Source organism: Poecilia reticulata, chromosome 13 (assembly GCF_904066995.2).
Source record: "Poecilia reticulata chromosome 13, P_reticulata-male-v2, whole genome shotgun sequence".
Lineage (NCBI taxonomy): Eukaryota > Metazoa > Chordata > Actinopteri > Cyprinodontiformes > Poeciliidae > Poecilia > Poecilia reticulata.
In genome coordinates, this window is record NC_088842.1 from 18,832,990 (window position 1) to 19,050,418 (window position 217,429).

The window sequence follows — 217,429 nt, forward strand, 5'->3', positions numbered from 1 at the left end:
CATTGTTATCAATGTTACTGTTGCTGAAGAATGATATTACCTGGTTTTTGAAAGTTCCTTGATCTTCATCCCTTTCATCAGTAATGTTTGCCTCTGTCACAGCCCGGGCATATGATTGTGGCTTCATTTCCAACCCACTAATTACAACATCATTCATTCAACTGTATTGTTCTAAGTCAGCCACACGATGTTCCAGTTAGGCTATTTGCTTGCCTTTCTCTACATTCTGTCTCTTCAATTCTTTAACTTCCCCCATTAACTTCATAAAATTTTGTTGTGAGATTTTTGCCATCATCAGACATAAAATCCAAGGATTTCTTTATCTCCTTAAACTCTTCCTCTGTTATCGATCGGCTTTGCTTCATATTTCTTTTCGACATTTCCGTTTAATCTGAACAAGTTGATGGTCAGGCGTTGTAGGTGCAGCTCAGGTGAAGTGTTGTCGTGGCAGCAACCTCAGGAGTTGTAGCAACTGCCCAGCGTTGTAGCCTTAGCTCAGATATGGGAGGCCCATCTCAGGAGTTGTAGCCGCAGGTCAGGCGTTGTCGGAGCAGCTTCGGAGTTGTAGCCGCAGGTCAGGTGTTGTTGCAGCAACAGTAACTTAGCTTTGTAGGCGTAACTCAGGTATGGGAGGCCCACCTCAGGAGTTGTAGCCGCAAGTCATGTGTTGTCGCAGCAACAGTAGTGTGACGGTCCGACCAGTAAAACAAAAGGACAAAGGCATATATAAAAAAATATTTTCTATTTATTTTTTCCAAAGAATATCTTAACAAAAAGGTTCAACAACAAATCTAAAAAATATAACAAAATGGGCCCAAAACAAATCAACTGAGGCAACATAACTCAAGATAACAAACCAAAAGACTCACTTAACAATGAACACACAGGGGAATTTATACAAACAGGCTAGCCTACACAAACGAGGAGGGGTAGGGAAGGAGACAAAGACAAATAATGTATAAACATAAATGACTAATTTCAACTAAAACATTTTAACTTTATCACAACTATAAAAACCAAAATAAACTAATACCAAAAAGGTTTTAGCAATTATGCCATTAGTGGAGAGAGGCTATGCTATTAGTGGAGAGAGGTAGATTGTTTCACATCAAGTCCCCTGCTTCCAGCAGCCTGATGGATTGTTCCACTTCCTGGTTTTCTTTTGAGCCAACCCCCTTCTGCCAGCCAGTCCTTAAACTCAGCAAAATAAAATATTAATGATCTTAAATAAACATAAGGCGTTTACTAACTGTGTGCACCCAAATTAGTAAACAACCTAATGCAATAACCACCACCAAAGAAAAAGTGAAATTCTAAATATATTATATGAAACACTTAAATACTAACACTGAGGAAAAGATGGAGGATCCTCCACAAGTAGCTTGGCGTTGTAGCCGAGCTCAGGTATTGGGAGGCCCACCTCAGGAGTTGTAGCCGCAGGTCAGGTGTTGTCGCAGCAGCTAGGTGTTGTCGGAGCAGCTCCAGAGTCGTAGCCGCAGGTCAGGTGTTGTCGCAGCTACAGTAACTTAGCTTTGTAGGCGTAGCTCAGGTATGGGAGGCCCACCTCAGGAGGACAATATACAATTTCATCTTGTATATTGTCATTCACCACAAAAATGTGTGAATACTTGAGTTTTCCATCTCCAGTTGAATTTCTATAGCTTAAGAAAAGAAAATTTGCAAAAAGGAGTGTCGAATGCATTTTTATTCATCTCAGTGACTCAGTTTCTTTTACTTTTCTCCAGTGAACAATTTAAGAGAATGTACAATACAAAAATATGACAAATAACATAACCCATTCAACTAATTAGCACATGTAGGGCAGTATGCAAGTGTACAGCCGTTGCAGATATATTTCTTACACCTGCAGCACACAGTTTGTGTTTTACAGTCCTTCTTTTGAGGGCAGAACTGACATCTCTTCCTCTTACTTGGCGTAGTTGGGGAAGTGGCTGTGGTAGATGGATCCTCAGGTTGAGCAGGAGCTGCTGCACTCTGAATAGCTTTCACAACTGCTGCTGAGGCTTCTGTGCGGGGGAAATGCTTCCTTCTTTCAATGAGTGGAGTTACAAGTGCCTTTCCTAGCTCCTCCAGGAACAACCTCCTCTTGTTGTGCTTACCAGACATCCAGGTTGGTTTGATCTCTCTCCAAATCACAAAGGCATTGTAGGAGGACACATCAATGATGTTGTGGAAGATGACCAGGGGCCAGCGGGCGGTCATTCTTCTGCAGCTATACGTTCCAATCACCTTATCTAGGTTGTCCACACCTCCTTTGGTGCGGTTGTATTCCAGGATGATGATTGGCTTCCTGTCCTCACGATCGCTAATGTCGCCGTCTTTGTGCAGTGTGCTCAGAAGAAGGACATTTTTGTTTTTCTTTGGGAGGTAGGAAACTAGAGTGGTGGTGGGTGTGAAGGCAAACTTTGAGGAGAGGACCTCTCTCTCCTTTGTCGCAAGCAGTGCAGGTGGGAGCTCAGGCTTGTTCTTTCGAACTGTACCAATCATGGTGATCTTCCTCTTCAGGAGCTGCTGTCCGAGTTCATAAGAGGTGAAGAAATTGTCACATGTCACATTGTGACCCCTCAGTCCCTCTGTCACATCAAGCACAACTCGCATCCCCTGGTTCTTCTCTGGACATCCACTGGTTGACTTCCCAATATAGATTTGCATTTTCCAAGCATAGCTTGATTTGGCATCGCAAGCCACCCATGATTTGATCCCATATTTTGCTGGCTTGCTGGGCATATACTGCCGGAAAGGACAATGACCTTTGGACAAAAGACATTAGCATCAGTGATTAGTATCAGTGTCACAGAAAACAGTCAAAGAAATCAATAGTGAAAATCACTTTTATTACAAATATGAAAACAGATTACCTCTAAATGGAACCAGTTGCTCATCCACTGTTACATCAGGCCCTGGATTGTAGAGGTAGGGCAACCGCTCCACCCACTTGTCCCATACCTCTCTCATGGCTGCAAGTTTGTCTGTCACACGTCTTGCTGGTCTTGTCTCACGGTCATCAAATTGTATCAGTCTTGAGTAGGTGTAAAAGAGCTCGAGTGGCATTGTGGCTCGGAAAATTGGCCTTCCGCTCACTGCATCCCATAGACTAGCTGCAGCCTCACCTCGGGACCTGTATACACCTGATAGGATTAGCAGCCCTAAATAGGCCTGGAGGTCAATCTCATCCATCTTTTTCCAGCTGTCTCCATATTTGCGAAAACCCTCCAGATTTGTCCTCTCGAGGATTATTTTTTCTATTGCTGGTGTGATAAACAGGTTGAATGTAGAAACAATATCATGGACATGAGAAACGGCATGCTTTGTGGGTCCTGGGGTCATATTTACATTGTATCGTTGTGCATGCCCGCCGTGTTGGTCATATGCCTCTGAGGACCATGTTATGTTGCCGTTTTTTGAAAGGAAAGTCTCACTTTCAGCTTCAGGGTTTTCTTCTTCTTCTGAAGATGATTCATCATGGTCTGGGTTGTATTCCTCTCCATCTTCTTCGGATACATCCTCTACTTCCTCTTCTGAATCAGAGTTGTCTTGCTGCACATGTGAGAAAATCATCTTTAAAGCCTCTTCAATGTTATGAAGCACACTCATGGCTTCAGCACAGACACAATTCGGGATCCTGCTATGCAGGACCTTTATAACCTCTTGAAATATCAGGTGGTCTTCTGAAGTCTGCAAGAACACCACCTGATTTGATTTGTTTACTTCTGCTACTGATTGATCTGAGACACAACTAAAACTTTGTAACATTCTGTGGTTTGTAAATAACTCTGTGACCTTGATTTCAACTCATAAGCAACATTTAACTTTTTCTATTGTTTGGGCCAATCTAGGAAAAGTCTTAAAATTTCAAGTTAAAAAAATATCTTACACAGTGGCGGGTCATTTTGACCAGAGGACACTAAAGTACTACTTTACTACTACTAAACTACTTTGCAAAGTAATTAACTCTTTGTAAAGTAATTTGAAAAGGGTACCTTATTTATACAGAAGAGTACCACTTCTGTAGAAAGAAGTGGTACTCGCACCACTTCTTTATACATAGTTATGATTTTCCTCATCACTGCTTGTATAATTAAATCTTTTATTACCATTTCAAACACAGAAAATTCCTCTTCTGTCAAAGTCGATGAAATCAATGGGTTACAGTCAGAAATGTCAAGCAGGTCGCTGACAGTACTGTCTGCAATGTCCGTCTCATCTGAAGTTTGTTGTATGGGTTCCACCTGGCAATAAAACAACAAAAAGTAGTGAATTAATGAATATATCAATGACAATAAAAGTAAAAGTAAGTATTAAATATGGATTCAAAAGTCAGATAAAATTTCTTCAGTGGAAAGACGTTAAATGTCTTACAGTAAAGTACACTTATATTGCCTTACACTACTGGAAAACAATGACTTACTTCTCTTTGATTCTCAAGCCCAGTGTTGTTTGTGGGTCCAGTATAATCAGACTGATGTGGCAAACCTGTAAATAAGACAAAATAGGGTTCACCAGTTTTCATGTATAACGTAAGATAATGTTTTCCAGACCGTAAAGTTCTAAATTATATTTAAAGCAGTGCTACTTACACATGACAGCCTTAAGGGATTCTTCAAGGGTAGGACATTCTTCATGTGATCTGCTCAGCATCCGGGTAATGATGTCTTTTAACCCGCTCCATCTTTCCTCATACTGAAGAGTGAAGTTGGCCATTCTGATGTTATGAGTCAACCCGATGGGATCCCTGAAGTATGGGGTTGTAGTTTGAAAAGGATGTTGTCCATCTGTCAGGATGTAATGCACCAAGCACCCCGCTACCTAAAGTGTAATGAATGACATTAAAACCATGTCCTCAAAGTCAAACTATGCAGAGTGAAGAATAATGACTGTTATTATAATTCACACACTTTTTAATGACTGACCAAAATTATAGAGCAACAAACAATCCGAGTGTCTAGTACACAATTAAATGAGCATTTTAAGTTCAACACACCTGGATATCAGACTCTTTCTTGTATTTGCTTTTCATAACTCCAACATCCTCATAACTGGCCCAGGACAAAGTTCCATCTATTAGTGAAAATGATGCAGTTTCTGCAGGATCCAGATTTCTACTTGCTCCAAAGTCTCCAATACACATTTTATTGTTGATATCTGTAAACAAATAAAATATCTTCTGTTATACAATTATCAAAACATAATTTAATCAAAACTAGTATTTTGATTATCAACATTTGTGAATAAAATGACTGTACAGTTTGCCCATTAAGTTTCCTTTACCAAACAGGATGTTTTCAGGCTTCAGATCTCCGTGCAACATTCCATGTGAGTGCAGTTCCTGAAGTCCCAGCAATAACTCCTGACAGATTCCCAGTCTCCACTGCTCAGTCAGGTTTTGTCTCTCAGGAAAATCCTTATTTTCGATCAGGTCTTTGAGATTATATTCACAGAGAGGTAAGACTATATAGGCCAAGTAGGTGTCTTCAATCACAGTAAGGGGCTGCAACAGATGTTTGGTTTTTAATCTGTCTGAACATAGAAAGTTTGCTATTTTCAATTGGCTTTCGTTGATATGTTTAGTAAATCGCTTGACTGCCACAGGACCGTTGCAGAAGAGTCCTGGAAAGACTTCTGGTCCATTGCATCCATTTGTAATCTTTATGTTTGGATTGAATACAAGGCCATCAATTTCCACCACGCCAGACTCAGACTTGAGATTTTCTAGTGAGCTCTTCCATCGGGATTCCTTTAAAATTAAGCAAAAAGAAACAATGAGACAATAGAGTACCAATTATCTTTTGTATTATCTTTCTGCTACAGCAGAAACATAATGTAATGAATTTATTCAACAAATAAAGATGAAGAAAGCCTCTCAAACATCTTTACCTTCTTTTCCATGTGTGTATTAGAAGAGAAGGAAGTTGTCTTCTAAAAAAGTGACAATTACAGCATTACATTATTATACACAATTTGGTTTGCTTTAACCTTCGACGGTGTTTTTGCATTTTGAGTTTAAACATGTTTACAAACATCTATGCCACATAAAACTCATTAACAATATAGTAAAAATGAGAGATGAAGAGGTGGTATCTGAGATGTATGACATTTGCTAAAACATGCTTTGAATTAAATACAAATATATGTAAATAAAAGTTACATACCTGTCGCCATTGACAGTTGGAGTTTTCATAGTTGTAGACAATTTCTACTCCTGCAAGAATTTCTGTGATTGCAAATGCACACAGATGTGGTCTTTGTTGCTCATCCAATATCTGTTAGTCACATAAAGGTACAGACAAATTATTTCAGTCAGTTAGTTTGTTAAATGAAACAGTTACTAAATGAATACAAAGTGACTTCTGACTGTGTTACTTAAAATTTTAATTTTGCTGTTTGGCTTGATGTGATCATCATTTATGAATCTTCCAAGTCTTGCTGTATCTTTACTGCCATCAATGCTGGAAAAAAAAGGATAAATTATACATATTCCTGGGCTTAAGATTCAACGTTTGGATGTTCATACAATTGTACTTACCAGAAGTTTTGTCCTTGGAAGTTGTAGAAATACAAAAATGTTGCATCTTCAGCTGAGTACTCTTTATACAGGTCCTCTCCTTCAGAGCCAGTAATATGTCTTCCAACATACTCCAGCAGGAATTCTCCTGGCCCAATGTTTTTGGTGGCAATAACTCCATAACCTGAGAAACACGACCAGGGTTTCACTGAGCTTTGCATTTATAGTCCCACAATGTTGAGCTGCGACTTCAAACTGGCTGAATCTTGAGAGCATAATAGTTATATAGATAATAAAAACAGACTGTAGCAATATGCAGCTCAGTGCCGTACTCCACACTAACCCAGATGAGCTTCTTTAAAAGTAGAACCTGCTTCAGGGTATTAAACAGAAAACGTTATACTCTCAAACAAAAGCATACCTTTGTCTTCACTGATGAATTTCTTCTGAAATATGTCTTTGTCCTTCTCAGAAGCAATGAAGTGTAAGGCTTCCTCTTCAGGACAAACTCCTTTGACATTCATAATTTCTGTGAAAATTAAAATATATGTTAGACATGGTGCACTCAGGGACGGATCTAGAAAAAATATGTATGGGGTGACAAGAGGGGGGAAGGGATTTTTTCAGGGGAGGCTGGCAGTATATGCCAGTATGTAAAAAACTGATGTTTGATCAATTCTCCGTGAAACAAATCTATAAACAATTTTGCTTCAGTTAGTTCTGTCAAGATGCAAGAAGGGGCAAATGTATCTTACATTGGTCCATCGTTTTATTTTATATATGCTGTAGTTCACTTTTTGTCGCTCGTTTAACTTTTATGAATTGCAGCAGCTGCAGACAGTGTGCCACAATAAAGGTACAATAAAGCTGGTAAACAGGTGAAGAACCAAACACCACTTCTATTCCGCCTTTTCTCGCTCTGTGTGTGGGCTTTAAGCGGACCCGTTTCCATGGCAACCGACAGACAACAGCTCAACGAGCACATAAAGCAGAGATTACCGATCAGGGGAATCAATAACAAAATACAAAACATTTCCCACACAAAAAAGTAGCAAAAACACCAAAATAGAGCATTCAGTCTGTTACATTATGCTGTCAGGCTTAATGTCTATATTGTCATTATTAATAAGTTTTCACTTGAGCACAGCTGTGGTTGATTAGCTGATTTAAACAGCTGCTCTAGTGATTACTTGGTATGCGGGATGTCTTAGTTTAGTGCTAACGGAACCAAAACACACCGACCTATGCAGCAAATGTTAAGGTTATCAAAGTTAATAAAAGGCTAGCAACAGATAGGCTAGCATAACTGACCCACCGCTCACTTGTTCAATGTTTTCTTAACATTAAAAGTTTTTCCTCATGTTTCCTTTAAGTTAAAACTTTTTCCTCACCTGTTAAATCTGAAGCCCTTATCTAATTTATAGGGTTGAATTAACCGCTAAATATTGCGTCCATTTTTCAGATTCTTTGCGTAAGTGTGGTATTTTCCTGACCACCCATAATGTTGACTCAATGGACAGCAATGGCGCATGTGTGGCTCACGATAATTCAGTAATATCCAGTCCAGTAATTTATATCCATCAACATTAATGCTGCTGCCTCGCGCTCTGTCCTACTCTCATACTTCCCGCTACTCAGCAGTAGGTGTCAGGTTACATTGTGTTGCATTCAATGTTGTCGGAAACAAGAGATTCATGCGCTTAATGTCCGATTTCCAAAAACTATGTATTGAATTCATAGTCGCCAGCTGGGGTGGCAACAGGGGTGGCAAGGCTCTCATTTGGGGTGGCAACTGCCACCCCAGTAGAAATTGTCACAAAAATATTTGAAGCATCATCATTTGTTATCAGATGTATCTATTAAAAACAACTTAAAATAAAGAGAAAACTGATGTTTGACAAATTCTCCGTGATACAAATCTATAAACAATTTAGTTATTGTTAGTTCTGTCAAGATGCAAGAAGGGGCATCTTCTTGCATCTTCTTGGGTGCACTGTCTTAAAACCTTAGCTTGATTGAAAATGACTGTTTATACAAAAGGCAACAAAAGCTTGGTAACATCCTTCTTGAAAAGATACAAATCTATTAATATTTTGGCTTTACAGGCTAAATAGAACACAAGGGAGGAATTTGGTAAAGTGTGGAACTTACCTGTTGTTATGAGCTCCATACAAAGAGCAGAAAAATGTACAAGTTGGTTTTTGTCCTCCAAAATGTTGCAAAGTGGTCATCAGAAGAGACAAAACAACAACAAAAACAGTTGAAAGAAATCTGAGTTTGAGTTTTGTTCTCCCAAATGTGGCTGTGCTCAGCAATTCCAACAGATCCTCAAAAATCTGTAGTTAAAACAGTAGAAAATGTGAGGTCTGTTCTGTCCTTCTGGAAAGAAGAATGTCTCTTTCTGCAAGGATCCCAGCTTACATACAGTCCTCTCAGAAACCAGGACATTCCAAAGAACAAAAGAGTGAATGATTGCATTTGTTTTTAAAAGAGGGATTAGATACAAGGTTTTACTTTCATTATTGTAAGTTCTCTGATTTCAACCTGAACATGTTGGGGACCCACAAAAACATTATAATCTAAAACAATTTGTACAAAGTACAAGCATTTGATATCAGCAAGTAATGATTGTAACTTGATTGGATTGGAGCTGAGGATGAAAATGACGACTCATTTATCTCAGCTCCAGCTTCGTACTTTGCTACTCAAAACTACGTAATATTTGAAGTTAGTAATTACAGAAATAGTTAAATACTGAAATATATCTTGCTCATGTGTTAGTTACATTCATTTTATATGACATTGCAAATGGCCCTTTAAGGGCCACAATATTGCTCATTTTGCCCTCAGTGACATCACTGAAGTACATTATTGCAATAGATGCATAACAGTAACATGTGGACTGTATATACATTTAAATACCTTTAAGTTGGTCAAAGCTTTTCTCTGCTCTCTGTGGATCCTTTCATGTAACATTCACCGACTCATCTTGATGGTTCTGTTCATGGCTGCACTTAAAGTACTTAAGAAATATTAGAAGTTTTCAAATTGGCAGTAATTGATGCTCTTAATATCACTTAATAACAAATATAAATGTTGAAGTACAATGTGAACTGTGTAGATATTAGATATATGAAGCCCATCCTGAATGTCCACATATGGTCTTTATTCAAATCATCCTCACACATCTGAATATTTTTACAGTGCAGTCATGTTCAAACTCAACAAAATCATTTTCTGTGGGCTGACTGAAACAGTTTAGAGCATGTCGTTTCTTTGAATTAACCAACAAGATCAACAGTAGCCATGCTTATGACACTTAATTTGTCTCCAGAACATGTTACATGTGGCACAAAACTGCATGGTTAAATGTCAGTGTATGTGTATGTGTCTTCCATGCTCTATGTCTTTGGAAGGACAAACAGTAGATTTTCAGGAAAGAGATTGTGGCCAGCCTCTTTAAGAGGTTTTGGGAGAACTATCCCTCACCAGTAACACTAGGAAGATGACAAGTGATCTCTCAAAGGAGGAAATAACAAAAGGCACGGCTTCTTTCATCTGCATTTGCATCCGATAGCTGTTTAATTGTTGTCCCAGGATTAACTCAAACCGGCTTCTAGAGGGGGGGAGGGGCTGGCTCAATGTTCTATGTTAATTGGGATTATCCAGACTTGAATGTAAATTAGTGATGCTCTGGGCCCAGTACCAGAGTAAAGTACTCTGATTTGATACAAAGTGATAGAGATAAAACAGCAATAAGTTATTTGGGTAGAATTTAAAGGGATCCAGGACTAGTTGAACATGTTGGCCTAAATATGTTGTAATTTTCCTGTTAACTAAAAAAATGCTGTTTGTGATACGCCAAAACACATAATTACTTCATGAATGTACATATTTTGTTATATTTTTCACACGTGAAGGTTGCCTTTTTTTAATTTTTTTATTTGGTCTGTCACTGAGGCTTATAGTTTCAGGTGATTTAATTACACTGTTGCATAAAAAAAAATAAGAAAAAAAAGGTAAAATTCTAATTGTTCAACATTTCTGTCATGCACAAAACAACACAGCTTCTCCAACCAAAGAAGTAAACAAAAACTACTGAGACAGTACAGTGTGAAAACCCCCCTAAAGATTTCTTTTGTTTTTGCCTAAATATTTTAGATAAAAAAACAAATAGTAATTTCTGTTTTATTTGCTTTTCAAATAAAATAGAAAAGCAGTTTTCACATGACAGTTTTGTTTAATAAAAAGTTTTACAAACCAACCTGGCACTATGAGAAAAAGCATTCAACCCCTCACAGCTAACTGGCTGTGACACTGTTGGCAGCAACAACTTCTAACAATGAGGCTTTTTCATGACAATGCAGGATCGTTGCCCCATTCCTCTTTAGGGTTTCCAGTCAGCTAACACTACAGGATTAGTTCACTGGAAGTGGGAACATTCTGTTTAAGGTCATGGCACAATATTTTAAGTTGATCTAATTTCAGACTTGGACTAAATCATTTCTAAATCTTAATCTTGTTGGGGTATTTTATTTATTTACTGTTTTTTTTTTATCTATTCAGTGGTGGACATACTGGTCAACTTGAGCTCAAACTGATAGAGATTTTCCATAGAGAGCTAGAATTATGCACTTTCTAAGCACACAGAGCCATTTTATAGAACAATTAAGTAACTATTACCTTGAGTTGTCATAAAAATGCTGACTTAAAAGAAATTACTTGATAATTTAATGCCTTAAAATTGGGCCTCTGTCTCTTTAAAAACTCCTGCTCTTTCCTTCAGTCATTACAACAGGATTGATCTGATGCCCTGCCCCCATGCATTTTAAAAAGACAAACCAGTGGTAGAGAGTATTAGTGTATGTCACTTTGACCAGCGGTAGCTCTGCATTCAGGAAGGAGGCAAGGCAACAAAATGTAGTCGAGGTTGATTTATTTGGAGCTGCAGGACACAGCTACACGACACCCATTTTCCTTGCGAGACAAAGTAGCTGGCCTTTTATACTTTGCGCAAAATCACCAATTATACCAATAAAGGCGTGGTCAAAAAAGAATAAACAAGAAACAAACACTACTTACACAAACCTAACAAAACAATAAATTGTACCAACAAATACTTACATGCATGCAAATCATTAGAACTAAACTAGTCTAAGGTCAATCAAAGAATAAATTTAACTAAATATAATTCCTCAGAGTATTACCCCCCTGAATTGTAATGGTATTCTCCAGAAGTTTTCCTGCAGAACCTGGAGCTCCCCTTATTACTCCACCCTGCTGACAAAAGATAAGTACTTAAACAATTAACAAACTCAAATTAAACCAATAGAAATCAGAAACAAACTGACATTTTACCCACAAATGTCCTTGTACAGAAAGGATGACCAGTCCGTCTGCCGGAAAGAATGTTTAACTAAATGTAAATGTAACTGAAGTAAAGAACTGAAACAAAAAGCATTTGATCTGTAAATAAACTAAACATAATATCAATAGTCAATTAGGACAACGTCCTTGTCAATCTCTCTTGCAACAAGATTAAGTCTGGCAAGTTCTCTCATTTTATTTCTGATGCCTGCTCAATGGCGCCCAACTTCTCCATTTTTGAGGAACATTCTCTCACCCAGAGACATAATAAGGGAGTCGGCCCTTACTAACAGCGTGATGTTGTCAGATGTCATTTCCTGGAGAACCGTTTTAAGTCCAGTGGAAATTACAGTATTCATGGGTAACATCATGGAAGAACTTGTCTGAACTCCATAGTAGCTTCTTTCAGTTGGAGTTTGCAATGCTTGAGGCGTCTCCAGAGTTCTGTCTTGACATAGATACCATAGCAAAACTTGCAAGGTAGGTAGTCCGTTGCAGCTACCTCACATGCCGCTTGGCTTTTTGGGATGATTTGTCCTTCCCCAGAGGACAGGACAGAACAGTTGTGTTGATAGTTCCCCATGTTTGCTACTTTGGTCAAAAGCAAGGAGTGCATTTTGGACCCTTTCCTGTATGCGAGTGCCTTGGCCACATCAGGTTGGTCTGAATGCTTCTGCTTCAGATGTCTTGTGATTTTTGCGAAAGGCTTTCCACAGTAAAGACAATAATTCTTCTTGCCATAGGCACGAAGGTGTGCAGTGTTTGAAGATGTTTTTATTGTGATGCTACGTTGTTGAGAGTTACTGCCATGTGACTTTAGTTTTATAAAAGGTGTTTTTCTGAGGATTACGCCACATTCTGTTTCTTCCTTTGATTGCGAGTCATCATCTGCTTCTTCCTCTGACATTACCAGAGAACGGGAACCCTCTTCCTCAATGTTTTCTTTATATATCTGTTAAAAAATGGATTGACGAGGTTCCCCATCTCCCGCTGACACATTTATACACAGCAGCAATCCTCGCTTTGATAGTAGTTTTACTTGTAAGGCGTTCCTTTCCCCGCAAACTTGGTTATATTACAGAGTGTGTGAATATGAATAGCTGCCATGACCCATAAACATTCAAAATGAACACACATTCAGACAAACGCAGCTCAGAGTCCTCAGCTCTCGGCCTAATTCAGAAAAAAAAAAAAAAACGAAAAAAAAAAAAGACACAATTTTGGCAGAAATAGCGCTCCAACAAGCACATACAGCCCTGCACAAAGTAGCAGTTACATGCCTCATTAGGACTTGTTTAAGTGCGAAAAATAGTTTGTGCATTCGGGTGTTCAGCGAAACAAGCTAAGTCTCCAGCTGATGAGTGAGGGATGCTGCAGAGGGACGGGATAATGAGCTCACTGGATGTTTGCGCTGCAAACAGGATCCAGGTCAAGCAGAGCAGCTGGTCTGTGGAAGCAGGATACAGTCGGAGCCATTTCCCCATCACTGGATGCAAAGCTTCGGCTTTACAGTAAACCTTGTAGCTCTATTAGCTCCGATAACCGGCGGGAATCATGCGGGCGCCGGTCTCAAGGTAAGAGTTTGGCTCCAGGCTGTCAGCATGTTCAATTTATCCACTCCTGGTAATTCATCCATGAAATAACTGAGGAAACACGGAGGAATGTGAAGAGCGGCGGAGGACTCGCTATCTCTGCCGTATCTTGTCACTGTCAAAAACACACTTGTGTGTACACGTCCCCATGGCTAGATATTAGCACAGTAATGAGACACCTGTTAGCGGCGCACTGCTTTCTCCATCCTCCTGTCCCCGTTGGGGAGAAAAGAGGAATCAGCTGTCTCATAGCTGTGACAGGAAGGAAGAGGAAACGAGAGCAAAACAAGAAGCTACGTGGTGGAGAAAAATTTGATCCGTAGGGATGGCACGGGCAAAGAGGCGGAGAAGAGATGATTTGATTAAGAATGTTTGTGGATGATAAACTTTATAAAAAGTATAAATATAAATTAAACTGGAAGCCAGCTGCACTCCTTTATAAGGCTACCTCAGGCATTCTGCCCCAAACATCTTCATTCTGTGAAACAAATTCCATTTACTTGGTTAATGGAGGCTCTAATTTGGCAATAAAAACATTTTTTATATAATTATTCCCAGCTGAATAGTAATTTGAATGCTGTGTTAGTTTAGCAAAGAAAATTACCTTACAGATTCAAATAAAAAATAAAATAAAAATCTGCATGAAAGACAATCGGAAATATTTAAATTAGTGCTTGAGACTTATCCAAAACGTAGAACTTTTAACCCCTTTATTCCACACTTCATCAAGATGACAAACAAGGCGTTAAAACGATCAAAAAATCCCTTTGTTTTGTATCAAATATAACAGTTGTACAAATTTACAAAAAGGTTCTCTATACACTGTGAATTTTATTCACACCAGCAGCTGACTGGACATAAACCTCAGCTCACACGTCATCCTCACATCTTTTACATGAAAATTATTTCCTAAATGTTAAACGGCTAGGACAGACGAGAGGATTCCACGAACAGGAAGGCACATGTCAGTGTGACACTCAGCACTTAGCGGCTTTGCCACAAATGTCTATTTGAGTGGCATTTTACAGGAATATCCAGAGAAAATGCCCCTGCGAGTCACCCTGCTGGAAGCTGGTTAAAGCCTAAATGTCAATCTTCCTCCAGCAGAAGATGAATGTTTTAAAAATGTTGCACCATTTAATGATTGTCAGAGTTGTTACCTCCAGCAATAAATAATAAAATGTCATTACTCCTTGGAATGTATGATGTAAATGAACATCTAACCTTAGCAAAAATACAACTGTCTGCAAAAAAAAAAAAAAAAAACACACAAAAGGGGTTTGACAGTATCAGAATTACATTTTTGTTTCTTTCCTTAAACTCAGCATAAAGATAAAAAATACATTCTCTTATCCAGAGGAGCAAGGAAACAGAAAAGCAGATAAAGATTTTAAAAAAAAACATAAAAATAAAAAATACACAATCATATATGCAATTTAGCATTAAAAGTTGTGTCCATTTCCACAGTGTTCAGTGTTTGGATTCCTATGTTCCTGGCACAATTTTCAGATTTTCCGAAGCAAAATTCTGAATGGATGGCTGGTTTTAATTCCTGACTGGCTGTACTAACAGCACAAAATGCACCGCAGCTGCTCAGCCTACATTTCTGCTCTTCGATTGGTTCCCTTATCTTGACCGGCTGCGTCCTCCACCTCCTCTTCTTCCTCCTCGTAGTTTTCTTCCTCATGTGCTCTGCTCTGGTGGTTCTGTTTCTTTCTGGGTCCATGCTGGTTTTTTGCATCGTTCTGGTCCACATAACAAGCACAGACAAAAGAACAGAGTCACTTAAAGATTGTATTTTTGATTTATTAATGATTGTTTTAAAGGTTCAGGGTAATTAACTTGAAGCTGAGAATTAAAACTCCAGTGACATTGGAAATCCAAAAACTGCTGCGGTCAGGCTACTAATATGTAAATTATTCTATTTAGCAGTGAAACATAAACCTGACTGTGCAGACTGCAGCGGCCGCAAACAATGGAATAAAACATTGGTACTTTTGCTCCAGGATAAGGAGTCAAATGGACTAAAACGTCTTTTTCACTGACACTTTAACGTTATGAAAGCAATCTAAAAACTCCAGATATGACAGTTTCTGACGACATTTGAACAAGAACTCCATTCACTTAAGTTTCCTTTCAACGGACAGTCCAAGCCCAGGTGAAAACCTGATACCCTGACAAACCCAGCACCTGACTGACCTCATTTACCAGAACTCACAAGGGCCTGGGCTCAACTTACAGTCACACAACAAAGACGTGTACACACATAGCTGAACACCAGCTAATTCTTCAGCTGCTATTGTATACAAACTAGGGCAGGTTTACATGCACTCCTGATAAATGTGTGGGGGGAAAAAAAAGGATTTAAAATAATCATGTATTGCACAAGGAGACCACCTCAACATCGCAAAGAAGTAGAAACATCCAACCTGTAGTTGAAATGCATTCAAAGGTGAACAATAGTTGCAGGATGGCAATGCAGCTAGAAAGAATCTGCAAAGCTCACTGTTACATTATAATGCATTATCTTTTGCAGCAAGGGAGAAATACAGTTTTCTGTTATTTTTTTTTTTACAGCGGATTAGTCCATCTCACTGCGCTGTTTGGGAATAAAGATCAACTTCCAGCTCTTTCCCTACAAAACTCACCTGTGCCGTGTTCTCATTATATGGATCTTCCCCTTCCTCTTCAACTCCCTCTTCCACCCTTTTCTCTCCACCAGCTACATCCTCCTGGGCCTTAAGCGAAAATTACTTAGTAAATGTTTTTCGTTAAGAAATGTATTTCGAGTTTGACCAAATTCCTGTAAATGATGTTTAGATTTAGTTTGAAACAGACCAAGTCAAGTTTTCAACTTTTTCTTTTTATGTATTCAACTGTTGTAAAGCTGTGTTGTGAGCCCGCGTTACCTCGTCCTCTTCCTGGTACTGATCATCCAGTGCATCCTCCTGCTGATCTGGGTTTCCAGCCATCTGGAAGCACAAAATTAAAACATAATTCTATCCCAGTCTTTTCCCCAGACGCCGATCCGTTGTCCTCCTCACATCATCCATGTTCCCGTACTCACCACCAGCTCCTCCTCCATAGCAGGTCGGCCGGGACCCGGATGAGAGTCTACGTGCTGGCCAGGAGCAGCTGGCTCCTCTTCCTCCCCCTCTTCCTCCTCCTCAGCAGCCCTGTGTGCCGGGCGCTCGTCCTCAGCCTCCTCAAACTCATCCTCCCCCTGGTTGTTGGGGTCGTCTTCAGGATCTACCTCACCGTCCACGCCGCCCTCCGAAGGAGAATCAAATCAGTTATAGGAAAGACTCAGCGTTTTAAATATGGAGTGAAATAATTAAAAAAGAAACAAATCAGACAAATGCCGCATGTCAAAAGTCACGTTTTTATGAGGTGGGAAAAGGAAAGATGCAGAAGCGAGTGATCGACTTCAGATTTTTGAAGATATGACAGTCACCTGATGTGGGGGTGCTATGTGAGCTGGTCCTTTCTCCTCCTGCTCCTCTTCATGTAACATGTGAACGTCTTTCTCTGCAAACAGAGTGTAAACAAGCTGTAGGTTCTTTTAAAGACAACACAGAAATCACATCATTCTGGATTTGTACTGTGGTGTAATGATAATTTCCTCATAAAAATAACCAATTTATGCATAAAAACAAATGAGAAAACAATTTCTAACTCTCTTTTATTGGGTATTTTGGGATCTATGATGGTCTGCTGGCAGTTCAGCTCTGCACCCACCCCCAGTCTTCTTCTCTGTATCAACTTATCCTTATTTTGTAAATCTGCTCTGTATGGCTCCTTTTCACTCTGGAGGTATGGCTTTTTTTCTTCTGCAGGGAAGCAGACAGACATGCTGGGTATGCAGGTGCAAAGCGGGTCACTAGAGATAACAAGCTGCAACAAGTTGCATGAAGCTGAGCAGACCGCAGAAACGCAGAACCAACAGCAGAGGCACTCACTGATATTTAATAAAACACTGCATGTCAATAATATGAACCTCTAGTTTAATTATGTTGACTGAATCCCTGATTTAACAGCTAAAGGTGGTCAAAACTGAGTTTAAAAGAAAAAGGTAACGAATGTCTCACACATGTTCATCAGATATATTCATTTATTGAGGGATTATGCAGTGGAGTTCTCGATGACTTTTGTATCTAAAGATGACAATTATACCCAAAATAAATATATCGGGGATGAAAACAGGATTTGTCCCAGGTGTAAGTTTTTCTCATCTCACCTTCTTCGTTAGCAGTGTGACGGTCCTCTTCTCTTGGAACGTCTTCATCCATGTTCTCGTACTCCATTCTTTTCCTATCATAGCAACAATGATTGACATTTAGAAAAGATATCCCCACTTTACAAAGTTACACCTAAACACAACAATCAAAATATAGAAACTGAGCCGCTTTAATGTCACATCATAACAGCAGTTGCAGATTGAGACTCAACTTTAAGGTTTGTTTTCAAATATCTGAACATTCACTGTGGATTTGTGCGAAGATTATAACACAAATAAAGAAGGAAAGAAAGGGAGAGTTGAAGGGGAGAGAAAGAGAAGATGGACACAACAATTAGACATTGGGATAGGAAATAAAAGTTGGGATATACAAATATTTTTCAAATCCTTATTTTCTTTCTTCAAACTTACGGAGTTGTGGAATATACTTTCATCAACTTCTATACTTCTCCACATGACAACCCTTTTTTTTTTTTAGAGATTCAGCCTGGATGCGTGTCGCACCTCGTCTTAAAAGCACATTTCTCTGACTCTGAACAGTAACTCGCTGTACTATCAGTTTACTGACCTGTTCTCGATGAGAGTAAAACGATTTAAAACATGCGTGCCTCTTTATGAAACTTCAAGGCTCGACATTGAACCTGACCTCTGGTGCTCCTCTCTCAGCAGCTGTTCTTTTCTGTCAGCCTCCCTGTTCTGCTGCTCTTCTCGCTCCTTCTCCTCCTTCAGCCGCTGCTCCCTCTCCTTCAGCACCTTCTCTCGCTGCGCCTGGAGCGCTTCCTGTCGCATCTGGATCTGCCTGCGCTCGTTGTCCCGCAGGGCCTCCAGGCGCCGCTGCTCCTGCTGCTGCTCGTAGGCCGACTTCAGGTGGTACACCTGAGCTGGTGCCTGCTGCTGCTGCAGCTGCTGCTGCTGCAGCTGGGCCCCCTGGTGCAGCTCTACATGGTTGTCCTAACAAACCACAACGAAATGGAAAAGCAGACGTGAGTCTTCCATTTGTCTGAATTGCACACATGCATTACTTTGTCCTTTCTTTGTGACTTGGCACACTCTACACAGTCTCTGCCAAAAAATACACACATGTACCTGTTGCACTTTTTTATTTTATAACATATTTCAAAGTATTTTTAGGAGATTTTAGGTGACAAATGTTTTTGATTTAGGGTTGTTGTCTAGTTGGAAGGGAACCTCTATTCCAGTGTCAGACCTCTGACAAGTTGTACTTTTTCTATCTGTCATAAATAACAGCATCCCACAGGATGATATTGCCACTACCATGTTTCACCCATGGTGATCTTATATTCAGTCATGTCAAGTGTTGGTTTGTTGAATTATTCCACTCCACTTCACATTACAGAATACTTTGTGTTGGTATCTCAATACAAGGGCTGCAACTGATGATTATTTTAGTAATTAATTATTCAGATGATTAATTGGATTTTAAAAAAGCACATTCAGCAGATTTTATTCAAGCTCTTAAGCCTTTTTATATGATATTGGTAATGCAAAATATGCAAATAAGCAAATAATTCAGTTCCTTTTTCAAATAGGAAAATAAAATTTTTCTTGTCAAAAATGCTACAACATACAATTTCTTTTAAGAGAACAAGTGAAAAGCTGAGCCCTTTCTGCTTGACGTCATGTCAGTTCAGTTAAAAAAAAAAAATCAAATTCTTTACAATCCAGTAAAAAAAAAAAATCTGGTTTTTTTTTTCCGGATTTTGAACCGGGTAGAGATAAAATTATGCCACTTCAGGAGTTCTGATTAGAATAGATCTACAGACAAATGTATTTTATTTTCATCCCAATCTTTCAGCCTTAACTACTGCTCTGAATATGTTGTTCCTTCAGCAAATGGCCTCTTTTTGATTCCATTTACTCCAATTAACAATTGATTAATTATTAAATTAGTTGACGATTATTTCAACAATTGATTAATCCCATTAATCGTTTCTAAAATCAATAACTTTGTAAAGTAAAAAATGTGGCCAGTCCTTTAATTGCGAGTAGCTGTGAACGCTGCCGAGCGTGTCCTGGTTCCTACCAGCTGTGGCTGCCGTCTCTGTCTGTCCAACGCGTTCTCATCAGGCTGCTCTTCCTCCCTCTCCTCCTCCTCCTCCATCTGCTCGTCATGCGCCTGGTCCAGGTCCTCCTCCAGCTTCTGAGGCTGTCCTGCTTGAGCCATCTCCTCCTCTGCCAGCTCCCTCTTCCTCTCAGCCTCTCCCTCTCTGTCCTCATCCCTCTCAGACAGGCCGGGCTGGGACATAGCAGGGTGGGGGTTGACCTCAGACTGGGCGTTGGCCTCCTTCTCTTCCTGATTATCCAGCTTAAAGGGAAGCAGCAGGAAGATAATGAAGAGGATTTGTACATTCAGAGCTTTATTCATCAAATGAGAATTCCCTCATTACCCTTGACTCGGTGTCCCAGTGGGGGCGCTGTTTTCCCTGAGCGCGCGTCTCTTTAGCAGCCTGCTGGGATTGGTGAACATGGGACTCGGCTGTTACTGCGGCTGCATGCAGCTGCTGAGCAATAGAGTTTGGATCGGGTTGTGCCCGGTTTGGTTCCCGGTTCAAAGTGTCTCTGAGCTGCTTGTATTCATCCACCTGGACCTAAAGAGACAAAACATTAACAGAAGAAAAGCTGAGATATTAGAAAACTGTGCAACTATTAAAACAAATAAATAATCCAGAAGCAGGTCAGTAATCAGCGTCCAACAGTCGCCTTGATTAATAATCACTTAAGTTTCAGACACATTCAGCAGATAACAAGAAGGTTGAAAGGTTATCTGTTTTATCCTTCATAGCATTTTACAAATGTCTGAATCAAGATGGTTCCATTCTCTGGAATATAGACACATAGATACTTAGTAATGCTAAGAGCTCTAACCACTGCTAGCCACTAAGATCCAAAAGAAAGGTTAAAAACTCAATGTTGTTAACATTGAGTCTTTGTTTTACAAGCACAAAACCTTGTTTTGTAGCACAAGCTCTTTCTCACACAGAAAGGCTTCACTCCTGGAATCACAAAGTAATAATAATAAATATTTTAGTATACATCATCTCATACTAAAATTCTGAAGGAGAAATCCTAATTAAATTCCTATAAAGCTTTACAAAAATGAATATCAAAAATGTAACTCTTAATTTTTTACTTCTACTAAATAAAAATGATTTTAGACCTTCTAATTAAAGGTTTATAATTCACTGATTTTTTTTGTCATTCACTGCAATGACAACATAAGAGCTGACTAAAAGTATAAAAAAATTCAACACTGTTTTTGGCTAGAAATGTATTACTACATGAAATTCAGGGCTCTGCAAAAATATATTGTGTTCTAAATATTAACTTTGCCTTTCCTCAATTAAATAACTACTCTTGCAATATAGTAGTTTATTCTTCTTACTTTTTTCTCTTGATAAATGACACAGAATTATGCACATTTTTCCATGTAGTATTTAGTTTTAAACAGAATCATTACCCAGAATTTACAAGGAAATACCAAGTTGTCATTTATATGCAGCTAAAAAACACGGCATGTGCCTCCAACTCAATATCCACTTCATTTGCATAATGAGCACTAAAACACCGTGAAACATTTTTAGTTGACTTCCTTTTATGAAAAGGTAACACTAACATTTTTAAGTTAAAATAAAGTGCTCTCCCTCTGAAAACACACATGCATACACTTGACCAGAACAGTGGGATTAAATCCAAAAAGCCTTCTTTAATTCCTTAATTTCTTCCACGTCGTTTCATTTCCCCTCATCGTTTTATTACAGATCTCCATCCGATTGGCTTCAGCACGTTTTAGATTAACCGTTTTGACCCAAAACCCCTGCAGCGGAGAGGTTGTGTTCAACCAGAAGCACTAATGGAGAGCCATAACATCGATTAACGAATCCTAACGGGCAGGAAGAGCAGCAAAAAAAAGAGGAGTTTTTGAATATCCATCCTTACAGGTCCAATATAAAATAGAATAATTTACCTTGTATGTTTTCTAGAAAAAAAAACCCCCCAAAGCTTCAAGAACATGTTAGTGGAACTAGATGAAGCTAAATGAATTAAAGTCATCATGAGAACCTTTCCCTGGAGCTTACATGGACACATGGATAAGAACATATCCTCAGTGTTAGTCTGTTATGTGACTGCGGTAAACAACAGGAATGGATCACAGCTTTCCCACCTGAGCTGCAGCCAGCGCACTCTTGTGGTCCTCTAGGGTCAGTGCAAGCTGGTCGTGGACCGCCTTCAGGTTCTGATGCTTGACCTGAACACAGAGCAGAACCGGTGCATTTAGAGCCAAGCGCACTCTGCAGTCGTGTCAGCATATTTTCAGTGCAAGAGAAAATGCTGACAGCCAGGCGAGATATTTACTTATTGTGTAATTAGAGTCTTAAAGACAAACCGTTGGGTCCTCCTCACCTGGGCATCCTGTAGCTGGGTGTGAATCTCATGGTGGGCTTTCCTCAGTTGTTTATTTTCTTCTCTCAGGTTATAAACATGCTCTGTCAGAAACAGTACGCACATTACCTTTCTATACATGGACATAAAGAGATCTCTGACCCATCTAATTGCATATTTCAATGAATTGGATATAAAATTGCTAAGTAAAATTAGAAGCATGTAAGGGAAATTAGAGATTCTGTGATAAAGGATGAGTGGTGTCATATAAAATACTGTCATTCTCAACTTACAAAACTGACTTGACCGACGCTTCTACTGTGACTTCTGGTGTTATTTAAAGCAAAATGTAATAGCAAGATTTTTAAACTGAAAACCATGTAGTCAAACATCTCACTCTGCTTTAGAGGAAATTTGACAGTGTGGTTAGTCCCGTCATTGACACTTTGGTGTAAAATCTTCCTGAGATCTCACTAAAGTCAGGAATTAAGGGACTCACACATTACTCAACTTTATACTGTCCAATGAGAAATTATTTTAAATTTCATGAAGACAAAAGTCATATAACTAGGAACAAACTAACTGGGAGCAAAAATTATTTATCTTTGTAAAATTCACCTGCTGTGCATTGAACTTTTTTCCCTTTCTCTATACAAATTTTACCTTCCTACAAATGCCAAATAAATGTTGTTTTTTACAAACAACTCAATAAATAAGATGTTCACTTAAAACTACGATAGCATGTAGTTTGTGTTTATTCTATACTCAGGCCTAAGTTTATTTATTGAAATAACTTTAAATAAATGTTAATATGATATCACATCTACAATATAATCTAGAATCAGCTGAAATAATTGTTGTTTTTTCAAATTTAACCAGTTAGATTATGCTCCAGATTCTTGTTTGGAACTTTTTTGCGTTAAAAACCATATTTTGGTTCGGTGGTATTTCTAATCACATGAAACCATCACTACCTTTAAGTTGGGAGACCTCCACCTCTTTGGCTTGCTGCAGTTTATTGTAGCGATCTCTGTGTTCGTCCAGCAGCCGGCCGTGGTCCTCGCCTTGCGCTTGGTGCTGCTCGTTTAGCTCGTAGTACTGCCTCTTCAGCTCGTCATGCTGATTCTGACAGAAATAAAAGACCTTCGTCACCGTGCTGCTTTCCTAGGCCACAAATGCACCGATTGCACATGAAAATCAGAGGAGATGGGACAAGTGATACAAAAATGTAGGACTATTTGCATACTTGCGCAACAGGAAAACGTCTGGGTAAAGCATGCAAATGTCTGTTTTAGAAGCGGGAAGAAAACACCGGAAAGCACGCAGCAGGGTGAATCGGAGGGCATCTGCATGATCATTCTAACCTTTAGCATCTGATGCTGCATCTGTAAGGAGTTGACTCTGCTGTTGGCATCCTGCTGTTTAAAACACAAGAAGAAAGATTAGGACATCGTCTGTTTTCCACATACAGCGTTGCAGTTCAAAGTGTTGGCAATGAAGAGCAGAGAAGAGCAGTCTGAAAAGAGAAGGAAGAGAAACCCACCTTCTCTTTGTTCAGAGATTGCTCCGCTTCAAGTTTATAAACAAGATAATCTAAGGGGGAAAAAATATGAGTTAATGTAAACTGCTTTCATTAAAAATAGTAATAAAGAAGCAGATGTCCATCTCACCTTCTTTGGCCTTTTTGTGCTCTAGCCTCTCCTTCTGAAGAGACTTCTCCAGCCTTGATCGATGCTCATACACCACTAGGTATTAAATAAAAACAATATTAAGATAAAGCATAAAAGGTGAAGGAGAAATCAAACGGAGCTACAATCTAAATCTGAACACCGTGACAAACCTATGGGCTCTGACACACTTGAGCATTTGTTCCAGTGGGGCCAACAGAGGCAGGGTGTGAACTTTATGGGCGACATGACAGCCAGGCGTCATATTTACCTAACCGGACAGCGACAGCTCACTGCAGGAGAGGAAGCCGTCTCTGAGGAGCAGCTACTACATTGTAGCTGATGGCCACCGTCTACTCAACAGTAAAGGCTTCATGAAGTCTGTTATTCTCTGACAATTTTCTGAAAGAAACTAAACTATTTAGTAAATAAACCTGGTATTTCAATGTAGCTTTTTGCTTTGTTATTTAGTCATCCACCTTGAATAAATCTGAACAGAGTAGAAAATGAACAGTGTCTAAATCCACAGACTCTTCAAGGGAAACTGGTAACTTGTTTTTCTAAATAAATGCAATTAAACATGTTTTATTGTTTAACCATTACAGTAAAAAAAATATGTAGTTGTGACCTTTTTAATTTAAAAACAAAGAGGAAACCTCCTGCCTGGGCAACAATAAATACACCGACCGCATTAAGAATTATATCTTTCCTAAAACCACTACTGCTTAATTAGAATAGAGGTAGGCATCAATACGGAATTAAAGGGATCAACTTTATTTAGAAAAAACTTTTTATAAAGAATTATCCACCCACACTGTTGAGACAGATCACGAGGATCACCGGGAAGATCAGGTCTTCAATTAATTTGAGGCAGGGTGACGGTTTCAGTAGAAAGAGTTTTATGGTCCATAAATTTCAGCAGAGTTTGTTGAGACTCAAGTCAGAGAAAATAAAGTCTGTCTTTGTTTGTATTATTATTTGGTTACATGCATGTACATCAAAATGGTCTGCACCAATAAAATCACAAGAACTCACATTTTCCTCAAATAATTTATTGAACACTGGACCTAACTTTAACCCGCATCTTTCCAGACAGCATACAAAACCTGTAAAAATCAAAATGATGAAACGTCTTTTATACAGATCATCTTTTTCAAATAACCTCTCATGATGAAATTAAAATTTCTATTTCATCTTCCACGTGTTTTTGTGGTTGTGGGAGAGCCTGCCAATAACTCAGCTTGAAGATTATAGGGGATTTCTTTCCCCCCATAGAAGATGTGTTAACTTTTTCTGAACAAAACCTGAAGTGCAATCATATGTTCTTGGGAATACATTGATAAATAATGACTGCAAAAATGGAGGATGTTATAAGCTACAGAAATAGAATTAGTAAAGAAGATGAGTTTAATAGAGGAATGCTTCCAAGATGAAAAAAAAAAAAAAAAGATCTTGCTTGTAGTGATAAATGCAACATTTATGAAAATAATAGGAGTTGAAACAAAGATTAGAAACATGTTTGAATAGAGAAACCAGAAAACCATCTCATTTATAAATGTTACAACATGATAATTATTATTATTTGCAATAGAAGCAGAGTGACTCTGAGGAACCGCAAACTTAGCCGACTCAGTTTATGCAGCTGTATGCAGATCCAGATCCGGAAAAAGAGGCATATTGTTGAAACATCTCTGATTTTTCAAGACCATTTTACGATTCCTTACAGTGAATCTGACGATGCGATGCACTCGTCAGATTCAGTTTCAATGAAAAGTTCACACTGCACCTCTCTGATGTGTTTCTGCTTTCAGTGCTGAAGGGTTGAGAGATCTACTGTAGCTCCGACTACGAAACTAATCCAGTCTACATTCTCAGAGCATTTTCCCCCTCAGACAAGTGAAACTTGCTCCTCACACTGCTGCTTCAGTGTACCTGTAGTGTGAGAACAACAGGGCTCTCTGTATCGGTGGAACCTTTGCTGACCTGCTGCTTTAGATGTGGAAAAGATTGTATTGATTGTATTTGGCCCATAGTGTTAAAAGGGAGGTTGAGTATCTGGTGAATCTGTAGGTTTTCCACGCACACACGCACACACACACACACACACACACGCATGCAGACAGCTCACCATTAAGACCGAAAACACAACTGCTGCCTAATGGCTTTCTAAACCAAACATACCACAGCTCAACATCTATTATTCATGGAATAAGATCTTAAAGTCTTCTCTTTTAACATACACGTTGCTTTTTTAAATTGGTCTTAGTTTTAGTTTCAATACATTATTATATGTTGTAAGTTTCTGAAACAATCTGAATAACACATCTATTTAAAAACAAAAGGAAATAAATAAATCTGACCTCATTTGAGCTCGACTGGTTTTTATAGACTGTTTTTAAAAGCTGCAGCTCCAACAATCCAATAAACCCCATCAGGGAAGAGACCTGCTGGTTTTTATGTTTCCACTTCTTATTTACTGCTACACTCATGCCTAAAAGGATCTCTAAGCTTAATTCAAGCTGAGTGATCATAAAAGTAATAAAACTTAAATAAATAGGATAAAGTTGTTTTGACTAAACAAAATCTTTTATTATAGTCTAGATTAGCGGTTCTCAACGTGGGCGGTACCGCCCCCCAGGGGGCGTTCAGAGGACGGCAGGGGGCGCTGGCGGACATTTTTACAAAAGGGGGGCGCTGGGATGCCTTTGGGGGGCGTTTGGTCGAAGGTAAACTTTACACCTTAAATGCACAATAATGCCAGTTTAGACTTTGAGCAACTTGGTAAAACTATTGTGTAACATTAAAACATGCTTGGCTGCAACTGTATCGATGGCAGCTCTTCTTCTCTTCGTAGCTTCATGGCGCAGCTCCGCATCAGTTCAGCGTTACACCAGCTGATGACGCTGCTGTGATTCACTTTGTCTGGTATTTATGTAGGCTACACATGTTTTTGCAGTTCTGTGATCATGTCAAAGCAGCAATTTATATTCAAATGTGTTTTATTTCCATTTGAAAGCTGCCCAATTCCATGGAAGAACAACAGAAAACCGCTCTTATAAACATGTAATTACTAAAATCACGATACCTTCACTTTGTATCCCTCTGAAAAATGAACCCATTTAAATAAAGAAATCCCTACATGAGTGATACCACGATAAAGAGCGTTCATTTTATAGCGTTAACACCGGTGCTGCAAGTGGTCCGACATGAAACGGGTTTGAGGGAACAACGGTACCACAGCACTTTTAAATTTCAATAATCAGAATACCGAAATTGTTTCCGTTGTTTTAAAAAGTTTGTTATTCTGCCTTTTCCCCATCGATATGTTCCCCGACCGCCCTGCACCTTAGGGGGTTAAAAAAAAAAAAAAAAAAAGCCGCGCACATTGAGCAAAACTCTCAAACATGAGCAGCGGACAAAACGGAGCCACGAACTAGATGCGAATTATGGCATAAAAACAGAGAATCCGACGCTGAACAGTGAAAAATCAACACATGATGTGAAACACATGATAATTAGGCGGCGCAGCAGGTGATGAGATTACTGATGGTCAATAAATGATCAATGATTTAGAAACAGGAAAGAAACTAAAGTGGACATAGCAATAAACCAAGAGAGGATAATACTAATCAAATGAAACTAAATGGAAATGAATGAAGAACAAAATGCAAGAATAAACTAAGAAACTAAAGTAAATACAGAGGAATAAACTGGTATGACAAGACCTTTCGAGCAATAATTAATACAGAGGACTGTGCCATGGGCAGGTGCGCAACTACACATTATTCAGGTAGATGCGAAAACATAAATCGGCGCCCCCCACGAAGGAGCGTAGAAACATACGCTCCCCTCACCCCCCCTCCTCCAGACGCCGATACGTTTAGTGCAAAACTCGCTACATTTACCCCGTTATGTACGCAAGGTGAAGGAGCGTAAGGCGAGCTGAAGTGTACGGGAAAACATAATCGGTGCGCCGATTCAAAACATCTACAATAATGATGGTAACATTAATAATAAAATAATAGTCAGTGCAAAGTAGCCTACAAATTTTTTGGTGGGGGGGGGTGAGGAACCTGGATAAAGGCTAGGGGGGCGATGGCCCGAAAAAGGTTGAGAAACACTGACCTAGATAATGAAAAATCCACCTTGGTCTTGGAATCAGGCAATGCAAATGAAAAGGCCGATCTTTTTTCTGCTGCCGTCATTTCAGATGCTGGTTATTTTGTCCGTTTGAAGCTTTGCTAAATGGTGCCAACTGTGCCGGTCTGCAGTTGCTAGTAAAGCTTTTAAGGAAAAAATCTCCACTTTAAAAAAAAAAGTATCAAAATCTATGAACAGAAACTATGTTTGCATCAGAGTCAGAGGTGAACATACTGCCGGAAAGGTTTCAGAAAGTTCCCAACTATCCCTCACTTCCTCATCAATAATTTTCTGTCTGGTCAGAAGGTGGGATGGGCAATAATGCCATTTATTATTTTTATTTTTTAATCAATGACAAACTGTGTGATTTTGTTTACAAAACCAAACAAATATTTTGGTAATTGCTACTTTTACCATTTTTTTCATTCTTGGTTGCAATAATAATTCATGTCTAAAAATGTGATCCCTGCATGTTGACAAAATTATGAAAAATTTAACGTCACTGGTTTCCTGAATTAGCCGAACAGTCAGATTATGCAACATGTAAGTTTGAACACAGTGGGTGAACACAGTGAAACTACATCAGTGTGTTATTTTTACTCGAGGTTATCAGAGAGTCTCTTTCCAGTCCATGGCTTGATTGTTCTGATTACATCCTGTTTTGCTATGATGGCTTATGTATCAGAGGTCATTCATTTACTTTTACTTCCATTTGTTCAGGTAAATCTCATTGAGACATAAGGTCTCGTTGTCAAGATGTCCTAAATCCAGTTAAAGTTACAGTTAATTGTTTTTAAGGTCTGATGTAAAAACTATTGATTTATCTCTTCTGTAAAATCTGTATAAAACAGAATAAGCTGTAAAACATCTTACTGCACTTTATCTCAAATATATTTACAATGTAACTGTGAGTACTAGTAGACATCTGCGCAAAACAAATGCGATGCAGCTAGGTGTCGAATTTCCTGTTCCTGTGGCAACTGTGGGAGCTTTACTTTAACCCTGCGGTGGTGGCCGTTACCCACACGCTGCACTTCTGTAACCTTCTGAACCCAAAAACAGGAACGTCCAAATAAGGAAAAGGGAAATCTGAACTCATTCATTCAAGTGATTTATTTATTTATAATTAAAACCCTGAATTTATTTCTTCTGAAACTGAGATGACACTCACACAAGACCAAAGAAGGAAGGACAGAAACGTCAACAGACTGAAGAGTATCTCGATGATCTTGAAGACACCACAACCCTTAAAGCAGATAATGGATGCGTGGGCAGCTGCCCAGTTCTGCTGTTAACCCAAATGAGCGTCTCTAGCAAAGGGATGCATGAAGTTAAACTAAACCAGGACCGGTACCGGTCCACAGGGTGGAAAGTCGATACGTTTTGTCATTTGTGGTCATCAGACTGTGAGAACAGTTTTCTTTTGAAAACCCCTAAGCCAGGGGTCCCCAAACTTTTTCCTGTGAGGGCCACATAACTTTTCCCTTCTCTGGTGGGGGGCCGGAGTCAGTTTGTAACAGAAAAAGTGTGACGATAGTAGGAGTGCCTAAATGTAAAAATATATTGTATTCCAGAAAGCACAATCAAACAACCCTCTCATGGGTTCTTCACAGAAAAAAATCCAGGAAGGATTATAGTCGTTATTTTCCGAACTATGAGCCGCACTGGACTATAAGCCACAACTCCAAAGTTTTTTGCTTTTTTTTTGTTAAACCAGTAAACATATTCACCTCCAAATCATAGTGCAGCAAATACAGCGGCTGCTTCTGTCGTCTTTCACAGTGGCGCAACTACACATTAATCAGGTGGATGTGAAAAGTTACCATAGCGACTCTGGTCGCTATGGTAACGTTTATATATCTTTTCAAAATAACAGAAGCGTCACAAAAACGAACATTTTACTTTCGTGAAAATTTTAACTCACGATAATGACTAACGGGAGCCCTGAGCTTGTTTCTCTGCAACGACACAGTCCCATCTGGGAGTGATGAGAGACAATAACACCAGAGGTGTGTTGCTATATCCACAGCCTGCTTGGTCTCTATATGGCAAAGCAGCTTGAAGCTTCATTGCCTCATTAGGAGCCGGTCGCCGCATGTTACACAGAGTGGGCTTGTAATGTGGGACTCACCTACCGGTCCGGGATAAATCCATTTTCCTGTCTCTTCTCTGGGCCTTTTCCCCTTCGCAAAGAAACTTTTCAAAGACATCTGATCTGTTTCTTACTCATTTTGCTGCTTGTGGGACTTCCAATGATTTACTTCCTGCTAAAGAGCCCCCTGGTGGTTGAAGAAAAATCCACATATAAACGGCTTATAGTCCGGAAAAAAACGGTAAATGAAAAAAAAACAAAAACTGAATGCTCTCTGGTATTGTTCAGGGGGCCGGACCAAATGTGGAGGCGGGCCGGATCCGGCCCGCGGGCCGTAGTTTGGGGACCCCTGCCCTAAGCATTTGTATGTTTTCAGCGGTGGGCCTGATAAATAGGAAGGTGAGATGTGAAGAGGGAGCAGGAGCAGCAGCAGATCGGCTGACATGAAGCAGTGAGTGGACAGTGGGAGAGCAAGCTCCCAGCCTGGCCCAGAGGTCGTCTTGTGTTTATTGTTATGCCTCACCACCGGTCCATGGGGGGAAAAACAAGGTTAGGCACCTCTGCTCTGACAGACAGCTGCGCTGACCTTATACTTGTGTAAAGTTTAGTTTCCCAACTTTTCTTTTTATCTCAGGTAAAATGCTTCTCATGTTGTTGCTGCTCTAGGAGAAAACTTTCCACAAGGAAAGGGAGGGTTTTCACCGATGTCCTGGATACGTCTTTGTCTGTTGACTCTTAAAACACTGGCTTCAAGCTACAGCTGGTGAATCTCCAACGTACTCTCGAATGGGCTTTGTTTTGTAATTATTTCCAGACCGAAGTTATCCCTGATGCTGGTGAAACTGTTACCTCACGCAGTTTTTCCTTCCACACAACCTTCTGTCAACACTGTGTAAGCACTGTGAATGGGACAACTTTCAGAGAAGTTTTCCGCATTATTCTGTCGACCATAGCATCATACTCTGCAATATGTTTTTTCTTGGCTTTAGATAATTTCAGAATTTGCAGATAAACTGTAGTTTTAATTGGTTGCAAGTCATAAACAATGCAAACAAAATAAATGCATTAAAAATCAATGTGGGTGTAATGAATCCACATTTGAACTGACTTGCTGGAATAAAGCAACTTCTCGATTGTAGCATAATTGATCGAGATGTTTCTATATGTTCATATATGAACATTAAAGGGATTTGGAAATTCTTGATACTTTGTATGCAAAAACTTGAGAAATTTGACTGTAAAGTAACTTCTGATCTAATTTGTTGATATGATTGAATCTCAAAAATGAACAAATGAGGTCTCCGAGGATGTGAAATCAAAGCGAAACATTTTTTTCAGAGTGCTTGCTGAATCATTTAAATCAATAACAATTGCCAGCCCAGTGTTGCAAAGGGTAACAGGAAATCAATATGGCTACCTCACAACCCACAAGCTATGCACATCCTCTAAATATAGGACGAAGCAACCTTTAACATTTGGTAGAAGACATGAGTTCCCCTGGGCAAAGCGATTGGTGGGGTGGCTCATCTTTTCACAATGAAAGTTCCGGGTGCGGTTCAGAAATTAAGCCACAAGGAATTAAGCAACGGCATTCGCAGAGTGTCACAACTCTGGCATCCTGTTTGTGGATAAATCTGCTTCACTGTCGCTGTTCAACATCAGCTGAATCCTAATCGTCGCCAAGTATCTAGGAAAAGTGACTTAGCCGCTGCTTTACATACACTAAATTGCACTGTTGCCGTCTCCTGTAAGCGTAAAACAAAACCCTCCATTCATGAGCATGTACATCGTCTCACATGGAGCACGGCGGAGCCTCAGGCTAACTCCATACACAGCCTGCTGAACAAAGCAGTGGGTAATTTAGACGGATGATTTCTGGTTACATGGATTAAAGACTACTGGAGATGACTGGTTCCAAAGCTTGTGTGAGAAACCCAAACGCAGACGTGCCTTTAACCTGTTCTACAGAGCTATTTGGTAAACAGTTCTCCACCCAGGAAGTTATTTCAAATAAAAAAAGATGTTGGAATGAAACAAAACCCCAGCCCGTATCAGCACAGCAGAGTGTGTTTGTAAGAAGGGAGTAAATGAGTGAGGTTTACTACTGTTGACCCGACTGCGATGATGGAGGAGGGGGAGGGGAAGTAAAAACAGCTCTGCCACTATTATTCTAACCTCAAGTACATTAGTCTACGTTTATTGCCGTTTCTTTACAGTAACTAAATTAGGGGTGTCGTTTGGTACAGCCAATCTTTATAATGAATCAAATAAAAGCTCCTCATCTAACTCCAATTACGTCTGAGCCATTACCAATGGCTAAGAGCAGAATAACCGCGCTGAAAGCTTGTAAATAGCACTGCTTTTCAGCTAATTTAAAACATTACATTTAAAATAAAATCAGCCCGATTCTCCCCCTTTATCAGTTTATGATCTCGTAAACAGCCGAACGTTTGTCTGCATGCGGGTTTCCAGAAAGGTCAGCGCACTGACAAAAAACAGCAGTGATCAGCAAATCCTCTTCATCCTATAAAGTTAATAAAATCACATAACATTTAATGCTGGTCCTGACGTTGCGTGGTTTGAAAAGGTTATTTAATTACTGACCAATAGGATTTAATTAATCTCTAATATTTTCCAAATTTTTTTCATGTTGCAAATAGAGATAGACCAGAACAGAAAGTAGTACATTCGCTGTAGTAGTGCAGTGAAATGAAAATGATACAATTACAAATCTGCAAAGTGTGTGTGCACATTCCCCACATGATTAGATTTGCACTTGGAAGAACTACATTTTGCTGCAACTGCAGCTGCAAGTCTCCACTAGCTTTCAATCATTATAGACTGAATATTTTGTGAACTCTTCTTCACAGAACAACAAGTACAGTCAGACTGGGTGGAGAGTCTCTGAGAATACCAGTGATTCAATTTGCAACACATTCCTTATTGGATTTAGGTCTGTACTTTGACTAGGCCATTGTATCGCAGGGACATGTTTGGACGCAGGCCATTTTCATTGTAGCTCTGGTTGCATGTTTAAAGCTTTAAATTATCTGTGTCTGAGAATGTGGCCCACTTTGACCATCCCTGCAGTGTGATGCTGCCACTGAGGTCATGGTCTGTTTAGTGTGCAGTTTATTTTCCACCACACATGCTAAAAGGAGAAAGTTTTGTTCATAGTTGACCAGAACACCTTTTTCCATGTTTTCTGTGTTCCACACATCAACACAGATGTATGCATTCATGAGACTTCTTATGGTTTTCCTTCATATATAGCTTTCTTCAGGCCAGTTGTCCATAAAGGCCATTTTTTTGGATTTGTGTTGGTGGAGTGTGTGAGCAACAGTTGTCAACAGATTTGCCCATCTGATTTGTGGATTCCAGTATCTTCTCCAGAGTCATCACGGGCCTCTTTGATGCTTATCCGATTTATGTTCTCCTTGTTTGTCTCGGTAGGTTTGCAGTAGTCTAACATTCTTTCTACGTTTGTATGACAGATTGAACTATCCAGAGCTTGGAATGTTGTTTACAAACTTTTTTAACTTTTCTACAACGTTCTCTCTGACTTCTCTATTGCGTTTCTTGGTCTTTGTGAAACTGCTTGTTTACCAACGATCTGACAAAATGTAGAAGATTTCAAGAGCTTGGAAAACTTTTGCAAGAAACAATAAGTAGCCTTAAATTGATTTCCAGATCACATTTTAGAGATATTATATTGCTTAACATTTGACTACAGCAAAAATATTTACACAACACCCGCTCCCTCAGAGATCGAGATTTAATGTCACTGAAATGTCATCAAGACCCCTACATCGCCCTGGACTTTGAACCAAATAAAGCTTATGTCAAAAAGCTCCTGCTTTCAAACAGCACTAGTGTTTTCTTCCACACACACCCCTAATAAGGCTTCACCCATACAGATATTAAATCATTAGACTCAATGCTGACTTTTTGCAAAGGATTGTTTGTAGGGGTAGTTGGCAGGTCAGTCTTTAATCGGTGATCAGCCAGAAAACTGCAATCGGTGCACCACTAACTGTCTGGATCAATTCTTTCTACTCTGGAACAAAACATTTACAAATCCATAATCAGATGCACGACATGTCACAGTTTCAACGTCTGGACTCAAGAATTGCTCATTGTTAATGGGACAATGTAGCTAATAAAACTTACTTTGATGTTTTTTCTTGCTAAAATTGTTTGCTAGAGTTTATAAAGTCAACAGCATGTACCCAGCGTGGCTCGTTGGCTGGACGGAGGCCAGACGCAGTGGTCCTGAAACTCGTGCCGCACCGGTGTTATGGAAAGTGCAGCAACAGTACTTCCCTTTCCTGCTCTAAAGCTGAGGCAGCAGCAGATATTCAGAATGACCTGCTGTCTGGTGGACACACAGCTGGGGTACAGATGACCACATGATGATGACAACCAGGTGTTTGTGAAGTACCAAGTAAAGAAAAAGCTGGAGTTATCTGAGGTTTGATGTGACTTTCACAGTAGCAGCACAAACAGCAACATTGTCTAAACCAAACAAAGCATTCTGGAGATTAACCTGTGAGATTAGAAAGTTAAACGAGGTCAAAGACAGGCAGGTTACAGTACTGTTCAGGTCCAGTTTGGCCAAACTGACAACAGCCTCTTTTTATACAGCCGACACTGAGACACTATTCTTACAATAGCATTGCTTTTAATTGAATTCCAACCAGAGCTGGCATTTAAGTCAACCCTGACCTCAACTAATGGGTAAGTACAGTATACCATTGATTCCTGTTGCAGTTTATATTTCTCTTGCATTGAGGATGTGGAATTAAGTATAAAAACTGATTATCAATGGCAATGACTGAAGGTGATGTAACCACAATATATCAATAATTTTTCATACATTATTCAGTTAATTGTTATGAGTGCAAAGTTTTAAAAAAAATTGAAAATATTTCTTAATTTGTTTACTGTGCAACTCAGGAGGTTAAATGGGATTTACTGGGATCTTATTAAGCTTTCTCTAAGATTTGAAAGAGCACTTTTGATGCACTTTTGTGGTTGGTAATGAATCATTTTAAGTGCTAAAACATTTTGTCAGCGAGCATAACGGAGGATAAAAATTGCGGTTTTGTTGTTGAAGTCGCTCCTTTTTTGTCGATCAGTTCAGTGTTTACCTTGGAGCTGTGCCGAGAGTGACTCCTGGTGCTGTTGGTACTTGAGTGCCGTCGCCTCGGTTCTCCTGAGCTGCTTATGCATCTCATAGGACATGAGTCCCCCGTACATCATCCCGCAGACCACGGTGACCAGCAGCAGGCACTGGAAGATCCGCCGCTGCCTGCGGGAACACACCCCGTTTCCCATGTTGGACCCGCACCCCTCCCCGCCGTCTGCGCGAGAAAGCCCCGTCTCTGCTGGTGGAAACTTCCGACTCAACTTTTTGCACCCCTCCCAGTCAGTCCCCGAGCATTTCCACTCACAAAACGGGCGCCGCTTTATGTGTTAGCAGTTGCTTCGGCATGCATTATTTTAGCCAAGTCAACTCCACTTCAAAGGAGTCGCTCAACTCTCCGCTTCACTTCAAGTCAAAGTCCTGCTCTGCCCAGTTCTGAAATGCAAAACATGAAGTCTCGAGCTTCCCGCTTCAGGGCCGCTTCGCTCTCTCCTCTTCCTCCCTCAGACGTTTCCGACGCAGTTCCGTCAAGCTTGCGTTAAAGTTGAAAAATTCGCGTCCAGGTCGAGGCCTCTGAAGTACCTTTAATTTTAGTTACGTGTCAACCCAGACGCAGCTTTCCATCCAACTGCTGCTCGGGAGGAAGTCCCTCCTCCAAAGTCAGATTTCCCCACTCCAGCCCTCGTTCTTGCTGTCAATTGGCCGCTTCAGAGCTCCATCAAAACCCAACGCGAGAAGCCACAAGTCACTGTTGTGAATTTAATGCATCCTTTTCCAACTTGTACAACTTCAGGTTAAAACATTGTCCAGGCTTCAAAGTAAAATGTGGACTAAATTAAGATTACCATAAAAAAATATCACTGTCTGACACTAAGACACTAATTGTGCTTCTGTTGGAGGTCAGATAGAATTAGACATTTTTATTAGAGGAACTGCGGTAACTTAATTTTCTAATTTTGCAGTTTTTCCTTTCTCGTTTCTTAAGTGCAATATAAAACTGCTCTTACTGCTGCTCTTACCGCAAACAAAACAGCTTCTGTTTTCTCCAATGTTCCAGCAGTGATTGAGTTCTGCAAAGGCTGTTCAGGGACCTCTGGGAACTGGCGATTTGATGGAAACAGATTATGCTGTACACTAAGCCATCTCCCATTGAGTCAGCGGAAGATGGTGATGATCAATCAATGTCTCGCCATCCTGACAGCTCCTCCGTGTCACACAAAGGAGACTTTACAGGCTTTTCCTTGATATAAAAAACAGGGCAAGGTTCATAAACACAGAGTTCAAGCACTATTAATTAAACAGAAAACTAGACTTCTGTTAATTGACTTAAAGATCTCATTTACTAATTGTATTATTGTCGAAACATCAAACAAATTACGTATAAATGTAACGTATAAACTATGTACTTTTATAGTTACTATGTGGGATCCCTGTTATAGAATGTGGTTAGATCTACAGCTGATTACACATTAAAGTGAAAAACAACAAAGCCGTAGAAGACCTATGCATGATATGTCATTTTGTCAAAAGATATGATTGTGTTTTAGCATTGTTTTAACCACGTGTCAGGTTTCTGTTTCACTTACATTCATCTGCTTTTTGTGTGTCTCCCTGTAGACAGAAAACATCAAGAAGATCAAAAGGCTTATGCTGGCTGTATTTTATCTTTCTCATTACTATCAACAGATCCCCCAGAGAGAAGCTAATCAAGAATGAAACAATTTCACTGACAGCATTTCATTTAATTCAAACAGTAGAAGATTTGTCACCCTGTGGTTAACTAAAAATACTATCAAGTTACCAGATATCTCATCTTTCTAAGATGCCAAGAAATTGCATTTCTCTGATGTTGCGACTAATTAAAGTGTTTCAACATAACAGTTTAAAATGATACTTTCAGTACTTAAATCTAACAAGAAAATTTGTATTACAACACAGCAATAGGGAGCCCGCGCAAGGAAAAAGCATGGATGCATGCCTTTCAGCAACATTTTAAATCATATTTGTACTTTTTAATGCCCATATTTGAATTTACTTTGATTAATATTCACTAATCACAGCTTCAATGACTTTTTGTGTGAAGTATTATTTGGTGGACATTTACAAATTACATGTAGGTATTTTTGGATAAACAAGACAATTAATTTGTGAATATTTTCAACATTTTAAAGTTGCATTTAATATAACCTAGAATCTCTCTCACGGAAAAATATTAAAATAGGTGTTCTTACCTAAATGTTAAAAATATTTCCAAACACAATGCAAATTAAATTCACAATCATCATAGTAATGTTTGCCCAGAAGTTCATCTGGCACAGGCAACCCTCAGATTGTCCCATTTAGTGACTAAAAGCTGCTTTGGAGCCAAAATGCTTTTTCAGCACAACAGCCCCATTGTCTTCAAATTCTGGTTCTCATTTCCACACATGCTGTAAAAATAAACTTTACTATTGCTCTTCATGCTGGTCCCAGGTTAGACCTATTAAACAAGCAAAATGAGCAGCTTTTTGGGAACCTCAGAGGAGATATCACTGAAAACTGATGGTTCTCAATACTGCATGGTGGGTTTTGATAAGGACCATGTGGGCTGTTGCCCAGGGGGGCATTAAAAAGGAGTGGGGGAACTCATTGGGAACCTGCAATCAAGGTGTTGAGCAACTGCTGCTTATAGAGAGACTAGCTGACATCCGTTGTGCAAGACTGCTTCTGCTTTTCATATTTAACATCATGTTTTGTTTTATGCTGTTTGTTTTTGCATCATGTTTCCAGATAGCAATGGTTCCCAACCCTGATCGTCAAGCACTCCTGCCCTGCATGCTTTAGGTGTCTACTTGTTCTTACACACCTGTTAGTTGGATGAAAAATAGGCTTCAGCAGCTCTAGGTGGCATGCAGAGGAGGCCATGCACTCATCTGAAGCAGTTGTGTTGGAACAGACACAACTAAATCATGTATGGTCAGGGGGGCAGAGGTTAGGAACCACTGCCTTATAGCATCTTCTGATTATTTTTCTGCTCCCATTACTTCTCTCAGTGCCTCTGCTCTTTGCTCCCATCCCAGCTGTGTCAGTAACCAGGTTCACCTGTTTCTTGTTCCAGTAATCACCCTTCTGTTTATCCTTCTAGTTTATTGTCAACTTGTTGACAGATAGCTGCAACTCACTGTGGCCTTTTGCTAGTGGACTTCTTGTTTGTATATTTGTTCGTGTTTTGGATTTTTATTTTGTTTGCAGAATTGTACTTTAAGTTTAATTTTTCGAATGTTTGCCTCATCTCAGTCAGTCCCAGGTGAAAAAAAGTATACTTTAGTATACTACATTTTAACATACTTTAGTAGTATTTAAATAGTATCAAATTACAGCTAATAGTATATTTTAGTATACTATACGTACTTTTTTGGAACAACTTCAAGTGTGCTTAGTGTACTTAAAGTATACTTTTTAAATATATTTCAGAGCTTAATTATATTTTGATGTATTTTGTATAATAATTCTGTCTCAGAATTATATTAAAATATATATTTTATATACTTCAAATATATTTTAAATATATATTAGTAATGTATTTAAATTACATTTAATTTTTATTTTTGATTTACTGCTATTGATAATAAACTACAATTTTAATTACTCGTGAAAGTCTTTATTCCTACATACCTATTTTGTAAATGACATGCATAACTACACTACAGTACTTACATTGTTTCAGGCTAAAATTACATGGGAAGATTAATTACACAAGATGTTCAAGGTAATTCAAATATTGTATTATTACAGACACTTTAAAACTGTAATTTTAATCAAAACATTATAAACTTAGTATAAATTATAATTTTTCAGGTTAAAAGTGAACACAATGAACATGAAAATTTAAGTGTGACAATAAAACATGAAAGTGAGGATCAACAACAGAACATTCCCGTTCACTGCACCTTACAGAAACCTACAAAAAAAGAACCATAGAGCAATTAAACAGAGAAAGCATTTGAATTTAAAGAGAACAGAAAAATGGCAAATAAAAAAATAATACAATTTTAAGACGTTGTGGACTCGCCATGTATGTGACATCATAAGAACTGATGATGATTGGGACCGGATGCCTGGGGTGGAAAAACATTTCTGGGTGTCGTCTTTGCCTGTTTATGTTAGAAGTAGGAAAAAATAGTCAGCAATTTCATAGGGTCAGTTGATGTTGGCATTAACTATGAAGCTGTTTTAAGAGTGGACTTAAGGAGACAAACTACCTTAAAATCTTTCCATCCATAATCTGAACACACTGATCCTTGCAGGGTGGTGAGGGGGGCTGGTGGTGCCCATCTCCAGCAGCCATCAGATGAGAGGCAGCGTTCACCCTGGACAGGTCACCAGTCCATCACAGGACCCTGAAAGTCAACAACAAATAAAATGTATGAAAGAGAAATGTTTAACAAGGAGAAAAATTCTTTCCAGTTACTTTTAAATCAAAACATGTTTATTAAGCACTTGGTGTTGGTAACACATCAGTTTTTGTTGTTGAAAATGTAGCTAACTCCTCATTGAAAAAACAAACTTAAATCATGAAGATGATGTGGAGGTTCATCCTCAGAGCTGGTTGTTGATCTGGTGGAGTCAGAGCTTCTTCTGAGACAGAAAGTCTTTAGCTTTCCTAACACCCGATTTCTCTGGCTTCCTCTTTCATCTTCATTTGCTTAGTTAGACTGCAAACATATGTTGAAGATAAAATCATTGATGGACGAGTTAGAACAACAACCACCTCACAATATCAAAGTCTCTCTGTCTTATGGAGCTTAATTAAAACCAGGTTAGTTTATGAATTAAAGTATAAGTCACAACAAACAGCCTCCATGCAGTTATAACATGAAGCTGAATGATTCCTATTGTAATAATCATACAAGTCACAATGAAATTGATAAAATAATTATTTATGAAACCAACGTAAGTTATATATCTTTAATAAGCAAACTTACCACCAGCTAGCAACACTTAGCAGCCTTCGTCCCTCCGGGCTCCTTTTGTGACAAACATTTCATTTCCATCGGTTGTTGTCCCGTTGTGTTGTCGTCTAACTCGGACTAGGACGTCACCAGCTTGAATTTACCAAAATTAGTAACTATTGTCAAGGCCTTCTTTACTTTTAAGACAATATTATGCGAGTAAAAATGGAGAATTTGAACAGCGTCTGTTATCTTCCCTGCGTTCAAGTTTTTTCTTCTCTTTGTGGCGTTTCTAAAATAAATGAAATTGTGCAATACCGCCACCATCTGGTCTGGAGTGTGAACTGGAGCTAATGCTGTTGATTATAAGGTTTTACGTCACACATCTGAAAATTGATTGGATACTTTCTTAAAAAATTACATCACGATTATCATTTTTTTTATTGTATGCAATTTTAATAAATAGTAAAAGATTATTAAGGCACTTAAAATTTATACATATTCATTCATATTTTGTTCACTTAAAGTATACTTTTATTTAATATATTAAAAGTGTATTTTGGTACAATTATGTTTAAGTGTGTTTAAAGTTCTAATTTCGAAATTGGTACAAGTGTATTTTTAGTATACTTCAGATATACTTATAGGTAGTACACTTAACATTTAGTATACTTAAAGTGTACTTTCACAAATTTAAGTATGTTTGAAGTATACTATAGTTTTTTTTCCACCTGGGGTGCCCTACCTCCTACCTCTGCTTGTACTACCTGGGGGGATTTACACAATATCAATGAGAAGTTATTTAGGAATAAAAATCCCTCAAATGTGTTTCATTGTGTGGTCTTTGCTGCGTGCAAGTTTATGAAGTTATGTTTTTGTAACAAATCATCAAATCATAATACGACTGGTTAATATAACATTTCCTTAGTGGCCTTCAATAATCTGACCTCTGGTAAGAATTAAAACTATTATAACAAGGGGAAGAAATTGTGCACATTTTATGAGGAACAATTCTCATTTTTAAACAGCAGAGCTGGATTTTCAACATTGAATAGTTCTTCATTCACACACAGTCTCAGTGGTCATAAAAATATGCTGTTGCAAATTATATATCCTACGCCAATGCAAATTATTGACTATCCAACAAAATAAATCTCATATTTTCAAGTGTAAAGATATGTGGTGTTTCTACAAAATCTTTATTTACTGTATAATTTTAATGTAAGAATTTGAATTCTCATATTCAGCTTTACAGTTAGCTATTCAAAGCTAAACTCCCTTTGCGTTTCGTACCTTTGCAGACTAGAAACGCCACATTTTCAAGCTTTCTTATTCCATATCTGACATTACCATAGTTTTCGGACTATAAGCCGCTACTTTTTTCCCACGTTTTGAACCATGCGGCCCGGTGCTGCTTTTCTGTGGATTTTTTTTTCAACCACCAGGGAGCTCTTTAGCAGGAAGTGAATCATTGGAAGTCAAAATTGGAAATCAAAGAAGAAAGTGCTGATTTTCATTTAGGACAAGCACAAGCTAGCAGCAGGCACGACGGTCCTTGTGGAAAACCGAGAGCGGTGGAGGTATCAGCGGCTTATATATGTACGTTTCCATTTTTTTTTACTTTGTGGGTGCGGCTTATAGTGAGGTGCGCTCTATAGACCGGAAAATATGGTAATATATTTCATGCACAAACATTTAATAAGTAAAATATTAAACCGTTTCGAGATTGCTGCTCTCAGCATTAGTCACCAAAAATATGAAATGATTATTTACCAGAGACAAAGTGCTCAATAAGTTCATTCATTCATTCATTCATTCATTCATTCATTCATTCATTCATTCATTCATTCATTCATTCATTCATTTTAGTTTATGACACACGAGTGGCAACAACTGCCTCCCTTCAATATGCCTTTTTACTCTTTTGCAACATTCTACCATTCCTACCCATTGTTTTCAGTGCTATGCTGTGTAGTAATTTATTTATTTTGGCACTTTTTAGCATCTGATATCATGAAAAATAATGGCAGCAGAGAAGTTGTTTTACATGCAGGAACAGCTTAGTATGGAGGAGGCACGGCTGTGCTTTTTCAGAACAGATGGTATGATCTTGAACATTTTACTGTAAAGGAAAAAACTTTTCCACCTATTTTCCAGTTGCGGCAGCACATAAATCGTCTGGCTCTTAACGAGTCATTGTGCAATTCAACCTTTGACCTCTGAAATCTGTAAGGAGGGATCCATATTTTATAATTTCTATTTCTTATTCACATGGCTGTCAGGAACTCGTGTTACAGAGGTATTGCTCAGTTTTGTATGCTGAGATATGTGAAGTTCTTGACTACAGTTCTCTGAAAAATTTTCTCGACGTAAAACGATTTATTTCACACCAGCCGAAATTTAACCTTTGATATTTTTTCAATACAACTGAGGAAAGTGGATCAAATGTACATTTTAGACAAGGGGCAAATATTTATTAATTTATATTTTGCATAACAAATGTTACCTCTGACTATTTCATTTCAGGACTTTCTCCTTTTCTCAAATTATGAATTGATTCCAGTTAAGAGATTTGCGTAAATAGACAAAAAGAAAAATGTGAAAAGGCAGAACTTTAAGATATCTTAATGGTTATTTGAAAGCAGAATATGTAAAACAAGATGTTGATTTGATGCGTATTGAGACGAGCACATTTCCTTCAACGTAGCTCGTCCTTTCCCCCTTCGTTTCCACTTGTTGCGCAGCGTGCTCCAGTCGGCCACACGATGGCGCCCTCTGCCGTGCTTACGGCGGTGAACAGCCATGAAGGCTGCCCTGTGAGGGAATCCGAAGCCTCGCTGAGGTAATGCGTTTGCCGCTGTGGATCACCGCTTGAAGGACCGAAGCCGCACATTCGCCGTCAGAGCGCTCCCGACGTCCCGGATGGAGACGGTAAGCTGTCCGCTAGTGTTCACAACAGATGCATGTTGGGCTTTTGTTGTTTGATCACATTTCGACAGAAACAGAATCGTGCTGTGTGTGAAACGGCGGATTGTCTACAGGCTGTACCTGACGTCTGGAAAGTTAAGAGGACGAGGAGAAATCAATGAACAGGGCATGGATGAGTCCGTGTGTTTATTTGGGTATCGGATGATTATTGTTTGGCTGTTTATGCATGCAGGTAGATTTAAGAGAGAGTGAGAGGGCAGGAGAGGTGCTCCTGAGTTGTCTGAGTTGTAAATAGGCTACTTGGATAAATTTTATAAGATGTGGTACAAATACATGCATCACATAATGGTATATATTTATTATGTTTATTTTGTCACACGAAGCGTTTTGACATACTATAACACACTTCATACACTCACAGGCAGACGCAGCCATGCTTCGTTTTTCTGTGTGAATTGAGGAATGTGTTTCTTGGAGCTTGAAAGGCAAGTTCAGTTGCATACTTACAATAACTCTGAGACTCTTAGGAAGAATTTCCTCTATTCAAATTCAGTTCAAGTGGAAGTGTGGATGGAGCTCTGCACTCTCTGTGTGGCTACACTTAGGTGGGCAGTTGGGTGAGGAAGATGAAGAGAGTCTGGGGGACTCCTCAAGGTCACAGATGTTCAGACAGACAGACAGACGATGATGAGGCAAAATTATTTCTGCAAGACGGATGTTGGATTCTACTTTAATTATTTTGTTGGCAGTATTTAGAACTGCTCCCACTCACTTGATTTTATTTCCTTTTTCTGTCAACTGCATCTGATACTCGTCCTTAACTGTACTGAACACTAAGGCTGATTCTTTATTTACCATTTTCAGAAGTGGCTTACGATTTATTTTAGCAAACAGCACACAAACAAATTATGAAAAGTAAGCTTCCAACTACTAAACATAAAAAACAAGCCATATTCATTCTGCTTTAGTAATACAGAATTATTTATTTGTTGTTTTTTCCTCATTAATTTTAATTTATTGATGAATTCCAACATTTTAACAATGCGACATACTTCAAATAGGGTTGAAACAGTGAAGCCGACATCACTTGGTCTTCAAGCAAGACCTGAGTGGAACTCCTCTTTTGCTGTCCCACACACACCCAAACACACACTCACTTGCCCAGTTCTGCTATAAAGTATTTTCATTGTATCAACCAAGAATTCCCTTTCTTCACAGATTACACAGACCACAAATTCACTTTAAAGCAGAATATCTGTTTCTTTTTTTTCTGAAGAGGAAGCTGGCACAGTTTAGAGTGGTTTTGAAGAAAACTTAAAAAAAAAAAAACCTATGCATGTCATGTTTCTATTTTTAGAAAAATAACCTATGTGATGTACACCACAAAGAGAAAGCTGCTTTTCACTCCACTTTCAGGAGTGAAGGTTACTAAAAGATGTCTCATCACTGAGCAGATTTTATCTGAAAGCACTTTATGGTCCTGATGTTTTGTGCACAGAGATGATCCCTTTAATCAATCTGCACTCCTGGGTCTTCCTCAGATGCCAAACCCCGGAACGACCCGCTTCCTTCCGTTCAGATTCAGAGTTTAGGCTGCAGGCCACAGCGGGAAGCGCAATGAATAATAAATGGTTCTGAGATTATGAGTGAATGTTAGTTGGGTAAGTGTGAGAGTTTATGCGCAACACCAACCAGAAAATATTCTTTCTGTAATGGAAATCATCTCAGTGAGGAAAAAATGAAACAAGACGTAATGACAAACCTTCTCGCTTCCAGTTTTTTATGTTGAAGTTGCAGCACCACCAACACTGAAAATGAAAACAATATTGACGTACATATTTTTCATCCTTTAAATGAATATAGACAATTATTCGGTTTTGGATTTAGTCTGTTCTCTTGTTCCACCTTTTAAACAACGTAGTTAATATCAAAATAGGGCTTTGTATGTTCAGTCTTTCTTCATGCTGACATTTTTGTTAGTCTGAATTAGGACAGTAGGACTGATTTACAGTTCTGTTTTCCTATTGACAGGGTAGTTTTTTATAGCCATTTTCTGATCTTGTATTAACACATATAAGGTTTCTATACAGATATCACTTTATTAATACCTGCTCTGTGCTTACAGAGCAGGTATTATACTGTATCTGGATGTTTTAGATTCCCAGCTAATAGTCACTCATGCCCTCTTTCTGATGTAGTCTGGAGCAGAGTAATCATCATCCAACTGGTAGCTTAACGTCAAGCACAGCCATTTGTCAAAATGTCTGTGGCTAAAACCGTAAATTCAAATGAAGGCTCAAATTTGCTCATCTGCTTGTTAGTGTTCAGAAAAAAAAGCTGTGCATGTGAGGAAAACACAATATGTGTATGTTGAAGATTATAAGAGATATTTTATAGCACTGGATCATCAGGGGTCTAATAAGCTGGTCCTCAAGGACCGGTGTCCTGCAGCTTTTAGACGTGTCTCTGCTTCAACACACCTGAGTTGAATAGTCAGGTCATTAGCAGGACTCTGGAGAACTTGACTGCACACTGAGAAGGTTTGATTCAGGTCTGTTGGACCAGGGACACATCTAAACTTTGAAGGACTCTGACCCTTGGGGACTTGAGTTGAAGACCCCTGTTGTATATGAATGTGAAACACTAGAACATTCAGAGCTGTGTGTGTGTGGCATTAAGTGACCTTGATTAAATCAACCAATCACTGTTTGCTCTCAAGGAAGGAGAGATATTTGCTCCCCTGGCCTGCCTGCTGTTTTCTCTCCTTGTCTCTTCATGTTTCTCATTCTGTCAATCTTTCCATCTTTGGCCTTTTACAGTAGCTATTTTTGCAGCTCCTGTCACCCTGTACTTCACCGTCTTTGCTCTGCAGCTGCATAACACCAAAGCATTAATTATGGAGAACTTTCCCTCTTTCAACCACACACACACACACATTAATACAATAGTCCTACAGTGTGTTGAATTGCTAAGCCTTGAGGATCTGTCTTTCTAGGCAGAACTCTTTTTCTCTGCAGGAGTGTGGGCCTGTTTCCAAGGACCTCTTTTGGGGTTCTCTTGTTTGAGACTTTTCCATCTTACTTATTTATGACATTCAAGGAATGTTTTATGTAACAAACCGGTTCCTGGTACGGAACAACTAATTACCTATTCAGATTTGAATCGTATCATTATTATTATCCGCATTAACAGCATTATCAGCTAATGGAAGTTATTTTGGGCATGTGCCAGTGATAGTGATGAAGGAAAAGATTGGGGTGTATTTAACTGGAGCAGAGAAGCAAAGTCACCACAAAACCGACACACAGGATGCATCCTCCTCCATCATTTAAAATCAAATGTTGGAAAACTGTGGAATGCATTCATTTTCTTCACTTCTGTCTTCACTTCTTTCACGTAGCTCTTTAGTACTTATGTGAGTTTTTGTGAGGGTGATGTTCTGCAGACTGAGCAGGTGCACACTGCACAGAAAGATGGGGCCCACTGAGCAGAAAGAGAGAGGGGAACTGGTGACGGAAGGAAGGAGGGGTTTGTCTTCATAGGTTGTACAAAAGAGTCAGTGTTTTCTCCCTCAGTGTGCTCAGAAAAAAGCCAGAAGTGGTGACGGTGGGAGCAGAAAAAAAGAAAAAGAAAGGGGCCCTTTGGTCAAATTGTCCTCACATAGCCTGTAATTCTTTCAGTGGCCCCCACCGGCCCCCACCCCCTGTCAACCCTCATCCAGCGGCTCACTCACAGCTTGTCTGCGGTGTCCAGGTTTCTGCTACAGGTTCCCCTTAAATCCACTGGATGATTTTAGGATGCCTGAGGAGCGAGAGGGAAAACAACCAAGAATCAATGAAAGACAATTGTCAAAAATACTATACATTACAAAGGATTAAATTTTGGATTATGCAGCTCTGTTACAACAATGACATTTTAAGAAACATCTTTCTTTCTGGAACCTAAATCAACTTCTTTAATGCAAAACATCTGATGGGTTTACCTCTTCAGGAAATGAATACATTTAATGTTATGTCCTCCAGAGTGATAAAAAGTTATTCTCTGTGTGTGTGCGTGGTTGTGTGTGTGTTTAAAGCAGGGGTGCCCAAACTTTTTGAGACCAATATTTACTTTTTCTCTCACCAGCCGGCTGATAACTACCACATGGACACAAAGATATAAAAATTATAAATTAAACTCTATCGACTTATTTTATATGCAAATATACATCAGTTATAGCAGAAACATCAAAATGATCGAAAACTTAATGCAGTTTCCTTCCTTAATGATATTCTGACACTAGGAGGAGGTTACTGGTTTCTCATTGTCAGGAACTGGTTGCAAACCTGAGGTCAGCAGGTATCAGTCAGTTATGGGAGATCTGAACTTGGTTTGCTGACCTCAATATGATAAATTACAGACTGATAGGAGGAACCACAGAGCTCTGTTAGGTTAAAGCCACATATTGTGAAGTTGGGATGTTTATTCCTCCAACATGTTCAGAGGAATCACCTCTAACCAGATGTTGGACTGAAATTTATTTCAATGTCATTTGTGAATGTTGGCTCCTCATTTTCAACAGTGGAGCTGTGAAGGTTGAAAAAGGTTATAATCTTGGAGAAAGTATCAATATAATTATTTCCACTAAATAAGAGACAAAAATAAATAGCATATTTGATAGAGGAAATGCCTCTGACTGAGCTCAAAGCAAAATGCCAGAGAACACCAAACTATATTTTTTGTAAATAATAGACAATTAATTTAATTTCACTTATTTATCACGATAGAAGCCATTTGTTTGTTACTTAATGAAATATATTTGTCCTATTTGATGTTTGTTGTAGATGACATATATTCGCAAACGAACAAGATAATTAGTCCAAGTTTGTCATTTATTGAATGTTCAGAAACTGCAGCGGTTGTGATGCGCCACCGCAAAGGTAAACGAAGGTAAAATAACCTGAACAGATAATCAATTCAAAACCACTGGTACCTTTTTACTCTCTCTCTCGTTGCCGTGGCAACCATCTGCACCCCACAAACCGAGCAGAGATTACGTTAAAAACATAACATTCAGTCCGTTACAATATTAGGTTTTCAGGCTTGATATTTATTTTGAGATTAGTAAAAAAAAAGGTCCCCACAAGGTATTACAAACAAATGCACACACACATGTTTGTTTCGCTGTCTTTGTGGGAACTTTCCATTAATTTCCATCCACCGTAACTCTAATCAAAACTCAATTCACACATTGGTCCTAAACTTTACCCCAAACCCAAAAACAGCATTTCTTCTTTGGGAGCAGTGAGTCCCAACAATGTAATATGTACCAGGAAAATAGTTCCGACAATGCATCAAATACACGATACACACCCACACTCAACAGGCTTCTAGTGGCTTTGTGAACCAGTGATGTCACTCATTCTCAGTGACATCACTGATGACTCTCCCTTTATTCACAAATTCCATAGGGCATCTCATTTATTCTACATTTCAGGTTGACTGAAGAGCAAACGTGGTAAGGATAGGCACAGTTGCTGACAGTTACAGTTGACTGAATGAAAAAAATGGCTGACAGTGACTGTAACAGATGTGTGCCTGATCTGGATAGCTGTCTTACAGACTGAACTTCTCTGGACACGACGCGTGAAAACTTGGAGAAGGAAAACGAAGAACTCCGCCAGATAGTTGAAAATCTCCGTAGGACAATCAAGTGCTCCAAAACTGGCAGGAGTTCCAGACAACAACACCTGCAAGCACAATATGACATGCTTGCAGGTGCAAAGTTACGCACTTCATGCTTAGATTATGTCTCTTCGTGCAGAGCAAGAGAAGACAGATCCCCATTCTAGTCTTGGGTCTTAATGGCCGTTTTGGTCTAATTTTGAATTTACCCTTATATTTTCACCTTAAAAACTAGTTACCTTACCTTGTTTAGTATCATTATTTTCAGAACATCCTAAACTTTGTGATTTTACAGTGTTTTTTTCCTTTTGACAAAATTTATTATCACATTGGAGCAAAAAACACACACAGAAACAAAATCCGAGTAGAAAAAATATTGATATTTTTACTATAAAACTCACAAAAAATATTGAACAAACCATTTTTACAGTCTAACATGAACATTTTTTAGGAAAATTTGAAGAATATTTGTACAAACTTAGTAAAAAACAAATTAGTAGTCATATTTTCACCATATTGTGGGTAATTTCCCAGGCGTTTTTTTACAACTATTTACAAAATATGTCAATATTTCCATCACAAATTTTCTCCAACATCACAATGTCTCAACCCTCCCCCCCTCCACTTTCAACTATTTACAATATTTACAAAATGGGTACCACAAAACAAACAAATTACTTGTGCCATTGTGCAAAGCAGTTTCTGTCCATCAGAAGGCACAGTGGCACATCACAGCCCTCACATTTCCAGGGAGTGTCCTTCCTGACATTGTTCACCTGGAGGCAGTGTCTGCACTGCAGTCTGCCATTTCTGGCATTTTGCTGAGCACTAATGGGCACAGGAATGTGTTCAGCTGCCTTTCTCTTTGGAACACCTGCCATGTCCACACTACAAAGCTGACTGGCCATCTCCACATTGAAGTCTTTGTGCGTCATGGGCTTCACTCCTTTGGCTCACCAACCTAGAGATGGAAATTAGCATGTAATCTGGTTCCGTGTGCATCTACTCCGATTATAATAATTTACTGTACATATCCCATGCCAAACAAAGAAATAAAACAACAAGAACAAAACAAAACAAACCTCATCGTCAAGCTCAAACTCCGAGTCCGAGCCATCTGGCAGCGCGCCTTCGTCCTCTTCACATTCGTACATGTACTTCAGGGCTTGCTCCGCAGTCATGTAGCGACTCATTTTGACACACTAAACACACTAAAAAACGTCTACAAACACTGCACACACACACTAGCACACTAACTAACACACGTACGGTCGAAAAATCTACTACAAAACACTACTTCCAAAAAAATCTAATCCAAAACACCACTAGCTAAATCCGAAATGTCAACTACGCGCCGTTCTCTACCGCCACAAAACTCTCTCCCGCGCTGCTGTTCCGATCGCAAATCATAATGCTTTCTGATTGGTTGCTTCAGAAATGTGGTGAGTTTGCAGGAACTCGGAAAAATGGCTTTCATGATGCATTCGTTCACTTTTTGGTCATAAAACATCCACTGATTGCACTCAACGTGCGTAAAATGCGCTTTACGCTATGGCGAAAATGATCGATCATATTCCTGGTTTTATTTGGAAGTAAATATAAAACAAAATCAATATAAAAACACTACTTTTATAAAGTTTGAAGTCTCTACTGTCCAACAGAACTGAAATGCACACTTCTCATGCCGTCTTTTTTTTATACGGAAGCCTTTTAAATGCATGACGTCATGCCCGCCACAGGGCTGGCGTCGACTAGAACACGAGGACATGAGAGCTGAAGTGCATTGCCTGGAAGTGGCCCAACTGACTCTGAAACGAAGACTCCAGAAGCTTCGGATGACCTTGACAAAGGCACAGCTGTCTATAGAGAAGTGATCCGAAGACCTGGAGAGTCTTTCAGAGTAGTTAGGGGATCTCCTGAGCCGGCACGAGAGAGACTGTGGATTTACAGTCTGAAAATTTTCAGCTAAGGAAAAGATTGGCGGAACAGGAGCATAAGGAGCATCAGTAGATGAAGAAACAGGAGAGTCAGGGACCAGCTTCAATTCTAGGAAACTTCGGTAAGAGGGTAGATAAGGTTTTCCAGACAATGTACCAAACAGGAACACTCAGGTACTGGATAGCCAGCATTCATTTTCTAATTCCTTTGGTTGTTCTGATAAAACTGGCCACCTTGCTGACACTGGCTCTAGAGAAACAGGTCGCTTTGCTGACTGGTTCTAGAGAAATGGGTCGCTTTGCTGATGCTGGCTCTAGAGAAATGGGTCGCTTTGCTGACTGACTAGAGAAACAGGTAACTTTGCTGACACTGGTTCTAGAGAAACGGGCTGGTTTGCTAACTGACTCTAGAGAAATGGGTCGCTTTGCTGACTGGCTCAAGAGAAACGAGTCACGATGCTGACTGGCTCCAGATTAACTGGTTGCTTTGCTGACTTGCAGAAGAGAAAGGGGTGACTTTTCTGACTGACTCTAGAGAAACGGGTTGCTTTGCTGACTGACTCTTGAGAAACGAGTTGCTTTGCTGACTGGCTCTTGAGTAATGGGGCATTTTGCTGCAACTGGTTCTAGAGTAACGGGTCGCTTTGCTGACTGGCTCTAGATAAACTGGTTGCTTTGCTGACTTGCTCAAGAGAAACGGGTGACTTTTCTGACTGACTAGAGAAACGGACCGCTTTGCTGACTGACTCTAGAGAAATGGGTCGCTTTTCTGGCTGACTCTAGAGAAACGGGTAACTTTCTAACTGGTTCTAGAGAAACGGGTTGCTTTGCTAACTGACTCTAGAGAAATGTGTCGCTTTGCTGACTGGCTCTTGAGAAACGAGTCGCTTTGCTGACTGGCTCTTGAGAAACGGGCCGTTATGCTGCAACTGGTTCTAGAGTAACGGGTCGCTGTGCTGACTGACTCTAGAGAAATGGGTCACTTTGCTGGCTGGCTCTTGAGAAACAGGCCGTTTTGCTTCAACTGGTTCTAGAGTAACGGGTCGCAAGGCTGACTGTCTCTAGAAAAATGTGTCGCTTTGTTGACTGGCTATTGAGAAACGAGTCGCTTTCCTGACTGGCTCTTGAGAAACAGGCCGTTTTTCTTCAACTGGTTCTAGAGTAACGGGTCGCTTTGCTGACTGACTCTAAAGAAATGGGTCGCTTTGCTGACTGGCTCTTGAGTATCCGGTCGCTTTGCTGACTGACTCAAGAGAAACGGGTCGCAAGGCTGACAGGCTCAAGAGAAACTGGTTGCGATACTGACTGGCTCTAGATAAACTCGTCGCGATGCTGACTGGCTCTTGAGAAATGGGTCGCTTCGCTGACACTGATTCTAGAGAAACAGGTCACTTTGCTGACACTGGTTCTAGAGAAATGAGTCGCGATGCTGATACTGGTTCTAGAGAAACGGGTTGTTTTGCTGAAACTAGTTCTGTTGCCTCCTGCCTCTCAAACACGCTGGGCCGTTCAGATTTGCCAGGAGAGAGGAGTGCTGTGTTGAAGGCGCCTTGTTGCTTCCCCCCCGGTTCCTACACCTATGATTATGTTTTCCGCCAGCCAAGTTTACACATGCAGTGTAAAACATATCTGTCAGAACTAAGATACCCATGTATCTGTTTTGTCTGAATGTTGCCATGTGCCCTAATGTGTCCTTTCCTATTCTTATTTAATTTGTTAAAACTGTGGAGTACTCACTTTTAACCCAGAATAGGATTTAGACCAGATACTCTAATCTATTAGTCACTCTTTAGCTTATTTTTTTAGAAACTGTAGAGTACTCACTATTTAAACCGATATTAGACAAATTTTTAGATTATCATGCAGAGAGACTCCTATTGTTGCAACCCAAAAAAGGAATTAGAACGAACTTAGAATCCAGAAAAAATTATTCCAGAACAGAGACTTTTATTTTTTATTATTACTTAGAAACTGTGGAGTACTCATTACTTTTACAAATTTAGAGCATACTTTGAAAGTACAGAGAATACTTACTTATACTTCTCTAGCAACCCAGAAGTCCAGTGGATACTTACTTACTTACACTTATTTAGCAACCCAGAACAGGGATTAGAACAAATTTAGAATCCAGAAAAAGTACCTTAGCAACTATGTTTTAGACTCCTATTCTCCAAACCAGAAAAGGAATTAGACCAGAGGATACTTACTTATACGTATCTACCAACCCTGAATAGGAGTATCTAGTTTATTTACTTTAGATCAACATTAGATTATTTTTCTTCTTTTGCTCTTTCCTTTGTTTTGTTATTTTGTTTGTATTTCCTTTTAATTCCTGTGAAGCACTTTGTATTGCCTTCTTGCTGAAAATGTGCTATACAAATACAATTACCTTTACCTTGTACCTTTACCTTCCAAATCTCCTATTTTTTTTTTTTGAAGGTTTCAGCTTCTGCCCCCACAGTAACAAACATCAACAGAAAAAGGGGGCTGTGATCGTATAGTGGTAAATTCATATCATTAATCCACATAGCTAATCACATCTTTAACATGAATAACAATGGCTATATAATTTAGAACAGAAAATAAAATCATACATGTACTATTCAAACACTAACAGAGATAATAGAACCATTACTTTGTTTCAAAAATTAAAACACACCTTAAGAAAAGAAAAAAACAAGTTGGTGGTTATCGCCAGTCTAGCAGCTTCTGGCCTCCATACATTAAATAAAATACAATAAATAACCCTCAACAAACTAGAACGCAATAGCAGTTGGAAGCAGTTAACATTTGTACAATTAAACAATCTAAAATGAGCAACATTAACAATGATAACATTTAAAAATAACACAAAACATAGGAAGTTTACATAAAAAACCCTGTACACTATCACATTTGTCCAAAATATATTGTAAAATATAATATTTGTAAAGAAAACAGAGCTTATTCTAATACACACCACAGTAACAGACAGCAACAGAAAAAGGGAATGAGCTGTCAGTTACTGGTAACTATGGTAACCACCAACTGTCAAAAGCAACACAGCAGAATTTAAAACATCAATAAATGTCTAAAGGGTACATTCCTAAGCTTGTTGAGCCGTAGCCGGGTGATTAATAGTAACTTGCTGATTGTTTAAGAACTGAAATTCCTCAGACCCACTTTTTTTTTCCTCGCTATGTGTACAGACACACACACACACACACGCACGCACGCACGCACACACACACACACACACACACACACGCACACACACACACGCACACACACACACACACACACACACACACACACACACATGCAAACACACTGGTGCTCAGTTACTCAGGTGCTCTGTGACATATTGAGAGCGCATGCTCACACTGTTTATGATACAGTGCCTGTACATAAACAGGCACTGTATCATACTCTTTGTGATTGTGTGTTATTCAGGGGAACTAATGGAAACCGTATTTGCCAGCATTCTGCAGTTTGGATCCAGAATTCAGGACACTGAAACACTATCCATCTCTGACTTTCCCTTGCCTCTGTCCCTAGTCTGCTATCTTTCTTTTAGTCTGCATATCTCTGTGCGAGTTTTGTTTCTTTCTCCTATTGAATTTTTTCCCCTTCTTTTTTGCCTTGTCCCGTTGCCTCTCTGGCCCACTACCATTTTGTTGCTAAGTGTTTTATCTGGTAGGTATGTAAAAATGACTTTCTGTTATCTGCATTCTGGTATTTGGGGTCATGGGTGTCAAAAGTTGTACCTTACCGTTATTAAATGCTTAGTTACAAGACTAAAACAGCGACATCTATCAGCTTTCTACCAGAAATTAATAGTCCAATTCCTGAGGTATGCATTGTTTGGGTATATAGGAGGAAGCCGGAGAGAACAAGGGAAACAAAATATTAATAAACTGATTCATAGAGAATATGAAGGAAATATTGTAAGTTGATTCAAAATTGCTGTTAAACTCGTGCTGCATGAGCAAAAACTTCAGAACGGGTTTAACCGCCACTTTAAAGACAGTGCGTTCCTAATTGTTCACAACAGTCTGTAAGTATAAGATGAGGATAAAAATAGAGCCATTTTGTGCAACCACTGTATGTTAGAGAAATTTGGACATGGACATCAGAAACATTATATAGAATATTAGTATAACTAGTATTCCACTTGGAATACTTGGTAGAGAATGAGAAAAAAATGCACGGGGAAAATAAAAGGATCTCATTATGGTTTTAATTTTTAAGCTCCTTCCACAGAAAGATCTCTGATCCTATAAATGGTAATGCTCCTTTGTTGGCATGCCTGTGGGTTAAAGATAAATCTCTTTGCTCTATAGTTGCTTAGTTTGTTTTTTTTATTTTTTTGGTTCTGTGGTCCAGGCTAGGACCAGTAAAGTATCCTGTTGTTGTGTCCTGGCATAGTCTTCATGGCCGGCGCTGGCTTGGCAGCAGAGATAAGTCTCCCAATGATCTGCTTTGTGTTTTCCTTTGGTCTGGCTAAGGCCCACTTCTGTGTGGCTCACAGGGAAACTGTGTGAGGATTCGATTGTGTCCGATTGAAGAGGGAAGCTCATACTGGAAGCACGGAGTGACACAGATACATTTATTTAGCCTCACATCCAAGGAGGAGAGGAAACAAAAGATCCCAGTTTAACTGGTGCGGGAGTGTTCGCTCTTTTTTGTTTTTTTTGGTGGTGTTGCTTTTAGAGTTAATGTTTTAATGTTTTATTAAAGCTGACAAAGCGAGCGACCGTCGCATGTAAATGGTTAACGTGTTACTTTCCAATCCCACAACTTTGCCTTTCTTCACACCACACAGTAAAGGCATTTAGTTTAAATCTTTGAATATAGAATCATAGTTATTGTGAAAATATGCTTTTCACTTCCCATGTCGGACCAAAATATACATATTTTTTTAGATGGAAGTGCATTTTGTGTGCATTTTGGAAGCTATGCACCGTTTGGTTGCAGATATGTGACAGATTACCAAAGGCTTTAGATCAAGTCATCATATATTAACCATGCTCTTGCAAAGAGTGGGCAGTTTCTAAAAGAATAACCTTGGATTTAAAGCAGGTAGGCTGGGGGAAACAAAAGACAGCATTGTGTTTCCACTGAGCAAATGTGTGAACTGCCAACTGCAGAGGATCTGGGGACGTTGTAGCCTGGTGTTGATCTGTGAATATCTGCTTTTTCTTTCTTATTGAACTAAAACTTATATGAAATTCTTGGATTCACTTTTTTTCCTTTTTAGCCTGTTTTACCTTTGTATAAAGTTTTTGTGGTGGTGTTGTGTAATGGACCACACAGTTCTGCCGTCTTTGTCTATACTTAGAAAATGGAACATTTTGTCCTCAGATTTGATAAGTTAGAAGTAGGAAAATTGGACAAAGTTTTCAGTGGATTTGGCATGGCTTGATAAGGAGGTCAGAGAAACTCCCAAAAGCCAATTTTTGTGAACTATTAAGTGCTCAGGATCTATCAAAAGAAAGGAACAGTGGTGAACTGGTGACAGGATCATGAAACAGTGAAAACTCTGGACTAAACAGGAAAGGTCACACCACCAATTTGGTAGTATTTTAGACATAACAAAAAAAAACTAACCAATAATTTTCAATATTGACTAATATGAAATGCATATATCATGATAAGTTTTTCAGCCACATCGTCCAGCACCACTATAATGATAAACTCCTATTAAAGAACCACAGACTGTGGGGTCTGGATTGCAGGTTTATCTTCTGACTGCTATAGCTTTATTTTTTTATGCCACTACCAACATTTAGTTAGGCTGTTTCCAAACTCTAGTGAATTTTGTAGAAGTCCTCAGTTTCCAGCTGCAGGCCCATCTGTCTCTGAGCTCAGTTCAGTGACGGAAAAGAGCCGCCCAAACAGCTGTCCTTCTCTACTCCTGACAGAAAATCTAATCAGCTCTGCTGCCCTAACATCTTTTAGTTTGCTATCAAGTCTTCCTTCCATCATGCTTAAGCAAGACAGACACTGGGACTTTTCAAACACATTCAGATGATTCTGCCTTGTAGTTTGGCTTTATCCTGTGCTGCAGAATGTCTTGTGTTTGATTGTTTTTTTTTTCTTTTGTTTCTCTCCTCTTTCTCTTTCAGGACTTTGCTCTTTCAGGACTCGTTTCTCCAGAATATGGCTGTCATCCACACTAACAGACCTCACACTGAGCCAGAAAAGCTTGGTCCAAACTGGTCCAGTCACATCCAGCCTACCTGATCCTGGACTCACAGAGGTGAACTTAGGTGCTACTGTTAAAATGCAAATAATTCCGGTTGATATTTCATATCTTTCTTCAAAAAGTGAAACAGAAAAGGCATTTCTTTAGTTCAGGATTTTCCCCATACTGTTATGTTTTATTCATTCTCCAAAACGGGATCGTAAAGTTCTGAGTATAAGCTGGTCTCAGCGGACCGCTCCTCCAGGGTCAGAATGCACCAGCTGTTTAGTCGGGTCCTCGGCCAGAGGGACCTGTCTAGAGCAGGAGACCTGTTCTCTCTAGAGGACACGGAGATCGAAGACGGCCTGTCTGAAGCTCTGGATCAGATCAAGGACATCTCCTGTTCACCAGTCAGTAAGCATGTCTAAACAGGCAAAACCGATACACAGTCCTTTGAGAGTTATGTTAATACTTACATAGCAAATGCCACTTTAATGAATTATTTATTTTGTCATATATTATTAATATTCTTAATTTTGCCGCCTGCTTCTTTCTGCTGACCGACAGGACTATTTGACTAATGACAATGATCAGGCCGTGGTCGAGATTTGCATCACACGCATCACCACGGCGATCCGAGAGACCGGCTCCATCGAGCGACACAGCACGGCCCTGGTGGGCCTGTGGGAGTCTTGTCTTGAACATAACCTCACTCCTCAAGGGGAAAGCACAGAAGACACGCCGCACGCAAAGATAGCCTCTGACATCACCAGCTGCATCCTGCAGGTACATGCTCATCAGAAACAGACACACTGGGGGTTTGATGACCTGGAACTCTTAAAGGACATAGCTTTGCACATACCTGTCATCAGATGGAAAATGATTTATGCCTGTGGTGCTAAATAAGGTTGATATTTGCAATCTTCTTAAAAACATGTGGTTTCTATACACTAAGATGTTCACATATTTACAAAGTATATGAAGAGAGTCTTACAGATATATTAGTATTTTCTTTCAATATGGCCCATTTATAGCTTTGTACTGAAATACAATTCAAAGCTGCACCTCAAGTTGGTTAAATAAGGGAACAATATCAACTTTTAAACCTATTTGTAGTCCTTGGGCTTTTTCATTTTTTGTCAGATTACAGCCACACACTTCATTTTATTGGGATTTTGTGACAAACTGACATAAGGTGAAGTATGAACAGAATAGAATAGAATAGAATAGAATAGAATAGAATAGAATAGAATAGAATAGAATAGAATAGAACGATTCCTACAGATTTTGGTGCTATTCTCCAGATAAAAAACAATGTCTCACTTAAAGACTATAAATAATGATTTATATTTCACTTATCTTTTGCAATATCACTTATCAAGAGATAAATAAAAACTGGTACAGCTTATAGCTTCATCAGATTAGTAAACATTTAATTTTAAATCCAACCCTTACATTCAAAAGAAGAAAAAGCAGACAGGTCAGGGATACAGTTGTGTAGAAGTGTAAAGCTGCGTAAGGTTGAAAAGCAAAACAACGCTGAACATCAACTGAGAAAAAGAAGAAGAAAGTGGAACAATAAAATCATAAAAAAACATGGGCTATATACATTTTTTATATTAATTATTAATTTTTGCAAGGCACTCTATTGTAATTAGAATAATTGAAATGCTAAGAAAATGTCTAAATTTTATTACACATATGAATATTATTTTTTTACTTCAACAAGCTCAAATATCGCGTACACTGAAGTAATCCTGACATCAGCTACAATCGACCTTTTTCGCTTACAGCAGTATGACATTTTAAAGGCTTTTCTCTGAGTGATGTACTGATATCAATTAGTGCATTACTAATTCAAACAAGAGTACTGCTGACAGCTATTGTTAATCAGTTCATTTAACAACATGCTATTTTCTGGAGAAACTGAAACTATGGCTAAAGTAAAGGCATCAAGCCATTTGGGTGTTTTTTCTGTTCAAAGTTTGCCACAAGGTCGTTTGTGAATGGATTACATATCCTTTGAATCGAATGTCACAGCCTGAAAAGTAAGGGTCAAATCTCTGGTCTGCAGTCTTTGCACACAGTTTCACTGTGCAGAACCAAATGCTTTTGATCTTTGCACATGTGCAAATAATACTCATTTCCTCAGAATGAGACTGTGTGTGTATGTGTGTGTTAAACGATGTTACAGCATCTATCTATAGAATGAGAGATATGTGTAACATTAGCATTTCTTTTAGTAATTTTGTACTTTCTTCACTTTTGGAGTTGATCAAAGTGTCTAGGAATGTCGAATTAATAACGCATGACTTTCAGTCTCCCAAGGATAAAAATAGGACTTGGCACAGCAGCTTGTTTGTCTAAATTGCTCTTCAATATAGAAAAGACAAGAGAACTTGGAAATAAAGAAAACAGGTGTATGTTTAACCTAATATATCTAGAAAGTTCCCACAACAGCTATTTGACTGATCTTGCCACGTTTTACTTTCAAGGCAATAATAAAAGAGTTTAAAGCAGTTGGAATCATGACAAACAAGACTGGAGCAGAACCCAAGTATATTTTTCTACTTTAGACAGAGAGGTGGATGCTATGGGAGGTAAAAAATAATCTTCAAAGCTCCCTGTTAGAGAACTGTGAAAACAGTGACATCTAGGTCACCAAATTGCCCTTAAAAACCAATTTATTTTAAGGCTTTTTGCACATCTTTATCAGGGGTGCCAAAGCCTGTGGAGGTGCTGTGCATGATACATTTAACTTGCCCTTGCCCAGTTTATATGCTTTCCCATTGCTGTATTTTTTTTATTTTTTTGCAACCTATAACTGATTTTACACCATTTGATTGGAAGAGAAGTGTGTTATCGTAGACGGTAAAGGTTTGTACACAAAAATCATTTAAATAGTAGATGGAATGTTCAAATGACAGAAACTTTGTTTGATTTTAACACCAAAGGTACAAAAATGCTAAAAATTGATGGAGAAAATAAGATTTCTCATCTCGGGTTTCTCAAGCAAAAAGGTTTAGACTTGAACAAACTCTGTCCTCTGCCTTTTCCACCCCCCTTGTCCTTGTTCCTTCAGGAATGGGAATGTGTTAATACCATCCTAATGAGTCCAACTCTTCAGAAAAAGGCCATTCGCATGCTCACACACACAGACACACACAGAGGTGAGACTAAAAAGTCTGACAGCTCTGGCAGAAATGTCTGATTCTCATGTCCCAGTTACAATAGCTATCACAGGAGACTATGCGAATCTCTTTCTTTACCTTTTAAAAACCGTCCTCCTTGATTTCTAGCCCCCTTGATCTCCGATATCTTTGATTCTCTCTTTACCTCGCTGTCATTTTGAATTTACACCAACACACTTGTCTTATCCTTCCTCTGAAACTCCCACAAGGAGCAGGAGAGATGTATGCAGTGGTTTCTTGGAGGAAGAGGTTTATTGGCTTGCTGGTTGTAAATAAACTGAACACAGGCAAGTATAAACACGAACAGAGATTTCTGTCTTATAATGAACATTCACCACACAGACTCAGTGAAATGTCTTGATCTAAATATTTAAATTTAGCCCTCAAGAAAGATGAAAGATGGAGAATTAGGTGGGATGTATAAGCCTGTACATCTATTCTCTAAGAAAATGAGCCAGAAGATTCTGCAGACTTGAACACACTGTGGTCTTTACTTTCACAATAACTACGCACAAAGAAATACAATAAGAAAATAATAACTTGAGATTATTAAATTATAATTAGTTTTGAAATCTTGTCATATTTTGATGTGGACTGATAATTTGACTGAGTTCATATCAGCTTCATTGTATTTTGGCAACCCAGTATTTACACTGCCGCCATGTGGCAGAAGGGAGTCATAGTGCAGAGAAAGCATATTCTTTAAAAAAATATTTAAAACATTGGCATTAAAGAAAGTTATTTTTGGGGTAGCAAATTATAATTTCATGTAACAGAAGTGCGGACAGAGTTTTAATTTCTATTTATTTAGGTTGTATGAATATGTTTTGAATCACACTGTCCATTAGAGGGTGCTGGTGCATCTCAAATAACATTTCTCCTTTCCCACTCACACTTTTTTATTATATATCTTTCAGCCCCTACAGTATGTTTATGCTTGACGTCATGTTGAATTACAATAAACTCTGTCTAAAGAACACATCAATACATCTAATGTATGTCGCTTACAGATATAATTTACCAACCATTTTTGCTGATTTTTGAAGTTGTTGGTTTTTTTTAAGAAAATAGGTGCTAATGGATAGATGAAGTAGACAGGCAAATGGGTGGCCAGCCTATGGATGCTAGTCACCAATTTTTTCAAAGCTAACACAAGTGCATAGTCTCCTTCATTTGCCACTGCCAGCTATTCAGCAACAAGGAAGTAACCGCCACTTGGTGTGCAGTAGTCTTAATTTTAGTCTTAATACAATGGCATAGTTTGGCATAGACTCTCCAAACAAGGGGTTTCCTGATCTGGGAAGCCCCTGGTTCAGCGGGAAGAAATCCTACAGCATGTGCTCCTTTTACCACTTCAACGTGCTGTCAACTCCTGGAAAGCACAAAGCACTGAGTACTAGTAAATATGAACACGTTAAAGGGGTGTGAATACTTTGTAAGGCACTGTAATTTTAAGGAAGGAAGGAAATCCATCATATTGTCTTTCCTTAGCCACATGATCTGAACTTCTTTTCTTGTTTTGTCTTCTCAGAACTACAGCTGCCCCTCAGTCATGGCGCTGGCTGTTCCAGTGGCGGTGCGATTCCTTCAGAGAGGGAACCGAGAACTGAGCAGGAACATGTCCAGCTATCTCTCACTGGCTGCTATAGCAAAAGCTGACTTGCTGGCTGAACATACAGAGGCCATAACCATCAGTGTGCTGGGAGGTACAGTCTACGCACTTATAGTCGTGCAGCTAAAAGCGACTTACTGCTTTTTTTTTTGTGATTTCCTTTGCACTTAAAATAAGCAGATCATTTTACTCCCACGTTAGTTTCCACATCTTTAATCAAAAACAATGAAATTAAAAGCCTGCCATAGCATAAGTTCAATAACTCATCAGTATAATTTTTGTAATTGTGCTTATTTAGATGATGATTCTTGACTTTGGGGGGATGGTTCGTAGAAGTTGTACTCATGAGCTCTCATTATGAGCCTTTTCAGCAGAAGTGAAACAATCGGGTCAAATGTTTACTCTGGTGGAACAGGGAGTTATTGTTGCAATCAGAAGGTGCTGTAATCAAACCATTCAGAAAAATAATGGTAATAAGTTGCAGCTGCCTCTTATTGTTGAACATGGATACATAAGAATGACTTTTAGGTGGTGCATAAACCTTCACAGATGGTTTATTTGTTGTTTTTTTAATATGTGATCATAACTTTTACCACTCAATAGAAGTTTGGCGATGCAATGACGCATTTTTTTAAAAAGTGAGACACTGTAAGCCTAATACTGCAGCTACTTTTCCACGTTTTGCTTTAAGATTATTTAGCAAATAGGAAAAAAAGATTCAGATAGTTTGCAGTACAAGCCGTGTCTTCACTCTGAAACATCATGCTTTGGGTTGCTTTTATTGAACACTGACAGGGGAGCTGATGAGAGTATTTAAGAAGATGGATAGAGATTTTTATTATGGAGTTTTGGTTTGCACCTCCTCAGACAGATTAAAACAGAAACTGAGCAACTTAAACATTTCATTCCTGATTCCTCTTTTCTCTGCTCGTGGACCCATCTACTTGACTATGGCCTTTTCAGCCTCATGTTGACTTTTGTGTTTTACAAGCCGGCTGTGCAACTGAGTTCTGAAACCTCAGCATAAACACAGGGGTGAGGTAGATGATGGCTCAGTTATATGAGCTAGCAGGACGGGCAGACCGCACACATGTGTATTTAATACTGAAGTCAGTGAAGGCCTGTGCAGTCATATACACATTGTCCTATTTAATGCATTCCTTTAGAAATGGTTCGACTCGGTTCTAGCGTATGTTTTGACGTATTTACATTATATTTTTGTCAGTGTGGTGTATACTCAGTTTTATAAGAAATTGTGTCTGTGTGTTTGTGTATTCCCAACCCAGAGAGAGCTTACTGCAGGATGCAGCTTTTATAGCTGCAGCAGGATGTCTCACTCACACATGCTCGTTTACAAAAGTTTAACTGGGTTTAGCTCTATGGGGGCTAAGTGTCAAGCTGTTCCTTTAAATGTTAAAGTTAAATGTGATCTTTAGTTAACTGCATGGTTTGGAATGCAGTTGTAGACTGAATGCAGATTGGTTGTAGATATATTATTATGAACCAGTACTAACTAACAACTGGGGACTTTTCCTTTTTTTTTTTTTTTTTTTACATGTCGTACCTGGCAGGGTGGCACTCGGGTAACAATTCTGAGTGCCAAGGTCTTTGGATTTATTTCAAATGTAATGGACAAAAAGACAGAAAAGAGGAGAGATGTGAGAAGAGAGGAAGAAGGATAGAGAGAACACAAAACAACCTGGAAGTCTGTTTCTATACCTGCAGGAAGAGAGAGAGAGAGAGAAAAAAGAACAGAACTGAATAGTGACGATCAAAGTATGCATATGTAATAATAATAACTTCAATATCTCTGAAAAGTACACAGTACAAGTTAATATTAGATGCATTTAGTGTAAACCATGGCCCAACATGCCCAACATGGTGTTTCTGACAAAACACCTGGATCTAAACACCTGTGTGTGTGGGAGCATACTTGTGTACTGTATATAAGGTTTCTCCATAAGAATGTTAAAACTGGGGGTTTTGGGAAGCCAAAACAGATCTACCCCCCAGAACCTGAGGCAGACATGGAGGAGACCACAGACCCCATCCAGAAACGGGCTGAAAAAAGGCCACAGGGTCCAAACAAGCCAGACAGCCAGTCAACCAGAACAGCCGAAGATGAAACAATCCCAACCCCCAAGCTAGCTCTACTCTCAACACTATGAACCTCACGCACCCCACCAGTCCATAACAGCCTGGTAAAAAATGATAATGAAAAAAACACTATAACCATTTTAAAATGACTCAGACAAAATACACGACTAAAGTACCGTTTACTCTTCTCCACTTTGTTTTTGGAGCTGTTTCTGTTTCATATTGTAGGGCACAGCTGTGGATGCTTCACTGCCTCAAGAAATGGTTGCAGTACCAAGTATAGTCAAACTGTAGCAGTAGCAAAGCAGATTCAAATAAAGTTTTTGTTTAGTTTAATATCTAATTTGTTTCTGAAGTGAAGTAAATCCATGGCTATGATTATAATAAGCTCTAAAGCAAACAGGGCAAAACTTTTTGAATTCCCACTTTTAAGAAATAGCTAATGCAGAAATATGTCAAATATAAATTAGGACAGACTTTTAACATGCTAAATTTCCTGTGTTGGCTCGAGGCTCAGTGTGAAAGTCCTCATTAGACTCTTTCAAATTCTTTTCTGCCTTCTCTGACAAAAAAAAAAGCTTCTCTACTCACTTTAACTTTCCATTTATTCACTCGTGTTATGCAAAAATATTTATTTACAAAATACATTCTGTTTCATCTTTTCACATAAAACAATGTACAGTATAATACAAGCAACAGAGTTATGCAAGTTTAATCATGCAAGATTTGACTGAGTAAACATTTTCCCCATGGTTCATACACGTATTCAAAATAATTTTTTTTACTTTGTTCATTCCAAAGACAAAGAATAATCTAACTATTGAACACAGGTAAGAAAAGACACAGCATAAAATTAATTATTCATAAAATTGATGTAAACACTTAATGAATATAGTATTTTTATTATAAAAAATATGTTTGAGTTTAAAAGTTTTTCACACATCCAAAACGTTGCAACAAAATAATAAAATTAGCCCTACGTTCTAGTTTTTCATATCTAAAAGGAAGGCAAGTACAGCAGTTTTTAATAGTGTTGCATATGTTGTTCTAAAGTTTAATTTCAATGAAAACTACTAAGCTACCTCCGCCTGCAGTTAACTGTACCTTTAAGGCCGTGGTGAAAAGATAGCAACATTTTCCCAATGACTGGTTCTTGTTAAAATACATAATCTGTGTTGTTTGTATTTGTTAACTGCACCTGCTGTTTCTATGAAATCCTCAGAAGTAAAAACGAAAAATGTCATTAGCCTGCAATTACAGGATCATCTCTTGTCACTGTGTGGGACTTCTTATTTCTGCTTGGCTGTCTGGTCATTATCCAGTTTGTTGAGTCAGCAAAAATGAGTTAGCAACTTTGTGTCTTTCTTGCTCTCTAATTAAGTCTTTGGCAAATGCTGCTTGCAACACGTTTCCAGCAACACGTCATGTTGTCTAAACTGAGTTAACGGAATCAGTTTAAAATTATAGGTTATAGCACAATTTCTCACAGTCTCTCACAGCATTGGTTGTTTTATTCCTTTAACCGTTCATGATAATATCAATAAAGATGATGCAGAGAATCCGAGTCTCACTTATAAAGACGTGTTAAAAATGTCATGTTGAAACTCTTAAATGTCCACGGTTTCAGCTTGACTTTTTTTTATCAGAGTGGAGGATATGTATGCAACAAATTGTTATGATTATTAAAATGATGGATCAGTAGATGAACTGAGCTCCTCCATGTGGCACCATCTCTGTCACCCCCCATGCCACCACGCTCCCCCTGTGCTGGCAGCCCTGGCCTCGCTGCGCAGCCAACTGGGAAATTTCCTGTTCTGACAGGACAGTGTCCCACATATTAACCCCCGTCATTTTCCCAGCAAACGCCAGCTTTGGATCAAAACTTCCCTCAAACCCGGCCACACCACTCCCGCTGGTGGGAGACAGAGGGCAGCAGCCGTTTCTTTCTTGCCCGAGCTGGAGTGAGCCTCCCTCGGGAAAGTTGTGTCCCTTGGCCATCCCGGGGTTGGACGCCATCTTCTTCCCGCCCACCCACAGGGTCGCCAGGCCTTGCTCGGAGGACCAGGCGCCGCATAAATGGATCCACTCTCCTGGGCTTACCACGCTCCTTGCCTCCACCTGACTAGCTTCCTCTCCAACAGTGAACACGGCAGAGGTTTGGGCGAGCAGCAGCTGGATTTCAGAAGGGTTTCGACGGTGTCCGTAGGAGAATAGCACAGTTTTGTTGAAGACTGAAGTTGGCTTCACCCACATGCAGACAGTAAAGGTGGACAGGGCCAGGGGGACATCTGGAATGATAGCAGTGTAAATCCGACGGGAGCGCATAGGAAACAGGAGGGCCATCTCACACCCTGTGCAACAAGTAGAAATGACGGCAGATGGGGTCAGTCAGTAAAACTCACGGTTTCATATACAAATGAAACAAAACATTGTCTCTTGTCAAATGTCTTGTCTAATCCAAACATTGGATTAGACAAGGAAGACAAAAAATTTGTTATCACATAAAACAAAGTTTCATAAGTAATCAATAAAGTTATTAAGAGATAGACTAATTTAGACTAATTCTCATGGGAGTAGACGTCAGCACCCTGACTGCTGTATTCTGGAGTAATTGAAACATGTTTAAAGAGTTGTTTGACTAAGGCTATGTTTGGGGTAGTCAACAAAAAATCTCCAGCAAGAGAGTTAACCCTATTAAAAACTCTTCAGATGATCCTCTTCAGAAAGACATTTGATAACTTGTTGTAGACAATAATTGTAGTCATGAAGCACAGGCAGTTCATGATGGCTCCATAATGGCTCTTGTTTCATTGTGGGCTGTTTCAAGTTAATTTAGGTTTTATGCTATGTGTGGCATTTTATCACGTTATGATGTTTTGTTGTCTTTTGAATTGTTTTAAGTTGTTGAAGGCAAATCTGGGGAAATGCTTTGCAAATTAGTTAAGGGTATAAATGTTGTAGTTTTCTGTTTTTGTTTCTGCTTAACACTTGTTCATGCAAATAAACAAAGAATTAAGTACACGGTTGTTTGTGAAGAAAAAAAATCCTTGACGTTTGAAATATTACGGACCAATTAACTTGCCTATTTTTGGACTGTGAGTAAAAACTAATCTGATGCACTGGGAGAAGATGCCATGCAGAAAGACCTCTCTGGCATAATTTAGATTGTATAATTATTTTTTTTTTAGAAATTATTCATATAGTTTACACCAAACCATAATTTTGTGCTTTTGCTCCCCAAATTTAGTAAAAGCTGATCAATTAATTAAAAACAAAAGTTAACAAAGTGAGTATAATACTGACCTCCAGAAGGTCTATTTTCTGTCAAATAAGAATGTTCAAATTCTCATGACATTTTAAAATCTCCTTGGCTACCATGTCACCTATTCTCTTTAAAATCAACTTTCGATTGTTTGTTTTTTTATATATATTTTCATTCTCTGGGTTGCCCCCTCCTTCCTGCTCTAACCCTTTTTTCCACTCCAGTCAGCTTTTTCTTCCAACCTGCTAAAATTGGATATCCTAAATATTGATGTTCTCTTGGTCTCACTCAGAAAATAGTAGCAAGGAGAAAAAAGCTTTTTGACGTGTGTGTTTGTGTGTGTGTTTTTTTTTTTTTTTTGGGGGGGGGGGGGGGGGGGGGAGTGTGCGTGCGTGCGTGCGTGCGTGTGTGTGTGTGTGTGTGTGTGTGAGTTCTTGTTGGTTTACATCTGGTTCTACTTTCCCAGGGTGCATTGGTGTGGTTTTTGCGGTGCATGGGTGATGAGCACACTTCCTTTTGCTCTGTGTGTGTTGAGCTGACTAACATTTCTAGACTCTAAAAAGGGGAATGTCATGAGGAAAGCAGCTCTGGCTCGTAGGATGATGACAAAATCAGCCTTGACTTCACTTTTTAAATTAAATCTTGGGAAAAAGAAGAGAGTCCTTCTGGCTGACAAGGTTGACTTGCCAGAAAAGAAATGTCTAAACTATTTTGGGTTAGCAGATGTCATCTCAGACAACTTCTTAAAGACCGCATAAGTTTGTCCTAGCTGAAGTTGTGTTACCTAAATGTGCCACTGCAGGAAGAAATATAAACATCCTTAAGGTGGCTGAATATCAAACAAACACAAACTAAAGGAAACAGCATACCAGAGTAGACAAAAGGCTGGTAATAAGATATAAGGTTTACCTGCAGGTAGGTGCCTTTGCCTTGATGATTTCAGCTCTTCATCCAGCTCAGCCTTCACCTCTTGCATTGCAGCTAGCACCTCATCCAAAGCAACCTCTTCTGGTGTCACTTCTTGGAGAGGGAGGCCATTTTTGCCAGCTCCTGCACTTCTGCTGCTGATGCAGCTGCTCTCCAGCTTGGCCAGCCTGGATGTTTGAGTATGTTCTGCAGAGAGAAGCTGCTGTATCTGGGCCTCCAGGTGGTTGAAATTTCCAACAGCAGGGGTCAGATCACTGCGCTTGAGGAGCTCCCGAGTTTCTCGTAGATGGCTCTCCAGCTGCAAGACCATCCATCTTCCTGCTGTCTTCACAGCAGCCCCACATGACCCTTCAGACTCGGCTATAAACCTGCCAAAGGATGGGTGGAAAAGATTTACATCTTCTTTAGCAGAAGAGCTTTAATCCTTCACTTTTGTCTTGTTTAAAATCACTCTTTATGCCATAATTTCAGCTGAATTAACCTCATTGCTTGATAGAGCAACAGGACCCCTACCGACAGACCCACCTTCGCAATTCACCGCGCAGTGTTCCCATTTCGACCTTGATGATGTCATCAACATACTGAAGCAGCATGTTCTCCCTCATCTGGCTGTTCTCCATCATGGAGAAGATCTTGTCCCATTTTGTCAGGTCTGGAGAGTTGCATGGGGTGGAACTCGGTGTGGCTGCAGAGAGACATGGTGAAAAGTTTTACCAGGACAGAACATTTTACTCACAGAGATAAGTAGAGATCCAAAGTTTATGGAGTATTTTATGACTTCATTATATTGATTGTCAGAATAGTTGATGGTCTATCTGGAAGGTGATCTCACATCTAATGTCATTTTTATGATTCCCATATGAAGGCTGTCTATAAAGGATTGTAGTCTCACTTTGTGAGGTTCGCAGTGAGAATGATGTGAGCGCACGTCTTGATGAACAAAGATTAATGTGTAACGTGTATGTTTACACCTCACAAGCTTACTCAAAATGTGTTCTGGCACAAACTTGGCTCTGTGTCTGTGACTGCAGCTTGATCAGGTTTATGTAAACGAAACACACCACCAGCCAGTCACAGACGGCTGGTGGTCTCTCATCCATTTAAAGTATTCATTACAAATACTGCATTTGCTTGAATAAGTAAAAACCACTCACAATCAGGAAAGCAAAATACTGCACAGTGACGATCTTTACTAAACAAAGTGACAGGATTTAGGAAAACACAAGAAAACTTTATACAATGAATAGAATTTTGTACCATAAAATATTTAGTAAGGCATACAAATACTTTCTCATTTACCATTTGAGGTAGTATTTTTTAAATTTAGTTTGATTTTAAATGTGACCGACATTAGAGCTTGTTTTATGAGCCAATGGCTGATTACTTAATTAGGATTTAACTGAAGAGCAAAACTTTTTTGTGTGTTTGCCTTTTTGGACACTCAGTATCTGTTATGTCTTTTAATATCACAATTATCCTGAGGGTTGTGGTGTTGAAAGAGAAGTCGGTCAACCTTGGCTGTACAGCAAACAAAGCTGGTTTATTAAGTCTGGGGCAACATAGCAGAAAATGGCAGCCCTCCCATCGGCAGTTTACTTCATGCTGGTTAAACCCCGCCTCCTTATTTTATATCGGCCAATCACATTAGCCTACCAGAATAGTTAAAAAAAGGAAACAAAGTTAACATTCACATACATAATGTGAATTATTTATTAATAATAACATATCAGGAAGATATTTTATGAATGCAAATGCACAGTTTATAAAACATTTTATTCTTTTTATTACGTTGATTACTGGAGTTTTATTTCAGCCAATCAAACACCAGCAATTATCTCTGCACTTTCTATAAAAGGGCTGGGTTTGAGACAGACCTCCTCTTTAGCAGGGTCTCAAAATGGCTGCCACAAAAGACACATCCACAAGGTAACAAACATTTCAACAACCACACACACCTACGCTAAAGGTTCATTTACACCCTAGAAGGGTTAAAAAAAAAAAAAAACATGGCGTCTTAACAGCACATAATGACCTAGTCATATTTCCTTTTCGACATTTTTTAACACAAAAACATGGTGGATTTCCCTAGTGGCTTAGTGAGTTTTGTGGGGGAAACCCTGGAGCAACACATTTAGGTAAAAACTTGGATTTAAAGACCATCTTAAGTCAAAATTTCTAATGAACAGTTTGAAATCTCTGACCAACCTTAGGTTTAGATTCAGTATGGGCAGAAAACTACCTGAAGTCCAACTTGGAGAGTCGGAGATGTCAAACCCACAGATTCAGATTCAGCAGGGCTACAACACCCTCTGAATTCAGAATGTCAGCTGGGAAGTCAGAAGTCTCTTAAGCCAAGTTTGTATGCAAAATGGGGAGACCACCCACTGAAGTCGACTTGAAAAGTTAGAGGTCCTTAACCAACCCATAGTTCAGATGCTGTGTCGATAGAACATGTCTGGAAGTATGAAGTTCAGCATGAAAGATCCAACAGCCTAGACTTATCCCAGCTTCAGATTCAATATGACTGACATAAAATACTGTGAAAGTTCAAGGATGTTTTCTCTCATTGCAACAGGATCACTCATAGTACTGTACAATCTCTCTTTACCAATTCTCATTCTCTGTCTTCAACTTGTATGGTGAATAGCAGTTACAACAACAGACTTAAAATCTCACTTGTACACAGACAGATGCATATCTTGTTCGTATATGTTCAAAACACTGTTCATCATAGATCAGTTAAATATTTAAAAGCTTAAAAAAAAACTTAAATGTGCTAAAAAGTAAAAGCAGACGTAGGTCAGCAGGTAGAGTGACAAGCTGATGACAGCAAATGAGAATGTCAGGTTGTTGGGAGATCAATGAGAAAACGAGAAGGAAACAGAACAATTTCCCCCGCTGTGTTTCCTGTGAGATTATCCAGCTCTGTGCTGTGAAATGAGAAGCGAGACGGAAGGAAAATAAAGTGGGGAGGATGTGCTTAGAGAAGGAGAGAGATAATACGAGCAGTGGGAAACGTGGGGTAAGCGGGTGGGTTAAAGCAACAAGGAGTGAGAATATATATGTGTGTCACACATGTTGTTCTGGTTAGCGTTTGACGCTTTCAGGCTCTGTTTATACCTGCAGACCTTTTCTGGGGAGATTGAGGCGGGGGGATGGGGAGGCATTACTGCAGATCTGCCCTGCTTGTTTTGGCTTCCAGGATTATTCAGAGGAAGCAGGATTTGGCTTCATGCAGTGTGTTTTCTTTGGTTTATTAATGCAGACAGTAGTTAACTTTTTTTAATGAGAGAGAGAAAATGTTTTTAAACATAAAAGAAATTTAAAATGTAAAATGTTCTGCATAATTAATTTAATTTTTTACTAAAATCCTGAGTGCATTCTTTGCAAAATAGTAAACTACACATTTTGTAAACCTCTAGTAAGTGCATAGTGAGTCACTTGCTTCCACTGATGAGAACATTGAGAAAAAGTCACCTTTAAGCTCAACCCCCCCCATTTCCTGTCTGCTGAACGTCATTTTTCAGCCTGCCACTCATGCGAAAGTGAACTGTACTGTGACCTCTCTCATGTTGCCTATTAATTCAGATTCCTCTCAGAGATTGGGAGCTTTTGGCGGGTCAGAACTAGTGACCCGTATCTCCCTCTGACCTTTGACTTCCCCTCGTCCTGACACACCTGTGAACAAACTGTTCTCAACTCACGTTCTTGACCTTTTCTGTCCCTTCTCCAGCAACCTCATTATGAATTCTGTGTTTCGTCGCACCTCTCCTCCCCCTCACTCCCCGAACTAATTTGTGTGTGTATTTTACCACCCAGTCATTTGCCTGGAGCCCCTTCTGTTTTTGCCCGTCATCACGTTTTATCACATCACAGGCGGCTTGCCCAGATTTTAGCCTCTTAACTGATGATGGCGCTGCAATTATACCTCCTACTAGGTTTAGAAAAAAAACAAACAAATGATGAATGCAAGCTGTGAAGGCCCTCGGCTGAAGCATAAGAAACTGACACATGTAGTCCTTGCCTTTTCTCTCTCGTCCAGGCTGCCGTGCTCATGCAACTTTAATTATGTTGAAAAATAATTCCCTTAGTAATTCTGCAATAAGAGAACTGACGTCATTTCACACAGTTTTTTTTTCTTCTTTTTCATCTCTGCCAGCAGCCTTGATACTTTATTAACTGTGGTGCCGTTTTTTTTAGTTTTCTATTTCCAACAGTAAACAAGCCAACCAAAAATAAAGAAAACAAAGTCAGTGTTATTGTTTTAGGAAGCTTACTGGATAGATTGCAGAGCATCACACAAAAGCAAGACTGAATCTCTATTCCAGTGGTCATGGTCTTTTAAAGCTCCTAGTTGTTAGTGCAAACTGAGACTATAAAGGTTTTGACATTTATCTAATTATAATTAGTGAGCTTTTTCCCCTTCTCCACTCCCGTTTTGTATATTCTGACATCATTGCATAATTCAAAGACCTTATGTCACCTCAGAAACAAGCATGACTCCATACTCTTCCACCATAGCCAGAAAATAAAATACAGCTGTAATCTTCAATTGCATCACAACAGGAAATGTGCCTTTCAGAAAATCAAATACACATTTAGTGTCAAAGACTTACGTGCTGGTGTCTCTCCATCAGGGATTTCATTGTAGTAGTCTGAGTACTGGATCTCGATGTCATCCTCGTAGGCGAGAGTAACACACGCGCACACAGAGAGAAGAAACGCTGCCTCAGGGATTCTCCACCAAACCATGCTGCTGCTGCCGACTGAGAGAGTGTGTGAGCAAAGTGAACAAGTATGTCTGCTCAGCTCCAGGTCCTTTTCCTGCTTCTCTGTCTGCCTGTGTGTGTTTATGTGTGTGTATTTGTTTAAGGGTCCTCTGCTGCTGCTGCTCTCACTTTTCTACAGACCTGCAGGTCCACCACACTCTTTTTCAAGCCCCAACTCTCTCTTATTATGTTAGTCCCTCCTCCTTCTCTAAAAACTCCCCACCTCTTTCTCTTTATTTCTGACTGATTTTTCTTCTTCTGTCCTCCACTAAATGCTGAGCAATTATTGACAGGAAGCCCAGTATTCCTGGCATAGGAAAGAGCTCACTCATGCTCATCTGTTTTTCACTCGTAAAATATTCCCGTAATTCTGACGAGGACGTATCGTCATTTCACAGATTTTTCTTTTACAATTCAGGATTGTACAGCAAGATATTTATACTCATGCATGAAAGGCAAAAAATTATACATAAGACACAATGGTCACCCAAAAATAGTAGTTATAGCAAAGTGCCAAGTTCCAGTTTAAGTTCATACAACTTCTATCCATCTGATAAAAGTAAAACCTAACAAACTGGTACCTTGTCTACCATTTTAAAAGGATTTGTGGTGAATCAGGTCTGCTTGTTGTTAGATCAGCTAATGACCATTTTTGGAAAGACCTTAATAAAAATAAAGCCTTCTGGTTAATTTTGAATGTTCAAGATATGACCAGCATTGTTACCTTGTTATGGTCACCAGCACCTAGTTTTCTCCAAGCAAAATCATTAAAAGCATAAAATATTTTTTATTTTATTTAATTTATTTTTTTTAGAGGCACTAATCATGAAGCTGGTTCACATGTAATTTTTACCTAAAAAGTCACAACCAACTTTGAAAAATAATTGGAATGAAAATTAAAATACAAATTTTGAAAAAATAGCCAATGTTGCAGATGAGCAGAGTGGCTAAGGGACTTTTGGAAAGAATTGAGATTTATTTAATTTAATAACATGTTAGGCAGATATTGGTTCTTTATACTGACAGAGGATAGGAAAAATTAGAAATCCCTGCAAACCGATGCATTTTCTTGCTTTAGAAATGCTTTAGAAAAACTATGAGCTATCTCAGTATGTTGTGTCGTCGTCGGTCTCATTTTGTTTCCTTATAACTAGTGTTCCAGGTGTTTTATAATCCTCAGGCCTCAACTGTTTAAGATGGATAGACTGTTTTTGATGGTTGAGGAGAAGTTTGCTACCTCCACTTACTTACTTTTGCATATCTCTAACTTTCATTTTACAGAAGATCTTTGTGAATAGTAAGAGTTCTTACTCTGTCCTTTATTTTTTATTTACAATGGAGCAACCACACACACATTTCACATATTGCACAATTTCTAGGTTTTCTTGGTGGAAAAAAAAAAGCTTTTTCAGAAATCTTTTCCCAGAATTTACTCAGTTAGTATAAATACACCCAGATTTACCTCAGATGAAATGAAGGTTTTCAAAAATCCTGTAACACATAGTAACAAAATATCCTCAACTTTTTTTTCAGAACTAACATAGTTTGAAGTGATAATTTTTTTCTCAGGAACCAGCTCAAACCTGGGGTAAATAAAATAATTTAAAAAAAGCTTAATCAGCATTTCTATTTAACATAATCTTCTGCATGTTTCGCCTGAAAACTATTAGACCTTTTTACCAGAATTATTAAACAGATTGAAAGATCAAACACACTGGGACTATCCATTGAGGAAAGAGTTTTTTTCCCCTCTCTGAATCTCCATCCTTGTGCAAACATCTGGCTCTCTGAGGCAGAAGCAGCGCCTCGGCCTGCGAGTGAGGCAATGACTCATGCTCTGTTGGAGGTAGGCTGTGTGGTGTAATCAGATATAACTGCTGCTCCTGTGACTCTCAGGCAGAAAAAAAAGAAGGGAGCTAAAAAATAACAGGAGGGGAGAAAGAAAGCTGAGATTTAGACTTTTGCCCCATGCAGAGATGGTGTGCAGGCTTTTGTTGGACTTTATGGATGAGATGTTTGCCTAAAAACTTTTGTGTTTGTTTATATTGACACATCTATCTGTCAGCTTCTCACTCTCGTTTCTGTGGGCCCGTGATTGTGTCTGATGCGACACAATGTGACTGGGAAATCAATGTAGACTGTGTTTGCCTGTTTGTGTTTGGTCAAACTGACTCAATAACTTTCTCATGGGAAATGCCAACACTCATCCTGCTACCCCCACTCCATCTTTCTCTCTGCCTTTGTCTTTCTTGTGGTGTTTTTCTGTTTCTCCCACACAGGCCTACTGAAAAGCATGTGTTCCTTGATCTCTTAACCAGAGAAGTGTCATGTTTTTTTTTTGTTTTTCGGTATAGTTGCGAGAAACATCAATCTAAGAAAAAGATTTAAGATTAGCATTTCTGTTTTGGGTTTGCTATAGTTTTAATGAAGATGAATCTTTAAAGAAGCTCTGAAATTTAATGCACTAATATACTGCTGCACACATTTCCAGAGAGAGATCTCTGACCATTTGTTCCTAGAGATCATCCATACTCTTTGGTCAAGTCAAGTCAAGTCAAGTCAAGTCAAGTTTATTTATATAGCACTTTAAAACAGTTCCACTGACCAAAGTGCTGTACAGCCACAAAATTAAAACAAGTGAAATAAAAATTAAAAGCACACTAACACCAAAAATACAATCACTTAAAATGAAGACACACAATGCAATACAAGAACATACCCAAATATGCAGTCATAATAAATATCACAATAAGTAATCTAAAAAAAAGCAATAAAAGTAACTAAAAGTAACAGCAGCTCAAGCTGAATCAAAGGCCAGCCGAAAAAGGTGAGTCTTAAGAGCAGATTTAAAAGTTGCCAGAGAAGTGGCCTGCTTTACCGACATTGGCAAAGAGTTCCAAAGTTTAGGAGCTGCCACAGCAAACGCCCTGTCCCCTCTGCGCTTCCTCAAAGTCCTCGGCACCTCCAGGTACAGTTGACTCGCTGATCTGAGAGCTCGGGAAGGGCAGTGTACATGTAGCAGCTCAGAAAGATAGGAGGGGGCAAGGCCATTTAAAGATTTAAAAACAAATAAAAGAATTTTAAAATGAACTCTAAAATGGACAGGTAACCAGTGCAGAGAGGATAAAATAGGGGTAACATGTTCTCTCTTCCGCGATCCAGTTAAAAGCCGTGCAGCAGCATTCTGGACCAGCTGAAGACGAGACAGAGAGGACTGGCTTACACCAATGTATAAGGAATTGCAATAATCCAACCGCGTTGTGATAAAGGCATGGATTACTACTTCAAAGTGCTCAGCTGATAAAATGTTCTTAATCTTTGCAAGTCGCCTCAAATGAAAGAAGCTCGATTTCACTACGGCACTGATTTGCCTGTCCAATTTAAAATTTTCATCCATTATGAATCCCAGGTTTGTGACAGAAGGCTTTACATATTGTGATAGCGGACCCACGTCCACTGGAGGAGACCTACCAGTGGTACCAGGGCCAAAAACAATCACTTCCGTCTTTCTTTCATTAAAATTCAAGAAGTTCAGAGCCATCCAAGTTTTAATTTCATCAAATTATCCTCTCTTATCCTGACTTTTTAGCCCCACCCACAGGTATTTGGTGGGATTTCTACTCCTTATCAAAGCCTAGAGACAAAAAAAAAAGATTAGCTGATCAGGTTGCTGGAAGTTTCTTGACGGTTTGTTGCACAGCCTTCCTCTGTCGCTACTTACTTGTCCAGGTGGAGTGAATGCTGTAGGCCAGTGGTTCTTAACCTTTTTTGAGGTACCGAACCCACCAGTTTCATATGCGCATTCACTGAACCCTTCTGTAGTGATAAATAATATGATTTTTTTTCCCCCAAATTCAAGACATAGGAGTGACCCAACCTCCGCAGCACTGATTGGCTAAGCAATGTAACGTGATCCTCTGCAGCAAGTGATGGCAAAGCAGGGCGTCATCACGACTTTACACAAGTGTGTCTTTACCTCCGTGGCAGAGGCTCCACCGAACCCCTGAGACCGACTCATCGAACCCCTGGGGTTCGATTGAACCCAGGTTAAGAACCACTGCTGTAGGCCAATGACTCAATGCAATCTGCCGGGTTCCTTAAATGGAAAAATTCTTAATTAATTTGAGCAACAAACTGAACTTGACTGCATTATTTGGTAACTAGAATTGATCTGGATAACATGACCTTTTTTTGTAGTGTGGTGAAAAAACTTAGTGAATTGGCACTGTATTAATACACTAAACAGAATTTAATTGATAATGAACAATAAAAAAGATTTCTATTGCAACAATGTTGTATTTAGAAAAATGAATGCACACTTTTTTTTTGCCTCCTTTCACCCTTTATAGCTTTTTGTTTCAGATGAAGCAGTACATTTTACCAGATGAATTGCAGGTACAGGCACTAGCGGAACAAGTCAATGTCGAGCCGGGAGGCGGGGCCAATGACCGGGCCCCTCACGTGTATCACCTGCGTGAGGTGCAAGGAAGCACATTGGCTAAACCGTGAGTCAAACAGTCACTGGGACTGACTGCTATATATTCCATTGAGGGACAGTAACTTTAACATTACATACACCTTTCTGAACAGGCGAGGGCGCACTTTCTCGGTCTATAATCAGACATTAAAGCAACTTGAAACCATTCCTCCCTCCCTGGCACCTCCAGACCCGGGCCCCCATGGGCACCCATCCGGGCCAGGAGGCAGCCACCCCCCGACCCCCTCCCATTGCTCCGCGCCTGGGTACAGGCAATCTGATTTTATGATAGTTGCATTATTAGCTAACAGTTATTGCATGTCATCCATTTCACAGATGGTGACATTGCTTAAACAATACTTTTGTGAAAAATTTCACAGCAGTGATTCTAATGATGAAGCTGCTTGCAAAGGTGACAAAAATGTTGCCTCAAACATGTTGATGCAACAGATTGACTCTCTCTGTCTATGCACAGTTTGAAGGGCACCACATGATTCAGCTTTAATGAAATTTGTCTGCTCAGGGGCACGAAACTGTACTAACAGGTTTAGCTGAACAGCATTTGAGGAGAACTGATGAATATTGTGTTCAGATTCTTTGCAGAAAGGAGATGAAGATAAATTTGTTCAGCTCAGATGGAGTTCAGTGTTTTACCATGGTGATGCTCTGCTTGGGGTTTTTCCCCCGGTACAACAAAAGAGCAGTACTAAAATTGTAAAAAAAAAAAATTACAACAGAACATATCTCAAAGATAAACAATATTTTAGCTTTTGCAATAAAATCTTGTTTGTTTTTTTTTTTGAGAACATGTTTACACTTTCTGCCCAAAACCTCAGCTTGAAAATATGAAAGCGTATAACTAAGACCAGAAGAGATCGGGCATCATTTTCATTACCCTAAAAACAAAGAAACAAGCAGGGAAATCTGAGTGTGGATTTGACTTTTTCAATTGGTTCCACATTGAAGCGTGAGGATCAAACAACAATACTGTTCCTATTTGTGGGATTTTGGCAAGAAATCAATCAAGTTTCTGCTGTAAGAATCTTTCATAATAACAGCCAAATTCTGGCATTGTAACATGTATAAAAACAACAACAAAAAAAAGTAGGGAAGATGGACATTTTTGACTGAACTTTGAAGAGAAATTCACAGGGGATAAGAATGATTGAATTTAAACATTAAGATTTAAGACAAGCCTTAGGCATTATCACAGGGAGGTAGAGCAGAAGGCAAACAGATGTTACACACTTAAAGGCAGAGAAGAAATGGGTCTATTTGTTGTGAATTCAGCGTGTGTATGACTTGTGTAAATATTTATCTTTTGTTGCCACATAACTGCCACTTGAATTGATGGTTAATCCAACTAAAACGGATCAGAAATGCGTAGCTGACAGCAAAAAATCTCTTCAGATTTTGTCTTCTTTATATAATAAACAACACTAAACAAACCGAAATATTTTATTTTTACATTTTACAACTATGTTTTATTTTTTTCTAAATCGGATCCTTCCGAATGCATCGCCACCTGAAGTGCTGAATCAGCGGAAGTAGGAGCTGAGTAATGTGGTGTTTGTCATGGTCTGAATACTTGAGGCTCATATGATAAGAACAACTCATAAAGGTCGGGACGGGGTTACAGTCACTTTGGTGAAAGTCCAAGATGGTTGGTGAAAGAGTTACTCTGTGCATAAAGCACTTTGAGTGGTCTGTTTGACTGGAAAGGAGCTCCATAAATTCATCCCAAGACCGTTCACTAAGTGATATAATTTGTCCAAAGCAGCCTGACGTTTTGAAGAAAAAGGAAAAAAAATAGTAAACCCCTAAAAACCTAAAAGCTGAAATTCTGTTTTAGATTTTCTCCAGTTGTAACGCATCGCCCGGCTTCTAAAACCTCCACATTTCGCTCATAAGTCCACGGAATATTTTCCCAAAAGAGGCATAATCAAGATATTTATTTGGGACATGTGAGCCAGGCCTTTGTGCTCTTTTTAGTCAACAATGGGTTTTTTTGTTTTGGAACTCACCCATGGATTCATTTTAATCCAATCTCTTTGTTATTGTTGATTTATAAACACTGAACTTACGGTAACCGAGGCAAGTGAAACTTTCAGTGCTTTTCATATCATTCTGGGTTGTTTGAAACCTTGTAGATAAATTGTCGGTGCAGTAATTTTGGTAAGCTGGCTACTCCTTTTGGTTTTCTGTTTTTTGGGGGTGCGGGGGGATTTTCCTAGACTGATGTCATTGTCTCTCTTTTGTTGTTAATTTTTTTTATATTGAGGCATGACGTGGTGCATTTTGACATCTCCTAACCATTTGGTCAGTTCTTTCTAAGGAATTTCTTTATTCTACACGTCAGGCAAAAATTACAGCTGGATGACGTTCATTCACAATTTAATTAAGGGATAATCTGTATTTTCACATTATTTCCTGGTTGGTTTTGTCCACATCTATCCCTTACAAAATCATCACTTAAAGCTGTGCTTTGCTCTTACTCAGGCTATCATTGTCTGATATTAACATTAGTTTGATCATCTGAAACATTTAAGAGGGACAAGAATGCAAAAGTAGGAAAATTCTGTGTTTTGGTAAGTGATTGTTTCCACTAGATCACATACACTGCACACCTGGAAGTAGTTTTCCAAGTAATTTTTAGCGCTCTGGCTCTTGGATTGAATCCAGAGATTTAGGCAGTCATGTCAGATATTAATCTGAATATTTGAATGTGTTTATAGTCTGGAATCAGGTTCCTTAATACCTTTATCGTCTCTTTATGTTCGGGTTCGACTTATTGTCTCCTACCTTGTTTGACGCTACTGTTTTAGATGGAGAGGGATTTAGGCAGGATCTGAAATAAGAGGCTGAATTTGTTTGGGTCATTTTAGTCTGGCCAGGTTGTTCTTAATGTATGTGCGATACAGTTTCAGGGCTGTAAATGTTCCTCAGTATTTCGTGCAGACTCCTGTCTTTTAACGTACCTTTGAACAGACATTTTAGTCTTTTAACTGAAGCTTTATGGGTTACTATGAGCTTTCTCTGTACTTTACATGTCATCTTTTAAGACGATTTGTGTTGAATTGTGTAAAGATGGTGTGTTTGTGATATTTTATGCCTTAGGGCAGTAAGAAAACCTACTCGGTGTATTATCATATATGAACTTTGTCCTAATTTGTATAGAAGAATCGGTACCTTTTACATATTTTGTGGCATTAGTGTCCATATATCACAGGAAATGGAGACGGGAATCTTGCAGGAAGTGATACATGCTGTGACTCAAACCTTGGTCATCTGTTGACAACATGGAGTCTCTGAATCTTTGGCATTGAGCAACACATTGCGCCAGAAAAATATTAATCCTTTTTAGTCATGTTGCATTTCATCTTGATTACAAATTGAGCACACAACCTGTGAATATGTTTTATTAATTATCAAACTTCTCAGTGCCAGTTGCTTTAATTGATTACAGAGCAACATGATGGCTCAGTGGTTAGGATTGTTACATGTGAACTAGATCCTCTCAGCCCAAATATTGATCCTACCAGGGCCTTTAGGTATGAAGCTTGTACGGTTTGTTCTTGCATGAATGAATTCTCTTTTAATAAACTCCAACAAATCTTCTATTAGCCTTTGTAACTATAAAACCAGTTGAAATTTTCTACCATATTTGTACCATCAAATAAATACTCATCAACTCCATATTGCCTATGAAAGGAGTCAGTTTTATAAAAATAAACTACTTTTTTAAAACTTTTTTCAGACTTCATCCATTTTCTACTACATTCTCTATTTGACACACAATCTGACTGCATTTAAACATTGAATGTGAAGTATTACTTGCGGTGTGCCTTTCTATTATACTAGAGCTGTTGTATAAAATGCCTGAAAATCACCAATAATACCCCCTTTCTTTGAAAACAAGAGTTTTTGTTTAGTGAAGTGGATCGTTTAAAGATGTTTTATTGTCACACAGAGGCTGTTGTGTAATCCTGTGGTTCTGCAGGCCTGTAAGCCACTTTGCAAAGGCCTTCATGTCTGATCATGTGTCAACTTGACTTGATTCAACACAATAAAATGGGAAAACGATTATTTCTAAACAGTGGATATTATTTCATAGCTGGGAATCATATGTCTTGTGACTGCAATAAACAGGAAAGTTAAAGGTGATTTTTTTTTTTTCCTGCGGCCTGTTTCTTATTTTGGTAGTCATGGCGATCAACACATAACCCAGTTCCTGGCATGATAGTATTCTTGGGATATACCCAAGATGGCCTTGGTAATTCTGGAGGAGTTGCAGAAAACTGTAACTCAGTTGGGAGAATCGGTTGACGGGTAACAGCAACACAATCCTCAAACCTGAGCTTTGTGAAACGATGGCAGGAATATTTTTTTTTATTACTGAAAGAAAGCAGTAAGGTTTCCCAAGGAGAAAGATCACAGTAGTCATTGCATTAACTTGTAAATTAAGTATCTCTTAACAATTATAAAGAAAAATCATCTCACCTTTATTCTTTTTAAAGTATCCTTTTGCTTCTTTCAGAGCCAATGATTTCACTGTGTTTCCAAACTCATTAGGTCATCTCCTTAAATACTCATGTCTTTAGTGTTAATTGTGAACACAAAAAGTGAGACTACAAAACTTGCAAAATGCAACATTTATGTATCTGCAAAACAAAACGTTGGATCTGAATGAGGTTTTTTCTAGACAAAGCAGGACGACGTCAATGCAAAACTTTTTCTTTGTCAGTATTTGCGCTCTATGTGCAAAGTGTGCTGGTGTAATTATTGTTTTCTCTTCATGTGTTGCAGGTAACCACATGATGCTACGTGTGCTGCCATCAGTCTACCCCAAACAGCCGCACACTATCCACCATCACCTGGGCAGCCTCACAGCGATGATGCCCCGGCTGGAGACACCTGAGCAGCAACACCTGATCAGACTTATTCAGATGGTTGCAGAGCAGCATCCACTTGTAAGTCCTTGTTTTTATTTATTCAGAAGACTAAAATTGACAGCTAAGCATAATAACAGTATCTATGTTACAACTATAGCAGAAATGATTTTGCAAGTGATATTTAAACTGTGGCCAGATCTTTGGCAAGGATGTAATTTGTACTTGCAAACTTTGAAGTTAGTTTTTGTCTGAGATCACATTTCAGATTGTTTGGTATTACTGAACATGTGAGAGTTTACAGCGGTAGTCTAAATTATATAAAACAAACTGAATTGAAAGTGTAAGAAAACAGAGGGACAGATCTGCCTGAAATCGTAACCTTTTTGTGTTATTAATGGTTACCGGGTGTCCAGACACCATGGCTTTGCATCAAAAGTTTTTCACACTGAGGTCATTTCTGCCAAGAACCCTGCACCTGAAAGTAAAATTCAGGACATTTTCTGAATCAAGAACAACTTTTAATATCAAAGTTTCTGAACATCTCTTTGACAAGATAGTGGCATCTTGGATAAGGTGCAGTGACATGTGACCAGGTTAGGCAGGTGAAGTAATCCTGACAAGTAAGAGAGGGACATGAGAAGTAAAACAAATGCGATGCTAGCAATAATGAGAGAGAATCAGTTTGTCTTCACTTTTTTATAAATCGTCTTTCTTTTTTATTGAAAATATAACTTTTATGGTCAAAATGTTTCTACAATGCCTGTTGAAATACATGGAAGGAATGGGAGGCGAGGTGGTGCAGTGCAGTGCCTCACCACTGGAGGCGCTGTGTCACACAGAGTCAATGACAGGAAGTTGACAATCTACTTGCTGTCATGTCCACTATGAGGCCTAAATGCCACTGGCACTTAAAGACTACACTTCAGAACATTATTTCTCAATATTGTGGATCTTCACACCAAAATTGTTCTTGGTGTGAACAGCACAGAATTTACTGTAATGAGTTTATTATTTTACCTTATGTATATTTTAAAACAATTACTCCTATTAATCAAACTTAGTCAGATTGTTGACGATTTAGCTGTTCTGTTTGCTGCATTGAGAATAATCCCCCTAGAAAGCCAAATAGAGCTCATAAAATCGAGCGCTACAGGAATACCTTTTATCCTGCATATTTTGGAGCACAGCCATTGTGATCAACAGGAGGGGGAATACCACATACCAGCAACAGAGCATGCAGTAGTAAAACATGCAGTTTTATTCAGAGGAGAAACAATGTCGGACATCTGGAGTTATTCTTATCCTCTCTTCTCCCAACTGCACACGCACGCACGCACGCACGCACGCGCACACACACTCACTACATGTTCATGAAATATTGGCAGTTTGATTGTTGCCGTGTTCACCACAGCACTTGTGAAATGTTCTGCATTATAATGCCACTTACTGGAAGTGATGTCCTGGCAATGTTAAAATTAAAACGTCCTTCATATGGGAAACATTTCTAGCTGTCGTCCTCTGTCTTTTTGAGAAACAAATTGTTGTTGGATTTAGTGTATTTCTTAGAAAACGTGACTCATTATGGAGCAGCAACAGAGCAGACAATCGTGGGCTTTCAGTCTAGTTCCTCCCAGTGTGATCAGCTCGGATAATGAGCAGGAACTCCTCATTCATTCAGTTTGCTCAGAAAGTCCTACCGGCAATCTTTTGTTTTTTTGTTGTTTTTTTTTCACTCCGCCCTTTATATCTCAGATGAAAGAGCCAGAGCTCAGAGTTTGTGTTTGCTTTACTAGTGCAGAGCGCTAAAGCTGAATCATGAATTAATGATGTATATTTGTTGTAATTTTTCTATTATTATTATTTCTCCTAATCCCTGCAGATGCTGAGCACAAATGTGCCCACACTGGTCAGTTACCTGAGTGAGCCCACTCTGACCGAGGCTTTGCTGGGCGCTCTCGTGGATGTTTCCCAGGCCAGCCCCTCGTCACTGGTCAGCTTTTTGCCAGCGCTAAGGATGGTGGGACAGCAGTCTGCTGTCTTTCTCAGTCATGTAGCCAAAATCCATGGTGCTATTGGAATCCTCAATGAGGTAAAACACACAGAGACACAATCAAGATGTTAAATAAGAGATACACAATGGAGAGCATGTCGGAGGTTTAAGGTCTTTTACATAAGGGACTCGTGTTGAAGGAAAGAAGAAACGGAAATTATCCTGTCAAAAGAAAAAAGAGAATATCACTAGAACTGAGTACAAATTTTTAATTTATGCCATGTTTCACAATATTACAAGATGTTCAGGCATGTCTTCAGGTTTTTACAGTAAAACAATGATGTTACCAGTAAAATGCCCATGTAGACTTACTCTGGTATAGCTTTAGATGAGCATTAGTTTGGGTCTGAACTACATAGCCAATTACAGTATTCACATTGCATGAACTTTTTTTGATGCAAAATTCACTACTTTTTTAGCATTTCATGTAATATATACCAAAGCAAGAGCGTATACAGTTTTGAAGTGAAAAGCAGAATTATAACAATCTGAAAACTGAGGTGTGTATTTGCATTCAGCTCATGCTGTGTCCACCTGCGTATAACCTGTGGATCTTACTGTTCTGTAAAGGCCTCAGAGGTTTGTTGGAGAGCATTAATTGTGGAGAAGCTGCAATAATCCACAGCTCAGGTGTGGAACTCTGCTGGAAGGTCAGCTATAAGTTATGCAGTCCACAAATTAGTAAGAAAAAAGCCACAGTTCAATGAAAGTTGTAAGACATCCTGTTTTCAGTTTGTAAAAAGCAGCGTAGGGAATACAACACACAAATAGGAGAAGTGCCAGAAAGTTCTCTGGTCAGATGAGATCAAATTTGAACTCTCTAGCTTGCATGGAAAATGCTTTGTGTGGAGGAAGACACTGGACATACACACACCGTCCACATTATTGATGCATGGCGGTGACAGTATGATGCTGTGGGGATTTTTTTCTTTCAAAAATGGACACTGGTCACAGTTGATGGGACATTGAATGGAGTTAAGTATACACCAACACTAAAAGAAAAGGTCCTCCGAACCCCTTGGACTGAGACTGTGTTGCAGGACGAAAAAATACATTTTTTCAGACGTTTTACAGCCAAGACAAATAAGCTTTTGGAAAGAATAAAGGGCACATTTTATTGTCCCTAGATGTCAAAACCAACGCCAAAGACCATTAGCTGAAACTGCAGAGAAGGGTGTTCTCCAAAGTACTGTAGGGTCTGTGTTGGTTTATCAGATAAAATCCTTAAAAATGTTACCTCATAAATACATATATATTCCAGATACCATTTAAAAAAGAAAAGCACTCACCACAAACACTTTGAGGCGAGTTTTTAATTGAATAAGGGGAGAAGAAAGTTATGCACAATCATATGGCTTCTTCTTTGTTGTCCTGCCAAGTGTGAAACCCAACATTTCACACTGCACATGGCAGTTCTGAAGGTTTACGACCTGACTTTGTGGTCAATGAAAGTTTCCTAAACAAACACAGACTCACCTTCGATAGATCAGAAACTGTTATCCAGGTCAGAGGTCATGTGGAGGACATGGTCAAAAATGGCCTCCATGAGATAAAAGTTCCCTCCCCCGCCAAAACACCTGTATCTACTGTATTTGATAAAGTAAATTACCGTGTCTTTATTTCTCCGCTCCACATGAATGATTTACAGGACAGAGTTCAGAAGAGGCTAAAATCACATTATGAATTTCAGAAACTGTGTTTTTCCACTTTTCTATGTTTGTTGTGAAGGCTAAGATTAGGATCTCCTGTGTGATATGAGTTACTCTGTTCAAATGTTTGACTCATTTCTGTAAAGGCAAGTTTAGCACTCAATCAATCACCACACACTTATGTCAGGGAAGGTTTTCCTTTGGATAAAAAAATAGCTTAGTCTCAGGAAGAAGAATGACATTCAGCTCTTAGGGTCCCGTTTTCTCTCCTCTCTCAGGTCTATTTAGCGCAGCTTAAATGCGTTTTGTAAAATTAGCCACAGGGGAATACATATTAGTCTCCAGATGAGATATTTTCTTTCCACGTACACATCACGGGGTATTTTTGCGGATACTGTAAACACACGCACAGACCTCTCCAGGGCAACATTTCCTCTAAAAGCTGCTTCCTGCTCAATCTTCTTGTCAAGCAGCCCGCCAGCCCTACTTTATCACACCCTCAAATGCACTCGCGCCCACTCACACACAACCCGCACACAAGGGTTTCTCGGACCACGGTGTCCCGTCTTTCTTCACCTTGGAACTATTTGGAAAATAATGCTTGTTTTCTGAAAATGCTCCTGCAGAGGCCTCTTGGTGATGGCAGTGGGGAATGCCTCCTGTGGGTTTGTGCTGTGCCCTGCATGCATGCATGCACACTCATAAACACGCGTTTATAAGAACACATGCACGCGGGATGACCTCGCTCTCGATTGCACAATTGTTTCCCTTTCTTCCTCGACCCCCTTGAAGGGAGCTCAGGCTGGATTCTGTGTGTGGATCTATTGCTTGTTAGATCAGAATATATCACTAGTGAAGGAAACACTATACGCTTTGCAAAAAGTCCAACAGTTTTGAAATAAATGTGCCATCTGATAATAATAATAGTGATAATTCTTCCATGCTGTTGAACCCCTTCATGAGTCGGGTTGGTGAGACCATGTGCTTATTTTAAAGCTTTCGGTGACTTATCGTGTTGTTCAGTGTTTGCCAAGTTTTCATTTAGCTTCAAGGTAGATTTTTTACAGTTTTAACAATTGAATTAATAGCATTTTAATGACTATAAAACCATATCTGCTTATTTGGTGTGCAAATAAGCAGATATGAGTATCAATCAATCAATCAAATTTTATTTGTATAGCACATTTCAGCAGCAAGGCATTTCAAAGTGCTTTACATAATTAAAATAAAAACAGAAATAAACAGTGAGAAAGAGAGAAATTTAAAAAACAAAAATAAAAAAACAAACTCCCTTTGCGGAATTTAACTAACTATAGAGGACTCCGCCGTCCTTTGCAGAATTTAACTATTTCATAGAGGACTCCGCCGTCCTTTAGCAGGGGACGCCGCCGTCCCACACAGAATTTAACTAACTTAGAGTTAGGGGAGTCTGCCCTCCCGCGGACTTTAACTGCTTTTATTGTACCTGACAGTGCCTAGGATTCTCAGGGTTTAACTTCTTACCAGAGGACGCCGCCGTCCCACACAGAATTTAACTAACTTATAGTTAGAGGAGTCTGTCCTCCCGCGGACTTTAACTGGTTTTATTTTATTTTTATTTTATTTTAATTTTATCGTTTTTTATTTTTATTTTTTATTTTCTTCCCATACATAAAAGAAGAAGAAAAAATTAAAACATTAAAGACATAAAACATGGAAGACATCAAAACCCGCACTCTAACCCTAATTTAGCCATAAGCAACACTAACAGGTGGGTTTTAAGTTGAGATTTAAAGGCACCCAGTGTTTCAGCTGTTTTACAGTTTTCTGGAAGTTTGTTCCAAATCTGTGGTGCGTAGAAACTGAATGCTGCTTCTCCTCGTCTGGTTCTGGTTCTGGGGATGCAGAGCAGACCAGAACCAGAAGATCTGAGGGGTCTAGATGGTTGGTACAGTAATAACAGATCTTTAAGGTATTGTGGTGCTAAACCGTTCAGAGATTTATAAACTAACATCAGTATTTTAAAGTCTATTCTCTGAGCTACAGGGAGCCAGTGTAGGGACTTTAAAACTGGTGTTATGTGCTCTATCTTCCTGGTTTTAGTGAGAACCCGAGCAGCAGCATTCTGGATCAGCTGCAGCTGTTTGATTGATTTATTAGTCAGACCTGTGAGACGCTGTTGCAGTAATCAATGCGGCTAAAGATAAATGCATGGATGAGTTTCTCTAGATCGTGCTGAGACATAAGTCCTCTAATCCTGGAGATGTTCTTCAGGTGATAGAAGGCCGACTTTGTGACTGTCTTAATGTGGCTCTGAAGGTTCAGGTCAGAGTCCATCACTACTCCCAGGTTTCGGGCCTGATCGCTGGTTTTTAGTTGTAATAACTGAAGCTGTGCATTGATTCTAGTTCGTTCCTCTTTAGGTCCAAAGATAATAACTTCAGTTTTGTTTCTGTTTAGCTGGAGAAGTTTTGGCACATCCACACATTTATCTGTTCTAAGCATCTATTCAGTGATTGGATGGGTTCAGAGTCACCTGGTGACATCGTGATGTAGAGCTGTGTATCATCCGCATAATTGTGGTAGCTAATCCTATGTCCTGTTATAATCTTTGCCAGTGGGAGCATATAAATATTGAAAGAAGGGGTCCTAGGATTGAACCTTGGGGTACCCCACATGTGACCTTTGACCTCTCTGATGAGAAGTTTCCAATTGAAACAAAGAAATCCCTGTTCTTTATGTAAGATTCAAACAGTTGAGCACTGGACCGGAGAGTCCGACCCAACTCTCCAGTCGATTCAGTAAAATGTCGTGGTCAACAGTGTCGAAAGCTGCACTGAGGTCCAACAGAACCAGCACTGTGGTTCTCCCACAGTCTGTATTTATATGGATGTCATTGAACACTTTACAAGGGCCGACTCCGTGCTGTGGTGAGCACGAAACCAGACTGGAAGGAGTCAAGCAGTTTGTTATTGTTAGGAAGTTATTTAATTGCTTAAAACAGCTTTTTCAATAATTTTGCTGATGAATGGGAGGTTGGAGATCGGCCTGTAATTCTGCAGTAGGGATTTGTCTAGATTGTTCTTTTTTATAAGTGGTTTGATAACTGCTGTTTTCAAAGCCTGGGGGAAAACACCTGAAGAGAGCGATAAGTTTACTATTTGGATCAGATCATTAGCACAACAGGCAGGACTTTCTTAAAGAAATGTGTGGGTAGGAATCCAGACAGCAGGAACTGGAGCTTAATTGACTTATATTTCTTCTAGGGTTTTATAATTTAGTAGTAGAAATTGGTCATTTTCCTGCATTTGTTTGTTTGGGCCCAGCATTAGTACTGTCTTTGGAGTGGATGAGCAGATTAATCCTCTAATCTTTTGAATTTTCTCTGAAAAGAAACTAGAAACTTGTTGCAGGCGGCAATAGATTGAGTTCAGGTGGCAACGTCATTGGAGGATTTGTGAGCCTGTCACAGTGGCAATAAGCTCGAGCATTGTTAATGTTTTTGTTTATGACATCTGCAAAGAAAGTTTCTCTCGCATGTTTCAGTGTTGTGTGATAGTTACGTAGTCTTTCCTTGTAGATGTCATAATAAACGTGCAGTTGACCTTTACGCCATTTCCGTTCGGCCTACGGCAGAGTTGTCTTGCAGATTGAACTACTTGTGCATTTCTCCATGGAGATTTCTTCCTACCAGTCACAACCTTCACTTTAGTGGGGGCAATCTAATCAATGATATCTGAAAGTTTGCACTGAAAATCATCCACAACTTATCTACGTCACTATAACTTAAGAGTGAGGAGAAGAGTAGATTTGATTAAATGTTTCTGCTGTGTTTTCTGTGAAAGTACGTTTTGTGATAGTAGCTGTTTGTTCAAGTGGGTTAACGGATAAAGAACTGTCAAAGAAACAGCAAAATGATCAGACAGGGCATATCAGTTACAGAGACATTGGAAATATTCACACCCTTATTGATAACCAGGTCCAGTGTGTGTCCCTGAGTGTGTGTTGCTTGTTTGACATGTTGTGTTAAACCAAAACTCTCTAATATATTACAGAGCTTTTTAGCCCCTCGGTCTTGGGGTTGTCAACATGAATGTTGAATCACCGACAATTAGCAACAATCGTAATCAATACATATGAGAGATAGAAGCTCATTCAAGTCCGCAAAGAAATTTTCCACATATGTTGGAGTTTTGTATAGAGTTAGTGTCAAAGTTCGTTTGTGGCCTTTTACCTCCATTCCAAGATATTCAAAAGACATAAAATTACCCAAAGAGATTTTACTACAGTTTATGGTATTCTTAATATTGAAGCTACGCCTCCGCTTTTTTGTGTTTTCTATTTTCACTTAAAATTGTACGTAGGAGGCGTTGATTCAATTAGTACGATTGCTTCATTATTGTCATTCAGCCATGTTTCTGTCAGAAATAAACATCAATATTATGCTCAGTGATGAAATCATTAATTAATAGAGCTTTAGACAGAGAGATCTGGTATTTAAAAGAGCCAGGTTAAGTGATCGGAGGCTGAAGCTCTTCAGTCTGAGGTTCCTTTGACAGGGGATCAGTCTGAGGTTTGAATTAGACCTGTTTTTTGTATTTCTGTTTTTTGTAACTGTTCTTGTAGTGATCCGGACAGGTATTGTCTGCTACGCAATGTTGGGGGCCAGACCATTCTGGAGGAAGACGGGTGTAAGGATAATATCTGGACCCGGTCTCAGACCTCAGAAATGCGGAGTGCTGGATCTTCAGGGAGGTCAGAGGCAGGTGGCTTAGATGAGTGAGAGTTGTGCCGAGGCGAACTGTTGATCCATACTATCCAGCTGGGACGAGAAGAGTCCGTCGTCTTCTCTCTGACCTGATTCTCACCAGCATTTTCAGCGGCTCAGGTGAAGCCGACTCTCTTTAGTGGGTCACTTTGTAATAAGTGTGAGTGAGTGTAGGAGCAGAGAGGGAGGGGGAGGAGAAGGGAGGGTGGAAGGAGAAGGGAGGGGGGAAAGATGTGGGATGGGGGAAGGCGGAGGGAACCAGTATCAGTTTGTTTGGAAGTTTGTTCTTGATATGCGAGGCTCCATCCTAATCAGACATCCTTGAGCCTGTTCTTCTGAAGCGATGGTCCATTGTTGTTCTTGTTGATAAATGAAATGTTTGCAGTGGCAGCTTATTCCGGGTTTGTTAAGATTGCGTCTCCTCTTCCAAGAGGTGAAGCGCTGCAGTAGATCAGAGGTTATCGATGAAGGTCATGAGCTGGCAGAGCAGGTTTTATCAGCATTTGTTTATCATAGCAGCTGGAATGTTTTTCGTCTCCCATTGGGCGATGGAATTGGACTGAGAATAACTTCATTTTTATTTTCCATAGTGTCCAGAGATATTAAGTCTTTTTCGAATCTCGGATTTTTGCTTTGCCGATCGTTGGTCCACATGCAATAAGTCTCCATGTTTGGTGTCAGTGGTTAGAGAGACTTTGCGGGTCAGATCGATACAGTGTCACAGAAAGACCATCTCGTTTTCTTGGGATTGCAACATGATGTTCTATTTATGCTATCTCCACATAAGCACTCTGGATACTTTGTTTTCTGGTGGTACTTTGTCTTCGGAGCTTTGTGCGGTGGATGCGTTGGTTTAGCCTCTTGTGATGTTTGAGGTGGATTTTACTCGAGGTCGTGCTGAAGTGCAGAATCTGTTTTTCAGTGGGTTCCACGGAGTCAGGATGTTTTGAGGCTCGGGCTGGTCGCTTTGTCCTTGGGAGTGGGCTCGGTGTGTCGTTTTGGTTCGGCTGCTTGTTTGTTTCTTTGGCGGACAGGTGTGGAGGTGAAGGTGGGTTTTGCTCAGAGCTGGCCACGCTGATCGTCCAGGTGAGGGGTTCTCCGTTAGTCGTTTATGGGATCCGCAGTGTGAGACTTTTGTTTTGGTTGGGTCCTGGCGATCCGAGTGAGCTGCTTGGTGCGGGGTGTACACCTCTCCGTGATTTGAGGAGAGTTGTTTCATATCACAGGTGCGTTGATCTCAAAGTTACTCCAGCGTTGATCTTTGTTTCTAAACTGAGTCGTTGTAGATATGCTTGGGGTCGAACGGGGGCATTTTGCCCTAGTTAACTTGGAGGTGAGAAAGTGAGGTAAATGAAGTGAGAAATCTCCTGGTCTTTAGGTTTGAGTATCCAGTTATGATGTCGATATGTGATAACATAAATTGTGCTTTAGAATTCACAAGCGAGTTTCAGTAGGACGGGAGGGAGGTCCTTGTCCGTAATTTTATTTCATGTTTGACTTTTGGACCCCGGTTACTTTCTAGCAATTTGGATATAATGATGGATCGTTGTGTGTAATTTTGACTGACTTTTGATGGTTTATAAATGGTATTCAAATAAATATTTGTGTGCTTAGCATTTGCATTTAGTCATTTGGGATGTGTAGTTTTTTTTCCCTCTCAGAATGATTTTGTATTTTTGTAAAATGTAGACTTTTAAAAATTTTATTAAACTGAGCTTTTCCTAAAACTGAAAGGTCTGTGCTCAATTCATAACCACATTTGTTCATTTAATTTTTATTTTTAAATAAGTATAACCAGAGATATCCAATAATGGTCACTCAAAAGCAGATTTGGATTTACCTATTCCCTAAATCGGGCAACGTCAAGGACTGTACATGCAGACCAAGACGACAAGAAACAATTGATCCAGAAAATGTGAATTTCTTTCTCTTCATAAGGTAAATATGTGCTTTTGATCCATGACTTACCAGTCTCTTTTTAACAAGGACCTATGTTTGATTCACCAAACTAATTCAAATTGAATGTATTGTTCTTGTGAAATAAGTAATTTCACAAGAATATATTATTTAGCATTTTTAATTAAAAAAAATCTTCTAAATTTTCCACCTCGTCAAATATGTTTTTTTACATGTAGACCAGACAGTTCAGTACTGACCTCATCTGACCTCTTCTTCAGCATCTTTCTTGTCCACTTGTGGAAAACTTTAAATGGAACTTGATCTTATTTACAATAATTAGTTTTGATCCACACTTGAACGTCTGTGCAGTATCCAGCAAACTGATGAGCGGTGGACCAGCATTGGCATGATTTATTCTTGGCCATAATTTATTCATTCATTGTGCCAATGAATTAAATTATTTTAAAGTAGTTTTCCTCTATAAAAGTGTCTGTAATCTGATAAGTAACTCCCCCGTGGCTGAAGTGGTGGTTGTTTTTCTGTTGCCAATACTCAGTTTTTTCCCAGAAGACAATAGAAAAACATCCCAAAAGTAAGTTATGAGTTCTAGTTTAAAGTTACACAGTGTGTCATGAACATGTCGAATATTATATCAGGGTTTCTTAAGGGGATGATTATGTTTCAGTTTTGCTGAAAGGAGAATTATTTTTCACTATTTGAAATCCCTCACGAATCTGAAAGATTTATATTTTGTTCAGAGGAATATCTGGTTACATTTTAAAACTATTCCCATAGAGCACATCATGAAAAATGTCTATGAAACCTAAAAAGATTCCTGTCTTGGATGGAATTAGGTAAAAACTAAAACGTCAATGAACCAAACACAACAACTCACAAAAAATATGATTCCTTCCTGTTTCTCAACCTAATACTTTTGAAAGATTGGATTATTTGGTTCACAGCTGAGCATATGCCTGAAAAGCACAATAAAACACATAGAGTGTTGAATACAGTATGTAAAGGGATAATTGTCTGAGTACAGTTTATCTATAATGGATATATTCATTTAAATTCAGTACAGTTTACATAAAGCCATTTCACAACAAGTGTTTCCTTGAGGCACTTTATAAACAAATGATTTCAATCCAATCATTCAATCAATAATGTAATGCAGATTTCCTTTAACAGTATGCCCAGCTCAGAAGCTCTCCAAAGAGATAAAATGCTTTGCAAATGATTTTAATCATGCTGCATTTCTGGTTGTTTTTGCTCCAAACACATTGTCAGTGGTTTGGTCTTAGCTCCAGGCTAAAATCCTCATGTCAGAGTAATATTAAGTATTTTCTCTGCGTGTCCGCCTGAGACGAGACAGTTGATATTATAATTTGACTCTTGTTGTGCTGCCACAATGTTTAGAAACTTATAATTAAAAAGCTGTTTACACTGATTAGTGATCTCTTGCAGCCTAAAGTAAGCCGATGCTTAGGATGCTGAATCCTTGCCAAGTGCTTCTAAATAATTATACAGCAAATCGTTGGCTGTGTGATGATGGAGGGAAGCCTCATGTAGCATAATACACATGTATTGATGTTTTGTTTAAAGTAATATGTAAAGGTTTTGTTTTAAAAGAAAATTTAAACTGCAATCTGTGTGAATAGAAATCTTTCTAGTCCTTTTACCTCCAGCCTGAGCTGCAGGCGAGCTTCTGACTCATTTATGGGCTAAACTCTTGCAAATCCTTGTGGTATGTTACCAAAGTCTAAGGTCACGTTCTACATATTCTACTCTTTTTGGGATCAGTGAATAAATTTATGGCTCTACAGAGAGTGCTTATGAAAGGTGCCAGATGTAGCTTCGTCCTCCTCAACTCATTACTTTGTGCGTTTTAAAATATGTAAGCAGATTTTGATTCTGTTTTCATATCTGGCCTTATTTAGAAAAAAAAGAAAAAGAAAAGTTGTTTCAAAGGTTTCATTGTGTTTTTTTTTTTTTTTTAAAGGAAAGTTTTTGTTTGTATCACCACATGAAGGCCTTGACTCTGACCTGGATCACAGCCAGAGAGAACTGTTATGTTTTTAGCATCTGTTCTAATTACTGTGATTTCGATCTTGGTTTGTTTTTGGGTTGGAAGAAAATCAAGCGTCTGCCATTCGAATATAAAACTTTCTCAGACAGGTGTGAACCGTCCCCTGGAATGACGAAGCCAGAAGCCGCTTTGCGTCAGCACTGGGCAGGTTGAACAGGAGATAAACAACAGCAGACAGAGGATGATGAAATATGAATATTATTACAAAGACCCCTTGCTAGGAAATCACATTTCGGAGAATGGAAAAGTTTATACTTTCTCGGCTTGCAGAGCGCTGGCTGCATGTGCTGCATGTGCTTGTGTTTATTATAGTTTGTCATAATTTAGGCAGAAAGGAGGTCAAACTCACACTGTCAGAGCCGACCTCCCTCCTAGCTGGAAGTGCAAAACTAACCGCATTTAAAATCACCTTTTTAGCAAAACGTATACATTCAGATCCAGTGTTTTCCCGTATCGCAGCAGATTCAATTTTAGAGGCACTTCAAGAAGAACAGCATTAGAAAATAAGTCTGAATATGTCTGAACAAACAAATATGTTTTTGGTAATTACGTCTGGTTATTCATTTTTTTTCTTGATCAACTCCTTTTAAATGATCTTCTAACCTCCACTTTTACTCTGACATCTTTGGAAAAAATGTGAAAAAAGTCTGAAAAATTTACCTCAGCATAATTAGCAGCATAATCTCATGCTTCAAATTAAAAAGCTGATACAAACAACACAAACATCAACCACCAATATATTACTTTATTCAGTTTAAGTACTTTTTAAAATATTTTTTATATTTATAAGGCAAAATTGTTTTTTTCCAGTAACTGTTCTCAAAATAGAAAGATAAATTAAAGGGGTTTTTTCCACAATACAAATAAGTACCAATTGAATTGTATTATAATGGCTATGATCAAATAAACTCCATTGGCACAGATTAATTGAACAATACAACAACTTTTCACAGAAGCTGCATCAGACATATCTAAAAAACAGTTTTGTTTTTTAGTGTCACTGTAAGAAACGAGATTTCACTCCTTATTTAGTTAATTTTTGATGAGATCGGTGTTATTCTTACATTTACCTGGCAATCCCAGTCATTCATGAAACATTATACCTGTAAAATAATATTTAACCTAACCTTGTTTTTTCTGCAAAGATAAATAGATTTCTTGTTGAGGAAATGGATATATCATTAGATTTATCTAATGCCTTTAGAGAGAGATTTCCTGTTTCTCTGTATATTCCTAAGCTATGACACTGGATGTTATAAAACAGGTCTTGGTTTTAATTCAGTTATTAGTGTATTTTTTCTTAAAACATACCCTGTAATGTACCTACTGTATTTTACACACTATAAGGCACACCGGATTATAAGGCGCATAGAATAGACGCTATAGTAGAGGCTGGAGTTACGTTATGCATCCACTAGATGGAGCTGCACTAAAGGGAATGTCAACAAAACAGTCCGACTCCGGTTGGCAAGGAGAACCTTCCTGACTGGGCCGGGCCGTGGCCGGACAATGGTCACCCTTCTCCGTTCACGCACAGCATGTTCGTGGAGAACGTGGTGCTAAATGACCTGCAGACGACCTGATTCTAGACGGTCGGTAGGTAGATAGGTCAGTCAAACTTTATTAACAAACCAGCGTTCTGACAACTATCCCAGCATGCACCGCGCGCTTCTTTTTCTACGGCTGAAAATTAAGTCAGCGGCTGCTTACCGTAGTTGCTAGACCTGTTGTGGCTCAATATTGGTCCATATATAAGGCGCACCGGATTATAAGGTGCACTGTCAGTTGTTGAGGAAATTTAAGGTTTTTAGGTGCGCCTTATAGTGCGGAAATACGGTACTTAAAAAAATGTGTACGTTTGCTACCAAACTTGCTGATTTCTGTTGCTCCCCTCCCCCTTCCTCCAGATGCATGCCCACACCTCATTGGTCTACCTGGTGTCCCTTCTGGGCAGCATGGAGCACAGCTTTCACCACACCTTGCTGCAGGAGATTAGAGCTCTGACTGACAGATACCCATCATTACTGGGAGGTTGTGGGAAAGACATCTACAGAATGAGCAACTCATTCACTGCCATAGCCAGAGTGTTGGAAAGACGACTGGAGGACAAAACCACCCTTCACTGCAGGTTGGAAATAATGAGAAAACGACAGCAAGCAAAACACTGAATGTTGTTACCTTAGAGTCTGTCTGCACTAATCAGATAATTTCTATGACAGTCTTACCATATTCAGTCTTGCTGAGAATAAGTCTGAATGCAGGTTCTACACGCTGATTTTTCTTTGTTCTGCTGGAAAAAATGTTCGATGTGTGTATTATATTGGTATGAAAACCACGCAAAACTGTAAGAAATATTTTATCATTAATAAAATAATTTTGAGTTACAAAATACACACAATAATGCGGCACCTGGAAGTAAAAAATAAAATATAAAATCAAAGCAACTGTGTCGGGAATGGACCCAAACATTCTGACGATCAGAAATGAACAATCTAAATCTCTTACAGGGTGGAAGACGCGTGTCCGTCTTCAGGTGGATCTCTCCCTGCTGGTCGAGGAGGAGGGACATCTGAGCAGCGACTGCAGGTAAAAGTCCAGAATTTTGACGAGAAAACTCAAAATGTGGGAACGACAGAGGAGGAAGGGGAGGAGTCTCCTCCGCAGCAACGACGCCACAGCCTGAGCCAAGGCGTCAAGGAGGAGAGACGGGAGATGAGATTCAACAGGTTAGTTTGAGATGGTGATGGTGCATCAAATAATTTCTTTAAATAGGTGAATGGAGCAGGGTTCTTGGAAGATGCCATAATAAAACATATATTTCTATGGAGGAATTAGTTGCAGTAACTAAAACAAGAGAATTAACACATCTGTATCTGATCAAATCTGGTTTTCAAACAGCATGGTCACCAAAAATCTTACAAAAAAGTTTTGTTAAAACAACGGCAATAATTTAAGTTTGATATTTTCTTCATTTTTTTAATTTTCTGGTCTTCAACAGGTCAAAGAGCCTGGCTCTCCATATTGCGCGTTCACGCTCCATCAGCTCAGATACAGGAGAGGACAGCGAAGCCGTAGAGCCGAGCACAGAGAACTGCCTTTCCAACGCTCAGTCAAATCAGGCCTCAGGCAGCCATGAAGTCTCACCGGCAGAAAAGAAACTGACAAGTGACAACTCCCTGTCTGTCACAGCAGAGAAGAAGGAGGTGGAAAAAGCTGAGATCAAAGATGAGAACGGAGAGGAAGCAGAACAGGAGCAAGCCGACAGACTCTTCATCCATTTGAGAGACAATATGGAGACGATCAGGGAGTTCTGCAAAGACATGGCGAAGAGGATCCCGGTTCCAGAGCAGTGTGTGATTGAAGGTAAACTGAGTGATTCCTAATGGGTTTTCTACAAGTGCCATGTGCTGCAGAAATATTGATGTAGCTGAAGCTTTGCCACACGTCAACCACGAGATTTATTTTCTAGAGATTTTATTTTACAGACCAAGAATAAAGGATGCAGTATTATGAAGGTGATCGAAGCTGAAAGTTTTTTTTTATTTCTCTTCTTTTACAAATGAGAATGTCAGAAATGTTGCGTGTTTTGCCTTTCTTTAGAGTAAATATTTCTGGTTTGTATTGCTGCCTAACTCCTCTTTAAACTTCTCAACAACTTTGTTGATTTATTGGCCGTCATGATGCTGTCTGCTTGTTAAAATTACCCGGCTAACCCATGATTAGTTCACAGAAATCAGATGCATTATAGAGAACAATCAGTGGCACTGGATTCTGTTTTCATTTAGATTTTCATGTTTCTCCTTCGGGAAGGAAAATCACATTAAATCCTAATAAAATAGTTTGAGATTTGTCCTGCCAGTTTTAGATATCTCTGTTGATTGAATCTTCACAGCTGATTTAAATGGCCCAACTACCCCCTCTGCATGTTGTAAACTTCTGTGGAGGTCTGCTAATGAACCATCATTTGAGTCAGATGTGTTGAACCGGGGAAACGACTAAAAACACACCAGCCCTCGGGGGTTAACTTTGGACACCACTGGTTTAAGATTGCATGGTGCGTTATTTTCCATAAAGTGCAACATTACTGGAATGAGCTCAAGTACTAGAGTGGAGATTTTACGTGACGTCCTGAAAATAAAAGAGTTGATAGTTACATGTGGTGACAGGTGTTGATTAATGGTGTGTTATGAATATACCTTAGCTTCTCCTCCAACTCATGGTCTCAGCGCAGCGGCCAGTATTGAGCTGATTAGTTGCACTTTAGACCCATAAAGACAGATTTATTTCTCATGGGTTTAAACTTTGATTTTAAAATAACATGTCTTGATTAATGGTTCAAACCCTGTCCAAGCGACATATCGGTACAATAAGCCACTTCTGGCTTTTTGGTGAAATCTTCAAATGTCTGTTGCATTTCTTAATCCACCCAATTATTTTCTATCTTGTCTGCAGAGACACATTGTGTATTGTATCTCTGAGGTCTGTTTTCATTTATTATGTACGACCACACCAGGTATGGATAAGGCTCACATGATGTTCCTGTGGTTTATCTTTGTCCTTTATGCATTACCTCCTGCAGTTTGGCACTTCCTACAACTCTTTACCTTGGTATGTCTACACTTAATGTGTAATATGCAATATTCATAGGTTTTTCAAAGGCTTGACATTGATTTGAAATATGTGTACATTACAGCACAGAGTAACTGTGAGTAGCCTTTATTTACTGGAGGAACCAAACATCTAGCAGCTATACTGGGTCTGGATTTCTGCTTTCAGGTTATACTGCAGACCTAAAAAGTTACTATTTCAAAAACCTCTAAAACTTCCTGACATACTTTCCTTGTGATCTGTTTTTTTTTTGCTGGTTGGTATAAAGCCTAAAACAGTGTTATGGTATGATGTCTAAAATGAGGAATTTCTTCATGTAAACTTTGCACAAAACACATTTTTAGCTGTTTAATTGGTGCCACATTTTTAAGAAAAATGCTCTTGTGAGTTGAACAATAGAGTCCAGTTTGTGGGTTACACCCTTGAAAAACTAGCCATATCCCCTCTGCCAACACCTAACAGCTTAATCTGTTATTTACTGTTGTTTGATATTGTTTATTGTATTCAGCAAACATGCGCCTCAGTTATGAGTTGGGAAACCATAAACAACCACAGTGGCTTGTCTCCTGTTCCTCAAGCTTGTTCACTGGTTTGGTCTCGGACTGGTTGGCCTCCGACTAGCCATTCTGCCAAATCTCATCTCTGCGTTGAGAAAGACGGCTGCTGAACCGCCTGTAGCGTTTTAAATCAGTGTAGACAGCATTGATAATTGATTTAGCATGTATAAACATCACATCATGTTTTATTCTTTGTTGTTAAAGTACTTGTCAGATTTTCTCTCTACAAGTAGAAACTGTAGGGTTCAGTCTCCCATCCCATCGCCCAAAAAATGCCCAACACAAAAATGAACATGTCCCACTGTAAACAATGCTATTAGATAAAACACATCTCTCACAAGGTAAAATGATCCATGCAGGTGAAGGCTCTACATGAAATTCACAGGCTTAATTAGCAACAGGAAAATTTTTTAAAAGTTCAGATGTAAATGGGGAAATAATATGGCATAAGTTAATTTACATGCCCTACGTTGTGAACTCAGTTTTCTACTCTGTAAGAAAAGAAACACTTAATATGTTCAATTTCATCAGCTGCTGTCCTTGAAAAGACAATTAGTAGTACACCTACTAATAAAATGAACTTCTGCTACTTAAAGTAGGTATGATGATTCATATTTGACAGAGTTACAGACATCATGGCGCTCTAACACTGTCATGCTCTTTTTCTAAAGACGTTCAAACTGCAGAAATTTAGTTTCAGTTCGTCCTTATTGTAAACAGTCATGTTTCTGTCTGTAATATATATCACACGTACCTCCCAGCAGAGAGTTAGGGTTTGAGGACCAAATCCTTTATTCACTGTTGCTGCAAGAAGGAACATGAGCAAGAATCTGCAGGTTTTCAGAAACTGATACATTCATACTTGTGGTTTAAGTGTTAGCTCCTAGTTATTTCCAGCAGCTTTTGGTAAAAGAACATCAAATTTTTTATTTTCTTGCCATTTTCTAAATGTAAACAACAAGAAGAAACATCAAAATATGATTTTATGAAGGCATACGAAATCTCTTAAGTCAAACCGAGCACATATATACAATTACACTTTTTATACGGGATAGTTCATACTGCATGATCACTCGTGCAGCATGAGTGATCAATTTTCAGTGCATCTTTTCTATACTAGTACACTCTCACTCTCTGGTCTAATCAGCCAGTATGTGTAGTAGCACCACTTTGAAGCTAAATAAAAGACAACCTGTCAGAGGATACATAATGAAACAGGGGTGATTAACAGAGTTTTTAATCAAGTGGGTAAAAGCAGATGTGCAAATTGATGAAGTGAAGATTACATGTGGAAAAACATCCTCACAGTAAGAAGTGAGTGGCATAAAAATCGCCCGTGACACTAAGCTGAAACAGATGAAGGTAATGTAATGCAAAGTATGAACAGCCATGAATATATAGAAGCAGTTTCAGTGCCTGCAGACTCTCCAGCCAACACAGAGCAGAAACAAAGAGTTCAAGAGGTTCACATGAATAAAACAATGAAATGAGAAACGGCTTTGCCTCCAAATCTAATCCGCTTTCACGTGTTGTCAGTCATCTTTCGGATATTTAGGGATCAGATATTCTATTGTCATTTATGTCTGATTACGTTTGCTTATTTTCATTTTCCTAATCAATTTGATTAGCCAAACCTTGGCTGGCATGTCTTAACCGAGCTCATCATCTTGTTTTTTATTTCTGCTTTTCAAGGGGTTTGTTTTTGCTTCAGCTTCGCAACGTGTAATGTCGGTGAAATTATGAGAATGGGGTATTTGACAGACAGACAGATGAGCTGATATCCTGCACTAGAAAAATGCATATGAAAATCATATGCAGAATCAAAGTCCTAACTATTTGCAACCATGCAAACATTTCTACTCACAGGTGCAGTTTTTCTGTTTAACCATTTGCAACAGGCAGATTACATTAAACACACAGATAGACCCAAATATGGAGGATCATGGCAACCTCAGACCATGATATTTTGAGTGAAAGTCAATTTTATAATCAGTTCATTTTAGTCATTGTATCTCATAGTGGCCAAAACACTTAATTCTTCCTCATACATGAAAGAAAATGAAATTAATGAAATCATCTCTGGAAACTCTGGTAATCTGATGAAATCTAGAAATAAATGTAAAGCCTGGCACGATAAAACACTCTTTACTCTTACTGCGAATGAATTCTCTTAGCATTAATGACGATCGACACCGGGGCTCGCAGCCCAGCTCCTATCAGAGCTGCTTCATCAGAACTGCATCACACTGAGCGATTAATGTAAACAGTGAAAAGGATGAGACACACAGAGTTTCATGATGATGCTCCAGCGAAAGACAACTTCATCTGGACTTGCTTGTTGGACGGGACTCTATGTCCACCCCTTGGTCTTTTCTCTGCTTTAGCCTTTTGTAATCAGGTTATGATGGTGTCATGTTGGGACTTGTAGACAAAATGCTCTAGCGCAGAAAATCAGTGAGCCAGTATAAAGTTTGTGTGTGTCTTGAATAAAGTCATTGACTGTGCTGACAGCCTGTTTTATGTGTCAAGGTAACGAGATTAGTTTGACCTGTATCAGTTGCGTTACATCAGCTGGTTAGATCAATTGAACTCCTACGGCTGTCATTTAGCTGACGATGTGTCTCAGAATCCCATCTGTTGTTTCATTTTTCCTTTTCTTTGAGCCCACAGGATTTCGCTGCAGTGTCAAAATATTTGCTTTTTCCCTGAATGTTTTGGGAGGCGATGGTAGAAAGAAAATACTTTTTTATGATGATTTAGATGTGGTGTAATTCTTGGGTATAATTCCCATAACTCTGTTACCGAGCTGAGCTGTTGATGTTTAGCATTCAGAGAAGAATAAACACGAAGAGAGAGATGTTTAAATAGAAAATAACTGCAAATGTTTACGTACTCCTGTCCAGTTCTTTGAGTTAAATTTTTTTCATTATTACCATGACTAATAAGATTGTGAATGTATATATCTGCTGCAAATTTTTTAAAAATTGTTGTTGACATTTGGTGTCTTTTTGCAACAGATTCAAATCGAGGCTGCGTGGCCAAGCTCTCGTTCTCCTGTCCGCTGAAGGGATACTACTGCCTGTACGCCAAATCCAGTTTCCTCCTGACCAGCCAACAGCCTCACCTTTGGATTCACATCATGCTGCTGCATCTGCAGGTGCACCCAAGTCACCAGTCTGCATATTTAACTACACTTTGGGTTTAAAACGGGATAATGCAACTGTTCAGATTTAAATTCATTTTGCAAAGAGGTTTTTTCAAAGACAGAAAACCAGAAATTTATTAAAAGTAAAAAAATACATATATATATATAAATATATATATATTTTTACATTTGCACCACAAATGTCTGATGCAATAAACAAAAAGGTACCAGACTATCGATCCCATCAGTCAACAAAACGGTGATAAGAGTGAAAACACTTAAAAAGGGAGAGAGGGTGAGAAGAAACCACACTTACCTGCATACAACGAGCAACACCAGGAGATGGCTACAAGAAAGTAGCAAGAGTGAAAATTAAAATGTAATCATTAAAAATAACTGGATTTGTTACAGTGATTATGTACGGTGATGGTGAAACTGTCTCTAAAATGTGAGAACGGCAATAATTGTTTTGTGCAATTATGGTATTTTGATGAAAGATTAATTTATTTTCAGACATTTTGCAAATCTATATCTAGTCCCACTGGTGCCAGTGGAGTCAGGATGCTTTCATTTGCATGTGGCTTAGAAGTTAGTGATTTGTCGATTTAACAACTCTTTCAAACACTTTGTTGAGAGTGAAATTAACGCTTTGTTTCTGGGATACAGCTCATACTGTTGACTTGCCATAACTACAGGAGACCACTCACAATAGGCCAGACATGCCTTCACCAAGTTAAAATTCATCATTTAAATTTATCACCATAAATATTAGAGGTTTGCATTTGTCCTAAGATATGTCCAGCATTTGTTTCTTGCAGGTCCAAACTGCACCAAACAACTGATAAAAATACATTCCCTTGTTTGTGTTCATAAGTTTGGAGAATAAAGTTGACATTGTTGTGATTTTTCTATCACAAAAACTTGCCATCTTAAAATGGGGTGGGTTAAATTTATTTTATGCACTGTGGATTTTTCCTTGTGTTTAATTTTGTGTCCGGTTTCAACAGAGCAAGTCAAGTGCCACTCTGTGCAGTAGAGACAAAAGTGTCGAAAGATTGGCTTCTCTTTGGGAGAAGACGCAGCTTAAAGGATCACACAGCTTTTCCATGGCAATGACACAACAATCCACCCCACAAAGAAAGGTAAACGTCTATATATGCAGATATATATTCACACATGCTGTATATATGTGTGCATGTATGTGTATGACTGTATACATGCTTATGACGTGTGTGTGTGGTGTGTGTACCCAGCAGTTGGACGGATATCATCATCACAAAGTGTGAACGTCATTTGTATTTACATTTTGACTCCAGTAAATGGACATTTCTTTATACAAGTCCTCGTCTCGCTCTCAGTCTTCTTTATCATGTCTGTTTGTGTTGCGCCAGTTCAAAGTCGAGCCACACAGAGAAGTCGTGTGTTTCAGTATAAGTGTAGCTTTTACTATGCGTTTGTTATGCTGTGGTAGTGGGAGGCTCTTTTTGAAAATGTCACATCAGAAGTCATTACTAAATGATTACAGCTACAAAGAAACCACATCTGTCCTTTCTCTCACTTTGAGTATACAGTTTCGCTGCAACCACCGTAGGTTGGGATATGAACCCTGAAGTTACTCACACATGTGCGCAACTTCACTGAACAGAGAAAAGCAAGGCAATGTCTTCAGTGTCATATCAAAGACAATGCAAAGATTAAGCTGTTTGGCTCAATGAGGTTTTTAAACTTGACAACACTGCACTAAACGTCCAGCATGGAGGTGGTAGCGTCATGCTGAGGGTCTTTTGTGCTGCTTGCGTACTGCGAACTGCATTGTTCAGGATGAACAGAATTGAAGACATTGATCTCAAATGCACTTCAGAACCAATTTTTGAAAAACAACTTAAGTTTGTGGAACAGATTGGTGACCAGAAACACGTTTGGTCCAAAGAACAGGAAGAATTGGCTGTGGCTAAATCTCTGTTTGTTTCTTTGAAATCGGTGTGGCCTCTCTTTCTGTGGGAGCAGAAAACAGTCCAAAAGAAGACAAGATTTAACAAGAGAGAGGAAGGAAGAAGGTCACAACCTTTCTCTGAATCTATATGCACAGCACTTCCTCTTTCCTTCCCAATCAGGTCCACAGTTTCTCTCCGGGACCTGAGAGCCGATCAGAACCACATGTCAGACACGTATACATGAGGCAGAAAAGGTTAGCAATTACATCTGCATCAGCAGGGAGATTTAAAGGGAGGCTGCAAAGCTTTATGGGGCTTCTGTGATTTAAGAGGGGACTTACGTTTGGCTTCTGACAACTCATTTTAAGCAGTTTTATGGTCCAGAGAAAACAGAAAGCTGGTGGAAGACAAAATGAGAAACATGAAGGGAGGTAAAGACAACAAGACGGAGAGCTGGTGATGGATTGGAGAAGACAGGAAGCACGAAAAAGGAGGACATGACGGAGATAGAGTAATAATTAAAATTGTGGATTAAGCTGCAATAGATCTTTTATTTTGCATGACTGTAAGCACAAGAAAATCTAAAGGAAAAAAAAAATGACAGAAATAAGAGCATAAGTAAAGTTAGAATAATATACAACCATGGAGACCAAAAGAAATGGGGAGACTGAAGGGAGAAGCGGTTGTCTTATTTGACCTTTTGTTTCCTTGGTTTGTTTGAGGAAGAAATGGGTGGAAAGTGGGTTACATGGTGATAAAGACTGAGCTGAAGCTGATTAGATAAAGATGTTTAGGGACATGCAATCCCTCCGTGTGCCCTTTTAAAAAAGCTTTTAGTGTCTGGATTCCTGACTTTCATTTATGAAATCTGAATGTCCAAGGAGGCAGAAATGAAGCCTGTTTCTCATTTGAGCAGTTTCAGATAAACTTATGCGATCTCATAAACTTAGCTTGTTTCTCATCTAAATGCTTCCAAGATTTGTGTGCATCCGAAACATGTACGTGAAGTAAACATGGGGATACGGTTCGTAAATGGTATCGAAGTATATTTTTGCTGAATCAGGGCAGCACATGCTCATGTTTTTTTTTTGGAAGTACTTGCAGTTTTATATCTTTTATTTAGAAGTAATTATAACCGGAACACAAAGTTAAAGAGTGGATGGAGGCAGACAGATGTGGACGAGGCGCCACAGGGAAAGGATACATCATGTTGTTGTCTCTTTATGTCTTTGTTAGAATTATTTATATTTCTTCCCTGATGAATCAAAAATGTTGTGTGTTGTTTCACAGCTCAGCAGCATATCTGTCACGGAGGATCTTTGAAGTTTAAATTAACAATACAGTGATGTACTTTTCATTTGACTGGCATGCTGTGTTGCTTAACGTTTTTTTCTAGTAGTGGGTTCAGAAGTGAATGAGTGCCATCTTACTCATTTGCTGTTGTGAAATAATTCATTCCTAAATGTGTTCTGTTGCAAATTTATGTTACAATTTCGCATTCTTGGTCAGTTTCTGGCTGACACATTGTTTTTACTACAAACTAGAAACAATAATGAGGTTTTTTTTATTATTATTATTCAAACTTTTAAGCACTGTAAAACCGTACATCTTCTTTATGATTAATTTTACTTTTTTTTTTCAAAGAAGTCATCTTGCATAATAAAATATGAGCATGTGTTGGTATGACCTTCAACCTTCTGGTTTGTGTACATCGCTCTTTTAAAGTTCAGTCATTGAAATAATAATTGTGTTCTGCTCCTTGATGTGACGGGGTAAGTAATAAATACTATATTGTAGAATTTTAGGTACTGGAAAAGAGAATACAAGTATGGAAGCTCAAAATGTCTGACTTAAAAATAAATAATCTTTTTGTTAATTTAATATTGAAAATGTGAAAAAGAAAAATGTTTTCCTAACTCTATTTCCTGTTCCGTTTTCTAAAAGAGAAAATCATGAAATGCCATAGTCATGAATGGGATCTCGCAGAGGATAACATATTCCAGATTTTCCGTGATTTTAGTGATGCAGTTTAATTTTTATTGAATTGAGACCCAGCTTCAGAGTTGTTCTCTTCAGTGTCTCAAACTGCATTCCTCAAGGGCAAAGCCCTGCATCTTTTAGATGTGTCGCTTGGCCTACACACTTGAATTAAATGCTGAAATTGCATCACTTGCATGCAGTCAGCTCTGCGGCGCTCTTCTAATGAGCTAATATTGGAGCCAGGTGGGTTGAAGCAGAGACACGTAAAATGCTGGAGGACATCGGCCGGTGAGGAATGCAGTTTGAGAGCCCGACTGTAGAATCAGCAGGACAGTAAATTTGCTACTTTGACTGTCGAAGGATCAATTAGGGATGCCCAATCCAGATTTTTGTCCTGAAAATAAATCAAAGTCATTTAAGAACATGACTCTGTTATTTTGTTCAAGTTTAGATAAGTTCTTTAATGTGCTATAAACTCAGTGACCTTGAAGTGCAGTAAAATAAAACGCAGCATTTCATCAGACGTAACTCCCTCACCAATAATGTTCCATTTGCTTCACTCCCTCATATTCAGCTTTATATTTTTCCATTACCAGGCAGTGACTGATATTTTCTGTTTGGTTTCCAGAAAGTCCTCAGTCACTCTCACTGTACATACATGTTCTGACCTGTTTTATCCTCGCATGTTTTATCTGCTTCCACAATCAGACCTCCTCTTGGTCATTTAGGGAGGTCTGATAGCAAAAAAGAGAAAGCTCTGATATTATTCTGTGTGTGTGTTTAACATTTATCACCTTGTAAGACCCATTTTTCCAACAAACACTATGTTGTGAGGACCTACTGCTTCTTATGGGTCCCAAAACCTGGGTCCCATAAGAAGAAGTACTGTTCTGGGTTAGGTTTAGGGTCAGGCCTGTACAGTCATGGCCAAAAGTTTTGAGAATGATTCAAATGTTAATTTTTACAAAGTCTACTGCTTCAGTTTTTGTAATGGCAATTTGCATATACTCCAGAATATTATAAAGCGGGATCAGCTTAACAGCAATTAATTGCAAAGTCAATATTTGCCTAGAAAATGAACTTTATCCCCCAAAACACATTTCATCTTTATTGCAAACCTGCCTTAAAAGGACCAGCTAACATCGTTTCAGTTTCAGAAGAAGAGGGGTCAACACTGCAAATATTGACTTGCTGCATTAACTCATTCTAACTGTCAATAAAAGCTTTTGTTACTCATAATATGATTGCAATTGTATTTCTGTATGTGATGAAAACATCTGACATACACACATGAAAACCAGAGAGCAGCAGATCGTGTGAAAATACAATATTTTTGTCATTCTCAAAACTTTTGGCTATGACTATACAGGTAAAACTTACATTTGAGGAATAGAAATGAATGAAAAATTAATAGAAGTAAATCCAAAGTCCTTGTGATGATGGATAGAAAAACTTAATATATTTGTTTGTGCGTGCGTGTGTGTTGGGGAAAGGTTATGTTGAAGTCTGGATTTGGTTGGTCCAAATAGAGATAGACACATAAAAGTGACATATAAAACCTATTTTCTCATTTTTCGTCTTTAGGACTTGGACAACCTTCACATCCAGCTGGAGGAGGTGCGCTTCTTTGACCTGTTTGGGTTCAGCGAAGAGGAGGGGGGCTGGCTTTGCTTCATGTGTAACAACCCAGAGAAGGCCACAGGTGAACACGCACACACACACACACACACCGAAGCATAAAGGATGGGGATAAAAAAAACAACAACCTGAGGCCACTCATTGGGCAGCTCTTGCTCATTCACATCTCTGCCCCTCAAATTGCTCCCCTTGTCTTGCTCACCATGTTCTGCTGTCTTCCTTAAATCAACCACAGGTTTTGGAGAGAGCGCTTTCTCATTTCTAGTCATCTCACCGCCTGTCTTTGGTAAAGATGTTTCTCAGAAGGATGTTTTCACTCAAAATTTCTGAAAGGAAACCAATCTTTTCTCTGTGGAAACTTGAACCGAGTGACTGCCGGGTTGATTTCGTTGCGCTTCAGGGTCACTGAAAGTATAGGCACCTTCTGCCTTCATGGTTTTTAAATACTCTTACATAAAAATGTAATTTTAACTTAATTTCTTATTTTGCTTCGACTATATATTAATGCACTAATTTGTGTTATGAAGTAGAATCCCAATAAAATACATTCAATTTTGTGACTTGAAGGCAATAAAACTGTTCAACAAATAATAAGTTGAGAAATTGATCACAGAATACGATATGATTCCATTCTGCAAGGCTCTTTAGGTCACTTTGAATCTACTTTCTTAGATATGTACGCGTTTTGGCATCATTCTAAAACTTTTTTATTTTTTAACATAATTTGTTGATATATGTGAATTCATTTGTACAAATACTATTTGTTCCCTGTGGAAAGTATTAGAATGCATTCCAGATGTATTTGATCCTCAAACAACATGAAGAATTAAAACGAAAAATCCTTTCATAAACTCATGAATGTTCACTTTAGCCATTATTGACAACTTGTATCCTAAAGAGCCTTCGACATAAATGTATTCTCTCCTGAAGAGGTGAACCATTTCGAGAACTATAGACTTTGGTATGAAGAGAAATTTATTTTAAAAGAAGTCAGACGCTGGATTCAAATGCCTGTTTTACCACACAGATGTGTTTCTGTTTTGTTTATTATTGTTTTATTAGTCAAGCACTGAAATTCATATTTCTGAAGTTGTCGACTCGAGTGAGGAAGTTTTCTGTGCGAAAAAATATCTACGTTACAAAAAGCGCTTTAAAAGGGGATGAATTAAAAGGGATTTTCATAAAAAGAAGATTCTATAGCAGACTCAGAAAAAAATCAAATAACTAAAAACATTAGAGAAAACAAAGATAATTATTTACACTGGAATGTAATTTATCATGTATTTGCATTTTGCTTCTTTAGCCTCCTTTAGTCCTAACAAAAGGAGAAACACCTTCCCTTCAGAAGTAGCCTAATTATTGAATATTGTAGAATCCACATGAGTGCAATTTTAAACTTTGACCTAGATGTTTATCTAGGGACTTTTAATCTTTGATTCTGGTTTCATCCTGTCACTCAAACTCACTAGCATTCAATATACTATTGTACATAACTCATGTAATATCTCCTTGTGTCTCCACTCAGATACAGGAAGCACACACTATGTTTAGTCGATTGACATTCTAGCAAAATGATAGGCTGTGTGATTTATATCCGTCTTTTACTGTAGAAGACTCACAACAGTAAATTGTGAGCTTAAAATCCTTTAACATAGTTATATAAGACGGCGAAGAAGGCCGATTAAGATGGATGCTGTTAAAGAGGAGGGTGGGAATACGCAGGGACATAACTGGATATTCACTAATGAGTTGCTTTAAGCCTTTTTAACACACGTTGCTCTGATGTTTGATGGCTGCCAATGAGAAGCCAGAAAGCAGGAACTGCCTGAGGAGATAGCAATAACTATTTCAGCCTGTCTGCTTGATCTCTCGTATATATTGCTGTAGAAGTTGTCATATTTACAGCCTAGTAAAAGAAAAACTGTTTGTGTAGTAAACTGAGAAAGTGATGTACACATGAAGTAGACTCAAGATGCTTTAAGGTTTAGTTCACTGAAGATTGACATCAATACCTCACAGAGTCCAGATGAGGGTTTGTGTAATGGAGACTGAGGGTTTCATTACCTGAAATGCGAGTTTTGATATTGTGACGACATATGACAGAGGTGCAGAACAAATGGTCGGGTTATTTAAGTTCTTTGTTTGGTTGTGCTCAGACATTTAGAAGCAGAGGGATTGTTCATTCTTCCTCTATAAAAAGAAAGCAGTTACAACTGTTAATGTGTGTTTTTATTACATTTCTGTCGGTTTAACTTACCACTTTAACAAAACTGTGTTGGTGCAAAAGAGGAGCAAACACTCAGCTCTGCTTTGTCTCGTCAGCAGGGTGGACCAGTAAAAGACAGAGACGGGTTCCAGATAAGCTGTTGTCTGTTAACATGAAGTCATTATTTTGATGGATCTTAGATCAGTTTTGTATAAAAATACAGCTGATTGTTTGTGGTGTGTGATGGTGTTGGTGTTCACATGACCAGCAGTTCAGAAATAAATCCACTTCCAACTTCATTTTATTGTCATGCCGTTCCACTAGCATGTAGCCGCCACCTGTCAAAAGTTTCAAATATCTCTCAAACAGATTCGGGTCTTATTGGCATTTTCTCTGAGCGTTATGTCACTGTCTTTGGATTGAAGTCGGTCAGTCTGCTGTGATCTCGTCAGGACTTATTTCTCTTGATGTGTGGAAATATTTCTCTGTCCTCGATCACTTCTGCGCCTGCTACGTTTATCACCAGCTAGAGCAGCAGCAACCCGATGAGCAAATTGCTTGGATCAGCGGTACTTGGTGGACGTGTCTGTGTCTGTGCAAACTCAGTGTAAGCTGTCATGACTGCAGTGCAGAAATAAATCAGATAGCTGGTGCAAAACATGAGGGAAAACACGTAGCATGTTGAACAGCTTATTGAATTTCCTCAGTTTATGACGAGCACTTGAACTGCACTATTTATTAACCAAGATTCTGAGTTTGTATTGTAATATCTTGCAATTATTACTCTTTGCATAATAAATGTACCTCAAAATATTTATATACATAGATATACATGTGGATAATGACGGTAATATAAACTAAATGCCTCTGCTCAATTGTTTTCAACTTCAAAACGAACAATGTATTTAGTGTCAGGTTGTATATATTAGTATGAATAGAATTAATTATTTATGCTGTCACATATGTGGATTTGTATTTAAAAAGCTGAAGGTTAATTTGGCACAATCAACGTTTAGCCTCCTGTTAAGAAACAATAATCCGTCCCTGGAAGAAAACTGGTCTGACTCAGCCAACTTCTCAGAGTCCGAGGTTTCATTGACAAACTAACTCTCTTTTTCAGAATCAATACTAAACACTCTCCAGGATTGGAGGAAACTTTCAAATATGATTAAGCTTAGTCCCACGAAACAAAGCTGACATATTTTCTGCATTTAATCTTTAATTCTGCAATCACCCCTGATTTTTTTTTTTTTTTGCTCTCTCCTGTGTTTATTTCCGCTGGCAAGATCTCTGCACAAACGTTCAATCATGAGAAACCTAAGTCGATTGAAGGCACATCCTGCTCTCTAACAGAAATGATCTGCATGTCCTGTGATGCAGCTTCACTTACTGAGGTTGAACAAAAGATCACAGTCATTGTTGCAGAAAACAAAAACAACAAATCAGGAAAAAAGAAAGAAAATTAACAAAAGGGAATTTGGCAAGTCAAACAAATGGTTTAATCAGATTGATCAGAAAGACAGAAAACGTCATCACTGATCCATTCAGCAGCTGCTATAGATCAGCAGCTCTAGAAGTCTGTGCTGTGAATTGGTTTTTTCACCAACTGGTGAGGTGAACGTCTTTCCACTATAAAAACTGCAGTGGAACCAGCATTTCCTGCAACTTCATCATATGTATGATATTATGATATCTGGGCCTTCAGCAAATGCTTTTTGGATGTCATTCAAACAGAATGTAATGAAAAATATCCGTTAATTTCATCACTCAGATATGTGGATGAAAACTGTCCCAAAGTTGAGATAGTTTAGAGCAAAAGTCATGCGAACCGATTGCTGCAACAATGAGATTAGGTAACGGTTGTCATGTGTTGTGTGTCCCAGAGTTCAACTTTTTTTTATTTTTCTTATCCACATTCCATATATTCAGTCATATTTTCAATATGTTTTAAGATGCTCTAAGTATTGTGAGTTGAAATGCTTGACTCTTCATGTTGAGCAGATATTTGGAAAGTATCTTCATGTATTTATTATTAAATCCTTGGTGCTTTGATAGTGAATCCATGTAAAATCACCTCCAAAGAAACATTTTTGTTGGGAGTTCTTGACCTTTGACTGTTTACTCCTGATAGACTCGAGTGTTTGATTTCAGTGAAAATAAAATATTGTTGATGTCTTTTTTTTTCCTTTTGTTTTTGAAACACGGATCGTTTTTTTAATCCCATTTTCTCTTAAGTCTTTTGGTCTCTGTGTTTGTGTGACCCTTCAGTCGTGAACCAGGAAGGACAACCTCTGATCGAAGGGAAGCTGAAGGAGAAACAGGTCCGCTGGAAGTTCATCAAGCGCTGGAAGACCCGCTACTACACCTTGGCAGGGAACCAGCTCCTCTTCCGCCGGGGAAAATCTGTACGTAGGCAGACGTACAGATTGTACATATACTGTATACATACATGTGTATATGTGTGTATATACATACACACATACTTCCTGTTTCTTGCATCTCAGGGTTGAAACAATCAGTATTTCCCCATGTTCTATGACATTTGAATTGTTATGAAACTGTGTATGTAACGGTAAAAATCCCACCTCTTGAAAAGTTAAGTTGTCCCTGTGGAGCATGAAGGGAATCCGGCTGGAGCAAACTTTGGCCAACTTTGGAAACTTTAGGGTGGAACATCTGAGGCATGAGTCAATGACACCTTTCTCAACTTCGATCAGATATCCTCATTCAGAAGTCGCAAACAGAGAAGGAGATCTAGACTAATGCGCCACATTGTGCTCGACTGAGTGACTAATTCCCCCATGAGGAACGGTGGTGATTAGAAAGGGCAGAGTGGAAATAAAAATGAGCTGTTTTCTATTCAAAAATGAAAGAAACTACCATGCCTGACCAGAAAGATCCACCAAAAAAACCAGGATAGTTGATTGGCAACAGTGAGCTGATAGTTTGCTATAAAATGAAATCTTATCTTATAAAATCTTTTTACTCAGCTTGTTAACAATATACAGGTCCCAGTTTTCACGTCACGCGGTCCACATTCGGACCCATTAGTGACCCGTGGGTGTCGCATGTTTACAGTCAAAATACTCAAGTTTGGCTCAAAATCATGATTCAGCATCTGTAAAACATAAGCAGAAACAGGACAGAGTTTTTTTTTCCCCCCTCTTTACCTCCCACATTAAACAATAGTCTTTGTGCTGCCGTCCAGATGTTGATGGATTCTGTTTTGCAGCAGCAGCCGCACGTTGAGAGGATCGAATGCCTTTGTTCTCGGAGCTGGGCTCGCCTCTGCCAGCGTGTTCTGGAGGTGGTTGGTTTGTTGTGAAATGATTTTTCCTCGAATGAAAAGGGACGACTTTTCTTTGCCAATTACAGCAAAATTGTGAAATTTTCCAAACATCCATGCAAAAGGGAGCTACTACAAAAAGTGAAATTAGATTTTCAGCGTATTTAAGTTTATGATGATGACAACTTCAAACACCAATATATTTGCCTTGCAAAGTTATTTATACTTTCTACAACTATAAGTTTCAGTGTATTTTACTGGGATTTCATGCAGTAGCTGAGATAAATCTGGTCTTTTTCAGTCTCTATCAAGTTAAACTTCAGAATTGCCTCTTCTTCACCTTCAATCAACATTATCCTCAGCTTTAGACAGATTCTGTGCTCTGGATGAATAAAAGCATTTCCTCAGAATGGACGCCACCATCGATATGTTTCATCCAGGTATTTAGTTTTCTGACATAATTTGGACAAAACTATGTTGATATTCCCCCATAAACACCTGATTAGTGACATATTTACTTTGTAGGATCTTTGCAGCTCCTTCAAAGTTATCATAGACATTTTGATCAATGCTCTTCTAATCCAACCCATCAGCTCAGTGGATGCTACTACTGAATGAAATATTGGATCTCACTTAGGGGTATCATATTAAATGAGGTTTGACTGCATAGGCACATCAGACCTTTTATATTTGCAAAATAAATAAGAAAATTAATCAAACATTGCAATTATTTGCCATATTGTATTGGTTTAACACCTTAAGATTCCAATAAATGGACAAAATATATATATATTCAAAAGATAAACAGTTATAGAAATACGTTTGCAAGACAAAATAATAATTATTCAGCAGTTAATGGTTGGCTAAGCAGAAAGAGCTACACACTTATACAGAACAATGTTTGTTGACTCTCTGCATTAAAGTAAAAGTGCTTAATTGAATCCCTGGAGTTAAGTTGGACACATTTGAGACTTTTCCTCATGTTTGAAGACAGATACTGTTAAACAAAGTTTAATTTCTAATTAAAAATATGCATTTATCCTTGCACTGTAATTTGGAGCTCTGGTGAAGATTGAGTTTGCTCTTTAATTAGGACCAGACAGGAACTGCAGCCAAACCCCGGGCTAGCCTGAACCACAGTTTGGCAAGTCCTGCTGTTCGGGGACAGATGGAAATATCATATCATCGATATCAAATATCATAATTACAAAAGTGGTCTTTATATTCCCTCATATGCAGAAAATGCCAAAAACACAACTGTCATCGGGAATATAAAGTCATACACTTGGATATATAGATTTATAGTCTTGTCATCTGTATCAATCTTTTGGAATGTTTTTTTTTGTGTGTTTTCTTTTTGTGGTAAAATATAACAGTCATACTTTTGTTCAGTCTCACATCTTTTTTTGTTTTTGCAGTATTTCTAAAATGGCTTGAATGTGATGAATGTCAGTTTCTGATGCTACAGGGAGCCATTAGATTTTATTATTGACACAGCATGACACCAGGTTGGAGAAGGTATTTTAAATGTAGTTCACACATTTTTTTTGTGGTTTTCAAATAAGAAGCTCCATACATGTACCTTTTTACTCACCATTTTGTTGAAAAGTGCTGACAAGAAAAAACCCCCATGGAGACAAAAACGGGAAATGTATGACGTAAGGGGTGTTGTTACAAACGGTCAGTAAGCCAAACGGAGGCCGTCGCTGAATGAGTAAATAAATAATGCAAACGGTTGTTTAGATCCTTACTGGGGCAGAGGGATGCCCCAGTAAGGATGTGGACTCCTGTGGTGGACTTTGCTTCATGCTGTGGTTGCAGCCACATAATTAACGATGGTGTAAGAGTACATGGTTCTGACTCCGCTACGCCACCCACGTTTGACCGATCAGGGGTGAGCAAAGACAGACTTTTCTTTTCCTGGAGAAAAACAAAGCGGAGTCGTTCTTCTTTGACGTGGTTCAGTCTGAGGTAGATTTCACTGGCAACAACGGTTGAAAACAGCATTACGCTTCTTTATCCGAGGGTTTCATTAGGCGTTGTGATGCCAAACCCACACAGGTTATTTACAGAAACAAAGGTCATCATCTTATTGAGTGATGACGAACTCTTTGTCTTATTTGCAGAAGGATGAGCTGGATGACATCCCCATAGAGCTGAGCAAAGTGCAGAGTGTCAAGGTGACTAATCCCAGGCGTTCCTTAATCCTTACTGCTCCAACTTTATCTAACGTTTAACCCTGATTGTATCGGTTTACAGCAAGTTACAAAACATTCATCAAGTTTTTAGGATTTCTTTATTAATGTCTTGATGTGTTTAGGCGTGTTTATCTGCTGGAAGGGGAACCTCTGCCCCAGGCTCAACAAAAACTACACAGAGCTTTTAATTTTGTAAATATCTAAGAATAAAAAAAAAAAAAATTCCATTTGCATTAACCTCTAGAAGGTTTTCTTCCAAGATTGTTCTGATTTTACTTACTAATTTGTCATCACATCAATTCTGTCCATTTTTACAATCGATGCTGAAATGTCACATACTGTTTCTATTCTCTGACGCTAAGTTACATAGTTTTCCTTGAGATCCTCTAAGCTTTACACCTTTTACCACCAAACCCTACTTTAAACTTTGTCGCAGCTTTGTGAGCTACTTCATGCCGGTCTGTCATGAAACCCAACCAGTTAAATTGAGGTTTGCGGTTGTAACTTGACAACCTGTAAAAACGTTTCTGCTAACGTCTTGTAGACCAAATTATTCCCAATAAAGGCTTTAACAGTGTGAGAAGGTGCGTTTTATCCTAAAATACATTTAAGCTACAAACAAATCTACATCAAGCTAAATGATGTGAATTACTAAAGTGACAGCAGCTGCTGTGCTTAGCGTGGAGATGTTTTCTCCTTTTATCCCTGACCCTGCGTTGTTTTCACAGGTAGTAGCTAAGAAACGCCGGGATCGGGGTCTGCCGAGGGCCTTCGAGATCTTCACGGACAACAAGACATACGTGTTGAAAGCTGAGGACGAGAAACACGCCGAGGAGTGGCTGCAGTGCATCAACGTAGCCGTGGCTCAGGCCAGAGAGCGGGAGAACAGAGAGGCGACCACCTACCTGTGAGACCAGATCCAACACAGACACCGGCTTTGATGTGAATCATTAGTATTCATTTCAGTTGGAGCACGTCCTTCTTCTTCTTCTTCTTCTTTTTGGTGTATGCATAACCAAATGGACAGAGAGGAACTGGAAACGATCACTACTGATAACTTGAAGTGGGTGAAGAGCCGAGTTGGTTGGTGTGAAGTGGATCGCCTAAACAATGCTTTGATATGAAAACTCAGAGCAGGGAGGCTAATCTCTGCAGGTATTGTGAAATTATTTTGAACAAAGACTAGCTATCTGTTCCACATGTGGACATCAATCCTGCTGAAGATGGAATATTGACTTGTTTAACCCAGATTTGTTATGCAGTATTTTTAGTATATAAAATTAAGAAACCAGCAAAAATAGACTGTATGTACTATTAACTTGAAGTATTGATCCAGTTTTATGTCACTGTACCTACTGTTACCTGTGGGCAAGACCTGCTTGTATGTTACACACATTCATCAGTGGACCACACACACAAAACACAAAATCTTTTAATATCTATAAATGACTCAGATAAAACAGTATAGAAATTCTCATTTTTGCTGTATTTTACTGTGAGATAAATAGTGGGTACAATGTAAAAAAGATTGCTTTGAAGCTGATTTAGATTTGATTATTTTATACATCTTTTTATGTCGACACATTAAACTCACAAAGTTCAATGACAAGTTACAAAATCAGTGGAGTCAGCTGAAGTCTTAAGCTAACTTTTGGCTAACCTTTAATATACATTCCTTTTTCCAAGATGTTTAAGTATTTTGTGACTGATATTTTTTTTTATGTGCAACTTTTGCTTGCCTAAATAATTCCGCATCCCATATTTTCAATTCAGTTCATTTTTATCACCACCATTTTTTATGTTGAGTTCTTGAAGTAATGTTATTCGTAAGAGAAGCGGCTGGAAATACAAATGATCCAAGTTTCTCTTTTTTACAATCTTGTGTTGTTATAGTAGCTTTTTTAAAAATCTTTCTATAGGAGAAATGTTCTGCTGAAATTTACTTCATATTTTATAAAGAACTCATTTAGTTCATGGGTTTCTCCATTGTGAAATCCAGACCAGAAAACTTTAAGAAAACAATTAAGTTTCATTTCATACCTGCTTTGATAACTGGGATTTTGAAGATTTTTTTTTTATCTGCTCAAAGTCTATAAGACACCAGTAGATAATATCTCATAAAGTCTCTTATTTTGATTTGATCGGGGTTAATAAAATAGAGAATTAAAAATCTTTGGAAAATAACATAACTATTGTATACTTGTAAATACAGTCACAGATACACTATGGAGGGTGTATCTGTGACTGGGGCAAAATAAGTATTGGTGGGGTATGAAGTGAGCAAAGGAGAGAACCGGCCCAGATCCATCTAAAACCAAATAAACAGCACCAAAACCAAATGTCTAACAAAATGTATCTTTCAATGTTGTTTTTCATTCTGTTATTTTAATTTGAGATATTTGTTTTCTTGAGGGCCGATTTAACTACCAGACCCAGAACTTCCAGCTTTTCCCAGGATGTTACTTTTCCTTCTGATTCTTCCCAGCTGCTTTTTTTGTGTCACTACTGTGAGGTTCAAAGCGCTCCCCTAATTTGCATCTCGTCTTACTGTAGTGCTTAATTGTATCTTGACTAGCCATTAATTGTGGAAAAGAGGGCTCACATTGCTGAAAAACACACTAAAACCAATGATGCGGAGACAGCAATTACACCTTAAAACGTGAAAAAGGTCGTTACAAAGTCCACTATGTGAGTTTAAGTTTAACAAGATTTCGAATTTGTTGCCTTTAGAAAAGGAGAGACGTCTTCCAGAAGTGTGATTTCATGAGTTAACACTGAAACAGAACAACAGACACTTCATAGTAAAAGGGAGTTTACAACTAAAAGTCCCAAAGTAACCATTTTTTTTTTAAATGTGTCAACAATCTGTCATGAAAATGCAAAAAGTGAATGTATGACGCTTAAAATGTTAGAGACATCTTTCATGTGAGTGCAATATTGCATTCTTGTAGTTTTATGGTTGAGATTCAACATGCTGTCCAGATAAAATTTAACAATTTGTCCCAAAATGATCACATCCGCTTCAGCGTTCTGTACCATTCAAGATCAGGGTGAGCCGATTTTGATAACTACACGTAGTTCATATATGTCTCATGCTGGAGATCAGCATGACGCTGCTTTCCATGACGAGAATACTGCTGTAGTTTTAACAAACACTGTGAAGATGATTCATGCAGGTCATCTGAATGTTTCAAATAATTTCCTTTAGCCTTGAGGAATATGAATCATATATACTTTTTCTTCCTTTTTGATGTTTGATTAAATTTGATTTTGATTAAAGGTCAGTATTTATTATGTGTGTTTAAGGCCTCAAACAATGAATGACGGATGAAATGTCTCCTCCTCTGTCTTATTGTTCTCTTCCTGGTTTTATAACTATTAAATTCAAGTGCATACAAATGAATGCTGTGCTGTGCTGACAATAAAACAGTATTGTTTTGTCCGAGTAATCCTTGTCTCTTTGCAGCCGCGGCATGACTGCCTTATTTTCAAAAAGCAGAAAATAAATCTGTCCAATCAGCAATCTGAAGGAATCAGTTCAGCCTCTGACATTGGGCTTCTCATAAGGGATTATTTGTGGTCACTTGAAATAAAAAGGGGGCTAAAAAAAATATGATGGTTATGAATTCTAATGAAATTAGAAATATAGTGATTTTTAAGAAAATAAAATGCTGACTTTTTTTTTTTAGAAGATTAGAAAAAATCTAAAGCAAAATGACCGAATAGAGAATTGATTTACATTCAACATTATTTCCATGGAGCGCATCCTAGACTCGGTATTATTAAGAACAGAGTCAACTTCGAAGTGTGCAAACTCCAATCCGGGTCACCCCACACCAACAGCAGTTTGCACACTTGGATCGCGCAGTCAGTGGAAAATGAGTAACATGATTAACAAGTTCCCAAGCTAACAGTATGTTCCCATTCAAACTGGTTTATCGTAAAGGAAAAGCAAAGCAACTCGAGCAGATGACTCGGTGAGATGGAAGGACATAATGGAACAACTAGCAGTGATTGATGGTTGTATGACTAAACGTTTTACAGCTGCTAACAATTTGGAATAAATCCATCCATCCATTTTCTTTACACCCTTGTGACTGCTGCTCGTGGGGAGAGACATTTCATTCAAGACTGTTGCATGTAAAATAGATGAGCAGTAAATATTATGCTAGTATCAGTCTTGAATCAAAGAAAGCAAGTTGCAAGCCTTTAAACTTGTAAAAATTTTTATGGGTCAAAAAAAGACTCAAGGTGTGCTGTGGTGGCTCAGGGGTTAAGCACAACCCACATATGGAGGCCTTAGTCCTCGACGTGGCCGTCGCCAGTTCGATTCCCAGCCTGTCGACCTTTGCAGGGGGGTCCAATCTAATATTTTGTCAGGAGGCCCAAAATTTCTGGCGACGCCTCTGGTTCCAGCTGTAGAAGCAGAAGAAGTGAAGTTAAAAGCTGAATGAAGCTTCATATCAGGCAAAGGAGTCTGAAAACAATCAAAAGAACTCTGTGAAAAAGGGGAGTTTTAAAGACGGCACTCATCTTTCAGAGAAGCAATCAACTAACTGCAGTGCATTATGGGTAAAAGTGGCAGGCAAGTTTGTAGTTCCCATCTGATTGAACAATCCCAGCTCTTGGCAGGGCTCAGAAGTGAGCATAAAAGCTGAACCAAGTTCCATGTCAGAAAAACTGAGTTATAAAATAAAGAAATAAAAAAATAAACGAATGTGATGGAAAAAGGGACTCCATAATCAAAATTCCAATCTTCAGAATAATATACAAGCAATAATCCTGCATCCAGTTGAAGTCAGCTGAAGAAATAAAATAAAATATGACCATCCTTCTTATCCTTTTCAAAGAAAGTAAAGCAAGTAATTAAAATGTTCTGAAAATAAAATAAAATACTGACCTTTCATTTATTGGATGCCATTTTTATATTTTAGTTTATATAAACTTGCATTTTAGAACAATGCAAGAACATAAATTAACCATATATTTGTTTAAAACTATGTAAAGCTCAGTTTGATTAACCATCTGTAACAACAATAAAGAGATTTGGTAAAACACAATGGGCATCAAGGTAAGGTCAGTGTCTGGGAAAAAACAAGTTCCTGCAAGGAGGAGTCATAATGTGGGAAATTCCTACCACACTTTCTCAAGAACTAAAACACGACAAAAACAATATAACAGCAGAACTAGCATGACCTAGATTAAACATATTTCAATATATATGCAAAAAAGAAAACCATATAAACATATTTTATAAAATGCATAAATATATGCAAGTATATGTCAGTTATCACATCACTCTCTCTGTGATGTCATAATATCATTCTCTTGCTATGACATCATAAACAGTCTTAAGTACTTGAACTTTTTCCCAAGAGATCTTTCAGTGGAGCATTGAAGAAAGAGTGGCAACTTGTAAAACTTTTATGATGGAGAATCAAGAATTAATTGAAGAACTTGAGGAATTTTATATAAGGATTCAAAGAAGGAGGCTGCACAGTTTAAATGCAGAAGAATTATTGACTGAAATGGCAGAACTAATGGAGAAAATTAAAATATTTTATGATTTGGATGAGTCAGAAGAAAGTGAGATAATGGAGGCTGTAACGAAACATCTGAGGCCAGAAGTGAGGCAGCAGCAGAGTCCACCCTGGAGTATGTGGACTTTCTTGTCTGATTGTGGGGAGTCTTTTATGAGCAGCTTCAGTTTGGGCTTGGGTTTTGGCACAGCTGCAGGCATTGCTCTGGCTGTGTGTTACAAACTCTTTTCTTAAACACTGTTGTGAATATGGATGGCGCTTGCAGAACCTGGCTCTTGGGACGTGGAATGTCTCCCCTCTGGGAGACATTGGGAGAGGGGTTCCTGCCTCAAGTGGAGGAGTTTAAGTATCTGGAGATCTCGTTCACAAATGAGGGAAAATGGGAGCGGGAGATCGACAGGTGGATTGGGGCAGCGTCTGCTGTGAAGCAGGCACTGTACCAGTCTGTACTGGTGAAGAGAGAGCTGAGTCAAACAGCGAAGCTCTCGATTTACCAGTCGATCTTTGTTCCCACCTCATCTGCGGTCATGAGCTGTGGGTCATGACTGAAAGAACGAGGTCCCAGATACAAGCGGCCGAAATGAGTTTTCTCCGCAGGGTGTCTGGGTTCTCCCTTAGAGATAGGGCGAGAAGCTCGGTCATCCGGGAGGGACTCAAAGTAGAGCTGCTGCTTCTCCAAGTTGAGGGGAGCCAGTTGAGGTGTCTCGGGCATCTGGTCAGGATGCCTCCTGGACGCCTCCCTGGTGAGGTGTTCCGGGCACGTCCCACCGGGAGGAGGCCCCAAAGAAGACCCAGGACACGCTGGAGGGACTATGTCTCTCGGTTGGCCTGGGAACGCCTTGGGATTCCCCCCGAGGAGCTGGAAGAAGTGGCTGGAGAGAGGGAAATCTGGGCCTACCTTCTGAAGCTGCTGCTCCATGACCCAGAAACAATAGAGGAAAATGGATGGATGGAGAAAGGTTTTTGTTACCATGCAGTTTCTAAGGGCTCGGCATGTAAGAGGATGAGGAGGTTCTACAAACAACTCTACGGATGATTCTCCACTTTCACTTGTTTTGCATGACCTGTGGAGGGTCAAACAGAGTTGTTTACTCTGTTTAATTCCCTGAAATTGATTCACTAACCTGGAGATTACATTGTTTCTTCGGTGGAAAATGAAATCCTGGGTACGCCTCGCTGTCTTCCTGCAAGAAAGGAGGACAAAGGTTACTTATCTGACAAAATTAATACAAACATGATAAAAGAAGAGACTAAATAGATTCCTCAAAGTGAGGTATCCTGGGGCCTTGGGACTTTCTGTTTGGACGTCGTCTACTGGGTCTTTTGGACCTTCTTTCCTGCAATGAAGAGAAAAAAAGACATTACTCACCTGGAATGTATTTCTTATTTTTGTAATGGACAACCAGGTTGTTTACTTGTGATTTGGGGTTTTTGTTTGGTTACCTGCAGCGTCTCCTGAATTGGGTGGTTCATTTGCAGGTATTGGTTATAAAAAGTTTTATATACTTTGATTGTAATGTGGGCTGCACAGTGGTGCAGTTGGTAGCACTGTTGCCTTGCAACAAGAAGGGTTCGACTCTCGGCCCTGGAAGACTCCATGTCTTTCTGCATGGAGTTTGCATGTTCTCCCTGTACATGCATGGGTTCACTCCGGGTACTCCGGCTTCCTCCCATAGTCCAAAAGCATGACTGTCAGGGTTAATTGGTTTCTCTAAATTCTCCCTAGGTGTGTGTGCATAGTTTTTTGTCCTGTGTCTCGGTGTTGCCCTGCAACAGACTGGTGACCTGGCCTCTTGCCTGGAACGTTAAGTCTCATCAACTTGTTGTTTGTACTCATTGAGTCCATGCAACAACTAAAAAAAATAAAAAAGGAAACTAGTTGAAAGTGGTGAGGATTTCGGCTGGTAAAAAGTTTAACATTTTAACATGTCCAGACACTACGCCATTTCTACGGAAGCAAACCGAAAAGTTTTTAACAGTACAACTATGTCAAGTAATGACAGTCTTGTGTATAGTTAGTATATTGCTGCTGTTGTATGCAGAAAAAAACAAATACATTTTGCTGACAATATCTTGGGTGAGTTTAGGAATATTGTTTACCGTGGAAAAGTCTTGACCAAATACATTATTCACATGGAACTTTTAATGTCAAGACATTTTTTCATTTATGTTGCCGCATGTTACGCAAAGCGGGCTTGTAATGTGGGACTCACCTACCGGTCCGGGATAAATCCATTCTCCTGTCTCTTCTCTGGGCCTTTTCCCCTTTGCAAAGAAACTTTCCAAAGACATCTGATCTGTTTCTAACTCATTTTGCTGCTTGTGGGCTCAGTGTTGGCGCGCAAGTAACCACACTTCCAATGATTCACTTCCTGCTAAAGAGCCCCCTGGTGGTTGAAGAAAAATCCACATATAAACAGCTTATAGTCCGGAAAATACCAGAAATGAAAAAAAATCTGAATGCTCTCTGGTATTGTTCAGGGGGCCAAACCAAATGTGGAGGAGTCCTTTTATGTTTAATTTACTGGTGTCATCGCAACTGAACTAACTGGCGCCCGTGAGAAAAAGAGCAACCGCGGTTCTAGTTACCTGAGGCATAAAGCTACTGTACAGGAACTGCTGCAATTTGTTTTAATGTACAGATTCATTAATATATCGTCAGTTATCAGCTATGAAATGAAACTGTTCTGGAAGTTGTTGGAAAATAATATGGTTATGTTCAGGAGTGAAATTAGTTTTAAATTCTTGGGAGTACTATGACTATGACAAAAGTCATAGTACATGCGGCAACATAAATGAAAAAATGTCTTGACATTAAAAGTTCCATGTGAATAATGTATTTGGTCATATATATATATATATATATATATATATATATATATATATATATATATATATATATATATATATATATATATATATATATATATATATATTTGGTCCGGTCCCCTGAACAATACCAGAGAGCATTCAGATTTTTTTTCATATATTGTATCAGAGCCACCAGGGGGCTCTTTAGCAAGAAGTGTGTCCTGTAAACTGTGGGTGTTTTGTTTTGCATGGCGCATTGCTGCCATCTGTTGGACTTTTAGGGAACTGCTTGACTTTTATGTTATTTAATCAGTACGGTTGTTTGCTAGCGGTAGAGCAGATGAACACACGTGTTTGTTTCAGGTTTTTGTTTCCAGGTCGAATTCTTCGAAGCAATGCCTGTAAGCAGTGGCGCAACTACACATTATTCAGGTGGATGCGAAAACATAGATCGGCGCCCCCACCCCTCAGCGAAGGAACGTCAGGGTGAAGGAGCGACGCTCTTCTACCCCCCGAGGCGACGATACGTGAAGGGTAAAACTCGCTACATTTACCTCGTTATGTGCGCGAGGTGAAGGAGCGTAAGGCGCGCTGAAGTATTATGGGAAAACTTCATCGGCGCGGCCCCTCCAGACAGGGTTTTGACGCCCCCTCTGGTGCTGCGCCCCTATGCGTTGCACACCCACTTTTTGCGCCACTGCCTGTAAGTAGCAGCTTATACTTCAAAACGAGCCTTTATGTTAACATATGAGGAATTCATATGTGAGGAATTCATATGTTAAAGCTACTTTCCCTCAATGGAACATATACTAGTGAGTCCCAGTGACCGTTTCAATAACGGTTTTTGCTCATATATCAACAATTTCCGGCAGCCCAGGTGATAAACGTGTAACATTTTTTCTGTTACAAACTGACTCAGGCCCCCCACCAGAGAAGGGAAAAGTTATGTGGCCCTCACAGGAAAAAGTTTTGGGACCATTGGTCTAAAGGTTCGAATGTCACAAAAAACAAAAACGATAAAAACGGATTTAATTGAGGAGATTTTAAGGCAAAACACATTCAAGGGTTTGGTGGAATGTCCCACTGGCTTCAGCAGCCACCACACGCAGACATATCCAGGATGTTGACTTTGATTGAAGTCTAGTGATTTGTGTGATTTTATTACCAGGAAATCTGAGAACACATCACTCTACTGACAAACATTATGGAGAAGTTGGTTTAATTTTCAGCAGGATTCAGCATCTGGGCTTTAATGACCATAGTATCACTGGTGCAAGTGCTTGCTGCCCAATCAGCAGACTCTATTGATCCTTTTAAACCTCGCTGAGAATCTGTGGAGTATTGTCAAGAGGAAGATGAGAGGCAAACCATCCAACGATGAAGACCACTCCCAAATCTGGTCTTTGTTACCATCTCAGCAGAGCCACAGGCTCCACAGCACTGATGCAGTAATTCATGTAAAACGAGCCCCACCAAGTACTAACTGCATATACTCACATTTTCAGGATGTCAAGAATTCTGTATTGAAAATCTTTTTTATTGATATTTAATTTTTAAGTTTTCTCTGACTGAATGTTTAGCTTTTATTGACCATACAAAAATATATCCCTTGCATGCATTACTCTAATCAATCAACTTTCGCTTTTGAATGAAAGTAATCGATTTTGACGTATAGCTGCCAACGTCTCCCAGGTCAACTTTTAGGAGACTGACAGGTAAATTACAGTTCATCGTAAATTTTAATTTTAGCTTTCTAAAATGTATTGGTGATACTAGAATCATCCGATATAATTTGCAGTACATAATCTTAATATGAGGAAACTAAATCACTTTTCCTTTTCAAAACTGATGCTATTGAAACATGCAAGGAACACAGCTATTCTGAAACTATATCTCCCTCTGGTGGATGAAAGAAAAGCTTTTTTATATATATATAAATCTGATTAATTTAGGTTAATACCAAACTGAACATATGACTTTAGTCATTTTGAAAAGCCAAAACTGTGTTTAGAAGTCTGGTTGTACAACCTTACATCACCAAAATTAATTTTAACCATGCAGGGACTTTTATATTTAAAAAATTGACATTGCCAGTGTCAATTTGTTCATAACAGTTCTTTATTAAGAAGCACTAACCCAACAAAAAGACCATAGGTCAGTGGCATTCCTCATTTATTAATGAATAAAAATTGGACATGAAGACGTGCACACTAAAAACCAGTGCAACAAACTGACAACCCTAAAATATATTTTAATTGTCTGCTTTTCCTGCTTGGAAAGAGCAAGAAAAATGAAAGTCACCAGTTTCTCTTTAGACAAACCTTTCCAATAAAAAAAAAACATAAAAAAACTGCCCACTAGTCCTGCAATGTGCAAACTTATTGATCTTTCCTAAATAACATTTACTTTACATTTACTCATTCAATCCCTCCACTGAACAGGTCGCTTCTATAAATCAAAGCGTTCACATTCCGTCAGTGGATATCAAAGCTTTTACACTGTAAATAAATGTTTGTTTTTTTTCCAAAAATTTGTAACTTTACATATAAAACTAAAAACAAGATTAGGGTTGGGTAGTCGGGCAGGGGTGCACTCGTTGGTGAGACAAGAGGAAAACACAGGCAGATGGAGAGAGGCCGGAGGCTGAGGTCACGCTGCTGCCCTCATCTGCATGGAGTCACTTCCAGCAGGTCAACAATCATCACTTCATGCTGGAGTTCACTGCTGCACTTTGGGCTTCCCACACGACAGGCTGACTCTGACAAAGAGTTAAGTACTCAGGATATCTGTCCATGCAGATGCTGCATTTAAGACTCAGACAGGTTAAGAATTTTTACTGGACCAGAAGAAACGTCATCAATGGTTTCTTTATACCTTTGTTGAATTTAAATTAAAACAAAACAATAAAAGGAAAAAAAAGAAGAAAAGCTGAACCCATAAACATGACTTATTTGTTAAATGATGTAATATTTCAAACCTTCAAATTTGACATGTTCTCCCAGTCATGGTACACTTGTTTAATTGCATCATTTGGCGACAGTTTCCCCCCCACACCTAAGAATTTTTTTATGCAACAAACAGTACCCTTTCGATTATTGCCTTTACAATTTGCAAATATTCTACTTCCTGACATGGATATTAAATTAACATGACCATAATTAAGAGAATGTGTCCAACTCTTTTGATTTGTGTCAAACATTGGTGACCGTCAGCCCCAGGGCTCGTCTCCGTGTGTCTCTCAGCGCCGGTGGCGGCTGTGTCCTGAGTGTCCGCTGCCGCCATGGTGTTTGCTCTTGTGGCTGCGTTCCCTGTCCCTTTCGTAGGACCGAGACCTCTCCCTCCGGTCGCGATGTCCGCTTCCCCGCTCGTGTTTGTGTTTCTTTGAAGAGAAATCAAAAGAGCGGTCTCTCTCTCTGTCCCGTTCCCTGTCCCTGTCCGCTTTGACTGGAGTGCGGGATCGAGACCGGGTGCGCTTCCTCTTGTGACCAGAGCCACCGCCCCCGCTGTTGCTGTGACGCCCGCTGAGTTTGGAGTCGCTGTTGCCGTGGTGACTGGACTTCGACTTGAGATGAGGGAGAAGGGGTGAGGGCGGGTGTCGATGAGGCAACGGGCTGCGGCTGTGAGAGCGCGAGCGTGACCGAGAGCTGTACGTCCCTGAGCGACTGCGTCTGCTGTTGTAACTGGAAGCACAAGAACATACAAGAATTTATCTGCAGCTAAAACTTTTGATCAGCTACAATAAACACAACTTACATGTGTGGACGTAAACGAGAATGGTTGTGAAGACCGAAATAAAACTTACTGTCTGCGATGAGAGGGGGATCTGGACCGTGATCGTGTTCTTGAACGAGAGCGACTTCCACTCCTACTGGTCCTGCCGATCTTTACCTCCTTCCTCAGCCTGCAGAGCAAACAGATTGATCAGTAAAAACGATCAACCTTTGATCGTTTTTACGATCAAAGAGTCCCTTGGCTTTCTATGAGCCAAGGGACTCATAGAAATATTGAGTCCCTTGGCATAAACCTGTTAAGTTTCTTACCCGTTATGTGGACTCTTGTTGACCTGAGTCCGGCTGTCGGGCTCCTTCTTTACTGGTTTCATAGTCTGGGGGTTTGGGGATTTCTCCTCCACCTTCACCACGGGGGAGCAGGGCTTGGAGGCCGGAGAGAAGCCGCCTATGCCAGAGAGCGCCGGCGTACCGTCCGGGTTCAGGCCCTTTGCCTTCAGCTTGGCCTCTGCCAAGAACACCTTCCGTCGCTCCACCTCCTTTTCAAGCTGTTCATAATTAGGCTAGAAAGGAAACGGTTCAATTTACTAAAAGCCAAAATGTCAAATTGCAGCCTTCTTCACATTATAGATCATGATATGTTTAGTGATTTTTTAGGCCTGTTTCCACAAAGGTCAGGATTCAGGGGATGGGAGAGAAAATGAAGGGGAAAAAACTAAAGGACAAATGGATGAATGAATAATGGGGATTGATGGACAGCATTCAGACAGTAAAAAACTGTCTAAATAAAAGAATCTCGTTATAGGAACACTGCAAGATTTTAGAGCAGTGGTTTCTCTCCTTAAATTGCTTTGGTTTCTGCTTGCGCTTATCTACAGGGATTGTAATAGAATACATCAAACTTTGTCTCAATTAAATAAACACATACTGTATTTAAGCATTAGCAGCAATATCCTAAAAGGTTCTTGTAGCTCAAAATGAACCACCTGATTATCACACCACATCTCAAAATAATTACCTTCTTCCTGGTGTATAGTTTCAGGGTAGTAATGCAGATTTCTTTAATCTCCTCTTCAGTAGCTCCAAACAGTAGATACCAATGCGGTCTGGTTGGCAGGGGAATCTGGGAAAACAAGCGCACAGTTCTATAAACCTTCGCACCATGCTGTGAATTATTCATCACTTCTGTGATGGAGTTTGGAGTAAAAGCAGGGTGAAGGAGCTGATCGCATGTCGTCTCACCTGCAGAGCTCGGGCAGCGAGGTACATACAGGCACAGGCGATGGTTTCAGGCTGGAACCTCACAAACACGTTGGTCCTCAAGCTGTCATTCATGTAGTTCCTAGATGGACAAACAGAACACACAGACAAAAACATAGCATCGTCGCTACACAAACCCAACTGTCAACCAATCATGCAGCACCAAACAACTACATACTAAATATCAATTTGCAACATTTATCTCTACTGCCAACATATAATCAGATTTTTTTTCTTTTTCGAAATCAGTAAAATTTATAAACTCCAGAATCTGCGGTTCAAGCACAACTGGATGCAAGTATTTCAGCAGACTTGCACAATGTAATTGTATCTCACTGATGCCATATAAAAGTAATTACCCTGACGTACAGAAGATACATTTTTACTTTAGTTTAAAAATAACTGACAATATTAAATTAAGATCTCTTTATTGTTGTGTTTAACTTTGTCCGTTTCTCTCCGGGGAATCCATGAAGCTGCTGCATGTCACAGAAAGAATGAAGACAAGACTGATGACCATCCAAGAAATTTTAACTTTCCAGGGTGTTTGATGATGACGGAGACAAACACATGCTCTCTAACAAGGGAGACATGCAAAGACAATGAAGAAAAAAAAAAAAAAGTAAAGCTAGCTTCACTTTCAGATGGTTGGATCTGAAAGAAAAAAGCATGGTGTGTGTGGAGGCATGCGGGGTAAAAGTTATGATTCAGAAGCCCTGTGATGTACTCAAATGAGGAGACTAAGTTTTTCACTATCATGTTGGTTTATGTGGATTTAGGGTGCATTGTTGAAACCATGTCTTGCTTCAGTGAATGATTTCAAGCAAAGAACTGAAATAAACTCCTATAGGTGATAACCGCCGGCATCCACTTCACTTTGTGGAAATATCTGCTCCATTTACACTGGATATGTATTTGAAATCTCTGCAAAATGCATCATATGCCAAGAGTTTGTCTAGAACAATGATTTGGGAATATGGAAGAGTCGGCATTGCTTGGAATGTGAATTAGGCGTACTAATGATGGAATTAGGTAGAAATTTGTCATGAAAAATGATGGTAAAATCTTTCAGTAATCCTAATCTAACCAAATGAAACCACAAAGTAATTATGCCTCAACTAATTGCGAGTCGATACGACTGTAAAGCTGTTATGAGCGTCACAATGATGTCCTTTTTTCTAAGCTGTATAAAACTAGATCTTCCTTAAGTGGTCAAAGCTTTCCTTCCTTCAAACCTGCCTTTAAAAACTGACCAGCGTGAAAATACTTTTAGCACTACTACAGAAAACGCATGGCCGTTCGATTCTGTTTGCTGCGAGGATGAGACGGGTCCTTGAAGCCAAAACCCGAGAACCGGATCAGCCTGTAAAACAGACACATGTCTGGACACCATGTCAGTGGGGGACAAGACACAGTATTCTACTGGTAAATGTAACAAACAGGCAGGTAATGTGGCCAATAGAAACAAAATTCTGTTCTGACTGAGTTTACTTCATTTCTAAATGCAAGTAAACTAGAACAAGATAACCTATCTGTAACTACTTGACAAGAGAGCTATTACACTTGAGAATCTGTGTAGCAAGACCAAAAAATACAAATCCTTTTGGACACCCAAGAGAAAACAAGACGATGCTGGCTGTTGGGAAAGGCCCGCCCCCTTCAGTGAATCTTGCACTGGGACTGGCTGTCAGGAGAAGGGCAGCCAGCCAAAAGGGGGAGCTTCCTGAGGTCATGTGGTTGGAGGAGGCAGAGTTCAGAGGTTCTTTATGTGACTTACCAGCATGGACTACCCTTTAATCAAAGAGTAGAGAGAAAGGACAAAGTTAAACCAAGTTCCCTGGGCACTGGGAAATAAACACTCTCACATGTAAGGGCAGATTAGAAAGTGAGGCAATTAGCACGTTTGCAGTACAAGAACTTGCTAAACCTCCCAAAAATGAGCAAATCACTTAAGAATAGAAAATAACAGTTGGAAGGATTTAATGGAAGTGATCAAGTGTAACTCTCAGACCTGGGCAAAACTAACATTGAAAGTGGTTCAAATGTGCAACTCTTCAACATGAGGACTTTAATATAATTTTACTGGCATGTGGGGCTGTCTGGATTTTATGTGGAGCATCTGAATATGCCAGAAATTTCAATCATTTGAAAGTAATTCAGCTCCACCTTAAGCCCAGGTCTGGCAGCACTTCTTACAGTTCTGACTAGCGTTGCTGCTGTGGGGAAGTTGGTTAAGGACATGTACATGAACTTACCAGGCCGTTTGGACTAGTGTCTGGTTCTTCTCACATTCCAGGAACTGAAGGTACATAACGACAATCTGGAATCACATATAGATCATGTGTTAACAGAACAGTCTGCTGCTCAAACACAAAACAGAGAAAGTCAATAGTCTAATGCAGTTCTTACTTCTACCAAATGTGAAAAATTAAAAACAGAAGCTGTCTACCTGAATGAAAATAAATTTCCCCAACATTGCATAAAAAGAATCTTGTTTTTAAACTCACCTTGTGCGGATGCTTGACATGCACACAGAAGCCCAACTCCTTCAAGACTCGTCGTTCCGCTTTGATGACTTGGTTTTTGGTATTTATGTAGTTCTGATCAAGTATCAATGGACTTGGAGTCCTATTTCATACAAAATTCAAAATCAAACAGTGGTTCCCCTTTCACTATAAATGTATGAAGGAGAAAGTGCCCTTTTGAATTCTTGCACTTTTTTTCCCCCTTGCCAACCAACTTTAAGCAACAAGTTACACTGTTTGCATGCCTAACAGTGTGCTGGGGGCTTGTGGACTCTTGTGGTTCCAGTGAAAGCTTGGAGGATTGTCCCTGGCATGATCATCTCAAACCATCGCTTCAACAGAAATATCAACTTCAACTATAATCAGTGATTTTAAGGCAGAAAAACATTTCCAAACTAGAACTAGAATCTCACCAAAGGAAAATCTACCAGAAATACTGTTGATTTTTACTGTTAGAAATACTGCTTGCTAACAAATGTTCACTAATGTGTATTGGACAACCCAAGCTATAGGACTCATCAGATCTATTTGGATTAAAACACAAATATAGAAGTAATGCAAATATACTAAGATTTTATTTGAAACAAAAAACTGTAAAAAGAAAAATTGGTGTATTCTGATTTAAACATACTCCCCTCAATTTCTGTCACAAAAATTGCTATAAAATGACTCCTGAAATTAATTTCATTAGTATCAGTAAAGCGACTGACCCCTCCTTTGTGCCATCAAATGCTACTTTTCATATTTTCATAAGGATGTTTTGATGTCAAAGAAAAAAAACAGGAAACTAATGCTACACTCAGACATGCAAGGCAAAATATATTCAGAAAATTTAAATCTATTAAACCAAATAAAGATGAGCATTAAAAAGTAGCTCTAGGAGTCTCTAGACTATCACTTCTTAAGGATTTGAAATTATAGTGGGAAATAAAAAAATAATTACATTCATTGAACTGCATGCACTTTAAGGCAAAAAAAAGAAAAAACATCAAAAAACTACCATTGATTCCAAGGGATCAGTTAAAAACAAGAAGATATTTCTGTAGAAGCCATGGGTTATAGAAGATGAATGAAAATTTTTTTTCTTTGGACAATCAAAAATGCATGGTGAGAAGCGGTCAGAGAAGAAATCTACATTACCCCATGGTCCACAGCTTGACGGACAGAACCCCCAAGCTTAAGACTGAACCACAGGAGTCCTCAAGGTGCCCCACGGGCCAAGGACCTTCGGCCAACCTGCCATCCCCGATCCCAGTGCCCCGCGGTGGCTCAGACCATGGTAGTCTCCCACAGGTGGGGGCGGGATGGGCCTCGGGGGACGACAGAGACCCCCTCGCATCATGGTTGTCATGCCGACTGCTTCATCTTACGTACCATTCCACATCACCCAGGATTTGGTAAATGTAGCTGGTCGCTGTTAGTTGGTTGCAAGGGAAAAAAGAAGCCAAGTTAATGCCAAGGACTAGAATCGTGACATAAAGAAATGAGGCAAAGTACAAGTGCCTCATCCTTTACAAAGCCAAATGTGCTTTTTTTTTTCTTTTTCAATTTTTGTTCTTAATTTTTTCCATTTTCCAATATCAACTTTAAAGGTCAAATTGATGTTACATGTAGACAATAACAGTTTGAAACTACCAGTGAGGCTGGAACTGAAAAGATTTAAGATGGTTTAGAGTGCATGGATAAACAGAAGGGCACTTTCACATTAAAAACAAATCAACAGACGACATTCTACACCGAATAAATGCAGTGCAACATATTGTCCATGTAACAAAAGGCTGAATCTACAAGAATGGTTAAGATTTCTGGCTGATACTTACTTTTTGCCTCTTAGCTGTCTGAGGTGATGAAAAACATTGATGACATCTCGTATTCGCCGTGGTGCTTCTTCAATCTTAGACGCCAAGTTGATACAAGCCATAGCAACAATCTGAAAGATGATAATGACGCAAAAAGATTGGAAGGAAAATATATCTACTTTCTTGATGCAACTTGTGAATGCGTTTCAGAGACAGCTTCAGAACATGTTCAGACTGTAAATGAAGCTAGTTTTAACTTATTTACTTAAGGTAATGTTTTCTTTCAATAATTGATTTGTCAATCAAAGCTGAGCAAATTCCATAATTAGAAATTGAGAATATTTAGTTGGCAACCCCTAATAAATGGCTTGACCAATATATAGCTAGGTAACATTATCATGCATTACAAAACCTATTTTGGACTCTTTCACCTGAAGTTAACAATGTGCTTATTAGCATGAATAATGAGAACAATATAAATGTTCAATATGAATGTATGAGAATGAGAACAATATAAATGTATTAACTGATGTCCATTTTCTGCAAAATGAGTTTAAATGCCTAGTTGGTGCTTAACATCTATGTACAAATACTAAGCAAAATATCTGCCAGAAAGATGTCACAAGCTCTATATCTGAATGGGTTATAACATGTTAACAAAATGTGGTCAGAAAATCAACTTTGAAGCTGATGGCCATTAACCATTCTATTTTCAATATGTTAAAATCGGCGCTGTTTGACTCAGATTTAGCTGTCATGTGCAGTAACTAGTGTGCTACTACATATCGGCACCTTACTTTTTAACTATTAGTTCATATTAATATAAAAAGAACGAGCCTAAATATTAACGTCAAATATATGAACTGAGCCCCTTTATTTAAGACTTTCGGATTCACTTTTTAGTCCTCATCTACCAAGTATACTTCCGCTGTGGATTTCAAAAACCTTAAACAATATGGCTGCCGCTGAACGTCACTATAACGTTCAGTTGTCATCTCGGGAGGTTGAAGAACTCAGCTAATTGAATGAACTTACCTCGAAACTGTGTTTGACGAAGGATTTGGAGTAGAAGAAACGATGGAAAAGGACCTGTCCCGTTGCCATGGCCACCTGCGAGAAAAAGATAGGCCATGTTATTAATACCAGGTCTTATGTAAACCTTCCTAACCTTGCACAATGGCCCGCCGCCATTTTAATTCCACCACGCCAACGTCAAAAGGCTAAAGTTAGCAAGCTAATAGCTAGGCCGCACCTTTAAAAAACATATTTCGTATTTTACATAAATAACTTTCATAACAACATCCACTTAGTGGACTTTAATATACATATATATTTGTACCTGGGGTAACCGGAGAAGAATACCCGCCGACTGAATCAGTTCACAGCCGAGGATACGGAGGTCGGTCTCGGTGTTCAGGTCGAGGCCGTCGAGCATAGACGGAGTTGGTGATAGTCTTTCCTCCGGTATCACCGAGTTGTCTATCGTAAGGTACACTTCCGAGTACACTTTGTCACCGATGAGAATGCCATCGTTGTTAGATGCGTTAGAAGATACAGAAAGAGGACCTGCGGCCATCTTCATCGGACACTCGGCTGTTAGCGGCTCACGCAGCCTCGACAAACACCACGGCTGAGAAGCGAGACTGTGACAAAGCACTGTACGTCAGCGCCCTGTGGCGACGCAAACGTCTGTGCACATCCGCGATGGAAGAAAATAGTTTCTCAATGCTTAAATGTCACTAACCCACAACTACTCTTAAACTAAGTGGCGAAATATATATTTAAAAAAATCAATTTAAAAATAAATGCATTTAACATTGTGTTAGAATTCAGTTCTCCTCATCAGCGCTGCTAATTTGAAAAACTGAAGTTATTACATGACGTAAGTTTTAATATAATAACATTATGCAAACTTAATCGGCGGGCGCCCTTGTTTGAACAAAAAAGAAATAAGGTATAATGTATTTTTTCTTAAGTATTATTTGAAAGTTTTAGTTATTCCTAGCAGTTTTAGTTTCCAAATCCGATACGCTCCTTATTTGAAATGGTTTTTTAAAAAAGTTACTTATGTGTAACATGGAAACTGCTCACAACACATGGTTTCTTTATGGTTTTTGTTACGTCTTTTACGGGAAAGTACGGACTTCTCACAATTGCCGCTGGAACATATCCATCCGCCAAGTAAAATGTGAATGGAAATAAAAATATTTTTTTAAATAACTAAATTACATTATCGATTACGGAATTGGACATTTTTAAAGTACACTTAATGTGAAATACTTGTACTGAGAACGTATTACATTTAGCTTCTAAGTAAGTGCTTTAATGTACGAGCAAGAGAAATACAAATATTTATTGTGATCTCAATTTCAAGAATTTGGCCAAAACAAATAAACAAAAAAGTTAACAGCCCAGTTTCTTTCAGAGAACACGGTGTTCACTTTTTTGTTGTTGCCAAATTTAAATCTGACTTCCAGCAGTAATAGCCCACTAATGGACGATAGAGGGCAGCAGACACTAGAGCACTGCAGTTCAGAGCGTTCTGAGCATTTTGAGGTGACTGAGTTTCATCTATAAAATGTCACGTTCTTTTTAAAATCAGCTATGCTTTATAATATTTAATGTCAATAATGGATTTTTCCACTCCAACATTTAGGGAATGTATGCCTTATATTGTAAGGGAATTAGCATACAATATTATCAATCTAAATAATAAATGCAGCAATAGACCAGAGATAATATATTAGCTTTTGTGAAGTATTCTTCACAAAAAGCAAGAATCTAATTAGATTTTTTTTCACTTTTAAAGGGTTAAAGGTTTTGTGAAATCCTTTAGCTTTTTTTTTTTTTTTTTTTTACCACAAATAATCTGGAACCAGCTGTATTTACATCAGCGAGCGGGATATGGATTGTTCCTTTAGTTCTGCAATAAATAAGATGAAGTCATCATAGGTCTGTACAATATGTCCAATTGAAGTCCTCATTACAACACCAGTGTCTGTAATATCACAATTATTGGAGCGTCATATTTTAGTTGCCATGTATTAAGACTCTGGTCGTCAAACTGGCCTCTTGGATGGTCTTTCATTGTCTTTTATGCCCCAACGTCAGTTGACCTTACTGTTCAAAACACCAAAGCTCAGTGAAATTGATGTAGACAATGGTGATGATGGAAAAACAAGAGAAAAAATTGGGAGATTTTCAACAATCATAATTCAATGTCATGTTTTGTGTTATACTGTCGTGTGTAGTGTTTGAGATCACATGGTACCCAGACGACTCACGAATGCAGGAAATGAGGAGATCAGTGGAGTTCCGAAAGTATTTTATTGTCTCTGGACTCAACAGTTTCCAAGAGCAGTGATCACGAATACCTGGTATTTTATCTTCAGAGATCGTTTACGGCACGTATGGGGACCTAGAGATATCCTCCCATTCACACGCACAGAAATCATTCTTCACTGATTTTGGTAACAAGCCACACAAAGTGACAGACTGAAGTCTCTCTTGTCTTTGCCGTTAATCAACACCTCCGAGAATCATCCTCCGGCCAGCACTCATACATTTACCACGACAACAAGAATGCTAAGTATTCTTTCATTGGTTGCCCCGGTGATGCTAATTATAGGGCGTGGGAGGACTCGTGGGACGACAGAATTCCAAAACGACCATAACGACGCAGGATAGGCGTTCAGGGACACCCGATGACGAACAAGGGCTTAGTTATACACACACGCCACTCCCTGAAGCGTGTGTGTTTACAGGCTACTACAGATTCCCCCGGGGACACGTGTGCATGCCTGCCCTACTATGATAATTACTGTGGTGAGATCACAGACCTACTCTGTGTGTGCATGACATGCATATTTGCACATATGAATGTTTGCGTGCAGTGGCATTTTTACGAGGGCACTAATTTAAATGTTTAGGAGTTTATGTCAAGTTAATGGAGCTATGTGCTGTTTTTAAAAAAAAATCTTTTATTAGGATGAAAGAAAAGCTCAGAACCGTTTCATCGCTCTCACACATATGCCTCCTCGCTTGCTTAAAATGCACACAAACCGGGATGGACACCAAGTCAAGAGCTACAAAGCAAGGGCACGAGCAAAGGAAAAACGCCTGGTCTGCGAGCAGAGGGGAGTATAAAGGAGAGCGCTGACTGGATCAAAACTAAAGTGAAGGCACAGATAGCTGAGGAGGAGAGGCTGAACGTGAATTGCTTTTTAGAAACAGGGTCAGAGGGGTTGAATGCCAAAAGAAGGCCCAAAGAGATTAAAAGAATATTGACACAGAGGGAGCGATTCATGTGTGTGCCAGAGGTGCAGAGGGAGTCTGACAGAGAGGGAGAGAGGAGGGTGTTTGTGTTTAGAGGGCGACAGAGACAGAAAGTGTATGCGGTCAGAGCAGACTGACTATTGTAGGAGTCAGTATTGGAGGAGGAGGTAGACGGTTCAGCTTGGCTTTCTTTATGCTATGGCATGTATTCTATATCAAATGAAAAACAGCTGGATTCCGATAACAGATGGAGATTCTTCAAAATGAGAAACTGTTGGTAACCTAAAAAATATTAAACAACAGTCTAAGGAATACTCTCAACATTTTTTTCCACAAGAAAATTTCTTATAAACTTTCTGGAACTAATTTCTGCACGAATCACAAATTGGGATTAAGCCTCTCATTACATTTATCAGACTTAAATGATGCCGCTTGGGCACAGTTTCTAGTACTGGTCAGTAGTTTGTGAAGTACTGATTTCAAGTTTAGTCTTAGTTCTTCGAACTACAATTATGAAACACGGACAGAACATTTTCAAAGAAAAGACATTTCAAAATGTAACAAATCGTAATCAGTAATGCACTCATAAAAAATGGAATTCTTGTCCACTGACTGACTGGCTCTTAGAAATGCTCCGACTTCTTGTAGCATTTGGAACCATAAACTGAAAATTAGTCATATTTAACAATAATAAAACAAAAAAAAGTGAGGAAAAAGTGAGTCAGTTGAAGATTGTGATCAAACTGTGGCATAAGGATGGGTTATTAAATTCAAGCATTCTCCTTTTGAGCATGTTATCTCCACTTATTTGCTCTTTCTGATCTAATTTCTTCCGATTAAACACTCACTCAACTCTTCTACTTTAAACATTAACCTGCGTCCTTGTTGATCAAACAATATATAAACAGAATTTTTACTCTGAGATTAATTAAAGACTTGCACATGAAAGAGTAAATAAAAAATAATTAACTGATTGATGAACATAAAGAAACTATCCGCCTAATAAGAAAGCTCAGTTCAAGTTTTTATTTTCATTTCAAGGTTTCTGGACAAACATACATCGGCTTCATTGAAATGATCTTATTCAACACAGTGCGAAAAAGGTACAAATATTAAATCAGAAATCACCGTTCACTTCTCTGTACATGAACTGCAGGGTTTAGCGGACAAACCAACTGCACGTGTGTTTAGCCAAACAGGATGTGTTGCCAGGAGAAAATAATCTTTCCACGTCTTTTATGTGTGAGAGAAGTGCACGTGTGCATTGTCTCACAGACGAACTGGGAGAGAGGAAAACGGGGAAGTCGAACCAAAAGCTTGCGTCCATGTGTGTCAGTAAGCAGGGAAATGAGTTCCGTGCCTCTCACAATTCACGCATTTCTCCTATTGTGCCAATTCATCGCAAACGTAGAGGGAGCGGAAGCAAAAGGAGCGAGGGAAAGACCTTGCAGAGACTGAATGATGTCAGTAACACAAGCCTGATGGGAGGAGAGTTTGTGTAATTGTGTGCGTGAGCGTGGGTGTGGGTTTGGAGGGGTGGGGGTGACTGCTGGACAGTTTCTTTTGTGGTTGCCTGCCTTTTGTTTGTGTCCATGGGTGGGACAGGAGCGGCTGTTGTGCTCCTTCGGGACTGATCCGTGTGACAGGCTCTGGGTCTGTCTGTCTCTTTATGTACTGGTGTGTTTGTAAAGCTCTTTGTGTGATTAAAAGAGTGTGAGACTTTGGTTGCAAGACAATGCAAAGGCAGATGCGCTTTAGTTTGAGATTGTCTGCAGTAAGCTGCAGACAATCCAGCAGGAGTCGTCACTTCTGTTGAAGTGGGAAAGGTTGGTGTGTTTAAGTTTTAGATGAGGTGATTAAAAGGACATAAGACTCTTAACTGAACAAGAAAACACTACTAATAGTATTTTTACTAAGAGTTGATTGAGAACAAAAAGACAATTCTGTTTTTCGGGTCACATGTTTAATCTTGCAGAACTTCTTCATTCAGTTTGGTTTCTAGAGCATTTCTGTTTTCCCCATCATTAATCTGACCTTGCGTCTGACCTCCCTCTCTGCGCCGCTTGTTTTCAGTCTAGGCAGCTTCCCCTCCTGCTTTTTTGCTCCACCCACACCTCCATCACCCTTCCTGGACTCCAGACTCTCCTCTGCTCCCCCCACTTTTATATGCAGGCCTCTGTCTTTGTCTGTGCAGGCAGAGGGGGGCTGGAGTGAGGCTGGTGAGACGGGAAGAGGCCCTCCGGCGTTACCCTGGGGATAAACACTCTTGTTGCCCGGGGTTGCCCGCGTCTCCGGGGGGTTTGGAAAAGACCCGGTGGAACTCCGGGGAGACATTATGGATTGGAGCCCGAAAAGCTCCTGCTGGGCTTGAGACAGAGCAGCAGTCAGCTCCTCCCTCTCCTCGCACTCCTTCCATACCGTATCCTCGAGAAATGCCACCTGGAAAGTGATGAGAACAGACATAAAACTATTCTACTTTCTTTTCGCATGTGAAACGAATAAATTTGCAAAACCACCGCTGACAATATCCACTGTAACAAGGAGCAGAAGGTAGTGCACAAAAGACGCTGAGAATTTGTGTTTGTTTTGTTTACATCATATTGAGGATTAGTAGATTGTGAGATATTTAATCAAATGCAAACAAAAATATATTTTCACAAGAACTTATGAAATGAAGCATGCAATAATCTTTGCAAATGAGGAAATATTTGTCGTGGCAGTTTTCTTGTATGCAAATTTCCAGTCAAACTGAACCTTTTCGACAATATTCAGTCATTTTTAGAAGTCTATAGAAGTCTTTGTTTCTTGCATTAACTGCTTTTAAAGACAATTGCATAATTCTATTAACGATGGTATATTTAAACAAATGATTCAACAACATTTGTCTTTCAAGTAATAAAGCAAAAGACACAATTAACCAGTCGAGTTTCAAAATGAGTCAACCTTAACATGATGTAAGCAGAAGTTTGTAAGTGCCGCTGAAACTTGTTTCACAAGTCGACAGCATGAACATGCAGATCCTCTGAGAAAAAACATTGGAACATGCCCCCTAGTGGTGGCTGAATGAAAATTCAACTAAACAAAGGACATCAAAACATAAAGCAATGTATATTAAAGCAAAGCTGGTTTTACATATACGTTATTATTAGTCGTGTAAATGGTCTAATCTGGCTGGTGGAAATTTATATTTAAATATAAATATTTTTAAATTCTTTTTTGAAAAGTATTTGTTGTGGGGTTGTTCTCTTATAGCTCTAGTGCTTATAGAGAGCCTGTGCTAGAGTCAGTTCTTAACTAGTTAAAAAAAAAGTACTGGTTTGGTTTTCCATACCCCGAACCAACCGTCTGTTTTTATTATTATTTTTTAATTATTTCTTGTAGTTCTTTAAATGGACGATAGCCTAAGACACCCAAAAAAATTAATACAACAAAGTACTTTTTATAAATATAAATGCATAGTTCCAAAGTTATGTATGGCGTTTTATTTTGTCATTTACAATTTTATGAAAAAGGAGGATCATGAAGATTAAACTATAATGTCATTTCATTATTTTAAGAGCAGTCAGTACCTGCTTACTTGACTGAGGAGTTGGCAGCGATGGCCACGCCCATCTTAGACCCACAGACATTAATGTGGAAGTGAAACGTTCAGAGAGTGAGAGAAACTGCAGCAACCTGACACTTAAACGTAAAAAAAAATCAATTTTGTGGTGACAGAAAAGGTGACTGTTCCGAGCAGCGACAGTGACATTTAAAATTGGCACAGTCAAAAAAAAAAGAGACTCGGTCAGCAAGACCCAACAGGCAAGATACCCAAAAACATACACAGCAGGAACAATGCTGAATTAAAAGCACTTAGACTCTGCACTGTAGTGATGCACAAAAGCGCTGCAGATCTAATAGATAAAATGTGTTCCCTTTATGATTACAGAAGAAGTTAAAATCCCTTACATCACTGGGAGCAATATGGGACACATTAGGCTGTTTACATCCAGAAGACTACTGACAAATAAATGTTTTTTTGTTATCCGGGAAAGTGTGATTAGAACCAGCAACACAGAAAATAAAGGATGGTATACAGAAGCTGCTAGCTTTATATCCAAGGCCAGAAATTTGAAATAAAAAGTCATTCTTTCAAGTTCTTTCAAGGCTGCCTGATGAGGTCACCTGCCTGTTTAACTAACACGAAGCAAGAGGTTATAAATACTACTGGCGCATTTAACCACAAACATGTGTCGTTTGAACGGTTTACATCATTAAGACCATCTGCCATTTGATGACACACACGTGTTGTTTCCATCATCCTGTGATTAAATGTTAAACTTAAACTCTCCAATTCAGCGGCTATAGGAGACTCCAGCAGATGCCCTTGGGCAGTCTCTGTGGACTCTTCTTCTAATTAATACCACACTCACAGTAAATGTTTACAGCCATATTTGGAACATATGTGCCTTTAAAACAACAATAAGGCCAGAGGAGGGATTAAGGAGAGATGTTGTGGCATCCATTTTGGACCATCAGTGATAATTACAGAATAAACCTCCACCTACGCACAGAAGCTCAAGAGGGGGATTCTGAAAATTAGTGACTCAATAGGAGACTAGTCTTTTCCAAGACTAGTCTCAAAGAGATGTTGGTCCTTAGAGAAAATGTACTGAGTGGATCAATTAGGATATAGAGAAATGTATTCGTTGCCACTCTGAAAGCAAAAAACACAAAAACCTTGGGGATTATATATTAGACTAAAGCAAAGCAATTACTACAACCGCCTTGGTAGCTTCCCTGTTGCCTCTCTGTTTGCCTAGATTGCAGTTGCCCAGCACAGAAGTGCTCCACAAATTACATCAACATGGACTTTAACAACTTTAATTGGCCAAGTTTAAGCTTAATGCTAACATGTTAACTAGTGTTCTTCCTTCTGCTACAGACTGTTATATTGTTTCCAAAGCAATCAGTCTGTGTAAAGACATGTCATGCACACAATTCTAGCGTCTTCCCTTGTTGTTGTGCTGTCCACGTTTTACAAAGTTGTTCAACCTTACTTGGTTCCAGCCAAATAATTTAATCTGAATTCAATCTGTTATTGCTGTTTAATTTGTCTTGTACATCAGATCAGGAAAAGAGGTCAAACCAACCATACTGTGTGTGTGTTATTGGTGTAAGTCAAGAAACCAGTGGGCTGTGTAAAGGAACACTGTTCCACTGATTTACATTTAAGGCGTGCATCAGCCATACTGCATCTGACCTCAGTGCTGACAAAGGTCGTCTGACTTTCAAAGTCAAGAGAAGGTCATCAAATGGACGTCACGCACAAACTCACAAAGCTCATCCTTTTAGTGCATCACTCTCAACCAAATTCCACTGGGAACACATACACAATAACACACACACACATTTTTGTCCGTGTGTGTGTTTTACGTAACCCAAGTCTTTAGCGAGAGGGCAAGGGTCAGGCAGGTGTCTTTTCCTCCAGACACTGTGATCTTTTTCAGTTGTTCTGCTCAACTGAAACAATGCAGCAGAGAGAGGGGAGAGAACCAGGAAGCCCAGTGGAGGGGTGGCTGAGTTTTAGTGGTTAGACTTTAGCCAGACTGCCAGAATCTGACCGGAAAAAAAAGAGAAAGAGGGAAAGTAAAGAACTTGGGCGATAATCTTACTCTGAATAAACAAAAAACAACAAAAAAAGACCTGCGTGTATTTGCATGTGTGATCCTACTTACAGCCGACAAAAGCCTACTACTGGATTTTCCCAGAAAATTGTAGTACTATGTAAAATAGTTAAAATATTTTATTTTTATTACAGATTGTTGTGTTATTACAAAATTATAATGAATACGGCTAACAACAGTTGTCTCAACTTAATTTGTGTAGCACTTTATAACAAAACAGTTGCACCAAAGTGCTGCACTCGAGGAACAGTAAAATAATTCATAATTACCAAATACAAGCAGGGAAAGCTGCAAAATAAATACCAAAAGCTGCTTTAATAGAAATGGTGCTACTGTGCTCGATTTCCCAGGAAAGAGCTATGGGGTATTGTTGAGATTAAGATGAGAGACAGCAGACCCAGTAATGCAGGCTGCTATTAAAGTCTCCATGCAACACTGAACTATATGTACAGTATGTACTTGGCTGACATTTCTGTAATAAAAATCCTACTTTTATTGGTCCTAATATTTAATATTTAAATTTCCAAGGAAACTTTTAGTATTTAGCTCTAAGTGTACAAGTCTACAAAATCAAACACAAGTTTTGCCTCTTTAAAAAATAAAATAAAAAATACCTAAAATAAATACACTTTCCAGTGATGTTTTGATCTTTTGAAATGCACCTTTGAGAGTCACAAGTAATGATTGGAAATATTTGGAGTCTTGCAGTGGGGCCTTTGTGACCATCATCCACATATGTGTATATGTATTATTTCAATAGAGGCATATTAAAAAATCTGTAACACATTTGTTGCACTCATCAAGCAAGTTAAATTTTGAATTTAAAAATATGACAAACAACATGAACAAATTTTTATCAAGTAATTAAACAACACTAGCACCAGAGGCAGTGTTTGAAAAAGCAGACACAGTTTATTGTGAGATAAAAAATTTAATTCTATGAATGCAGCAGGAGATTACATTAAATCTGAAATTGATGTTCCAGTGGGTTCCCATTTGGAATTTGCAGTTTACAAGATGCTCAATCATGTGGACACAAATCCATAAACACAACTGTGGCCCCTACACCGAATGATGGTAAGTGGTTTTGATGGAAAGTTGTTCTGATTTTGTGTTTTTTGTTCGGTCTTAAAATGACGTATTGTTCCCAAGAGAATGATCATTATTTTGTTGTCTGGAAAAACAGATAGGTGAAAGGTCACCGATGTCCTTCAGCAGTTGAGGAAAATGCTCAGACTTTGACACAGTAGCTTAGCAACAGGGTGATATCACAAGGTCATGATCAAAACCAAGTTATCTCTAACCAACATGCACGTACACACATGTTCACAGATCAATACTACTGAGGAAAAAACACAATAAAAGAGATGAACCAGATACAAGCTGGGGTGGATCATTAAAAAGATGTAGCTAAAAACAGGAAAAGCAAAAGGAATAGAAAGAAAAGGGGAGAAAGAAGAGATTATGCAAACAGATCTTCCGTCACTGAACGGTAAAAGAAAAGGTCTGTTTAAATGAATCGAGAAAGATGAGGGCGTAGGAGGCGGGAGAAGCTGCTGAGCTGAAGGTCTACGACTGACATAAAGGAGCATGTCAGCTGTGAAATTGGCATCGGGGCACCTTGAACTGGCTGAACTGTTCTGGACAGGCACTCTGAAAGGAAGGCAGTTAAAGAGGCTGGATGGAGAGCAGAGAGCGAGAGCTGTTAGAAGACTGTCAGACCACAACACTACAAAGCTCAGCTGCATAAATGTGAGAGGCAGAGATGCACTGCGATGAACAAATAATGACAAGATGGTAAGAGGCAAATATGGGACTTAATGACCTTTACAGGCTACTGTGGGATGATGTATATATTAGGGCTGAAACGATTCCTCGAGTGATTCGAGTACCTCGATTATTAAAATTCCTCGAGGAAAATTGACCTGTCTCGAAGCTTCGTTAATTTATGTTTTATCATTTAGCGCACCGTGTTCCGGCCGGAACATGATCTGCGTTGCGCGGAGCTCTGACTTCCGCCTCTGAGTTGTTGACGGAAGCTACGTGTTAGCGGCATAACGTCCAATCTTCAAGTTCGGCCCGCGGGGATTTTACTGATTGGTGATAATTCCGGGTTTTCATCGTTTTTGTGGGACCAATAAACATTCTTAAAATGACCGGCGCGATGCCGGGAGTTCGGCAGCCTGCTACTCCGGAGCTGCTGGTTGAATGGCGGGAAGAAGCTGAGGAGGATTTATACAGGTGAGCGGAGAGACTGAACACGGCGGGCGGCTGAGGGTTGATGCTTACAGGGTAAGAGCAGCTTTACGGACGAACCGCACAATAAACTTATATGATCCCGGTCTGAACAAAAGGGAGGCGGAACATGGCTGGTAGATGAGCTTCTGAACGGAGGAGCCGTAAATATCCCGTATTGCTCCCCCGGTCTACAAAAAAGTAACTGGTAGGTATATATAGATACATATTATACGCAAGAGTAAAATTACGTTTTCTGAAAGATCCGTTCCTCATGAATAATTCCATGTTTTACAATTGCACAAATTTACACAATTTTTTTTATAGAAGACATGACATTCTGTTCACCCATGCATTCTGATTTAAGACTTTGCATTTTTCTTGTATTGATTAACAGTTTGTCATAGAATTTTAAATAAACCTACAGAAGAAATGTACATCTCGAAATGTGACAAGTGCCCATCAACCTGAGAAATCACGTAATCTGCTCTTCTCCCACTATGCATGATCAGAGATCAAAGAGAAGCATTTTGGTTTTGCTTTGATCTTTTGCGACTTTAGAGTTTTGGTTTGCCCCACAGCTCTCAATAACCCTTTTTCTGAAGCCACAGCATATAGTTGTTCTCAGTCAGCAAAACAGACCTGAAGAGAGCAAATACTTTTACAAGGTTTTGGGGAGAACATAAGGATGGCATGCATGCCTGTTTAAATGAATCGAGACTGCAATCAAGTTGAAAAAAATACAACAACAATAAAATACTAACTTCCCAGGAATGCATGCTCAGTTAGATGCTTTAGATAGACGCAAATTTTCCTCGTTTTTTTTTTTTTTTTTTTTGTCATTAAAAAAACCGCAAGCTTGACAGCAGCATCAAAATTACACGAGGTGACAGTTTGCCACATCCCTGCTGGAATGAAGTGAACATTAAAGTTTCTGATGTATAAAAGCATGACAATTTATTTAAGCTTCGGTCGTTTGTTTGGTAGATAATTTGCAAACCAAGACACAGAAAGCTGGTCTCAAACCCAGACAGGGAAGCAGGCACAAAAAAATTAGACGTTTGCTTGTTTGCATGGGATTGTGTGTGTTAGTGGTTAGACAGCTGATGCATGTCGTAACTGCAGCCTCACACTGCAACACAGCAAACACATTCACTGCGAAGGTCGAGCAAATTTAATGCTGGTTCTCAGTTTAGGAAGCCGTCCTCAGAATCCTCTTTGTGGTACGTTTATACAATCCCCCCCCCCACACACATTTTTTTCCCCCACTGCCGTACACATATACATGCGCAGTGCGCCTCCCTCATTCAGTCCTCTCTGCAAATCATTTATATGTACGTCCCGTCTTGCTCCCTTTCATGTCCTTCCCCCCTTTCACATTTTATCTCTGGGCCCAAAACAAGCTGCATGTGGACAGCGCTGGCACAGAGATGCATCCCTACACACTCGGCACCTGGGACAAATGTGAGCTTCATCTCCAGCGCTCTCGCTTTTTCTGTCCATTTAAAAGTCGCTCACTATGTTCATCGGCCGTCACACTCTCATAGATACACAGTGACTAAATTTATTCCTGGTGTTGTGTGACTGCTGTTGGCACAGAAACATACGAGTGGGAAATACTGAGCGACTGAAAATGTCTCTTATCAAACACTTCTTAAGCAACCGGAACAAGCTTTGGAGAAATGTTAGTAACACACACATGTGCAGATATGACAATGACAAGCTGGGACTTCATAAAGTTTTCATGCCCTCTTTTCAATACATTTTAGTGGGATTTCAGGTGACATAAATACAGAGTAGCTCATAATTTTGAAGAAGAGAGTTAAAACTTTGCATAGAGTGGTGAACATCTTAATTAATCTCCCACTGGTGAGACAGAATCACCTCAAGCTGCAATTAATCATTCTGGGTCTCTGCTAGCTTTGCAGAGACCCGGACTCTATTTCTCTATTTGTAAATACAATAATGCTGTGACCACTTTCTTTCAGGTTGATGTACAGTGTTAGGCTTCATCCACAAATAGCGTTTTGCATAAAAGCCAAAGGTTCAGCTTTAGTCTCATCTGATCATTAGCTGATCATTCGTTCCCTACTTGGCAATTTGTAGCCTGAAAATGCAAATGCAGGGCAGTGTTTTGGATACTTACTCATTTAGAAAACACAAAACCCTTTTTTCTTTCCACTTTATAATTACGCAGTACTTCTTGTTGGTTGTAATAAAGTACACTAAAGTTTTTGGTTGTGATGTGGCAAGATGTGAGCAGTTTAGGAGGTATGAACACTGAATACCCACCTCTTCTGTAAGTGTGACATTCTTCTCAGTTACCAGAGCTAGCTCACATTTAGCTTGGCTCAGCTTTTGTTGCCCCTGTCGGTGTTCCCCCTTCTCTCTCCTCTCCCTCGCTGCCTCTTCTGTCCTCTGATCGTCTCTGCATTTCCTCTCCTGATGAAGTTCCCGTCTCAGGTGCTGCACCGCCAGCCTCTCCTCCTCCAGCTAAAAACGGGGTTGATTTTTAGATTGTACATTGAAACAGCTAACAGTTAAGGTTCTGGGACACATTTTCACATTTCAGCAGAATTTCTGTTTTCTTGTTGCTCTAAATCAAATATTGTTTGAGGGTAACAATAAAATTGAAAACACATTGGGCTGGGTGTTTTTGGTGACCGTGATTAGTCTTTGCACAGGATGTGGCTATGAGGGAATCTGCAGAGACGAACACGGCAAGAATAGAAGGAGGAATTCAGCAAATTTTCTACAAACTAGAAACGCATTGTCTGACAAATTAGTGATCCTATTTCTGCTAGAACTTCAGCGTGCTTCCTTGTTACTCATAGATTCGTACTGTGGGAGGAAATGTATTTGAGGATGTAGGAGGGCTGTTTGCGTGTTGCCTTCTGCAGTCTCACCTCCACTGTCTGGATTTAAAATCTCTTGAAACCACAAAATTAATCATGCTGTCTGCATGCGAGCGTGTGCGTGCTGCAGGAACGCTAGAAAGCATGCAAGGTAAATAACTACACAGGCGGGATAGAGGACAGAAATGCAGACAAATTATAAGGGAAGCTGTTAGGGGGAAACTAGAAGAGCCGTTTCTTAGTTCAAACTTGTTTGTACTATAAACTGAAGTGTTTGGGTCTTATTCAATTAGTCTGCTTACCAAAAAACATCTTTAACGTTGGCTAAACCTTTCAGGCTTTAAAGCTTTTATCAGATGGGAGATAGGTAAATTTGATACCAAGCTCAAAATTTTGTCTCCCAATTAAGGAGCACTAGGCCAGTATCCCAAATACCATTGTGCATGCTTCATTTTTGAGTATTTTGAATGTGGACTCCATTCTGCACCTTTAGGCGAAGTTCTGAAAGCAACGCCTGCCTCTTTTCCCGCTCTGTCTTCAGCTGTAGATCAGCCTCCCTTCGAAGCTCTTCCAACTTCTTCTGTAGGTGCAAAGAACTCTGAAGTCTTTCTTCTTCCAGAGCAGAAGCCAGCTGCAAAATATCAAGAAAACAAATCATGGGTGCAGTAGGAGTCTATTTTATGAGCTAATGTTTACTTTCCTAAACCACATTGACAGCAACACAGAAGCCATAAGGTATCGCTTACAAACTGACAACAAAGAAATAATAGTCATACGTCCCGTAATATAAAAAATCAAGTCACTAACTTATCTAAGTATCTAGAAAAAGACTGTTCATTTCCAACTTATCTATTGAGGAAGTATACATTTCCAGTCAGACGTGTCTTAGCACGAATGTCTTATCAATGTTGAGCCTTGAAGATAAATTTGAACTGTTCTCTTTACATGGTGGTGATTTAAAACACAAACTTCATCATAATGCTGATTGAATATTTGACTTATCTTATCTGGGGGGGGGGGGGGGAGGGGGGAGCGTATGTTTCGCATGTTTTCGCATCTACCTGAATAATGTGTATGCCCCTGCCCATGGCACTTCAACAATATTATTTTACCTTTTATCTGGAAATAGTGTCTGTTTATTCTTGCCATACAGTCCTCTGTATTAATTATTGCTCGAAAGGTCTTGCCATACCAGTTTATTCCTCCGTATTTACTTTAGTTTCTTAGTTTATTCTTGCATTTTGTTTTTCATTCATTTCCATTTAGTTTCATTTGATTAGTATTATCCTCTCTCGGTTTATTGCTATGTCCACTTTAGTTTCTTTCCTGTTGCTAGATTTATTTTATTGTTTATTGATCATCAGTAATATTCATTCATCACCTGCTGCGCCGCTTAATCGTCATGTGTTTCACATCATGTGTTGATTTTTCACGGTTCAGCGTCGGATTCTCTGTTTTTATGCCATAATTCACATCTAGTTCGTCGACCGTTTTATGTCCCGCTTCTCCTGTTTCAGAGTTTTGCGCAATGTGCTCGGCTTTTTTTTTTTTTTTTTTTAACCCCCTAAGGTGCAGGGCGATCGGGAAACATATCTTTGGTGAAAAGGCAGACTGACATAAAACTTTTAAAACAACGGAAACAATTACGGCATTCTGATTATTGAAATTTAAAAGTGCTGCGGTACCGTTGTTCCATCAAACCCGTTTCACGTCGGACCACTTGCAGCACCGTGTTAACGCTATAAAATGAACGCCCTCTATCGTGGTATCACCCATGGACGGATTTCTTTATTTAAATGGGTTAATTTTTCAGAGGGATACAAAGTGAAGGTATCGTGATTTTAGTAATTAAGAGCGATTTTCTGTTGTTCTTTCATGGTAGCGTGCAGCTTTCAAACGGAAATAAAACACTTTTTAATATAAATTGCTGCTTTGACATGATCACAGAACTGCCAAAACGTAGCCTACATAAATACCAGACAAAGTGAATCACAGCAGCGTCATCAGCTGGTGTAACGCTGAACTGATGCGGAGCGGAGCTGCGCCATGAAGATACAATCACTAAATAGAAGAAGAGCTGCCATCGATACAGCTGCAGCCAAGCATGATTTAATGTTACACAATACAGTTTTACCAAGTTGCTCAAAGTCTAAACTGGTATTGTTGTGGATTTAAGGTATGAAGTTTACCTTCGACCAAACGCCCCCCAAAGGCATCCCAGCGCCCCCCTTTTGTAAAAATGTCCGCCAGCGCCCCCTGCCGGCCTCTGAACGCCCCCTGGGGGGCGGTACCGCCCACGTTGAGAACCGCTATTCTAGTGTATGACGGATTTGAGAAAGTTTGAGAAGACTATGTTTCTTTGAATTTTAACTTCCTTTAATCTGAGGACAGTTTTTGGGTCAGATTGATGACATTTGGACAGAGTTGATAATCTATTTTAAAACACTGCTCTCAGAATGCAAAGAACTGGCTAACAATAAGCTTCTGGACTGGCCCCAACCTCAACCCTCTTAAAAATGTATGGACTAACTTGAAAGTTGTCTCTGTACTAGAAAATCAACCTGTGACCGGAGCTGTACATAAATCTGAAGAAAAACTCGCTGACCTTTAGCCAACCTCAAAACACTCCAATAATTCACTCACAGTTTGTGAACAGTGGCAGAAACGTGAGCGCTTATTCTCTAATAATGCAAGTCCTCAAAATGTGAGTTCTTGTCGTTGGACTCCTTCAAATGAAAAATGAATTTTTTGCTACATAAGACACCACTTTGGTCTCCAGACAGCAAAGCTCTGTGTGGCACATTTTTTACTCAAGCTCAACCAAGGCCACCTTGTTTTTCCAACACCAGTATGGAAGATCAGAGCCACTCGATGTCAGTGTCGCAGACTAACACACCACTGTGACTGTGTTAATCTCTGTGTGTGATTGCGTGCACTTATGCCTGCAAGTGTAAAAAAAAAAAAAGTGGATGTGGGTGTCGGAGGGAAAAAAAACAAAACAGAGTGGCGTGTGAAAATGTGTATATTTGACCCAGTGCGTGCATGCGTGTTATGGTTTGGGTTTGAGAGGCTGTATGAGAGACTAACATTGCGTGTGTTGGATGAAATGAGAAAACACCACTTCCTTTTCGCTGGTTGAAATGTACGTGTGAGGAGCATGGATGGTTTGTGTGCGTAGACCCTGTGTGTGTATGTACACAGCTGCAGTTTGTATCTGAAAAGAGCAGCAGAGTGGCCACTTCCTCTTCATGGGTTATGCACCCATACGAAGTCAGGAAGCCCATGACGAGAAATAACCTGCTTGGATGTCTACCAGTGTGGGAGATGTTTTCAACCATTTTCTGTGTCAGCATCAGTCTTCACACGTATATGTGTCGGTGTGTTTGTCTGTGACATTTTCAAATCTAGATGGGAAAGTTTACAGTAAGCCAAACAAGTCTGCCTCGGTCTAAATGTAAGAAATGTGTGATGCTGCAGAATGAGTTACAGCAGTTTCATGCTGACTCAAAGGCCTCATGTATATATATTGTTTAGTTTACTCTCATGCACCATCCTCCTTGGTTTTTTTATGCGGCCAGTCTATTTTCCCCTCCAGGCAGTCTGGTGAAAATATCTCCACACAATTGCTAACAGCTGAAACCAGATATTTACCCAATATACCCTGTATGAAAAGACACATTAATCATTTTTTCTCACTCCTTGATATCAAATCAGACTAAACTGTTTCTGTTTTAAGTCCATTTAGATAACCAAAATTGTTTCTATTTGCTAAATACCAAAATAATTTGTTGATTTTCTTAATTACTTCCTTCCATACCATTAAAGGCTAACACTTTATTTGAAGGGGTGTGCATAAGACTGACATGACACTGTCAAAAACATGACATAACATCTGTCATGAACATAAAGAAGTCTTTATGAATGTTTATGACACTTGTCATGAAGTGTCATTCAGTAAATAATGACATCTTTTAATGCAAAGTTGCTCTAAAAGTTGCATTGAAAGTCCATTAAAAATACCAACTTTGCATTAAATTAAATCATTTTGGAAAGTCATGATGATAGTACGGAATGGTTTTGTATGTTTTTGACCATTAGCGGCACAACACTGGACGTGTGTTAGGACAACAAATCAAAAACGCTGCTTTCTTGTGTGACAGGAACTCAAGCAAGATATCAGGGTGAGAATGGTGGACCTCCAAAATCTGGTGTTTCCTTCTTTAGTACAAGTTCCAGATGCCAGAAGGGACATTCATCTGCTCTACCAATTGTTTTGCAAGTTTAAACAGCACAGGGATGTACAGCCCTTCAATAATAGAGGAAGTTGACGAGTTCTATGTCCCTCAGGGCAACATGTTTTGATGCAACAGGTGCAAATCAACCCCAGTCTGACTGAAGCTGAAGGGAGAGTTTCATCATCTGTGATGAGCTGAGTTCTGTATGCTATGACACTAAAGGCAGCAATAAGCCTGGTTACAGTTTTCACACAGAGACAAAAACATCAGGTTTTTCAAACATGTTGTTTTCCATTAAAACTAAAACTGAAGGGTTTGGCCAGAATTACAATAATTATGAATTTGGCTGAAGTACAGGGGTGACAACATCCCTGTGATGTGTGGGGGCGCGGGGGAGGGATTGCTGCAGGAGGGACTGGTACACGTCACAAAGTAGATTGTATTGTGAAAGAGCACTAAATGAAAATATTAAAGCAACATCTGAAAACATCAACAAAGTAGGTCAATCTCAACAACAAATAGGTCTTCCAAATTAAACATCTCTGTTCTTTCAAACATAAACCAGTGTGTGTTCACTTGAGATCTTTGCACAACAGACTTTTATTCTTGGAAAAACAACCTCTGAGCAGTGATGTAAAGCTAAACCTCTGAGCCTCTTGCTGCCAGACAGCACAAGACACTGCAACACTGTTGGCTAATTGTCAGTGTGTGAGTATGTGCTCAGATTTGTGTACATCCAACTGACTGCTGGTCTCAGAGCCCCATAATCTCATCCACATTTTGTCTTGGGATTCTCCCTATTTAAACTCTTCTGAACTGGGACAATGCCTTGGATGCGGTCCCGAACGTCTGTTTACATCAGCGTAAACTGATACGCCCCAGACGCAGCTTTCAGCTCTGCTTCGCTACAGCTCTTCTTATGTTAAAACATTGCATCATAGACATTACATCTCTCCAATAAGATCACATGAGGCAATTTTTAATCAGTTACTAGTTTCCATCTTTCCAAGGTTCTTATTTTCCAGTACTTTCTGACAGAGCATCTGGTGCAGTGTTTATGTGTACTCTATGATTTGTTTTTTACGCAAATAACCTAGCCAATTTATATACAAACTAGTAGAACAGATGGACAAATAATGGTTGAAAGGGAGCAAACTGGGACATTTTTCTTGTTCTTAAAATGGTTATGACCCTCACCATTGAGGCAAGTTCTTTGCTGTGGTTGTACTTCATGCTGATCACGGCTCGATCATGAGACTCAATCAAAATATCTCTGCAAATACAAACATAGCGCAGTGTTACATCAGTGAAATAAAGTATTATTTGTTGCAACAGCAATTACTTAATGTCTGCAAAACTTACACATTTCCCAATTATCTAAATAAAATGTCAACAATGAACAAATTGTTAAAGAAACATAAGTGGTGACAATAACATCTGAATCTATGTTGAAATAGCGAATGCCCCAACGATAAGTAACTCATAACCCTTTTGATATGGCAGAAGTAAATAGCCATCTGTTCCCATAGCCAGATGGAAATCTGCTGTATTGTGCTGAAAACAAAATTAAATATTCACTGCAACTAAATGTTTTTTACTGTTTTTTTTTTACAAACTCTGTAGGCTTAAATAGTTATTAAAGCACAGGCAGAAATAAATAAGACTCGAACAAGACACCAGTGAATTAGCCGCCTAATATACATGTAAACAGTCATGGTGAAAAGAAAGGACACCCTTTGTTAGCTGGAGTTTTTTAGACTATGAATGCTTTGGTCTTTACAACTTAACCATGTCACGATTTAGGAAGTACTGAGGAAATCTAGCTTGCTACTTTACTGCACTTTGAAGATACAGAGCTTTCACACATATACATAGTATTGATTTTATTAACTCTAGAATCCATCTGCCTATATTCTTTAATGACTCAGGTCATTATCGCGGAAAAAAATCTTGATCTGGACATCCGCAGAAAGAAAAAAGTGGTGAGCAAATAAAAAATGAAATGGAAGTCAGAAAGCGAGGACAAAGTGAACTGTGGAACGTGAGCCTGAGATAGCCGGAGAGAATAAACCTTATTGAATTGTTGATCTTCTGCACAAATATAAAGTGTCATTTCAGCAGCTGCTCTGGCTGATAAGATGTGAAGGACAATGAATCTCAGAGGACAAGCAGAGGAGCTGACCGCTTTTAAGAAATGTTTAGACAGTCAGTTTTGGAGTGAAAATACAAGCTGCCAAATAATATCTGGGACGACTGAACATTTTGCTAAAACAATCAGTGCATTAAATATGTATCGTCTTGTAACCAAGCCAACTTATGTGCAAACATTGTTGGCTTAATAAAAGCCAACAATGCCATTGTTGGCTTAATAAAATAAAATAGATATTTTATTTTATTAAGCTTTTATGTCACCCCCCAACATCACATAGTGCACAACTGTTTAAATTTCACAATATTTTGACAAATGCAAGTTTGAAAAGTGTCCTCATGCTATGGATATGAGTTTCTTCAGCATCGAGGTGGAAGCTGGTCATAGGTGATGATGGACGGTTTGTTGATGACTTGAGACCAGGACACACCTTTCAGATGGACGACAAGACTAAACATACAGCCAGAACTACAATGGAAAGGTTTGGATCATATCATAGCCCATGTGGTGGAGTACAAGACAGAGGTTTTCTTCAATGTTTTAATGCACAGGAGATGAATGTATATTTCCGAAAACCTTACACTTTTTCACAATTATTCACAGTTTTGTCCTTCGCATAAATCTTATTAAAATATATTAAAATCAGGTCATAATGTAAGAAAATGTAAAAAGTTAAATGGACGATCTATCGCTCCTAGGCACTCTGTTTAGTGGTGCAACATTTGTCAAAAAGGAACCATTTTTATAAAAAAAAAAAAAAACAAGTGTGTGGTGACATATTTGTGTGCACACCTCTCACTGTGCATATATCTGATGAAACACCACATAACCTACAACGTAATAAAGAGCGGCCTGCACATTCCCTCTCCTCTAAGTCAGGACAGACATAATATTGTTCACTCCACTAGCTCCAGCTAATCACATCAGCCTACTGACCGCGTGCACGCACAGGGAAAAGCGCAAAAATAGATGCAGCCAAAAGTTTCCGCATGAACGCTCCCAGAGAGTTGCGAGTTTGATGCCAAGGTCTGACTCCCTTTCGAACGTTGCTTGGTCCTCATTAAGGGGAGACAAGAGATGTGAGAGAAGACGGAAGTAAAAGAGGAGCCGTCACTGTGAAACCATCTACTGGAGTGTAAAATGTTATTTTAGATACGTTTGGCATGGTTACTGTGAAGTTTGCATTGCTCTGCGATAATACGGTGTGTGTTTGTGCGTGTGTGTGTTCAAAGCACAGAGCCATCAGGGATTTCATAGTTAAGTCCTTTCTAGAAAAGAAACCCCAGGACGTGAGGATTTGACAGATTTATGAAGTCAAAGCCTTTTTAATATGTATCAAACTGCTGATGCATACAATATCTCTATGCGTCTGCATGTGGGTGGGTTGGAGTGCCTGAGTGTGTACGTGTCCTGCCAGATATAACTCGCCTCTGATTATCAAAAACTGGAGATCTCAGGAAAGATAAACGCACCAGCAGTTTTAGGATCAACTTTGAGCCTATGTGTGTGTGTGCGCGACACCCCGCACCCACCCCAGGGAGCATGAGGGTGCGTGCAACTTTAGCCCTCAGAAGGAGGTCTGGGGGGATTATAGGGTGGAATGATGGGAAAATCTGGGAACACTCTTTCATTTGCTCACATGCCAGGCTGCTTTTAAGGACCAAATGCAGGCAGAGAACATGTGTGTGAGCGGCTGATGCCTCTTCAAAAAAAAAAAAAGCACATTCCTTGTTTCTGCTCTGGATGCTGATAGCATCTATGTGTGCACATGCAGACAAAAGTCGACCCTGCACAAGGGCAGTTTTAAATAGCTTTTTACTCACTGTCCGTGAATCAACAATGACGATCGGGAGTTATCAGGAGTCTCTGCTGACATCATGCATCCCCCGGGAATTATACTTGGGGACAGAGCTCTCCACCTGGAAAGCTGATTTTGATTCCAGGATGAGGAATTGTCTTCCACTAACCCCAGAATTTCCGAGCAGAAATGTGCCGCCTTGTAAAAGAAAAAATGGACCCCGTTTTATAGCAATAGCAATTTATGATGTGTGAATAAAAAAGGACTGAGAGCCATAATAAAAGTCAAGATCCAGACAAGGATGATATACTTTCCACAAGAGCAAAAAGGAGAGAACTTGAAAAGCAGAAAAAAGTGTGAAGTAAACATAGATGAAGGCGTTATCTTGTGCCCAAGGCTTGAAACCACGTCTCTGTGGAAGGGTGGATGGGCTGGAGAGCTTCTGAGGGACATCATTTCAGTCACGAAAATGCAGCTGCCTGAAACCACTTGAAACAAGTCCTCTCACATTTAAAAGATGTATGAGTAGGCAAAGAAACTTCTGACCTCTCTTGACTTTTAAATCTTTTACTCTTTCAACTTATTGCGGCTTTCATTGGTTTTTCTTCCTCTCCCAGCTCTTGCCCTCACTCACCCTGTCCCTCTGTTTTCAATTCTGTCACTTTCCCTGAATCCAGGGCATGCTGAGACGTCTCTCTTGTGTGCGTGTAGAACGTGTGCAGCCCCAGTGTCGCGTGCTTCTCATGCAAGAGCTGGTGATGTAACTCCTCAGACCAGTCAAGGCCCACCTTCCTCCTCCTGGCCTCCTTTCTATCGTCTCTCCTTTCCTGCTTCATCTTATCATCCAACTGTCCATCATGGCTGTGTTTCATGTCTCTCATCAGGTTTTCTATTGTATCACCCTTCAATCTCTCACTAGCCTGGGGGAAGGGTGACCTGGTGGTTTTTAAGGTTGTCTTTTCACAGTCACTTCACAAGTGATTTTCATCAACAGCTTCTTCATTAAGATTCATAACGGTAGCTGCACACAGAGCAACAGATGGGGAGGAGCTATTATTTCTGTAATTGTTACTAAAGGACTTTTTTTTAAACCAGGAGTAATTTGGTTACATGCTTTGTTTAACTTGAAAAATTACAAATCTAAAAACTTCACTTCTGTCAGTTAAGGTCAAAGTTCAGAATTTCACAACAAGAAATCCTCTATATTGCTTTATTCAAATATTTTGACTTAACTTTTAAAAAGTAAAATTACAGTGAAAAATATAAAAAATTTAGATTTACTGTATTTATACTATGCATTATGTGTGTAATTTTAAACTGCAGCTTAAGATGCAATATGTGGTGCAAATAGACAACTTTTACTTTCGTGTATGTGCTTGAGCGGGTTCTTTGCTAAAATGTTTAGTTTTTAAGGAAAAGTAACAACTGAAAACTACTGAAGCTGTTATGGCTCACACATCACCTGTAGTGGCAAAGGCTGCCTAAGTCACTGGCGATCAGCACTTCCAAAAATGCAAAAATAACTAGAAATGATGACATGAGGCAAATTCAATCTACAGCCTGAAAAAGCATCAGGTTTCACGTAACTTGTAACAGCAGTGAAATATGAGCTGTGTATGTAGATAATGGTACTATTATGACAATCTATTGCATATTTGTTCTTTCCTTGACATCAGACATTTTTTCACCTTCATGTTTGTGGATTATGCACTTTGCAATGCCTAATACTTTATAAATGCATTTAAATATGGCACAATTAAGTTTTTTTTTTTTTTAATTTAAAGCAATGTTTCAGCACACAAATCTTCCATTGTGTTACAAATCCTTTGATGTCAGAACCCGGTAACTAACAGGGGTGGGTTATTTTCAAGTCTCTTTAGACTTATTTTCTGTGTACAAGAAAAAAAAAAGTCACATTTATTTGGCATTTGCATTTGATTCTTTTTGATGTTGTGGTATACCCACTCCAACCATGACCTTAAAACTGAGAAACTTATTGAACCGTGACTTATTTGTACTATTACAACAGTCTCAGACATTGTGCAAACATTCCCCTTGAAGGGTAGAAATTAACTTTGAGCATGACTTTAGATATAATATGGGATCTCTTATTCCAAAAAAGGCATCTGTCATTGAAGACATCGAAGACATGATATAACTATTAAAGAACAGAAAACTAATGACCGCGTACCAGATTCCATCTGTGATGACTTAAAATACTAAGCATACAGATACGGGAAAGCTCCGGCTTCAGGAATCCATTATCTACACTATATATGAATGTTTTCAGTTAATCTAAAAGACAGGTTACCAATCTTTTGAAGAATAAACACATGTAGCTGTTCAGCAATTAAAACCTCATGGCTTTGTTAATCATATGTGGACTTATGGAGCAATCCTACTGTGATGCTTTTCACTAATTCATGTCAATTCTAGAAGCTAGTCTTATCTTAAACGTGAAGAGAACCACAGAGGAAAATATATAGGTTTTAAATTATTTGTGATCCTGAGGAGTGAAAAATAAACCCTGTCATGCAAGAATTTGTTTCTAATGTGAACTCAACCTCAGTGTGCATTACTCTTCAGCCCTTTATACTTTGTATTCTAAGGGGAAAACTGCTGAAAAGTCAAGGAAATATTTATGTTTCCTTGACTGTTTCTCCTATCAATTATTTATATTCCATTTAAATGTCACTCTGTCACAGTCATTCTTATTATGAACCATCTCCCAGTGAATCACAGCATTGTAATCCACTTCAAAAAGGCTCACAAGCCATAAAAAAACATGAAGACATTCTTGAACCACAAGACTAGAAATATTTGTAGCATTCTGATGTTTTTTTCAATTGGTTAAAAAAAAAAACCCACCTGAGTCTGCATTTCAGGATTCTTGCTGACATTTTTTGATTACAGCAGGCATGCTAAAAATGCCAGTAGAGGTCCTGTAAATCCCATGTATCTGTTTTCTTGGAACTTTGATGATTTATAATTTTAGGGACAGCTGAGTAAAATTATTAATCTAAGAGACCAAAAGCTTTACAGAAGTGGATTTCATCAGGAACCTATGCACTAATTGTCCAAACCCAAATACTAGATGTGGGGTCTAATTAAGGCAAGCCCAGTAAGACATGCGGCTGCGATTTGCTCAGTCATTAAAAAATGCCCGTTTTTCTATGACCAATTAGCAAGCAGTATTGTGACAGCATGTTCAAAATATTGGACTACTGCTCAAGTAAAAATTGAGCAGTAGTCTCAATTTTAATATCTGTATTTCATATAAATGTTAAGATACTGCTTGTTTTTTTTAAAGAAATTTCAAAGCACCTTTATTGACAGTGTTCACACAAGAAAGGGGAAAAGAGAAGGGGGAAGACATTCAGCAAGGATCTCGAAGCTCAGAGTTGAACCTTGTACGGTTATATTACGGGATACAGGCTGTGAATGGAGTCCATGCTCTGCTGCTATACCTGTCAGTGTGAACTGCTTGGTCCAGATAGAACCTTAGTGTGTTACAGTGTCCTAAGGGAGATAGTCTCTTTGGAAATTCATCAAAACAAATACGCTAGCAGCACAGAACTGATTCAAACTTTGACAAATTTCATAGGTCTTTCAAACTGCAGTATGATTTATTAACTTGGTTTTTAAGCTCATGGGTGGTGATGTATGTAAGGAGGTTCGTTTTGTAAATATAAAGTAAAATAAACATGAGGAAAACAGTCACGAGTGAAAACAGATGCTTTGGATTTTAATATGACGTTTTCACTTTGCTAACATTATGGTGACTGATAAATTCCCCCAATGCTTCCTTTGTGACCTGTTTATTGTGGATAGAGCCGATAGATGGCTAGTCCTAATAATTACTTAATATTAATAAAAAAAAGTCTGCAAATTTGTCTATAGAAACCACTGACATAAGGGACAACCAGAGATTTTCCTGGTTCAGTCGATGGAGAAGCTGTTGTACTCGCCCCGTGCTCACGCAGCACACTGATGTTTTGCAGTGCCACTAATGCCTCAAACTATGCCATATCAAATGTCTTCGCTACCTCTTCTCCTCTGCAGTCAGACAGATCTGCTAGGCGTGCAGCCGCAAAAGTGGACCTGTAAACATGAATGAGCGCTACAGCGCCAGCTGGCTGACTATGAAGAGTGGGGATCAGAAGAACTCGTCCCATAAATCTCAGCCTACGAAAAAAAAAGCTTCTGTGGTGCTTATTAAAGACTGAACAAAAAAAAACATTGTCCCCCGCTAGTGCCACATGAATTAAATTTCCCTGTTTGTCTCTCACATCCAGCAGAGAGTTGCACTGTGCCATGGCTCTAGCTCATCATGCACGGCTCTGCCAAGGGATTATGGGGCCGTAAGAAGAATATGAGTTAGGGGCTGTTAAGAACATCACCACCACTAGTTTCAACACAGATTCGCTGGAGTTTCATAGGCTGAGGTTAACAGTAATTGGTTATTATTTACTGATACGTATGTGTGAACAAAGCAAGCTCAACCACAAATATTAAACTGATAGCATCAGATTTTAGCTATGGTAACAATTAAACTATGAAAATTATTCTTTGTACTTTTACAAAGTAAACTTGCAAATGAAATCTTAAATTAAAATATTAAGATATTTAAGGTGTTTTCACACCCGGGAGTCCACTGTGGAATAATTAGAGCTCAGTAAAAATTTCTCAGTTGACCAAAATATATTCGAACCGGCCGTTTTGGTTATCCAAACTTTGATCTCAGGGGCGTTTAATCCTTTAAAACTATAAACACAAGGTTATCGAATAGTCTGCGATGTGAAAGTGGTGTTTGCCTCAGGGTTCAATTCTACTCTTCAAGATTTACGCAAAGTTTGGTCCCTTTGACGTTTGCACTGTTTTGTGTTATGTTGTTCCAAACCCAAATCTGTCCTCTCGGGCTGAACTGAGCTGTAAATATTTACTGACCTGTTTCCTCACTCAGGCTGTCCCATCTCTTCAGACTATTAAGAGAACGCCAGAACACAGTTGTGCTTAAGCAGTTCTATGAACAAAACTAGTCAAAATTCATTGAAGTAAATTACAATATGGATGCTTCTGACAGGACTAAAGATGGTTCATTAGTTTCTTATTTTAAATGTTTTGTAAGCCAGTCTATGCATAAGCAGCTGAATATAGGGTGAATTGGCATTAATAATAATTATTGTATTCAGAATAAACTATAGGGTAGAAGTGAACAGATATAAAGAGAATAGAATCTGATAATCTGGAACACAAAGGAGAAACAACAAGAAAGCAGAAGAATCATGAATCGATGACCTTTCTTTGATCAGCTCCCCGTTTTCCTGCCAAATCTTTTCCAGAATTTCCCTAGTTTGCATCACTTCCTCTCCAGCTGCATGCCACTTCTGGTTTAGTTCTTCCTCTCTCTGCTCCCATGACAACAGCTGCTTCTCCATGGCATCACACCTTTGTTGACATAACAACCACTTCTTATTTTTCTCCTCTACTTCCACTGTTAATCTGTTGATAAAGACACAAAGGGTGAGAGTTGCACAAACATGTCTGTATTACAATATTCTGGGAGGAAGTGCTCTTTTCATCTGTGTTTAAACAGGACATGTTTGCGCCTGTTCTGAACAACCACCCATGCATGCACACCTGCAGGTGCACCATGATTCTGTGCTGATAGGTCAACAGGTAACTGATGAAAGCCAGCTTTGTTACATCAGGATAAAACCATCCAGTATCTTTGGAAAACTTTTATTAAAGTACATAAGTCACAGACATGGAAAACTGGGGCATATTTAAAAAAAATACTTTAGCAATCCGAAAATGGAAGTTGCACCTCTTATTATCCAAGTTTATTCAGTCATTCCACAGTTATATGCAATAAATTAGGATATTTGGTCCGATGAGGCTCGTTTGTCAGAACCTTTTGAAATTAGTGATCTTTAGGCAAGTATTAAACATAAGTCAACATTTCTATTTTAAATTTTTTTTTGTTCTTATGAATATTATAAATATTATATATATAAATATTTACACATATATAAATAAATATTTGCAATCCTACAATGGATGAATACATTTTTGCTTGTTTTTTTTTCCTCGTTTGTTTGTTGACCATGAAGTAATGAGGTCATATTTAATAAATATGCTATTAATTAACAAACAATATGAATCTGATTTCTTTTTATAAACAAACAAGCATGAGGCTTTTAGACATTTTATAGCTAATGAATAATTTGTTGCAGCATAAAAGAGGATAGGTGTGGAGTCTTGACCAGATTAACACTCTTCAGGCACTTATGGTCACCATTCTTAGGGGATTGGAAAATTGTTGTCTTCTCACCCTCACACAGTCTGAAATTACATCCACCCCCGTTGCTATTATAGGTTGAGCTTTATAGGAGCCATGGGGTTAGATCAGAGACTGCTGTGTGGGATGGGAAATAAATCGACAGTGTAACTGAACACACCAAGCGGCCAGCAGACTAGAAAGGAAATACCGGCAGATAGCATGTGAAAAAATATACACCCCGCATGCCTGCAAGTGGAAGATGAGAGGCCCCTGCACTTATACGTGTCTTTCTGTGGGCGTACACATGTGGATTGGGGGTATGTGACACACATGTGCATGTCTGTATATCAGTGCGATGCTGGCTAATCAAAGCATATCTGCTGCAACGTACATGCTTCTGGGCACTGATGAGAGTTTGTGAGAAACACGACTCCACGCCAGCTAAGAAGTGCTTCCATCTGTTGCACCAGCCTCGCACGAGACTCTGCAGCGTCACAAGCACTTAACGGAGCCTAAGATCTCCTCAACTAATTTAAGAGATGCTAACGTACCCAGCTCGCTCGGGAGGCAATAGATCTGGAAGTGCATGGGAGCGCAGGAAGAAGACGGTGGTTAGGAGAATGACTGGGCTGAGTAAAGGGGTTGTGTGGGAGAAGCTAAGGGAATTTATTGCTCGGTGTGTGGGAAATATGAAAAGAGGGAAAGGTTGATAAACCTGAGCAGTTTCTGTCCGTATTCCTTCTCAGCGTCTTCCTGTTTAAGCAGCTGCTCATCCCACTGCGTCTTCTGTTCCCTGGGGACATAAAGTGCAACAATAACGTGGTTGATCAGTTTATGTACAGTATATGCATTAACAAGACAGTGACAAAAACTCAAAAACTATCATATTTTTCTCCTTTCCAGAAATTTAGAGTCATTTGACCCCAGTGTCATATCGAGGCAGAACGATGCACATTTATTCCCTGAGCTTGTTTTTACAATCTCAAGTGTCACTGAGCCAGAGACCAAATCCATCTAACTGGTGTCCTGACTACTCCCACGCTTGTATCCTTGTGAGGAAGAAGCCAGCCTTAACAATGGATCCTCCCACTGGGATCAGCAAAAGTTCAAGATAGCTTCCTGTATATTCCAACTCCTCATGCTTAAAAACTGCTGTGGGCTGTTCTCTGATGGCTAGATTGGACAGTTTTTCATGTTGTTTTGGACTTTCAACACAAAATTTTCACACTGTTTAAAATAACATTTCTTTTTCTTTCTGTAGCTGCACCTTGACTCCTCAGAAGGGACACTGAAAATCATTTATAAGTTCAAATCTACATGTTTTTGACAACAAGTGTACATGGACCAACATACACACCTACACACACACACTGCCACATATATTCTCAGACACACACACGCACCCACACACACCCACAAACACACTTTACCCTAACCCTACTAACCCTGTCAGCTTCTCAACCTAATTCCCTCTCTGATGGCACGGTCAGTTAATGTGTATACGTGTGTGTGTGTGTGTGTGTGTGTGCGTGTGTTACAGGCTGTCTAGCCCTGTGACCTTGCAGCCGCACGCAATGAGGATACAGAGTGAGAGGACCAGCATGTCTAAGCTCACAGGCAGACAGCCTGTTTTCACTTCCAATTTCACAGATTTTTCTGATAACTGTCTTCAGTTTTTTGGTGGATTCAGTAAAAGCTGCACTTTTATTAAAGAATATGTTTGTTTTTTTTACATATTTGTTGAAATGATCATTATTATCGTGATGGTACGAGACAATCTGTAAAAAAATCTAGCTCTACTTTATCCCAGTGCTTCCAGTACTAACTGTTGAAATAAATCACACAGGCAGAAACAACCAAAGAGAGACAAGAGAGGGTTTTAGCGCTATCAATCACTCTCGTGTATGCACCACTCACATCACTCCACTCCCTCTTGCTCTCTGCTACGCTACAGCCGATTCATCACAACATAGCCTTCCACGAATGCTAAGACTAGTTAGCGAGGCCACGGATGACGGATGTGGTTAAATAGTTTTCCTAATATATAAATATATATATATATATATACTGCATTTTTAAACTGTGCGAACAGCTTATGATTTCTTATATCAGACATTCAAGATGTAAAAACATGCTGAAAACTGAATCAATGAAAACTGAAAACTGAATGAATACGCACAAAATTCAGCTGACTTTAAAGGGGTAGTATTATGTGTTTCCATCTCTGTTAACTACACTTGCTAACAAATGCTGTATACATAAAAAATGACTTGAAAGAAATTTTACATTTTAATTTAAATGCCTTGCAATTGGGTCTCTGTCACTTTAAAAACTCCTGCTATTTCTGAAACTCTACCTTCAAGAAGTCATCACAATATTGTGCCTCTACTAACAATTAACTTTGTTTTTATCAGGTATGTTTTTGATGAGGGAATAACATTTGAACATCAAAAAAGTTTATTTTCCATAATACCGCCCGTTTAAAGAAAATCCAATTATTGATGACAGATTCTAACGGAACCAGTAATTATCCCCTTATTGTAGTCTTAGAAACATATTTGTTTCTAGTGTAAGTAGATGTATCAATCAGTCAAAAAAAAGGAACACAGAATTAAAACAGACTGAGATAAACAGGGCGATGTGCCTCTGCTGATTCTAGAGCGGAGAAAATTCAGGTGACAGTGCCGTTTAAAACTGTGGCAGATCAAGCACTCCATATCAAAATACGGTCAACAAAATACAAAGAAAGTCTTGAACGGGGGAAAAGAAACCCTACTCATCAAAACGTAATTTCTTTGAGATTTTCTGATTACTTTATATTAGATAAAGAGAATCAAGACGGTTTTGATTTTCTTTGAATTCAATACAACAAAACAGGCTAAAAAAAGAATTTCCTGAAGGGCTGTGACTGATTAAATCTAACCAAGATAAACAGTCACGAAGGAAAAAAAAAAAAGTCTTTATGTTTGTGTGTGAGGCAGAGAAGATAAGGAGGAGAAAAAGTCTTCAGTTGCACCCTGAGATCAATAGGTAAATTACTGCAGATACTCACACTCTCACTTTAACTTTAATGTATACACATGCACACACACACACACACACACACACACACACACACACTGAAAGGGAGAGACAGTCAGCATGCAGCAGTCTTATGAAAACAAGCCGTTTCACATCAATCACATCTATCCTTTGCTCTTTCTCTCTTGACCTTCAATCATTCCACCACGTACTCTTTCATCCATCCTCCCTTGTTCAGTGCATCTATCCTTTCTTTCATCTGTTCCTCCCTTGCCTCTAATCCATCCTTTAAACTGAGCCTACGTCTGCCATGTGTTCATCCCGTGATGAAAGGATCTGCTCAGTGATTCCTGCCAATCAGAGCGCAGCTGGAACCTTCCTATCACCATTAACACACATGTCAGCCAGAAGTTACATGTTCAGAACGCTCCGCTGGGAAACTCCTGTCAAGTCTGGAACATTCATAGTTGCCCATCAAGCCTAGAAATACTCCCAGTTATGTGAGATATACTTCACTCCTTAAAAGCTCTTGTAAGTACACAAGATTTTTTTTCAAGTATTAGAAGAAAACTGACAAAGGAAATGATACACCAAAGTCTTGAAGAGTGTGTAAGTGGATGTGTGTCAATAGTCTGCACTTGAACATCCCTTAGACGGCGTGCTTGGAGCAGATAAATTCCACAGCCTTGCTCTGTTCTTGCCACGGCGGAAATGTGTGTGTGTGTGTGGCAGTGTGCGTGTGTGTTTCCAAAGCAACGGACTGGCGCCACAAAAAGACAACAGGTGCTGAACACTCAGTCGATGGAGGTGGTGGGTGAGGGGTGGGGTTAAAGGTTAGGAAGCTGTTATGGCAACGCTTACACACAAACAAACTTATTGTTCACGAATGTCAAACCGAAGAATCCAAGGCTTGGGATGCTCTGCAGCTTATATGGTACAGACTGGGACTAAGAAGAAACATGATACGCATACTCTCACACACACACACACGCACACACACACACACACACACACACACACACACACACACACACACACACACACACACACACACACATGCATATAAAAAGGTTGTGGGTGTTTCTTTAATTCAGCCAATAAGAGAAACGGAAAGAAAAAGCTCGATCAGAAATAAAAGAGACATTTATATTTAGTTTAATATAATGCAGCACCTATCACTAAATACATATTTAGTGATAGGTGTTATCACTAAATATCAACTCTCACTAAATATATACTTAGTAGAGCTGTATAAATAAATCGATTCGGCGATATATATCGATATTTTCCGCCCTCGGAAAGTATCGATTTTTCATCCGCGAGTATCGATCCGTTAAACAATAGGGGTCCATAGCCTTATAGCTCTTTTTACGTCTAGTTTGTTACGGCATAGCAGCAAGACTCCACCTCCCTCAGTCTCACTTTCCACTTGAGCTTAAAGTGTACATTATAAACTACACACCAGTTTTTAAATTGTGTTAATAGGCCAAGTATAACCGGAGTTATGCTAAAATTAGTAAACCATGTTTTTCCAAATGTCAGAGAAATGTCAAAAGCGCCGCCATTCCCGGCTTTTCCGATTATGTGAGGAGGAATGAGCTTCAAAACGTACGAAACTTAACATTAGATTCCTGTGTTTGTGGACACGTAAAATCGTCAATAAATAACGATGGGCTGTATTTTGTTGCTGAGAAACGAAGTAAAGTTGCGCAAGTAACCGTGAAAGGGAAGCGGAACCGAGAAGCGGAAAGGAGTAGCGGCGCGAACGGAGCAGCTGCAAAAGCAGTGAGATCGCGAAATTAATGCAAATTTCGACTGGTAGCATTCACTTTGTAATTAGTTTTTAGCTTAGCGGTTTCTGTTCTGTATATAAAGGATTACCTGAAGAATGAACATGGGTTGATAACATCGGAAGCGGGCGCGCAGCGGCGCTGTGTTTTGAGCGACACTGCGCCGCGGATTTCCATGATAACAATGGCTGATCGATCATTCTTATTAGCAACAGACAAAGAGTATCAGAGACTGAGAGAACGATGAGATCCTGGCAGTCTGAGAGGCAGCTACTCAGAGATCCAAGCAGGAGAATAGCGGCGCTGCGTAGCTGCAGGTAGTCGATCACTACGGGGTGAGGAAGAGCCACTACTTTAGCAGCTAGTAGTAAACAGCTTACAGCCACGGCTAACTCCGGGAGCCAAGGTAGAAAAGCCTTTTTCCCCATAGCCCAAAAGACTGCATTTGTGGCTGCATTTTTACTCCAAATTGCAGCCACAGTGTCCAAAAGAAAAAACATAAGTGCAATCATTTGCATATTGACAGTCTACAGAGGCTGATAATCTCCCCACTGTGCTCCTGGATTACCGTTTAAACTTTTGAGTTTTATGTCAAATCCACATGAATTAAATGACAGAAACTAATTCTCTCACTGCATCTTTGATTAATTTTGTCCAGCTGCAGACTGTTAGACTGTCCAATCAGAGTCAGGTATTGTGTAGTTGGTGCTTTTAATCAGTTTTCAGTTAACTAAATTCAAGTCTATGGAACACAAAATGTCTCTAAAATCACTGTCGTAAAAATGCACTGAAGCATATCGAATTGTATCGCTCAACAAATATTGTGATACACATCGTATCGTGACTAGAATATCGTATCGTGAAATTATTGTATCACTACACCCCTAATACTTAGTGATGGGTATAAATACTAATAAAAAACAGGTAGATCTGGCTATGTAAAGACCTTTGATGCCACTTAAAGTTAGCAGTTCATAGTCTCCCCCAAATTAGGGTTAAACAGGTTAAGAAAGCTGAAACAATGTTACAAAAACATTTCACCTAACACAGGAAAAGCCATCATTCGCGTTTAAAAACATACGCATATATTATTGTGCATATATTAAATGCATATCTTGCTTCTGTAGACAAAGTTTTAATGCAAAGAACTTTGCTGAAGTACTAGGCTAATGCTAGCATTCTCTGTTTTGATATAACTCATTGAATTTGTCTCATGACATTGCTGTTTACCGTTTCAGGTAATTCAGGTAATAATTGTGTATTTTCTGTGTGCTCATCCTAAACAAAAATTTAAGGCAGCTTTCAAAGGCAGAATTAATCCAATGATACATCTTTATTAAATTTCAAGTTATCCAGAGATCCGCATCAGCAATTTTGTTTATGCCGTCAGCAAGTTACATTTGTTCCCCTTCATTATCTTACATTTTACCCTCTTACCCTCCCCTCATCAACTCCACATAAAACATCCAACACGTCATATCTATACATATATATATTGTAAGTGTCCTGATGGTGAAACAAGTTGCACAGTGGAATAGTCCTGATCTGAGTGTGAGACCCTTTTTTCTCTCACTAAATTAATTATCACAAACCCACACACACTTCTTATCATTTAATAAAGTCTAAGACTTTTGCTCATGTGCATCATCCTTCTTCACACAGAATCTATCATGGAACATGGCCTCCAGGCACGCTTTCCCCACAGTATATGTACGTCCATATGGCTGCGTGGGTCGTGTGAGATTGCAAGCTTCCCATCCATCCACACTGATCCCTGTGTTAGACGGATGTTCAGGTTCCACAACAGATTGCAGGAAACTGCATTTGTGTCAGAAAAACTGTACAAACTGTGTCACGCAAATGACCAGGAGGTCGGTTCTGCAGAGAGAGTAACCTACTTTTTGATTCAAATCTACTTAATTAGGCTAAAAATAAAACTCAACCAAACAAAAATATAGGTTTAAAAGTAATGTAAGTAGCCTTGAATGAGGCTCATTCAGTGGATCATAACACTAAGTAATCAAATGTCAAAAGCAAAAAATTTCATATTATTGCAAGAAAACATAAACAAAGTGACAAAGATAATTTTTGTCAGATAATTTTCCTCTATTCCTCTGTGCAACATCATGCTGTGTTGTTGAACTAAAAAAAAAACAAATTTAAAAAACACTTTTTTAAATGTGAAAAGACCTGCAATAACCTGGTTGCTGAGGATCAAAATGTCATTTTGTAAAACAAGGTATCTGTATTCCTAAATTGACATTTTAATGATATAGATACCATTCTCTTTCTTGTCTACTTTGAAGAGCTCTTGGTCTAAGCAAGTGAAAGATCACGAGTATTTACAGAGCACAATAAAGCTATGCAGACTTAATTACATGCCATGACTAATTATCATTCCTTGCAAACGCTAAGTACAAACACCTTTTTACATTTTTGTGGACCACTGGCACTCTTTGGAAAATTAGGAAACATTAAGTGAAAACAATTTTTCTTTATCTGTGTACTTAGGTCATGAAGCTCTTTAAAGTGCTGGTTATCTGGGAGATTCGTGCTTTTAACATTTACTCCCTTCATGTGTGGAGGAGTGTTTGTGTATCAATGTGAGACTGGACACACTTTTAAAAAGGTTCATTTTGCAAATGTTATAAATGATGTCATCAAGACAAGGTTTGAAGGATTTGCTGCTGCATAAAATAACACTATAACCCAGGCACATAAACACTTGAATGTACTGCCCAGAAACATTCAAAAATGATAGATTAGCGACAAAATGTATTCACTCTGCTGTGCCTTATTGTTGTTCTGTATCAGGATATTGTGATAGAGAAATACAGTATCTTTGAAATTTTAGGTCAACAATAGAACAGTTTTCTTTGTTGCCTGACTGGGTGAGTTAAACACTAGATAAACTTAGAGATGATCACAAACACATTAATGGAAGCAAAAAAAACAACAACTCATTGATCCATATCAAAATGCAACTCCTCAGGACAGACAACAAAGTCATTAACATATCACTAACATCAAAATGTAAATAGTTGTCTTGAGATTCGGAGGTTTAAAAGAATGGCAAAATATCCCACTTTAGTAGGGAAGCAGTCTTCTTAGCATGAGCTGTACAAGGAATAAATCTGATATCTGATGAGGGTCTTAATCCACATCTGAAGTTAATGTGACCATAAAAGTTTCAGGTGATCTAACTGTTCTGTGAACTATGCACAGGAATGCTACTGTTTTAAATAAAACCAGATTATTTCAGAGGTTTTTGTAAGTATATTTGGGTAAACTTCTATAATTATGTCAGCTTACTACATGTGGTGTTGAGCCAGCTAGCACTAAATATTAAATCCTACTGTAGGTGGAGAAAATGATCCAGTATTGATCATCAAAAATGTCACCATAAAAAAGCTGCAGATAAGTTCAGATTTTTCCTTTTGGGGAGCTCATTTGATCTCTAATATTGGGACAGAGGCTAATGTCTGGAGTTTTTGTGGATGGGTTTTGTTCAAACCTCCATCATCAAAGTTTAAATTTTAGTTAGTGGGGCCACCTCTTATCTTGTTTTTTTAATCCTTACCAACATATCTAATTTAACTTCTGAATATAATTCATTTTAGAATTTGTATCTTGAAAATTTATCTTGTAACAATTTTTAATCAAAAACAAAAAGAAATTATCTCCTTCTAAGCATGCACAAAATTGAAAATAAACTGTATTTCAGCATTTAGGTGAATATGAAAAACAAGAGGTAGGGAAATTAGTGTAGATTTTTTTTTTTTTTTGGAAATAATATTACTTTTTGTAAAAAAAAAATCATTAGTACTTAAAGGAGAACATCATGGAGTGCTCACCCAATATAAGGGCCACAAATTTCGGCATTGCTGGTGCTCCTTATGCCACTGTGTTCAGACTGTCTGGCAGCAGTCATGGTTCCCCCAGAGGTTCTCTAGCCCGTGCTTAAAGCAAGCACTATTACATTATTTCTGTACCAAGTTATTTAGTGGGAGACAACAGATTGTTGAGGGTGATGCTGCTGCACAATAAAGGTTTGCACTTTTGTCCCACATTGCACACATCTCTTTGATGTGTGCAATCAAAGAGATTGCACACATCAGCCTCTCGGGTCGAGAGGCTGGTGGAGGCTTCTCAGCGTCCATCAGCTTCCTGAGGAAAAGCAGAGAAAATCTTACACAAACCATGTAATGTGGAAATAGCATCAACATATGGAGGCTATTGGCAAAACAAAGTCAGGATGGTGAGAAGTGTTTGCTATAACTACCCAGTACATTTGTGTGAGAGACGAAAACAAATCAAGCTTTGGACATTAAGGTGCCACTTGCATTTGTAAGAATTTGTATATGTATGTGTTTGAAAGAAGAGGGTCCACTGCACTGCAGTGTATTGCAACAAGAGTAAGACTTAGTCAGCACAGACCAAATTAACGAGCATAAAATGTCTCAAAGCAGAGCTATGCAGCACGTAGTAGAATAATCAAAATAATGTTGTCTGCTTCACCAGAAGGTGGTTAATGAATACACAAATTTAAATGCACAAATAAGAATGTAGGTCATATAAAATTAGCTACTTTAGCTTTTTTTTGCGAATGCTGTTGTCTAAAAACCACCATATTTAGGGAAAAAAAACAACCTCAAAGCTGTTAAAACTCTTTGAGCCAATGTTGTTTCATCAGTTGGGTATGTAAGAGCCACAGGGTGTATTTGTATTTGTTCTGATGCCTTAAATCCCTGGCTAGACTTTTGAGTGAGTGTATATACATCAAATCCTGTGTTGTTGCGGCTTAGTTGCTCCAGCATGAGAAACGCGAGCATTTTCTAGTTTGGGTGGTGTCGGAAAGGCTCCACAGATTGTTCTGATTGGCTGAGGGAAATAACAAAGAGAACTGAGCCCAGCAGTGACCTGTTCTTCACCAAGCATTTTCCAAATACCACCATCCACCTGCGTTTCCATTTAAACGTGTGTTTTCATGTTTCTGCAAGAGAGCTGTTTGCTTTGCCACATTCGGTAGACTTACATCAGCTGCTGAGTTAAGTGTCCGTTCTCTTCTTTCGCTTTCTGAAGCTCCGCAGTGGAATGCCGCAGCTCCTTGCTCAGCTCTGTTCACACACAAAGACAAATTCCCACAGATTTGAATTTACTGAAGGCGATGAAAAGCAGTTCAGGGCAGAATTGATGTCAAGTTCCTCATCATAGGATGTAACAGAAAAAAGAGACGTGTGAGAGAAAATAGGCAGGCAGAGTATTTTGTCATGGCATTTCCTTAGACTTGAACATTTATTAAATAAAACATGGCATGATGCTTTGTGTTACATTGGATCAATAAAAAAAAAACTTTTTAGTACAGAAATGTGGGCTTAATAAAAAGTATATTTATGTATAAATATACTTTTATTGGCTTAAAGGTTCTTTTCAAAAGTTACTGAGATGGACATATTGTAACAAAATAGTAAACACAGAAGAAATCTGCAAGTATATAAATACATTTTACTTTGCTATTCATTTCTTACTTTACTTACAGTCATAATGCAGTGGGCAGACAAAACCTTTCCAAGCAATACATAAAATTGATAAAGTAAACGATGAGCAGAAACGAATATAGACGCATATTTAAACTAATTGGACGATGAGAGGCCAAGACGATCCCAGGCAAATCTCCTGGTAGTTGAATCTGAGTAATTTTAATATGGCTGCTTTCCAGGCCAGTAGACACATTTGTTGAAACAGCAATCCTGCAAGAAGTGCTCTGATGTTATATTTCAAATTTAAATGAGGCCAGCAGCTTGTCAGAGTGTGGCGCAGAACTTCCCACCGCTCCAGGCTGAATTGGATATCATCTGAGAAAGAGCATTTGAGTCCCAGATCTGGACAGTGAATAACACGAAGCACGTCACAATCATCCAGGGTAGTGTCATCTGCAGAGCATATTTACTTACTGAGCCGACTCCTTATTTTAGGATTTACATATTTAGTAACTACCCTCATTATTTTTTATTAATCTCAACAGCATAATTTACTTAGGTTGCAATTCAGTTCAAATTATCCTCTCAGACATGAACAGTCTTTAATTGAAATCAGTTCCTGGTCAAGTTTTTCTGAAGGCAGAAACTGTATATTTAGGAGTCGTGTTCTGCTGTAATGTGGAGCTACAACCTGTATGAAGTTATTTCAATACTCTGACAAGTCTTCCTCCAAGAATGGCTTGAACAGCCCATTCGCTAATTCGACAAATGAAGGTAATTTGGTTGCGATGAATTTATATTTAAAAGGTTCTAAATACATTTTTATACTACACTTTACGGATTTTTATTTAAAACATGCATCATATGCCATGTTGGTCTATCAGATACAGTAAGCTTCTGGTTTTAATAGGATACATTGTGGTCAAGAAATATTAATAATTTTGCAAGGCTCTGCATTTTTAGTAACCTGTCTTTAGCATATACTATAGTGGAAATTATGTTTAACATTTCAGTTTTGTCTGACAATCTAATTACAATGAAAGAGTAGAATGGAGCTCCAACTTTAAAAAAAAGTTAATTTGTCACAAGTAATTGAAAGAAGTTTGTCCAACTTACTTTATTTGCATTTGTTTAACTTTACAGCTTAATAAACATAGTAAATTAAATTACATAAACTTAATTTGATTACTTGTGACCAATTAACTTGATATATTTAAGTTGAGTTACCTGTTCTCTTTTTACAGTGTAGAGTACAATGCTCAAACAAATAACGTTACAGTAAATACAATTTAAGAAACCACCCTCAAAAGTCAAACCTGGATCTTCCTGTAGAAGTATGTGTTTGTGTTTGTAAACCTGCAGTATTGAAAGAATTGCGCCTTCTGAGAAGTGCAGCGGGGCGCAGTGGCTGGGGTCCTGGAGAGCACTCAAACTATCCAGCAATGTCAGCCTGACATTCTCTCTCTCCAAGTCTATGTTTTGCTCACTCGCCCTCATCGAACTTTCACTCTTCATTCCTCTCTGAGTCCGTCTTTCATAATCAGTCCTCTTTCTGTGGCTTGTTGTTGTTCTCGCTCTCTCTCACTCGTCCTCTCTTGGCTCTCTCATCTTGCCTTTTACTCACTTCATTTCTCTCAGCAGAAAGAGAGGAGTGTAGGAGGTCCTACTCAAAACAGCAATACAACGATAATTGCTTTCTGGTCACCGTGACATGACAAGGTCCAAGCAGGGTGAAGCATCATGCTCTCTCTCTCTCAAACTCACACCAAAAAAACACAAGAATGAATGAAAAAACCTCCATGAACTGTGATGACAACACAACACTTGAGGATGCACACAATTACACACTGCACAGACATGCCCAAACAGAAGAACTTGAGGGGAATAGTTGAGGGCTGAAATAGGGTTTGAAATCAAAGCCGCTCAACCTGAAATTGTCCTCCCAGTGATAAACAGTAACATGCAACTTCATTGAAGCAACAATTACTGCAACTAACAGGTTGAACATCTAATGGGACAGCTTTGAAATTGATGCTTACACTGCAACAGTTGAAATGCTGCAGTCTTATCTACCAAAACCTCCTCTTAGACGTATTAGTGGAATATCTCAAAACAAAATTCTACATGGGAGATGAAAATTACTGATTATAAAAATTACAACCATAATTACAGTCATCATAATAAGAAAGTGCACCTTCTCTCACGGCTATTATTTGCTTAAAGGGTCTGATGTCTACCAGATTGTACACTGATTATTTGCACAAAAACACACACCTCAATTTGCACAACCTGATTTTATAAAACTACAATAAGACCAAAATAAAAAAAGAACCCCACACCTATTTGATTTGTCCAAAATATATGAACACCAAAAAGCCTCTTTCACATCCCTTCCTGTGTCCTGTCTATATGTGTCTCAGTATCAGTTTTTTTTCTAATGCATCCACTTCCTTCTACATCTTTAGCTTTAACTTAAAAAAATATACTTGTAAGTACCCTAATTGAAACTGTCACTGGTTTTAATTATTACCATGGTAATATTGATATTTGCAAGCTTTGTAACACTTCACAAAAAATGTAATTACCTTAGACACAGAACCTGTCCATCAACCTAACATACTCAGTGACTGTGCTATTAAAAATTGACTATTTAAAGTGGTACAGTCTGTATTAATTTCTAAAATAAATTTTCACGGCATGTATATTCTGTCAAAAAATAACTTCCTTTATGTATAGAAAACAGAGTGGTATGTGTGTGTGTAATTTATCCAGACTATTAAGTGATGGGGTAATATATTTTTATTTCTATGCACTAAGGTATGTAAAAAAAGACATTTTGATCCACAGACTCTGGTTGGAAAGATTACCATCTTGTGTAGTGGCTAGATTAAATATATTCTAAAATGTTGTTTGAATGGCCGTCAGTGAGTAACAAGTCAAATTTTCAAACTGTGAAGCGGTGAGGCGGCTGTTTTTAATCTTAATCCAAAAGCCAAATCTCAGGAAATGTTTTCCCATCATCATTAACACAAACATTGTGCAGATCAGCGTCATCTGTGCTCTTTCAGAGATGTGACATGATAAATGCTAAAGAATCCCAACAAGTCAACATGATTAAGATGCATTTTCTTTTATACCATGACTGTAGCTGCGTTTCTTTGCTTTGGCATAGCTGGACAAAATTCCTTATCGTAAACCTTAGAACAAGTGTACAACCTATCCCAAAAAATAAACAAACTACTGAAGCTTATGAGGTGAAAGACTGCTTAACTGAATTTTTACCCACAGCTGTTGCATATTGACTTGAAAAAATAAGCATCAACACATGTTTGATGGTCACTTTAGAAAATTATTTCTCCATTAATAGGATTAAATAACTTTGAAGGGCCTGTGAAAAGCTCTGATGTTGCCACTGAGTGACAGCTATGACTGACAGTTTAATTGCTTGCTGTGCTCTGCAGCGTTTGAACTCGTGCTGCGCAAGGCTGTTGGAGCTTCAAACACATTTTCTCCAAACATGCAACTCTCACGCTTTTTCAGTAAAAGAGGTGCAGCAAGAGGCTTTTACTGGATCCTGTCAAGTTAGCACCTGATACCAGTTGAGATAACCCATTTCTTAGGCAAGATATATTGTCATCGTCCCCCAGGCCCACCCATTGTTCACTTAAGGACCTATAATCTAGAGAAATAAAGAACATAAATTCACCACGAACCAGTCAAAGCCAAATGTTCCTTGCAAAACCTCAGAATCATCTTTAACGGCCAAGATTCTGTCCACAAACAAGGAATTTGACTTCAGTCAGGTACATAAACTTTAAAGGACATAAAATGGAGGATAAAAGGAACAGCATGTACATCTATTTGCACCCAAAGTTTTTTTTCGTCTGACAGATGAGTCAAAGGAGATGATGGACAGCCAAGGAGCATTCCCAGTAATCTTCAGAAAGACAAGGAAATAGCAAGAACTGTCTTTTTCATGAAAATAATAAGCAATGCACTCAAATGCAATGGCTTCTATAAATCCTCGTTGAACAAGACTCCACTGCTGAAGGTAAAGCACGCTGAAGCTTGCTGAAAGTATGCTGGAGACGATGTAGACAAGCCAGAAAAATAAACTCTTAATTGCTTTCACAGAAAGAAATTAAAACTGCTATAGTTTCCTGGTTATTTAGCTGAACTGAATCCAATTAAAAATGAATGGAAGAAATGAAGATCAGAGAACTTAAAAATGACTCCTAGAACCTACAATGTTGTAAGACAGTCTGTGTGGGGAAAATGGTCAAAATCTAAAGTTTTTTTTTTGTTTTTGATTAACATAATTAAAATAACACAGACACACCGACGGTCTCCATGGGGTTTACACCACGTGACGCAATGCAGAGCTATAAAGAGAGCTCACAGTAAGTAACAGTAATTTACATAGGAAGACGTGCTGACAGCAAGCAGCTACCTTTACAGACACCCATAAACACAAGCACACATACACACAGTTACACCCTGGAATTTTTATGAGGGACTACATTACTATATCATATTCTCGGGTTTGTAGGTATTACTGGCCTTTTCTGGGTGTCTGCCTAGTTTATTATGTGTAATAAAAGTACACCAGCTCCCAAGCCACAGCAGTTTGTGGAAATATGTCAAATAATTGAACCACGGTAGAATCCTGACTCCTGGAGTGTAACTGTCTCAGCATAAAGAGTGCATTTGCTTAACTAGCCTTACCCTGGAGCTATAATGTTTATATTATGAATATAAAACTCAACTATGTCTTTGTCAAATCTAGACTCTGACATCTTCTATATATGGCTGAAGCAATTGGAAGAATCGCAATGCAGTGAGGTGATGCAATGAGAAACGTCTCACTCAGCCGCGCTCTGACTAAGGATATATGTGACATTTTTATACAGCTGCCATAAACTTACACATGCACAAGACCGGCTTCCAAGGAAATGGATACCTTATACAGTAGTCTTTGGATGGCCCTGTGTGTTGGCAGATGGCTCCAGTTCATGGATCGGTCAAACACACTTAAATGCAAGCGCGCACACACACAAACACGCACGAGCACGCAAACATGCAAACGCAGACAGACAGAATCCTACACACCCTTAATTCAGCTTTGGAACTGTATTTGCTTTAACCTTTCCCCCATTTTGCAAAATGTAAAAAATCTCCCACACTGTCAAATCTCTTTGAAAGCCACTTCTACGCTAAGCTGCACAACTTGTTTGCTGACAACTGCACAGAATAAACTTAGATTGTCTTCATTTTGCTGTCATCTCATTGGCTGCCTTTGTCTCGTTCAGTGTAAAATTCCACAGCCCTCAAGCTTGATCTGTCATCTCCTCCCTGTTCTTCTCAGTCTAATCATAAACCACATTCATCCGTGCGTATTAGCCAGCCTCTTTATGTTCCTCACAGACTATTTTTCATTCCCTAGCCCCTCTAACTGTTGCTTGAGTATCACAGTGGGACTCTGCCAGACAGCAGTTTAGCAACAAACCAAGTCTCGTCTCAGTTTGCAAGCACATTGTTTGAGGTTATTTTTTTTATTAACAAGAGGGATTTTCTTTTACAATGCTGGTACAATGGAACAAAGCATGGGCAGAAATAAATCTGAATATTTCATTGTTTGGTCATTCTGAGCCAAAATCTCAAGCTCTGCATTATTGGCTTTTTCTGCTTTGTTTTATTGTAAAGATTCACAAAGTTCCTCTGACTGAGAGGAGAACTTTATGTGAATGAATCATAGACATTCTTCTACCTGTTACTTTAATTAACTTCTTTATTTCTTTCTACTGAGCCTGATCTAATCATAACTAGGCATGGAAAAGATAAATAAAATAAAAGTCTAATTGATTTCAGTTTGAATGACTCTACAATAGGGATTCCAGCTACTGTTTGAACTCACTGCCAACTCCGTGAAAGCATTTATAAATGCTGCATGTATGTATAAAAAAAATAGTGATGCAGTTAATATTTGTGTGTGCAGATGTGAAATAAAATATTGTCTCATCCTGAGAACCAATACTAAGAACCTCATGAAGATGCCAACTGATGTAAGAGTTAATATTCTCAGAGAAACAAGTCATATATTGGGAAAGGCCACTCAAAGAAAAATGAAACTGTTTGGCCATAATAACCATTGCTAAATTTGGAAGAAAAAGAGGGAAGCATACAAGCCTGAAAACACCGTCCCAACTGTGAAGCATCCAGGAGGCTGCGTCATGTTTTAGGGAAACTTTGCTGCAGGAGAAACTGCTGCTCTTCTCAAAATAGATGGCATCATAATGAAAGAGCAATACGTTGAAATATTTAAGCAACATTTCAAAGCATCAGCCAAGAATTAAAAAATCTGGCACAACTGGGTTGTGCAAATATACAAGTGCCCCAATCATATTGCCAAATTAGCAACAAAATGGCTTAAGTTTTGTGGTGGCCATCACAAAGATCTTCTCTAGCACATACAAATATAATGTATCTAAACTTCTGAATTTGAAAATGTAATTTAAAAATCTCTTATTATTCTGTCATTTAGAGTGAAAATATCCTAGTAAGCCTGAACAAAAACAGTTAAAGTTTAGTTTGATTTAAGTGAGGGAAAAAGGGTTCTGCAGCAGTATTTGTAAATATTCTGTCATTTTTTTCAAAGCCCAAAATATTGTGTTAAATGAAACAGGACACAATTATGAGTCAGGACTCATAATTGTGATAAATACTACAGATATTGTAACAAAATTTCAGTGCTTCTCCAGTCCTTCTACTCAATACCAAAACAGTTAAAATACCCTCAAATGGCAAATAGTACTGCTCTTAAAGACCATTTATAGAAGATACAAAATGCCTGAATATCAAAGGAATTTTTTTAATCTTTGCTTACAGTGTTTCTTGGGTACTTTTCTCCCCCTATAAACTTATGAATTAGCAGCTCTCTAAACAACGTTCACATAAAGCTGAGTTGAACGTCCATCTTGGTAGAAAAACTGGGTTTCTTTCCACTGTGTGTTTAAACGGCTGTGTGTGCTCAACTCTCTGTGTGTAGTTTATTGTATCTGTTGGTATGTGCAGCAGCTGCTTTCATGACCATGTATCAGAACAAACACATACTCACATGGCATCAATACAAACAGAGGACTACTCCACTGTTGGATTACTTTATGTTCTTCCTCTTTCAAGCCATATTTCTATTTTTCTTTTGCGTGTGTGTGTGCACCTATACAAACACATGAACACGCAGGCGTACACGCACACACTTGGCAGATGTTTAGAGCATGCAACAGAGAAAAAAAGACCCACCCATGAGGTGAGCCGGAGGTTAGCGGTCCTTGAGGCATTTACTGTCAGCATTAAACACACACACACACACACCCACACCCATACTGCAGTCACATTCCTTTAACTAGAATCCCTAATTAATATCTTTCTTTACAGTTATTACACAAATGTACCCATGAAAACATACGCCATCTTGCCAAGTAGGAGTTTGTTTATTAAGTTTAAACCCGCAGAGACACACCATTAATCCCCATCAGTCTGTGTAACAGTTAAACTAATATTCAGTCCTGCTGAAAGATTATTTGTTCAATTCTTTTTTCCTCCATTTCACTTCCCACTCAGCTGAAACTTTGCACTAACATACACTCGCTATATTGCCTTTCAAAATAGACTCATAGTTTCAGATTGCTTCTTAATGCGTGTGTGCGTGTGTGCGTGTGCTGTGTGTGTGTGTGTGTGTGTGTGTGTTGATGAGTTGGATTTACCTGAAAAGCCCTGTTTGCAGTGCTGCAAAATCTGAGAACTGAAAGTCTGCCAAGCCCCAGTCAGCCGATGGAGGAAACCCTGTAAGTCTGTGAACCCACTGCCACAGAAGTGAAGAACGATCAGAGTTTTTTGGAGGATCTGCTGCAGCCGCGCACGCGCACCTCTAAAGCAAAATAACACAGAGTTGAACATTGATGGGTACCAAGAGAAACGATAATTTACAAAAGAGTATCCGGTTTGATATACACTCATTAGCCACGTTATTAAGTGTTAACAGAAATTGCCAATCAGTCAATCACATGGTAGAAAATTAGTATTTAGTCATCTAGAAATGGCACTTTTGATAATGGTCAGGTGATGCTGACTTAATCATAGCTTTGAATGTCAACACACGCATATCGGAAAGTTACAAGAATTTGTGAAAACCTGTAAAAAAAATTATTGTTTTTTTATTTTCCCCAAAAAGTTTATTTATTTTAAAGTTACTCTTACATGCAGGTCAAATTAAAATGTGCAATAAGTTCAGAAATTATTTATCTTGGCCACAAAAATGTAACATTTTATATTCATTGTATTACAGGGTCTAATTTTACAATCACAAAATGATAAATGACGTGATATAGAAAATTTATTAAACACATTTTACCATTGAACATTAACAGCCACCTGTATCATAAAAAAATCTAAATCTGATTTAAAAAGTCAAGTTAAAATAAAGATAAAGTAACAATGATAGCACTAAAAGAAGGCACACTTTTTATAACACTTTTACATTTATACACACAATCACAAGGACGCCTGTCATCAAGCCACAAACTAATACAAAGCTTATAAAACTAAAATGTTTGAAAAGAACATTTTGTTACTCCAAAAATGTTCTCTAGGGGAACACGTGGGTTAGAACATGTTGAACTCTTAATCTAAAAAATGGTTTTCCTTTATAAATACTGTGATTGTGACACAAAGAGATGCATGGTTGTTATTTTTCTAATTTAGGGTTTGAAACTCAAAGCAATCCATTGAAGTTTGCGCAGAAGACGGGCTGATAAGGCAGCCTCTGAGCTGGTCTCTGGGGCTTTGTGCACTTGTGCGTGCAGACTGGACGAGGAGCATGGGTAGGTTGACACGAGAGTCAGTTTTATAATGTCAAATGACATGAATCATAAGGCTGACAGCCCCAAATGGAGGAACAGATATGAGCCAGATATGTCATCTGAGATAAGGTTAAAAGTAAAAGGCAGAGACACAGAGAGACTGCGTGCATTTGACCCCTGATGATTTACTCATGTAGAATTTTTCAATGTCAGCAGGGTGATTAAAACGCACTATTTCCTTGACATCCCATCTCTTCTCTCCCCCTCACGTCACCTCTCCCGCCATCATGTCATCCACTCCTGTCTTTTTCAGTCTCTCTCTCTCCATTTACAGGAATTAACCCGTGGGTCAGATGAATTAACGTTCCCGTCTATGTTTTTTTTTTTCCACTTTTGTTGCATCGTTTTATCATTTCTCTCAGTTTGTTGGTATCAGACATCATCTCCCTGCCATGTACAGTATCCGTCCAATATGCACATAGCCAAGTGGAGTTTTCTTCTTCTTTGTGTGTCGGTTTTAAAAAGTGATGGACATTTCCAGTTGTTTTTACTCTGTTCACAAAATCTTTTTTTTATCAAACACTACTCTCCCAACCTCATGTCATTAAATTGCATTTCTATTGCACTGTTTTTATGTACCATCCTTACTTGAGTGTTTCAACATTCTGCTTCTCTTTTCCAAGTTTCTCTTGTGCCTCATCCTTCATGTCGTCTGCCGTCCCCAGTCTGTCAAGGAGCAAAACAAGAGAAAAGCGAGGAAGTGAACATGAAGTGTCAGCAGCAATGTATTCTCATTAGGGAACCTGAGCTGAACTTAACATCACTTAACTCTCACAAGGGGGAAATTGGCTTATAGGCAATTTATCTTAATGATCCACATGGAAGGATGGTGTTGTTAAAATGGAGAGATTAAAAATGTAAATGTTCCTCAAAAGTGACTGATATGAAGAGATGGGCGTTCCTCCCAAGCTTTAATTGTGTCTTGGACACAATAAACAGAAATTGATCTGGGGGGTATAGTCAATAGCAAAATGTGCTTCTAATCTCACTCTTGCAAAATTGGAAATCTAGCATATTTATACGTTAGCAAAGTAAGCAGTGTGCAAAAGTCTGCCGAACCACGCCAATGCAGCTGTCAGTGGTAATCCATCCAATTAACTGGTTTTATGGTCACCAATAATTCAGACATTAATGAGTAAAAGGTTATGGCCCAGGCAACTTAAAAGTTCCTCTAGACTGAAAATGAATCTTCTTTAAAGGTGGAACATATACCAAAGAGCACCAGCATTGCTTCTGAAACACCAATCATCACTCAACACAAAAGCCACCCAAGATCAAAGTAGTGATAGCAAAGTCTCCAGAATGAGTTTGAAATCATAAATTAAATATTTATTCTTTGGTTTTAAGTAAAGAGGAGGAAGTAGAACAGTTGTTCTCTGATGACAACACCTTAAAAACCTCAGAGGCTGGTACCCTAGGTAGGGGTTTAAACGGTCTCTGCGGCAAACTTACACTGCCTGTAACTCACCACAGCCAGGAATGACTAACTGAGACTCAAATTCTACACTTACACTTACACTTGGGCAAAAAATTAAGGTTTTTCTTCTTTTCTGAACCAGTAACATTCCCAACAAACAGATTGTCACCACAGAAATTGCTGTCAAAATATTATTCCCACGACTGTGTAAGTATATCTACAAATAGTTAGTTGATCCGCGCTACCTGTCCTTATTTCCAAGGTTCCTGCACAAATTATCTTTGCAATGAAAGTACCTACATCTATTTTCTATTGTCAATAAGGATTCACACATGCACTAATATTTTTTATAAAACATGTTTTCTTTTTTTTGTCAAAATTACAATTCAGTCTGTAATTACAGAGGAAATATCCACTAGGGTTATGACTCAGAAGGCTCTTTTTGTTAAAAAAAAAAAAAGAAAAGGGCATTCATCACATGAAAATATATTTAATCAAATTTTTTTTAAAAACAAAAGAAAGAGCAATCATAATTTCCTTAAATTTCATGCTTTCACATTTTTCTGGCAGCTGTACAATATGGTGATCCATCAGCTTTCATGTCCTTTTTTAGAGACGGGACCAATCAAAGCTTACGTATTTTTGCAAAGCAGTTGGCAAAGTGAGACTGTGTGACCTGGACCTGCAAAAGCACATTCTGTTCCTTCATATGACGCCACAAAATAAGTGCTGACAGCAAGATGGAGAAAAGAGTAAACATAATAAGTGCCACCGCTTACGCAAAGCAGACTAGACAAATAGAGGCTAACAGCAGATAGATGATAACCATGAAGTTCACATGAGAAGTGCAATTGGAATGACATATCAATCTTGGCAGCTTCTTTCAAACATCATTCTCAACATAAAACACAGTCTCATCAAAAAGTATGCAACATAAAGTTACTGGTAAGTCACACGGGAAAACTTATTTGACTTATCACAATGATAAGAAGTGTAGGTCCAGATGGGTGTCTGGATTATTTCTTACAGAAGTATCAGTGCTCACTCAGGCTTTAATTGGACCTAAAAGAAAAAAAAAATCGAACTAAAACATTATTTCCATTCCATTCGTACATTTAGAAATTATTTTCAGTTTATTTCTTATAGGAAATAGGCCTTTCATAAAAGATAATAAATAAATCTTAAATAGCATACGATAAAATGTCAAAGCTTATGTAAAAATTTGATTTAGATAAAGAATATTTCTTTGAAAAACAGTAACGCTTGGGATGTCCATGTAACATAGTTTTATTTGTATTGTCTAAAATTAATAACACTCTAATGTTATGAAGAATACATATAGAAATGTTACCGCAACAAAGTGAACTAGGAAATTTGCAGTATGACCTGTGCACAGGTTCGGAGCTGCAAGGTAATGTTTAGCGATAGGTTATATTTAACCCATCAATGCAAACTGCCAGATACATGGCGGGCAATCTATATAGCAAAGCAGATGGTCTTGTCTTGCTCACCAGGCTGAAATAACAACATCAGTTTCACTGCCTGTACCGCCAAGGACATGCAGAAAGTTAACACAGACAGGCGTGCACACGGTAGGAGGGAGCTACCTGGGTTAGGACTTTCTAATCGGCACACTGCGGCTGCAGAGAGAACGAAAAGCACGAACAGAGAGAATTATAGCTTAAAAGTCCATTTACTAATGAAGCAGTCATTTTCAGCTGCTATTTATGACCACACGAGAAGTCATGATATGACCTTATTGAAAGTTCATGTTCTGTAATAATAAACCAGCCTTTCTGACAGAATGAGGCTTTGGATTTGGATCTATCTTGCATGTGTTGAAGTGCAGTTGTTATTCTTTTGGATGCGTGTGTTTGAAACAGCTAGGAAGCATATTTAAAAGTAACAATCTGCTTCAATTAATAATGGATTATAGCTTCAGTGTGTGTGTGTGCATTGATGAGAGTGATGTCCTTTGTGATTCTTATTTAGGGCTCAGTCTTTGACACTTTCTGGTTCTTTGCTTGCTAAAAGTATGTCTATGGGAGGGCATGTCTTTGATTTTTCTAGTGACAGCAGACCAGACTCCCACTGTTCACCCTTCTGTACCAGCCACGCTCAAAGCAAAATCAGAAAAAAAAAAAAACTGGCTCCAGAGGGGAACGCTCGCGTGAAAACACACACATCCGCCTCGCGTGTGTGCAGGCGCATTTTACGTGTCTGTGTATTTTACAGATGAATCTGCGTGTGCTTCGCGTGCATGAGCTCCAGCTCCTATTCCCCAGGCAGTGGCTGTCAGTGGAATAACTAGGTAGGGCATATCCAGTGAGTGCATGTCAGATTGGAGTACCCCCTACCAGAAGCCCAAGTCGACTGTCCCATCAGGACACATCATAAACACTCACGCGCACACAAACAGACAGGAGCTCACGTCAACAATGCTAATCTCAACCTCAGTGTTACCATGACCTACCAAGTCAAATATTTTTTGTTTTTTCAGGTGTGTGTGTCAGGAAAGACTTAGTATCCCCCCCCCCTTCCACATATTCCAAAGGTTTGGGAGAAAGGTCAGCATCACAAAGTCAAACCTAACATCCTCCAGCAAGTTTATTTCCAGTGAGTGAGCACAAAATGTTCCATGTCATTATGTTCTTTTATATTAATCTCAATAAAGACCTCATGATGTGATAAATCTGTCTGCCTATTTTAGCTACTTTTTTTCTGATGAGTTACTGTGTGCACCAAATCCTTTGTTTAGAATTTTCTGCTTTTATGTGATGCTTAATGTTTCAGGGAACATGTTTGTTACATTAGATTTATACTCCCTGTTCAGGAAAGAGTGTTTTGCTTCAACTATTAATAGATATTTGCAAGTCTTCATTTTCAGTGTTCTCCAAATCTCAATTCAACTTTCAAATAAAAAGAATACTCTCTAATCAGATATGTTCTGTTTCATCTTGGCTGATTCAAGTGTTAAGTCTTTAAAATGCAAGTCCAAGTTATTAGAGCACAAATCCAAGTCAAGACTAAAGTCTTTAAATACTCATTTTTTAATCCATTTTTACTTTCTTACTCTCCAAGCACCACAGAAACGGTCTGCATTTAGCTGAATATATTTAGGATACTTTGGCCCTTTATGGATATGCAGTCCTCATTTTTGTAGAGCTCCTGTAAGCGGGTGCCACAGCTGGTGTCTTCCACCCAGCTGGACGTATGTAATTATCTGTATACAGTAAACTGGTGAACCAGTTCACTCTGACCTAATGTAAGCTGATTATCTCTCCCTGAAATCTTGTCTCCTCTGTGTCTAATGAAAACAAACAGGAAAACAAGCGCAGTGCTAACAGTGGTGCTCACTCCCATAAGGCCTGCTTTGAGTCAGGTGGGTCAAAGTTCAGGGAAAGATTATGTGGCATGACACAGTGATGCATGAGAGGCCTATGTAAAATCCCAAAAGAAGATGCCTACTGTCTGTGACACCCTTTTTTTTCTTTCTGTGTTCATAATGGTTATTTAGGAATATGGCAGTCCCTTGTTTTCATTTTTTATTTATATGGTAAACTGCATGTCCTTTTTTTCTTCTATCATGTCATATGTAATTAAATCATTTTTGTTTTGATTAGTTAAATGATTGCTTGTTTTAATTATACAAGCATTCTGACCCTTCTGATATTTTTCAGTAACAGTTTTATTGTCACGTTTTGTTAGCCATCTTTATGCCGACTTCCGACATATGTACTTTTCGCAAACATGTTTGCTCATATTTACTGTAATTTTCAAATTTGATCCCATGTAATTCAAAAATAATAACATGGGACATGTCAAAGGGAATCTGACATGTCATTAAATGAATGGGTAATGTTGAAGAACCCGGCTGGTAACTCTATAACAACACACCCTCCTCATACAACCAAACCTTGATAAAAACGTCACCTGTCATTCTGCATGTGTGCGTGTGTATTGTGCTGGTAGGCGTCTAGTTTTGGCTTTGATAAAGTTACCTACTGCAGTTTGAAGGATCATTGCATAACAATATTTAAAACTTATTAACTTACTAGTTTAGCCTTTTGGTTCCCAGTTCTGTTTGGAGCAAGTGAGTCAGCAAAGTCATTTTCACAAACTTTCAGTCTGTGCTGCAAGTCCTTAGGAAATCTGTAGCAATTTGTTGAAGATGTTGAAGAAGAGAAAGGTATTTCTGATTGCCACAAATAAATAAGTAATAAATTAATTTGATATTAAATTAAAAAACAACAGCTTTGGAAAAATTGACCTCCCCAGTATGTTCCTCCAATTTCATCCCTGTGAACACCATAGCTTCATTGATTGTGGTTTTTATTCATATTTGGAGCACTCCAGAAACATGAAATATAAGCATAATATAAAGAATATTATACTCACACAACTTTACAATTGACCGTTGCAGATCACAGAACATTTCTTTAAATTATGAGTTGTGAAACCCAGTACAAAACCTCCCCAAAGGAAGGACCAATTGAGACATAGTTAGCACAAAATGGCCAATGGCAGACAATTCTTTTTTGTACCCAGTAAAACTTGGGTAACACATGAGTCACAGCGGTGAAGGAGTGGAATGAGAATGACACAAAAACGCAGGGCTAGGACATCTAACCAGTAATCTCAATAAATTAATGACACAAAAAAAACATGTTTTAAAACTGTTTTGTTTAAACACACCTTTTTTAGTTCCTTCATTTTGCAATGATACACAAACTCCTGCTCAGCAGGTGGTGGTAATGCATCTAATGTTTGTCAGAAGATGTAAGGAGTAAAGAGTATCACAGAAAATCTGCCTCCGTGTAAAACATGCTGCTGTGAGCATAGACAGTAGACACCAGAGCTGACGTTAGCTACAATGTTCCTGGTAAAGGTGCAGAGACAAAACAAGTCGGCCTGTTTCAGACGTCATTGTTTAAGACAAATAAAGGCATATTCTATTCTATCCCGTTAAATGATTACAAAGCCCCTTATTGATTAGATTTGATCACATCCTGCAAGAAATTAACATATACAAGTTTGACATTGAGGTAGCATAAAAGGCATAACATTTTTAATCTGTGTTTAATTGTGTTCAGAATGCGGATCTTAGTTATTACATTAGACTTTTCCAAGGTTTAAAACAAAACTGATGTTGTATGTTTGTGCAATAGAATGATAAGTTATATTCTATTTTACACCAAAACAAGCACCTGTCTGCTTTTCACAATTTTCACACAAGGTTAAATCAGCTGGGACTGAAATGTACAGCTTATCACATTCACTTGGTCATTTTATTGTGTGAGTGGACAAAGAACAAGAGAGAGTAGTGGGAAGATGGCTTTCCTTTTAAAAAGGCATAGAGGCTAAAGGAAAGATCAAGGGGTATGAAAATAAATTTTATATATATATATATATATATATATATACTATAACTGATAGTATGTGGGCAGACAGCTTCTCTAACTGATGACAGGCTGAAACATATCACGTAGCTTGTGAGCATGCTTGTGGCATTGAGAGAAGCGTCTGGGAATTTGACACGCATCGCTTATTTCCCCCCAGCTAGCTGGTCACATGCTTCAATCCAGCATCATGTCGTGGTGTGAGTCTGTATGTGCCTTCATCTGACTCTGTGGCTATTTCTGTGTGTTTGGGAGCATGCTTACATACACCCACATACACCTGCAGTGGGTAGGATAATTATCCCTGTGCACAGAATCAATCAAAACCAGGTTTGGCAGGCATTAAAGAAGCTGTCATAAAAATGTGCAAGAGAACACACAAAGAGAAACACACACACACCTGGGTTCTGGATTGCAACGCTGATAAGACAGCTCACAGGTGGAAGAGCAGGAGTGGAAGAGAAGCGAAATGATGGATGGCAAACAGAAAGGCGTCTATTTCTAACAAGGAAGAACTCTGAGGGAAGTGCTACTTGTGGTTTTATTCCAATTTGCAGTTTCCACTAGCAACCTAACAAACAATGATCCAGTCACTACACTGTTAATTCCCCTCTGTTTGTGTATGTGTTAGGTAATATGTCATGTCTACTAGGAACTGAGTCAAGCAGCCGTCACAGCCTGCTTGTGGGGTATCAGCAGAAATCCAACTTCAAGTTCATGTTACTGCACTGAACAAACATAGACTTTCTCTCTGTCACACACACACAGTCTGAGTTTTGTGCTTGCGTGTGCGTGCGTGTGTGTGTATGTGCGTGTGCGGGGGTGCGTGCGTGTGTGTGTGTGTATGTGTGCTGCAGTAAACATTACTGCATGGAAGGAGAGCTCTCCTTGGTGGAGGATCACTGATCAGCTCTAATGGCTCCAGTTTAGTGGGGTTCATGACAACACAATAAACTGGAACAGTGTTTGAGCATCTGCGGATTTCTGTGTATATGTGATAGAGTAGTCTCTCCTAGGCTCAGTCTCACACACAGTAGCACACACACACGCACACACTCAGTAAGCCATCTTATTTGGTAATCAGCAATTATTTGATGAAACAGTAGCATAGCAACCCAAACATACAAATGAAACACAAACAAACAGGTTGCGATAGTGAAATGTTAATCGAGACTGACAAGTTGGAAGACAAACGCATTCTCTGACTCCTTGGCTAATTTGGTTAGCTGTTATATGATATTACTCGTACTTTACGCTTCTGCGCGTGTGTGTGTCGTTGTTGTTTTGATTATCGTTGTTATGGCATCCCTAGGATGGTTACTAGATAACCCAAAAAAAACAAAAGATACACAAGCAGGTGTCACTATGCACAACCTCACACACTAAACATTAAAGCATTACAAGATCTAACAGAAGTGCAATAATGTTAGAAACTCCTAAAATATGTTTAAATTTACACTTATTTTGTGCACATCTGGACATTTACACCAAAATGTACCACTGTATCTTTGCATTGTATGTTTTTGTTTCTTGTTGTTCAACTGAAGCATCCTTCCAAGCTGTTGAGCTAAAACATCCTTAACAGGCCTAAATGTTGTTATTGCTAGTAAATTGTAATTTTGCAGTAATTTTGTTTTGCAGGTTTGAACAAACAGTATATAAAAACTTTAAACCATCTGAAAAACTGGCTTAAGTAACTTGTCCTTAGATAGAGATTAAATAGTTTCTCAAGAAGATTTTGTGGCACTAATAACATTTCTCTACATAAATCAGACAGGAAATGGTCGGAAAACAAGGGGTCAAGATACTAAACATATTATTATTTGCCTGGACCTACACATTTCTCCCGAGGTGTTTATTGTGTGCATTTCAGCTACCATACCAAACGATGCTGTTTATGCAAAGTGTATTCACTGACTCAGTCTTGCTCCTCCTGTAGCAACTAGAAATAATTTTATTACTGTTTGCAAAAATATTAAAATTTGCTCTTTTGTGCAGCTTTAATTGACTGACGAGATATGCAGAAGTGTGTGTCCCAGAAGTTAAAGTCTAAAACAGAAAAATCAGCATATTACAAATATGCAATTTGATGATTTTCAGTCTAAACTGCAGATTTTTTTTATTAATTCAAAGTCTGGGGAAATGTTTAACATTCCTGTTTGGTAAATAAATTAATTAATTAAGGTGGATATGTTCCAAAAGAGTGTTGTGCACAGAGAAACACATCAGCAGCTGCTGCCTTGTTTCTCTCATCTGTTAACGATCCAGGCTGAATCTTTTAATTCGTCCATCAGGACATTTCCTCTTCATGTTCCGTTTTTTGTTCTCTTCAACCTTTACACTTCATCTTTACACTTCATCAGCAAAGCAACAAAAGTGTTGATTAGAGCAGCATGTTTCGCTTTGAAAGCACTTTTATTGTTGTACAGGCCATATTTGATACTGTGAATATCACTGGTGCGAAGTCAGAGCCAACCCCTTAGCTTCAAGTCCTGCCTCTGGCCTGAGTCTATCTGGTTGTTGCAGAAAGTTTAATACAATTGCATGTGTCTCTGTTTCTGTGTCTCTCGTGGTGTATGTTTGTTTCTCAACTGTTGGTGGTACGTGTCTGAAAATGGATTCGTGCCAAGCAGCTCTAATGGCTGATAAAATTCCCACATAATTTTCTGACGGGAAATTTCAGATTTGAACAAATTACATATAATTATTAGTTATAGCTTTTAATCTTATCACCATCCCATGAAAATTATTATTTGAGACTTTACAATGCTGATTTGTGTGCAGGAATTACCATATTAATTTGTGTGACAAGGCCTTCAGAAGCGAGACCCGGTTTGAGACTTTAGATTACTCCTGCTCTTCATAGCATTTCTGTGAGTCACAGAGTGCAAATATTTCCTGCATTTTTCTCTGTAACTAAACTGCCTTTGGCTGTTTGTGCACAGACATCTGCTATTTGATTATCAACACTTGAAAATTGCTGAAAAGACATTAAAGAAATATTCAAAACTTGTCAGTGAGTGCGTGTTCGGGTGGGTGCGTGTGTGTGCAGATGACATATGACCTAATCTGGGACATGCAAACATGCACAAATAGTTAATCTATTAATTAGATGTGAAGTTTCAGGTAAAAATCTTTTGCAAAAAATTAAGTTGAGAATAAATGACCTTCATACACACAAACATAAACAGATGTACTTATCAGCTATTGTGATCTGTTTAGAAATTATGACTGTCCGCATTTAATCACACCACTTGACCCAAAATACATGATGGTGATATTAGTCAGGAATTTTCTGCTTTGGTTGTACACATGAAGCACCAATCACAAGTCTAGCCACGAATTTCCATGCATCTTTAGAAATAAGGTGAGTCCAGATCATGGTCAGGACCACCAGGAACAGAAAGCAATAGGACTGAGGCTGTTGTGCTTCCTGTATACATTACTTTAGTAGGTGAGGAATTAAAACAATCCAAGAACAGATTAGCCTGATTTGAACTAATAAAGTTGCCTGTCCTTGAAGAGTATGATCTAATAGTTTGAGACAATCTTGCATTGATGGATTCACTTTAAAGTAAATACTAGAATTGTAAAGCAAGCATAATAACATTTTTTACTAAATTTGTCAAAAAATGATTAATTAAAAATGCTTAAAACTTTCAAGTGACAAAGACAGCATCATACATCAAAGTATCTAAATTTATAGCTTTAAAATTGTGTAAGAGTTTAAAAAAAACTAGGCTATACTTAAATTATGATTCCTCTAGAAACTGTACAGAGAGTGATTTAAACAGAATATATTATCTAAAAATCTGTTTTAGCTCATTTTAAATATGATTAGAAGCTGCATGCTGTGCCTATAAAAACAACAAAAAAGACAACATATCTGCTGCTGTAAATGAGATATTCAGATTTCACAACTAACTGAGATATTGGAGCACACAAGGTTTCCTTCACAGTGTAGCAAACTGCTCGCAGCCTGTTCTGCAAACCCCTAATTACACAAAACTAAAAAATGTGTCACCTGCAAACACAGCATGCCAAAATCTATTTAGAGCACTCCTAACAGTAAAGACTAGAAAATCCAGTGGATTAATTTTAGTTTTCATAGCAATGTCACACAACAATAGAAAAATCCCTGTAGGCCTGCTGTTAGCATGGTTACAGCTGATGTGACTTGCATTAAAATCTCACCCACTCCCACTCTATTTCCAGCCACAGTAGGTTCTAACTTTGAGAAAATAAAAGATCTTTTGAAGAAAACAAGTTAACCAAGAAAGACTTGAGCACATTTTTCCATTTACTGCTTTATAGTAATATAAAATCCAAAGTAGAAAAGTAGAGTTAATGATAGCTGTAAAAAAAAAAGTAAACAAAAAAGAAATGTTATGAAACAAATGATTTTTTTAAACCCTAGCCCTTGCCACACATACTGAAGTCTGACACTGAATTGAGCGCATAGAGAAAGTGTTCCTGCTAAAATGGGTGTGGGCAGGAGAATCTAAAAAAGTCTAAAGGTCATGGTAGAAGTAATCATCTGTGGTATTTCAGGTGACACCTGAAGAATGCCTTCTCGGAACCTACGAGAAGCTGTATATGACTGCAAATATGACAACATTTCTGTTTGTAATTAGAGCATTTAATAAAAAAATATTTGAAGTTTAGTTCTGGCTATTCTTCAGGTACATGATAAGTCTACTAAGCACCTCCACAGATCTTTAAAAATATGCCTCTTCATCACTTACATACATTCTGGGTTTATTGAGAAACGTGCCAACAAAGACAAGCCTCTCCAGCTCTTAACAATGGGCCAATCAATTAATGGGACTTCCCAGGTTAAAATCACTACTGACCAAAAACAATATTTCCCAAACAAAATCACAATGATTTTTATTGGAGAAATATTTTAACAAAACAAAAGTGGAATCTTTTGGAAGGTGTACATTTTGCATAATTCTGACACAGCATTTCAGAAAAACTACATAAAATACAACTGTTTCCAAAGCAATCAGAGGATGAATGCTGAGTTGCAGCATTCTTGCTATTTTGACTAAAACATCTGTCCATCCATTGTCTTGCATCCTTCGAAGTTTATGGGTGGTCTGGTGTTTATCTCCAGAGGTCATTAAGGCGGGAGGTGGGGCACGCACAGTTCGCCAGACCATCCCAGACCAACACAGAGAATAAGAGAACAAACAACTGTCCATGCACAAACTCAAAGCTGAGGGCAAATTGAGAAAGACCAATTAACGTCATGTTCAAGTATTTGGAGTGTAGGAGGAAGGTGGAGTATCCAAAGCAAACCCACACATGACTGGGGAGAGAACATGCAAACCGCATGCAGGAAAGGCTGGGTTTCCAAAGCAGGACTTAAGCTGGACTTCAACAGTGACTGTGATGCATAAGAATCAAGATTTTCTACAAGAGAAACATCAGCTTTGCAGAGAAATGTAGAAATTAACATCAACATTTCAAACTCAGCTTACAATGATCTATCAGTAAACTTAATTTCTACCTTGTTTCCTACAAATATTGACAAATGAATGACAACTAGTTCTTATTAGGATCATGAACCTGTATCACAATGCTTAACAACCAAGCAATGAACCCAAATGAATTTAGTTTTAACAATGGGAACTGAACTTACATCTGGTTCTTGATAAAAGTAAACTGGCATAACACTGATTGTTTAAAATGTCTAGTTCAACAACTGACTGGTTGCCATTACTATATGTAAAACTGTAATACTCATAAATACTGAAGACATCTCATGCATGGCTTAACAATGTTTTGTGAAAGCGGCCGACTGATTCAGAGAGCAAAAAGCACCAATGGCACATATTTTCCTTACCATTAAACTAAATAAAGGGAAAAAAACATCTGTGGATAAAATGAAACCAGATAGTTTCAGAACCTTTTACATACGTGTACCAAATATTACGTTAGACACTACCAATTTCTTTGTCTATGTGTTTTATCATCGAAATATGGTGACTGTCCTTTTGAAGTCGGGCATAGGTGAATATAAAACATAACAGAAGTAAGGAAATGTTAACAAAACTCACCGCTGTCTGAGCTCATGAAGGTTTTTCTTCAGGTTCTTTGAAATTTCTTTGGCCTTCTTAAGGTCAGTCCTCAGAACAGTTTCTCTCTCCTCAGCACTCTTCTTCAGTTCTTCTCTCTGCTTTCCTAGTTTCTCCACCATCAAGTCTTCAAGCTCCCTTCTCAGCTGTCTTTCTTTCTCTTCGATGATTTTTTGATGGTCCGCTTTCATCTTATTCCTCATTCTATCAAATTTTGCTTCAAACTCATCTTTTAGCGTTTTTGTCATGTCCCGGTACCTTTTCTCCAGTTCGTCTCTGGTGGTTTTCTCCCTGACATCAACTTGTGCCTGAAGCTCCCTCTCCTGTTCCAGCCCATTCAGCTCCCAAGCCTCCAGTTGGGCCTGTTCCCTCTGGGCAGTCTCCTTCCATTCCTGGAGCTCAGCCTCTAACAGAGCCAACCGACTCTGGAGCTGACGATTCTCATATAAAGTCAGGTAGCTTACACCACAGTAATCGCACTTGGTCTCGTTGCGCTCCATCTGAGAAAAAAAAATGCGACTTGTTGGATAACGTCTTTAAGTTCCCATTTGCTACAGTAATACACATAGATTATATGTAGTGTGGCTGAAAGGCAGCTAACTTACCAAGCCCACACATATGCCTCTCAGCAATTAGTTTTGAACTGACATTGAAAACACACTGAGGTCCAAACAAAATGTGATGGAGAATTGAAAGCTGAAAAGATGTCTACTTTGGGATACCTACTGGTGCAGAAATGCCTTTGAAAGATGGTTGTAGTTGATAAAACATCTTTGTTCAGGCTACATATGGACAGGAATTGTTTATTGTGCTTATTGAGGCTTCCATCTGTACTAGATCATCAAAATTGGACAGATTTCCAATGACAGATTGGAAAAACATTGCCTGGTCTGAAGAGTGTCAATTTCAACACCAACACTTTGGTAAGTAGGGTCAGCATTTGGCAGGAGCAACATGAAACCATTGATCCATGCTGGCTTGAATCAACAGTTCAAGCTAGTGGTGACGGCATAATGGTGTGGGGGCATAATACATCTGTTGCTGCTGCCTTGTTTACTCTTTTACAACCACAGTTTACTCATCTTCTGATAATGTCGTGCAGTAGGATAATGCACCATGTCATAAAGCTCATTTTGTCTGTTTTTACATGACATGAAGGCGAGTTCACTGTGCTCCTACTGATCTCAGATCTCAGATCTCAATCCAATAGAGCCCGTTTTGGATGTCGTAAAACTGAGATTCATGTCATGGAAAAAGCAGCCAATAAATCTATAATAACTGTGGAATGCTATAATGTCATTGTAAGACAAAATCTCAGAAGAATATTTCTGAAAGATTGTGGAGTATCCGTCAAGTAGAATTGAGAGTTCTGAAAATAAACAGGCTTCAACCTGCTACTGTGATGTAACTACTTAAATGGCCAGAGTGCATGATATTTGATATGTTTCATAAGAGTTCTGCTATCATAGCTGTCCTCCCCTGAACATATCATTCTCAGTCAAGCTCACCCACACTGTTAAATATCTTTTTTTTTAATCCTTGAGTTAGAGAACCCTATGCCCCTCACCTCCCTCCCTATCCTTGCATGCCTCATAAACATCCAGCAGCTGCATAATTACATGTTTTTTAAAAAAATCATAAGAAAGTTTTCTAGCAGTCTTCTCTCTGTGTTTATTTGCATACAGCACACTTAATGAGCTCTGGATCCATGTGTCCACTTAAGATGTATTTAAATAGAAGGTTCAGAGCAAGACCCTTGAAATCCAATCACTCAATATCGATACTGATACTGAACAGAACCTCTAAAGTACCATTACGCCTTTTTGTATAGTACTGGTACATTGTACACTTGTAACAGAATTAAATCACTAAACACACTCATTACTCAGACTCATTAACCAAAATGCACAGTCCATCACATGATAGAGGCATATATGTGTGCGTGCGTGCGTGTGTATTTATAATGTTGTCAAAAATAACATTTTCCTGTCAGCAGTTCAAAACAGAGGAAAGTAAATCATCTAATCCCCACATCACATATTGTTGTCGCTCCTTCTGTTGTCTCCCAAATGATTTATCATTCTGTGTGTGTGTCAATGTACTCCCTCCAAGGACCTGTCACTTCTTTCTGGATTTCAAGGAACAAATCCTTTCCTTCAAGCTTTCATCTTCAGGTTGATACAGTACGTGGCGCAGAGGCAGCTGATGTGTGGTTGACGCACTGACGGCTTCTATGTCAGAATGTTCCAAGTCGACTGCTACATGATGTAAACACAGTGAAATAAACGTACAAACAAAGCAGGAATGCTTCAGAAAAAAAATCTGATAATTTAGATTTCAAAGTGCAGAGTTGTTGCTCTGAACATTTTGTCAGGAACTTTGTATCAATGAGAAATAAAAACCATTACAAAACTTGTGTCCACACTATTCTTAAAAGTATATAGACGATTCCTTGTTCTTTAATGAGTATGCCTCTAAGTAATAAGTGTGAGACTATACATGTTTACCTCTGACTCTCAAGCATATTTCATATTGATGGTAAAAACAAAAAGTCTTAGGTCAGACAGGTTAGGAAAAAACAGAACTAGAAATACCTTAGACAATGCAACTGAGTGACAGGTGACACAAGATAAGGATTTCTCCACTAATCACATTTACTTCCTCCATCACCCATCAAAATGCCTTCACCATCTATGTTAGCAACTTGCCAATCCACATCAGGAAATGATGCCCATTATGCCTGTCTCCTGTCTCTAAGACAGCAGCAGTCTGTCTTCCACCAACCATGACTGACAAAATGAAAGGAAGGAGAACCTCCATTTAAAAAAATAAATAAATAAATCTCAGGTGGAGAGAAACAGAATACCCAAATGAATGAATCAGAGGAATGTCTAACAGCTGTAGCAAGGAGAAAGTAGGTAAACTGAGAGATGAGACTAAAAATTAAAAGGATCCAGAAGCCAAACAGAAAAATCTGACATTAATCTAACACAGTGTTTCCCAAACCTGGTCCTCAAGTACACCTGGCCTGTATGCTCCAGGTGTCGTCTTACGTCCAAACATCTGACTTAAATGAATGGATGATTAACAGGCTTCGGCAGCATTTGGTGGCTGCAGAGATGATCATGCAATCATTTGAACCAGATGAGCTGGAACAGAGACACATCTGGTCCTCAAGGGGTAGTTGAGAACCAGGTTTGGGAAACACTGATCTAAATAAGAAAATAATAATAAATAATAAATCTGAATGTCCAAGGAACAGAGCATACGAATAGACTAAGAAACTAAAGACAAAGGAAACGCAGCACCCCAGTAGCAATAACGTACACAGAGAAATTAGCAGAATATGCCAAGACCTAGAGAGCATAAATAAATCACAAAGAAATGATTACAATATAAACACCGGAGAAAACCACAACCCAAATAACCAAGGATTGTGGCATTAAGATCTTGTTATTGTCAGGCATTGGTACTAAAAATTGTTTAGACTGGAAGACATTAAAAATGAAAGAAAAAAAGACTGACAGAAAGACAAGTGTGTGTATTAGATTGTTCTCAACAGGTTAACGTTTGCATATGTGTTGCCACAAGAGGGTTTCTGTCCATGCATTCATTGTGAGCATAAGAGAGGATAAGTGCGTGAAAGATTGAGGAATATTTGGAATTGCGGCTCAGGGGATTTTAATGTTTACTCCACAGATGGGCTCTTGGTTTCTAGGCAAAAAGACTGAAAATAATCACGTGTGTTTGAGAAATAGCATGTGGTGGGGAGGTTTTTTTTTGTAAGTAATATAGTCATGAGGACAAATAGAGATTTTAGAGTGCCCCCAAGGACAAGAAAGTGCCGAATATAAGACTCTACACAACTGTAGTCACAAGGAAATTTGGCAAACAACAAATAGTGTGAATGAGTGTGTTTTCAAATCAAACCAGTCAATCATCCACATTATGACTCAACATCTAACAGGTACACAGTCTATTCACTGTGATGGTATTTCTGCTTGGAAGCAGTCCACACCGTCTCTCCACAATGTCTTTCTGTTTCATAAATTTAACATGAGGGGCTATTACTTCTTGCCTGAAACATTTAGAAGGAGGAGTAGAGTAAAGTAGTAGGGGGTGAGGGGCATGGATGGTTGGTGTCCTGATAGGATGAGAAACATATCACTAATTTATGCAGTGATTTTTAGTGTGTGCATGTGTTCAAAGATTTGCAGTTATTGCTTCAACGGACTAAAGGTAGAGAGAAACTGTCACGGAGACGAAACATAACAATATATTTTACAATTTTTTCATTCTGACAAATGTTTACAATAATTCATTTTTAATAGTTTCCCTAATGTTCAATTTCCTTACAGCATCCCATTTCATCCTCTTTGTTTTTTTTCCAGCAGCTCCGCCGGCCCCCCTCCTCCTAACGTGCCTTTTCCCTCCCTCTCTTCCTCATCATCCTGCTCTTTTCCTTCTTCCACCTCCGCCTCTTCAGCTCCAGCTGCCGTGACCCATCTGGCTCACCGAAAACACCAGAAGTGGGTCACTGTCACGAACACATATCGTTGATGTTGCACGCACATACATTCGGCCACCAAACACACACACCCACACACGAATACCCATCATACACCCCACCCCCAGGTCCTAATGCACACTCAAACATGAACGAGTTCACCAATATCGACCCAACAAGCAGGCGGCCACTAAAACTTCAATCAACAATAGTGCACATACAGACATATGTGCCAACCTGGCCAGACACAGATCAGACAGACAGACACTCCTGTATTTTTAGGCTTGATTTTTTTTTTTTATGATTATGCCGCATGTTGCTGTGTAAAATGTACAAAAAACATGGTTACTGTTATTCAACAGCTGAAATAAAAACATCTGTTTTGTTTTGTTTACCTTGACTAATTTAGTTAACGTGAAAAAGGATGCAGGAGTAAAGCACCATGCTTATACTGTGGATTAATTCATTTAGATTGTCTATAGTGAAGTCCTACCAGCAAAAAGCATAGTCGGAGTTCTAGGATGATGTGAGGTTGCTTTGCAACCACTTCCTGAAAGCAATTCTTTAGAAAATGATGAGGACGATTGTTTGAATCAGGTAAAAAAGATGTTTAAAGTGACAAGGAAGCATCTTTAAGTTGTTGTAACACAGCATTGCAATGTATTTGCAATTTACAGTATTTGCCATAAACAGTTTGAGTTAGAGAGTAGAAACTACTTTGCTACTTTCTAGGTTGGCATTTCCAAGCACTAGCAGCACAAACACAGTTTTACCGGCCGACTCTCTCCTTTTTATCCACAACGAACTCCTCATTTTCATTCCCCCCTGTCATTTCTGCATTGCCTTCTATTCTAATGCGCTCTGCTCTGATTCAAATTGAAAGGGCTGAACATTTCTTATTGTACAAAATTTACTGTTCTGGCTGGACAGAGCTAGGTTACCACCTTGCATATGTCATCTACCCAGAACGCCTTGTAGTGTAAACAACATGGCAACATCCGTGTGACAACATTTTATTAAATATATAAAACCTAAAGAGACTGCAGTATTTTTACTGTGTTTTTACATCTGAAATAAATATGTCTCAAATAAAGTCAACTGACACAACTAGTCGTGGATCCCTTTAATGCCGCTATACCATGCATCCCTAGAAATACATGCATCCCTAGTACTTTCCAGACTCAAACTTAAAACGGTCTATAAATTTAGGCCATTTATAGAGTAAAAAGACAACAGCCAGTAGTTGTACAGAGATCTGGTTAAAAAAAGAATAAGTTCATTCAAGTTGAAGACTTATTCAACAAACTTATGCAACATGTAGTGCACACTAAACCTGGAGACGCATTACAATAATTAGGTTTAATTTATGTAAGGTATCTCAAATTTGATCACCTCTCTTTGATTATTTTTAAGAGTGTTATACAAGACTCAATTTTAAAATTCCCTATGCTTTAACATGGTGAGGTAATTGCTTTTGTTGGCTGGTTAGAAAATCTTAAATAAACAACAGCGCAAGAATTACATATTAATACGGAGTTCAGTAGATGAAACACTAAACTTTGCCTCAATCCTTAGGATAAAAAAACAACAACAACAACAACAATAAGGGACTGGAGCTTCCTCAGATTGTAAATGCATCCTTAATCATTCATTTTGCCTTGTTTCCCCCCTTTTTAATCAAATGAATGCCTCCTCTTTTTCATCTGCTAATCTAGCACTTCATCCAGCTTCACTTTCTGTATCTTAAAACACAGACAAAATGGATCCAGTCACCATTTAAAAAGGGATTAAATAGTTAAAAGAACTAATCTGTGTTTTATCCCTATTTTGCTGCAATGATTTTCATTTTACAAATATAGTGTAAGAAAGCTTATAAAGCCTTGTTCCACAGACAACTTCATCAAGTTCTTTCTTTATACTATGTATATCTTCTTCTGTTGCAGGTGAGTGGGCATGCTTATGAATGTGTGTATTTTGGATTGTATGCACAAACAAGATTGTCTTTCATGACCATGGCTTTGTTGCATTTTGCGATTATAACCCCCCGCCCCCGTGGTGCTCAGTGAAGCGGGAGCTATGCCGAAATTCCACTCCTCTGGACCCCATGGTGCAACACACATCATGTGACAAGAATGTCAGTGTATTTGTCAGTGCGTGTATGCATGCATATGCAAGTAACTTTCTTCAGGACTGCACAGAGTGCGCGTGTTTGTGTGAATGAATACAGACTTTTACGCCTGTAAATCTAGTGGTAAATGTGCTTTTGTATGTGGCTCTAAGTGGACTGGGGAAAGGGAATTGTGGGTAAAAGTCACAAGGGATAGATGGAAGTAAAAGAGGGGAGAGGAGAGGCCTTTTTTTATTTCTAGAGAGTACGCAGAAAGCTCACAGGCCTGTGGAGTGGCTGAATTCAAGCATTGTGAACTAGACCGTTTCCGTACCGTTAGTTGATCAAACAATACTGAGCAATTTGCTGTTTGTCATTCAAACATGCTCAACAATTGGAGTTTCCAGACAGCAGACGCTAAAAATGTCTAACAGAAGTGAGTCACGACAGCATCAGCATAACACACAAAGGAAAAATGCTGAGGTTTCGAACATTTGCAGAGGAGTTTACTGGACCAGTGGGCTTTTAAAGAAAAAGTACGAATCAGAACTAAGAGAGGTTCTGGTGTGAAGAATCCAGTAACTGCACCATATTTGCACATTTGTTCAGAAGTTACTTCATTCTTTGTCATTCTTTCTCTTGTCTTGATAATCCACTACACTCTGCCCTTTTCCTTTTCAATACAAATAAACATACAAAGAAACATACACGTACAAAGAGCATGAGAACACATTGCATTAAATGACACAAACAATTTAGACTGAGTGGGAGGCTCATTTGGTTTTAATTAATCACATTTTAACCATTTATTTGCTTTAAATTGACATTTTTTTCTAATTTTTCATCTAATGGAATGATTTAAAGGGCAGTGCTACGTGCTTTCATGGCACATAGAGCCTTTTTATAGTGCAATTAAGAAGCTATGTTAACTTCAGTTGTTGTGAAAATGTTGTGTAACAAACATGATTTAAAAAAAAATTTACTTCACAATTTGAAACCTAAAAGCTGGGCGTCTGTCTCTCTAAGAAGCTCCTGCTCTTTCCGACACTCCGCCTTCAGCATGTCATCACAATGCTTCATCATTAAGGAGATTATAGACACTCATCAGAGCGTTGGACTGAGTAGCTCATATGATAAGCTCAGCAGATGTGCAGTTCCACCAAGTTTTTGCTAACTACTGCTGCAGCTACAATTCAGCTCAAAGGATTTATTTGAAAAACACACAAATATTTCTGAACAACAAATAATAGGGGTAAAGCAGCACAGACAATAAATCTGTAAAACTGAACAGACACTGGACATTATTTATTTCACAGCATGCTGTACATTATACAAAACAAACTTAGAATTATGTATTGAAGGATGTACTTTCAGGGCAAATGTTTCAAAAGCCAGGAACAGTCCAGACTGAAGAGGTGAAGTTAGGACAGCAAGGCACCCAGTGAAAAACACCAAAAAGACAAGGGGATGTAGCTTGTTACATTAATCAGACTTAGCAGATAACACATGTGCTTTCGTTGGCCCCACTAGACCATGCATCATAACACATGGCTCTGCACGGCATGGCACAGAAACCCGAGAGCCACGGACACATAAAACTATCTGAGCTGCGTGTATTTGTCTGTCTGATTTTCTCTTTCACCCTGTTTATTTCTAAAGCTTCTATGTCAATAAAAACCTAGCTCCAATTATTTATTATCAGTTTGAACCAGTTGGTTTAATTAAAGGACAGACAAGTTGGAAAAATGCAATCTAATTGTTTGTTCTTGAACATGAGAGTCACAAGACATGCTACATTTGCCTAACCTGAAAGGTGTGTTCTCATCCAGCCATTTATCCATTGTCTATAGCTGCTTGTCATGCGAGATCGCATGGGGCTGGTGTCTAACTCCAGCGATCACTGGAAAGGTGTGTTCTTTTATCTTTTCTATTTCGAAAATAGGCTAAAAGAAAAGGGTCTTTGTGTGAACATCATATTTATTCCCACGAGATACAGGAAGTTGTGGATTTTAAACTAAATGCTCCTTTACAACCTAACATCTCTAAAATGTTCAAAGATCTAAATGTATAAGTTGATATACACACAATTGGCTAAAGAAGTATAGAATTAAACTGTGATTTACAAACATTGGATAAAAACACAAAGGCATAGCAACAAAATATTGAGAACCATAAATAATGGCTCATCAGAAACATCAAAACCCACGGCTGACTACCGTCTGTTGTCAGACATTTAACCGCTGGTGTTTATGTATATGTATTCAGGAGATGCTTTTATCTAAAGCAGCTTGCAAATAAATATAATGCAGCTACTTAGAAGGGAGACCACAAGTAAGGCTATGGCAGAGGTGGCAATGTAGAAGTAGAAGGCAGGCAAAGACGGAAATGCAGAAAAAAAGAAGTGCAGAGAGAGAAAAGTGCAGGAAGGTCTGGGAAGTTACAAGGTAGGAGCTGACTGGTGGTGCTGAAAACCATAGTTTCAAGTTCATAAAAATCGTGGTGAAAACTTTAATTATCCTGGTCCAATGTACAGATAAATAATTATTTAAATCTTGTAATCAAGCTATTATCTGCTTTAAAATAAAATGCTATTGTTTATTACACATCTAGATGGAACAGGTTTCTGTTCTTGTCTCCATTTGTCATTCCCCAAAGATATTTTAATGACAAAAATAACTGATGTTTTTTTCAGATAGGAATCAGTCTTACAATCTTTCTCTGCAATATTACCTCAGAGGGTCACTGAGTAATGGCGGCACATCATCCACACATAATAGTTATCCTGACAGGCCTAGCAGCAGTCTTAAGAAACCCAGAGTGACCATGTAGTGACCTATGAACCATGATGCATTACTATCATCATGAATTACCCAGCCCCAGACAACACCTGTAACAATATTGCACAATAATCCCCCTGCTGCCTCAAAGTTCTTACAACAGATCATATTATAAATCCCACTCTCTTTGCCTTTGTTTCACCTCAGTCTAAAAAAGCCCTAAAATGGACAGAGCAGTAAGAAGACAAAGGAGGAGAAATATGTCAAAAGAGGGAGCGTAAAGGACCAAGTCTAAAACACGATGACTACAATAACATACTCCACACACAAGCTGCCAATACTATGAGACACCTTGGAATAACTGGAAAAGAGAAGAATAATTCAGGTGTGAAGATATCTATTATTTAAGAAAAGATCAACTGAGGGAATACAGGAAAAGAAAAAGAGGAGATGGAGGAAGAAAGGATAGCTGGATGCTCTGGTATAATTTACAAGGACAGAAGGTTTGTGCCTACTCCCCTTCTTCTCTCAAGAGGATCATTACAAATTGATGAAAAGGAGCAGGCACTTAATGCAGCAGAGTGGTCACATTTTTAACATAAACAGTAAGAGAAGCACAAAAAAACTAATAATATCAATGATCGGTTCATGTCGTGTTCTCTCCTAGGCATCTAATATCTCTCTTTGGACAAAAAGCAGAAGTCTTTGATAGTGCAGCATATCTTTTAAAGATGACCCATTATGCTACCTTGAACAGGTTAGGATATATTTGTGGGCTAAACAAAACATGTTCATTACATTTTTGGACAAAATTATTCTTAGATGATGAGGTTTTGATCTGGTCAATTGTGCCTATTTTGAGCTCCTTCCAGAATGAGATTCACTTTAAATCCAAATAAGCTGCTGCTGGCCACGCCCCCCAAACTCTATGTTTACACTCGCACACAAACATGGCTGCAAAAATATGTGCATTATACAGTACATCTTTGAGAAGCAGAAGTGGAGCGTCCTGCACAATCAGCAAGAATGCAGCAAGTGTTTTCTGAATGGTAAGTCAACAAGACAACACCTGTCTTTTCCAACAGCCATTGTACAGGGCATACAGCAGTAAGCCAGCTGACCAAAAGTCCTGGAGCTCCACTTGGATTGCTAGGTAATGACGCAGTAACCATCGATCGTGACTCAATAATCAGGGTTTTTTTTAACGACCCTTTTTCCAAACACCAAATTACTTGGTGGTTCTTTAAGAAATTGGGATGCTTTTAGAAGCAGTTGAGCCACAAATGGAAGTATGAAAGGGTACAAAAAGTGAATTTTGCATAATTCACGGATATGAAAATTATTTTTTTGTTGGGGCTGGATGGGGAGGGACTCTCTATTGTTCAATAAGACATGGTGAAATGCTATCACGTTGTGGGACTCCTTCACTGTCTTTGATATCTGAGGCGCCAAGGCTAGTGTGTGCGTGTGTGTGTGTGTGTGTGTGGGGGGGGGGGGGGGCGGGGGGGGGGGGTGCGTGTGTGTGTGGGTGTGGGTGTGTGCGTGTGTCTGTTTTGCACTTTTGACGCAATTCGTTAAATTTTTATCTTGAGTATGGTTTGTGTGATAAACTTAAAACTAATTGGACAGAGTGTGCATCAAAAGGAATCAAACTCACATTACTTATAGTTTGGAAATGATAAAACAAAATATCCAATGAAAAAATCCCATCAAAAAAACCTTTATTGTGAATTGTTGTTAAATGTATCCAGAATATTTGTGTTGTTCGCTGTTATTTTTGTCCATGTAGGGGCCCCGCCTACATGGGCCATACGTGGGGAAACCCATGTGGGGCCACCATGGAAACCGCAGACAAACTCATATGGGACCCATATTGTCTGCCCTCCTTTTCCCCATATGGGGCCCACCTAGGTATGCTGGCTGGGTAGTTGGTATGAATCTGTATTATATGGATTTGCAGAAAAAAATTGTGTTTTATGTAGAAACGCACAAAGGTTTCTGAAAAATTTGGCACTGAATTGTCAAATACCCTCCTGTTGGGACCTGCAAAACTGTTGCATCATCCAGCAGGCCAACAAAGTTTTGGTTTGTCCAGTAGAACTGGTTGACCCCAGCGTGCGTGCAGACAAAAAAAATATCAAAAGCACTTTACTGAGTTAAGGCGGTGCCAGTACAACTTTACTAAAGGATATAAAGGGATTTGTTTGTTCTGTAAGTGAGTAATATCCCCATGACTGTTTGCTTCAGCCTTAACATCCACCTTACCTTACCTAACCTCCAAAAAACCCTCCCAGATACAAAATTCAATACATATAAAAAAATGTGTTTTATAGAGCAGTTGTTCAGAGATTTAAAGAAAAATACTAACTAGAGTATAAATCTGTCAGTTATATTGATTTCAAGGTTTTATTTGATGAAGGTATGATGTACATCTGCTGTGATTAGAATGTATTTAAATGTTATGTTTCTAAATTATTTTTCCAGGCAACTTCAGTCGAAGTTGCAATAACTTTGTCGTTAGATTGTGAAGCACAACTTCAGTGGAATCTCATCTATTTCAAACTCTGCGGGATACTCTGATGTCTCACTGTATTTGTGGCTGCAGATCCACAATCTGAATTTGTTTAAATGTGAGCATCTTGTCCTGTTGCACACTGAGTTTAAGGGCTCTTCACAGATCACATTTCAAAATGAACAAAACTAAGTGTTGCTTCATTTTCTAGTTGCTTTTGCTGCTTCTTCTCTGGCTCAATGACACTGAGCTTGGCTTTCCCTTTCCGAAGTGTACGTCTTGTTCTGTTACAAAATGCATTTGAAGTCCTGTGAGTTTGTGACACCTATGTAGTGACTGAATAGTGAAAACATCACATGAAGAGCTAGAGGTGTGTAAAAAAAAGGCCTACGGTGTACCCTGCTTGGTGTTCCCAATAAAAATACCTAAGCCATCGGCCACATTTGGATTGGAATGCTGCCCAAGGAGACAGGCAAAGGTCTTCCAAGTTTAAATCTCACTTTGACAACTTGGAAAAAAGTCCTTTGTGGTACAAGAGCAAAGGTACGTGTGTTTGTACAAAAATGTATCTGTATGGACCTTTTATTTTGACATCTGTGTCTTTATTTTAGGTTACTTTATAGCCAAACTAACAATGCAGGTGCTCAAGATTCTCCAAAATACGGATATTTTTATCATCTTGTCTATGATTTTGTACAAATGTCCATCAATTCATGTTAAAACCTCTCTTTTATGAGTGATCTTTGCTACTTTAAAAATTCAGAAAGTTTTGAAATAATTTATTATTCCTTTTAAATATTGACTAAGGTGTTGGACCTGGATTGTGAAAATATACAAATACAAATAATTTAGTTTAGAAAAATAATAGCCCTTTTTTAATTGCCTAATTAACGTGAGGTAAGGTAAGGTAAGGTAAGGTAAGGTAAGGTAAGGTAAGGTAAGGTAAGGTAAGGTAAGGTAAGGTAAGGTAAGGTAAGGTAGGGTAGGGTAGGGTAGGGTCGGGTCGGGTCGGGTCGGGTAGGGTAGGGTAGGGTAGGGTAGGGTAAGGTAAGGTAAGGTAAGGTAAGGTAAGGTAAGGTACACATTTTCAGCAACAAGGCAATTCAAAGTGCTTTACATGAGTTAAAAGGAAATACAAACAAAATAACAAACCAAAGGAAAGAAGAAAAAAGGGGGAAAAAAACAATCTAATGTTGTTCTAAAGTATGTAAACTAAGTGCTCCTGTTCAGGATTGCCAAGTATCTAATACCATTTCTAAATAGTGAGTACTCTACAGTTTCTGATAAAATAAGCTAAAGAGTGACTGACCTAATTCCTTTTCTGGGTTAAAGTGAGTACTCAACAATTCTAAGTTTGTTCTAAATCCTTTTCTGGATTAAAAGTAATATAAGCTAAGCAGTGACTGTTCCTGTTAAGTATTTCTTTATTCCAAGTTCGTAGTTATTCTAATTCTGATTCAATTTCTGGGCTGTATAATGTTGATCTAAATAGTGCGCACTCCACAATTTCTGATATTACTAATAATCTAAAATAATCCTTTTCTGGGTTAAATAGGACGTAGCTCTCCCACGACTCACAGAATGTTTCTGACTGAATGGTTGAATGAAGTAAATAAAAAAATATTTCATATTTAAAACTTACCTAACCACAACTTCAACATGAAGGTGCAAACCAAGCCTCAATTCTTGTGTTTTGTTACATGCCTATTGAAGAGAAGGTCTTCAATATAAGAGAATCATACCATGTTAAGAACAACATTACCCCTGAAGCAGCACATAAAGTTTATAGTCCATGGCACAGGCCAATCGTATTCCCCGGTTGCTTAACTGTAATTGCTCAATTCTCGTTGAGAAACAGAAACTGACTAGCATTTCATGACAACTCGACACATTTAAACCAAATGACACTACTACGATATTGCTGTGGTAGCAAAAACAGATCTTTCTTAAATACACTAAAGAGGAAGCTCTGGTAAATAAAACAGCAGCTACTTTCCTTTGCACAATTTTGTTGCTAGTGAGCAGATGAGTTTGCATTACTTCCAATTCAACCAGTTATAGATATTTGCAATGCAAGAGAGATCTTATTTGACAGAGACTTGCATTCATGTTGCTGTCAAATCTGTTTTAATGTATGTGTCCGTGTACATCTGTCTGCATTGTATGTATTTGGGTCAAATCCCCAATACAGTACACTGCCGTTGCAATACACTAGCATGAAATTTCAGTGCAATATGTGCTTGAGTCAGTGCCCGAGTGTGTGGTGGAAGGCATGGCGTGTGTGTCTGTAACCGCAGAACTCCCTCTCAGCAGCCCACCATTAAACTTCAGTGCCAGCCCTCTCCTAGCCCACCAGGATTAACAGCACTTAAATGGGCCTGTTAGTACACCATCTCCTCTTCGCCTCCCACACCGACCAGTGTGCTGTGCTGCCCACAGAGCTGAGCTCACAGTGCCAACTTCCTTTGTTGTCTTGTGTTCTCTGCTCGACCCCGGCCACCTGAACCTCGTCCAATAAATGATGTTGAAGTGCACTCAGCAGGAGGCTAAGTTCTGAACATCCTCGGTCGGTTTAGTATCTACTGGAATCTGAGTAGATGATAGAGGGAGGTAAATAAGACCCTAAGACTCAACCACCTGGTCTGTCGGCTTTCTTTCTACCCCACGTTGTGTTCTTCTTTCTTTCTTTCTGTCTTTTCTTATTTCCTTCCTTCATTCCTTCTTTCTTTTCTACTTTACTTCCTTCTTTTTTTCAGAAATTAGAGCTAGACACAAGCCACATAAGGTTCAGATAAATGCATACCGCAGAAATGACTAACTCTCATTTGAGTTTTTTGTACAGCAGCAGGATGAAAGATGTAAGGCCGAATAACAGAACAGACCCTGAATGTTTTTCTGTTCACTGTGTGTGTATTGTGGAGGCAACTAGGAAGGGTTTGTGTGTCCTGTTCACAGGGTTGGAATTGCTATTGTTGCATAATAAAAGTCCCTGTATTGTTCTCAGCCATCTACTGGCCTCAATGAGAAATTCCAGAGATTACTAGAGAGCACTACACAGAGGAAGTAGGACAGCTAACAGGAAAGAGTGGTGAGCACAGAACAACAGCTCTCCAGGCATCCCATGCTATGTTTTAATAAAAAGTTTACTTTGAAGTAGGCCAAGGCAATAATTGCAAATTGTAAAAAATGGTTAACATGATAATATTTCTGCACCAAAATGACAACCAACAACGAGAACTTCAGATACCACAGATTGCTCTCTCTGGGTAAATAGGAAGACCGTCATCATAACACCCTCCTCCCCTATTGGCCCAACCAGTAGAGATGTGTAAGAAGATAAATTCAGAAGCAAAATCCCACATGATAAAAAACTAAATAAGTAAAAAATATAGGGAAAAATATGACAGTTAAAAAAATCTCTGTATTATAGTAATAACCCTTGCCATTCCAATGTAAACATTGTGTGCTACACATTAATGGGAACTTAAATAGATCATTGTGCTTTGTCCAGAAAAAAGGAAAGCTTCTTTTAGAAAACAAATCAATACTAAAACTGGAAAGAAGAGAACTGTCTCTGGCTGTCCATAAATCACCAATCGTTCTGGCAATGTCCTGCACAAATACGAGCTTTTAAAAATTAAGCTAGCAGGTTGTAGAAACAAAGGAAAGCTGGAGTGGAACTCTACTGGATCAGTATAAAGCGATACATGAAAAATGTGTTGGACATCTCCCATTCTAAAGAGGTAAACACTTAGGGCCAGACATGTCTTGAAGCACTTTATTAAAGAAGCTTGCGGGTAAACAAGGAGTCCATATCAGAGAAAGCACCTCATGCATCCCTGGGGCTGCAACGATCAGCCGTAATCAACAAAGTCAACTACGGAAAATTTGCAAGGGCAAGTTTTATTGTAGATACGGCAATTCATTTTCATATGGTTTACACAAACCATTACTATGAATGTCAATAAGTGTAGAGGCTCCTATAAGATCTTGCATCTGTAAAGATAACATCTGAGATTAATTCACCTATAAAAAATTATGACTGAAAACCAGCAGAATGAAGGCGTGTTTAGAAAAAGAAGTATCACACAAAAAGCCACAGAGTGAATATAAAGCCTACACTCTCTTGCTTTTTTGTATGGTAAAAAAACACAATAAAACATTTTCCAGTATTTGGCACATTTTGACATATAACCTATATGACTCACTTGAAAACAAACTGAAATATTTTATGGGGAAGATTAAGAAAACAAAATCTGAAATAATAGGGTTACTTTGATGTGCGCCCACTTAAAGAAATACTTTTTCAAAGTACCTTTTAATTCTTACGACACCACTCATTCTGTAGGTGGGAGTGCACCACTGCAGATCTGTCAGATTGAGCAGGATTATGGTATCTCCTGTCCATAACCTTCCTCAAATCTCTCCACAGATTTCCATTATTAAGATTGGGTCACATCCAAAACATTTATCTTCTTCTCATGAACCCGTTGTTTCATTGATTTGAATAAATACTTTGGGTTGTCATGCTGAAAAATGAAAAGGTTTTTGGCCTTTTGCTTTCTGTCAGGAGCCTGAAGGCGTTGGCCCAACACTGACTAGTATTGAAACTGTTCTGAATTGCCTTAATCTTGACTGTAATCACCGGAGGAATCTAGTTATGTTGGTCATGTGTTATGTTGTTTTGTGTCAAACGTTTTTTTTTTAATTTAACCTTTTTTAACCGGGTAAGTTGACTAGGAACAAATTCTCATTCACATTTTCAACAATGACCATTTTAGAAAAGGTCATTGTTGAAATTGTTGATGTTTTTCTTGTAAGAAAAGACTTCCTTCTTGCCATCCAGTGGGAGATTGCTGTGAAATGTACTACACAGACAGTTCTTGCCAAATAAAAGTACAGTGCTACTGTACTTTTGGGAGCCTTGTTGACCAGTTTCCTAATTGTCTTTTCAACATGATGGAGGTTGGTCCATCGTGTGTCATATTTTCTCCACTTCTTTATGACTGCTTTGACTGTGTTGCATGGTATATCTGATGCCTTGGAAAATTGTTTGAATCCTTCGCCTGACTAATACGTTACAACAATGAGATTCCTAAAACCTTAACAAAGATGTTTAGACCTCTTGTACTAATTGTATCTTATGCTAAAATTAAAAAGGGAAGTCTTCTAATATTGTTAAAATAAGTCTTTGCAGGTCATAAAACACACAAGCAGACAGTTATTGTAAGTTAGTCACAATCGTAATCATATGATTAAAAGTGTGGCGATGAAAACTTTGGATTGTTATGACTTTTTTATGGTGGTACAGTCTGACTCCTACCACTAAAAGCAAAAAGCAGGGAAGACTGTAACTCAGCTTTAGGCCTTTATGGAAACTAAAGGTAACAGTGGAAAATGTCTTTCTCATTAGTCTGCAGCAGCTGCATACTCTGCATTTATAATGTGAAGGAGATTGTTCATCCATACAAACAATACTTTTTCCACACATTTGAGGTTAGTTTCCAACCGGCATGGAAAATCAACCTACTTTGATGGCATGAAAGGTAAACAGTGATGCTTTACTTTGTCAGGATAGAACGAGGAAATAATTTGCCATTTATCTCGATTTACCAAAAGCATTTCTTTGCTTAATTACTCAGGATTATAGAGCTGGAGCATTTTTATATAGAAATTCAAATTTTTTTCAGCTGTTTATTTGTGGAAAACTTGGCCTTTTAAGATTTTATTACCAGTGAGATATGTAGCTAAGCATCTAGTTCAAAAGGAAAAGCAAGAAATACTCCTGGAAAATTTATACACATACCATATGGCATAGCATATGGGAATATTCAGCTACCACCTGACACTGGCAAGGATAAAAAGCAACATGCCATTGTTGCTATGATACTTTGTGTGTGTTTTGTCTCACAACAGATGGAATCTTAAGAGGAGGCATTGTTCCATTTCTTTGTCAAATAATATGGATTACAGTAGCATATAAAATTGGATTGCTGTAGCAATACTCGGGACTTTATATATCCCACTTTTAGAAAATAAAGCAATTATTTGGAAAACATATAGTGTTAGAGTGGTCTGCTTTGAGACATGTACTACTCAGCTAAGTACATGTGAAAACAATGTCATTGTATTAAAGAATTTCAGAAGAAAGAAATCTGATTGAAACAACACTCACCTTTATTATCTCTTCAGGCAGCGGGTAGAGTGGAGGAGAATTAGGAAGGATTTTCATTTGCTCGTTCTCAGCAAGCTTTTCTTCTGTTGGCTTCTTTTTGTAATCTAGAAGGAGCAGGATAGCTTCATGAAATAATCTACTTCATTTGATGTACTGTTAATAATCAACATATCTGAACTATGTAATGGGTGGATTATATATAGTAACAAATAAAGCAAGCTACCATTTTTTGCATATTGACAGAAGACTGACGTGTCACCACTCAGGTATTCTCGTGGTGGCAAAGAAAAAAATAATGTTTTTAGAGAGCGCACACTGATTGTTTAATTAAATATTTTAGCATGAATTCATTACCCGTTGACCTAGTTCCCTTTAGCTTTTTATACACGTCTCATTCTATTAACAGGGTAAACCAAATGTCTGCAGATGATATCATTCTATACGCATCAATTATTAAAGGGGTAATATCACACACTTTTAGTGTTGCTTAATCAACAACACACATTATTATACTAAATAATAATAATTCAGTAATGATTCATACAGACTGGGATATATAGAGTAGTCTTGGATAAGACATGTTTTGATAAACAAGGGACATGATGGCCTATCCTGTACTATATGTGAAAATTGACTTATCAGACCATCACAGCTCCAATTGGGTTTATGTAAAAGAAATGGGTGAATTAATGAAAATGTAACCTCACTGTAGGTCCCTTAAAAAAAAACCCATCTAAAACATGCAGGTCAGTGTGTCTTGAGGACCAGGGTTGGGAAACACTGATATAGAGCCACGATCTGAAAAATACGTCTGGTAGCATCAATTTAAGATGTCTAGTGTCTTATACTGGTTTAAGAATCCTCCCATTAAACTAGATATGTTTTAGGATAGTACATTATATTCTGAGCATTACTGATTGATTTGTCACAAATATTCTTTTTTTCTAATCCAGAGAAATATTAACCTTTTCTTGACAGTGGGAAATTCCCAAACTTTGTAGAAAATAAATTATCGTGCATATCCACTTGAAACGAAGATGACCGTTTGCTTTAATAGTAAATGACAAATCATTACAGTAAATTTAAACGTGCATTAGTTTTTGTTACTTTACAAAAAGTGTTTGTGTAATAGTTTTGTGTAAGTGTGGTTAGAAATGGGACCGCAAGTCGAGAGAGAAAAGCATTTTTGCAAATTGACTCTGGCCTATTTCTGTCGGTCTGGTTGTGCACACTCAGGTTATTCATCCATCAGCACTTTTAGTGAATGGAAAAGCACTCACAAAAAATTAGATGGAAACGGAGTGAGGCAACATTGCTGAAATGTACATATATGTAAATGATGCGGTCAGCAGCAGAAAGCACGAAGGGCAGACAATCCCATAAAATCTGTGTACTCACTCAAACACTCACTTTGGCATGCACACTGACACAGGATGTATCTAAAAAGGCTACTGCATTAGTTAGTGTCTTCTGTGTTCACATTCCAGGGTCCTGCACAACTGCACTGCTTTCACAAACCAAGCCCAATCAGGAAGAGGCTTCATGCTCACTCACTCTAATATCTTGATTGGGCCGCAAGCTGTCATAGGTTCAGCATTTTAAAGCACAGCTTAGATCCTCAACTGCTGGCTCACACAGCACGGATACATTAGTAACGCTTTGTGACAGCAGTAAGCCGGCCTGTCATTTTAGATGGATTCAGACTTGAAGGGCTGATATTGTCTGTTTTAGCCTTGACTGAACCATTAATCAGTCTAAAGAAAGAATGGGCAACTTGGTTCATAAACTTATTTGTTCTGTACAAAAGCACGCATAAATAATGCAACTTTTTCACTTTTCGCCACACTATGGCCAGAAGATTCACTGTATTTTTTGGCAATCAAACATAGTATCAAGTGGAGTTCTGCGAATATCCCAAGATTTCAACGTCTCAAAGAGTGAACCATCATTATCTGAAAACGGAGCAAATATAGCATAACTGCTACTTTGCTAAGACAAAGGTCATCTTGTCTGCCAAAATGAACACGACCAGGAAGAAAAGAATTAATCAGAGAAGCTGCTCAAAGGTTCATGACGGACCTGCAGCTATTAGTTGGCAGCTATTAGTCATGCAATGTAAACATCAGGATTTTAGGTTAAGAGTGACAAGAAAATCATTCTTCAAAGAAAGCTTCAAGAGGCCCTGTTTAACGATTCCCACAAGCCATACAGGAAATCAAGCAAATATGTAGAATAAAGTACTCTGGCCAGATAACACCAAAACTAAACTTGGTTGAGTACATACAAAATGTTTTATATTGCAGGAAACTAATAATGCTCATGACTTTAATCATACCATGTCCACTTTAAAGCATGCTGGTCAACGAGCCGTTTGGATTGCTCCATTTTAACCAAGGACAGTGAAGAAAATAAGAAGTATTTGATTGGGTGCAAATGATGGGAATGAATGATTGACTGGAATTGAACTGCAGGACACTTCTAGATCCAAACCTGAGTCTGCAAAATGATTAAGACTGGGGAAAATGTTCACCTTCTAGCAGGGAAAAAAACATAAACACACAGACAGAACTACAAATAGCTTAGATCAAAGCATAATCACATGTCAGAATGACCCACTAAAACTCAAGACTTTGAGAATCTGAGAATTGAGAATCTGTGGAAAGACATGAAAACAGCTGCTTAGAGACGCCTATCCAATCTGACTAAACATCACCAATTATTGTGAAATAAGTCTTTGGGTGGAAGTTTTTTATTCATTGTTTTCTGTGCAATAAAGGTGTTCCCCTGTCATCATCTGGAAAGCATCTACTAAAAGCAGTATTCTGGAAAAAAAGCTACACCAACAACCAATTTTAGTTATTACTCACAGATTGTAGGTGTGGTTATTTCAAAGAACTGTTTTTAGTGGGTTTTCAGGATGATGCGAGGAAATTACTCAAACTGACTGAAGCAAAAATATTAGAATGCTAGACAATACATTAACTGGCTAACACAGAAAATGCTGACTGTTTTGATGCGTATAGAATGATATCATCTGCAGACATTTGGTTTACCCTGTTAATAGAATGAGACTTGTATAAAAAGCTAAAGGGAACTAGGTCAACGGGTAATGAATTCATGCTAAAATATTTAATTAAACAATCAGTGTGCGCTCTCTAAAAACTTTTTTTTTCTTTGCCACCACGAGAATACCTGAGTGGTGACACGTCAGTCTTCTGTCAATATGCAAAAAATGTCCACCTACCCATTCTTATTGCCTGTCTTGTCGAAGGAGATGCAAGGAAGACAAGAGCAAGATTTCAAAAAACTTAGCCGGGAAGGTTTCTCTGCGTCGTTGCTATGGCTACGACGCAGCCTTGCGCCACAACTAAGGGAGGACGTGAGTGACGATAAGCCACGTAGGCATTTAACGTTACCAAAAATAAAACCAACCAGTGTCGGTTCTGTTCACGGAAATGCATTTATTTTAATGCTGGGACAGCTGGTCTATTTTCAGTGTCTGTTACTTTTAAAACTAAGCTAAAGTTTTAAAAGAGACAAACTTTTAAAACTGGAAAACACTGTTAGAAATTATCCTGACAGTGCTTCATAATAATAACAAAAAAACCTCTGGGTTCCTTGAGATTCTTTTTTACGTTTTTTTTTTTTCTGCATAGTTGTATTGATACAATAACTCAAAGTAAGATTGGGCATTTTACTTTTGTGAAATTAAATTTGTGATTTGTTTCTATTTTTCAAGCCTTTCATTGCCATTTAAAATAGAATAATCTGTGTCACCTGGACATTTTTGTATGATTGTCCCTCAGACAATTTAATCAATTTATTTTTTTGTTATTTTCTGCTGTTGAAATCCCTTAAATATATTAATGTTTAATTGTTTTTTTACTAGAAACATTTTTCTTTTATTTCACGAACAGTGCATTTACAATTTGCATGTATATAAAAATGTAATTTTATGAATGTATTTTAAATAATCTATTCCACTCTGCGACTAGTGTGGTAGCTCACATTAGCCTCTTGAGAAACAGTTAACCCTCAAACAACTGCGGCATTGTCAGGGGGAGGAAGCCTCAGTTGGTT

At 38.8% G+C, this 217,429-nt stretch overlaps 5 protein-coding genes and 2 long non-coding RNA genes across 11 annotated transcripts; 1 reads left to right on the top strand and 6 right to left on the bottom strand.

Moving 5' to 3' along the window:
* Positions 1-14,178: 14,178 nt before the first annotated feature.
* golim4a (golgi integral membrane protein 4a) lies at positions 14,179-35,822 on the bottom strand. Of its 3 annotated transcripts, none has more exons than XM_017308058.2 (16): positions 35,170-35,822; positions 23,791-23,865; positions 23,664-23,713; positions 23,485-23,535; positions 23,095-23,245; positions 22,142-22,224; positions 21,903-21,986; positions 20,128-20,328; positions 19,764-20,045; positions 18,366-18,670; positions 17,720-17,793; positions 16,937-17,010; positions 16,550-16,753; positions 16,392-16,454; positions 16,131-16,220; positions 14,179-15,227 (listed from the first exon to the last, which is right to left on the bottom strand). In XM_017308058.2, the coding sequence occupies exons 1-16, from the start codon at positions 35,354-35,356 to the stop codon at positions 15,081-15,083; spliced, it is 2,121 nt and encodes a 706-aa protein (XP_017163547.2). In that variant the 5' UTR covers positions 35,357-35,822; the 3' UTR covers positions 14,179-15,080. The 3 variants fall into 3 exon arrangements, with proteins under 3 accessions (XP_017163547.2, XP_008423552.3, XP_017163548.2); XM_008425330.3 differs by having other exon boundaries at positions 23,485-23,538; XM_017308059.2 differs by lacking the exon at positions 16,131-16,220 and having other exon boundaries at positions 23,485-23,538.
* A 3,085-nt stretch (positions 35,823-38,907) lies between these two features.
* LOC145554673 (uncharacterized) lies at positions 38,908-40,564 on the bottom strand. Of its 2 annotated transcripts, none has more exons than XR_014090660.1 (4): positions 40,130-40,564; positions 39,407-39,859; positions 39,217-39,298; positions 38,908-39,105 (listed from the first exon to the last, which is right to left on the bottom strand). It is a non-coding gene; the product is annotated as an uncharacterized LOC145554673 (long non-coding RNA). The 2 variants fall into 2 exon arrangements; XR_014090659.1 differs by having other exon boundaries at positions 39,193-39,298.
* A 2,340-nt stretch (positions 40,565-42,904) lies between these two features.
* veph1 (ventricular zone expressed PH domain-containing 1) lies at positions 42,905-119,450 on the top strand. 2 transcript variants are annotated; one of them, XM_081614375.1, is made up of 15 exons: positions 42,905-43,027; positions 56,733-57,201; positions 57,359-57,577; positions 61,514-61,688; positions 81,933-82,096; positions 83,898-84,107; positions 96,357-96,577; positions 96,957-97,175; positions 97,448-97,812; positions 102,632-102,771; positions 103,767-103,901; positions 108,258-108,375; positions 112,786-112,922; positions 115,930-115,983; positions 116,730-119,450. In XM_081614375.1, exons 2-15 carry the CDS (start codon positions 57,064-57,066, stop codon positions 116,910-116,912), a joined length of 2,478 nt encoding a protein of 825 aa, XP_081470501.1. In that variant the 5' UTR covers positions 42,905-43,027; positions 56,733-57,063; the 3' UTR covers positions 116,913-119,450. The 2 variants fall into 2 exon arrangements, with proteins under 2 accessions (XP_081470501.1, XP_017163820.1); XM_017308331.2 differs by lacking the exons at positions 42,905-43,027; positions 56,733-57,201; positions 57,359-57,577; positions 61,514-61,688 and adding an exon at positions 77,055-77,154.
* On the bottom strand, positions 49,048-50,043 carry LOC145554501 (uncharacterized). Its single transcript, XR_014090465.1, has 2 exons — positions 49,771-50,043; positions 49,048-49,649 (listed from the first exon to the last, which is right to left on the bottom strand). It is a non-coding gene; the product is annotated as an uncharacterized LOC145554501 (long non-coding RNA).
* ptx3a (pentraxin 3, long a) lies at positions 64,279-72,826 on the bottom strand. Its single transcript, XM_008425328.3, has 4 exons — positions 72,497-72,826; positions 68,406-68,565; positions 67,863-68,248; positions 64,279-66,042 (listed from the first exon to the last, which is right to left on the bottom strand). Exons 1-4 carry the CDS (start codon positions 72,630-72,632, stop codon positions 65,387-65,389), a joined length of 1,338 nt encoding a protein of 445 aa, XP_008423550.2. The 5' UTR covers positions 72,633-72,826; the 3' UTR covers positions 64,279-65,386.
* Positions 119,451-126,452: 7,002 nt separating the features above from the next.
* Positions 126,453-135,328, bottom strand: ccnl1a (cyclin L1a). Its single transcript, XM_008425327.3, has 10 exons — positions 135,004-135,328; positions 134,700-134,774; positions 133,686-133,795; positions 131,848-131,968; positions 131,596-131,660; positions 129,323-129,422; positions 129,099-129,203; positions 128,393-128,643; positions 128,155-128,253; positions 126,453-128,032 (listed from the first exon to the last, which is right to left on the bottom strand). The coding sequence occupies exons 1-10, from the start codon at positions 135,244-135,246 to the stop codon at positions 127,591-127,593; spliced, it is 1,611 nt and encodes a 536-aa protein (XP_008423549.1). The 5' UTR covers positions 135,247-135,328; the 3' UTR covers positions 126,453-127,590.
* Positions 135,329-138,942: 3,614 nt separating this feature from the next.
* Positions 138,943-216,729, bottom strand: lekr1 (Leucine-, glutamate- and lysine-rich protein 1). The gene is made up of 12 exons (XM_008425324.3): positions 216,594-216,729; positions 213,350-213,453; positions 195,254-195,771; positions 182,961-183,038; positions 181,218-181,381; positions 173,010-173,091; positions 163,879-163,956; positions 162,179-162,382; positions 154,131-154,206; positions 149,186-149,329; positions 148,136-148,336; positions 138,943-140,378 (listed from the first exon to the last, which is right to left on the bottom strand). The coding sequence occupies exons 1-12, from the start codon at positions 216,595-216,597 to the stop codon at positions 139,938-139,940; spliced, it is 2,094 nt and encodes a 697-aa protein (XP_008423546.2). The 5' UTR covers positions 216,598-216,729; the 3' UTR covers positions 138,943-139,937.
* Positions 216,730-217,429: the final 700 nt, after the last annotated feature.

Coding starts and splice junctions, on each gene's coding strand:
- ccnl1a (XM_008425327.3), bottom strand. CDS start 135,246: ATGAAGATGGCCGCAGGTCCTCTTTCTGTATCTTCTAACGCATCTAAC. Junction 129,423..131,595: donor ACACTAGTCCAAACGGCCTG/GTAAGTTCATGT, acceptor TTGTCCATCTAG/GAACTACATGAATGACAGCT. Junction 128,254..128,392: donor AACAAGAGTCCACATAACGG/GTAAGAAACTTA, acceptor TTTGCTCTGCAG/GCTGAGGAAGGAGGTAAAGA.
- ptx3a (XM_008425328.3), bottom strand. CDS start 72,632: ATGGTTTGGTGGAGAATCCCTGAGGCAGCGTTTCTTCTCTCTGTGTGC. Junction 68,566..72,496: donor TGATGGAGAGACACCAGCAC/GTAAGTCTTTGA, acceptor GTCTCTCTGCAG/CCACACCGAGTTCCACCCCA. Junction 66,043..67,862: donor GCAAAGGCACCTACCTGCAG/GTAAACCTTATA, acceptor CTTGTTGCACAG/GGTGTGAGATGGCCCTCCTG.
- lekr1 (XM_008425324.3), bottom strand. Junction 163,957..173,009: donor CACTTAACTCAGCAGCTGAT/GTAAGTCTACCG, acceptor TTATGTCCCCAG/GGAACAGAAGACGCAGTGGG. Junction 149,330..154,130: donor GCAAAGAACTTGCCTCAATG/GTGAGGGTCATA, acceptor GATATTTTGCAG/CTGGCTTCTGCTCTGGAAGA.
- veph1 (XM_081614375.1), top strand. CDS start 57,064: ATGCACCAGCTGTTTAGTCGGGTCCTCGGCCAGAGGGACCTGTCTAGA. Junction 57,202..57,358: donor AGGACATCTCCTGTTCACCA/GTCAGTAAGCAT, acceptor GCTGACCGACAG/GACTATTTGACTAATGACAA. Junction 61,689..81,932: donor AACCATCAGTGTGCTGGGAG/GTACAGTCTACG, acceptor CATGTGTTGCAG/GTAACCACATGATGCTACGT.
- golim4a (XM_008425330.3), bottom strand. CDS start 35,356: ATGGGAAACGGGGTGTGTTCCCGCAGGCAGCGGCGGATCTTCCAGTGC. Junction 23,714..23,790: donor GCACAAAAAGGCCAAAGAAG/GTGAGATGGACA, acceptor TTTCCCCCTTAG/ATTATCTTGTTTATAAACTT. Junction 16,221..16,391: donor AGTACCAGGAAGAGGACGAG/GTAACGCGGGCT, acceptor TTTTCGCTTAAG/GCCCAGGAGGATGTAGCTGG.